Source organism: Schistocerca piceifrons, chromosome X, assembly GCF_021461385.2.
Source record: "Schistocerca piceifrons isolate TAMUIC-IGC-003096 chromosome X, iqSchPice1.1, whole genome shotgun sequence".
NCBI classification, from domain to species: domain Eukaryota; kingdom Metazoa; phylum Arthropoda; class Insecta; order Orthoptera; family Acrididae; genus Schistocerca; species Schistocerca piceifrons.
In genome coordinates this window covers 332,124,020-332,342,912 of record NC_060149.1, presented here as the reverse complement: position 1 = coordinate 332,342,912, position 218,893 = coordinate 332,124,020, and the positions used below count along the sequence as shown (strand labels likewise).

Genomic DNA, 218,893 nt, shown 5'->3' with positions numbered 1-218,893 from the left:
TTGGAGCAACATATTTCTGCCATGCTAAAATTGTGAAGTGTGATTTGGTTAGTAATAAAAATGCTCATGCTTTATCTCCTTGATTTAGAGGAAAGAGAATTTTCAGAAAATGACATCACAGAAGATGTGAACTATGATGAAAAAGAAAGTTTGTAGAGTTCAGACAAAAAAATTTTGAAAATAGAATATCCTGTACAGTTTTCTTACAGATTTCAACTGGAACAGCTGTACATTTGTAACTTTGAAGTAATTTTAATTGCAGTTACGTTTTTTTTTAATAAAAGGGAATGAAACTGTGTTTTTTCCACTGTCTTTTTGACTCTTGTAATTCATTTGGTCACAGAACTCTATTTACTACTTTTTTCAAATAGTCATGCTTCTGGAAAGCCTGCTTCAGATGTTTTAATTTGGCATGTAGATGTTCCAGTGAACAAATTCTTTTAACTCTGTTGACAAGACATTTAGTGACATTCCTATTTTTCTGTGGATTATGTTTGGAATTGTTATGTAAATGTCTGCAGAATCTGTGACTTTGTCAACCAGTTCAGCGAAATTAGAAAAGGTAACTGCAAAAACTGCTTTATGGGAATGATGGGAGAATCTATACTGTGATTCTTTCATGCAATTTTTTTAAAAAAAAAAAAAAAAAAAAAAAAAAAACAAAAAAAAAAAAACAAAACCCCCTCACAAACCTTTAGAGATGAACAGATTTTGAGCCACTAAAGAGCCAAAGAAACTGGTACACCTGCCTAATATCATGTAGGACCCTGCAAGCATGCAGAAGTGCCACAACATGACGTGGCATTTGACACCATGTATCCTGCAGGGCTGTCCATAAATCCATAAGAGTGCGAGGGGGTGGAGGTCTCTTCTGAACACCATGTTACAAGGCATCCCAGATATGCTCAGTAATGTTCATGTCTGTGGAGTTTGGTGGCCAGTGGAAGCGCTCAAACTCAGTAGAGTGTTCCTGGAGCCACTCTGTAGCAATTCTGGATGTGTGTGGCGTTGCACTGTCCCGCTGGAATTGCCCAAGTCTATCGGAATGCACAGTGGACATGAATGGGTGCAGGTGAACAGACAGGATGCTTACATATGTGTCACCTGTCAGAGTTGTATCATCAAGATGTAGCAGAGGTCCCATATCACTCCAACTGCACACGCCCCAAACCATTACAGAGCCTCCACCAGCTTGAACAGCTGACATGCAGGGTCCATGGATTCATGAGGTTGTCTCCATACCCGTACATGTCCATCACTCGATGCAATTTGAAACGAAACTCGTTTCACCAGGCAACATGTTTCCAGTCATCAACAGTCCAATCAATGTCAGTGTTGACAGGCCCAGGCGAGGTGTACAGCTTTGTATTTTGCAGTCATCAAGGGTACACGAGTGGGCATTTGGCTCCGAAAGTCCATATCAATGATATTTCATTGAATGGTTTGCACACTGACACTTGTTGATGGCCCAGCATTGAAATCTGCAGCAATATGCAGAAGGGTTGCACTTCTGTCATGTGGAACGATTCTCTTCAGTCTTCATTGGTCCCATTCTTGCAGGATCTTTTTCTGTCCACAGCAATGTTGAAGATTTGATGTTTTACCAAGTTCCTGATGTTCAAGGTACACTTATGAAATGGTCATAGAGGAAAATCCCAACTTCATTGCTACCTCGGAGATGCTGCGTCCCATTGTTCATGCGCCAATTATAACACCATGTTCAAACTCACTTAAATCTTGATAACCTGCCATCGTAGGAGCGGTAACCAATCTAACAACTGCACCAGACACTTGTTGTCTTACATAGGCATTGGCAACCGCAGCACCATATTCTGCCTGTTTACGTACCTCTGTATTTGAATACACATGCCTATACCAGTTTCTCTGGCACTTCATCAGAGTATAAGCGCACAGCTGAGATGACAACCTACACAGATAAGAGAGCAAGGGAGGACTCAAAAGCCATCTCATGCTTCAAATGGGAATAAAAAGAAGTTAGGGTTTCATTTTTGTCTGAACAGTAGCTGTCATATAGTTGTGAAGGCTGTTGATATTCCAGGTAATTATAATGATGCTGACGAAACTCCCATTAATGGTGCTGATGAAACTCCCGTTCACTCCATAATAAGGTAACACCTGTGAAGAACCTACAGAAAGCAAAGATCTCCTCTGGTGAAACAGCATTATATAAATATGATTAGAAACAGAAGCTTAAATTTTGCTGTTGTAAAAACTTTCCATAATAATACTGCCTTATTAATAGCAGCCTCATTCTTAGAGATTCTAACTTTAATTTTTTATGGTTTTCCTGGGGTAAAAAGCAGCTTATCTCAAAGTACAGGGTGTTTCAAAAATGACCGGTATATTTGAAACGGTAACAAAAACTAAACGAGCAGCGATAGAAATACACCGTTTGTTGCAATATGCTTGGGACAACAGTACATTTTCAGGCAGACAAACTTTCGAAATTACAGTAGTTACAATTGTCAACAACAGATGGCGCTGCGGTCTGGGAAACTCTATAGTACGATATTTTCCACATATCCACCATGCGTAGCAATAATATGGCGTAGTCTCTGAATGAAATTACCCGAAACCTTTGACAACGTGTCTGGCGGAATGGCTTCACATGCAGATGAGATGTACTGCTTCAGCTGTTCAATTGTTTCTGGATTCTGGCGGTACACCTGGTCTTTCAAGTGTCCCCACAGAAAGAAGTCACAGGGGTTCATGTCTGGCGAATAGGGAGGCCAATCCACGCAGCCTCCTGTATGTTTCGGATAGCCCAAAGCAATCACATGATCATCGAAATATTCATTCAGGAAATTAAAGACGTCGGCCGTGCGATGTGGCCGGACACCATCTTGCATAAACCACGAGGTGTTCACAGTGTCGTCTAAGGCAGTTTGTACCGCCACAAATTCACGAAGAATGTCCAGATAGCGTGATGCAGTAATCGTTTCGGATCTGAAAAATGGGCCAATGATTCCTTTGGAAGAAATGGCGGCCCAGACCAGTACTTTTTGAGGATGCAGAGACAATGGGACTGCAACATGGGGCTTTTCGGTTCCCCATATGCGCCAGTTCTGTTTATTGACGAAGCCGTCCAGGTAAAAATAAGCTTCGTCAGTAAACCAAATGCTGCCCACATGCATATCGCCGTCATCAATCCTGTGCACTATATCGTTAGCGAATGTCTCTCGTGCAGCAATGGTAGTGGCGCTGAGGGGTTGCTGTGTTTGAATTTTGTATGGATAGAGGTGTAAACTCTGGCGCATGAGACGATACGTGGACATTGGAGTCATTTGGACCGTAGCTGCAACACGGCGAACGGAAACCCGAGGCCGCTGTTGGATCACCTGCTGCACTAGCTGCGCGTTGCCCTCTGTGGTTGCTGTACGCGGTCGCCCTACCTTTCCAGCACGTTCATCCGTCACGTTCCCAGTCCGTTGAAATTTTTCAAACAGATCCTTTATTGTATCGCTTTTCGGTCCTTTGGTTACATTAAACCTCCGTTGAAAACTTCGTCTTGTTGTAACAACATTGTGTTCTAGGTGGTGGAATTCCAACACCAGAAAAATCCTCTGTTCTAAGGAATAAACCATGTTGTCCACAGCACACTTGCACGTTGTGAACAGCACACGCGTACAGCAGAAAGACGACGTACAGAATGGCGCACCCACAGACTGCGTTGTCTTCTATATCTTTCACATCACTTGCAGCGCCATCTGTTGTTGAAAATTGTAACTACTGTAATTTCGAAAGTTTGTCCGCCCGAAAATGTACTGTTGTCCCAAGCATATTGCAACAAACGGTGTATTTCTATCGCTGCTCGTTTAGTTTTTATCGCCGTTTCAAATATACCAGTCATTTTTGAAACACCCTGTATCAGCATACCTTAAGGAAAAACTATTTGGGTGAAGCACAGCTTGCATTATTCCCACAAGATATCTAGCAAACAGTAAATGCATCTAAACAGGTAGAATCCATTTTCCTATCTTTCTGAAAGGCATTTTATACAGCACCATACTATTCAACAGATAAATCCAATGTTCTTATATTTCTCATAGGCATTAGACACTGCACCACACTGTTAACTAATGGTCAAGATGTGGTCATAAAGAGTATCTTCACAGATATGAAATTGGTGGGAAAAATTTTTACTAACAGAACCTAGTATTTTATTTTGAACAGAGAATATTAAAGAGAAGTGTACGTTACATCTGGTGTGCCCCAAGAAAGCATAGTAAGATCACTAATGATCTCTATATACATAAAAGGTTTATCAGCTAGGATCAGGAGCAATATCAAATTGTTTTCCTTATGCTGCTGTCTACAGGAAACTATGTTGTTGGACACTGTCAGGAAATAGATAATGACTTGGACAAAATTTGATTTAGTATTATGGATGGCAGTTCTCTAAATGTGTGTATTTTCAAGATAATGTCCATAACAAAGAGAGAGAGAATATTATGGTATTTTATCACAAGATAAGTGGTAAATTTGTGGAACATTTCACATTGGTTAAATGTTAAGGTGTAATATTAAGAAGCAGTATGCAATGGGGAAAATATGTAAAATAAGTAGTAGGGAAGTTGAATGGAAGGGTCCTACTGGCGGTGCTGTATCTTTGCCTTCCTCTGACCTCTGAACTGACTTCACCAGCCAATTAAAGAGGTTCCAGAATTTTTTGTGACCTCTGAACTTCACAAACACAAATCATTTCCACAGTGATGGAGCCAATAAGAGACTGGAAAAAATCATAGAATCATCTGCGTACTTAAACCTGGATTTTCGGATTTGTTGTCTAACACTTAGTCATTGAGCTGCAGACAGACAGCCATTTGTCCCTCACACATGACACAAACAGAATAGTGCTGGAAATTGTTAGTATTCTCTGCCCTGTATTATATGCTGGCTTGTGGAACATATACTTGATGTAGACTGTCAAGTGTAGATCTTTCTACTATTTGGGGGCATTACAGAATCACAAGCATTTTGTATGGAACAGCCTCCATTAAACAGATAAAATAGTTTTCTGTCCCTCAAATACTCCTGTACCCACAGAGTCCAGGCAAATTTGTGTAGCTGTCAAATCTTCTAGGTTGTTAGGATGCATAATGTTCCTTTTCAGTTTTCTCGTATGCAATCAATGTTTTGCTTCCTCCACTTGGATCTTCTGATGTTCTGAGCTAGCTGAGCACTGTCAAAGACCAGTGTCATGTTCACTTATAAAAGGGAGTTATCACACAACTATTCTGAAGAACTGGTGTTACTGGGTATGTGGTCCATTGTCATTTGATAGATAGTGGAACAGCACTGCAACTGGAGAGGTGGCTTCCTGGTTACTGTTTGTCTTCCGTAGCTGTGTATTTACTTCCTTCATGGTGGGAAACCACAGAGCTGGATGCTTATACCTGTCTTCCCAATTGAAGTTACTTTTTGGACTTTCCTTCTGAAAATGTGCTTTCTTTGACTGGCACATGTACATTGTTGAAATCAATATCTTGGCCACAATTCTCTGATGTTCCACTAACCCAGATTTGACACTTTGTTTTAACTATGTGTGCCATTCATGCTCTTTAATACATTCTTTCACTACCCTTAGAGTTTCGCGTATAAAGACTTTGCCACAGCCACTCATCATTTCACAGACTCGCGCAGTGTGGAGGTAACCAGATGTGCCCTTTTTGTTTTGTTCTAACTGAAAAAAGTTGTCTGTATACCAATTTTCTGAAGAATTCTGCTGATGCAGTCAGTAACTGTAGAAACGAATAGTAACCTAACAGAGTGAAATAGCAGTTGTGGAATAAATCTAACCTATAATGTGTTCATTAATGCTAACTCTAAATATGTACACACATCCTGTAAAATGACTCATTCAAATCATATTGATCAAAGAATTGTTCAAATGATCCATGGGACATGTAACTGCCTGACTAACTCTTTTTTACTGTGTGTCCGTATAGTGAATGCATCATCTGCACAATGGAATCAATGAGAAGGCTATAGTGGTGCATTATTTAATCTCTATTGCTCAAAGTGTTACCCTACTTTTTCAGAATAAGTGCAGGAAAACTCCCTGAACATGATGCTGGTCTTTAACAGTGTTCAGTTTACCGGGGACATCAGATGATGCTGAAGATGATGCTAGTAGAAGGGTCAAAGCTTCAGTTGTGTAAGAAGAAACTGTGGCTTAACAACCTAAAAGATTTTAACTTAAATGACAAAAGCCTACAAACTAACACTTTGTCTTCCATCAGTGTGCCATAGTATTGAAGACTTCCCATACCTCCGTTAGTATCCATCTGCAAACTTACTTTAATGCGCCAAAGTCTTGTGGGCAGCAAATAATGACCAATATTGCATAAATGTAATTCCCACAAAAATGATCTTATTTTCTTCAGGCTATTTATTCATTTCAGATACTTGCTGCAAAAAGGAGCTAACACAGGGCAGGCCCATTGCATCATTACCAAAGAAATAATGAAATTTATAGTTCTAGAGCCTTGTCACTTTTTTATTTTTATTTAGAGATATTGGTTTAAACTGTTCAGTGTGTAGAGAAAGTATTAAAAATAAGATTATATTAAATATAAGAATTGAATTGTGGATTGTAACTATACATCCCTCTATATAGATATCACTAAAAGAAGTGGCATGAGGGTAAGGAGGAGCTGGATGCATATCCTCTTATGGCCAGCAAAATTTTCAGATTTTCATGCTTTCCTTAAATTGCTTATGGGGAAAGCTGTGATAGTTCATCTTGTGCTCTTTCTCCTGTGACGTAATCATCAACACATTAAATTTAACTCTTCCTTCCTTTTCTCATGGATAGTTTTTTTTTTTTTTTTTTTTTTTTTTTAAATCTTGTTGACTTGTTAATGCACTGTACTTCTTCCACAATGTTGTCACAGTATTCATTTGCAAATGGTTGTAATGTATATGTGTCATAAACAGCCAGACACTATATCTTTTCTTAGCACTATTCCATCATAGAGCCAAGAACTCCAGAGGAATCAAATCATTTAGCCCATCTCCATCAGTTATCCTTAAGTTTTTTTCACACTGGATTCCAGTGGACTGGAATGGAAGGGAATGTCACTGTCAAATGTAGGTTTGTTTACATTAGATGGAATGGCAATACATTGCTTCACTTGCCCCAGTACTGAGTGGTGAAAGTACATTTATGAGATACTATACTATACAAAAAAGTCGAAAAATAATATCAGTATTAAGAAACTAGTAATGATAGTAGAGTTTATTAATGGCCAAAGCACAAGCCATGGCAGATGTTCTTGAAGGTTGTATGGTCAGTTTTCTACACTGCTGTCACATGAAAGAATAGAAAAAAATGATGTTTACATATCTCAGCACATAAACGCATTATTTAGAAAGCAATATGTTGTGTCTCTTTCTGTATCTTCTTGATGTGTTCCCCCCCCCCCCCCCCCCCTATGTATCAAATAAGGTCAAAAAGAGTGTGGTCTTTTCCTTCAATAGAGCTGACTTTTCCACTGTTAAAAGAAGTTACTTTTCAGTGATAATTGTTATTGACATTTACCCAGTTGACCTTCAAATTGTTCTTTTGACTAATTAGCATAAATTCTGGTGGCTGAGGTCACAGATTTTAACATCTGGTTCTATACGACATGTGACATCAGTATTAGACCCTTTGTAATATCTAAACACATATACTTATTATTTTTATTCAACATTAATTAATTAGTTGCCAAAGACATACTTTTGATGGTCATCAGACAAGTAGACAGTTTTTGTGCAGCACTAATGGGAATTGCGTTCTTCACATTTTTTATTTTACACGACGTTCAGCTTGTTCTGTCGTCTTCTTTACTTCTTCTGGTATATGCTTCAGAGCATATTGCAAACAAATGCAATTATGCTGTATGGCTGATTTTTGTATAAGAGTTAGGTCAGGAGCACAGACACTGATGTAAAAGTATTGTATTGAGCACCATGTAAGAGGAGATATTAAAGCAAGTTAAAATTCACCATTTGTGTAATAACATTTGATAGAAGGTCTGTAACCAAATGCTCTCACTATTTATGGTAATTTCCTATGTTTAAGAAGGTTATTCTTCCAGATGATGTTTGTGGCAGTCTGCATATTCCTGTCTGAGATTAACATCTAAAAAGGTAATGTTGCCAAATATTTGTCTCCACACTGTCACATGTACGAAAAGAGAGAGAATTGTGCATCTTCAGTGCAAGTAGTAACTGCTGTTTCAGTGGCTGTTTAATTACAGGTTACTCACACTGGACTCGCATTCGGGAGGACGACGGTTCAATCCCGTCTCCAGCCATCCTGATTTAGGTTTTCCGTGATTTCCCTAAATCGTTGCAGGCAAATGCCGGGATGGTTCCTTTGAAAGGGCACGGCCAATTTCCTTCCCCATCCTTCCTTCACCCGAGCTTGCGCTCCGTCCCTAATGACCTCGTTGTCGACGAGACGTTAAACACTAACATCCTCCAATTACAGGTTACTGAAATCAAAGACTAATTAAAATTCTTTTACAGCAAAATATATGAAACCCAAAGAAACTAACAATATATCTTTTAATAATATTCCATTATTACAACCCTCAGTTATACAGGGAGTGTACAAAACTATGGAAATAACCAAAACATAACACATTACCATGCTTACTATGAGGTAGGGAATCCGTTGTAGTTCTAAACAGATTCCAGTAATCTCAGAATAGGTCCTCTATGGTTTTCAAGGGCATGTTATACTATTTGTCTTGCAAAATAATGGCAAGTTTGGGTAATGATGACCGAGGTGGATAGTGACCACACACACTTCTCTCCAAAGAAGATTACAAAGACCCAATAATACGGAGATATGGTGACTCAAGTGGCCAGGGGAGATATGAAAATTAATCCTCGTGTGTACAAAACCAGGACGACAATGTGATCTGTGTGAACAGGGGCCCTGTCATCTTGGAACACAGTATCACCATTTGAGAATGAACATTGTACTACAGGACGGACCTGATAGCTAAAATGTTCACATAATCTTTGACAGTAATGTGACCTTGCAGAGTAACCATGGTGCCCATGGAACACCACAATACAGCTGCTTAAATAATCGCCAAACCCATACCGTGTTTCACTCATGAGATGTAAACTCATCCAGTTGTTGGAAACAGCGTGAAACAAGTCTCATCTAAGCAAATGACTGTCTTGCTCCATATCCAAGGTCTTATGACTTCAGCACCACATTTTTCCGTTACAGGCATTTGCATCACTGATGAGTCATTTTGGAATTCTAGCTCTGCCTGCAATTCCCTCCTGGAGCTCCCTTCATGTTGTTTTAGTGGTGACAGGATTCGCAAATGCGACATTCAGCTCTGCAGTGACTTTTGCAGCTGTTGCCCTCTTGTTTTTGTCACAAACCTCTCCAGTAACCATTGGTCAGAGTTACTCATGACAGTGTTATACATATTGTGACTTGTTGGATGATGTTTTTCCCCTTCCCATGTATGCGGTATAAGTCGTATACATGGGTCTACTGAAACACCAAACGCATCAGCCACCTTGCTTTTGGAAGCATCCACCATACAAGTACTACAATTTGTCCATTTTCAAATTCACTTATTTCCAACATAATGCACACACCACTACTAAGAACACTGTTATGACTAGGACTGCTGATATTTTTAAAAATATGTGGAATCCAATATATTGATGTTTAAAGAAATATCTTTATCAGCTCTCGATATATCGAAAAAAGTATTGATATATCGGTGAAAAAATATCGCCACACCTGCCTATAAAAATATTGGCTGCAGATTGTAAATATACTGCTGGTTTTAGAGCTGTATATTTAAGTATTGATTTATTGTTAGATATTCTTTAAATCAACATGCTAGCAACCTGCCAATCCCCCTTAGAGCAAGAATTAAAAGGAAAATGATGCACATTCACGCTTGGTGATAACCACTTTGCTAACAGTGGTAACTACACATACGTGGCACAATAAAAGGTGTTTGATGGGTCCATCGTTCCAGTTTGTTACCTATCAGATTTGTCCGGACTACTTCGTCTACATAGTTACTCTGCAATTCACACTGAAGTGCCTGGCAGTGGGTTCATCGAACCATTTTCGTACTACTTCTCTACCATTCCACTCTCGAATGGCGCATGGGAAAAAGGAACACCTAAATCTTTCTGTTCGAGCTCTGATTTCTCTTGTTTTATTATGATTATCATTTCTCCCTATGTAAGTGGGTGTCAACAAAATATTTTCGCATTCGGAAGAGAAATTTGGTGATTTAAATTTTGTAAACAGATCTCGCCACAAAGAAAACCGCCTTTGTTTCAGTGATTTCATGTTGACTTCCCTGTTTTTTTGATTTCTGCAAATGCCAGCGACCTAGCAGTTGTAATGTTAAAATTACATGGTGCAGCTAAACTTTGCAGAGTCTGTTGGAAGTGCCGAGCACAGATTATATCAGCATTTTCCCTCATACGTCTCCGCCCACCACAACGACCAATTTTATCATTCAGATTTTTGTCAATCATTTTCAGCAGCTGGTTTTGAAGGATGTCAATGTGAACAAAATTGTGAAGAAATAGCACATTAGTTGCATTAAAAATTGTTTTTAGTGCAACTGGTGTGCTGTTTCTTCATGTCGGAAATCTTGTTATAACATTCACACTGCCAACCCCCAGTGCAGTCAGAGTTGTTCTGTGCCACATGTACTTGCTTCACACAAAGGGGAAGCTTGGACTTGATGAAAGCTCAAAAAGTGGTAAGATTCCTTCTACAGTGAAAGTAAAATTATGTTCTACTACAATTTCAAAAGAACAACTTCAAGTATTTTCCAAAGCTTGTGAAAAAAATATAAAATAAAATTATTGGCACTCAATATCCCCGTTTTGATATCAATATATCGGGGGAAAAAGTATCATCAATATATATTGATAGTTTTTGGAAAAAATATCAATATTTTCTCAAAGGCCTAGTTCTGACCATGACTGACAGTTGCAATGTATCGAAGACATTGCACAGGTGCCCTTGATGAGCAAATACAACAGTACAGCCTGCAGGTTTGGCTGACATCTTCATTTATGTTCAAGCATGCATTTTGCGTGGTGTTTCCATATTTCTGTTCAGCCCCTGTATGTTAGTGGACACCATATCTTCCTAAAATAGTTTGAGATGAAAATGGTTAAAACAGGTCAAATTAAAAAATGTATAAGATACAAAGGGCATTCAATAAGTAATGCACACATTTTTTCTGAAAGCTGGTTGGTTTTATTCAGCATTCAAATACACCATACTATTCCCCACTCTTTTGGTTACAAAACCCAATTTTTCAACATAATCTCCACAATGTGATGGCCCTACGCCATTTGGAAGGGTCTGTAAGCCCGGATGGTACCGCTCTACTGGTCAACCTCAGAGCCAACATCTTGCTGCATCAATAACCTTCGCATCATCCACATACTGCTTCCTATGGAATGCTTCTTCCTTTCTTGGGGCAAACTGATGGAAGTCGGAAGATGTAAGATCCAGGCTGTAGGGTGGATGAAGAACAACTGTCCAATAAGTATTTTGAGCTTCTCTCAGCTGCACAAACTTGTGTGAGGTCATGCTTTGTTATAGAGAAGGAGCAGTTCATTTGCATTTTTGTGGCAATAAATATACTGAAGGCATTTCTTCAGTTTCCTGGGGGTAGCACAATGCACTTCAAAGTTGTTCATTGTACCATGAGGGAGGACATCAAACAAAATAATCCCTTCAGAGTCCCAGAAGACCATCACTACGACTTCGTCAGCTGAGAGGTGGAGGAGAGATGGTATGGCGCAACTCCATGGATTCCCGTTTTATTTCTGGTTCAAAGTGATGAACCCATGTTTTATCGCCTGTGACTATGTTTAACAAAAAATTGTCACGATCAGCAAGCAATTCCGCATAGATGGTCCGTTTTTGTTCTTTATGGTCCTCTGTTAGACTGCAAGGAACCCAATGGGACATGCCTTTGAGTACTCCAACTGGTGGATGAGTGTGTGAAGCACCATCAACAGAGACATTCAGTTGTGCAGTGAGATGGTTGTCGAATGAGTGTGTCTGCACATTCCAACATTGCAAGTCACAGCTGTGTGTGGGCGGCATGTGGCAGATCAGACTGGTTTGCGTGACCTTGATGCGATGACAGATGCCTCGCCCAGTGACTCACTGTGCTTTTGTTCTCTGCTTGATGTCTGTAGACATTTTGCGAGCACCTACCAAAAGAAACTTGATGACAACTCTCTGCTTGGAACGTACCTCCATTACAGATGCCATTTCTAATGCTGTGTATAGTGCCGCCACCTATTGGAGTTTCATGAAACTATAGGAGCTGAAACAGGAATATTTCACGATGTTCAACAACAAATTCTGCATTTTATCAACCAAAACTGGCCGAGGAAAAAAATGTGTTACATTACTTATTGAACGCCTCTCATACAAACTCATATTGAATCACAATAATCTTCTATTCCCATTCATGTTCATCTACCCAGTCATACCAAATCAGGGCCAAATTTGAAATTGTCAGCATTACAATATGCTGATAAAATCCTAATTTATCTGCAGAATAAAAGTTAAATAACTTAGCAGGGCAGCCGGTAATGTGCTGCAGCACACTGTAAATAGCACACTAAAATTACGCCATTTCTCTTCGAATATGAGTCAGAAATTGAACTAAAATTATGCCATTTCTTTTAAAATGCTTGCTGGTAAGAAAATAAAATGAACGAAAGCATATTTTACAGCACTCTTTCTGCGATAACTAGAAACCAGTGTCAACTGCTGAAATAATGGTCAGCCATGCTACAATAAACTCAGAGAAGTGACGCAGCTGTCTGGTTTCTGTTGTGCATGCTCTGTTCTGACATTATCCATTCCGGCACTATGAGTGTTATATTGCTCTCAGCACCATGTCAGAACATTCTCTGAAATTGCATGTAGCATTGTGTGCAAGCGTAGAGTACTTTTTAAAGTATTGTCATCATTCTGGCACTGGGGCGAGAGGCATTAAGCGGAGACTGGTAATTTGCAGACCCAGATTTGATTACTGGTGACACCAACTATTCTTTTGTTCCTTAAAATATTAAACTATTAATTATAAGATGTATAAATAACAGTTCAATTTATATATGTAAAACTAATACAGGGTGTTTATAAATGAATATCAGGATTTTAACACTTTATAATATTTATTATATTAAACTTAAAGTTATAAATGATATGTCAAATGAAAGAGCAACTCAAACAGTTTTACCAAGAACCTTATAAATATTCAATGTGAGCACCATTTGTCACACGGCACACATCAAGTCTATTGCCGAGTTCTTCCCAAATGTTGATAAGTGTGTTGTCAGTGATTGTAGCAACAGCTGCTTCAACCCCGTTTCCTAATTCGGGGAAATCTGCTGGTAGCGGAGGCATGTACGCACAATCCTTGATGAAGCCCCAAAGGAAAAAATCTCATGGCGTTAGGTCGGGTGAACATGGAGGCCATGCAAAGCAAGCCCTGTCACTGGGTCCCTTGCAGCCTATCCAGCGCTTGGGAAGAGTGAAGTTCATCCAATCACTTACTTCGCTATGCCAGTGAGGTGGTGCACCATCCATGAAGTTCTCTGGCTCATTTTCTTCCAACTCAGGGGAAGAGCCATTGCTCTTGTGTATCAAGGTAAGAAGTGCCAGTTACAGTAAGTTCACCAAAAAAGAAAGGCCCATAAACTTTCTACCGGGATACGGCATAAAAAACAGTCACTTTAAGGGAATCTCGTTGCATTTGTACCACCTCGTGAGGACTTTCTGAGCCCCAGATGTACACATTGTGAGTGTTAACATGTCCACTAAGGTGAAAGGTCGATTCATCACTGAAGACATGATCCAGAAAATCTTCATCATCATGAAACGACATTTCGTTTGTGAAATTGGCACGTAATCCATGGTCTGCCAGCTTTAGAGCCTGTAATAACTGTAAACGGTAAGGACATAGTTGTATGCAGTTTCCTAAAACTTTCCAAACAGTTGACACGGGAACTTGTAATTCACAACTATCCTTCCGGACTCATTTCTTTGGGCTACAAGTGAACAACTCTCTCAGCACTCAGTAGTCTCTTCACTGACTCTTGGCCATCCGGTGCTCTTCCCTTTACAAAGGCAACCAGTATTTTCAAATTGATGATACCATCTACGAATGCTGTTATCACTTGGAGGATCACAATCGAACTTCAGCCAGAATGCATGTTGCACAGTAACTACAGATTCGGTCTTTGCAAACTGCAAAACACAAAACGCTTCCTGTTCACTAGTCGCCATCTTCACTACTACCACTGTGTAGCAGATTGCGGCAGAAATATTGCACACTGCGCATGCGCACTGGTGCTAAACACAACTTTTTGAGTTGCTCTTTCATTTGACATATCATATATATAACTGTAAGTTTGATGTAATAAATATTATAAAGTGTTAAAACCCCAATATTCATTTAGAAACACCCTGTATATTCAATTTAGATATAATTACCATCATTGTAAGTCAAAAGGCTGTAGAATACCACATTGGTATAATTTTGCATGAGCTGCCAGTGTTACTTAGGAAAGTGTTGCTGGCTGATCATTTACATAAAACCTAGGATAAAAAGCTACCTTCATAAACCCTTGAAAGCTTTCTCCCCAATAAGGTAGGGATCAATACAGACAGTTCACAAAATATTAAAAGGGATACCCGGGCTGTAACGTATTTGTTGTTGAGTGAAGAGGGTCTAATCTCACCTCAGTGGCTCAAAACAGATATGCCATAATAAGTAGTTGATATAATTAATCAGCTACAGATTATTTTCTGTCACTTCGAACATGCACATGACCCTGTACCTAAAATATGAAAATATAGCATGTGGGTGGGCGGCACATTGTGTTACTCGATTTTGAGTGTATACTTCTTTGGCTGCCACTTCTGGAATTAATATTCCTGGATTCCTTTGTGCCTTGATACTCATCAGAATGATGACACCTTCACCAGCCATTGTAGGTAGAAAAGGGAATCCTAGGTGTTATTAGCATATTTATATACAGGGTACTTGCATTGTGTAAATTTAAAGACCCTCAAGAGTCAGAGTGGACGAAGAATTTCTCAGCAGAAATATTTCGTATCTGCTTGAGTGCACTTAAGATTGCATGTGTGTATATGTCAATTTGTTTGGTAAACAGATTGTGAGGACATGTTTTGAGAAAATATAAAACAGGGTTTTTTTATCCACCTAAACAGCCAAATGCATTAGCATGCTGCTTGCAGGATTCAGGGAGGGGTACTTATCCTGGATTGAATCCATCCAACTGATTAATGATGAGGGCTGGTAAGCCAGCCAACCTGGATTTGGTTTTCAGGCATTTTTCCACACCTGACTAGGTGAATACAGTGTTGGTACCCACATCCTGACTCAAGTGACATGATTCAGAAACACACTAACAGCTTTACAAGGTTACATTATAATTTGAAATCTTCTATTGACTACAGTCATGTCTGTATTATTAAGTGCTCCAGTTTATTTTCTAAGGTATTTAAGTCAGCTATACCATGGCAGTCCGTTGTAAAAAAAATTGTCCCTGTGGTACGCAGACTGTTGTCTGCAGCCTTTATTATAACTTAATTCTGAGAAAGTTTTTCCTTAACCATGTGTTGTAGTTATGTGCATTACATTATGTTCTAGGTTTAGTTTCTCAAATGTGATTGTCTGCAGTATGTACATAGAGTAGATAGTATGTATTTTATATATTCTAAAACAATCTTTACAAGACTCTCTCTTGTTTATCTTAGCTACAACCCTTTTTTGTAATCTAAAAAGCCTGTCTGCATAGCCTGCTGGTGCTCCACCCCAGATCTCAATACTACAGGGTGAGTCACCTAACGTTACCGCTGGATATATTTCGTAAACCACATCAAATACTGACGAACCGATTCCACAGACCGAACGTGAGGAGAGGGGCTATTGTAATTGGTTAATACAAACCATAAAAAAATGCACGGAAGTATGTTTTTTAACACAAACCTACGTTTTTTTAAATGAAACCACGTTAGTTTTGTTAGCACATCTGAACATATAAACAAATACGTAATCAGTGCCGTTTGTTGCATTGTAAAATGTTAATTACATCCGGAGATATTGTAACCTAAAGTTGACGCTTGAGTACCACTCCTCCGCTGTTCGAGCGTGTGTATCGGAGAGCACCGAATTGCGTAGGGATCCAAAGGGAACGGTGATGGACCTTAGGTACAGAAGAGACTGGAATAGCACATTACGTCCACATGCTAACACCTTTTTATTGGTCTTTTTCACTGACGCACATGTACATTACCATGACGTGGAGGACGCATAAATTGGCCAGCCCGTTCTCCTGATCTTACACCTCTGGACTTCTTTCTGTGGGGTACGTTAAAGGAGAATGTGTACCGTGATGTGCCTACAACCCCAGAGGATATGAAACAACGTATTGTGGCAGCCTGCGGCGACATTACACCAGATGTACTGCGGCGTGTACGACATTCATTACGCCAGAGATTGCAATTGTGTGCAGCAAATGATTGCCACCACATTGAACATCTATTGGGCTGACATGTCGGAACACACTCTATTCCACTCCGTAATTGAAAACGGAAACCACGTGTGTACGTGTACCTCACCCCTCATGGTAATGTACATGTGCGTCAGTGAAAAAGACCAATAAAAAGGTGTTAGCATGTGGACGTAATGTGCTGTTCCAGTCTCTTCTGTACTTAAGGTCCATCACCGTTCCCTTTGGATCCCTACGTAATTCGGTGCTCTCCGATACACACGATCGAACAGCGGAGGAGTGGTACTCAAGCGTCAACTTTAGGTTACAATATCTCCGGATGTAATTAACATTTTACAATGCAACAAACGGCACCGATTACGTATTTGTTTATATGTTCTGATGTGCTAACAAAACTAACAGGGTTCCATTTAAAAAAACGTAGGTTTATGTTAAAAAAACATACTTCCGTGCATTTTTTCATGGTTTGTATTAACCAGTTACACTAGCCCCTCTCCTCACGTTCGCTCTGTGGAATCGATTCGTCAGTATTTGATGTGGTTTACGAAATATATCCAGCGGTAATGTTAGGTGACACCCTGTATACTGCAGATGGAGTTTTATCAATCCAAACTATTTTTGCTTTAAAGTATCATTATTTGAAAAGACCGAGACCTGTTAAGTGAATATAATAAGAGATTTATTGCAGCCAAACTGTCCATTTACTGTGTGAAATACAGGAATTATTTTCTATTCACTATTATTATTCTTAGTCACTACAGAATTTCACCAGCGATTCTGTTCTCATCCTATAGATTAACACTATCTCTCACACTGGGCACTGCACCTCGCACGTATACAGCTAGTGCTGGGCTTGTGAAAACTAGGGGTGTTGCACAGCTTGCGATGATATCCCTGCCCGGAGAGTTTTGTCACTACGTGGCGGAGTTCGTGTCCTCCCTGCATCCATTCATGGTTTGTCATGGCATCTGTAACGTAGAAATCCTACCATATCTTGCGTTTCTTCTCATGTAGTTCCGTCAGTAAGTCCTGGTAGGCTGTCATCACTGGTAGTAAGTGTTTCCGTTGCAGTTTTTCTATGAAGAAGGGCTCGCTGGCCAATTCATACATGAACCACGAGAGTGTGTATTTGGAGAGACATAGCACCGTTTTTAAGTAAGTAGCCTTCAGTTTCTCTATTTTTTCGATATCTGTCGTCTTCAGATGAATCCATATGTTTTCCAATCCGTAAATTGCAACAGGTTCAACTTTGAGTTCAAACAGTCGTAGGGCTGTTTCCAGGGAGATTTTGCCTTTCATCTTGATATTGTCACAGGTGAAGTCGAGTAGTACAGTGGTGTAGTGGTTATAATACTAAACTTTTGCATGGAGGGTCATGAGTTCAAAACTCACCTGGACTGTGCAATTTTAATTTCTGTATTCGGTTTGAGTACATTCTAGAAGTATCCACAAATGTGAAGAATCATTGTACTGGAATGTTCTGTAGCTGTATATATACTGTATGTGTTCTGGCTGGAGGCAGTTTGCTCCGCACTCTTGTATGTGCAAGTATTGAATAAACCTTCGTTAAGTGAAGTTAGTGTTTGTCATTCATCTAATTACACCTTCTTCTGCTTAACATTATTTTGGTGGAGATGCTGAGCACTGGAACTTGTGATAGCGCACATTATCGACGACACAGTGCCTTCCATCAGACCACAATGAGGCGAGAAACCCGAGTATGAACCATATTCAACAGATCGCAATCTACTGGAGACAGAAGAAGAGGAGGATGTTACGATGACAGCAACTGTGTGCCACCACATGAGACATCCTTCTGGGTACTCTGGCGACGATGGCCAAGATCCAAACAAGTGGCTCCAGGTATATGAGCCTATAGCCAAATTTAACAAATGGCATGACACCGTGTGTTTGGCTAACGTATGTTTCTACTTGGAGAGCACTGATTTCACAAGTGTTTTTCATCAGATAGTAAGAGACGAAGTTCAGAAAGCATTTGGATTGCACAGCGAGCAAAAAACCGCGACGCTTCAAGAGGTCATAAGGGAGGACGTGGAACAGACATTGGACCCAATCTCTCGTCCTTCATTTCCCTTTAAAACGGTGAAAAAGTCGAGGCCCAGGTGGAGTTACGTTCCTACAATGCCGCATGAGGAATCTATTTGGGCACCAAGGAAGACTGGTGTCTGGAGGACCCAGGATAACCAACCAATATGTTTCCTCTGCGGACGACATGTGGGGTGCTATTGTCGAGAAAGGCGGCGGATATTTGATGACGCCCGCGCCAGAAGACAGCAGACCCATCCTAGCCGATGCCAACTCCGGCACAACGAAGATGAACAAGATGATGTGGATGCAGGACGACATAGGTCACGAATACCGCAAGCTAGATGCTGGAGAGGACGCTCTCCAACACGCCAATCAAGCTCTCCATCGCCGTTTAGAAGCTCCAGCCGATCTCCTAGCAGCCACAACCTGGAAAGCTAAAGGGTGCGACCTTCCTTGGAGTTGAGGCCGCCAAAGAGGAAAATCCTCTGCCATCGATGACTACAAAAATGATAGGAAACTACATCAATAACCTCATGGATGGCCGACCAGCCCAAGCTCTTGTGGACTCTGGAGCATTGTATTCAGTTATTTGGGAGAGGTACCGTCGCCAGTTGCAGAAAACTGTATTCGTCGACAACAAAACATCTCTGCTGAAGGTGGCTAACGGGAAATATGTAAAACTACAGGAAGGTGTACCATTTGTGTGGGTATAAGTGGCCATACAAAGCCCTTAGAATGCATTGCCTTACAAGAGTGTAGTCATGATGTCATTCTCGGATGGGACTTTAAGCTTCTCAGGCAATTATAGATTGTGGTTGCTCGAAGATTATGCTGGACGAGATGAGATACTGTGGACAGGAAGATGCGCATCAGAGTGTGTGGAGAGTATATGTGCTGGACGAAATAATCATTCCTGAAGTCAGTGCTAGAAAGGTAACTGTCACGTGCCATGCCATGCAACAACCCATGGATCTTGTAGTGGAATGTAAGAGAAGCATACCAACTGAAGACTAACTTGGTCATCCCAGCTTCTGTCGTCTTGTTTAAGAACGGATTCGGTGAATTGTGGATAGTTAACTGTTGTCAAGAACCGCAGATCCTTCCAAGACACATGTGCGTAGCAAATGCTGTTAATTGAAGGAAGCCCACAAGAGAAACAGAGACATGACCTTATTTAAGTCGGTAAAGCAGAGACATATACAACAAGGTATTTACAACTTTGAAATAATTCACCAGAATGTACAGGGCTTGAGCAAGGAATATGAACAATTAGACGTGTTTGTAAATGAAACTATGCCTGATGTGCTTGGTATTAGTGAACACTGGCTATCTGATGCCAAATTAGAACTTTTTAAACCTCTAAACATGGTACTAGCTAATAAGTTTTGCAGATCTACTATCAGAGGTGGGGGTGTGTCAATGTATGTAAAAAGCACATTTCACTCTAATTCTGTAAATGTAAGTAAATATTCATTAGAAGAAACAATTGAATTATGTGCAGCACGTATAAAGGTACGAAATGATGAAATTTATGTTATATGTTTATACAGACCACCAGGTGGAAACTTCGAAGTTTTCTTAACAAAGTTTTGTGACATGATACAGAATGTTTTTTAAATCACACCTGAACAACTTAATAATTATAGGAGACTTCAACATAAATGTATTAGCAGATAAGACACACACTAGACAATTCAAGATTACTCTGCTTGAATATAATGTAAGATACCTGATAAACACTGCAACCAGGGAGACTGAAACATGCCAGTCTGCAATAGATAACAGAATCACTGGTATTCGTCTTTACAATCTTACATCTTCTGTTATTATAAGTGCTTTGTCAGACCACCATGCAGTAGAACTATGTGTGCACATAAAAAAGTTTCCTACACACAGTTGCTAGAGATATATTAGGATGAATACAGACAAAAATATGACTCATTTGAATAATATGCTAAGGACTGTGGATTGGAACAGTCGTTTAACGACACTTCATAGTTATGGAAAATTCTCAAGTGAACTATTCTACATTCTTAACCAAGCCTGCCCATTCATAAAAAATAGAATTCCGTCACATGCTGCAACCCGAAACTGGATATCAAGTTCAGTCACTGAGGCGAGAGAAAAACTAAGATGGTATGAGTATGCTATGTTAAATGACGTGAGAAATAAAAAATTAAAAGAAGAGTTCAAAAAGTATCAGAAATACTATGTAGACCACCTAATTTCGGAAAAACAGAAACATTTTGAAAGTGTCATTCAGAGCTAAAATAATATCTCCAAAAATCATAGTCACTAGTAAATAGAGAAATAGGTAAATCTGAGAAACATACAACTGAAAATGACTTGCTGATATATTTAACAATTGCTTTTCCTCTGTTGGCTCCAGCATAAACAATCAGCTTAAAAATCATAAATACAAATTCAGAGGAACACCAGTGTCAGAAATTATATTTTTGATGCCAAAAAGTAAAGAAGAAATAATTAAAATAGTGAGTAGCTTAAAGAATTCCCATGTAGCAGGATATGATGGTCTTACTCTGGACACTCTTAAGAAATGTATACATAAAATTGCATCACCTTTATCAACAGTTATCAACTCTCATACGGAAGATGGTCTATTTCCAGATGAGTTGAAAATTGCTCGAGTTGTGCCTATTTTTAAAAAAGGAAACAGGAATCTAGTAGAAAACTTTCGACCCATTTCTGTTCTTCCAATAATACCCAAAATCTTTGAGAAAGTAATATATATAAGGATCTGGAACTTCCTGGTATGTAAAAAAGTGATTTCTAAGGGGCAGTATGGGTTTGTCAAGGGGTCATCCACCATTACAGTAGCATACAACTTAATCGAAGGTGTCACTCAAGCAATAGATAATAAAGAACATGTATGTGGCATCTTTCTGGACTTACAAAAAGCATTTGACTATGTTTATACGACCATATTGCTGGACAAACTGTGGAACTATGGCATTCGAGGCACAGCCCATAATCTGATGAGGTCCTACTTGACAAATAGGAAGCAGTTTGTGTCTATTAGCACTACAGAGGGAGCATACAAATCAAACACCACTATCATAAAGTTTGGTATTCCACAGGGGTCAATATTAGGACCACTTCTTTTTATTATTTATGTTAATAATATTCAGTCCATAACAAACCATGCAACAGCTATCTTATAGGCAGATGATACCACGTTAATGTGCTGCAATCCAAGCTATTTGCAGCTTGAAGTGGAATCCAATACTGCAGCAGGCTTATTTCTGCAGCATTTTAATGAAAACAAACTAAAGTTAAACACAAATAAATGTGTCTATATTGAATTTGATCTTCGGAGGCAAAAAACTCATGAAAACCAAATCTTAATGGGTTACGAATACATTAAAAATTTCTTGGCCTGACACTCGATGCGGAGTTAAACCGGTCTGATCATGTGAATGATATTTGCAAAAAGCTAAGTACTACCATATATGTCCTAAGAAAACTGACACCTTTTTGTAACATCACCACTCTGAGGCAAATATATTTTGCACTACTTGAATCCCATCTGAGCTATGGGATAGAGGTATGGGGATCCAGCAGTAAAGGTAATATGGAAAGTGTACTTATCTTACAAAAGAAGGCACTTAGAATTATGGGAAAGAAATGTGCCAGGGAGTCCTGCAGAAATTTGTTTAAAGAATTTAAAATACTAACTGTGCATAATCTGTATGTTGTCAAGAGAATCATTATGGCAGTAAACAGTAACAAAACACTTAATAAAGAAATGCACGATCACAACACTAGAGGTGGAGAGAGACCCCACATCATCTCTCATAGGACAACACTTTATGAGAAAAGCTCTCACTATGCAGGCATAAAACTACTGAATTGCTTCCATCCTAATATCTCGAAATTGCCCATTACAAAACTAAAAACGAAATTAAAATTATGGCTCCTAAACAATCCTGTATATTCAACAGATGAGTTTCTAGATTTAGTAAACTCGTATGATGGAAGACCATCTATGTAAAAATATATGTAATCTCAGATCTTAGACTGCGTCACAAACTGTAAATATTTGAATGTCAGTTATGAATACTATGTCACAAACTGTAGGTTCCTTAATCTAAGTATGGCAATAACAATTTTTATGTATAGTCTATATATATAACTCTGTTCTCTCAACTAAATTTAGAAAAAGTTGTGTACATACAAGTGCCAGACAATAATATGTAACCCTAGTAAGTAAGGCTCTGACTTACCCAGAAGACTGGAACAAAAAAAAAACTTTTTTTTGTAATCAGTTGATGTTGGATCAAGATAAATAAATAAATAAAAAAGAATAACTGAGTGTCATAGAAACCTCCCATGCCAAGTCTGTGGGCGAAATTAGCGCTACCACTACAAGACAAGATCTTCTAGCTCGACTATCATCAGATCTCACTAAGGAACAACAGAAGAAGCTACTTGCCATTCTTCAAGAGTTCTGAATGCTTCTATACACAGGTGAAGAGCAAATTAGACAAATCGATGGTGAAGCACCGGATTAGCACTGGAGACCTTTGCAGAGCACATGGTTGTCACCAGTGGTCCTTGTCAGGAAGAAGGATCGCAGTTGGCACTTTTGTGTTGATTTCAGGAACCTCAGTAAGATAACCAAAAAGGACGTTTACCCTCTTCCACGAATTGACAATACACTAGATTGTCTGAAGGGGGCTAAGTTTTTCTCAACCATGGACATGTACTCAGGATACTGGCAAAGCGAGGTAGATGAGGCTGATCGTGAGAAAACTGCATTCATCACCTCTGAGGGCCTGTAAGAGTTTAAGCTAATGCTGTTTGGTTTGTGTAATGCACCAGCAACTTTTGAACAGATGATGGATAATCTTCTAAGTTACCTGAAGTGGGCGATGCGTCTTTGTTATTTAGATGACATTATAGTGTTCTCAGAGACATTTGACAAATATGTAAAAAGACTGAGGATCATTCTTAAGTGTCTCCAACAAGGCGGACTGAAACTTAATCCAAGAAAATGCCTCTTCGGAGCAAAAGAAATCAAAATACTTGGACACCTTGTGTCAAACAAAGGTGTGCAGCCAGACCCATAAAAGGTGAGATCTATAACGGAATTTCCTATTCCTAAAAGTATTAGAGATGTGAAAAGCTTCCTCGGATCATGTTCTTATTACCATCGTTTTATCAAAGACTTTTGTATCAAAGCCAGGCCACATTTGTTAAAAGCTGATGCTAAATTTATCTGGGGTGGCGCTCAACAAGATTCTTTCGATGTGGTGAGAAAATCTCTGACCACTGACTGTGTACTTGGTCTCTACAATGAGAGAGCACCTACAGAACTGCACACAGATGCCACTGGGTATGGGATTGGTGCTGCTCTGGCATAAACTTCGGATGGAAAAGAGAAGGTTATAGCCTATGCTTCTAGGACACTTACAAAAGCCGAGAGAAACTACTCAACTACAGAAAGAGAATGTCTTGCTGTGATCTGGGCCATGCGCAAATTTCGACAGTATCTCCATTGAAGGCCATACACAGTTGTTGCAGACCGTCATTCACTTCCTTGGTTGACAGGTCTTAAGGATCAAACAGGATGACTCGCCAGGTGGGCACTACATCTTCAAGAGTGTGACATTACCATAGTGTACAAAAGTAGAGGAAAACACCAAGATGCCGACTGTATCTCAAGAAACCCTGTGCAAGACCATCAAGACCTTGGTGAAGATAGTGACTGTCTCGCTGCACTCCAGGATCTCTCTGCTGAGCAGAAGGACACCAAGATACCTCAAGTTATGCTCGCCTTAAATCAGTCAGAAGATGTGAAAGGACAATTTAACGTAGTTAGTGGATTACTTTGCAAGAAAAACTTTGATCCGTTTGGAAAGAGGTGGCTACCAGTGATTCTTAAACACATGTGCTTAGATGTTCTACAGAAATTCCATGACACACCTGAGGTGAGACATTTAGGATTTATTAAGACACACGATAGAATCCGAAAGAGATTTTTCTGGCCCAGTTTATTTAGGAGTGTCTGTAACTGTGTGTCGCACTGTCGAGAGTGCCAGAGGAGAAAGTCAGTTTCGCAGAAATCACCTGGCCGACTCATACCAATTCCACCAGCCGAAACACCTTTCCAGCGTGTAGGGACTGATCTCCTTGGACGATTTCCAACGTATTCTGGATTATTGTTTGCACTGATTATCTGGTACGCTATCCTATTACAAAAGCCGTGAAAACAGCCAGAACATCCGAGGTAGCCAAATTCATCATGGAAGACATTGTATTAAAACACGGTTCCCCGAGGTCGTTAATTACAGATCGAGGGAAAGTTTTTCAATCGAATCTTGTCACAGAGATAAACTGTTGGTGCAACGTTACTCAACACATGACGACTGCCTACCATCTGCAAACTAACGGGCTTACTGAACACCTTAATAAGACCTTGGCCGACATGCTATCAATGTTCGTCAAAGTTGAGCAGAGCAACTGGGATGAGGTGCTACCTTTCGTGAAGGCGCGCTAAACGGAAGGGGCTGGTCACTAAATTCCGAAATCCGATCGTCACCAAGGATGTAGAGCATATATTATTACCACCAAGTTTCAAATCGCGCAATGATCACCATTCAAAGATAAGGGAAATTAGAGCTCGTACTAAGGCGTTCAGACAGTCGTTTTTCCCTCGCGCAATCCGCAAGTGGAACAGGGATGGAATATGACTTTGGTGCGAATTGTGCCCTCCGTCACACACCGCTTGGTGGATAGTGCAGTATATATATATATATATATATATATATATATATATATATATATATATATATATATATATGTTTGCCTACAACACGCCAAACAAGACACCACAGGATTTACGCCATTTTTCCTGGTGCATGGGCGTGAGGCGACTACGACGATGGACCCTGTGTTTCTGTAACATCTTGATGACGTGGACGACGACTACCAGGTGTACCGGTATGAAATGAGCGTTTTTTGTGAAAATGAAACACTAATTTTGAATTGAAAAGTAAAAACATTTTATTAAAAATACTGACCATTGCTTTCTATACATTTTGACCACCTTTGTGGCAATTTGTGGACACCACGTCAATAGAAGTGTTCGTCTTTTGAAGCAAACCAATCAGACACCCAATTTTCGACTTCTTCGTAGGAATTGAAGTGTTCCTCAGCCAATGCGTGTCCCATTGATGAAAACAAATGGTAGTCGGAAGGGGCCAAGTCTGGTGAATACGGCGGGTGGGGTAGCAGCTCCCAGCCAAGTGTTTGGATTGTATCCTGAACCAGTTTTGCATTGTGTGTAGGTGCATTGTCGTGTAAAAAAATTACTTTGCCACGTCTTCTGGCCCATTCTGGTCTTTTTTCGATCAATACATAGTTCAAATTGATCATTTGTTGTCTGTAGCGATTAGTATTCACAGTTTCACCGGGTTTTAGAAGCTCATGGTACACCATCCCTTTCTGATCCCACCAAACACAGAGCATTGTCTTCTTGCCGAATCGATCTGGTTTTGCAGTCGATGTTGATCGTTGTCCCGGATTAACCCATGATTTTTCCCGTTTAGGATTCTTAAAATAAATCCATGTTTCATCGCCAGTAACAATTCGATGCAAAATTGATTTTCTTTCATGTCTTTGAAGCAAAAGTTGACAAATGGTTTTTCGGTTTTCCATCTGTCTTTCATTCAATTCGTGTTGCACCCATTTTCCACACTTTCGGATCTTTCCCATAGCTTTGAAACGGTCAGAAATTGTTTGTTGTGCAACATTTAGCATTGTTGCCATTTGCTTCTGACTCAAAGTATCATCTTCATCCAATATTGCTTGTAATTCGGCGTCTTCTAACTTTTTTGGTGGTCTTCCACGTTCTTCATTTCTTACATCAAAATCATTATTTCCGAACCGTTTAAACCATCTTTTGCATGTTGCCTCTGATAGAGCATGATCACCATATGCCTCGACAAGCATTCGATGCGACTCTGCAGCACTGTTTTTCAAATGAAAACAAAAAATTAATGCTTTCCGCAAATCATCACTTTCTGGTACAAAATTCGACATAGTTAACACGATGAAAACATATGATGTTGTTTGTTCCATGACTTGATGTATACTAAATATCTTTGACAGATGTCATACTAAACAAACAAAAAAATTAAGGCTCGTTCACAACATATGTTTCCTATCAACACGTTTGTATCTTAACGCTCATTTCATACACCTGGTATATCGGCCAGGTGTTAACCAGAGCTGAGGAAGCTCGGCAGTTAGCTCGACTCCGCATGCTGCAGGCTCAAGAAAGCGATCGCTGAAGGTATGATGCTAGCCACCGCCTTGTTGTCTACCGGCCTGGTGACCTCGTCTGGATCTTCACCCCTGTTAGGAAGGTTTGTCTATCTGAGAAGCTCCTGAGGCTCTCGGAGAGACTTTGGACCTTATATGGTTGTAAGACAGTTGTCTGATGTTACTTATAAAGTTGAAGATTTCAACCCCGACACAAGACAACGAAAGATCAGAGATACGGTCCACGTCCTTCAAATGAAGCTCTATAAGGATCCTGCAACCCAGGGTAAATTTGAAGCTCCAGCGACAGGGAACAAGTGGAAAGGTGACATAGAGCGTAGTGGCAAAAGAAGTTCTAAGAAGATCACTGCCAGGGCGCGCATCAGTCATGGGGAATCAGAGTATGTAGGACCGATCACTCATTCCTGGGCTAGGACGACGTAACACCAAGACGCTGCTCTCTTAAGGAGGGAGCAATGTCACACAAGAAGCTGAGTAACACCGTGGTGTAGTGGTTATGATACTATACTATTGCATGGAGGGTCATGAGTTCAAAACTCACCTGCACTGTACAATTTTAATTTCTGTATTCAGTTCGAGTACATTCTAGAAGTATCCACAACTGTAAGGAATCATTGTAATGGAATGTTCTGTAGCTGTATATATACTGTGTGTGTTCTGGCCAGAGGCAGTTCGCTCCACGTTCTTGTATGTGCAAGTGCTGAATAAACCTTCGCTAAGTGAAGTTAGTGTTGGTCATTCATCTAAGTACACCTTCATCTACATCCATACTCCGCAAGCCACCTGACAGTGTGTGGCGGAGGGTACCTCTATCGGTTCTCCCTTCTATTCCAGTCTCGTATTGTTTGAGGAAAGAAAGATTGTCGGTATGCCTCTGTGTGGGCTCTAATTTCTCTGATTTTATCCTCATGTTCTCTTCGCAAGTGTTGTGACTTGGCAAGACAGCCAAGCCACTATGATTGGTAGCCGAAAGGCACGCGTTAAGCTCACGCAGGCTGGCGTGAGGTCTGGAACATTAAGGGAATTTATAGTAGCAAATAAAGTACGTAGCTGATGGAATACTTAACTTTAATTCATAATTGGTGAACATCGGTCTGACGGTACATGCATCACAAGATAAATAGCAAATGATAATGGCGCCTTGCTAGGTCGTAGCAAATGACGTAGCTGAAGGCTATGCTAACTATCGTCTCGGCAAATGAGACCGTAATTTGTCAGTGAACCATCTCTAGCAAAGTCGGCTGTACAACTGGGGCGAGTGCTAGGAAGTGTCTCTAGACCTGCCGTGTGGCGGCGCTCGGTCTGCAATCACTGACAGTGGCGACACGCGGGTCTGTCGTATACTAGCAGACCACAGCCGATTTAAAGGCTACCATCTAGCAAGTGTTGTGTCTGGCGGTGACACCACATTCCTCCCCCGCAAATCGGCGAACGGTTGTGTTATAAGGCTTCCGCCCGCCGTGGGGAGGACCCCATGTTGACGTATGCGACGAGGTGGGGAGCCTAACAACAGGTGAGGCTTTGCCACCCGCACCCTGCCATTCGGTCCGAGGGGAGCTAGGAAACGCCTGGAAACCTAGTCCAGGGTGCACGCCAACATGCGGTGTATGCGCCCGTAGAGAGTCAGGAGGGGCGGACGGGTCGACCTCCATCAGGCCGGAGTACCTGACGGGCGAAGACGACATATGGTCTGGAGCGGGCAAGAGTTAAGAGTTCCATGGCGGAGGACAACTGGTCACGGGAAGCGGGGGGGGGGGGATTAGTGTTTAACGTCCCGTCGACAACGAGGTCATTAGAGACGGAGCGCAAGCTCGGGTGAGCGAAGGATGGGGAAGGAAATCGGCCGTGCCCTGTCAAAGGAACCATCCCGGCATTTGCCTGAAGCGATTTAGGGAAATCACGGAAAACCTAAATCAGGATGGCCGGAGACGGGATTGAACCGTCGTCCTCCCGAATGCGAGTCCAGTGTGCTAACCAACACGGGAAGCGATCGGCGGCGCGTGACCCAGGGAAGTGCCCGGCGGTTGCAGCGACGCGTCCACCGCGTGCGTGGCCGACGGGAGAACAGGTGGCGGCAGCGGCGGCGGCGGCGACGGCGCGTCGCCATGGGGCAAAATGGAAGGCAGCATCGGTAACACCTGGGGCTGAGGCCAGCCAGTAGATGGGTCCCCAGGGCGCTGACCGGACGGCACTGTCGCTGAAAGCAGACGGGGAGCGGCAGATCCCGTGCGACGACAGAGGCGCAGCTGATTGAGATGCCGACACACCTCACCAGAGGCCCCCAAAACCAGATACATAGCACGGCCGAGGCAGCGAAGAATGCGCCCTGCGAGCCAATGCCGTGAACCTCGATAGGTGCGATAGTATACAACGTCGCCTGGGGCAAAAGCAGGTGTCTGCCGCTGCACAGGAACCTGATGCGGCGGATGTAGCAAAGACATCAAGGTTCGATGAGGGCGACCGTGAAGCAGCTCAGCCGGCGAGCGTCCATCTCGGGGCTGAGAGCGATACGAGGACAAAAAGAGCAATAACGCGTCCTCCCGAGAATGCGACTCTTTCAACTTCAACATCTGTGACTTGAAAGTCCGGACCAAACGTTCAGCGGCAACGTTTGACTGTGGCAAAAACGGCGCGGACGTCAGATGTTGAATACCATTGGCCTTGCAGAATGACTGAAATTCTGCGGACACGAATTGTGGGCCATTGTCAGAAACAATAGTCTGTGGAAGACCTTCAATGCAAAAGATAGCGGATAACGCTTGGATGGTGGCAGATGACGTTGTGGAAGACATCCGGACAACAAAAGGAAAATTACTGACTGAATCGACCAGAACCAACCATCGAGCATTCCAGAATGGACCAGCAAAATCGATGTGTAAGCGTTGCCACGGAGAAGTGGCTTTTGGCCATGCAAAGAATTTCCGCGGTGGTGCAAATTGGTGTTCAGCACACGCCATGCAAGAAGAGCACATATTCGTAATCGCAGCATCGCTTCCGAACCAAGTACAGTGCTGACGAGCAAGTTGTTTCGTTCTCACTATAGCCCAATGTCCTTGGTGGATAAGCCGTAAGACAGAGGACTGTAACGAACGTGGGACCACGACCCTGGACTGATCATTATCAAAACGCAACAGCAAAACACCACGTCGTACAAAAAGTCTCTCCTTGTGAGCAAAAAATCGGCGAACCAACGGATCCTCGATCCGTGACTTTGACAAGGGCCATTGTGTAGCAATGAAACGCACAACGGTAGCAAGGACAGGGTCGGCAGCTGTGGCTGTAGCTACACGACGAAAATCAATCGGAAACGATTCGACCACGTCATCGGTTTCTGAATCAATGAACATGCAAGCAATTTCGGAGGAATCGAATGCTCTGTCCTCAGCAACAGGCAAACGGGACAATGCATCGGCGTTTCCATGCTTAGCAGTGGACCGATACAAGATATTGTAGCGGTACTGCGAGAGGAAAATAGGCCAGCGAATGAATTTCTGCGATGTACGTGGAGGTTCAAAAATGGTTCAAACGGCTCTGAGCACTATGCGACTTAACTTCTGAGGTCATCAGTCGCCTAGAACTTAGAACTAATTAAACCTAACTAACCTAAGGACATCACACACATCCATGCCCGAGGCAGGATTCGAACCTGCGACCGTAGCGGCCACGCAGTTCCAGACTTAAGCGCCTAGAACCGCATGGCCACATCGGCCAGCTGTACGTGGAGGTACAGGCTTGTTCGGATGAAAAACCGATGTCAAAGGCTTGTGGTCTGTGATGATGGTGAAGTGACGACCATACAAGAAATCATGAAACTTTGTAACACCAAATACGAGAGCCAAAGCTTCTTTCTCGATCTGTGAATAATTTCTTTGCGCAGACGAGAGCAATTTGGACACAAAGGCAATAGGGCGATCGTGCGAACCATCTTTGTGCGCAAGCACAGCACCAATCCCGAAATCCGATGCATCCACCATCAACAAAAGGGGCTTCCGGGGATCGAATGGCGTAAGTCATGGATTGGAAAGCAACGCCGATTTCAACTGGTGAAAGGCGCGTTCGCATTCCGTCGTCCAGACGAACGGAACACCTTTACGGCGTAAGCGATGAAGCGGAGCTGAAATGGAAGAGGCATGGCGCACATAGCGATGATAGTAATTGATTTTTCCCAGCACACACTGTAGCTGCTTCAAATTCTGCGGCGAAGGCAAGTCTTATATGGCACGGAGGTGCTCTGGACTGATGTGTATGCCTTGGGCATTGAGTACATGTCCCAGATATGGCAAATCTCGAGCAAAAACACACATTTGTCCTTCCGCAAGCGAAGACCATTTTGTCACAAGACCTGAAATAATGTTCTAAGATTGGCTAAATGTTCTTCTTCCGTCTTTCCGGAGATCACAATATCGTCCAGAGAGTTTGCTGCAGTAGGGACCGACGCACAAACAGTTTGTAGATATTGCTGGAACAATGCAGGGGCGGATGCACACCCGAATGGCAGTCGTTTGAATCGGTACAAACCAAGATGCGTGTTAACCACCAAAACGCGCTGGGATTCTTCGTCCACCGGTATTTGCAAGTACGCATCTGCTAGGTCCAACTTCGAAAAATATTTACCCGGGCACAGTTTGTCAAAAAGATCTTCCGGGCGGGGTAAAGGAAAAGTTGCAGTCACTAATTGTGGATTCACTGTTGCCTTGAAGTCCACGCAAAGTCTCAATTTTCTGGAAGGTTTGTGCAAAATTACTAAGGGTGATGCCCACAGGGAAGCCTGCACATGTGCAATTACACCTTGTGATTCCAAATCATGTAACGTTTTTGCGACCTCATCACGCAATGTGTGGGGAACATTGCGCGCTCTGAAAAATTTCGGTTGCGCGTTGACTTTCAGTTCCAAATGTGCTTTATAGTTCTTAGCGCAACCAAGGCCCGGTGCAAAAATGTCTGCAAATTCTTCACATAGACGAGAAACACTGCCAGAAGGCACAGTCTGGTTCACTGATAGGACCTGATTTACTATAGACAAGTTAAACAACTGAAATAAATCAAAATCAAACAAGTTCACTGCAGCAGAAGAACGAAGTACGTAAAATGACACAAGTTTTGTTTGTCCCTTGTATGTTGCAAGAAGGCTGCACTGTCCTAACACAGGGATCACCTGTCCGGAATAACTAGTTAGCTTAACATTTGCAGCACGCAACGGAGGTGTGCCCAGCTGTTTGTACGTGTCGTGATTGAGTAGTGAAACTGCGCTCCGGTATCGAGCTGGAACGGTATCACGTTTCCGTCGATGTCCAAATCAACAAAAAGTTTATTGTCCTGCTGATGACAAGAGCGACTGTCTCGTGCAACGTGAACTGACAGTGGTACAGAATCACCTGCGACGTGACAGGCAACTCTGTCCTACGACGAAATTTTGTCTGCATTAGATGCATATTTCAAAGAATCAGTCAATGTAGTTGCAAAAAGGTATACTTTCTTTTGTACAAAACGTACGGCCAGTCAGACTAATCGGGAGTGGGTTGCAATCTTGTGCTTTTGAGTGTGAATGTGGACTCCCTTATTCAGATACTATGGTACGTGATGCAATTGCACAGAATGTTTCTGATGTTCGTATACGGGAACAGATTTTGAAACTAGTCAATCCCTCCCTTCACCAGGTGATGGACATATTGGATCGGCGGGACACACTTGACTTTGCTCAGGAATCTTTTGAAACTTCGCCACCTGCGTGTCACGTTAATCGGCCCGCCGGGCGAGCTGCACGGAACAGTAAACAGTCCTCGCGCCCGGCCACGCCAAAGCCGCCTGGCTCTCATCCACATGTCCCGTGTCGGCAAACAAATGCAGTGAAATCATGCCCGCGGTGTGCTACTAGACATTCGCGTGAGAATTGCCCATCACGCCAAGTTATTTGCTTTTTCAGTAATAAAAAAGGACATGTTGAAAGTGTTTGCCAGAAAAAGCTCAGATCGGACACTCACAACCATTCCAGGCCCTTTGATTCGCGCCGGAATCGAACCAAGAATACTCGGGCTCGTGACCCTTCGCCCATGGAAATTCATGTAGTAAATTCCACACCGCCCAGTGCTACTCTCTCTAACAGTGACTGTGTTCGTCCCACAAATAGTGTGCATCGACGTCGCCGGAAATCCCATCCTCGTCGCCAATTTGTTGTGACTTGGCAAGACAGCCAAGCCACTATGATTGGTAGCCGAAAGGCATGCGTTAGGCTCACGCAGGCTGGCGTGAGGTCTGGAACATTAAGGGAATTTATAGTAGCTAATAAAGTACGTAGCTGATGGAATACTTAACTTTAATTCATAATTGGTGAACATCGGTCTGACGGTACATGCATCACAAGATAAATAGCAAATGATAATGGCGCCTTGCTAGGTCGTAGCAAATGACGTAGCTGAAGGCTATGCTAACTATCGTCTCGGCAAATGAGACCGTAATTTGTCAGTGAACCATCTCTAGCAAAGTCGGCTGTACAACTGGGGCGAGTGCTAGGAAGTGTCTCTAGACCTGCCGTGTGGCGGCGCTCGGTCTGCAATCACTGACAGTGGCGACACGCGGGTCCGTCGTATACTAGCAGACCGCAGCCGATTTAAAGGCTACCACCTAGCAAGTGTGGTGTCTGGCGGTGACACCACAGCGAGATATATGTAGGAAGGAGCAATATACTGCTTGACTCCTCGGTGAAGGTATGTTCTCGAAACTTGAACAGAAGCCCGTACCGAGCTACTGAGCATCTCTCTTGCAGGGTATTCTACTGGAGTTTATCTGTCATCTCTGTAATGCTTTCGCAATTACTAAATGATCCTGTAATGAAGCATGCTGCTCTCCGTTGGATCTTCTCTATCTCTTCTATCTACCCTATCTGGTACGGATCCCACACCGGTGAGCAGTATTCAAGCAGTAGGCAAACAAGTGTACTGTAACCTACTTCCTTTGCTTCAGATTGCATTTCCTTAGGATTCTTCCAGTGAATTTATGGAATTAACTGCTTCCAGTTTCTGACCTGCTATATTGTAGCTAAATGATAAAGGATCTTTCTTTCTGTGTATTCACAGCACATTACACTTGTCTACATTGAGATTCAATTGCCATTCCCTGCACCATGCGTCAATTCGTTGCAGATCCTCCCGCATTTCAGTACAATTTTCCATAGTTACAACCTCTTGATATACTACAGCATCATCCACAAAAAGCCTCAGTGAACTACCGATGTTATCCACAAGGTCATTTATATATATTGTGAATAGCAACGGTCTTATGACACTCCCCTACGGCACACCTGAAATCATTCTTACTTCGGAAGACTTCTCTCCATTGAGAATGTCTTCTACGTGACAATATCATTTATGGCTCTCGTTGTGGAGCTGGCTCTCTAGTTTATGTGGCATGTGAATACTGTTGCCTGTGAGTGAAGGGTAACTCCTATGTACATAAAACTGGTAACTGATGTTAGAAGGTCATGGAGACCGTCTTCTCTTCATTCAAGGATAGGTCGTTTTTTTCGTACCCAGTACACTAACTGGTTGAAGGTTTACTGCAGATCATCCTCAGAAACTGAGGTTAATGCCATGTCGTCTGCATACATGAGTAGATTTACATTGTCGGATTTTATTTTTTCAATGATGTCTGCCATAGCTAAGATTAAGAGTAAGGGGCTCAGTGGGTCACCTTGCAACACTCCAACTCTTTGCTGTATCAGGCTGGACTTATCGATACCATCATGTATTTCCATCCAGTTGTTAGTGAGAAGACCTCTAATGACTTGCAACAGGTAATGTCTTGGACCTAAAGTGGTTTCCAGTTTTTTCGTTAGAATGTATGTATTGTGTCGAATGCCTTGGTGTAGTCTATGAAAATTGCATGAAGCTTTCCCCCTCGGTTCGCTAAATCCATTTCTATATTAGTTTGGAGGCAGTGTACAGCTTTCGTCGTTGATCTCCCATATCTGAAACCAAACTGTGTATTGGGGGGTTTCTCATCGATAGTATCTCTAAGACGCTTGCACAGTAGTGTTGTAAAGATCTTGAATAGGGCGTTCTCTAGTGCAATGCCCCTGTGCGCATTTGGGTCAGCTTTGTTACCTTTTCCCTTTTACAGCATTATCACCTTTGAATGTTTCCTCTGATCTGGTACAGTTCCCTGTTTCAGGCACTCATTGAGGTGCACTGTGAATGGAATCACTAGTACATGGAGCATAGTTTTCAGGTGCTCAGTTTAGATATTGTCTGGGCCACATGCTTTATTGCTCTTCATGCTAATAGTTGTATGGATTATTTCTTTTTCTGTGAAAAATTCCATCTCTTGCATAGGGGCTGGAGTCGCTGTGGGGCTTCTTGCCAGCGGGCGTGTGTCATTAACCTGAAGGACTGAGCTTAAATGTCTTTCCTACACTTCCATTGGGATGTTCCCTGGGAATTTTGGTTGCTTTAGCCGAAGAGCATTGTACGCTCTCTGTCTCGCTGATTCTATTAGACGTTTTTCCTCTCCCTCCCAGAATATCCTTTGCACTTCCTTAATCTTGGTTCTATACTCTCTCATCAGCTTACCATAGTGGTCCCAGTCATCTTGTGATTGAGTTCTTCTGGCTATATGTATGGCATTGATGGCTTTCTGTCTAACTTCATAACATTCCTTATTGAGCCACAGTTCAGCTTTCCATTTTGCGATGTCTACTGTGTGAATTGTCTTTAGGATGAGTCCATCTATCCATGATGCTGCTTCATTGAGATTCTCTCCTTGTAGCAATGTTGTTATTGTACTGGTGTCGACACTGCCCCGTGCTGATATGTCTGCCTACCTGCTTAGCTTGGTTAGATTTTTTGGCTTCTTTTTTACCGTGTTCTCTAGTTGTAGTGATGTTTCCACTGGTAGGTGTTTCCTTTCCATTTCCAGGATGATGTGTTGTTCTAGTGGTTTAAATTTGGAGTTCACAAATACGAGGTCAGTTGTGTATGCACCGTTATGACAGAAATAAGTGTGGGTTGCTTTGTTATGACAAGTGCAAAGCCTTCTTCTTCCAAGTAGTTCATGAAATCTGTCATTTTCCATGAAGGGGTGTCCACACGGCAATTCAGGTCTCCTGCCAATATGACTGGGTTGTTGAGTGGTAGTATCCAAGCACAAACTGATTTCCTCTATAATATTTACTGCTGTGAGCTCAAGCTGAAACTACACACACATAAGAACACAGATGGCGGTCCTTACTACTAGAGAGTGTCTTGATTTGTGGGAGAGTGAGAAGGGCAGGAACATTTTTGTGATGAGACATTGATTGCATAATGTGTGTTTACTTTGTTGCAGTCTTTACAAACATGATCTATTGTAGTAAACCGTCCATTACCACACCCTCATTGCTACTACTGTGGCACACATCATGCAGTTTGAGTAGTGCACTGTTTGGCTCCAGGCTCCAACTAGGGCTTACAGATCATGGTCCAGCATCTCAATGCAGCCGAGAGCCAGCGGAACCTGGTGAGCAAAATGCTCTTTATGTATCTGTGCACTGGCTCCAGCCAGCAATCTGTGCCTGACAGTGTGTACATGTCAGTCTGTACCTGTCAACCACTCTGTATGCATCAACATGTCTGTACTGGTCTGTATCTGTTCTGTACAATGTCGCTCTGTGACATGTAACTGAGTATTTCACGTAATTACAATTATCATTGCAAACCCACACAACAACACAATTTGGCAACGAGTCTGTTACTCTCATGTTTTCCATCTCATGATTGTTTTCGCTCTTGTTGTCCACTGCACAACACAAGTTGTTGACAGGTCTCTTTTTCACCTATGAGAGGTGTTGTGTCTAGCTTTCATATGCTTCTACATCAACGACTACTTCGTACACCTTTGACCACTTTGTACCATCACAGTGTACCATCATCTGATGACACTGCTGCAGACTGGCAAGCATCTGACACATGGCTGTGACTCAAAGTAATTGCTTTTCAAGTTTGGCAAGCTTCTGAATGATGACTCTGCCACAACTTCTCTGCATTTTGGGAATCAAGCACAGATACTGGTACGATTTTGTATGGCCTCCTTTTCCCGTTCTGGAAGGTTAGCTTCTTTTTCAGGAACATCTTCCCTGTTCTATCCGTTTGCATCCATTTCTGGACTGGCTTTCCTCTTCTGTTCATTGGCATCCTTTTCAGGACATGCCTTTTTTCCTTGTGTCTGTTAGCCCCCATTTCGACACTGACTTCAGTAGTTTGCTGTTTTTTTCTGCTCGCATGAGATATTTCCTAGCGCCTTCATCCTATTCCAGCTCCAAGTTCAGGGCTCTGTCTTGGGGCCAACAAAGTAGTTAATTGGTGAACACTTTGAATTGTTCGACATTTGATGCCCTCCATGTTTCTTTATGTTGTTTCTTGTCCCTCTAGTGCAGTAGACATGTCGCTCACGGCACTGTCATACATTGTTTCTGTCATAGGCCTCCCTTTTACAGTGGTCTTTTGTCTCATCTCTTTTTATGAATTTTGCTTCCACATTAGCATCTACTGGCACTGCAGTTTGCTGTGGCAGCACACAACTCAGATTGTGGCCACTGACAGACCACCCACACACAAACAACAGTTCAGCTGTCAACACTTTCTGTATCATCATAATAAGCACCTCTCACCTCTGCTAGGTGCCTCCACACCTCCGCAGGCACCAATGAAATTGCCTCCTGCACTGACACAGGCACCTCCAGCACCAACGCAGGCACCTTCTACCTAATGCAGGCACCTCGTGGACCTACACGGGTGCCTCTCATCCTGCCGCAGGTGCCTCCAGCAATGACATAGGCACCTTCCACATTCTGATGCAGGCACTTCCTGCTATCTCTTGCCCACTGGCAAGAGAGAGAGAGAGAATTATGTTTTTCCACCACAACAGAGAATTCAGCTGATCAGGTTGTTTAGCTGCAGTCATTTCTATTCTGTATCACTTATTTTAGTGACACAGTGGCACATTATAGTACTTTATGAATATAAAAAGATGACACTTTGTTGAATATACTCTCTCTATTCTCACAATAAAGACATTTTTGTACAAATAGGATAGTATTTACATTTTTACTGATAGATAATGATTCTTCTGGAGGACTTTCTTGTCAAGCTCTTTTAGTTGGCCGGATGTTAGTGGTCCATCTGACTCACTGGAGCTTTCTTGGTTTAGATAAGTGTGAGCTATTTTGGTCCTACATGTTGCTGGAGAAATAAATTTCTTCCCAAATACAACTCCTCATGTTTTGACAAGCTGTATACAACTGGGATGCCATGGGTATTCCAGAGGTTGTTCACTAAAAACTTTAGCATCAGCATCAATCCACCCCATCAGCATGTAGCACATCTTATGGATGGGTTCTTATTTTTATAGTTGTTTGCACATTATTCTTAAGATACACTGATATACTGATATACTGATTTAGTACAGTGTATGTTATCACATTTTCAGTTCCAAGCTACAAGACATTTAATGTTTGTTGAGTGTGTTCAATTCGCGGTGTTTATGAGTTTGTGTGATGAAATAGTGATGTACCAAGACATCAAGGATCCTGTGCAGTGACTCGCTGCAAGAGGCAGTGCCCCCCCACCCTCCCCCTCCCCCTCCACATCGATTTAAGTATTTATGAAATTAACATGTTGCATTTGTTACCTTTTGTAGTTTTACTTGAATATTATGAAAATATACAGTTTAATTGATGCAAAACATTAAAAATTTCTCCAAAATGTGTCTTTTGTTGCAAAGTCTGTTGTGATCAAGTCCTGGGAAATGTCATGTCAGTGGCTAAACATGCTGTGTGAACTCCTAAGGGACCAAACTGCTGAGATCATCAGTCCCACTAAATATGTTCAAGTATGTTACCGTACAGGTACTTTGCTTCATTAAAGTTAAGTATATACCTTTGCCTGGATGTACATTATTTTTATTCTTGATTGATGTTTATTTTGGGGTTTGGAGCACAAAGTTCCTTTACTTTCACCCTAAGCTCATGCTCCAAATTTTTGCCAAATAAATCGCACACTGAATACGTACTGTGCAGTTTTCAGACTCACGGCATTCTACACTTATTTGCAATAAAATAAAACTCACAAGGACTCAGGCACAATACACTCACAAAAAGAAAGTTGTGAGTAACACACTTTATCCTGCAAATGCTGTCAACAAGCAATAAATTTTTAGCAAGCAAAAGTAATGGAAGATGTTTCATGCACTTACTTCCTCTAATCATTTGTGAAGCTCTCAGTACGTGGTATCATGTTACTGTATTCTGGTGCACTCTAGCGAGACATTTACAATGACTTTCCCACAGCAGGTAGAATTGCCAACACCAAAAACAAAAAAACTATCTTCAGCACTACCAAAACATTAATATTAAAGTTGGTTAATGACTCAGCAAAGTGTAATAAAGATATACACAGAAAGGGATTCGATAGCCGAGGTTTGATCACTCTGTTTATTGCCTTTTGTTGTAAGCAATGAGACATGAAAATCATGTGGAGGCTGGGAGGACGCCCTTACATTGACTTAAGTGAATCTTCGGGACACCTAGAAGAGCTGTACTCCATAGTAGCCACACCTCCACACCCCTTATACATAGAGTTGCCAGCATTTCCAAGAGCTGCATTGGGGCTAACTACTAGCTATCGGAAAAACATCACTCGATATCAACAGCTCCAAAAGTCTTTAAATTCTGTAATCCATTATTGAGATATGTATTTTAATATACACTGAAGAGCCAAAGAAATTGGTACACTTGTCTAATATCGTGTAAGCCCCCGAGAGCACGCAGGGCTGCTGCAACATGATGTGGCATGGACTTGCCTAATGTCTGAAGTAGTGCTGGAGGAACTGGCACCATGAATCGTGCAGAGCTTCCATAAATCTGTAAGAGTACAACGGGGATGGAGACCTCTTTAGAACAGCATGTTACGAGGCTTCCCAGACATGTGCAGTTTGGTAACCAGCAGAAGTGTTTAAACTCAGAAGAGTGTTCCTGGAGCCACTCTGTAGCAATTCTGGAAATGTAGGGTGTTGCATTGTCCTGCTGGAATTGTCCAAGTCAGTCGGAATGCACAATGGACATAATGGATGCAGGTGATCCGATAAGATGATTATGTACATGTCACCTGTCAGAGTCGTATCTAGACGTATCAGGGGTCCCATATAACTCCAACTGCACGTGCCCCACACCATTACAGAGCATCCACCAGCTTGAACAGCCCCCTGCTGACATGCAGGATCCATGGATTCATGAGGTTGCCTCCATACCCATACACGTCAATGAAACGAGACTCGTCCGACCAGGCGACATGTTTCTAGCCATCAACAGCCCAATGTCAGTCTTGCAAGGTCCAGGCGAGGCATAGAGCTTTGTGTCGTGTACTCATCAAGGGTATACGAGAAAGCCTTTGGCTCCAAAAGCCCATATCGATGATGTTTCATTGAATGGTCCACATGCTGACACTTGATGTGCCAACAGTGAAATCTGCAGCAATTTGCAGAAGGGTTGCACTTCTGTCACGTTGAACTACACTCCTGGAAATGGAAAAAAGAACACATTGACACCGGTGTGTCAGACCCATCATACTTGCTCCGGACACTGCGAGAGGGCTGTACAAGCAATGATCACACGCACGGCACAGCGGACACACCAGGAACCGCGGTGTTGGCCGTCGAATGGCGCTAGCTGCGCAGCATTTGTGCACCGCCGCCGTCAGTGTCAGCCAGTTTGCCGTGGCATACGGAGCTCCATCGCAGTCTTTAAGGTTAGGTTAGGTTAGGTTAGCACTGGTAGCATGCCGTGACAGCGTGGACGTGAACCGTATGTGCAGTTGACGGACTTTGAGCGAGGGCGTATAGTGGGCATGCGGGAGGCCGGGTGGACGTACCGCCGAATTGCTCAACACGTGGGGCGTGAGGTCTCCACAGTACATCGATGTTGTCGCCAGTGGTCGGCGGAAGGTGCACGTGCCCGTCGACCTGGGACCAGACCGCAGCGACGCACGGATGCACGCCAAGACCGTAGGATCCTACGCAGTGCCGTAGGGGACCGCACCGCCACTTCCCAGCAAATTAGGGACACTGTTGCTCCTGGGGTATCGGCGAGGACCATTCGCAACCGTCTCCATGAAGCTGGGCTACGGTCCCGCACACCGTTAGGCCGTCTTCCGCTCACGCCCCAACATCGTGCAGCCCGCCTCCAGTGGTGTCGCGACAGGCATGAATGGAGGGACGAATGGAGACGTGTCGTCTTCAGCGATGAGAGTCGTTTCTGCCTTGGTGCCAATGATGGTCGTATGCGTGTTTGGCGCCGTGCAGGTGAGCGCCACAATCAGGACTGCATATGACCGAGGCACACAGGGCCAACACCCGGCATCATGGTGTGGGGAGCGATCTCCTACACTGGCCGTACACCACTGGTGATCGAGAAGGGGACACTGAATAGTGCACGGTACATCCAAACCGTCATCGAACCCATCGTTCTACCATTCCTAGACCGGCAAGGGAACTTGCTGTTCCAACAGGACAATGCACGTCCGCATGTATCCCGTGCCACCCAAGGTGCTCTAGAAGGTGTAAGTCAACTACCCTCGCCAGCAAGATCTCCGGATCTGTCCCCCATTGAGCATGTTTGGGACTGGATGAAGCGTCGTCTCACGCGGTCTGCACGTCCAGCACGAACGCTGGTCCAACTGAGGCGCCAGGTGGAAATGGCATGGCAAGCCGTTCCACAGGACTACATCCAGCATCTCTACGATCGTCTCCATGGGAGAACAGCAGCCTGCATTGCTGCGAAAGGTGGATATACACTGTACTAGTGCCGACATTGTGCATGCTCTGTTGCCTGTGGTTCTGTCAGTGTGATCATGTGATGTATCTGACCCCAGGAATGTGTCAATAAAGTTTCCCCTTCCTGGGCCAATGAATTCACGGTGTTCTTATTTCAATTTCCAGGAGTGTATTCTCTTCAGTCATCGTTGGTCCTGTTCTTGCAGGATCTTTCTTCAGCCGCAGCAATGTCGGAGATTTGATGTTTTACCAGATTCCCGATATTCACGGTACACTCGTGAAATGCTTGTACAGGAAATTCCCCACTTCATCCCTACCTCGCAGATGTGTCCCATTGTTCGTGTGCAGACTATAATACCATGTTCACACTCACTTAAATCTTGATAATCTACCATTTCAGCAGCAGTAGACAATCTAACAATTGCACCACACAGTTGTCTTGCTGACCGCAACACAATATTCTGCCTGTTTACATATCTTTGTATTTGAATACGCAAGCCTATAACAGACTCTTTGGTGCTTCAGTGCATATTCCGGTGCAGCTCTATATCGGAGCCTTTAACTACGAGCTGTAGTTGCTCTTAGGATTCACGTTGGATGAGCTTGCTGACCAGTCCATGTGGTGGATACTTTCACATGTGAGAAATTCATTATCCGGAGCATCTCAATGTGTAGGGGCAGTATTGCCTGTGAAGAATAAGGCTGGACCAATAGCACCTCTAAGAATCACATCTGGTTGCTGAACCTCTTCTTTTTACCTCTGAGGGTTAACAATATTCCTCAAACTGCCAACAAAAATGTGAAACAGCCTACACCACACCCAGCATGATGTCATTCCATACCAGTATGTCACCACCCCCAAACCAGTCTCCTTTCACAATGGTACTAGCAACCACTTTCCCTATATGTTGATTATCATTTTGCAAATGGACATAACACTGATCTATAATTAGTCCAGCCCTCATTAGCTTAATCTCGATTTTGGTAGCCCTACAATAAAACAGGACTGTTGCGAATGAAACAAACACTGCCAGATGTCTGAAGTACAAACCATCTACCGCAAATCTTCAATAAACAGTTTGCAGGGAAACTACAGCACCAAAGGTGGCTGTAAGCTCTCCAGTTATCTTGTGGACATTGTTGGATTCCAGCATTCTGCAAGTGCCAGGTATCGACCTTAATGTGGAATGGTTTCTTGTGACCATCTTTGACCTGGCCTACTTAGACCTTTGTCTCCATACCATCAACAAAGTCTTGAAATGATACTTTATGGCAGATTCAGTGCTGCTGAGACTGTGGTTCATGTCCAGTTTGTACCAAGACATCTGATGATTCTACCCCGAAAAACAGGTTCCATGTGGTGTTCTTGTGGCACTATTTTGTAAACTTCATCAGGAAATTACACACTGTTCACAATGAAAGTGGAAACATTAAGAACACATTATGGGTAAAAGGTATGACTTATTTTGTCTTCGAATGACATACCTATCTGAAGTGTTGTGTACTCATTTCCTATACATGTAGTAGAATTCCAATAATTGGAAAATATTGTCAACCAATACTTGGTCCATTTTTATCATGCATTGTGGCAGAGGGGTCATGGGAGCCTTCCCTACATTTGCTGGTTTCCAAAACAATCATCTGTTGACTTTCACAGAAGTCTGGCACTCATGCACATCATCATTTGACAGCACATTACAGTTGGACACAAGAATGGCAAAACATTGTGATCTCTGGTGAATCTCGCTTTATCATTGATCCATGGCGGTCACAGCATGATCTGATGACATAGTGAACAATGCAAGAACATAGCAGTTACCATCCATTATAGCTTGTGCATTTTGGAGCCCCACTTTGTGCCATTTGTGATGATACACACCAAGAAGCTGTATCAAGTATTCATATTCATATGCTTGCGTTTTACACTTTCCATAAGTTTTTTTATGTTCAGTTTGTTATGTTTTCTGAATCTGTGATAACTGGTGTAGTTTATTGTACTTAATTTCAGTGTTATAATGGTTGAATGTTAGCCGTAGCTCATGAATACTTCATGGCAGACTAAAACTGTGTACTGGACCAGCACTCTAAACATTGCCTTTTGCAGGCAATGCTCTAGCATAGCTGTCCAGTGTGACTCGCAACCCAGCCTAACAGCTTTACTTCCACCAGTACATTTCTTCTGTCTTCCAAATTTCACAGGAGTACTCCTGCATACATTGTGGGACTACCACTCCTAGAACAAAGGGGATATATGTTCCACTCTGCAGTGGAGTGTACATTGTATTGAAACATCCTTGATGATTAAAAATGTGTGCTGCACTAGGAGGTACGGGAGAGAGACGGTGGAAGTAAACCTGTCAGAGCTAGCCTTAAGTGATGCCCACATAGCTCTGTCAGGAAGACCATTGTCTGCAAAAGGCATGGTTTCAGGTTTGAGTTCCGGTCTGGCATACAGTTTTAGTTTGCCTGGAAGTTTGAAAACAGAATGGAGGATTCACTGTAGTTCATGAATGGCCTTTTTGCACAGTTTTTTCAGAAATCTAATAACTCACACTAGACAGCAGTAGTAATTCAGTTAAAATCTATTTGAACATTACTGATTACACTTGGTCCAAAGAATCGTTCTAACTGATTTTTGCCATTTTAATGCTGATGTTTGTGTCTTAATATTGTTCCTTCATTTCTACATTATAGTTAGGTTTACTGTAACACACTCTTTGATATGGATTATACTAATAGAGGAAATAAACTGTTTCATGACTGCTCTTGGAAAAACTTAAATGCAAATTATTTTGTGTGTTTTAATGTGGGAAAGGGGGGTTAGATAATTTGTAATTAAACTCAGCTTGCTTACAAAAGTGTGTAAAACAACTACATTATACTTACTGTAGATGTGTGCTTCATTTTACAGTGCCAACTTTAATCACACAGGTGTCTATTTGTAATTCTATTTTTAAAGAGTCACATATCATCCACACAAAACATTTATTCTTTACTTCACTGGACATACAGGCTTGTGAAAATTAATGACAGAAAAATATTTTTACATAAATTTTCATAATTACATTAACACTAAAATATATGCTCCACAGTGCTTTACATTAAAGCTTTATTGTAACAGCCGTGAAAATGGTTTGTCCATGGAAAGGAGAAAGATGGCAGTAGGCAATAGTCTTCCAACAAGTATTTTGTGCGGGAATACAAGTCAAAACAACATATATGTAACTATCTACTTATAATTTGACAAAAAGAGACTTTCTGGGATTGAAATTTCAAAATTGCCATTCTGCACAACTTACTGTCTTTGAAAACACAAAAGGCTGTGTCAGAAAGTACTTGCCACTTAATACTACTGATTTGCTTATGTTGGGATAAATATCTCCTCAAAGTTTTGAAGCACAAATTTCCAGCATACCTATCACATAGTTCAAGACTGTACTTTTATCACTTTCAGAGCAACACAGCTCATGTTATGTTTATGTTTTGTCTAAGTAATGAGAGATTCGGAACAGTTATTCCATGTACATTCACAATCACTGACACCATTACAAAACTGGAACGATGTAAACGTAACAAAATTAAAGCAATACATATTTGTACAATGACTTTGGCAGCAATATCGCTGCATAAAACAAAACACTTAAAACTAAATTAGGAGACAATAGAAAGTGTATTGGAGAGAGAGAGAGAGAGAGAGAGAGAGAGAGAGAGAGGAAGGGGGGGGGGAGTGAGGGATTGAGAGGGGGGGGTGGGGGGATGATGCAGGTACATGAACTGGCATGGCAATGGAAGTGGGAGTGCATCTCATTAGAACTATGTAAATACTTTGCGATTAAAGGAGACCACTCACCAAAAAGTAGAAGCAGTGGAGTGGGTTCTGTAGAGGGAGAGGGAGAGGGAGGTGGGACACTCTCTCCTTCTACCCACCCCACCTGACACTACTGCCCACCACAACCAGTCCACCTGCCGCAAAATAGCACTGACACTGTCACTCTAACCGGCACCATTCAAGAGTGCCTTTAGGCTGTCAAAGGATAACACCAGAAGCTAAAAGTTTTCTTCCTTTTGTGTGTGTCTATTGACAGCTTTTTGTTGAATGGTCTCCTTTCATCCCATAGTATTTGCACGTTGTGAAATTGTTTCTCACAGTCTTCAGAATACTGGATAGAGCACTTTCAATATCAAAGACTTCTACAAAAGAATAAAACCTTTCAAAAATCTGAATTGAATTCAAGTATTTCCGTCATAGGGTAGGATTTTTTTTCTTTTTTTACTGGCTGTTTTCGGCCCCATGTCATCTCAGTGATAATTTCATTACTTATGTTGTAGACCAATTGCCACAGGTACAATAGTGTCTAGCAAATACAAAATTTATTGTATTTTGAGACACTCTTATGAAAGAGATTAAATTGCACACATTGTAAAAATTTGGTAGGAAAGTTTTTGTAGAATTTGAATACTTTAGGATTAAAGGAGACTACTCACCAAAAAGCACAAGCAGTGGGGTGGGTTCCGTAGAGGGAGAGGGAGGCGGGACACACTCTCCTTCTACCCACCCCACCTGACACTACTGCCCAACACAACCAGTCCACCTGCCACAAAAGAGCATTGGCACTGTCACTCTAACTGGCACCATTTAGGACTGTAGGCTTGTGTGCGTATTTTCCTTTAGGCTGTCAAAGGATAACTCCAAAAGCTGGAAGTTTTCTTCCTTTTGTGTGTGTCTATTGACAGCTCAACACTTCATGGTCTCCTTTCATCCCATAGTATTTGTACATTGTGAAACTGTTTCTCACAGTCTCCAGAATATTGGATAGAGCACTTTCAATATCAAACACTTTTACAAAAGAATAAAACCTTTCAAAAATCTGAATTGAATTCAACTATTTCCGTCATAGGGTAGGATTTTTTTCTTTTTTTACTGGCTGTTTTCGGCCCTATGTCATCTCAGTGATAATTTCATTACTTACGTTCTAGACCAATTGCCACAGGTACAACAGCGTCTAGCAAATACAAAATTTATTGTATTTTGAGACATTCTTATGAAAGAGAGATTAAATTGCACACATTGTAAAAATTTGGTAGGAAAGTTCTTGTAGAAATTAAATACTTTAGGATTAAAGGAGACCACTCACCAAAAAGCAGATGCAGTGGGGTGGGTTCCGTAGAGGGAGAGGGAGGCGGGACACACTCTCCTTCTACCCACCCCACCTGACACTACCGCCCACCACAACCAATCCACCTGCCGCAAAATAGCATTGGCACTGTCACTCTAACCGGCACCATTTAGGAGTGTAGGCGTGTGTAGGAGTGTGTGCATATTTTCCTTTAGGCTGTCAAAGGATAACTCCAAAAGCTAGAAGATTTCTTCCTTTTGTTTGTGTCTATTGACAGCTCAACGCTTCTGCTTTTTGTTGAATGGTCTCCTTTCATCCCATAGTATTTGTATGTTGTGAAATTGTTTCTCACAGTCTTCAGAATACTGGATAGAGCACTTTCAATATCAAACACTTTTACAAAAGAATAAAACCTTTCAAAAATCTGAATTGAATTCAACTATTTCCGTCATAGGGTAGGATTTTTTTTCTTTTTTTACTGGCTGTTTTCGGCCCCATGTCATCTCAGTGATAATTTCATTACTTATGTTGTAGACCAATTGCCACAGGTACAACAGTGTCTAGCAAATACAAAATTTATTGTATTTTGAGACACTCTTATGAGAGAGAGATTAAATTGCACACACTGTAAAAATTTGGTAGGGAAGTTTTTGTAGAATTTGAATACTTTGGGATTAAAGGAGATCACTCACTAAGATGCAGAAGTGGGTGGGGTGGGGTGCATAGAGGGAGAGGGTTGCTCTTTCCCTCTAGCCACCCCACCTGACAATAACCCCACACAGACCAGTCCACCTCCCACAAAACAGCATTGGGACTGTCAGTCTAGCTGGTACCATTTAGGGTAATAGGGAGGTGTGTGTGTGTGTGTGTGTGTGTGTGTGTGTGTGTGTGTGTGTGTGTGTGTGTGTCCTGTTGCCATCTCCTGTTGCCAAATGGTAACTCCAAAAGCAAAGCTACAAGTTCTCTTCCTTTTGCGTGTGCCTACTGACAACTCAGCACTTCTGCTTATTGGTGCATGATCTCCATTAATCCTAAAGTATTTTTGTGTTGTAAAAAACTTTCTCATAGTCTTCAGAATACTCGATAGAACACTTTCAATATCAAACACCCCTACAAAAAAATAAAAGCTTTCGAAAGTCTTAATCCAGTTCATCTGTTTCCGCCATAGGATAAGATTTTCCTTTCAGTTGCCATGTGCCCATATGGTCCCACATGCAGACTGAAAGATCATGTTCCAAGATGAAAGGATATGTCTAAAATCCATTGTTTCTTCTTCTTTCTTTCCTTGATACAGTTTCACAGAGGATGGAATGCTAGCAGCTTATTAAAATATACAAAAAAGAATGGTAAAGTACATGAAACTAAAATAACTCTGAAACATTTAAATAATTTATACCATGTGAATTACAAAACACGTCTTGTTTGTATTAACTTCATACTCTGTTGAAAAATTAAAATTTGTGAAACAACTCATGAGATAGCTAATGGCCTTATATCTAAATACATTACAAATGGATGCTTGTTATATTATATAACAATGATTTTTTTCACAAGGTTGCTATGAACTGCAGTTAGAAAGTATGTGATACATGGAACATATTTCATCACTATTACAAAAAGTATAAAAAATATTTAAAAAAAAAATGTTAAAAAAACTCCCAAGGCATAGACACAAATGAAACCCAAACAATTTTTCCACTATTGAGTGAGGTGAAGAATGTGTCTGGAATGGCATGCATCCTCTTTTGGATCCTCCAGTTCAGTCATGAGTAGAACACGTTTTCCTTGAAGTAATGGGAACACAGGTCAGTTCATAATGACAGAATTCAATTTCCTTTATAATCTAAGAACTAACAAGCAATTTTTTTTAATACAGGATAACAAGCAGTGGTTACTTACTATTACAGCACAATGATTAGGGACCTGAAATATTTGCACTTGTGATAACTGCAAATACAGATGTGAACTTTGTCACAACATGCAAAATTACATTTACAGCCATACTCAGAAAAGTACTCTGAAGTGCGTGGCAGAGGGTAATAAATGCTACTTAATAGCAAATTGTATCCAGATGAACTATTTTATATGAGATAATTTGAAATAGCTTCAGTTTCTGCATATTAGAATCATAAATGTAACCAGTTTTTGATTACTGATATTACACATCATTTGACAAAGCCCAATCTGGAAAGATAATGTGCATAAGAATGTGTTTCTAAAATAAAATGTACAAAAACACTACAACATATCAGTGCACTCAATGCTTTGATACCACACCAATGGTCTGGTATAAGATCCACACTGTGTGATTGTAATGTAGGACTCAGCCATTGAACCTAACATCTTACAACAAAGAAACACATACACATTTGTCTGATAGCTAAAGTTCAAATTGGTATAATGTGGACACTTTAATGTGGCAGCTTCAGCTGGCAGCTGTTTTGAGCTGTGGTTGCTTAAAGTACCAGTTAAGGTTGGGCCTGAACTTCCTCATTTACTTCTCGTTTTTGGGGTTCACAATCATACAGAACTTTTAAAATGGTTGATATTTCATGAAAAGACGCACTGCAACTAAAAGAATGCCACCCCAACTCGTGTATCATATTCATGACACACTCTACCCTATTTCATGCTAAAACAAAATGAGCTGCCCTTCCTTGAACTTTTTTGATGGTCTTTGTCAGTCCTAAGTGGAAAAGGTACCCATACCGTACTTCAGTATAGGACAGACAAGCATAGCATAGGGAGTCTCTTTATTAGACCTGTTGCAAATTTTAAGTATTCTGCCAATAAAACACAGTCTTTGGTTTGCCTTGCTTTCCTCACAACATTCCCTATGTGATCATTCCAATTTAAGTTGTTCATAATCATAAATTCATAGGTATGCAAGCTCTTACTATGGTAGTGGAAACTGGATCCTAAGAAAAGGAGATGAATGAAAGATTGAAGCAGCTGAGATGAGGTTATGATGTCACTTCTTGGACTGGTAAACGACAGCATAATTTGCAAGAAATCTAAGAGGACTGCTCATATTGTCTAAGTCATTTATATGGATCAGAAAAAGCATTAGAAACAGCAGAGGGCATATAACAATCCCTTGAGGAACATCAGGTATCACTTCACTATGATTATGTGTCAGTTCTGCTTTCGCAAAAACATAGAACATGGGTGGAGGTGGTGGTGGTGGTGGTTGTCGGGATGTTTAAGGGGGACTAAACAGCGAAGGTCATCAGTCCCCCATTCCAAAAACAGGCGAGCCGAAAATCGGAAAAGCAGGTAAAAACCAAAGGGGGGAGGAGACTCCCCACAGGCACTAAAAGAACACAATTGCAGCAACAAACACTACAGAGAAGAAGAGTACAGAGGAACACCAGACAGAAAGGAACAGAAGAAAATAAGATGGCCGGAGACTGGTTGACTGACCACAAGAACAAAGAAAAGGGAAAGAGTCAACCATCCGACGACACACCAAAACAGCAACAAAGAGTGAGAGACTCGAGGACAAAAGACACAGAAAGGGAAAGGTGCAGGACCTCCCTAAATAGAACCATAGAAAAGGCTGCCACGGATAAAATGTAAAACATTGTCAGCCATGGAGGCATCGTCACATAAAACCAGAGGCAAAGTGCCCGGAAGATTAAAAGACTGCCGGAGGGTGCGCAGTCGGGGACACTCCAGCAAAATGTGGGCAACCGTCAGCCGGAACCCACACCGACACAGGGGGGATCCTCCTGACGCAAAAGATGACCGTGCGTCACGAAGGTATGGCCTATGCGCAGCCGACACAGGATGACAGAGTCCCTGCGAGAAGCCCGCAGGGAGGAGCGCCACACATCGGTCGTCTCCTTCACAGCCCGCAGTTTATTCGGGGATGTCATGCCACGCCACTCAGCAGTCCACATCCCAAGCACCTTACGGCGCAACACCAGCTGCTGATCACGAGCCGATTTCCAAAGCTGCCCATCGATCGTCCCTTTGGCCAGCCTGTCGACACGTTCGTTTCCCGGGATGCCAACGTGACCTGGCGTCCAAACAAAGACCACCGAATGACCAGAGCGGGTAATGGCGAAAACAGGCTCCTGAATAGAGGACACCAGAGGAGAAGAGGTATAGCAGCGGTCGATGGCCTGGAGGCTGCTTAGGAGTCACTGCAGATGACGATGGACGTACCTGAGCAGGAACGCATATGCTCAAGAGCGCGCAATATGGCCACCAGCTCTGCAGTAAAAATACTGCAGCCAGCTGGCAAGGAGCGCTGTTCAACATGGGCAGCGTGAGCAAAAGCGTAGGCAGTGCGACCATCAACCAGGGAACCAACAGTGTAGACAGTCTCACAGCCCGGAAAGGAGGCGAGGAGCGCAAGAAAACGGCGACGGAGGGCCACAGGCGGAACCGAGTCCTTGGGTCCCAGTGCCAAGTCCAGACGGACGGACAGCCGGGGCAAACACCAGGGAGGCGTAGGTGCATGGACCCGGTAGGGAGGCAGAAGAGGGAATGACCCCAGTTCCGACAGCAGGGACTGGACGCGGACAGCTATGGAAAGCCCAGACCTAGGTCGCCGTTCGGGCAGATGGAGGACCATGGCAGGGAAAAGCAGGTGATGATTGGGATGGCCCGGCGAGCAATGCACGTGGACAGCATAGTCGGCGAGCAGTCGATGGCGGCGAATCCGCAGCGGGGGAACCCCAGCCTCCACCAGTAGACTATCCATGGGGTTCGTACGAAAAGCGCCAGTTGCGAGCCGAACCCCACAGTGGTGTATGGGGTCTAACAACTTCAACACTGAGGGTGATGCAGACCCATAGGCCACGCTCCCATAATCAAGCCTGGACTACACAAGGGCTCTGTATAATCGCAACAGCGTGCAGCGATCTGCACCCCAAGAGGTGTGGCTCAGGCAGCGGAGGGCGTTGAGGTGCCACCAGCACTTTTGCTTCAGCTGAGTAATATGAGGAACCCATGTGAGCCGGGCATCAAAGACGAGTCCTAAGAAGTGGCAAGTGTCCACCACGTCAAGCAGGTGGCCGTCGAGGTAAAGTTCAGGATGAGGGTGGACCGTCCGACGCCTGCAGAAATGCATAACTCGAGTCTTGGGTGCAGAGAACTGAAAACCATGAGTCAGAGCCCATGATGCTGCCTTGCGAATGGCTACTTGCAGCCTGCGTTCGGCGACTCCCGTAGTCGTGGAGCTAAATGAGATGCAGAAGTCGTCGGCATACAAAGAAGGAGACACCGACGACCCCATGGCTGCAGCCAGACCATTAATGGCCACTAGAAATAAGGAGACGCTCAACACCGAGCCCTGCGGAACCCCATTTTCCTGTATATAAGATGAACTAGAGGCAGCACCCACTTGCACCCGGAAAGAGCGGCGCAATAAAAACGTTTGAAGAAAAGCTGGGAGCTGACCACGAAGACCCCACTCATGCAACGTAGCAAGGATGTGATGCCTCCATGTGGTGTCTTACGCCTTCCGCAGATCAAAAAATACAGCAACGAGATGCTGACATCGGGCAAAGGCCATACGGATAGCAGATTCCAGCTGCACCAAATTGTCCACAGCAGACCGGCCCCAACGGAAGCCACCCTGGGATGGAGCGAGGAGACCGCGCGACTCAAGGACCCAACACAAACGCCGCCCCACCATACGTTTGAGCAATTTGCACAAAACGTTGGTGAGGGTAATGGGACGATAGCTGTCCACCACCAGTGGGTCCGCACCGGGCTTCAAGATGGGGACAATAAGACCCTCTCGCCATTGCGACGGGAACACGCCCTCGCTCCAAATGCGGTTAAAGATGGTGAGGATGTGTCTCTGGCAGTCCTGGGAGAGATGCTTCAGCATCTGTGCGTGGATGCAGTCTTGTATTTTTCAGAACGACGCGTGTGGAATGATAATGGCGTCTGCTCGGCTCGCTCCTTTAGAGAGCGAAAGGCGGGGGGATAAGTGGCAGTCGCAGAGCTCTGAGCAAAGTGCGCAGCAAGGTGTTCAGCAATGGCGGCAGCGTCCGTGCAGACAGCGCCGTCCAAGGAGATCCCAGGGACACCCATAGGGGTCTGGTATCCATAAACCCGCCGGATCCGGGACCACACGAGCGAGGGGGAGACACGGGAGCCCAAAGATGAGACATACCTCTCCCAGCACTCCTGCTTACGCCGTGCAATAAGGCGACGGGCCAAGGCACAGAGCCTCTTAAAGGCGATGAGGGCCTCTAGAGACGGGTGCCGCCTATGACGCTGGAGAGCCCGCCTACGGTCGCGAATAGCCTCAGCAATCTCCGGCGACCACCAGGGGACAGCCATCCTCCGAGGGAGTCCAGAAGAGCGGGGGATGGCAGCCTCGGCCGCCGAAATGATTGACGTGGTTAAGACATGGACCACCTCGTCAATGTCACCCTGTGGGGGAGACTCAATGGTTGCAGCGGAAGTAAAAGCCGGCCAGTCAGCCCTGTGGAGAGCCCAGCAGGGCAGGCGCCCAGAAGAATGACACTGGGGCAGTGACAAATAGATGGGAAAATGGTCACTACCACACAGGTCAGGATGCACTCTCCAGTGGAGGGATGGGACAAGTCCGGGGCTGCAAAGAGAGAGATCGATGGCCGAGAACGAGCCATGGGCCACACTGAAATGCGTGGGAGCACCGGTGTTCAAGAGGCTAAGGTCGAGCTGAGCCAACACTTGCTCCACGGCATGACCGCGGTCATCGGAGACAGTCCCACCCCATAGAGGGTTGTGGGCATTGAAATCGCCCAGAAGCAGCAATGGTGGCGGGAGCTGAGCCAGCAGCGCAGCCAAGACATGTCGGGGGAGCTCTCCATCCGGAGGAATGTAAACAGAGCAAACAGTAATAGCTGGTGAGAGCTCAACCCTGACAGCGACTGCCTCTAAAGGCGTCAGAAGGTGTACTGGCGAGCTACAGACGGAGTGGTGAACAAAGAGGCAAACTCCACCTGATGCTCGTTGACAGGCAGCACGGTTCTTATAGTATCCCTGATAACCACGAAGGGCGGGGGTCCGCATTGCTGGAAACCAAGTTTCCTGCAGAGCAATGCGGAGAACAGGGGAAGCACTCAGAAGCATCCGGAGCTCAGGCAGGTGGCGGAAATAACCGCCGCAATTCCACTGGAGAATGGAAGCAGTAAGGGACTGGGAGGGCGTGAAGGCGACTAAGAGGCACACGGCACCTCAGAGCCAACTGCTGCCACCGGGGGAGAGTCAGCTGAGGTCATAGGAAAGGCCCCCGAGGGTTCCGTGACGGCGAGATCCGTGGCAGAGGCGAGGATCTCCACCTCATCCCCGGAGCCAGGACTATGTACAGCAGGCGGCACTGAAACCGCCGGAATGTCCTTCTCGGACACATTCCGTTCCTTCTTCTCGCATCTGCCCTTAGGGTGAGAGGGCTGGGAGAGCTTCTCTGAAGGAGCGTCGGAGGCTGACGACGATGCAGAAGGTGGCGGAACCTTCAGCCACTGGCTGACATCCGGCTGGGTAGGAGAAGAAACGGAGGAAGGGAGAGCCCCGAGGGACCCCTTCCGCGAGAGAGGAACCGGCAGAGGCAACTCCGGTGGAGAAGGAGGGGGAGGGATCGAGCCCCCCGGTTTTTGAGCAGATGTCACTCCCGAAGTAAGCGTGGGGGGAGCGACAGAAGAGGGTTTGCCCCCAACGGCTAAGGGGGCAACAGAGGAAGGCGTGCCCCCAGACAAGAGGGGGGCAGACAGAGAGGCACGGCCCCGAGGGCCCACTGAAGGCGGCACAGAGGTGGTGACAACCGTCGCTCGCGAGGGCGACGATGACATGGCTGCAGCATAAGATGTTCGAAGGGAAGCAGGATACAACCTTTCAAATTTCAGTTTTGCATCTCGATAAGTAAGCCGGTCCAGGGTCTTAAATTCCATTATCTTCCGCTCCTTATGATGAACGGGGCAATCCGGCGAGCATGGAGAGTGGTGCTCCCCACAGTTGACACATACAGGCGGAGGCGCACATGGAGAATTGGGATGAGAGGGGCGTCCGCAATCTCGACATGTGGCGCTGGATGGGCAACGGGAGGACATGTGCCCAAACTTCCAGCACTGGAAGCACCACATTGGGGGGAGGGATGTAGGGCTTGACGTCACAACGGTAAACCATTACCTTGACCTTCTCGGGCAAGACATCACCCTCAAAGGCCAAGATAAAGGCACCGGTGGCCACCCTGTTAGTCTTGGGTCCTCGATGTACACGACGGACAAAATGCACTCCACGTCGTTCTAAGTCGGCTCTCAGCTCGTCATCGGATTGTAACAAGAGGTCACGATGGTAAATAATCTCCTGGACCATATTTAAGCTACTGTGGGGAGTGACGGTAACAGGGATGTCACCCAGCTTATCACACAAGAGCAATGCTCGTGACTGGGCTGGGGAAGACGTCTTGAGGAGGATGGACCCATTCCTCATTTTAGACAACCCCGCCACTTCCCCAAACTTATCCTCCAGGTGTTCCACAAAAAACAGAGGCTTCGTCATAAGAAAGGAGTCACCATCAGTCCTGCTGCAGACAAGGTATTGTGGTACATAAGGCTCCTGCTTGGCACTACATCTACGTCCCTCCCATGGCGCAGCCAACGAGGGGAACGACTGAGGGTCATATTGCGCAGCATCAAAGTCTACTCTGCCTCGCTTAGAGATGCTGGTGGCCGTGCGACCACCAGCTTGGTGTGATTTATTGCGCTTCATTGCGCCACATCCGCCCAGATGCCACCTACTCTGAATGAGGGCTCTCCCCAAGGGCGCCACCCAGCCAAAGCAACGGGTATCTGGCCGATATCCCGTTGCCCGGAGTCCCTGTGCCCCAGACAAGATGGGCACATACTCCTTGGCATGCATGGGGAGGAAACAGCTCTGGCATCTGCAGTGCGATCCCTGCGTGGTCAGGGGGCTACCACCAAGAGGGTACATGACAACCCCACCACAACGGACTGGCTACCGTGCTGGATTTTAGGTGTTGAAAGGGTCCACAGTTGTCGTGGGCGCTAAGAAGGGGATTGCGCACAAGACGAGAAGGAGGCAACCCAAAAGACGTTGGGTGTAAATCCCGCCACACGACAATAAGGAACATGCAAGAAAACACCACGTAAGGCATCCTTCCCCAAATAGCACGCACTAACAACGGAAATTTGGAAAAAAAAAGGAGGTCAAACCCAAGAGGGGACCATCACAGAAGGCCAAAACGTTTGAGACTCCTTTTAGTCGCCTCTTATGACAGGCAGGAATACTGCGGGCCTATTCTTACCCCCGAACCCGCAGGGGGACATGGGTGGAGGCTAGCTGTCCTGTGAGAGGGAGGATGGGCTTCTTTCCCCACACAGCTCCTCACCCCTCTGATTGTCTAAATTATAGTTTGTTCATACTTGTGGCTGACTACCAGTTTATATTGTCTGCACCCTGCACTATAGCGGCAGGAAAACAAAACCTGTCAACATATTTCAAACATGCTGAAATTCTTCCCCAGAGATGCGAGTAGTCACTTTCAGTTCTACTTTTACACTTAGTACCTTGTTAGTTCAATCTGTAGCATTGTAATGTAGGAGTTGCACGGCTATGAATGCCCACAAAATGTTGAAATAAATATTCTGTAGATTATATAATAATAGAGTTGGGTGGGGAAAAGGAAAATGTCAAATAACACCTGTTTCTGTTGAGAAGCAGGAGCATTTTATTGACTGGAATAATCATTTGTTAAATGCTTAAATAGAGCCAGAACAACATAAGCAAAGATGATTTTGAAAAATAAACGTTGAAGGTTTTTCAAAAGCAAAAATTCCAGTCAAAAACTACCCTACCACCACTATTTTTAATGGTCTCTTTCAAAGCACTAAGTCTTCGTCTTCATGCATGTTGCTTGACAACCTTTTAAATTTGTACCTCTAATCATTTACAAGCAAACAAAAATCAAATGCAAATTTCACCAAACACAGATATGAATTTTGCAGAAAATAGTTGCTGCTTTTCCAGGTCTCCAATAATGATATAAAACAAAGGAGATCATACTGGATTATACAGAGGGAAATGTGATTACCCCTTACTTCAAGAACATACAGCTATTTAATCCTTAAGGAAAATGATACACATTATGTGCCACAAACACTTCAGATATACAGTGTTATTTGAGCATCTGCAGTATATTTCATGGAAAAAAGTGTAATAAGCATTAATGTCACATCAAATTAAAAAGGTGATAGCATGTTTCTATTTCCAAATCAGAAAGAAGAAATTTATTCCATAGCAACAGTGCGTGCCAGTCACATTCTACAAGAACAGATACAATGAAAATTACATACTGAAATGTAAAATGGGAAACTAAACTTAGAAGAGTACCAACAGATATAACTCCGTCTGGAATTACCTGTGGCAGAGATCAGTAATACGAGGATGTGCTGAAAAGTTATGCAGCCTGTAAATTTTTTATTTAAAAACTCTTGTAACTTTTTAAACGTTGATTTATCAAGTGGGGACATATTGTTCTCAGGTCATGTATTTTATTAATTATTATTCATTTCTCTGGAAGAAACTTTTAATCAGTTGGTGTATATGTGATTTAAGGTGGTGTTATTACATACATATGATAAAACTTATATTTACATATACAGGGGATAGGCAAAATAATGTGAACGCCTGTACTTACTTGGGAATGGTTAATTAATAAAGTGTTGGACACCCATTTGCCCATAATACAGCTGTGATTCTTCTTGGATTACTGGCATGTAATGATTGTATAGTCTCCAGTGGAATGTTATGCCACTCTTTGATCAGAACCTCTTCAAACTCCCGTGGTGACGAGGGAGGCAGTAATCTGCTTGAGTCTGCACTCCAATACTGCCCAAAAGGGTTCGATAATGTTAAAGTCTGGGGACTGTGCTGGCCAGGGAAGATACTGAAGTTCAGTTGCATGCTCCTCATACCAGATTGTACTGTCCTGGCTATGTGAAAGGTTGCATTATTGTCCTGAAATATGGCATCATTGTTGGGGAATAACATTAGAATCATGGGATGCACCTGATCACCTAAAATGTTCTCATAATCATTGGCTGTAACATGGCCTTTGAGAGGAATGATGGGACCAGCAGAATACCATGACATGGCTGCCCACACCATCACACTTCCACCTCCAGGCTTAACCACTGGAATCAAGCAGTCAGGATTGCGGGCTTCTTTTGGCGCTCTGTAGGAAATAACAAAAATGTTGACTCATCAAACCATACAATGTGTTTCCACCGATCAACTGTCCAGGATTTATGCTCCTTAACACCATGTTTTATGCTTCTTTGCATTGGTGGTTGTCATCACTAATGGTTTCGGTATAGCAGCTCATCCATGAATATTCACTTTATGGATTTCTTGGCAGACAGTGTCGATAGATACGAGGTCTCGAAGATGGCTATTGATCTCTGCAGTCACTTTAACCACCGTAGTTTTGTGTTGTTTTTACACAATTCATATTAACTTATGACGATCGCTGTCATTTGCGCCCACTGTTACATTTACATGATTATGTCTTTCCATGTTTTGCGTAGGTTGTCATGACCATTGAAACAGTTGCTCTTGAAACATTCAATAAGTTGGCTGTCTTGGTTACTGATGCTCCAGCTAATCGGGCGCCCACAATCTGCCCTCTTTGGAACTCTGTTAGATCTTTCATTTCATGTCGACTTCAGCCTCTGAACGCATATACGAAGTGTGCACTACTTGAAAACAAACTGCACTGATGCCTAATCCATACTGAACACGCACAGTCTAGCGTGAAACATGCCTTATCTATCTCACTGTTCACATTATTTTGCCTATCTCCAGGATATATGCAGTAAAAATGTACAGGAGACCAATCTGTACCCACTTGGTGTTTGTTGAAGTTAATTTTTATTTAAAGTTTTGCTTGTTCTAGTTACACTGTTCGTAAACCTGATCATTTAAAAATAACTGTTACATTCAATTGATTGTTGACAAGCAACACAATAACAGCTCCACACAAATAATTTTAAATGGTTTCCTTTTGAAAGAAATTTTTCTGCACTCTAATTCTGAAGGAGCTCCTAAAGTCTCAAATTCATGGAATGATATTGCTTCAAAAGAATTGCTAGCATTTATTGGACTGCGTATTCTTGCAGGTGTTCTGAGAAAGAAGGAAGAATCGGTAGTAAAGTTATGGATCAAAAACCCTATATTTTCAAGGACAGATTTTACTGCAACAATGGGAAGAGACAAATTTGTTCAAATTTTGTGTGCCCTTTGTCTTGATGATAAAACCATAAGACATGGATGTAGAACATCAGACAAATTATGCCAAATTAGAAAAAATTTTGATGGTGTAATCAGCAGATTTCACATGGCTTATGCATCCAATCATTATGTTGCTGTAGACAAACAGTTGGTTGCATTTTGGGGAAGATGCCAATTTCTTGTGTTGATGAAAACAAAATCAGGAAAATATGGAACGAAAGTCTGGGTTGCACCAGACACCCAAACTTTATATGCACACCATATGCAGGTATATACTGGAAGAAATAATGGGGAAAGAGAAAAGGAACAGTGTTTCCATGTAGTCACAGCTCTGGTCAGTAATTTGTATGGCACAAGCAAGGGATCACTACTGATAATTCTTTTACTAGCTGTGAGCTAGCACAGTTCCTTCTCACAGAGAATATGACACTGGTCGGCACAATGCGACATAATAAGCCAGAGATTCCAGAATTATTTTTGAGTAACACACAAAGGGTGATACACTCTTCCATCTTCAGTTTTACCAATGAACTAATGTTGGTGTCTTATGTGCTAGCAAAGAATAGAGCAGTAATACTTCTCTCATCCCAACATCGTGATGAAATCATGCACTAACAAAGTAAGTGACTTCAAGCCAGAAATCATCATACATTACAATGCTGCCAAAAGAGGTGGTGATGTGCTGGGCAAGTTAGTCACAGAATATACATGCTCAAGATAAACAACACAACACCCTATAAAACACTTCTTAAATTTGATTGATGATGTCTGTGTGAATGGTTTCATGCTTTGGATGACAAAAAACCTAATGTGGCAGAAAAAGAAGATATATCTCTAGTGTCTCTTACTGCTTGCTTTGGGAGAAGAAATGGTGAAAACTCATGAACAAAGAGCATAAAATGGAAAGAAATTGAGCACGCATCCTCAGAGCGATGAATTTGAAGGAGGTATGTACAAAAACTCAACAAGTCCGAACAGCAGAAAAAATCGAATGAAGACGATGCTGAAAATGCTTTCTATGTAAATCAAGAAAAGACAGGAAGACAGACTGGAAATGTGACAAATGTAATGAATGGATTTCCCATGATCACGCTGATAAGGTAACTCATGTTGTTGGCAAAAGCTGTTCTAACTGATTGTTGCCATTTTCAATTAAATTTTCTCTTGGGCAGCAAAAACAAATAGACTAACATCACACTGTACGAGGTGCATTCAAGTTCTAAGGCCTCCGATTTTTTTTCTAATTAACTACTCACCCGAAATCGATGAAACTGGCGTTACTTCTTGACGTAATCGCCCTGCAGACGTACACATTTTTCACAACACTGATGCCATGATTCCATGGCAGCAGCGAAGGCTTCTTTAGGAGTCTGTTTTGACCACCGGAAAATCGCTGAGGCAATAGCAGCACGGCTGGTGAATGTGCGGCCACGGAGAGTGTCTTTCATTGTTGGAAAAAGCCAAAAGTCACTAGGAGCCAGGTCAGGTGAGTAGGGAGCATGAAGAATCACTTCAAAGTTGTTATCACGAAGAAACTGTTGCATAACGTTAGCTCGATGTGCGGGTGTGTTGTCTTGGTGAAACAGCACATGCGCAGCCCTTCCCGGACGTTTTTGTTGCAGGAAGGAATTTGTTCTTCAAAACATTTTCGTAGGATGCACCTGTTACCGTAGTGCCCTTTGGAACACAATGGGTAAGGATTATGCCCTCGCTGTCCCAGAACATGGACACCATCATTTTTTCAGCACTGGCGGTTACCCGAAATTTTTTTGGTGGCGGTGAATCTGTGTGCTTCCATTGAGCTGACTGGCGCTTTGTTTCTGGATTGAAAAATGGCATCCACGTCTCATCCATTGTCACAACCGACGAAAAGAAAGTCCCATTCATGCTGTCATTGCGCGTCAACATTGCTTGGCAACATGCCGCACGGGCAGCCATGTGGTCGTCCGTCAGCATTCGTGGCACCCACCTGGATGACACTTTTTGCATTTTCAGGTCGTCATGCAGGATTGTGTGCACAGAACCCACAGAAATGCCAACTCTGGAGGCAATCTGTTCAACAGTCACTCGGCGATCCCCCAAAACAATTCTCTCCACTTTCTCGATCATGTCGTCACACCGGCTTGTGCGAGCCCGAGGTTGCTTCGGTTTGTTGTCACACGATGTTCTGCCTTCATTAAACTGTCGCACCCACGAACGCACTTTCGACGCATCCATAACTCCATCACCACGTCTCCTTCAACTGTCGATGAATTTCAATTGGTTTCACACCACGCAAATTCAGAAAACGAATGATTGCACGCTGTTCAGGTAAGGAAAACGTCGCCATTTTAAGTATTTAAAACAGTTCTCATTCTCGCCGCTGGCGGTAAAATTCCATCTGCCGTACGGTGCTGCCATCTCCGGGACATATTGACAATGAACGCGGCCTCATTTTAAAACAATGCGCATGTTTCTATCTCTTTCCAGTCCGGAGAAAAAAAATCAGAAGCCTTAGAACTTGAATGCACCTCGTAACATTCAAATCAAATTCTGATTTTAAAATACTTTACTTGGAACAAATCCGAATAAAAATGTAACTTAATGTATTTTTACTTGGTAACTAACTGCATCAAACCAGTCTCAGGACTGAAGACCACAACAACGCAACACAACTAACATCCAAAACTATGACAGAATGTATCTTGTGCTCATAATAAAGTTTAGAATATAATTTACAACATAAAATACGTCTGAAACTCTAAAAAAAGACACAGCGGGTGCAAAATGTACCCACTCAGAGAAAGTTGAAAATATTTTAGCTTAGTAATAAAACTTTAAATAAAACAAATGCTAATAACAGCCTACATCTTTATTCTTCATGTCTACACATTTGTTTCTCAACATAGTCCTCCAGGCGATGAACACATTTCTCCCTATGGGAGACCAGTTTGTCAATGACGTTACTGTAGACTGTACAATTTTTTTGACAAATCCACATCACCACCTCTGCATGCATCAATTTACTAGTATCAAAGTTAAGTCCTTGATGGTGTTCTTGAAGTTCTGGAAACATCTGAAAATCAGGTGGAGCCAAGTCAGGACTGTATGGAGAATGACGATGGCAGCGAACCCACGGCGTCAGATTGTTGCAAATGTCGCAGCGCTTGTGTGTGGTCTGGCATTGTCATGCTAAAGGAGAGGGTGCGCCATACGTGGAAAAACTCTTCAAATTCAAAACTCCATTATGGTACACTGTTACTCATGCACAGACATAGTACTATGTTACAAACGTGCACGTTACAAGCTACAATTCAGAACCCTCTAGCGCCATAGGGCTGCAAATATATAGGCATGGAGAATAAAGATTTAGAATGTTAATAATGTTGGTTTTATTTAAAAAGCTTTAAGAGGTTTCACATTAACAATTCGGAAGAATTACTTTTCAGCCCATCCTCGTAGGTTCTTAGTATGACAGTAATCGGAGTATGGCAGTATTTATACATATATTTTTATGCATTCAAATGAATCATGAGAAGTATACCACATTAAGACACACAGCATTTTAAGAGAAATACAACAATGAGTACAAAGAGGTGTTTGAATGCCCTGAAGGTACATTCTAAAGTACTTACAGATCATATATCGACAATAAGAAGACATATGTTTCTCTCCACAGACCTTCAATATTAAAAATTCTAAGGAATCTGGGACTTCATTCAAAACTAATAGAACTTACTCTAACCAACACCAAATCAAAAGTCTAGTTCAGATGAGAAATTTATGAACCATTCCTCATAAAAATAGACTTGAATCAGGGTGACAGCTTATCACCATCACTATTCAACTGGGTATTGGAATATATGATGAGAGAATGGTGCAAGGATAACCCAAAGAACGTACTAACTGGAAGCTACAAAAATGATATAAATTTAAACTGTTTGGGATTTGCTGCTGATCTTGCTCTCCTAGCCAATAATGTTCAACAATTCAGTTAAATCCCTACAAGAAATAGCACAAAAACTTGGCCTTAGAATATCATTTGAAGAAACAAATATTATGGTAACTCATCCATCACTAGCAAACAAAATTGGAACAGAAATACAGGAAATCAGACTTGTTGATAAATTTAAATATCTTACTGAAATTGTAAGATACAACCTAACTGAAAGCCGACATGGCAAAATAGAACAAAAGTCACAAACAGCAAAAAAGCCAATTGACAGCTGTAACATTAAAACTTTATAAAACAATTATACAATCACATATAGCACATGCAATTGTAACCGACTTCAAAACAACTAATACAGCTGAAACTGACAGAATACTTAAAACAGAAAGAAGAATAATTATGATATACACAAATAAAAAAATATCAAGTAAATGGGCTTGAAGTATAGTTTCAAATGAAATACTATAAAAAGAAATAGAACCAGTAATGAGCATGATCAGGAAGAAATGCATATCATTCTTTGGACATCTTGTCAGAACATCATAAAACAGGATTAGTAAGAGAATAATGGGATAATTGTGGAATAGTATGAGTAATGTTAAATGGATTACAGAAATAGGAAGATATAAGGGAACAACTCCAAATTACAGTAGATGACCTAAAAAACAAGACAGACAGGGGTAATCTCGAACAACAGAAGGAAAAAAAAAAATCCAAAATAATGAAGAAGAGCAAAAATTCATTATATAATAATAAATAATCCTTTGTATAACCATTGCATTATTGAATTATTATTGAACAGAACTGTATTGTTGAATAACAACAACTACTCTCATAATGCTTTGTACGACTGACCAGAGTGGTCCAATGAAGGCCATAACATAAAATACATAATAAAACTGGCAATAAAAGCTAAACAGAAAGGTGAAATAACACAGAGATAAATTATACTACATAAATATAATATATTCTGATATCCTTACAGTCTGTACTTACATTTTCTTAGTAATACCTTCATCAGCATCGAGATTGCAGAGGAAATTGTCATTTTCGTAGGTTGGGAAATAATACCTACAAAATAGGAATACCATGAAAATGTTAACCACAGTTAACAGTTACAATATGCTCTTAAACACACACACATGTACTCAATCTCTCTCTCTCTCTCTCTCTCTCTCTCTCTCTCTCTCTCTCTCCCCTCCCCCCACTGTCTTCTATTTACATTTGTATTGGGAGAGTACACACTATATTTTGGTATAGGAAAGTTCTTGTAGAATGTAAATACTTTAGCATTGAAGGAGATCACTCACCAAAAAGCAGAAGCATTGAATTGTCAATACGCACACATAGAAGAAAGAAACTTGCTACTTTCAGAGTTATCCTTTGACGAGCAGAGTAAATTAATTACACACACACACACACACACACCTAACCCCCTACATGGTGCCAACTATACTAACAGTGCCAATGCTATTTTGCAGCTGGTGGACAGCTGTCGTAGGTGTAGTTTCGGGTAGGTACAGCTAGAGGTAGAGGGAGTTGGGAGGCAGGGAGAGGGACTGGGGGTGACTGTCCATGGGTTGCTAAGCTGTATGGGAGGAATTTTTGGGGTGGGAGGGATGGCAGCTGTTGAAATGCAGGTATTGTTGATGTTTAGTGGATTTAGTGTGGACAGAGTTGTGGATGGTGCCATCAGAAAGATGGAAATCAACATCCAGAAAGTTGGCGTGTTGGGTAGGAGGAGGACCAGATGAAGCAGATGGAAGAAAAGGTGTTGAGGGTGTGAAGGAATGTGGATGGGGTGTTTTGGCCCAGAGTCCAGATCATGGAGATATCATCAATGAATTTGAACCAGACTGGGGGTTGGGAGTTTTGGGAGGCTAGGAAGGTTTCCTATAGATGGCCCATAAACAGGTTGGCATAGAATGGTCCCATGTGTGTGTCCATGGCTGTGATGCAGATTTGTTTGTAAACCTTCCCTTCAAAGGAAAAGTAGTTCTGGGTCAGAATATACACTGACAAAAAGAAAAAAATCCCACCGCCAACAAGAAGATGCACGAAACAAACGAAGGTTGGTAGGCATGTTTCTACATCTGAAAGAAAGATCACGTCTATTCAGATTTCGTACCAGTAACATAAGAGTAGTGCCACTATGAGGATGCAAATCAAGCTTGCTTTAAATACACACTGTAATGGTCATGAGCTTTAGTTACCTTGGGGACAGGACATAGTGAGTCGAAGTTGGTTGCACGTCTTTAAGGCAATGAAGGTGTCATTATCAGCAGCTCACAAAGACTGAATGAGGTCATGTAATAAGGCTAGGAGAAGCTGGATGTCCCTTTAGTGATATTGCAGAAAGACTTGACAGGAATGTAGCCTCTGTACACGACTGCTGGCAGTGGTCATCACGGAAAGGTATGTTCACAAGAACGCTGGGCTCCAGATGGCCACGAGGCACTATCAAGAGGGAAGATTGTCATGTTGAACGTATGGCTGTAGCAGATTATATTGTGTCTGCAGCAGCAATTCGAGCAGCAGTTAGCACCACAGTGACACAACAAAGTATTAAAAATTGGTTACTGCAAGGACAGCTCTGAACCCGATGTCCTGTAGCATGCATTCCACTGACCCAGACCACCAACGTTTGTGACTTCAGTGGCACTGAGCAAGAGCTCATTGTTCTATTTTATGATGACAGCCAGTTCTACCTTGGTGTCAGTGATGTCCATCTGTTGGTTAGGAGGCGGCCATGTGAGCACCTGCAACCAACCTGTCTGCAGTACGAGTTATGGTCTGGAGTGAATTTTGTACGACAGCACAAGCACTCTTGCAGTTATCTGATGCACCCTGATTGCAAATTTGTATGCCTGTCTGGTGATTCAACTTCTTGTGCTGCCATTTATGAAACAGCATTCCAGAGGAAGGAGTAGGAGGTGACGGGTGGGTGGATTGGGCAGGACTTGCAGTCAGTAGTTGGGAGAGCGGGTAGCATAGGAATGGACTAGGATGTTGTGTAGGCTGGGTGACCTCTTCAATATACCACATCATACAAAAGTCACTCCCAACACCTCACAAAACCCACAACCCAAGCTAACCAAAAATAAGGTTGCTATCATCTCCACCAAAAACCTCAGTCTCAGAGAAGTTTCAGTTCTATCCAAAGGCCTAACCTTCAGCCTCACCCCAAAATTCAATCATGCTTGACTTGTCAAAGACCTACTTTCCTTCTCCCAAGCCCTACAGTGGAAACACTTCTCTTCCACCAACTCCTCTGACCAAAGTCAACATAATCCCAACACTGAACCTTGCATCTCCCAGTTCATACCACTATTTAACTGTAAACCTCCCACCCATCCAGCAAACCACCCCTAGTCAGTTTCGAGGAATTCCTTACCTTTAACTTGGTCTCACCATTCTTCCATGGGTTTCTTCCTACAAACACTAACCTTTTGGCAGAATGAAAGACAGCCATACACAACCTGAAAACAGATCCAGACCTAATCATCCTCCCTGTAGACAAAGGGTCTACACTGTTGTGATGAGACATAGCGACTACCTGACAGAAGGCCTCTGCCAACTATATGAATCTTCCATGTACAAGCTTGGCCAGAATGATCGCATCCCAGAAGTCCAACATAACTTCCGATCCATACTAAAACCCATAGGTCCTTCTCAGAACCTCTCACCTCTGTCCACACCTCTCCTCATCCCAGCAACACCCTGCAAATCCACCTTCTACATGATCCCCAAAATCTACAAACCCAACAATCCCCTATTGTGCTCTCACTGAAAGAATTTCCTATTAAATCCCTTATTGACCATCACCTCCAACCAGTATCCTGAAACCTAGCCTCCCACCTCAAAGATACGAATCACTTCCTTCACCAATTTTCCACCATCCCCACCCCTTTACCGCATGGATCCCTACTTGTTGCTGTTAATGCAACCTCTCTAAACAGCAACATCCCTCATGCCTATGGCCTTGTCAGTATTGAAAACTATCTCTCCCAATGTCCTTCAGACTCCAAATCTGCCTCCTCATTCATTGTACACCTTACCAACTAAACTGATGAAAACAAATCGCAATATAAAGAAATAATTAATGTAGAATAATGAAATTTTTGAAATACATCTGTCTAGGTAACATATTTAAGCAATTATCATTGTAAGTTCACAGTTTAATGTAGGCACGAGAAAAGCCATTGCAAATGTGAAGTTCTGGTACATTAATAACCGGTGTAACTGCCAGAACATTGAATGCAAGCTTGCAAACATGCATGTACTGTCATACAGGTGCTGGATGTAAGTTTGGGGATGGTGTTCCATGGCTTTTGCACATGGTTCACCACTACAGGGATGATTAATACTGGTTGTGGATGACACTGATGATGCCATCTGAAGGTGTCTCATACGTGCTCAATTGGAGACAGTTCTGGCAATGGTGCAGGCCAAGGCAACATGTCGGCACACTGTACAGCATGTTGGGTTACAGCAGCAGTATGTGGACAAGCGTTATCTTGTTGAGAGAAATATGCTGCAAAGGCCGCGCCACCTGTGAAAGCAGCTGTCATGTACTAACTCTGCTACAAACACTGCACAGCATTTTATGTTGGTATGACTACCAAAGACCTGTCCATCAGGAAGAATGGCCACTGCCAAACTGTTGGCAAGAACACAGTTGAGCACTCTGTGGCACAACATGCTTAATTTTAATAGCTGCTTCACAATATGAGCCATTTTGATCCTTCTCTTCACCACCAGTTTCTCTGAATTATGCAGACTGGAATTGTCCTTACAATCTATCCTCCACTCCTGTAATCATCCTGGCTTCAAACTCGGGGAACCTACTGTCTCCACACCCTCCACCCAACAGTTCCCCTTCCTCCATCCTGTCACCCCCTCCCAATTCATGTCCCCACGTCACCTTTAATGCGTGCCGCTTCCCATTGACTGCTACAATCATGCCAGCCCATATATGTGCCACCATTCCCAACCACATTCCTAGCCAGCAAACCAGCCACCTCCTTCCAAGCTGTTAACCACCCACCCCCAATCCTCCTCCCTGCTTCCTGCCTCTTCCTCCCTCTGTCCAACCCACCAGATATAACCCCCACCACAACCAGTCCACTTACTACCAAATAATATTGGCACTGTTAGTCAACTCTGAAAGCTAGCAATTTTCCTTTCTTTTGTGTGTGCCTAACAACAACTCAACACTTCCGATTTTCGGTGAGTGGTCTCATTTATTCCTAAAGTATTTACACACTATATATTTTCTCATTCATCAATTTGCATGTGAAAAGTGGGGTGTAAAAATAAGACCAGACACATTTATTGTGATGTCTTGCCTGATAATGTGACCCACCTTTCATGATTATATTACAACATGTGTCAATTGGCGAGTTCTTGAACTGACCCGAGTTGGCCATTATGATTGGTTGTACTTACGTGTACATTTGGAAATCACTCGACAGTAATGGAAACAAAATAAATGATAATTTTACTTCATAATAACAGCCAGTGTGGTAAAATGTTATCATTCACACTTATACTTACTTTATCTGTCCCTGGGGTTATATTGTGTTCAGACAGGTAAATTATCTTCTCAGATATTTATACAGCTTCTGAATAAACAATTAGGTTATCTACCTCATTTTGTGATTCACCTATCTATTGTGATGAAATAACCAATTGCCAGTATTCAGTGGTTTCTTGTACACTTTTTATACTGCTTAAATGTAGATAATTAATTATCAGGACACTGGAGATCATTAATCATTAGGCTCCAATTTTATGTGATGGTAAGCCCCTAATGCATCTCTGCAAGAAGCAGCAAGCTGGGAACACCAACTCCACCGGAGTATAGCTGCCAAAGGGAACTACTTTGAAGAAGACAATGTTGTTGTTTGAAAATAATAAATAAATACTGGTAACTAAAAACTTCAGTACATAAAAAAATGATCTCATTACTTTTCTCACACACCTGGCAGATCTTAAGGTATTCATTTTAAAGCTCATGTTTACTGGACTTTTTTTTACTTTGAATGATCACTCCTTTCATACCCCATTCCTCCTGGGCCACCCTGTATACTAAATTGTTTTCACATCTATGAATAAATAAAATTTCTTTTAAAAATTAATCAACTTCCATTTCAAAAAAATTATTATCTAAACAGCACACTTTGATATAACAAACAAATTAAAGTGGTCATCGACCTGAAAATCGCACTGAAACTCCACAATGCATAACTAGGCACCATCCTACTGGAAATGGTGGGTGTTTTTTCAGGTGACACGTGAAAGAAAAAAAAAAAATGGAAAATACGATTATTAGATGACAAGATAAGGCACCTATTTAGGAACTGTGGGGTGGATAAACTCTTCCACAGAGTTAATTATGAGGTAAAAACAATGTTCTTAGAGGTGTGTGACAAAATATTGTCAAATTCTCACAGTCCACCATAATGTGGCTAACACTTTAATTTCAGAACAATTCAGAGTATAGTTTTATATTTTTCACATACAAGAACCACTGCCAGATCTGAATAAGTGTGAGAGAAAAAGAAAAAGGAAAAACAATAATCCCATATGACAAGGTTTTGAGAAAAGAGTGAACCTTTGGATTTGTGGGCTGACAGCTACCCAAGAACAACTCAAGTCCAGCTAACACACACACACACACACACACACACACACACACACACACACCCCTGGGGTGATGTAGCTGCAAAAGTTTGTGTGTGTACTCTACAATTCTGAAGAGGGATTAATCCGAAAGTCTTGTTTATATACCTTATGACGACTCAATGCCTCAACTATTAGGAGATATTAGAGTGAAATAAACACCCTTAGCTGCTTACAGGTGTTGACATACGTAACGGGGACAGATGAAAATATGTGTCCCGACTGGGACTCGAACCCGGGATTTCCTGCTTACATGGCAGATGCTCTATCCATCTGAGTCACTGAGGACACAGAGGATACCGCGACTGCAGGGATTTACCTCTGGCATGCCTCCTGCGAAACCCACATTCTCAACGTATTGTCCCGCACTTCATTCGTAGTGCCCCCGCCCATTATACTAATTACTCGCGGCGCGTTGCTTATCCCCGTAAGAGTTCGGGCACTGTTTGTGCATTCACACAGAAGAAGAAGATGGTCAAGTGGCCGGTGAGCCTATATATACCACAAAAGTACCCCACTTGTGACAGGATACTTTCCGGGACGGGACCAGACTCTGAATGTGGCTCTCCAGCAGGGATACGACTTCCTCAAATCCTGCCCTGAAATGCGATCCATCCTTCATGAAATCCTCCCCACTCCACCAAGAGTGTCTTTCCGCCGTCCACCTAACCTTCGTAACCTGTTAGTTCATCCCTATGAAATCCGCAAACCACCTTCCCTACCCTCTGGCTCCTATCCTTGTAACCACCCCCGGTGTAAAACTTATCCCATGCACCCTCCTACCACCACCTACTCCAGTCCTGTAACCCGGAAGGTGTACACGATCAAAGGCAGAGCCACATGTGAAAGCACCCACGTGATTTACCAACTGACCTGCCTACACTGTGATGCATTCTATGTGGGAATGACCAGCAACAAACTGTCCATTCGCATGAATGGACACAGGCAGACAGTGTTTGTTGGTAATGAGGATCACCCTGTGGCTAAACATGCCTTGGTGCACGGCCAGCACATCTTGGCACAGTGTTACACCGTCCGGGTTATCTGGATACTTCCCACCAACACCAACCTATCCGAACTCCGGAGATGGGAACTTGCTCTTCAATATATCCTCTCTTCCCGTTACCCACCAGGCCTCAATCTCTGCTAATTTCAAGTCGCCGCCACTCATACCTCACCTGTCATTCAACATCATCTTTGCCTCTGCACTTCCGCCTCGACTGACATCTCTGCCCAAACTCTTTGTCTTTAAATATGTCTGCTTGTGTCTGTATATGTGTGGATGGATATGTGTGTGTGTGTGTGTGTGTGTGTGTGTGTGTGTGTGCGAGTGTATACCCGTCCTTTTTTCCCCCTAAGGTAAGTCTTTCCACTCCCGGGATTGGAATGACTCCTTACCCTCTCCCTTAAAACCCACTTCCTTTCGTCTTTCCCTCTCCTTCCCTCTTTCCTGATGAGGCAACAGTTTGTTGCGAAAGCTTGAATTTTGTGTGTATGTATGCGTCTGTTTGTGTTTCTATCGACCTGCCAGCACTTTCGTATGGTAAGTCACATCATCTTTGTTTTTAAATATATTTTTCCCGCGTGGAATGTTTCCCTCTATTATATTGATATCATACACACACACACACACACACACACACACACACACACACACACACACAAAGATGGTATCTGTTCTTTCGGACCTGTCCGAAAGAACAGATACTATCTTAGTATATATTAGGAGATACATTGAAGTTAATTAAAGAAAGGAGAAGATATACATATTTAGCAAGTGAAGCAAGCAACAAGAACTACACACATTTAAATAATGAGACTGATAGAAAGTGCACAATGATGAAGCAAGAACAGCTTCGGGAGAAGTGCAGTTATACTATGGAATCATCTGCAATTATGGGAAAGATACAAGCCACATGTAGAAAAATTAAAGAAATCTTTGGGAAAAAGAGAAGCAATTGTATGAATATCAAGAACTCAGAAAGAAATATATTAAAGCATTAAATCAATGAAAAAACTTAGCAGATAATATTATGGAAAGGGAAGAAGGCGATGATGATAAGATGGCAGATTTGATGATGTGAGAAGAATTTGACAGAGCAATGAAAGATTTAAGTTGAACCAAGACACCAAGGGGGATGACGCTCCCTCAGAGTTATTGAGATGCTTGAGAGAACCAACCAGGACAGAACTATTCCATTTGCTCAACAAGATACATGAAACACATGATATACACTCACTCAGAGTTCAAAAAGGTGTGAAGGTTGGTAGATGATGACTTGGCGGAAGATCAATTTTGGTTCCCGAAAAATGTAGCACATATGAGGGAATTCATGTCCCTATGACTTATCTTAGAAGATAGAGTGAATCAAGAGAAACATATATTTACAGCATTCGCATGTTTAGAGAAAGCTTTTGACGATGACTGAAATACACTCTCTGAAATTTTGAGCACAACAGGGCTATAATACAGGAAGTAAAAGGTTATTTACAACTTGTACAGAAACCAAACTGCAGTACTAGGAGTTCAAGGACATGAATAGGCATTTTGTTCAATCTGTGCATTAAAAAAGTAGTAAACAAAACCAAGCAGAAATATGCAAAGAGAATTTAAGTTCTGAAAGAAGAAATATAAACACTGAACTTTGCCATGACATTGCAGTTGTGTCAGAGACAGCAAATGACTCTGAACATCAATTAATGGAGTGGATTTTGTCTTTAAAATAGGATGGAAAATCAACACCAATACAAATAAAACAAGGGTAATGAAATGCAGTTGAATTAAATCAGGTGACACTCAGAATGTTATACTAAAAGCAAATTGATGAGTGTTACTATTTCGAGAGGAAAGTAAGCGATGATGGCAGTAATAAAGAAGATATTAACTTCTTGTACCATAGGTCCATAGCCTGTATAAATTGATGAAAGGACATAATTTGAATTACAACCTGCACAAGAAACAGAACAATGAAGTAATTATGCTACTTATTTCAGTGGTCATAGTTTGTTAAAAGATGATGTTGGGTTACAAGTCTTGTATCCGAGGGAATACAAACTACTCCAACATGTCTAGATACGCTGACCCATTTACTGTGTTTTCTGCAAAGAAGAACAGTCCAACAATCCTGTTGTGCATTAGCCCACACCAGACATTCAGCTGAGGGCTATCATTGAACATCTTCATGATAGCATGTGGATGTTGGGAGGCCCAAATCTGAAAATCCTGCCGATTAACCATTCCTGATATACGAAAGGTCATCTCATCCGAGAATAAACATATTCCCAAAAAGCAACCACCTCTCAAAAGCCTGACTAGCCACCTTTTGTAGTGTGGACTGCTGCGAGACATGCAGGAAAACTGTCAGTGAGGTTCTGGAAGGTACCAACAGCAATGTAGAGCCATGCCAACTCCAATGCTGTGAGCAGCTGTTCTAGATTTCTCAGTCGAGGATTTATGGCACGAACAGCCTGATCAATGTGGTCCCACAGATTCTTGATTGAGCTTAAATCTGGGTAGTTTGAAGGCCAGGGGAGTACAATAAACAAACACATCCTGGTGCTCCTCGAATCATTCATGTACATTAAGAGATGTGTGATATGTCACATTGTCTTAGTGATAGACTGGTTGGATGGATGGTTGGTTGGTTGGGGTGGGGGAGAACCAGACAGCAAGGTCATCGACCCCATGATCGAAGGTGGCAAAAATTAAGGGAGAAACAACACAAACAGCACTGTCCAGTCATCAGAAAAGCAAAATGGCCATACAAAAAGGCAAAAGAAACATCGGGGTGACAAAAAGCGTAAAGAATGGGGGGGGGGGGGGGGGTAGCAACAGTCGGGGCGCTGCAAAAGCACTACACGCCTGAAGCACTGCCGACCTATACCGATCCCCACACCATGATCCCAACATAATGGGGACAACACCAGGGGAAGAACACACAAGAAAAGGGGAGATAAAATGACACTAAAGACCAGATATTAATGTAGGGAAAGGAAGGAAGCAAACCTGGCCAGTGTGGAACAAAGACTGAAGGCATCCCAAACCGACACCAACGCTAACAAAGGGACTCCAATTTCGAAAGAAAATTCAAGTACTTAAATCTGGAAGGAAAAACCTACGATGGACATAACAACGCAAGGGTCATCACCTGACACCCGGGACAAGAAAGGTGGGAGGGCATATATAGTGCAAAGAGCCACAAGATGGGGGCAACCCAGCACAAAATACTGTGAGGAGGGCCACGCAATTACAAATAAGGGGGGGGGGGGTCCCTCATTATGGAGTAAAAAAATCGTGGGACAACCTGGTATGGCAGATGGCAGAGGACGGTAGATTCGCCCCAGCAGAGGAGGAGAGGCAGAGTGAAGAATGCCACGTGGTGGGGATCCCTTGACTGCACTGATGTGAGCAGCTGGAAGAAGAGATAATACAGGGACTATTTCTCTCTCTCTCTCTCTCTCTCTCTCTCTCTCTCTCTCTCTCTCACACACACACACACACACACACACACACACACACACACACACACACACGAAATGGTTGCAGAATTGCTGTGTGAGTAGTAGTTGGGAAAACAGAAAATCATTACATCTCCTGCACCAACTTCATCTGTTGGCAGATTCGGAAGTGTGCAAGGAATTCTTAGGCTCCATATGTATGTCATGCATGCCAGAAATGCTTTGGAGTTAACTGCGAATGATAAATGAATGGGAGTTGAAATAACTTGCAAAACTGTGGACAAAATTTCAGATGTTGCAATTCTACGGATGCTTATCATGCGTGATTTGTCATAAGCAGACTACAGAAAACTTAACCTCACGACCAAATGAACTCACACACCACACTGCAGCTCTTACAGCACTTAAAGGCTGAGTAGCCTACCCACAGCCGACAGGAAAACGAACACACCACTCCTTGTAGATGTAGCAGTGCACAATCTTTGCCCATGATAAACTAGGCCAAATGTTTCTACCATATCTGCTTCAGAGGCAGGCCATGCCAATGCAGATCACTAAGTTCCTGTATGAGAAACACGAGTGGCAGCCAGTTTTGGGTGAAGGGGGAGCCTGCCAACAACGGAAACTCTACCAACAACTGTAATGTCTAGTAGTGCCAGATAAAGCCACCAAGCTGAAATTTGTAGTTGACACTGGGTCAGACTTATGAGTACTCCTACAATATCTCTCATAGCAATGAACATCATGCAAAAACTTTGATCTCATTGCAACAAATGGTTCCCCCTTAGCAAACGACAGCTGGGTGACGTTAAGCGTTACCTCAGTTTGCTGGGAGCTTTCGAGTCACACTTTACCATTACTGAAAACATTTGCCCAATCACAGGCCAGGATTATTTGTCCTTTTACTATATCATACTTTATGTGTGGCATAGTCGTGTACTGACCCAAACAACTTCAGTAATATCGGTTGGCCAGCTAGTTCAGAGCAGTGATCCGAGTGCACTTCCACATTTTTGCTTCTAAATGGAATATCTGCCTATGACATGCCCAGTGAGTTTACCAGACTCCACATGGCATTCCTCAACTATGCACCAACCCCGAACTACAACTGGCCTTCCTATCTTGTCTAGACCATGGCATATTGGTCCCAACAACCTGCAGAATACCAAGGCGGGATTTGACACAGTGGTTCAGGCAGGCACATTACTGCCATCTGAAAGTACATGGACGTCTCCACTGCATTTGGTTGCAAAGAAGGCAGTTGGTTGGCACCTGTTTAGTGATTATACAATACTGAATACTCAGACGATTCCAGACCATTACCCATTGCACCACATTGGAGATTTCACGTCACCTTTCCAGCCATACAGTATTTCCCACAGTGGAGCTCGTCAAGGCTACAACCAGATCTCAATGGCCCCAGAGGATACACATGAAATGGCTACCAAAGCATGGTTTAGACTTATGTTATTCTATTCCTCTCACGTAGAAAAATGAGACATTCAAAACATGCCTGATGAACCAGGCAACATATGGGCAGGGATATAGTGGGGGAGATGGCAGGGAGGCAAAGTAGAGGGGGGGGGAGGGATTAGTGGGGAGGCGAAGAGGGGGGGACGTGGGACATAGTGAGATTGAAGTGGGAGAACATGGTTAGGTGAAGTGAGGGGAATGTAGGACATAGGGAATCGAAGCAGGGAGGGGGGTTGAGGAGCCAATGCGGGGGGGGACGCGGGGAGGCAATGTGGGGAGGGTGCATGGGGAGGCAATGCGGGGGGGGATGTGGGGAGGCATTGCGCGGGGGGGGGGGGGGGGAAGTGGGGAGGCATAGCGGGGGGGGACGTGGGGAGGCAATGCGGGGGAGGGGAGGCGAGAGGAGGCAAAGTGGGGGGGGGTGAGAGGTGGTAAAGTGGGGGGAGGTGAGAGGAGGCAAAGTGGGGGGGGGGCGAGAGGAGGCAAAGTGGGGGGGGGGGCGAGAGGAAGAAAAGTGGGGGGGGGGGCGAGAGGAGGAAAAGTGGGGGGGGGGGACGAGAGGAGGAAAAGTGGGGGGGTGGGCGAGAGGAGGAAAAGTGGGGGGGGTGGGCGAGAGGAGGAAAAGTGGGGGGAGGGCGAGAGGAGGCAAAGTGGGGGGGAGTGGGGGGATGTATGGAAACAGAGGGGCAAGTGGGGAGAATGCAGGGGAAGCAGGACAGTTGAAACTTAATGACTATCCTTGAACATGGGTGGTTTGCAGGTTTTCCAGACTTGGCATTTCAGGGATTGAATCTATTATTCTCTGAAAAAATGTTGGCTTTAGGTTAGCAATTCAAACCCTGTATACTGCCAAGCTGGTTAGCAGCTAAGGTGCAGAAGTTGCCCAACAGTGTTCCTGAGGTTCACTCCTTAACTACTGCAGTGACAGTATCTTTAACAAATCTGAGAATAGTACCTATGTAAACACTGTGCAAATGACATGTCCTAAACATACCCTATATGTTGGCAGCTGATTTCTTAGATCTACATAATTCTCCATCTGTTGCTGGCGGTTTTTCATTTCTACTGGTTTTCTAGCAATTCTGCACTGAGATGTACGGTAGTGATGTCCGAGATGCTGTACTCAGATATACTGTGGTGATGTCCAAGATGGAAACAGTTAATGAAAGTAGTAATTACATCATGGAAAAGATAAAAACTGGTGCTTGTATACTGAAGATAAATACAAGCTACCAGTATAGTAAGACATTTGCAAATTTATGGACTTTATTTTTAAATGTTTACAATATTGTTACAGAATATCAGCTCCTAGCTTCTTGTCTTGAAGCACATGAGAACAGATATTTTCTTCACTCTTCATTTTTATAATTTCTTTTTCAGGAAATTGTACATGAATTTATTTTAAGATACATTCAATTTAACTGCAAATGTTCCATTTAATTCCTCACTCCAGTATACTCAATGCTTATTCAGTCCAAAGAGACTTTTTACCTTGGGAAAATCAAACTATTTCTGCTTCTTATCACTGCTGTAATTCATGTGGGTGCCAATAGACTTTTTTGTAAGGAAACCCTCTCTCACTACCACCATGGTACCCTAACACTACTTGAAGCTGTGCAGTGTCCCAGTTCTGAAACAGAAACAGTGCATGTGATCCTGTGAACACTGCTTACTCCGGAACTATGCAGTGCCTGGAAGTGACTGGCAGTGGGCTATTTGGAGGGAAAAAGAGAGGGAAATGTTTGGCTAAAATAGCTTTGAATGTCAATCTAAGTAAATTTATCTGTGCCCTTGTATGTTTCTCTCATGAGTAAATTGTCTGACCAACATCTCAAGATTACTTCTAGAATGTGCAATTAATAAAATGTCACATGAATATTTGTCCCTGTCTCCTATTCTACACACCAATCTCCAGTTTACATTTGTTAATTTGAGAACTCTCCTATTACTATTGAACAATCGAGGAATTTTCTGGAGTCCTCAGAAATGCTCCACCACTTTGAATATTAATGTGGGTAGCTGATAGATACTTCCTGTTGCTGTGATGCTTATCACCATGGAAATTACTTCTACTCTTGATTCTACATTTACAAGAAATTACCAGGTTTGTCATGGCAATCACCACTGCTATCCATATTATCTTCTTCATAATGTTCTATTTGGAATTTAATTTTTTCTGCTACTTGTTTCTGGTTTCAGCCAGTTTGTCCAAAGTAATCTATGTGCATTAATATAATTTTTTGTGAATGTAACTCTACGACCTTACACTAAATGTTTTCCTTTTTCTGACCTGAAAGGTCATGTATTCCTCTCCATAAGAGATACAGGTGATCAACTCTTGACTCTGTAGCGTACTTCACCTAACTTTATATCTCCCTACAGATATGGATTTCTCTAATCTAAAATAGCTTAAGCTGCACACAAATGTATTTTGCCACCTGAATAATTTATTTCTGTGTGTATAGCTTTGTATCTATTCTAGAAGACCTTGGAGTTCAAAACCTGATCATGCAATGATTAAAAAAGTATGAACCGGAAATAACAACAGAATCTATGGAGCCTGGGGTTTAAGTCTAACAACTGGCACCAAACCCAATATGCAGGTAACACTAGGGCTGATGCTAAAATTATGACCCGTGCTTCAACACTGCGAGTGATGGTAGCCATCTTCAACACTTCAACCAGCCACTGAAAGGAATCGAGAATGACCTTCAAACCCACAGTACAGAAGTCATTGGTACTGATGTGATCCATAACCTGCAGCTAATGGCACCATGTAAGTTCCACAGCTGTTGACAGAGCCTCCTCCACTTACCAGTACAAAGACTCTCTGCAAATCTAGTGATTATACACAATATGTCCTCCTTAAACTGACTGCTATTTACCCTTGGGCACATCTAACAGAGAATCTCCCAATAATGAGCAGTCTCATCCTCTGTTTGACCCCCAACCTTGCAAGATCAGTTCAAATTCCAAGTAACAACTCATGCTTGACCAAAAAGTCAACATCTCATACTTGTTAACCATTAAGCGTGCATGCCGATTTTCATAATACAAGCAAGTGCATGCTGTACTTAGTGCACATGTAAGCAATGGCTTTCTTTATGTTACCAAGGTAAACATATATGAGCATAATCACAGTTTAATCTTAGTTTAATTGATAAATTAAGTTTAATTTATAAATGATGCAATAAACTTTCATTATCTTGCTCTGTTGCCACGTACAAGTGTTACCTCACAACAATGACATGCTTGGAGCATTAACAACGCAGTTGTATTGGATCCCAGCCAAACACTTATTCAACTTTCAATTATCTTGTAGACAACTGCCTCATTATGAGATTGGCTGCTTGCTCAGAATCTGTGGAATTTTCTTGCATGGTTCATAAAATTTTCTCATCTAGCTCACTCTTTGTTTTATATTACTGCTGTCTAGTTGGGTGTATGACAACACAATTTATCACTGTGTTACCTGAAGCAATAATGAAGGAATATGTACAGGCTTGCAATTGTAAAACAAAAATGAAATGGTACAAGACAATGTTATATGAGGTTGGCGCACTTTATGCATAGGTGTGCCCGGTCAAAGTGTTAAGGAGCACAGGGACAGCCCTCTGGCCACTACTACAGTTGCATTCTACTCATCAGAGTGTTATGACCTCGTCACTGTCTACCACTTATCCTCTGGTGAGACTGAAATAGCCACTCCACACGGCCAAGTTTGATGAAAAGCACTGCAGTGTCAGGGATCACCGGCTATACCAGACGCTCCAAATGGGACATTGCAACAAGCATCCCATCACCACTGCAGTAATCTGATGTTTGTTAACTTTGGTCAATTCAGCTTTCAGGTGTTTGTGGGCTGAGACCAATTCCCTCTGCATTTGCCATAAAACTATTACAGTTCCAAAATGTCTTGCACTATCAGAAAGAACTAACAATGTAAAATAATCAAAAGGACTGACAACAAGCAATAAAGCAAATTAACCTAAACACTAAGCACAAACTTAGTACTTCAGTAGCTATAAGTGGTGCTGCTGTTATGTTTACCACAAAAAGATTGCACATTACCACCTTACAGAATGTGGAAGAACTATATGTAGCACCTCAATATGACAATTCTGTATCACTTTAATAATTCTTATTAGAGGTGTTTAGATTGTTACATTTGCCAACACAGGAAAGTCTCAAAATGCAATAAAATCAAAAGGTTATATGGTGGCAGCAGTTTTAGGACAGAAAGAGAAGCAATCTGATATAAAACCATTGAGATCAAGAAATAAAGATAGAAATGAAATTACAGAAATAAACAAAATCTTCCAAAGGCATTTCTTTGTCAACAGTACACAAACTGAGTCAGACTTTCTTTTGGAGACAAAATTAACCTACACTTGCATTTCCCTACAACAGCAATAGTAAGTGAAATAAATGATTAACAAATAAAATTAGGCTGCAACTGAAAATCCTTATGCAGCAACAAGGTTGTAAGACATCAACAGTGCCATGATGCAATATGGGTATAGCCTGAAGATGGCCCGAAAGCTGATATAGGCCTATTGCTACTGTATTACCTACAACAATAAAACAACATCAACTATAGCAGCATTCTGGTTCAGTACTATTATTACAATGCCATTATAAAAAAAATTAACTAAATAAGTGAAATGTAATGACTCTCATGTCTATGACCAGATATTGAAAGTTTGTGGACACAACACTGGCAGCCTATTTCACTGACTATGCAACATAAACTTTCAGGAAAGCTTTTGTGTGTCATACAGTACTCTATCAGTATCAGTAACTTACCATACATACAATATACGGTCTGGATCATATTCGGTCAAAAAGTACACCAGATTGGAAGTGAGTTGCAACAGAGGCACGCAAGAGTGTTATGCACTGCGATGCAAAACACGGCCAACAGGTGTTGCAAAGCAGAGCCAGCTGGGAGCAGAATAGCAACATTCGGCACTACAATAAGCCTATGACAGCACTGAAGCCTTTCCTCACTTTCTACCATGGAAGTGTTTACAGTATGTGCGTTAAGCCTTAAATGAACATAGTCTGGAGTGTATAAGTACTCAGTCATTTACATACTAAAATATTCTCGTCTCAGTATCACAGCCTACACCACATCCTGGAATGCAGCACAGGATTCACTGTTCAACTACAAGACAGGACAGCCTGGCCTGAGTCACAAGAACAGTCACTGCCAGAGCAGAAAGCAACTTGCCCGCTGGAGGGATGTCACAGTCACCCCCACGGTATTATCATCTGCACTGCCATGCTGTCATCAAGGTCACAGCCGGAGATGTCACTGACGTGGCATTCTTTTTGCACCATTCAAGTGACTCCACACTCGGCCCCACTCTTTGCACTGTCAGCAATGCCAAACGTCTATTGTTTCACATGAGAGACAACTGGGTGCCTCCACCAAGCTCTTCCTGATGTACTACAGCCAATGGCCACTGTAAAGAAGTTAATTAAACAAATTCACTGTCGTCCTGATGTCTCATTCCATTCTCGATGGATGACAATCAAAGGGTTATCTAACAGTGATGTCATATCACTGATGTCACCTTAGAGAAACATCTGAACCTACAGCCTACGGTATGGTGAGTTCAAAAATTATGATTGTATTCAGGTCATGGACAAAAGGTCTGAATATCATGTATTTTGTAAAGCACATTGTATTGTGAGTAGGGAGCCCAGGAATTTACCTAGTTTTAGAGGTAATGGAAGTCATGATTGGTTAGTGCCTGTTAGATGAACACAGTGTAACTCTGAGGGCCACTCAGTGCCATGTATGGAATCAGTTCCAGTAAAATGTTATACATATAATTGTTGGGGGCATATGGCTAGGTAATGCTGGGTGTCGAGATGGCTTTTAGTGTATTTAGTTTTCTTGTCTTGTGAGTGTTAGTTTTCTAAATAAGTGTTGTCAAGGACAAAGCTTCAACATAACCAGACACACAAGGTGTGTCAGAGCCAGAAGCAGTAAGCACATTGTTAGAAATGTAACACAATTAACTGTGGATAATACAGAATTGTGCAGGTTGATAGAATCATGGTTTTTACAACAGGGTGTAGATTTGTAAGTTGCAAATATAATTGCTCCTTCTTCTGGTACAGCGACTGCGGAGATGCAGGCCTTTGTGGGAGACCTTGGTGCTCAGATGGAAGGTTGGTCTGATAAGGAGTTACTGAGTGTTGCAAAATTGATATTAGCAGGGGAAGCTGAAACTTATGTAGGGTACACAGAAGTTCTTAAGGGAGCCACAACATTCAAGGAATTTGAAGAAGGGTTAATTCAGAGATATATGAAACAAAATAGTACCAGACACTATATGGAACAATTAGGGGTAATAACTAAGAGAAATACAGAAACTGTGGAAAAATTTGTGGATACGATGAGGAAAATTATTGGATGTATCTACGAATCAGGACAACGAAATTATTTTGCAAGAAGGTGAGCAGAGGGACACTATGCTTTTTTTAAGAGTGTTGCATGTGGAAAAATCAAGACGTGTACGAAGAATGGGTCTGGTGAATTTGCACATAGCAGTGTAGTTAGCCATAGACCATGAGGAAATCGATTTGTTGACTGGAATCCAGGGAAACAGACTGTGTTTGCAGCTGGTATGAAATGTTTCAGGCGTGGACAAATGGGGTATGTGAGGAAGCAGTGTCACCAGCCTCACTGTGATGTGAATAAAGTAAGGGGAAGCGGTAGGTTTAGAAGTGGAGGGCTGGGAAAAATTAGGTGTAAAAAGCCAATGGAAACCCCAGGTCCACTGGTCATTCCCAGTAAGATTGGATGCTAAGGAATCATCTGCAGAAGTGGATTGTGCAATAAGAGGAAGAGCAAGAAAAGAGGGTTGCAGGACATTATTGGACACAGGGGCACATGTGTCAGCCACCAGTAATAATCTGGTGAAACATAAGCAATGGGACCCACCACAGTACAGATCACATGGAGTGGGGGATAAAGATGTCATACCATTAGGATTGATGGACGTAGACTTTTGCCTGGATATGGTTCAATTTAAACAATGTACAGAGATTGTGCCACATGAGTTAAGGACATGACATGATTCTAGGATTAGATTTCTCATATCAGCATTGTCCCATAATTGACCTTTGGCAACATAGGGTGGAACTTGACAGAAAAATCTTTCAGTTAGGTGAAGCCATTGCCAGTGTAGCAATGTCATGAGGGGAGTCTTGTCACAAAAGCCGACCAGCTTAATATGCGAACGATCACACTAAGACTTGATTTGCACGATTGTGTACCTAAGGGTACTGGAAACTCATTTTGGGTCAATGTTGAGTCTAACTTGCTGGTAGGAATTTTGTGTGTGGTGTAACTGTTAGAAGAGAATGAAGTATTAAATCAGATGGGTTGGTTCATTAAAAGCAGTATTGTACATGTACAAGAAATAAAGGGTGAAAGGGAGGTACCTGTTTCTATAGATAATTTTAGCACAGAAGACATAGGACTAACACAGGGGTTGTTAATCACTAATATGGATATCATGGAGGAAAAAGAATAGGGCACGAGGAGTGTCAGCCATGGACAATGGCTGGATGCTATTGAAACTGCATTATGAGGAAAGTAAAAGGGAAGCAATAGGGAACAGATGGAAAAACTACTTTTGGAATTTAAGGATTTACTTTTTACAAAAGGGCCATTACCAGCTACACTTATTAAACAGCACCACATACCAATGGGAAATGATTCACCAGTCTACTGCATATCATACAGAACACCTCGATACTTGCAGCCAATTCTGGAGGAATTCATAGATCAACAGCTGGAAGATGGAATAACTGAAGAAAGTAATAGTGCATGAGGGGATGGGAATAGTCATCGTGCCAAGAAAATCAATGGATATAACACAAAAATATAGTTTTTATTGTGATTAGAGACATCTACATTCAAAAACCGTAATGGACGTGTACTCTTTGCCAAACATCACAAAAACCTTAGATCATTTAGGGCAATGTAAATATTTTTCAGATACAGCCTGCACTACAGGATGGACTGAAAACAGCATTTTCGGCACCCTGGGGACAATACCAATTCAGCAGGATGCCATTTGGATTAAAAAATGAATCTGCAACATTTCTGAGATTGTTACATGGAGTACTCAGGGATTTAAAACCATGGCAATGGTTAGCATATTTCGATGACATAAACGTCTATGGGAGTTATATGGAATAACATATGCAGCGGTTAAGGGAAGTATCCCTAATGTTAAAAGCAGCGAAGTTAACACTGAGTACAGGAAATTGTAAATCTGTAATTGGAGAGGTAGCATACCTAGCTCACTTCATAAGTAAAGATGGAGGTAAGACAGACCCAAATTAATTTGAGCCGTAAGTGAATTTCCTGTGTCAGAATCTGTAAAGAAGATGCAATCTTTCTTAGGAGTTGTGAACTACTACTGCTGGTTCATAAAAGGACCTGCAGATATTGCCAAACCATTGACAATTGTTAAAAAAGGGTACTAAATTTGTGTGGTCAGAAGAATGCAGCATGCTTTTGAGGAGATAAAAGAAGCTTTAACATCAAGTCTGATATCGGTATTTCTGGATTTTAACAGAGAATTTGTTTTGTTATAAGAGGTAGAAGGCACAGAACAGCCGGTAGCTTACACATCAAGACAACTAAATACTGCAGAAAGAAAGTATTCCAAGATGGAGAAAGAGATGTTAAGCCTTATTTATGGAATCACATATTTCAAATGTTATCTGTACTGTGAAATGTTTAGAGTAATAACAGATCATGCGGCATATGGTTGTCGGGGTTAAAGGATCATTCTAGTAGGTTGACGTGATGGGCAGTAAGACTAAGTGAATTTGATTTCAAAGTCACACATAAACCTGGAAAGAAGCACAGAAATGTGGATGGCTTAAATAACAAAGTAGCAGTATGACATATTGGGGTAATGAGCATAAGGAATGGAAAACTGTACAGTGTGGAGATTGCAAATGTAAGCAGTATTTTAAGCAAACACAGGTTTGTATGCAGGATGGGTTGCTATGCAGAGAAACCAAGTTTGGGGCCACAGGTAGTGGTACAAGGGAAGCTAAGGAACAGAGTGCTACAAGAAGCTCAAGGTCACATATCAGTGGGTCACAGAGGTTGCAGCTCTACCAATAGAAGAGCAGCAGAAAGGTATTGGTGGAGGAATAAACAGACTGACATAAACCACTGTGTGTGGAATCGCACACAGAGAGTGGATTTGTGTCAAACCAGAGTGCCGCTGCAGAGGTTACCTGAAGCATCAGCACAATTGGAATTTCTGGAGGTTGCTGTTTTAGGTCCATTCAATAAAACACCTGCAAGTAATAAGTACATACTCACAATCATAGATCATTTTTGAAGATATATAGCAATGGTCCCAATGCGAAACTAGCAGGCAGCACCAGTGGGAAAAGCACTTGTGAATAATTGGATACTGAAGTTTAGATTGCCTGAAACAATAGCAACAGATGAGGGAACAAACTTCATGTCAGATATGTTCAAGGAATTGTGTAAGTTAATGAATGTGAAGAAGTTACAGATGAATCTTCTCCATTTACAAGCCAATGGATAAACTGAAAGAGTGCATATGACAATTGGGAAGATGCTTCGTACTACATTGATTCACGTCACAGCAACTGGGATGTCCATTTTGAAGCATGTCATCTCTGCCTATAATTCAAAACAGCATATGAATACAGGATTATTGCCCTATGAAGTAGTATATGGTCATAAAAGCCATCACCATTTGACATATTGAAAATGAAGAAAGGGACGATTGGAGAGTCTGTTAAGGAATTTGCCACAGTGATTAGCGAAATTTGAAATAAGGGTATGGAGGGCAAATACATGAGCACGGGAGAAAAACTGTGCATGTAGGATGGCTGAAATATTTTTCAAGGGAGTCCAGAAGTTATTCCAGGGTTAAGATATGTGGACCAGAAAGGGAGAGTGAGGAGAAAAATATCGGAAGATAAACAAAGGTTTGTGAATGAAACAGTGCATGTGGGAGATTCGTAATGAGGTGAGAAGATTGGAAGAAGCATCTGACAAATTCCGTCAGGGAATGGAAAGGCACAGGATACACAAAGGAAGTGCCAGAGTGTGTGAGTGAGTACATGGAGTGTATGAGAAATTAAGGAAGGAAATGACCCAGGTACTGGCAGTTATCCCACATACACACAGGAAGGGGGTTGTGTTATGTGTTGCAAAGCAGAGCCAGCTGGATGCAGTACAGCAATAGCCGGCGCTGCAATAAGCTAGTGGAAGGACGGAAGACTTTCCTTACTTGCCACCACAGAAGTGTTTAGAGTATGTGCCTTAAGCCCTAAACAAACATAGTCTGGAGTGTACCCAGCCATTTGTGTACTAAAATATTCTCATCTCTGTATCACAGCCTACACCACAAGCCTGTGACACCCCCAATGACATCCTGGAATGCAGTATGGTGTCAACTGTTCAAGCACAGGATATGGCAGCCTGCCCTGAGTAACAAGACCAGCCACTGCCACAGCAGATAGCTGCCCACTCGCTAGAGGGAAGTCATGGCTGCCCCTGCGATAGTGTCAGCTGCATTGCCACACTGTCATCAAGGTTGCAGCCAGAGACATTGCTGACCACGGTATTTGAGTGACACCATGCTTGGCCCCACTCTTTGCGCTTCCAGCAATGCCAAACGTCTACTGTTTCGCATGAGAGGCAACTGAGTGCTTTCACCAAGCTGTTACTGATGTACTACGGCTGACAGTCAGAATAAAGAAGTTAATAGCGCCTTTCTTAGCAATCATATACAACCGCCTACTTGACAAAAGGTCTGGTCCTAAAGACTGGAAAGTAGTACAGGTCACACCGATATTCAAGAAAGGAAATAGGAGTAACCCATTGAATTACAGACCCATATCACTGACCTCAATTTGCAGTAGGATTTTGGAGCATATACTGTACTCGAACATTATGAATCACCTTGAAGAAAATGACTTATTGATACATAACCAACACGGATTCAGAAAATATCATTCTTGTGCAACACAGCTAGCTCTTTATTCCCATGAAGTAATGAGTGCTGTCAACAAGGGATCTCAGATCGATTCCATATTCCTAGATTTCCAGAAGGCTTTTGATACTGTTCCTCACAAGTGACTATTAATCAAATTGTGTGCATGTGGAGTATCATCTCAGTTGTGTGACTAGATTCGTGATTTCCTCTCAGAGAGGTCACAGTTCATAGTGATGGACGGTAAATCACCGAGTAGAACAGAAGTGATATCTGGCATTCTGCAAGGTAGTGTCATAGACCCTCTGCTGTTCCTGATTTATATAAACGATGATAATCTGAGCAGCCCCCTTAGATTGTTTGCAGATGACGCTGTAATTTACCCTCTAGTAAAATCATCAGATGATCAATTCCAAATACAAAATGATATAGAGAGAATTTCCGTATGGTGCAAAAAGTGGCAATCAGCATTAAACAAAGAAAAGTGTGAGGTCATCCACATGGGTACTAAAAGAAATCCGATAAATTTTGGGTATACAATAAATTGCGCAAATCTAAGGGCTGTCAATTCAACTAAATACCTAGGAATTATAATTACAAACAACTTACATTGGAAAGACCACATAGATAATACTACATCTACATTTATACTCCGCAAGCCACCCAACGGTGTGTGGCGGAGGGCACTTTATGTGCCACTGTCACTACCTCCGTTTCCTGTTCCAGTTGCGTATGCTTCGCGGGAAGAACGACTGCTGGAAAGCCTCCGTGCGCGCTCGAATCTCTCTAATTTTACATTCGTGATCTCCTCGGGAGGTATAAGTAGGGGGAAGCAATATATTCGATACCTCATCCAGAAACACACCGTCTCGAAACCTGGACAGCAAGCAACACCACGACGCAGAGCGCCTCTCTTGCAGAATCTGCCACTTGGGTTTGCTAAACATCTCCGTAACACTATCACGCTTACCAAATAACCCTGTGACGAAACGTGCCGCTCTTCTTTGGATCTTCTCTATCTCCTATGTCAACCCGACCTGGTACGGATCCCACACTGATGAGCAATACTCAAGTATAGGTCAAGCGAGTGTTTTGTAAGCCACCTCCTTTGTTGATGGACTACATTTTCTAAGGACTCTCCCAATGAATCTCAACCTGGCACCCGCCTTACCAACAATTAATTTTATATGATCATTCCACTTCAAATCGTTGCGCACGCATACTCCCAGATATTTTACAGAAGTAACTGCTACCAGTGTTTGTTCTGCTATCATATAATCATACAATAAAGGATCCTTCTTTCTATGTATTCGCAATACATTACATTTGTCTATGTTAAGGGTTAGTTGCCACTCCCTGCACCAAGTGCCTATCCGCTGCTGATCTTCCCCACTACTAGTCATTTCTGATCCTGTTCCACTCACAAATATAGCAAGGGAAAAATGACTGTCTCTATGCCTCCATAAAAGCCCTAATTTCTCATATCTTATCCTCATGGTCCTTACGTGCAATGTATGTTAGTGGCAGCAGAATCATTCAGCAGTCACCTACAAATGGAGGTTCTCTAAATTTTCTCAATAGTGTTTCTCAAAAAGAATGTCACTTCACTCCAGGGATTCCTATTTGAGTTCCTGAAGCATCTCCATACCACTTACACGTTGTTGTTCGAATCTACCAGTAACAAATCTAGCAGCCTGCCTCTGAATTGCCTCTATGTCCTCCATCAACCTACCTTGTATGGATCCCAAACACTCGAGCAGTATTCAAAAATAGGTCACATGAACATCCTATATGTGGCCTCCTTCAAAGATGAACCACATTTTCCTAAAATTGTCCCAATAAGCCGAAGCATTTGATACACATTACCAATTTTCAGTTATATGTGGGAATGTTAACAACACAAATTTATCAAGTAGCAATGAAAATTCACTACTTTCTCCTTATAATTGCCTGGAAGCCATTGAGCAATGGTTATTTATCCCCAGAAACATGATCTATTTTGACTGCAAAATCTTGAGAGCCAGCCCTGACTAGTTTTGAAACTGGTGAGCCTAGTTCTTTGGCTAAAGCCAATGCTTCAAGATGGCACATTTCACTGGTCACTGCGCACCAATATTGTTGCTTCTTATCTACATAGTTGCAGAACCTTTTTTTGAAGTCCAGATGCTTTACTTCTTGGCTGCGAAATGCCTGGTGACTACCATTCGCTTCTTGAAGTTGCGTGTCCCCCCCCCCCCCCCCCCCCCAGTCGTGAATACAATCCTCGATCACATCATACTTTCTTCTTCTGAGTGGTGTCCAATGTTCTCTACTTCTTCAATAATTTTAAGTTTTTCTTTAGCTGTGAATATGTGATAACGAGAACTTGTAGCCATAGTTAACAAGTTAACACATGATTAATATTTCATTTCAAAAATGCTACTGACGCATCACAGACTGAGGCCCCAACAACGCTATTGTATAACAGGATCTACTGTTGGAGGCAGATTGGTACCAACCTCATTACAATTAATCCATAAAACCAAATTCTTCATCCTTAAATTCAGACAAAAAAATAAAAATAAAAATAAATAAAGAACAGACTATTCGCATATACACAGTATTAACAGGATCAAACTTCACCTTCAGGAATCACTAATCACTTGACAAGACAACTTATTTCTTCTTGCTTGAAACAGTAGAAGTTTATGACAAGAAAACTGTTGTCGGCAGGTATATTTTGTGACTTAGAGGGTTTTAATGGTTAGACACGGTATCCTTGCAACATTATGGAACTTGGTAAGTGTAACAAAAACTTGATTTCATTGAGAAGTAGAAAGCAGCTTTATACTGTTCCATAATGGAAAATGAACTTGGATCTGACTGTGCCACTGTAAACTGGGACCGTAAAAAAGGTCCCACACTTGGGTCTCATCTTTCATGAGAGAGAGAAAGAGAGAGAGAGAGAGAGAGAGAGAGAGAGAGAGAGAGAGCTATGAGCATGTATACACTAGAAGAGATATTTCACAGTAGCCAAGATGAACATGTGCTCATAGCTCTTAAAGTATGCATTTCAGAGCCCACGTTTACCAGGCTTTTTGCTTTGAATGATCACTCCTGTTATAGCCCTGAATATTGACCATTTCTCCTGGGAGAACCTGTACACTGAGGTGACAAAAGGCATGGGATATCTCCCAACAACATGTCTGACATCCTTTTGCCTGGCATACTGTAGCAACTCAACATCGCATGGACTCCACAAATCACTGGAAGCCCCTGCAGAAATACTGGGCCAGGCTGCCTCTCAAGTCATCCATAATTGGGAGAGTGTTACCATACGGGCTTTTGTGCATGAACTGACCTCTCAATTATGTCCCATAAATGTCCGATGGGATTCATATGGGGCGATCTGGGTGACCAAATCATTTGCTTGAATTTTACAGAATGTTCTTCAAACCAATCGCGAACAACTGTGGTCTGGTTACATGAAATTGTTCTTTGGGAACATGAAGTCCATGAATGGCTGCAAATGGTCTGCAAGTAGCCAAACATACCCATTTCCATTCAATGATCAGTTCAGTTGGATAAGAGAACCCAGTTCATTCCATGTAAGCATGGCCCACACCAATATGGAGCCATCGCCAGCTTGCACAGTGCCTTGCTGACAACTTGGGTCCACAGCTTCATGGGGCCTGTGCCACACTCAAACCCTACCATCAGCTCTTACCAGTGGAAATCAGGACCAGGCCACAGTTTTCCAGTCATTTTTAGTCCAACCAATATGGTCACAAGCCCAAGAGATGTATAGCAGCCAATCTCATGCTGTTAGTAAAGGCACTCATGTCCGTAGTTTGCTGCCACAGCCCATCAGTACCAAATTTTGCTGCACTCTTTGGATGGACACATTCATTGTACATCTCAAATTGATTTCTGCAATTATTTTACATAGTGTTACTTATCTATTAGCATTGACAAGGCTACACAAACACCGCTTTTCTCGGTCAGTAAGTGAAGGCTGACAGCCACTGCATTGTCCATGGTGAGAGGTAATGCCTGAAATTTAGTACTCTCAGCACACTCTTGACTATCTCAGAATATTCAATTCCCTAATGATTTCTGAATGGTATGTCTCGTGCATCTAGCTCTAGCTACCATTCAGTTTTCAGAGTAAACGAGACACCCATAATCCATTTTTCAATCGGACAAGGAGGATTTTCTGATCTGCCCCATGAAGTACTGTCTAAAACAAGTATGATATTTAGAGATTGGGTACAGCATGCCGCCAGATAGAATATATGTGAGGACCAACAGAGTTTCCTATTGAGCGTGAGTCCCAAGAATTTCAGGGTTTCAATAAATGGAAAATCTGCAGGACTGAGATGTGAGGATGATGGAAGAAACTCCCTACACTGCCAGAAGTTCACACTGACAGTTTTTTCAAAGGAAAAGTGGAAGCTGTTGTCAATGTTCCATGTGTATGACATCTACATCTACATCTACATGACTACTCTGCAATTCACATTTAAGTGCTTGGCAGAGGCTTCATCGAACCACAATCATACTATCTCTCTACCATTCCACTCCCGAACAGCGCGCAGGAAAAACGAACACCTAAACCTTTCTGTTCGAGCTCTGATTTCTCGTATTTTAGTTTGATGATCATTCCTACCTATGTAGGTTGGGCTCAACAAAAATTTTTCGCATTCAGAAGAGAAAGTTGGTGACTGAAATTTCGTAAATAGATCTCGCCGCGACAAAAAACGTCTGTGCTTTAATGACTTCCATCCCAACTCGCATATCATATCTACCACACTCTCTCCCCTATTACATGATAATACAAAACGAGCTGCCCTTTTTTGCACCCTTTCAATGTTCTCCGTCAATCCCACCTGGTAAGGATCGCATACCGCACACCAATATTCTAACAGAGGACGAACGAGTGTAGTGTAAGCTGTCTCTTTAGTGGACTTGTTGCATCTTCTAAGTGTCCTGCCAATGAAACGCAACCTTTGGCTCGGCTTCCCCACAATATTACCTATGTGGTCTTTCCAACTGAAGTTGTTCGTAATTTTAACACCCAGGTACTTAGTTGAATTGACAGCCTTGAGTATTGTACTATTTATCGAGTAATCGAATTCCAACGGATTTCTTTTAGAACTCATGTGGATCACCTCACACTTTTCGTTATTTAGCGTCAACTTCCACCTGCCACACCATACAGCAATCTTTTCTAAATCGCTTTGCAACCGATACTGGTCTTCGGATGACCTTATTAGACAGTAAATTACAGCATCATCTGCAAACAAACTAAGAGAACTGCTCAGATTGTCACCCACGTCATTTATATAGATCAGGAACAGCAGAGGTCCCAGGACGCTTCCCTGGGGAACCCCTGATATCACTTCAGTTTTACTCGATGATTTGCCGTCTATTACTACGAACTGCGACCTTCCTGACAGGAAATCACTAATCCAGTCGCACAACTGAAACGATACCCCATAGGCCCGCAGCTTGATTAGAAGTCGCTTGTGAGGAACGGTGTCAAAAGCTTTCCGGAAATCCAGAAATACGGAATCAACCTGAGATCCCCTGTCAATAGCGGCCATTACTTCGTGCGAATAAAGAGCTAACTGCGTTGCACAAGAACGATGTTTCCTGAAACCATGCTGATTACGTATCAATAGATCATTCCCTTCGAGGTGATTCATAATGTTTGAATACAGTATATGCTCCAAAACCCTACTGCAAACCGACGTCAATGATATAGGTCTGTAGTTCGATGGATTACTCCTACTACCCTTCTTAAACACTGGTGCGACTTGCGCAATTTTCCAGTCTGTAGGTACAGATCTATCGGTGAGCGAGCGGTTGTATATGATTGCTAAGTAGGGAGCTATTGTATCAGCGTAATCTGAAAGGAACCTAATCGGTATTCAGTCTGGACCTGAAGACTTGCCCGTATCAAGCGATTTGAGTTGCTTCGCAACCCCTAAGGTATCTACTTCTAAGAAACTCATGCTAGCAGCTGTTCGTGTTTCAAATTCTGGAATATTCCATTCGTCTTCCCTGGTGAAGGAATTTCGGAAAACTGCGTTCAATAACTCCGCTTTAGCGGCACAGTCATCGGTAACAGTACCATCAGCACTGCGCAGCGAAGGTATTGACTGCGTCTTGCCACTTGTGTACTTTACATACGACCAGAATTTCTTTGGATTTTCTACCAATGTTTCGTTGTGGAACCTATTAAAGGCATCTCGCATTGAAGTTCGTGCCAAATTTTGCGCGTCTGTAAATTTTAGCCAATCTTCAGGATTTCGCATTCTTCTGAACTTCGCATGCTTTTTCCGTTGCCTCTGCAACAGCGTTCGGACCTGTTTTGCGTACCATGGGGGATCAGTTCCATCTCTTACCGATTTATGAGGTATGAATCTCTCAATTGCTGTTGCTACTATAGTCAGTTCAGAAGGAATGGAGATTGTCTCTGAGGAAGGCTTCTAGTGACACTTTATCCGCTTTTTTAAATAAAATTATTTTGCGTTTGTTTCTGGTGGATTTGGAAGAAACGGCATTGAGCCAAGCTACAACAACCTTGTGATCACTAATCCCTGTATCAGTCATGATGCTCTCTATTAGCTCTGAATTGTTGAGATATCACTGATGTCATCATTCATTCATGCAAACAGGTCCATTGGAGAGCCGCAGTAGATCGCAAAGTCGTCAACAAAAAGAGAACCTGAGGTGCCTGGTGGGAGAGAGTCCACGATAGGGTTGATTGCTATGACAAAAAGAGCTACGCTCAGCAAAGAGACCTGAGGCACTCTGGTCTGAATGAAAGTGTTCGCAAAAGCTGAACCCACATGTGCCTTGAAAACAGGTCTTTTTAAAACTGCTGAATACAATGGGGCAGGCACCCTTAGAAGCACCATGTGTGCATTGTACAGAGAATACTCAACTTCCAGCAGGTATCTTAGGCCTTCTCCAAATCAAAAAACACAGCTACAGTCTGGCATTTCTGCATAAAATTGTTTATAATATGGGTTGAAAGGGTGGCGAGATGATCAACAGCAGAGTGATGCTTACAAAATCCATACTGGGCATTTGTTAGCAAATTCCAAGACTCCAGCCACCATACCAGCCCACCATTGATCACGTGTTCCATCACCTTGCAGACTCTGCTGGTGAGGGAAATTGGGTGGTAGCTGGACAGAAGATGTTTGTTCTTACCAGGCTTGGGTGTGGGGATTACAGTGGCTTCACGCCAAAGTCTGGGAAATGTGCCGTCTGTCCAGACACGATTATATGTATGAAGGAGAAAGTGCTTGGTGCCAAGAGATAGGTACTGCAACATATGAATGTGAATATCGTCCATCCTGGAGTGGAGGATCATGATGAGGTGAGAGCATGTTTCAGCTCTCTAATAGTAAAAACGGTATTGCAGCATTCACGATTCTGAGAGGGGGGGGAAAGATATCTCCAAGCCTCCTCCGCTTGTTTCCGAGGTACGAAGAGCTCAAGATCTACGCAGAGTATCGACTCGAGGTGTTAGAAATATTGATAGAATCCACAATGGCACTGTTCACTACAGTCAGACCAGAAACTGGGAGATGTGACTTGTATACAGAAATTTGGTGTATGTTGCCCCAAACAACAAAAGAGGGAATAAAATGGTTAAAAGAATTAGTAAGAGAGATCCAACTAGCTTTTTTGCTAACTCTGATAATGCAATGACATTTTGTGCACAGCTGTTTATAACGAATACAGTTCTCCTTTGCGGGATGGCCCTCAAAGACATGGAGAGCATGTCTCCATGAGCAAACTGCATCACAGCATTCCTTAGTCCACCAGGGGACTGGGACACATTGCAGTAGGAAAGAGGTACTTTACCTGATCATCACTGGTGTGGAAACACTGTTCATCAAAGGTTGCCAGTGAGGGCACAGCCTCCAGTCAGCTTTAGAAAGCTGTCAGTTGGTCTTGCACACAGATGGGACATGAGTTAGCAGATGAATTATGCCTGGGAAATGGTTGCTCAAGTATTTATCTGAAGGTGCGAGAAAGTGAGTGTGTGAGTGTGTGTGTGTGTGTGTGTGTGTGTGTGTGTGTGTGTGGAATAGAGACAGACAGAGAGAGAGAGAGAGAGCACTTGTGGCTGGGTGTTCAATGAAATGGTTTGGCTATGGATGACATCCCAAATGAACATCATGACTCCCTCACGAGCTGGAGTTCCTTCCTCAGAAGGAACGTCGAAAGGTACTGGAGTGAAGTGTATGAGGTCAAAGTGGTCTTGAGGATGTAATTTCGTTTCTTGGAGGCACAAAACAACTGGGCATTGTGATCACAATAAGTCTGCCTTATATGATCTGATGCCATGAATGTTCCATTGGAGAACAGCCATATTAGATGATAAGATGATTCCTCTTGTAAGGGGCAATTACTTTGGTGGATGCCCAGTGCCAGATTTCGGCTGCATACTACTACAGGGTTCTGAGGCTGGAGCATCCTGTTCCATTATTTCTTCAGAGGTACCAGTAACCTCCAACATCACTCAGCTGACTCCAGGGTGGAGAATCAGGTGGTGATTCACACTGGTGAAATGGAGGTCGACAGGACATAGGTGTTGTGTGGAGTAACTGCAGTAGAGGACCTCCGATGTAGAGAAGGGGAAGAACATTTCTCTTTGTTTGACTTCTTACAACCTTTGCATTTGTCAGATCTGGACCCAGATGTTTGCTGACTTGAGGTGGGCAATAAGTCATCTCAGGAGTATTCCCTTTTAAATTTTCATTCTTCTGGTTGTGCACAAGTAAGTTCACCAGTGTGAGTGAAGGTTTTTTGGTGTGTTGAGCAACTATAGTGGGCAGAGGTCAGGACGTCACCTTTATCACTAGAAGATTTCACAACCATAGCACTGAACAGGAGGTTGCAGGTCTGTGTGGCAGTATCTTTCATGGGTCATGATGCTGCAGTAATGGTATTGTAACTGCTGGATACTGGTATGCAAGGCTTTTAGAAAGCTAAAATTTTGTGAGCAAATACCTTTTCCTTCATTCAAATCTCCTGAACAGCTCACTCATTGAGGTATGCAGGGCATTCACAGGATGAAGCAGCAGAGTTTCCAGTGCAGTTGATGCAGTGGGGAAGAGGAGGAGTTGGGCAATCTTCCTCATGAACATCCTTACCACAGGTTACACATTTGTCTGCATTTTACCAGAACATGCAAGTATTGTTATAACACTACATTGGGTTTGGTATGTGCAGTCTGGCAATGATAACTTCATAGACTGCCTTAATCTTTTATAGGAGCTTTACTCAATCAGACATTAAGCAAAGGATGCAGGTGAGCACAAATTCTGCATCAGCCCTCTTCATAACAAAATGGATAGTGGTTATGCCTTGATCAGAGACATAATATTGTCTATCTCCCTCTGTCATTTCATCAAGCAGCTGAGTGACACCACTTGAAGAATTCAGTGTTCGATGAGCCTATACATGAACAGGATACCCATGGAGAGTGTAGCTTTAAGCAGTTTTGGGCTTGAAAGGCACTATTTGTCTCTAGAAGCAAAGTTCCATTACACAAGCAAGTGCAGGATTTTAGTGGGCCTGCAATTGTATCCACACCTTTCCAAATGATGCATGGGTTCACCGTAGGAAAGTTCTGACCACCTTCCGTTTGTGACACCATGAGGTAGCGAGTTGCAACTGGAAGATTCTTTGTTTCTTTGGCCTAACTCCATTTCTGTTTATTAGATGAAGTTCACATAGAGGGAGCCGATGTAATCATTGCAGGTGAATCCCCCACAATTGCCAACATCTCCAATCATGCACTTCTTCCTTCTGGGGGCCCCCACAGAGGGGAGAACACCTGCCTTAGGTGACTGTTCACACCTCTTGAATTCCAGACAGGCCAACCAATTGGTTATTGGGTAGGTAACAGCTCAGGCAATCATCACACCCTGGGCCTAGCCTTTACCAGAGAGTAAGCACAAGCCCTAATTGTCAACCTGGGTGCTGGGAGTCATGCATTACCACACCCTTTAAGCATCATGCCTTCAGGCATGCACCGGGAGGAAGAAAGACAAAGAAGGAGATCTCAAATGCTGAATTGGAAGGAGGACAGAAGTCAGAATAAGAAAGGAGAGAAAGACAAAAATAAAATCCACCTAAGTCTTCCAATACTTTCACAAGTTTTCATTTCCTGACCGTATGCAAGACATGGTCCCCAAGGGAGGGGAGAAAGAATAGTAGGAGGATAAATATGCAGCATGGAAAAGGATTACAAAAGAGTTGTGAGACCCAGGGGGAGGGGTGGGAAGAGGGGGGGGGGGGGGGGCATAACTGCTGAGGCTAGCACTCCTGGAATAAATAACACTGCAGATCAATGAATTAGCTACAGCCTAGGGAATTGTTTCCAGAATGAATCCTTCACTCTGTAAAGCTATGTTGGGTTTAACAGAAGAATCAGCACGTTATGGCACTATGGTGTTATGAGCTAGTTAAAGTTTGGTGCAAAGTTTACCAAACTGCAGATTTTATTGACAAGCTGTGTTCAGAATGCATACTCACTCTGGTTGGTTCCACACTTCTTTCCTTGGAAGCATAAAATGTCTTTCTTTGGTCATATGGTTTAACAGATCTCCACGATCTTGAAAGAGTTTATGGCACTTCATACATATTAGGGCATACATCTGATGTCTGATGTAGTTGACAAGTTTTACCTAAAATAAGAGAGATTTTCAGTTAGCAATTCTAGATCAGCTTCGTGAAACAAACAACAGTATTCTACAAATATTGCAATCATTAAGGTATTTTGACAAATTGCACAATGGAACTGAAAATATAAGAAACTGAGGTGTTGGTAGCAATATTAACAAGACTACATAATAGTTTTTTTGAGCGACACAGTGTTATTTTGTGTAGGGACTGCAATATTAAATTTTTAATTATTCTCCATGGCAAATAATGTTATTGGGTCTACTAGAGCACTATAAAGTGATACAGACAGTGTTTCAACAAACTGTAAGACGGAAATAGTATCACTGTCACAGATAAATTTGTGGAAAATTGGGAACAAAATACAATTATATACATAAAAACAGACCACTTTTTTTGGTCATCAGCCTTTTGGACTGGTTTTATGTGACTCACCATGAATTCCTCACCCGTGCCAACCTCACCTCGGAGTGACATTTGCACCCAATATCCTCAATTATTTGTTGGATATATCCCAATCTCTGCCTTCCCCTTCAGTTTTTAGGCCCTACAGCTCCCTCAAATACCAGTGAAGTTATTCCTTGATGTCTTAACACTTTCACTATCAACCTGTTCTTTCTTCTTGGTAATGTTTTCCACATGTTCCTCTCCTCACCAGTCCTACAGAGAACCACCTCATTTCTTACTTTATCAGTTCACCTAATTTTCTACATCCTTCTATAGCACCACATCTCAAATACTTCCATTCTCTTTTTTTTTCAGTTTTACCACTATCAATGATTCATTTCCATACACTTTCAGATCAGTAATAAAATGTGAGGCACAAAGTAAAGTACAATAAATCATGTTTTCAGCAAGCAGAAGCTGCATATGACTTTCGTTGGATTTGGTGGCATTGGTTTTCACTATCCTCACATGTTACAGAGGGGACAATATTTGAAGTATGTCGACTGTGGTCAGGACTAACCCTGCACAGCATTTTATACTGATCTGCCTCCTACGTCATTAGCAAGTGATATCTACTAAACGTGCCCCCGCTGCATCAGAAGCAAAGCTTTGCAGCCCATTCAGAAAGAGGCAGTGAATTACAGGCTCTAGAGCACATACAATCAACACAGAAGAGACCACCTATTCATCACAACCACAAAGGCAAAAATCTAGATCCATATGGGTGAACATGTACACTTGACAGCACAGCACAAGAAATGACTGGAGATGAAATTTGAAGCACCTGTCATGTTATGCAGGGTGTACAATACTGCTAATAAAAGAACATCTGTGACTGTGAGTGTAATCGAAGGGTTAACACTTTCTTGACCCAAACCTTAGGAACACATCCTCTAAAAATGCAAAAAAACTGTGCCACAGCATTTGTAGGATTGCAGGCATATGAAATGTAAGTTCATGTTGTGAGGGAGAGGCAAGAGCAGAACAGCAGTAAGAAATCTCTGTAGGCAGGAAAGTAATCCTGTGACAACTGGACTCAATTTGAATTCCACCTATGGCATTTTTTTGTGTTATTGAGATAATTTGTTTAAGCTGTACAAAACATGAAACTAGTAGAACGAATAGTTCAAAGTATTATGAAGATATTTCACTATTATCAAGATATTTTGGCTTTCAGAGGTGCACAGCATGCAATTCCCTTTCCACAGAATTTCTTGTCCAAGGGCTCCATTGATAATCTGCATTCAAAGATCTTATTTTCTACCGTTTCCTCTTATGTGGTTAGTTTGACTTGCCAAGGGTCACGACAGACCACATTTCTTGCATGGTTTATTTTGTCTCTGACCATACACAGTGCTTGACAACTGCCGAGGAACAATTGGCACTTGCTAAAGAACACCTGCCAATTCCTACAAAACAACTGACCAATGATAGCAAAAGGTAATGTAGATGGCGGGACATGTAAACTGCAGTGAAGCCAGTACATGAACGCTCTGTACCCATTCAACAGATCATGCAGTGTGTTGTTGTTGTTGTTGTTGTTGTTGTGGAACTGATTAGCGTGACATTCTGTGTGGTACAGCAAGATAGCTGCAAGAAATCACTCAACTTCTTACAATCGTGGTCGAGCAACTGGACAACTTGAAGCTGTTCAAAGTGTCACTATTGTGGCCACAGTAATGGGTGTGTCCAAAAGTGTCATCTCGTGATTAAAAAATGTCGCTGAATGTGGAAATGCTACGCAAAAGTATGCCCACTGGTTGTAGTGGACCACCACACCGCAAGAGGATTAATACGTAGCCCTAGTGGTGAAAAGGAACAGACATCTCAATCCTGCACAGATTGCTGCAGGTCTTGCAACCATTATTGGTACAAGCCTGTCTGCCAAGACCATGCCACTGTCAAGAAAGAGTTCCATGGTGTAGAGAGCAAGTTCGTTGGGGTCAGCAACAGTGGTCCAGAATGATATTCCGTGACAAATCCTGTTTTACTGTGGCAAGTGGTTCTGGCTGCCAGTTGTTGTGGGGGGAGAGGGGGGGAGGGGGGGGGGAGAGAGAGAGAGAGAGAGAGAGAGAGAGAGAGAGAGAGAGAGAGAGAGAGAGAGAGGGGGGGGGGGGGGAAGAGAGAGAGAGAGAGAGAGAGAGAGAGAGAGAGAGAGAGAGAGAGAGAGAGAGTGGAGGGGGGGGGGCAACAATATTACATGAACATCACTGGTATGGTCTAGGTGTTATGGTGTGGGCAGGCATTATGCATTATGCACAATGACAGAACACCATTGCATAAGGTCCCATTACAGTATAATGGTACTGCAGGGGGATTATTTTGGATCATTTCTGTCCATTAAGGGATGCAGCTGGCCCAGACTTTCTATTTATGGATGAAGGCGAGGTGTCAGACAGACTGAAAAATGAAGATACTGAATCTGTGGAATGGCCTGCATACTCCCCAGACCTAAACCCTATGCAGCGTGCCTGACCTGAGATACTCTTAACAGACGTGTTTCTTAATGAACGCTCTCTCCCTGAACTGTGAAAGAACTGAAAACTACCTTGAGAGACAAGTGGGACAATATATGTCAAGGACTCCTCGACTGTTTGGTAGCCAACATGAATAATAATGGCAAAATGTGCATTAGTGCCCCCAGGAGAGCATATTCCTTACTCAGAGTCAGATATTATCAACCTTTATTTTGGGAGTATGACCTGCATTGAATATGAACATTATTTATGTCTGTTGTTATACTTTCCCATGTGGTGAAACCTGCACAATTTTTTTTTTGTTATAAATATACCACTTTAGCTCTATTATGTGTACTGTGTTTCATGTCATCCATCACTGATCGTGATTATTCCTGTCCAACAATGTCTTTGTGCCTTAGCAGTTGTCAAGCAGTGGATTTTCAATGAGTCAGAGCTCTGATGCAAAAAGGAAGCCACTTAGGAAGAGAAATTTCATTCTGTTCTGTAAATTGCTCCTGTACCATTATTTGTGTGCATACTGGATACTTACCCTCCAGGAAACAGATTAATTCCTCAGGATATAGTAGTTGTACAGATGAGATCATGATATAATATGGTATACTAGACAGCATCAAGTTGATCATATACACTGTGGAATATTCAAAGTCTATGGGGCCACGTCCAACACAAAACAGCCCAAGAAACACAGACATTGTGAAATAAATTCTGGATAAACAGGGTGACTCATATACAAAGCAAACACCCTTTCCAGCATTTTGAGGGAAGCAATACCTCCGGAGACGGATTTAAATCACCAAATGATGCTCCAGCCTGTTGCCTGAACAGTGTGGTAGGTGGCATATCATTTTTAACTAAGGATAAATGAGTTCTGAGTGGCCTTAGAAAGAAGCATTTCAGACTAGTTTGTTACTAAGCATCTGTTCATACAGTTGTGGACAAACTCAAACTGAAACCTTACAAAGTAACAGTAGTGCATCAATTAACTGTTCAACCATTTCAGATCCTTTGCTTGATGTCAGTGCAGCAACTGGCTATAGCATTCTGCACATGATGGAGAGATTAAATCTAAAAATGCTCATTTTTCCTGATGAAGTGTTGGTGCATTTATCATGGTACATGAAGTTGCAGAACAGTCAATTTTGGAATTCCATAATGCCTCATCAGTTACATCAAGAGTACAGTTGTAAAACTACTGCAGACTATCGTAAGTAAGTGTAAGACTACAGTGGTTTTCCTAGTAGCTTTGGTCAGGAGAGAGTGGAGGAGCGATGTGCATTACTATCAAACGTAGCAAACCCTCTGGGCTTTTCCCCCAGTTAGGTCATCCTTGTGGAGGAGAGTATAGTCCTATAGCACAGGGGCTTCAGAGGCTTTAAAATGTGTTTCTTGTAAACACAAGCACAGGGCACTTAAGTGAAGAAAAGCTGTCTCGATATGCTCTGGGAGTTTCATGCTATTGAAGGTAAGGATCACGGAGTTTTATTTCACCAGATCCCCATCCACCCTTTTCACAACACTTTGCAGATCAACAATACCTTCTGGAGCCCACTCATCTTTCAATTCTCCTTTGGGAATATCTATAACATCTCTGCATGACACAACACTTTCGCTGTAGTTAAATGTGTTGTGTAGCTCTGATTTGGTGGCATATTCCCCAAGGCATCTGGCTTACTGAAGGGTCGTAGCTTGTTGAGAACTATAAGTTTCAACCAGCAGTGTCCCATTACACAACCGTTTGACAGATTTTAAAATTCCAGCAATGCCCTCTAAAATTTCTTGAATGTAGAACAGTGAAACTTTCTCAAAGTTACCCTTTTAACATTTAACTATTAAAAACAAATTCTGACTAGCAGCATTTGTTCTGTCACTTTATACACTAGAACTCTGAAAAATTTCGGAGTCTGGAGGACTGGCTACATAAGTCCTCTTGTTACACTGGGTGTTGATACCAACCAGTGGCCCACCCATTCTGCTGGGAGGCAGCCGAGAAAATTTTGGAGGGTCCATCTTGGTCCCATGAGCAGCTAAGGAAAAAAGAGCCTACCCAGACAAAGCTCCGTGTGCCTAGGTAAGCCTTATACAACTGAGGTGTGGCTGTCCCTCAGAGGTTGCCTGCTAATGACTGTTCCACCTAAACAGCCATGCACCTCTTAAGTGCACAGCACACCTTGAGACTGAGGGTTTTTTTTATAGAGATTTTTACTGTTATTGTGATCCAGGTAGTCAAGCCAAGATCCCCATTCCCTGTGACACACTACATTCCATCATTGCACCGTAGAGTGGTCACTGAAGCATGCCCACAGCTTAAGGTGACAGAGCAATGGCAGCACTTACCAGTCCCCAGTTCAGGATCCCCAGGTTTAGTCTGACTCTGATCAACACAAGTCACTTTGGTACTTATGAAATAGTTTCGATAATGCTCATCAGTATTGCCTTGACCCACAAGGCAAGGATAAACAAGTCATCAGTTACATACCACCATTGTCTCTGTAGCAGTCCAACTTAGCAATTGGACTTCATAAAATTTGTCTTTGTTTTTCATCAGCTGTATGTCAAACTCAACCTTTTGCACATCCCTTCCAGATATTCATTGTGGTATACTTAGTGTACAGACATTGAATTTTGGAACATTTACTGTGACATGTTCAGGTCATGAGATATTATTATTGTTCTTTCAATATTCAGTAAGTGACTTGTTTTCAATTACTATGTTTCCAACTACCTCCCATCAGATGAGACACTCTATCTGTGTTACAAAAAACTTCATATTCATTTTATATCTGGGTATTGTTCCGGTGCTGCCTTCGGTGGACACTGCATGCATTCAATGATTATTAGAGAATAGACCAAATGGTGTACGTTTGAATTTGTACAAAATATCAGGTGTTACGATGATAAGCCTGGTTTGTCTAGGTCTCCCATTTGTTAGCATGAAATTACATCGTGGAAACATACTTCACAGCAGTTGACAACTCTAAGTTCTCCTTGATCACTTGTAGTGGTAATTACTGTCATTGGCATGTAGCGCTCATTCTGTGGCTTGAATACCTTCCTTACAATTTCCTTGAGCCTTACTGTTTAACTGAGCATTTGTACTAATGAGTGGAAATAACTTTATCAACATTTGATGTTTCTGATGGTGAACAAAATCTCGGTTACATAAAAATGTTGCAGTTATTTCCTTAGTCTGGAGCACCACTCAGCTGTGATGCCTATAAAGTACATCAGCCAAGGATAGCACTGGGGCTGCATTCTGACAGAAAGGAAAATTTGAATGGCAGTGTTTGGTCATTGGTAATCATCATCAAGATGCCGGATCTAGCTGGCTGGACATAGCTTAGCCACCTTCATATGGCAAATACAGAATCTGGTTTGTGAAAAATAGAGTCCCCAAGTCTTCTAGGGCTTTGACAGAATGGCGTTCGATGATAATGTCAACATGACACATCACCATTTAGGCAACTCTCATGAAGCATTAACATATATGGCAGTTTCACCTCTGTACATAATTGCCTTGTTTAGTTTTCAAGATTTTTTTGGAGTTAACAGCTGAAATATTTGTACATGATACAAAATGGCTGTGCTGTACAGCAACAGCGCATCATCACGCAGATTGCCAGTATTCAACTGGTATGGGTGGAATTGCCATAATTGATAACATCTTGTGGTAAAATACATGTCTAATTCTATTCTCTTCTCAACACTAGGGTTTGCAGGTTGTCCACAGTGAAAACATACCTGCATGTCTTCCTCCATTCTCCAAGTATCAGATGTTCTTTGCGGTGTCTGAATTGATAGTGTTTGCTGAGAAGCTTGTTAACATTTGCAAGATAAATTAGAGGTAACAAAATGAATTCTTTAAGGACGACTTGGTCTGTAGTCAAAATTTGTGCTAAAAATGAATGCAACACTGCTTGGATAATCACTGCAATCCCATGCAGCCTGGGATCAACACCCACAGCCAACAGAAACTCATACTTCCCATCTTACCTCAGCCTAATTATGGATGAAAAGTCATCTGTTGTAATGACATCTTTTACGAAGAGTGCTTGACACACTGACACATTCTTTCTGCCTACATCTTTTCTTAGTTATGAAAATGTAATGAGTTCTATCATATTCAGATTTACCACTGTCAAAACACACTGTGTAGTTTGCCCTTGGCGTTGGGCTTTTATGCTTTCAATTATTTTGTCACAAAACAGACACTCTGCTGGATGTCACCAGAATTTTAATTTTCATATGAAATTTCTCCTAACTACTGAGCTTGTCCTCACTGATTTCAAAAATTGCTTGGCTGTACTATCCAAGTAAATCTAGATGTTAGCAAAAACATCATATTATCCCATCTGTTCTAATTGACAATTTCTGTGGAATCCCTTAAACCATTCAGTCAGGAGGAAGGGGGAAAAAACCACCAGAATGGTGTAGTGAATTCCTTGTTTGCCAATGAAAGGTGTAATTTAATACTGAGCACTGATAGCAAGTTTATTAAGAAAGAACAATGCGAAGAGTAGATAGAGCTGATCTTGGCCGATACAGTGGTGGGATCCTGTTTTCTTCTAATATCGAGGTTTCTCGAAGTATCCAAATACTTAGCAAACAAGACGTCTCTACAGTCTTTCAGAGCAATTTAGAAATCAAATTTCCAGACAAAGGAAATGTAAATTTAACCTAGGAGGTGTATGCTGACACGTAGGTAACTGCTGCTCCATCCTTGCTGCTGGACAGGCTATGGAAATATTTACATACGCCAAATACATTTAAATTTCAGTCACTAAGCCTTCACATCAATTTCCTTGAGCCGAATGGAGTCTATGTACCTAAGTCATCGTCAGTTTTTATCACCTCATGTAAACACATTAGCATCTTTTTAACCCCCGATGCAATAAGAGAAGTCTTATAAGTTTAAAGTGTGTATGTATATTAAAAAAAAAAACAAAATAAAAAATAAAAGAAAAAAAGAAAAAAAAAGAAAATTGGAAACTGGTGTTGTAAGGATGGTTCTTAGCTATGTTCCATGAAAGTCTGTTCAGCCTTTTAAATTTCGTCAATTAAATTCAATGAAAAGTTTCCTGTCAGTGCGATCTCTTGATTTATGCTATGTAATATGTAAGAGCTACATCAAGTTACATACAGGGTGGCACAAGAAATGTGTTACCAATTGTTTCTTTCACAATTTACGATGCACATTAGATATCCTGCTGGGATCTCTACAGCAGTACCAGCAGAGCTTGGAAAAACAAATTAGTTACGAAATGACGTGTATTTCACGATACTGCTGCTAGGAGACTAGTAAGCAGCAATGGCTGACAATGGAAGACTGACAACACAGCAACGATCGGCAATTGTGTTACTTTTTCATGAAACGGAAAGCCTTGTTGTGACTCAGAGGCGTTTTCGACAACAGTTTAACACACGATAGGTCCCTTGCAAGAAGACAATCCACAGGTTGTACAATAAATTTGTACAGGAAGGAACAGTATTGGAAGTGAAGCGACCTCGGCCTAAGCCTGTTTGTTCACCGGAGAACATTGAAGTGGTATGAGTTGCCGTACAGAGAAGTCCCGGGAAATCATATAGAAAGGCAGCAGTGCAACTGGGAATACCCAGATGCTCCGTTCAACGCATTCTTAAAAGTGGCCTCCATATGTACCCATACAAGATAACCTGTGCACAGAAGCTCACTGAAGAACACAAGCAGTAGAGACTACTGTTTGCTCAGTGGGTGGAGGATAGGGAAGAAACTCTCAACAATGTTTGGTTTTCAGACGAGGCGCATTTTCATTTAGATGTTAGTGGTTAACAAACAAAATGTACTCTTTTAGGCTACTGAAAACCCACAAGTGCTTCATGAATGACAACATTATGCTCCAAGGATTACAGCATGGGCAGCAATTTCCAGTCACGGACTTACTGGACCATTTTTCTTTGAAGAAACTGTGAACAGCGAGCATTATTTGAGCATGCTTTGCAATAGCTTCATTCCACAGCTTCTTGCTACTGCCTTGTCCTTCAACATGCAGTGGTTCATGTAAGATGGAGCAAGGCCACATACTGCAAACACTGTGTTGGAGTGTTTACATGAGCATTTCAACATGCGGATCATTTCACTCAGGTTTCCAGGTCGCTTCAATGACGGACAAAATTGGCCCCCCCAATAGTCCAGACCTCAATCCATGTGACTTTTTTCTTTGGGGGTACCTAAAGGAAAAAAATTTACCGAAACGTGCACGTGATTTAATGGAGCTCAGAAGACTTATTCTTCAAGCTTGCAGCAAAATTACAGAAGACATGTGCCGTAGGGTAATCACTAACTTCAGTGTTCATTTGAAGGAAGTTAGGAAATGAATTGGTGGTCATGTTGTGCATGTGCTGAGTTAGAACAAATAACCGTGGATGGCTCTTCATTGTAGTATATGTTCCTTTCAGATTGTATTGACAATAAAGTTTATAGTCAAAAACAAAATGGTAACACATTTCATGCGCCACCCTGTAGTAGAGCTCAAAAAGACCTAAATAAATGTCCACAAAAACATATGTTTATCTTTTACAGTCAACCAACAATGATGAGTTTTGTCTTTTGAAGTCACTCATTTCAGCAGCTACATAGCAGGAGGGGGGCGAATGTGAGTCAGCTGTAAAAGATAAATATAACCTCTCACAGAATTTTCTGTAGTTCTTTTTGAGGTCTACGACTCAGTACTAAATCAAATGATTTTGCTGTAATGGTTTAGACAGCCTCCAGCAAGGGAGCACAACATCAGCCTACTTTCTTCTGGCTTTATTTAGAATTATCACCATTGCTTACTGCTTATGTTGCCTAAATTAGCTAAATATATACTGAAACAGTGTCAATGAATATATGTGTGAACTAAAAAAAGAAGCACATAAATCAAGTAAGTGGCAATGGTAAAAAATGACTATAGTGTTTAATGCATTTCAGTTACAAGTGAGACCTGCAAAGTATTTTAATGTAAAAATATTTTTAAGTAATAAAGTACGACACTTAGTACAAAATTAAAGTACGGAAGTACTGCTTATCAGTCTTTCCAGTTCTGCTGAAGTCGATCTGCCATGAGTATTATTCAACAGCTTTCTGTGATTATGTTCACAAATAGCAACACCTTGGAAGATTTTTACATGACTTAAGGCTACATAAGCTTGGTCTGTTGCAAAAGTACTTTTGCCTAAATAAATGACACCTTTTTCTACAGAGGTCCCATGCAACTTAGGGACAGTAACAGCCCAAATTAAAATTATGGAAACATTATTCTTTCAGTGCTGCCAAACTCTCCAAGACCCTGAAACATCAGACTTTGTGGCTGTATTGGTATCCATTCACTTTCATCTTTAGAACTCCCTAAAATTGATTTGTCATCAAATTCTACAAATGCCTTTTTCAGGTGTTGGCCTTCTTCCAATTGATCTCTGTGGGGTCCACTCATTCCAATCTTTTAATAACAACAATGTTACCATTGGACCAACCCTTCCGAAACCTTAAAATTTATTTGCAACATGAAAAGCACCAATTGTAATTTTTATTGAATTTAGTCCCCCCCACCACACAGTTTGCATCTTGCGGAACACAAGTTCAATCACAGTTTTGACCCTAAGTGATAGGTTCTTTGGATACGTTGAGGAATGAAAGTATGCAGTTCTAGAAAGGATAGCTGCTGTTAGCTGCTTTTTTTAAATTTGCTTAATGGCCTCCCAACACAACGATGCTTGAATAAAAATATTACTACTTATATTAAACTTAAAGCAACAATACGTATTGTTTTTTAATTTTGAGTTTTGCATTTTTTATTTTTTTATTTAAGTATTATTTAATTTTAGAGGTTTTTCTGTTAACATTTCTTTTAAATTTTCAATTTAAATTTTATACTGGCATTTCTTTCCACCCTAACCTCCATTGCTACAGAGTATATAAGGGCAATAATTCTTTCTTCCATGACAAATTTCTCTAAAAACTTGTATATATTTATTGCTACAATATTTAAGACAGCTCCAAATAGTGGGTGGTTATGGTTATCTCACATTAATGTCGGAAAATACATTTAATACAATTAAGAATTCTAAGATCTAAAGGCAAATATTAAGCTTGCACATTTGTCCAGCAAGGTATGCAGGAGAGCTTATGCGAAGTTTGGAAAGTAGGGAAGATCACGTAAAAGTGAAGCTTCAAAGGGAAGTCGTCAGTCATGCCAGGATGTTCAGTTGAGTTTCAAGACCAAGTCCTGGTTTGGCACAATGTTTAATCAACAAGGATGTTTCAAAATAGCACATGCCTCACAGAAAAGTGAAATATTCATTTTGGATGAAAGAAACATTTCATCCATAAAAGCACCTAAAGATGAGTGGCTCAACTAAAATAATGGAATTAGACACAACATCCCAGTGAGATCCAGTTTGCATTTATGTAATTTACATATCAGCTAGTTTGGTACATTACAATTGTTCTTCACAAAAATTTAAACTCTGCATTCAGCCACAAATAACAGATACAGTAGTCAAATCATGTATATATTCATACCTCTACCACATGCCCACAAGTTCATAATGGCCAAAACATCAACATATCATCACCATTATATTCTACATTTGTCAGCAAGTTTACAAATCTCAGGAACACCAAAAATTTCATCACATACAATCAAACAATAAATCACAGGAATTCAACTTTACACACGGTAAGCGCATGCACACACACACATGTACGCACGCACGAGCACGTGCACATGCACACACATACACCTACAACAGTACAACAACAACAAAGAAATAAATGCAAACCTGTTCATAAAATGATAAGTGGTTGTCTTCAACAATCTGACTGTAATCAAATTCATGAGCTGAATCCATATGTTCTAAGGCATCTTCAAATGATGCACTTATTTCATTGCAAAACAGGCATGTAACAGTACCAGTTGCATCAAATGGCATTCCAGAAGCCATCTTTTCAGTTTCTATTTTTTCTTCTTCACTGTCACTCTCACTGTAACTACTGGAGGAATCTTTTTCTGCCTGTAAATGTGAAAAGATAACATATTAACAAAACTTTTGATTTCACAAATCAGTAAAGCCAGTAAATGTTACATAGTAATGTCAATAACAAAAACAAATTCAATATTCACCTGTATGTCGCGCCAATTCCTGCCAAGTTCCAAGTAATTTACAACGTAAAATTTGTCATAACACTTATTGTCTGGGTTTATGCTTTTGTGTTGCTTTTTGCGCATATGCTCCTTTAATGATTCACGTTTTTTAAAATACTTTTCACAGTACAAGCACTGCAGCCTGTAAGGAGAGAAATTTATCATAACCGTCCATCAAAGAGAAAGCATTAGTATGTAACATGCAGCACCCCATTCTTATGTTCCTGAAGTAGTAAGAAGTTTGATATTCAGATTAGAAGAAATTGTAAAGGGAGACATAATTTTATTTCCTTATTTTCTACTGCATTTCTGAATTTTTCTTTGACAGATAGCTTACAGAAACACTGAGAGTTGACTCACCGTAAAGGTAATGCAATGATTCTCACTATGCGGAACTAATCCTAACTCAATAATTATGTTTAGTGCCAAGTAAGCTTTTCAAAACAGTGTGACATTTTGATGAGAGTCACTATTATCAAGTTATGACGAAGTAGCTGAGTTATCTCTGTATTGGCAGCGCTGGAGAGAGGGCATACTAGATAGAAAGAGGGAGTGGGAAGAAAGAGACCACACCTAAGTCCTTGCAAAGTTAGTTGTCATAGCCAGTAATAGTCCAAAGCAGATCTCAGGTAATAACCTCTGTGGTTGTTTTCTAGGCCATCACTGATTAGACACGGTGCATGTTGAAAAACTCTCACCATCTGGGGCTCAGAATGATCTCTCTGTAATGCAAATCTTTCAGAAGCAAGTGGCTGAATGATGACATCACATCAAAGCTCACCAACAGATTGTCATTGCCCAGCAATCTTATGAACATGTATGACTTCTTAATATGATGGGCATATTGTCTTACTAAAGTTTTAAGTGATTTCATCAAATACTTGCCTAGTCCCTAGGTTGGTGAGCTAACAGTGTTTACTTTTGGACATGAGGCAATTCCTTCCTTGTGTAGCTGTTTAATACTATTGTTAGGCAAGTCTGAGTTCTGCAGAGAACCAATTTTCTTCTACATAGCAGGTGAGACCACATACTGGGCAAGTTCCTTGTATGGTGGATCTTCCAGCAAAGTTTTAATTTCCCATAGTATATGAAAGCACACAACATGACCACTGCATTGCCTCTGCTGGCAGTATGATAGTATTTACATTGTTACTTTGCATGTGGAGTGCCTTCCATTGTGCTACCATACTGTTTGCTTTTCAAGTGCTGATGCTTTAACTGGATACTGAATGAAAGTAATCTCTGGTTTTCATACATCCTTAATAACCTTAACAACATGAAGAATGAGTAAGTATTTCAAATATCACATTGATATATGACACTTTAAGCTCATAAGTATGGTAAGTACCTATTTTTTATCAATTCATTTTGACATCTGGACAGTCTAGCTATTTCATGTATGACAGACTTATTCATATCTCTTAATTGACATAGCCATTAAACAACTCAGTTAATTGCCAATGTATTCAAAACTGTCCAGTTGGTGACTTAACTGCTTATCTGAACATAGTGTGTCGATAATCCCCTATGTGACTGAAGAGGTTATGCATCTCCCTCTGTTCAGTTCTGTTGTTGAAAGTGGCACATTGCATCTTACAATTTCACAGATTTGTGAATCAAATATTTACAACTGCAAGACATAAAAGACTAGCATTATTGATTTGAACAATTAATTGATCAATCTTTAGAAATCAATAACCGAAGTTAGACAGTAAGCAACAAAATGCTTGATTTTATCCACTATTCAGGCAGATGCTCATCAGAAAAAAAAAAAAAAAAATGACGTTTAGAGTTTAATGTCCCATCAATGTCAATGTCATAGCGATGGAGCACATGCTCAGACTGGGAGAGGATGGGAAAAGAAATCATCTGTGACTTTTTCAAAGGAACACATTGGAACTTGCCATAAACACTTTTGAGTAACCACAGAAAACCTAATCTGGATGGTCAAACAAGGATTTGAACCACAGTCCTTCCAAATGCAAATATAGTGTCTTACCACTTCACTATGAGTAATTGGCAGTTCAGCTGGTTGAGCAGGGTGGTGGTTACAGAAGTGCTCATTTAGCGTGATGTATAGCAGCAACTCTTGGTATGAGAATACTGAGAAACTTCAGAACAGTAGTGGCAATGACACCGAGTGACTGCTCGAAATAGAAACGAAAAGATAAGAGTGGGACACATTTTCTTATAACATACTGTATGTCTGTAAAGATGGTAGCACTGAACAGAAATATCAGCCAAAAAAAAAAAAAAAAAAAAAAAAAAAAAAAAAAAAAAAAAAAAAAAAAAAAAACACACACACACAGTCAAATGAAATTAACTTGAATATGCTTAATGACAAGCATGCACACACTGTCCCCCTCCCTCCTTGGCCTATTGGTAACAGAAGGAAGTGTTCAGTAAAAGTAGTTATGGTTAAAATTTTCTTTCCTGCCGTTCAGACATTTTATCCCATTCCTCACATAGTCAAAAAATCTTGTGGCTACACAGGACTTCACTACTATTTTCAAACTGGGTGGGGGTTACTAATGATGAATTTCACTGGCATGTGTGCACACAGAGATACGCCATATTAATAATTATGCATTTTGATATAAGCTGATTTTAGATGGTAGTTTATTTTATCAGACTAGTTTTGGGCCTCTGCCTATCGTCATCGATATCTGTATTTCAGGAAACAACTATTTGTTACACCATGTTATTGATAGTATATAGTGTTTTAAGAGTATGTAGGGAAGGAATAAAATGTGTAAAACTAAGTGTGTAACCACATTGAAGGAGAAAATGAAAGTGGCAAACCAAAACCGAAAATATTAACTATAAGGAAAAACGCAGTAGAAGGTGTTAAACCAATATAGCAGACTGCCTGGGCTTGCTGCTCGTAAGAATAAAAAAGGACGAGCCAGACACTCTGCAACAAACTAAAATCCCCAGCCTAAAATCACAAGTCAAGAGAAACACAGATGGTGAAAAGATGAACACGAAGTAGAATAGAAAGGACCAGAGGGGGCAAGGAAGAGTTAGAAGGCAGCTAGGGTGAAGGCCTGGAAGAGAAGGCCAGACACCCACCCTTAGATTGAGTGATAAAACCCCCCTCTTGAATAAACCTTAAAACAAGATCAGGCATTGAGGCGTTGTCACTTAACACAGCAGGTAGTGCATCAGGACGGTTAAAAGTCTGCATTAGGGGGTCTAAATTCAGACAGTCCAACAAGATTTGGAACACTGTCAAGTGTGAACCACAGTGACACTGAGGTGGGTCCTTGCAACATAGGAAGTGACCATAAGTCAACCGCATATGGCCGATGCTGAGCCAGCAAGTGACAATGGAGTCCTTGCTAGAGGTTTGCATGTAGGACCTCCAAACATTTGTTATCTCCTTCACCATACATAACTCATTCGGCAAAGTCAGGAAGTGCCATTCTGTATTCCAGAGCCCAAAAACTTTGCGGCGTAATACCGATCGAAGATCAGATTCCAGTGTGCTGATCTCAAGACTTGGTTTATGAGTAGCCTCTTTAGCTAGCCTTTCAGCAAGTTCATTTCATTTCATCGGATTCTGACATGTCCCAAGGTCCATACAAAGACCGACTGTCCAAGTTGTTTGAGGATGTAAACGGACTCTTGGACGGCCATTACAAAAGTGTGGCAAGGAAAAAACTGCTCAAGAGCTTGTAAGATGCTCAAGGAGTCTCTACAAATGAGGAAAGACTCCCCAGCACAGGAACAGATATGCTCAAGAGTATGAGAGGTACCTACCAGCTCTGCTGTGAAAGCACTGCAGCCATCTGACAAGGAGCACTGTTCAGTATTTTCTCCATGCGCGTATGTGAACCCAACATGACCATCAATCATCAAGCCATCCATGTAAACTACCTCTGAATCCTGGACATATCAGGAATAGAGAGAAACAGGCAGTGGAGGGCTGCAGAGCGACCCAAGCCCTTTGGCATGCGCGATAGGTCCAGATAAAGCTGTGGTCGAGGTAGACACCATGGAAGTGTACAAGGATGGACCTGGAGGAGAGATGGTAGAGGGAAAGACTCGAGTTCAGTGAGAAGGGACCAGACACAGAATGCAGCTGTAATCCCTAATCTGGGCCTCTGTTGTGGGAGATGGATAGTCACATTAGGCAAAAGGAGATAGTAACTTGGATGTTTAGATGAGCTGCGAATATGTGCAGTATAATAGGCAAGTAGTCGTCGTCACATGATCCGCAAGGGAGGAACATCAGCTTAGAGAAGTAGGCTTTTTACAGGGGATGTTCAGAAACCTTCAAACACGAACTCCACAGTGGTGTATACGATCCAGCGTTCGCAGTGCTGAGGGCAATGCTGAACCATACGCCAGGCTCCCATAATCAAGATGGGACCGTACAAGGGCTTTGTACAGCTGTAACAGGTAGGGCGATCTGAACCCCTGTCAGTGTGACTCAGGCATAGAAGAATGTTAAGGATGCTGCCAGCACTTTTGCTTAAGCTGATAAAGATAGGGAAGCCAGGTTAAGCAGGTGTCGAAAACCAGTCCTACAAGGCGATAAGAGTCCACTACATTAAGAAGATGGTCATCAACATAAAGTCGTAGGTGCGAGTGAATGGTATGATGCCAATTGAAGTGCATGACGCAAGTCTTGGTGGCCGAAAACTGAAAGTCGTTAGCGAGGGCCCACGACTGTGCCTTTCATATAGCTTCTTGCAGGTTATGTTCAGCTACATCAATAGTAGATGAGCAAAAAGGAAATACAAAAGTCATCAGCATATAAGAAGGGTGATACTGAGGACCCCACAGCTGCTGTGAGACCATTAATGGCCACTAAAAAGAATGGGACGCTCAGTACAGAACCCTGCAGGACCCCATTCTCTTGGATATAGGGGGAACAGTGTGAAGCGTTGACTGGAACTCTGAAGGTGCAGAGCGACAAATAGTTCTGTATAAAAATCGGGATTGGGCCCCGTAGACCCCACTCGTGCAATGTAGCAAGGATGTGGTGTCACCAAGTGGTGTCATAGGCTTTCGTCAGGTCAAAAATGATGGCAAAAAGGTGGTGACGGCAGGAAAAGGCCATCCAGTGGTAGAGCAACCTTGGTGAAAACTGCCAGCTCACCATACATTCGAACAGCTTGCACAGAATGTTGGTGAGGCTAATTGAGTGAGTTCTTACTGGGTTTTGACACTGGAATGATGATATTTTCTTGCCACTGTGACAGGAATTGACCTTCGCTCCAGATGTGGTTGAAGACGGAGAGGAGAGAGGTGGTGCTGGTAATCCGATGACAGATGTTTGATGATTTGGGGATGGATGCAGTCTGGCCCAGGGGTTGTGTCAAGACAATCTGGAAGTGCATTATACGGCTCAATGTGGTGTGTAGTAAAAGATAGGTGTTGTTATTCCACCCGCTGTTTTAGGGGATGAAAGGTACGGTTGTAATTCTCAGATGCAGAGGTTCAAGCATAATGCTCAGCAAAACACACTGCGATTGCATCTGGGTCAGTATATACAGCTCCATGTGTGGAAATCCCAAGTATACCTGCAGGGGTCTGACATCTGTAAAGGCGTCTGAGCTTAGTCCAAACCTGTGAAAGATAGGTTTGTGTTCCAATACTCCTGCTTCCATCTTTTGGTTAGCTGACAGACCCTGTCACAGAACCATCTGAAGGCAATGAGGTATTCCACTGATGGGTGCCACTTATGACATTTTAGGGCCCATGTACACTCCATTATGGCTGCAGCTATTTCCACCAGGGGTGACCTGAGGAACAAGGGACTGCCAACTCAGCTGCATAAACAATGGTTGTAGTAACACCGTGGATCAGGATCACCACATCAATGTTATCTAGCAATGGAGATCCAACAGTGGTAGCAGACGTGAAAGCATCTCAGTCACCCTTGATACAAGTCCACCTGGGCAAATGTCCAGCTGAGTGACACCGGGAGAGGGACAGGAAGAATGGAAAATGGTCACTACAACACTAGTCATTATGAGCTCTCCAGTGGATAGACAGTAGAAGGTCTGGACTGCAAATTGAGAGATCAATGGCTGAGTATGTGCCATGTGCCACACTGAAATGAGTGGGGGCACCTGTATTTAGGAGGCAGAAAGTCGAGCTGAGTTAGTAGATTCTCGACCTCTTTACCATGGCCAGTAATCTTGATCCACACCACAAAAGGTTATGGACATTAAAATCACCCAGAAGTAGAAAAGGTGGGGTGAGCTGAGAAATTAGTGCAGCCAATGCATGCTGTGGTACTTCACCTGGAGGACGGTAGATATGGCAGATGGTAATTTCCTACATTGCCTTCACCCTGACAGCCACAGTTGCTAAAGGATTTGAAAGGGCACACATTCACTATAGGTAAGGACATATATATACATATTCTACCTGACATCCTGTTACAGTCATTATGATTTTTGTAATACTCCTGGCAGCCACAAAGGGCGAGGGTCTGCATTGCTGGAAAACAGGTTTCCTGAAGGGCAATGCAAAAAGCAGGTGTAATGCTTAAGAGTTATCATAACACAGCCAGGAGGGAGGGGGGTTGGGGGAGGAGATCACTGCAACTCTACTGGAGGACGATGCTTCCTGTAGTCTGAGAGGGCATGAATGGGCCAAGGAAGCTGGTTACACCTCAGGGGTACCTGCTGCCACTAGTTGAGTGCTTGTATTCATTTTCATTGCAGCTGAGGTGTCTGCGAGGTCTAGGTCCCCAGGGGATGCTAGAATCTCCATCTCATCCTCAGATGTGAAACTTATAGGGAGTGGTGGTGTGGAGGCCACTGGAGTTTCTTGCTTCTCAACCATTTTTTTTCTTCATCGGTTTGCCCTCTCAGTGCTCTTTTGGGGCTAGCTGGGAGGGCTACCCTGAAGTGGCTTCAGGTGCAGATGAAGAGAGTGAAGTCATTTGACCAGGAGCTCATGGTTCCTTCAGCCACTGGCTGGTGTCCACTTCTGCATAGGTGGAGACCTTAGAAGGGGAGAGTCCCAAAGGACCCCTTCCATGCGAGAGGAGCCGGAGGAGGCTGTTCCTTTTCCGGCTGGGAGGTGGGGACCAGTGCCCCTGCTGTTTGGTGGGGCACTGCTCCCAAAGTAGGTGCTTTGGAAGCTACAGAAGAAGAGGAGCCCCCAGCCACCAAATGGAGGGTGGGGGTGTGTGGGGGGAGATATAGTTGGGAGGCCCTGAGGGTCCACTGTAGGAGGGATAGAAGAAGGGACTACCATTGACAGCAGGGGCGACGTCGTCTTTGCCTGCGGCATAGGTGGAAACCAGTCAAACAGAGTGCAGCCTGTCATAGTTCTTTTTAGCCTCTTGGTAATTGTATTCCATAATTTTCCTCTCCTTCTGAAGAACAGTGCAGTCCAACGAGCAGGGGGAGTGGTGGTCTCCATAGTTGACACAGTTGGGAGGAGGAGAACATGGAGTATTCAGACGCAATGGATGTCTACAGTGCTGGAATTGCACCGGAAAGACATGTGCCTAAATTTCCAGCACTAAAGCACGACATAAGGGGAGGGCTGTATGGGTTTACATCACACTGGTATACCACCATTTTGACCTTTTCAGGAAACGAATCACCCTCAAAAGCCAAGATGAAGGCACCGGTAGCAACCCTATTATCTTTCAGTGCCCTACAGGTGCGCCGGACGAAGTGAACACCCAGTCGTTCTAAATTGGCACGTAGCTCATCGTCGGACTGCAACAGGAGGTCTTGATGGAAAATAATCCCCTGGACAATGTTTAGGCTTTTATGGGGAGTGACTGAAACAGGAATATCATGCAGCTTGTCACAGGCAAACAACACCTGTGACTGGGCTGGAGGTGTTGTCTGGATCAGGGCTGGCCCATTTCTCATTTTGGAGACACAGCCACTTCCCCAAACTTATCCTGCAGGTTTTCAACAAAAAACAGAGGCTTTGTAGACAGAAATGAGTCCCCACCTGTTTTGCTGTAGACTAAATACTAAGGCAAATGTGGTGTTCTTTTATCTGCAGACCCACATTCCTCTCATGGTGTAGGTAGTGAGGGGAACAATTTGGGATCACACTTCTGAGCACTGAACTCTAGCCTTTCCTTCTTAGAGACTACTGGGACCATTCAGCCACCAGCAAAAGATGACTTAGCCTGCCTAACTGTCAGTCATCCGTCCTTATGCCACCCACTCCGATCAGATGCTCTCCCCATGGGCACCTCCCAGCCACAGCGTAGGCCACCTGTTGCGATGGCCATTGCAAAGAGTTCTGATGTCCCAAAAAGATGGCCATCTATTCCTTGGCATACGTGGGAAATTTGCAACTTGGGCATCAGCACTGCAATCCTTGTGTTGTCAGGGGGCTACAAACAATAAGAGTACCTGACAAACCCCACCAGCACGATGGACTGGCTATCATGCCTTGCCCAAATGGCTTGATTATGGGTGGAGTTGCAGAACAACAATAGGTGCAGAAGGTCTTAGTGCACGACAGATATATGACGCACCACATAAGGCGTCCTTCCCAAATGGCCTGCACTTCTGAAAAATTTTTGGAAATGTGGAAGTCAAAGCCTAAAAGGACACCATAATACAGAAGCCCAAAAAGTAGGAGACTCATTTTAGTGACCTCTTACGACAGATAGGAATACCTCGGGCCTATTCTAAGCCTCGAACCCATGGGGGAGTGACAGGATGGAGAAAGAGGAAACAGTTAGACGGAGGGTGCGAGGACAATGGGTTATCTGAGATTGACACCAGGATGATTATGGTACTCTGTGTAGTTCAGAGAAATTGGTGGTAGAGGGAAGGATCCAGAAGGCTCAGGTTGTGAAGCCCATTGAAACTGTGCATTTTGTGCTCAGCTGCATGTTGTGCCATCAGGTGGTCAACTTTGTTCTTGGTAGGAGCTTGGCAGTGGCCATTCATCCTGGTGGACAGCTAGTTGATGGTCATATTGACATAAAAAACTATGCAGTGTTTACAGCAGAGTTGGTAAATGACATGGCTGCTTTCACAGGTGGTACAGCCTCTGACGGGGTAGGATAAACTTTCGACACGACTGGAGTAGGATGTGCTGGACTGGGCAGGTCTTGCACTTTGGTCTGTCACAGGGATATGAACCCTGTGGGAAGGATTTGGGAGTGAGAGTGGCATATGGATGGACTGGGATGTTGTGTAGGTTGGGTGGGTGATCGAACACAACTTTAAGAGAGGTGGGAAGATCTTGGGTAGGTTGTCCCTCATTTCAGGGCAGGATGTGAGATCATCAATGACCTAGTGAAGGATATGGTTCAGTTGTTCCAGTCCAGGGTGACAATGGGTGACAAAGGGGGCACTCCTTTGTAGCAGACTCTTGGGGGTGATGGAGGGTTAAGATGTGTGAGGATATGGTATACGTAATCTGTTTATGGACTAGATTTGATGGTATTGTCTGTCTATGAATATCATCTTCAGACCTTCAGCACACTGGGAAAGGGTGTTCTTGTCACTGCAGATATGTTGTCCATGACTGGCAAGGCTGTACGGCAGGCATTTTTTTGTGTGGAAAGGACGGCAGCTGTCGAAACGCAGGTACTGTTGATAGTTCGGTTGGTTTAATGTGGGCAAGGGTGGATGGAGTCATCAAAGAGCTGGAGGTCAATGTCCAGGAATGTTGCATGTTGGGTAGAGGAGCAGGTTAAGTGGTTGGAATGAATGGTGTTGAGGTTGTGAAGGAATGTGGATAGGGTGTATTGGGCCTGAGTCCAGATCACGGAGATATCATCAATGAATTTGAACCGGACTAGGGGATGGGAGTTTTGGGAGGCTAGGAAGGCTTCTTGTAAATGGCCCATCAACAGGTTGGCAAAGAAAGGTGCCATGTGGGTGCCCATGGCTGTGCAGCAGATTTGTTTGCAAACTCTCCCTTCCTAGGAAAAGTAGTTGTCAGACAAGATATAGCCGGTAATGTATAAAAGGAATGAAGTGGTCGGTTTTGAATCTGAAGGGCAATGGGACAGGTAGTGTCAGAGTGGCAAGGCCACTGGCATAATGGATGTTAGTGTTTAGGGAGGTGACATCACAAGTGATGAGTATGAATCTGGGATATAAAGGGGTGAGGATGGTTGAAAGTAGGCGAAGAAGTGGTTAGTGTCTGATGGGGGAGGCTAGGTTTTGGCCAATTGGTTGTAGATGTTAGTCAAAAACAGTGGAAATTCTTTCAGTGGGAGCACAATGGGCAATTACAATTTGGCATCCATGATTATAGGGTTTGTGGACTTCGGGGAGCACACAGCAGGTGTGTGTGCGGGATGTTGATGTGGTGAAGACGAGATGGACTTGGTGAAAAGGTTCTGGGAAGTGCCTATGGACTTCATTAGGGACTGGAGTTTATGTTGGACTTCTGGGACAGGATCATTCTGGCAGAGCTTGTAGGTGGAGTAGCCAGACAGTTGATGGAGGCCTTCTGTCAGGCTGTGACTGCAAACCATTGTGACAGTGATGGAACTTTTGTCTGAGAGCAGGATAATTAGGTCTGGATCTGTTTTCAGATGGTATATAGCTGTCCTTTCTTCTGTTGAAATGTTAGTGTTTTTGGGAAGGGACCTGGGGAAGGATGGTGGGACCAAGTTGGAGGTAAGAAATTCCTGGGAGGTGATCAGAAGGTGGTTAGCTGGGAGAGAAGGAGGGTCATGGTTTGAAGGTCATTTCAATGTTGGGATTAAGTTGGCTTTGGTTGGAAGAATTTATAGAAACAAAGTGGGATTTGGAGCAAGAGAGTAGGTCTATGACAAGTCAAACATGGTTAAACATGGGTGTAGGGTTAAAGGTGAGGCCTTTGACTAGGACTGAAACTTCTGTGGGATTGAGATTTTTGGTGGAAAGATTAACAACAATGTTTTCTGTTTGCTTTGGTGTTGGGAGCAAGTTTTGGGGGATGTGATAAATTCATGAGGTAAGCTAGGTAGGGTATGGGTGCTGACGGGAGAGTTCACTGAGAGTAAGATGAATATTGATGGATAGTGGTGCCCCAAGGTGACAGTAGGATGTCAATAAATTGGACAATTTATGAAGATGGTGTCTGGAATGTTCTTCCAGGAATTGGAGTGCAATGGTTTCTGTTTCGAAGATGATGTGTATTTAGTAAGGACTGCACAGTAATAATACCTTGTGGAGGGAGTAAAGGTGATTCTGGGATGCCAGTGCCCTGGTGAGGCGTTCTTGCAGTACTAGGTTTATGAAGGATAGGGACTGGCAGAATCTGAAAAGGTGAAGGTCATGCAAAAGGGGAGGTGGGATCCAGAGGAAGAGACTTTTACTGCTAGGGCACTGGGGAGAGGGAGGGGGGTGGGGGGAAGCGGTGGCGGATTACACGGTTTAGACTGCATTTAAGGAACAGGATGTGGAACTGGGTTTCAACCAGGGAAAGGGATATTTTTCTGAATTGGTGCACCCTCCACCTTATAGTTTCCCCTTCCTCCAGCCTGTCACCCCCTCCCAATTCACATCTGCATGTGGTCTTCAGTGCGTGCCACTCCTCACTGGCAGAATCATACATTACATGCCTAGACCATATACCTGCCACTCTTCCCTCCCACATTCCTAGCCGGCAAACCAGCTGCCTCCCTCCATGCCAATTGTCACCCACCACTTCGTCCATCTCCTGAGAAACAAAGCATTGACACTGTTCGCTCACCATATAGGGCAGAAATAAGTGAGTGTGTGTGTGTGTGTGTGTGTGTGTGTGTGTGTGTGTGTGTGTAGGTGCTCGCGCACCAGTGTAAAAAATTTTTACTAGAATGTTTACCTGTACTTGTCAGTGGAAACTGTTGTACATGCATAGATCATTATTTGTTACATACCACAGGCTGAAACAAATTAGTACAGCCACGTTGGCACTTCAAATTAATTGAAAATGTTGGGGAGAGAGAAATCAGTAAGTTGACAAATTTTGCATATTTTCATTCAATGTCATGTGTGTTCTGGGATAACTCATCTTTAAGAAAAAATGTCTCCATCCTCAAAAACGTGCTGTACGAATAATATGTGGTGCTCACTTACAATCATCTTGGTGATATCTGTTAAAGGGGTTAGGCATTTTGACTACTGCCTCACAGTATATTTAGACCCCCTTGAAGTTTGTTGCAAATAATCCACTGCAGTTCAAAAGAAACAATGAAGTACACAATTACAAAACCAGCAGAAAAAAATGACATTCATTACTCCACATTAAGGTTGTCTTTGGCACAGAAAGGGCTGCACAATGCTCCTACCAAAATTTTTTATCACTTACCCACTGATATAAAATGACAGACAGCAAAGTTAAATTTGAAAATAAACTGGAAATGTTTCTCCTCGACAATTCCTATTCTGTATGATCTACACTCCTGGAAATGGAAAAAAGAACACATTGACACCGGTGTGTCAGACCCACCATACTTGCTCCGGACACTGCGAGAGGGCTGTACAAGCAATGATCACACGCACGGCACAGCGGACACACCAGGAACCGCGGTGTTGGCCGTCGAATGGCGCTAGCTGCGCAGCATTTGTGCACCGCCGCCGTCAGTGTCAGCCAGTTTGCCGTGGCATACGGAGCTCCATGGCAGTCTTTAACACTGGTAGCATGCCGCGACAGCGTGGACGTGAACCGTATGTGCAGTTGACGGACTTTGAGCGAGGGCGTATAGTGGGCATGCGGGAGGCCGGGTGGACGTACCGCCGAATTGCTCAACACGTGGGGCGTGAGGTCTCCACAGTACATCGATGTTGTCGCCAGTGGTCGGCGGAAGGTGCACGTTCCCGTCGACCTGGGACCGGACCGCAGCGACGCACGGATGCACGCCAAGACCGTAGGATCCTACGCAGTGCCGTAGGGGACCGCACCGCCACTTCCCAGCAAATTAGGGACACTGTTGCTCCTGGGGTATCGGCGAGGACCATTCGCAACCGTCTCCATGAAGCTGGGCTACGGTCCCGCACACCGTTAGGCCGTCTTCCGCTCACGCCCCAACATCGTGCAGCCCGCCTCCAGTGGTGTCGCGACAGGCGTGAATGGAGGGACGAATGGAGACGTGTCGTCTTCAGCGATGAGAGTCGCTTCTGCCTTGGTGCCAGTGATGGTCGTATGCGTGTTTGGCACCGTGCAGGTGAGCGCCACAATCAGGACTGCATATGACCGAGGCACACAGGGCCAACACCCAGCATCATGGTGTGGGGAGCGATCTCCTACACTGGCCGTACACCACTGGTGATCGTCGAGGGGACACTGAATAGTGCACGGTACATCCAAACCGTCATCGAACCCATCGTTCTACCATTCCTAGACCGACAAGGGAACTTGCTGTTTCAACAGGACAATGCACGTCCCCACGTATCCCGTGCCACCCAACGTGCTCTAGAAGGTGTAAGTCAACTACCCTGGCCAGCAAGATCTCCGGATCTGTCCCCCATTGAGCATGTTTGGGACTGGATGAAGCGTCGTCTCACGTGGTCTGCACGTCCAGCACGAACACTGGTCCAACTGAGGCGCCAGGTGGAAATGGCATGGCAAGCCGTTCCACAGGACTACATCCAGCATCTCTATGATCGTCTCCATGGGAGAATAGCAGCCTGCATTGCTGCGAAAGGTGGATATACACTGTACTAGTGCCGACATTGTGCATGCTCTGTTGCCTGTGTCCATGTGCCTGTGGTTCTGTCAGTGTGATCATGTGGTGTATCTGACCCCAGGAATGTGTCAATAAAGTTTCCCCTTCCTGGGACAATGAATTCACGGTGTTCTTATTTCAATTTCCAGGACTGTATATTTTTGTAATTTGTAAAACGTGATGGGTGGGAACTATAAACTCAGAATTGTATTAAAAAATTGTAAACAGTCAGCATGTATCCATATTTATATATGAATGTATAATGTGAATGTAAAATGATTCATTCCACATCATTATAATTAACTGTACATACAATTCAAGGAACATGAAACTAATTGACATTATAATTTTACTTATAGTTTGTATTCTCCCTGTTAACAGAACAAAGAAATGTGTTGTATGTTGATGAAAACTAGATAAATTTTTGACTTTTTTTTTATTTTATTTTCTAAGATAGGCCTGTTTGTTTAAAGTAACAGCAGATTGTTAGCATATACAACAGTTCTGTGTTCTGTTAATGGAGATACAACAAATCATAAGTGACATTATATACAGTATATGGTACAGTATATAACAAATAATGATCTTGTATGCATTGCAATTATCACTGACAACCACATACTCTCGTAAAAATTTCTTATGCTGGTTGCATATATATACACACAAATATGCCTATACCAATCATATAATTATATGATTATTTCAAAACACGGTCTTTAGTCTATGCTAAAAAGCGTACAAAGATGGCAAGTCACTTTATAATAACACATAAGACCACATATTAATGAAACACTGTATATTAAAAACAACATATTATAAGAAATATTTGTCTTCTGTAATACAGATATCACCAACGGTGGGTGAATTCTCGAAACTAGTCAGATAAAATAAACTATCATTTACAAGCAGCTTACATTTAAATACATAATTATTAATATGACACATTTACAGTTTCCTCATGCTGCAGAGCACCAAATTTACAAGACATACAGATATCTGCAATTTAGCCATTGCAATATTAAGATGGAGTCAATCCAAACAAATATTGCTCATGGTGTATTTCATGTGACAGTCTAGGAAAATGGACCATATTTTTCAAAGGGAATTTCAAGTGCTCACTCAATATAATGGTCCCAAATTAGTCTAGTTCGATATTCAGTTTAACTGTGTGTGTTAATAGGGACAGGGACAGCAAAACATGATGCACAACCAGTGTTCCAGCAGTGGCTGAGTAGCATTGCTGCACATCAGTAACAGATGTACACGGCAGCACATAAGGTGGGACAAGCCAAGAATAGAAGATGTGATGAGGAAATGTTCACCTTTATGACAAGATTTAAAAAAAAAAAATGCAAAGCATGATAAAAAACAAGATTTATTATCATACTAGTATTATTAGGAACATGGAAAATGACCACCACACTGTTCTGCAAAAATATCTTTAAAGTACTAATGCCCAAGTTATGTGACATGGTCTTCATCAGTGGCAGTTACGGTTGTTAAATTTCAATAAACATTTGTTAAAGTTTTCCATGCCTAACATATTTATTTATTTAATTAACCATATCAGATTAGGACCTTCACATCCCCTCTTACAATGGACCAGAATTTCAACCACACCAATACCTCTTTTTACATCACAGTTACCTCACATATAACAATAATTTGATATGGCAGACAGTAATAAAATGATTTGAGTGTCCCTAGAGACAATGTGAATAAATAGTACTGACTAAGAGCTAATAAAGTTAATACTTGCAGTACTTCTACTACTGCTGCCTCCAATAATAATAATAATAATAATAGGGGCAGATGTAAAAAGAATTTACAGACATACAAAATAGTGATAATGCCAGACAAAAAAAGAATTTTTAGGTGTCCAAAATAGACTTTTCTGATACAGCAAGTTCTGGAGGAGGGAAATTTAAGAGACTGCAGCAGCTAAGAAAACTGGGAAATAAGATGATCTGGTTGGAACCTAGGGTTTAATAGGGTAAAGAGTGCATACAGGGACAATGACAGTCATTAATGTTGCTTCAGTAGATATGTCACTAACTGTCTTTTGAAACTGGAGATGTTAATCAGTTCTCTAACACAGTGAGGAAGGTTAGTCAAGAATTGGGTTCCTGCTGCTGAAAAGGTCTTCGAGAAAGTGGTTGAGAGATGAAGTGGCCAGAAACAATTTTGTCTGATGAGAACAGGTGTTGCTGCCAAACTGTTCAGACAAGACCATTAAGGTCAAGGAGAGAGATGGGGGGACAGTGTGCAAGGGACGTTTGAAAATAAAAACTACTTACGTGTTTGGGGTATACCTTTTTTATTTTTTGACATAGTCTCCTTTTAGACTTATACACTTCATCAATGCTGTTCTAATTTGTTGATCCCTTCTGAGTAATAGGAATTGTCCAAGTCTGCAAAACAGCTATTAGTTGCTGCCATCACCTCCTTGTTTGAATAAAATTTTTGTCCTGCCAACCATTTCTTCAAATTGAGGAACAAATAGTAGTCCGAGGGAGCCAAGTCTGGAGAATAGGGGGGATGTGAAACCAGTTGGAATCCTATTTCCATTAATTTTGCGACCACAACTGCTGAGGTGTGTGCTGGTGCATTGTCGTGATGGAAAAGGACTTTTTTGCGGTCCATTTGCCGGCATTTTTCTTGCAGCTGTTTTCAAACAGTCCAATAACGATGAATAATATGCACCTGTAATAGTTTTACCCTTTTCCAGATAGTCGATGAGGATTATCCCTTGCGAATCCCAAAAGACAGTCACCATAACCTTTCCAGCCGAAGGAATGCTCTTCACTATTTTTTGTGCAGATTCTCCCTTGGTAACCCATTGTTTAGATTGTTCTTTGGCCTCAGGAGTATAGTAATGTATCCATGTTTCAACCACAGTGATGAAACGATGCTTAAAATCCTGCAGATTCTTCCTGAACAGCTGCAAACCATCCTTGCAACACCACACGATTCCGTTTTTAGTCAAGTGTGAGCAATCGTGGAACCCATCTTGTGGATAGCTTTCTCATGTCAAAATGTTTATGCAAAATATTATGTACCCATTCATTCGAGATGCCCACAGCACTAGTAATCTTATGCATCTTAATTCTTCTGTCATCTATCACCATATCATGGATTTTATCAATGATTTCTGGAGTTGTAACCTCCACAGGGTGTCCACAACGTTCAGCATCACTTGTGTCCATATGGCCACTCCTAAAATTTCGAAACCACTTATAAACTGTTCTAATCGAAGGTGCAGTCACCGTAATGTTTACCAAGCTTCTCTTTAGTCTCCTGATGCGTTTTGCCTTTCATAAAGTAATGTTTACTCACCGCACGAAATTCTTTTTCATCCATTTTTTGGCAATCATTCGACTTCCTTGATTCACACGAATGCCAAAGACAAAGAAATAGACCAATATGGCTGAAACTTGGTGTGCTACTAACTAAACATGACCTTGACACATGCTGGTGGTGCCCTCTCTCGGACTTTGCACGGACTTTTCAAATGCCCCTCGTACATTGACAAGACAAACGTAAGAGACAGCGTTTACAGAAATCTCTGTGGTTGTCTACATGCAGCCAGGACATCTGTGCATATGATGGTGAAATATGATCAAAGTGTCGAATGTCACAAATATATTGAACACAGGCATTCATAACCAATCCCAGGCCCTGCGAGCTTTCCTGAGCGAGTCCTTGCAGGATAATATGCTGTAATCAGTAACTGGAAGTATAAGTGTGCACACAAGTTTGTTTTCACGTCAAGAGGGAACAGCTTTTTATATTTTTGCAGAACATGGAAAGGTGCTGACATCTTATCGCACATTGTAATCATGGGCTCAGTCCAATTTAGATTTTAATCTATTATTACTCCTAGATACTTTGCTGAAGGAGAGAAGTTAATATCTGTCCCACTTAGGATTAAAGATGATAGGAATTCCTAACATTTTGGGCTAATGAGCCAAGAATGACCAACTAATACCCCCTAATACCCCTTGGGTTTAGGGTGGGTTGAGCTTTGACCCTATATCCTCTGGCCATTTTGATAATGCACGCAGGTCAGTATTAAAATTCAATGTAGACTGGCAATGGCAAGGAAAGCATTTCTGAAGAAGAGAAATTTGTTAACATTGAGTATAGATTTAAGTGTCAGGAAGTCGTTTCTGAAAGTATTTGTATGGAGCATAGCCATGTATGGAAGTGAAATGTGGACAATAAATAGTTTAGACAAGAAGAGAATAGAAGCTTTTGAAATGTGGTGCTACAGAAGAATGCTGAAGATTAGATGGGTAGATCACATAACTAACGAGGAGGTACTGCATAGAACTGGAGAGAAGAGAAATTTGAGGCACAACTTGACTAGAAGAAGGGATAAGTTGGTAGGGCATATTGTGAGGCATCAAGGGATCACCAAGTACTGGAGGGCAGTGTGGAGGGTAAAAATCATAGCAGGAGACCAAGAGATGAATACACTAAACAGATTCAGAAGGATGCAGGTTGAAGTAGGTACTGGGAGGTGATGAAGCTTGCACAGGATAGAGTAGCATGGAGAGCTGCATCAAACCAGTCTCTGGACTGAAGACCATAACAACAACATAGCTGTCTTCAGTTTTATTGGTTTTGGACTTAGATACAACTGAAGGAGGTCATCAGCATACATGTGATGTTTGCTATAGGTATCTGTAGATATCTGCTTGTTACAGCGGTCACTTCAACTATCATCTGTCGAGTCAGCAGATGATGACTGAAGTAATCACTGTATCAAGCAGATATCTATTTGAATGCTGGCCCCTATTTTGACTGGAACCAAGGTTGGAATCTTCCTACACATCGATCAGGGAGCCTGAAGACAGCACAGTAAATTGCCGAAACCGATAGCCAAAATAAGTTTGGAAAGGTGTTTGATTTGACATCCTGAAGTGAACAGTCAAGTCCTACAACCATATCTGAAAAGGTGGACATGCAGACTTGCTGGAAAGACGTCAGGTATGAGTGAAACCACTGCACTGCACTCTGTGAGAAATTTAGGATGCTGAGTTTTGGCAAGTAAAATGTCGAAGTAGACATCGTCAAATGTTTTTCTAACATCTAAGAAGCACAGGATAGTTGTCTCATGCCCATCTGCGAGAAGCCTGAGGTCATCTGTTACCTTTATTATGGCAGATGTTGTGGTACAATATTTATGAAAACCTGACTGTTATGTGTCTATTAGGTTGTTTTTAGTTAGGTAGTTTGTTAGCTGGTCTTGGACTATATATCCTAAAGCCTTGGACAGTGCAGGAAGAATTCAAATAGGTCAGTCATCAGGGGATGCTGTGGCAACATCCTGTTTAGGTGGTGGCTTAAGCAGTCCTTGTTTCCAGACCTCAGGGCAAAAATCTTGTTAAGGAGTGGCTGAAGGTATTTGTTATAGTGGGCAGTAGAGTCAATAATATGATTCAGCACTTGGACTGTGATGGCACTGTGTCCAGTAGATGCTGATCTGATACACATGATTGCTTTTTTGACAGTATTGTAAGTAACACGCTTTAAGTAGAATTTTTCATGGCTACTGTCATTTACCTCCATGAAGTAATCAATGAGTCCCTGTTTCATTTGCAGTTCAATTGTGGTTGTAGGTAATGTGAAGTGCCACTTCAGTTCTTCAGCTAGAACACTGGAGTCAGCTGCATGTCTTACTTTGACTATAACAAGTCCACACAGGTTTTTCCCATAGAACAGTTGATCTGTTTGTTGTTAGTTAAAGTATGGGTATGCTTGAGTTTAGCATTTCTCATAGCTTGACTGACTCTGTTTTGCTTCTGATTGCAAGTAATATGATTTTCAAGTGTAGAGTGTAGTTTGTATGTCTGATGTGCAGTACATACAAGCTTTATGAGCTGTTTTAGTCCATCAGTTAGCCATGGTGCAGGTTTCCTTCTTACTTTACTTGTCCAGTTTCACTGTCTGTCACCTACCACCATGCAGCTGTGCTAGTTAGTTCTTGTCAGAGTGCTGGTTAGTCATTTTTTCTAACTCAGAAAACACACTGTTATCAATATATTTTGAATAAATGGCAGCATCAGATATAAATATTGAAATACTTTATTTTACTGACTATCTTCAGTGTTAAAAATACATAAGAACCATCAGACATGAGACTCTTAACACAAATGTGGCCCTGTTTATAACAAACATCAAACAGTGGTTATAAATAGGGTCACATTTGTGTTAAGATCCTCATGTCTGATGATTCTTATGTATTTTTAGCAATGAAGATGGCCACACAGTGGCCAAAATCGATCTGTAAAGTAAATGATTTCATTAGTTATAACCAATGCTGCCATTTATCCAAAATATATTGACTACAATATGGTCATGTTCCACATTGTTCCCAATGGAATTAGACATAAACATGTTGTTATGCCAGATTTCACACAAGACCAATTTGGGACTGCTTTATCACAGAATACCACTTAAAACCATTTTGCCTGTAATGAGGAACATTCATATGACCAATTTTATTTATACTCTTTTTAAGGACTTGCAGTCAGAGGAGTAAGACAACATATTAAGGTTTAGTTACCCCTATCATAATAGATACACCAATGAAGGGCACTTAACAGTGGCTAAAACATTGGTACATCATACTGAAACATGATGCCATCTACAACTCACAAGTGGTGACTTATTTTGCCAGTGAAAGCCTATGAACGTAGCTCAAAAATGTACTTGATACTATATGAGATGTGGAAGCAGCAACAATATCAACACGGATGAAAACAGTATCTGACACTTGAATTATGCTAAGTTCTGTTGCTGAGCAATAGTAAAACTTCTGTCTCTCAGGAAACACAGGGGGCAACCAGATTTAAGACATTAGTACAAATGACAATCACCTTTTTCAACTTTTCTTCCCCGTATAATTCTGAAATACCTGCAAGAAAAATAATTGTAAAAGGACACTATGGAGCTCCAAAGTCTTAATTGTATACGAAGTCTAACTCAATAGACCACAACTACAGCACAACTACAGTCAAACTTGTATGCATGAACAACTGCCCAAATGATACAATAGGAGATGCAGGTCTCTATCACTACACTCATTTAATTCAAACCACCCAAAATTTGGTTCATTGAAGCTTCTAAAGGAGCAGAAGAGACACATGGCATGTAGTTCTAGGAGTTACAGCTCGTTGATGAAAAAATACATCATTTGAAACAATAAAAGTCCAGTAGCCATGTAGATGTAGAAACCGAACACTGTTTGACTATAATGAACTATTGGTTGCACAAAGAATCCAGAGAAGAAATACACAATGGAATACACACAAGGCTTGATGTGAAAGTAACAGAGTATAGCAAAGGGGAATGTTAACCTGCATGGGTTGGCAAAACTGCACCCATGAGATTATTATGGATTTTGCTGTCATAAACAATTAACTAAGTAAGATATCACAAGCCACTTTTAAGTGTTTCTTGCTTACATAAATATAATTTAAATGTAGCTATGTTAACATTGTGTTAAATATAATAAAACTGTTGTGACTCGCCGATCATTCAAAGTGCCGCCGCGCAATTACGCGCGTCCTCTACGTGCGGCGCTGTCTGCCAGCCATGCAGCAGCTGCGCCACCTAAGCGGCCAGCCGAGCAGCGGCCGCTAGACTGGGACTCAGTGCTCATTCGAATGCTAACGTGTACACATGTCTTACTTGTCAACTTACTCTGTGACTTATATGTGTTGTTGTGTCGTTCCGAAATATATGTGTTAAACTTGAAGTTCTAACAATTGGCGATGAGGTAGTGGATTTTTCCTTTTTACTGTTGACTCACAGGGTTCCATGGCTACTGTCGAGCAACTATTGCAAAATCTCCTTGAACAGCAAATGCTTCTAACAGCGGCGATTCGCGATTTCATTGCGGCATCAAATGCGGGGCGATTCTCGTCGTTAGCTATACCTCCTTTTCCTCCTTACGACGAGACGGCGGAAGACTGGTCTGATTATGAAAAATGTCTTCGACAGCACTTCTTGGCATTTCATGTCACGGACGAACAACCATGTAAGTCTCTGTTCCTTTCCTGGATTTCACCTCAAATGTATCGGTTGTTATTGCAATTGGCCCCTTTGAAGGATCCTGCGTCTTTGTCCTTTGCTGAAATGTGCTCACTTCTGTCTGTCTATTTTCAAAAGCAAACGCATGTGGTAGCCTCTCGTGTTGCCTTTTATCGTTGCCAAAAACAACCAAATCAATCCTATCGCGCTTAGGCTGCTGAACTTCACGGCCTCAGTCGAAAGTGTCAATTTGTTACTGACGTTCACAAAGAAACCTATGCCGATTCCATGGTACGGGATGCTATTATCCGGTCGGCACCCGACAAAGAAGTTCGGCAACGGACCCTTCAGTTGGCGAATCTGACTCTAGATGAAGTTCTCTCCACTGCGCAGTCTTTTGAAATTTCTCACGCCGCTGGGGCGCAAATAGAGGCATGGGGTGATGTCGGGGAAATACAACCTCTGTGCGCTGTTGACAACGCGTGCGGCGCGTCCCCGCCGCCCGACGTGGCCACAGTACGCTCCCACGCGCAGCCTCGGCCTAGCCGTAAACAACCCGCTAAGAAACTGCAGCAAAACCCCCGGCAACTTCCTTCATGTCCGCGGTGTTTTACGAAACATTCACGCGAGGATTGTCCCCAACGTTGGGCTGTGTGTCACAACTGCAAAAAGAAAGGTCATGTGTCTTCTGTTTGCAAATCCGACCGCATACATGATGTTCATGAACATGACGCTGATTCTGATTCTGTGTTGTCTGTCAATTGTACTTCTTCCCTTTCAGGGAAGTTAATCTTCACTGTCCAAATCCTTGGTCGAGATGTTCGCATGCAAGTGGATATCGGTTCTGCTGCCACTATAATTAATTCTCAGACGTATCTTCAGCTGGGTTCTCCACTCCTGTCCCCTGTCACTCGGCAATTATGGATGTACAATAAACAGAAGATTTCTCTCTTGGGACAGTTTAATGCTGAGGTATCTTACAAATCCGTCGTTCACACTGTTCCCATATGTGTGGTCGACCAGAGCAACGCAGAAAATCTTTTTGGTTTCGATGCCTTTCACGTTTTTGGGTTCTCCATAGATGACTCTGTCAATATTGTCTCTGATGCTATTCCTTATGCTCAACTGGATTCCTTGTCGACGACATTTTCGTCCCTTTTTTCTCCTGGGTTAGGCCGTGCAAACGACTTTGAAGCTCATATCACGCTCAAACCCACTGCTCGGCTTAAGTTTTTTCGGGCTTGGCCCATTCCTGTGGCCCTTCGTGATCGGGCAAAACGGGAGTTGGATCGTCTCACTGCTTCAGGGGTCTTGCTTCCTGTCGCTTCCAGTGAGTGGTCCTCTCCTGTCGTTGTAGTTGCTAAGCCAAATGGTGATATTCATCTCTGTGACGATTTCAAAGCCACTGTAAATGCTCAATGCCTCATCAACACTTACCCTATGCCCCATCTTGAAGAACTGTTCACTAAACTTGCTGGAGGCCAGTATTTTTCTAAAATTGACCTGTCAGAAGCTTATCATCAACTTCCTCTCGACGCTGCTTCCCGGCAGTTTCTGGTCCTTAACACGCCTTTCGGTCTCTATCAGTACCAACACTTGCCATTCGGGGTTGCTAGTGCCCCTGCTCTCTTTCAGTGATTCTTGGAACAATTATTGTTCCCTGTCCCTGGGTGTATCAATTACATGGACGACATTGTTGTCACTGGCTCCACCACTGAAGAACAAATCTCCGCACACTTTTTCATGTCTTACAGACTGCCGGTCTTAAGTGTAATCTTCAGAAATCACAATTTTTTCAGGCATCTATCACGTACTTGGGGTTTCAACTCTCTCGGAATGGTATTCGTCCGCTTCAACAAACTGTCGCTGCGATCGATGCCCTTCCTCGCCCTACATCTGTTAAGGAACTGTAGGCCTTCTTGGGGAAAATAGCATACTATCACAAGTTTTTACCATCTGCGGCTTCGGTGGCTCAGCTGTTGCATCGCCTGTTGCATAAAAACGTGCCTTTTCACTGGTCCGCGTCATGTGAAGTGGCTTTCCAGAAGTTGAAGACTATGCTGAAACAGGCCCCGTGCCTGGCTACTTATCGACTTGGCCAACATCTTGTTCTTGCCACAGACGCCTCTCAATACGGGGTTGGTGCAGTCCTTGCGCACTGTTTTTCTGACGGTTCGGAACAACCCATTGCTTATGCCTCCAAAACGCTCACGGATGCCCAACAAAAGTATTCTCAAATTGAGAAAGAAGCTTTGGCCATCATTTATGCTCTTCATAAGTTTGGTGTTTTTCTCTATGGCTCAAAATTTCATCTTGTTACGGATCACAAACCACTTGTTTCCTTGTTTCATCCATCAACGTCACTTCCCGACAAGGCTGCACACCGCCTCCAGCGTTGGGCTCTTTACTTGTCCCATTTCAATTATGAGATTCATTTCCGGCCCACGGCTCAACATGCGAATGCTGATGCTCTGTCTCGCCTTCCCATGGGTCCTGATCAGGCATTCGATAGGGACGAACTTTTGTGTTTCCACCAGGATGTTGCCGAGCAGCGGGTTGTGGACAGGTTCCCCATCACTGGGGACAGGCTGGCGGCTGCTACGGGTTCTGACCCTACCCTCTCCCGGGTTTTACGCTGCATTCAGAAGGGTTGGCCAGATCGCCCATCCGCTAAGACTTCTGATCCGTTGTGGAACTACTACACTTTGCGCTACCGCCTCACGGCTAGGGATGGTGTTATCCTCCGCTCCACTGACAATGCTTCGCCTCATATTGTGGTACCTGCGTCTTTGCGTGCTTCGGTCTTGCACCTCCTTCACCAAGGGCACTGGGGTGTGTCTCGCACAAAATCTCTGGCGCGCCATCACGTGTACTGGCCTGGCATCGACTCTGAAATAGCACACATGGTCGCTGCCTGCGGCCCTTGTGCGTCACAGGCCGCTGCCCCGAAGTCATCTTTGTCACCGTGGCCTTCGCCTGAGAAGCCCTGGGAGCGCATTCATGCTGACTTTGCAGGACCCTTTTTAGGTACTTATTGGCTCCTCATAATTGACGCCTACTCTAACTTTCCTTTCATTGTCCATTGCACGTCACCTACCACCGCGGCAACCACCAGTGCTCTCGTCCGCATTTTTTCTTTGGAAGGCCTCCCCTCTACTCTTGTTACTGATAATGGTCCGCAATTTGCCTCTTCTGAATTTGCAGATTTTTGTGCTTGTCACGGTGTTACGCATGTCACGGTCCCGCCGTTCCATCCACAATCTAATGGTGAGGCTGAACGACTGGTCCGCACATTTAAGGCTCAGATGCGGAAACTTCTGACTTCTTCTGCTGCTGATGATGCGCTTCTCCAGTTTCTGGCATCTTACCGTTTCACCCCCATGGGCGACCACAGCCCGGCTGAGCTCTTACATGGCCGACAGCCTCGTACACTACTTCATCTTCTGCGGCCTCCCACCTCACAGCCGCGGGTGCCTTCACTTGGCCGGTTCACCGCCGATGACCTCGTCTGGGTACGGGAATATGGCAGGCGGCCAAAATGGAGTCTGGGCCGCATCTTAAGACACCGTGGCAGATGCCTGTATGAAATCCAGACGGACACGGGTGCTGCAGTGCGTCATTTGGACCAGCTTCGGCCTCGGGTGTCAGCAACGCCTGTTCCGAATGCCGCCACACCACCTTTGGCTCGACCTGACACTCGGGATCTCGGCATCTCTCAATACTCACAACACAGCCCTCTCACCGTCATCGCGATGCCAGCACCAGAACGGACGCTAGCAGGAGACGTGCCCATGCAGGAACCGGAGGACCATCCTCTGTCAGAGTAAATCTACTCGCCTCCTCCTCCAATGGATGCCGACACATCGCCCATGTCTCCTGTCATATCAACTGGACTTGCCGCAACGGGCAGATTGGTGCATGGGGCCCCAGCAGATTCGACCCCTACGTCTCCTGTCATCTCGACCCGTTATCATTGGGGACACTTCCGTCCGTACGGGAAGCCTTCTCCTCGAGACTTTACGGCGAGTCAAACAATACCTATAGACGTTAGCCATCTCCAGGACACCTCCATCAAGACCAGTGCAACAATTTCAAAGGGGGGAAAAGTGTTGTGACTCGCCGATCATTCAAATTGCCGCCGCGCAATTACGCGCATCCTCTACGTGCGGCGCTGTCTGCCAGCCATGCAGTAGCTGCGCCACCTAAGCGGCCAGCCGAGCAGCGGCCGCTAGACTGGGACTCTGCTCATTCGAATGCTAACGTGTACACATGTCTTACTTGTGAACTTACTCTGTGACTTATGTGTGTTGTTGTGTCGTTCCGAAATATATGTGTTAAACTTGAAGTTCTAACAAAAACATTGTTAAAAATGAATTTTCTTTCTTGCACTAGTGGATATTTTCCAGGCTTAACTTTTTTACCTATGGGAATTTTGTATTTTTTTATCCGTGCTGTTTTTATTTTATTGAATCTACAGTTAATGTTTTATAAAACTGAACAGCCACAAGTGAGAAGTGTGGATTATGATTCAGGTTCATTAAACTAGGAGTTTTTCACAAAAATTGTAGCTTGTGATTTAATTGGGAAACTGCAGTGTGAAGAGAAAGAGGTGCTCGATGAGGCTTGTCCATGGAATTTTTGACTTGTATGACCATTTCTCTCTGTCTCCAAGTGAAGCCAATTCCAATTTCCTCCTCTGAGTTTTTAAGTCAAACACAATTTTTTTCTTCTCTCTTCATAATTTGCATTCCACCACTTCCATTCTACCTATCTCTTTTTCCCACTTCTTCTCCCATGTCGATCACTTACACGGTTCAAAGTCTAAATGTATCTCCCAACGTATTCTTTTATACTAATCTTAATCAATAAATGCCAACTGTTTTATTTTGGCTATAGCTCTTACTGTCTTTACTACTCCTGTCACAACTATTTCTAAATATAAGACGTCCTGTAAAATGTCTATCATAATGGAAGTAAAGAGAAAATATGAAACCTGTCTAATTAAATATAAGTGAGTCTTGTGGTTCTAATATTCCCACGATAGGTGCATCAATGATTAAAAATTAAAGTGTTCCAATGTTTACTGAGAAGTTACTCAGAATTTTAATAATTCAATTTGATCCTGATTAGTGAAACTAAATGCAGTCAAGCTTTACATTTACATTCAAAATGGCTCTTACCTCTCTAGCGTTTTTTGCAATTTGTCAATTAATTCATCCGTGAATACTAAATTGTCAGGATGTCCAATTTTTAAATTATGAATGGTGGCCAGGTGATCAAAGTAATTTGCTCTTGTGCCAGTCAGGTGCGTTTTACATAGTAAACATTCTCTTGAAAATGTTTTATCTTGCCTTTCTCTGTCTTGGCACGCCAAAACTGCTTCCTGAAAAAAAGTTTAAACAGATCTGCAGATTCTATGAAACATGAATTTGCTATACTATTTCTAATACCAAATAGCAAAGAGATGAAACATATTTAAAGAACAGTTTGAAATTATCCTGTCGTTTCATGTGATTCCAAACAGTGGTTAAGCTTCTCATGCAGGACATCAGTAAATACAACAATACTATGACTTCCAAGTAGCACATGAATGACAATACATTAAATAATTATAAATCTAATTATTATTCAGCTTGGCACTCTCATGCTTACTATAAGAACACGTAATGAAACACACAGTTTTCTCTGTTCATCATACCTAGTAAGGGTACTAGAATGATGAACAAAGCTAAAAAATCAGTTTAACTAATGTTTTGTAAACTACTACTTTCGTGAATAAGTTCTTTTTTCCTTAGGATTCTTTAATAAATCTCTGACTGGCATCTTTTTTCCCCACAGATAGTTTTATGTGGTCATGCCACTTCAGGTTACTTTTGTTGTTGTGACCCACAATTTGATACGACTGCTAATCTTTACACCAACATCGATCCTCTGAAGTCCTTCCTGCATTTTGCTACAATTTTCTGGTGTTTTCACTTCCTTTATGTAACAGTGTCATCTGCGAAATGGCTCAGAGAGCTTCCAACATTTTCCAGCATATAATTTTTATACATCATGAACAGTAATAGTGCACTTCCAAAGTTACTTTCACATCCAAACAATTTCAACTGATTATGAAAAACTTCTAACAGCTACTGAATCCAATTAAAAAACTGGTTCAACATACATCAAGCTTGTATTTTGTTCACTAGGCGAGATTGTGGAACTGAATCGAATGCCTTTTGGAAGTCCAAGCAAGCACCAAACAAAGTTTTGATATACTGCTCTCTGTACCTCACAAACTAACAGATTGAGCTGCGTTTTACAATATCACTGTTTGAGGAATTAATACAGAATCCTATAAAAATTTTCCTTCCCCAAAAATGGTGTAATACACAAGTACAGAATGAGTTCCATAATTCTACAACAGGCTGAAATCAGCAATATAGAACTATAATTCCTGAAAACAGGGATTAACTGTGCCTTTATCCTATCATTTGGAACACTGCTTCTCCAATGACTGGGTATGAGCTTATGCTAGGAGGGGTACAAGTTTTTTCACGTAATCTCTTTATAGAATCCAATTATTTCAATTGCTTTTCTATGATTGAAGAGTGAACCTGTATTATATTATCCACAATGAAAATTTCTGAGACCAAATTCAGCATTTCAGCTTTCTGCCTGTTATCTTCCATTCTGGCATTAGTACAATCACTAAGAGAATGTATAGATGATGTCTACATTAACTTTATGTAAGATTAAAACTTAATAGGATTTTCACTTGACTGATTAGAAAAACATTTCTTTAGACTTTACTGAATACTTCTGGCATTACTCTCCTCATGTTAATTGTGGTTTCAATAGGCTTTTGTTTGCCAATAATGCATGTTAAACCTGCAACAAACCTCTCTCTTCCTTCATAGCAACTATGTAACACAGCTACTGAACCACGACAGATCTTTCCCATGCATCACAACCTTGATCATCACATACATACCTAAAACACACTGAACAATATCTTCGTATCAAGATATGAATGTCTGATGCTGACTACTTGGGTTATCTACGATCAGTTTCCTGTCACACTTACAAAGCAAAAATATCTTCCAACTTCTTTTTGGCATATATTTTAACTCGATGCAACAACAGTTTAACAATTATCGAATACTTCCTCTAAAGTAACTGAACTAAAAAGTTCAGTGACATTAGATACTCTGAAAGTTGCCATTACAAATAAATTCTGTGACTCTTCAAGGTACATACAGAACAATTTCAATGAATCACTGCCCCTCAGACGAGTTTTAATCACATGACACTCTTATTCTATGGCTGACCAGTTGTAGTCTTCTGGCTGTCACCATATCTGCAATGTTCTTCAAATTTACTCTGAAGCATTCTGCCATTACAGCTCTTGAGGCAGGAGATCTACCAGAGCATCTAAGTAGCATGTTTCACTTACTTTTCTACATTTACATCTGCATCTACATAGATACTCCGTAAGCCACTGTACGGTGTGTGGCGGATGGTACCCTGTACCACTAATAGTTATTTTTTTACTGTTTCACTCACAAATAGGGTGTGGGAAAAATTACTGTCTGTATGCCTCCAATGAGCCCTAAATTCTCGTATCTTATCTTTATGGTCCTTACGTGCAACAGATGTTGGCAGCAATAGAATCGATTGGCAGTCAGCTTCAAATGCTGGTTCTCTAAATTGTCTCAATAGTGTTTCTCGAAAAGAACCTTTGATGCTTGTATTAATCATAATATTTTGCATCTAAAATTTATAATATCCTGACTAGATATTACTGAATTCTTTATAGCAGTAAATAAGCTATCACCAATGGCATCTAGATTACCTTTGCAATATATACTAAAATTGGAATTTACATCACTGACTTTCATTTCTAGTTTCAGTTAGCTTTCAGCTCCTCATACAGTATGGGCCTTATTACTGTTAATAACTGAGAGTAATGCTGTGATGCTTTTGCAGTTTGTAGCACTTATCCAATACACCGATTATGTAATATCTGTAACCACTAAATTCATTGAAAAAGATAAAATATGAATATTTTTCTCTATTTTGAAGTCTTTTTAAAATGCCATTTTAAAATAATGTCCTTTTATTTACATATGCACCAACTGTTAATTAATGTAGCTTGCTCATGTATAAGGACTATAGTAATGCAAGTAGTAGGAAAAGACACGGGGAAGCCCCTCCATGCCTGAAATATTACCATGTGAAAGGAAAAGGTGCAGAGGTGTGAAGTAAGCAGACCAAGTGATTTTGGCAGCACCTGTCTGTAGTTATACTTTGCAGTGCGAACATCAAGTTTTCAGTGAGGCTAAAGTTATTATGAAAGTGAGTTAAAATGCCTTGGATGGTACTGGCTATTCGCAGCAGCAATATTGCATTTATTGGTCTGCTCTAGATTTATAATTATGACACCAAGAATGGAAGTATAGAGCATGTTACATCATGAGCCACGACAGCACCATACTGCATTACAGCACCACCAAGATCATCTCCACATACACCCTCAGGCAAAGTAATGTTTTAGTTTTGTATTTTCACTCATGAACTAGTGTTGGCTGAAGTTTCTGCAACATAATTGTTAAAGTGCAGCAGTGTATTATATACTTTACTCTGCCCTGTTAATCTCCTATTTTGATTCCATGAATAGTCCAAGCACTGATTCAAAGTGAAAGTGTTGAGATAAGTAATGGAAAAAAAATTATCTATAAGAAAATGTTGAAATAACTGCAGTCATTTTACTGATTTGCAAACAGGTCTTAATTCAAAGTGCTCCAGGTGTTAGAGATTTCAGTTCACTTAATACTAGAAGCATAGTTACTTAAAGTGCAACAAAAAGATATGATATCAAAGTTATTTAACATAATATAAAAATTACAAGCCAAATCAGTGATTACAAGGGAGGTTATTGGTCATAACTGTTTAAGGGCCTACACCAATTATACCTGTGCAACAAGTTTGTAATCAGCACAGTTAGTTTATTTATGTTGATGTGTATATTCTGCTAGCGTTTATTCTTGAATGAGTTGATGGGGGAAAGTTACAATACAGAACAGTTTAATGTGTGTCATGAGGATCCCAAACACTCAAGCAGCACTAAGAAATTGGTTGTGCAAGCTTTCTGTCCATGGTCTCCTCTATAGTCTCACTACACAGTCCCAGGACTCTCCCAATCAACCGTAGTTAACCATTCACCTTCCCTACAAGTGACCTTACACACTCATTCCATTTCATGTCATTTCACAACATTATGCATCCGTATTTAATCAACATTGCCGAGTTACACACCGTACCATGAATAATGTATTTGTATAGGAGAACAGTCTTGTAATTTTCAATCACTATAAACAATTATCCAGATTTCATCACACCAAAAAGAAATTCTGATCATATCACCCTTAATCCAATTACAGTCACTCAATGATGACACTTTCAGATATACCATCTCATCAGCAAACAGTCTCAGATACCCATCCACCACATGTGACAGACTGTTTATCCACATAGAGAACAGCACTAGTTCTATCATACAGCCATGGGACACTGTTGACTACATGCACCTCATAACTGTTCTAAGATACTAGGCAACAGTCGAGCAGCCAGTACCCACGTCCACCTTCCACCCAGCAACCGTTGTTCCCCCTCAGGTAAGGAGAAACCACATGGGTCAAGCATATCACAAGGTGAAGTGATATATGAGGGTTAATCATGAAGTTTTAATTATCACACCAGAAAAATAAAATTACAGTGTTAATTTTTTGATGGTGTGCACATACATCTGAAATCACAAAAAACTGTGATGGCTGAAATTTGAATTGCCCGCCATGTTACACGGGTGCTGATGACATTATGTAGTGTACAAAACTACTCATAAAAGTGAAGGACCCTTGTAACTTGGTGTAACTGAGGGAGCTACACCTCACTGACACACACTATAAATCAACAAGAATATCTACCCGGTGTCATTCCTACAACTTAAGATGTAGGAAAGGCAAATGAAATCATGAGGTGTAATCAGAGATGGAACTACAATAAGAAATACCTGAATACAGCAGAACTTAGTGTCCAGTGACTGTAGTTTGGTGGCACAGTTAATAGACTGATGAGCACCTGCAAGACTGCAGGATTTCGACTGAATCCTACTTTTGACAATTATTTTTCGTTTGACTGCATTAATTTTTCTATAGAAAACACTAAATTACCTGAACAAATAGGTCAGGCTCTTAATCATATTTTTTGGCTCTCAAAAGGACATAGCCTGTGGTTCCTTTACCCTAAATGTTCCATCCAAAGCCCTTTCACGGCAATGACTATTTGCACCCTTTGAGAGACTTAATCTATTAGGTGAGTAGTAAATTTCACCTTTTCTACCACCTCCCCCAGGCAGATAGATTATAGAGGTTGCACGGTGCAGCTTTAGGCCAGTTTTTGTGCAAGGTCTGTTTCACCTCTGCCCAAAGTTTTTGAATGGGGCTGAGGTCTGATGCAGAAGGGTGCAAGTGGAGAAGAGAAATCTAATTCTGTTCTGCAAACCACTCCTGTTCCATAGTGGACATGTGCACTGGAGATAATCCTGCTGGAAACAGGTGAATCATGATACAATTACTGCACAGAGGAGATCCAAACAAGACCCTGTGAGCTTTGCACCTGAAAACATTAAGCTGCATACTGCAAGTGTGAATGTCCAGTCTCTGCTAGCTCATCTTGACAAGTTATGTCTTATATTTCAAGGCATAGACATCCATGTAATACTTCTGTCGGAGACCTGGCTCAGTAAATCTAGATGGCTACACTACCCTAGACAAGTTTGGAACACCATGCTACATATTACAATGGAGCAAGATGGGAGTGATGTATGTGAGTTATCAATTAGAATACAGAATAGTATGATCAAATTAATAATTAATAATGACACAGTTTTGTAAGGATAATTACTGTACATACACATATGTATTGGTACTGCTCAGTTTTATATAAACTTACTGTACCTGTCCAAGTAGCTCTATTAAACATGCCATGTGGTGCCAGCCTACAGCACGACCATGCATAGAAGCGTTGTTTACAGTTCTGTTCCATTGTAGTTCTGTTTGTATGAACGGTGGACATGCCGCACAAGAAGGTAGTACATGTAGTGATAGTAATTGAAAATGGCACCCAAAGTTCCAGATTCCTTTTGATTCACTGGTAAAGATAATCACTTTGCACCAGGAAAGCAATAGTGTCCAACAAATATGAAAGAAATTGAAGATTTCCATCAGTGGAGTTGTCAAGACCATACACCGACATAGGATAATCGCCCTCACTCAGTAGCACCCAGTGGGTAATTCCAACTGTGATGCACAGAGAGGATTCTGTAATAGTATGGGGATCTCTCAGAGGGAATACAGTCAGATATGGTGAAAGCAGGTGGAAAAATGAACCAGAAGGATTATCATGCCATTCTCCATCAACATACTCAGCCATCTGATTTGCATCTGACTAGGAAGGGGTATGTCTTGCAGCAAGATAACATAAAATGTGCATCCTGTCTGCCTCAGAACTATATCAAATCTCTAGAGGTTCAGAAATTTTTTAGAAAGATGAAATAGCCTCTGCAGCTGCTGATTGAAACCCAATGGAGCTACTATGGGGTGAGTTGGATAGGACGACCTGAAAATGAGGAATCATTGGTGGGACACACTTGTGGGACGTCATGCAGCAAGAGAGGAGAGTAATTCCAACTGAAACCTTGGCAAAACTGATGCATTGGATGCTGAGCGTATGCTAGGCAGTGATTAAAGCAAATGGTGGCTGTCTTGAGGAATCTGAACTTTAATACTTCTATTTAGCTATTTAGCTATTTATTCTTGAGCTTAATAAACATTTAGAAGACAATGAAATGCAATTTTATAATGTATTTTCTTCCTTTCCATTGTCCATAATCACTTGGTGTTTCTAAACTTATAGAGGGTAGTGTACTTATTTCTATGACAAGCCATATGTAACTGAGGAGGGTAGGAGTAGGGGCATACAAAATGCTTCGACTTATCACCTACCATTCCACACACATCCAACAATAATGAAGGTACACAAGTGGAATACATGTTCATAGAGATCAAATAACTTAACACAAAGTTCCTGATGGATATCCTCAACAAGTCCCCAAAAGTAGGTGGGTTTGCCTGCTTCGAAACTGCTCTTTCAAGTCTAGAATCAACATACAAGCATATAATTATAGCTGTGACATTAATATAAATTTTCCATACAATAGTCCTTCCAGTGTGAAATTTATTCAAATATGTCACTATTTCGCCTTGCTCCTACCCATCATACAAACAGTTGTCATACTCTCATTGCTGTATTTGTAGCAAAATCTCCAGAGTAATTCGTACTTCTCAAATATCTGCACCTGGCACATCCATCTATGACATAATTTTCATAATGTACTCACCAGAATATCCCAGAAAGAAACAGCAGCTGACTACATAACGAAAATTCAAACACATTAATTTATCTGAACTTGCAACTGAGGACCGAACTTGCAATTGAGGACCAGAAATAGTTTGGGGGAAGTGTTCTATTCCCTTCTCAGACATAAATGAAAAGCTTCATGGATTTACTAACAAACTTACTTAATTATATGACTAATGTGTTCTCCTAAAGCCTGCACAGGTAAGAAGGAAACCTGCACCTTGGCTGACTGAAGAACTAAAATAGTTCATGAATATTATAGATACTGCACATAGGCACACAAACTAAACCTCACACCTGAAAATCATGTTGCTTACAAGCAGAACAGAGACAGTCAGATTGTGAGAAGTGATAAACTCAAACATGCTCATACATTAACCAACAAAAGAAATAGACCAGCTATCCTATCAAAAAACCTGCTTGGTTTTGGTACAAGCAAGGTAAAAACTGCAGTTGATCCCATTGTCCCAGTCAAAAATGAACCAGAACCTCAGATTACCTACAACCACACTTAAATCACAAACAAAACAGAGAATCATTGATTACTTCATGGGGTTAAATGACCGTAGCCATGAAAAATTCTATCTACAGCACATAAACTTACGATACCGCCAAAAAAGCCATCCTGTGTATCACATCAGCATCTACTGGACACAATGCCATCACAGTCCAAGTGATGAAGCCTAGTACTGACTCTACTGGGCACTAGAAAAAATATCTTCAGCCAATCCTTAAATAGTGCTTTCCCTGGGGGCTGGAAATGACTGCTTAAGCCACCACCTAAACAGAATGTTGCCACAGCATCCTCTGATGACTGACCTATTTGCATTCTTCCTGCACCATCCAAGGCTTCAGGCTATATAGTCCATGACCAGCTAATGAACTACCTCACTACAAACAACCTGCTAAACAAATACTAATCACTGTCAGAAAATGAAACCGTCCTTATGATCTTATTTATTGTGTAGCTACCAGTTTCAGCACTTCAATGCACCATCTTCAGGCCTTAATTGATGCTGAAGGAGTTTTCATGATACATATATATGCTGCATCAGTGGCCAACATGACTGGTTTATGCAGACTAGCTACAGAATGACATAAAAATAATGAATACCAGAAGGTAACCTGGTCTGAAGTAAGCTCCCACAATGGAATGCCGCACCACCTCGTCTGGCTGGTCCCACATTTCTTGGCAATATGTGTCATGTCACCATGCAGACTGATAAGCACCATAGCCATAACAGCTTCTTCATGTGCTCTGCCAGTTACAGTCTTTGCCCTCATCCTCTAACACTGATGCTGCCTTTTCACACTAGTGACCTAATAATTTGTGCAATTGCCTTGGGTGACGGACAGCTACACTCAGGACAGACATACCATCATACTGTTTTGACAGCATTTCACATCACCGTATAAAAGTAGCATGCTTAACTTTTCCTCATTGGTGTACATGTCTGTATGTGAGGAATGTTGAAGCAGAAATGACCTGCCGATATACCACACAGTTCTTGCTATTTTTGCAATACAGGCAAGTAAACAGTGGAATGGCTTGATACAATAACATAGCCCAGCACGAGCACATTTATGCAACATAACAGCTGATTCTGGCTGACTTGCCTTTCAGTTTCAGAACACTTCTCTGATTCTTTTGCGAATAGTTTCAACCTCAAAATTAACAGCCAGGTGAGCATACACACAGCTGGGCAAATAGCTTAAGTGTGGGTCAGGCCATAGTGTATGCAGCTGTACTCCGTGGGCAAGTACATGTGGCAGGGGTGGTCAAGCAGCTCGTGCATGCACAGAATGCATGCAATAGGGGCATACGACAGGTAGTCTACACTACCTCTACCTAACAGTGAGCACATTGAGGTATGGGCAAGGGAACCCTAGCCCCATGTAGTAGTGTAGGAGCAGCCTACCTTAGGCAGTAAGAACACACAATCTGACAGGAAGTTTGTAATTCATAGGCTGTTGTGAGGTGTGTACGGCAGATAGGATATATTGGGGCAGTTAACTCACATAATAATGCTCTTACCACATTGCAGCAAGTGGCTAACATTGCATGTAGTGTCACTGAATGGCTCCTCAGTCCTGAAAGCTTCTCTGTAACTGTGAATCGACTCTAAAATGCAACGTTCAACTCACATACCACCTAGAGCTGACTGTCAATGATTCAGTCACATATAATGCCTTCCAAATGTGTTCACTGCGCCATCCTGCTTCCCTAACAAGCCAATACAGAGGGCTAAATGAGTGCAGTACACTCAAACACTATATGCAAGACCTCTGCCCACACGAACAGTTGCAGGCACACTACGTGGTTTCATACCGTTGTGCTACACCTGAGGATAAGACAAAAGTTTTCTGTTCAAGGTGAAGAGAACAATAATACAATGAACTTTTGTTTTGTTAGATTGGTAAACAATGTGTAATAACTTAAGTGTCAAGTTGATCAGCAGAATAGTTTTGCTTGAACAACTTGTTAAATAAATACTGTTTTGTATGTTTTGTTCAAGTGCATAAAGTGAAATTCAGTACTGTAATATCACCAATAGAAATTCATCCAAAGATGGTCAAGGTTTATAATGTGTCAGCTTTGCTTTAAATAGTTATCAAACTGGTCAGGGAAATGAGACATGACTATACCATTCTTGATAATGGTCCTGTGAGGGACATCATAAAACTGAAACCAAAGATGGAAACATCGAGCATATGCACAACATAGCATGGGGCAATTGGCGAGTAAAGACTGTGATATGTAAGACTGATAAGCCATTTGTTACATGACACTCGGAACCAAATTCATTGGCAAATACAATTTTTCATTTGAGAACCAATAGAGTTAGACAAAGATGGTGGCGAATATAGATGTAAAAGAAGTTGTATCCTCAGTTTTTGAGAATTCCTGTAAGTTATCAAGCATCGAGGGTAAAAATAAATACACCAGCAGTGCTCCGCAATGTTCCAAGTCCAGTGCTAAGCAAAAAAACTACAGTGAAAAACAGTCCAATAAGAAATGTAAGTGTATAACGTGTGATGTGCACCCTGACAAAACCAAACTTGTTGAAACTATTAATTCACTACAAGAAATTGTGTGCAGATCAATGGAGGAAAACAGAGTGCTAGCTGATAGACTTAGAAATGCTGAAAGTGAACATAATAAACTAAAGACCGCCAAGCAGACAAAAAGCGGATGTAACAAAATAGAAGTGTACACAACGGCTGAACATAACCTTAATAATACTGGTACTCCAATGCATGCTGCTCGCTACACTAACCATAGTGAACATTCTGCATCATCTACAGCAAAAAATTATCATTTGCTGCATCAAAGTTCTCTATCAGAAAGCCATCAAATCATACACCAAGAGGAAAAGGACACAAAAATTATGTAACCTATGCATCCATGCCAGCCAAAACCGACACATGAAGATAAAAGTAATGTGTTTCCAGCACTCAAGAAGACAGCAAATGTACCAATCACAACAAATGCCGTCAAAAGAAGTGTCTTTTTACTGGGTGATAGCCATCTTAGAGGTGTTGCTCATGAAATAATAAACGCCAACAAAGAGGTAAGTGCCCTAGATTACATCAAACCAGGTGCTCGCACTGACCAAGTACTTTCAACACTAACCAATATCCTTCAAAAGATAACGAACAAAGACTACATCGTGATCTGTGGTTCAAATGACATTGCACATAACAAAAGTTTGCAAACTGGTAATGTCTTAAAATCAACTCTGAATCACCTGAAGCATTCCAACATAATTGTAGTTGATATTCCACACAGGCATGACTCATTACAATCCTCGTGTGTAAACAAGGCGGTAATTGCAACAAATAGATGTTATGCAGGTATCTGCAGCAATTTTACAAAGACTCATTTGATCGAAACTCAAAAATTTGGCAGAGAACTTTACACCACTCATGTCTTCACCTTAACTGGCATGGAACAAATCATTTAGCAACTATAATTTGTGACATAGTTGCAAAGGCAAGGAACAATGTGAACACAAAAGAATCAGATTTGATTGAAGAGTGTACCAGTACACAAAATAATTCCAGGAATCGATATAGGCAGACTACATTGGACAACTTGATGGTGAAAAAACAAGAAAAAAGTGCATCTTCCCAATCTGCAAGTGTGTGGAAACAGACTAATTTGGAGAGATGGGTAGTAAAAAATACATTGCCCAGACCTTCAATCGAAACTTCATTTTTAGAGAAAAGAGCTTCTGCGAAACACAAAAACTTGCAATTTATCACCAGAACATTAGAGGTCTAAGTAGTAAGATCAATGAGCTTATAATCAACATACATGAGCTACAACGTATGGATTATGCCCATGTTTTATGTTTTAGTGAGCACCCTATTAATTCTGGTATAGACAAACTTACAATAAACAATTATTCTTAGCAACGTCATTTTGTAGAAAATGTAAAGAAAAAGGCGTTGCCATTTATGTTAAAAACAATATCACATGTAGAGTAATTAACATGTAGAATTATTGTTTAGAACAACATTTGGAAGTGTGTGTCATAGAATTGTCCTTGAATAATTCCCATATATCAATAGTCACAGTATACAGAGCACCTTCAGGGAACTTTAGTCTCTTTTTGAATAAGCTAGATGCTCTACTAATATACATATTCAAACACAAAAGAGATGTGATAGTGCATGGGGACTTAAATGTTAACTTTCTAACAAATTCTAGAGACAGATCAGACCTAGAAACTCTGATGTCCACATATAATCTGGTTTCTGTGGTTAATTTCCCTACAAGAATAACTTCGTGTACAAGCACACTGATCGATAATATATTTATAGACCAGATCAAAATAGGTGATGTGACTACCAGGCAAGTCATGAATGGTCTATCTGACCATGATGTACAAAGACTCACTTTAAACAGCACAAGTATTTAGGTGAATGATAGTGGCCCCTGTTGGAAAACAGTTAGGACAGTTAATGAAGAAACTATCCAGATTTTTAACTCATATCTCCAAGCCACAGACTGGGCACCTATGTATCATTTAGAAAATGCCAATTCCAAGTACAATTTTTTCAGTAATGAAGTGGTACTGAGATTTGAAAGCACTTTCCCAAAAAGGATGTAAAAGATCCAAACCACAAAACATACCAAAAAACCCTCGATAACCACTGATATTAAGATTTCATGCAAAAGGAAATGAGAACTGTACATTGCCACAAAAAATTCAGTCAACCACACCCAGCTAAATTACCATAAAAAATACTGTAAAGTACTAAGCAAAATTATTCAGAAGTCAAAAATTTTGGATCTGTGTTCCAAAATTAATAAATCTAGTGACAAAATCAAAACCATATGGGAAGTGATAAAGAGTGAGACTGGTGCAAATTCCCCCAATAGGTCCCAAAACATTGTTCTCAATAATGAAAATAGACAGGTACAAAACTACTGCAATGAGTTCACTGAAACTCTAGCTCATATATTCAATGCCTCTCTGAAAGGATGAAATATGCTATTGTAAAGCCCCTCTACAAAAGAAGCAATGCCTCAGATGTTACAAACTATTGGCCTATCTGATTTTGACTACATTTTCTAAGGTTCTCGGAAATCTAATATATGCCAGAATAGTCAGTCGCCTAGAAAAACATGCAATAATTAGTAGAGACCAGTTTAGATTCAGAGAAGGTATCTCCACAACCGAAGCAATATTTTCATTTGCAAATAACGTTTTGGAATGCCTCAACAAAAAGACATTGCCTGTGGGCATATTTTGCGATCTGTCTAAAGCCTTTGACTGTGTTAGTCATAGAATACTTATAGAGAAAGCATGCCACTATGAACTCCAAGAACAAATGGGCAACTGGCTCAAATCCTACCTACAGGGCAGACAACAGAAAACGTGCTAGATGGTAACAATAGTGACATAGGAGGGACAGATTCCGACTGGGGAACAGTAAAATATGGAGTTCCACAAGGTTCTGTCGTTGGTCTAGTGCTATTCCTAATATATATATATATCAATGATGTTTGCAGATGACTCAAGTATTATGATAGACAGTAAGATACCCTCTGATCTAGAATTAAATGCCAACCATTTACTTGAGGATATTCTGAACTGGTTCACAGTAAATTCTCTATCAATAAACCTCAGCAAAACTAATTATATTCATTTCCATTCTCATCACAAAAGTCCACAGGAAATAAACATTATACATGAGAGCCAGCAGGTAGAGAGAGCAGATTGTTTGAAATTCTTGGGCATATATATAGATAGCAGGCTTAACTGGGAACAGCACATCAACCAAACCCTGAAAAGGCTCAGCTCAGCAACATTTGCCATTCGGATAATCGCCAAAATCTGAGCCATCAATGTCTCAAAATCTGCTTACTTTGGCTACTTTCATTCACTTATGTGTTATGGAATAGTCTCCTGGGGCAATTCACCACTATTGAAAAAGGTTTTTACAAGTCAGAAAAAGGCTGTCCGAATTTTGTGTGGAGCACCTACAAGAATCTCATGTCACAATCTTTTTAAACAAACAGGGATCCCAACCACTACCTCACAATATATCTTTTCAATCATGACATTCATGGTTCACAATCCTTCTCAATATGAAACAAATGAAATGTACCATCACCACAGCACAAGGTGGAAATGTGACACACATACTGTGACCTGAAAAATCTGTCCCTGGTGCAAAAAGGTGTGAAATAATACAAGCACAAAAATCTTCACTGCACTTCCAAGTACCGTATTTACCTGAATCTGAGCTGCACCTGAAAAATGAGACTCGAAATCGAGGAAAAAAAATTTTCCCGAATCCAAGCCACTCCTGATATTTGAGACTCGAAATTCAAGGTGAGAGAAAAGTTTTAGACCGCCCCTCCAAATCAAAACAAAGTTGGTCCAATGTAACATGAAACACAATTGAGGTTGAATGGATGAAGATACAGCTACAGTAGTTTGGTTTGAGGCGTAAGCTTAGCAGTTAAGCTTTACCAGGTAGCCATTGCTATGTGTCAGGCGCTCCTTCTGTATTTATACAGGTACCCTTCCTTTTCCATGTTCTTCGTCTGGTTTGAATTGAGTGCTTATTTTGCTTTGATCTGATAAGTGCCATTCTCTTTGTTATGGGGGTTTACGTCACTCTAAGCTGAAAATGCATTATTGTACTGTGTCATGCATTATTTGTTGCATTCTGATAATGAGTGTTTATGACATGTCGCCGCTCGTGGCATGGCTTGCTTTTGTGCGCACTACTGCGGCTTACAATAAAAAAAAGAAAGGAATTGTCTCGTAAGCGAAACAATGGCAAGAGACTGCTATTTGTTGTTACTTACACTGATGCTTTCTTTGATAATGATCAACAAGAACCAAATAATAGACTGTGTATGACAGAAGATGTTCTGGGAGTTTAGCAAAAAATTTTCTCCGTTTGAAAATCTTTGCAGACACCTCTTTAGTACATTATATTCTGCACAGAAACTAGAGCCATCTTAGATTTAAAAATCTAGTCAGTTGCTGTGTTTCATTTCTGACTGTATCACTATTCAGCATAAGAATAATACGAATATAAACATGACATGATATGTATATTCTTCCATGTTTGCTGTTGTCTCACTCTAGTTTCATAGTTTATTAGGCAGACAGGATTTAAATGAGATAGCAGCAAACACGAAAGAATACATGGCATAATGTTTACATTCTTCTACCTTTTCTTTTAATTTATTTACTGACACAGAGGTTTTGGCGCCAGTATTTATCTTTGTGCCTGCAAAGCATACCTGTGTAGTGCTACATGCATTTGATGGCAGAAGTTAGTTGTGGCGACACCTACCAACATTCCACTTACTTTGCACTCGATTCTAAGCTGCAGGTGGTTTTTTGGATTACAAAAACCGGAAAAAAAGTGTGACTTAGATTCGAGTAAATACGGTAATATAAAGTGTCTACAAGATAAAAAAGCACTGTTTAAAAATAAGCCAAAGAAGTTCTTGCTTGAAAAATGTTTCTATTCTCTAGAAGAATTCTATAGCAGAGATAGCTAATTTTATTTCCCAAATACTGTTGTATATTCCTGCCTCAATATCTCTTGCTGTGTTAATCAGATTAATTGGTGATCTGTAAAAAATTGTTTGCACAAAATCAGAATGTTGTATCTGGAACTCTGCTTGTGAGTGTAATTTTGTCCTAATGATTGTGTTTCCAGCTTGTATTATTTATCCTTGTTTATTATCTTTATGTAAACTAATGTAATAATGAACTAAATGTTTTTGACTCATTCCACAGCCATGTGTTAACATGCAGAACTGGATCTACAGAATACGTATTGCAATAAATAAAAAATTAATAAATAAATATGTCTGGCTTAGATCCATTTTGAGAAGCTGTAGTGTCATCCTGGTTACTAGTAACACCATGAGAAAGTGAAGACTCAGGTGCAAATGTTCGCTTCTAACATGGGAAATAACATCACAACTGTCTTTAGGAGGAACATGTCTAACTTAGTTGTCTCCCATTGGTCAGCTAAGTAAAGTGAAAGAGGGAGCCCTGGTATCCAAGAAGATCCTGTTTGCAGCCATTCATGTCTATTATTTTATTTTTTATTACATTTCAATTGTACCTACAATGCTATTGCTACCATGAGAAGCAAGTCGGCATGTTTTCATTACCTGTATTCACTGATGGTTTTACACTAGCTGTCCATTGTGGCCATATTCAATTAAAAAGTCCAGAGTTGTTGGTTCATATTCACTGCTAAGGGCCATTAAGCTAGGTCTTATAGTTTTAGTTCTTTGATCTTGAATGCATCAAAGATAAGTCATAAACAAAGTTGCAACTACTCACTACATAATGTCTGAAGGAAGATCTTTAGAGTATAGAAAGTGAGTTTAGGACTTTAGAGAGATGTGCCTGACATGTGCACATCCACCTATGACTCCTCACATGAACCATCAAGTTTTAACCCCCAACTGCACTCTCACATCCTTAGTACTAATGTTGAACAGGATTATTTCACTCTAATTTCTGCAAACAGTCAATTATGTGATTAGTAGACTTCTGGGACATATACTTGGGTTTTAATGAGATCAAGTAGTTGTATCCTCTTACTTAACTTCAAACACTACATTAGCACTGAAGGCTGGATAATTACTTCTTCTTACTGAACAGCAATGGTTTTCTCCTCAACACTGTGAAACGTCATGGATATTCCAGTGTAATGAAGTCAGTGCTGCTGGCTTTACTGAAGTATGTTAGAGCTCTGATGTTAAGGCAGCATACATCAAATTCTGCATCCTTGTGGTACATGATATGGGTCTTGGTGATTTATTAGGAGCCCAGTATACTGTATTGCGACAAAAGTAGCAGGGTAAGTAGCAATCAGTTCTTGAGCTCTGCCAGGTGGCAATAGTAGCCATTACCATAGCATCACCATGGATGAAGTTTTAGCATGAGCTTTTGTGGGGACACTGAGAGGAAGAAGTGAATGAGCTGTTTTACAGGTGGTTGTGTTCCACTTGTGTGTGGAGTGCAACATCTACATTCATAGGCTCCTGGTGGAATGGAGTCAGAGATGGTCAGCAATGCCAAGACAGGATTCATTATCAGATTTTTCTTATTTTTCCTATCCAGCTTTATTTCCTGTAGTTTTTTTCAGGAACAGAAGCTGAACATGCTGCTCTACACCCAACAAACTGGGTGGTGTCACAATGTTAGTCTGCTTTGTACTGAGAGGAGGGCACCATGAAAAGTGTTTTCCTCCATATACACATCAGATGAGGCCGAAGCTTCTCCATCAGCACTCAGAGCTCACAAACGTCTACACCACAATAAGGTCACACACTTGCAGAATGTTTCTTTGTTTTATTTTTTAATTTTTCCACATCCTTTTATCATTTTGTAACTTTGTTATATATTTTTTATAATTTTATTTGTTTACTTTCATAATTTTTTATTTTATAGTTACATACATTTTATTCATATATGCATGTGACTGTATACACAAATGTATGAAAAATAATCAGAAATACTTAACACAGCGCGCAAAATAACTGCAAACTTAAATATGATACTGAATGAAATATTAAATACTGTGTAATGCTTATTATAAGAAATTATGTAAATAGATTATATTGCATAGATAAACTTACAATATGACCATATTACATAGATAAACTTACTTAATAGCTTACTATATTGCAAGTTGAATGATTCACGCAACAAATAATAAAGTATTAAAGAGCATACAGCTCGTTATTATCTCTTGTCTTAAAATTCTTGCCATCATTTATGTGAAGTATGCAGTAATAAAAACTGAAAATTAAGAACCGCTGCTAGAAAAACTCACGCGAATAATTTTGGTGTGAAACGTTGCAACAACCAATCCGAATTATGTATGAGTATTATTGGCTAAAAAGTGCAGAAAGGCACCTAACAAAATACTATCAACTTTTCAATCCTGTATGCAAACTAATAAACTTAGGCCTTTTTTTGTCTGAAAATAAATTTTCTACAAGATAGCATAGTGGGTTTTGAAGAAAATACAATAAAACAGTTTCTGTTGCTTATAAATAAGGTGATCTTTTTTCTGACAATTACTTTTACAGCAATTTTCAGGTTAGTTTAATTTTCTGTGTGGTCATCAATAAAGCTTTAAATGCTCAATCAAACAGTAACTCATTTTATACAGGGCTGGGCATTATTTTGGTTTGATACATGCATTGTTTTGCACATCCAACAATGTTTCTATGATTTTACACCACTAGTGAATCAAATCTTCAATGTACACACAAAGAAATGATGATAAACTGTAATAACCAAATGCTTAATATGCAATGCATTTCTACGAAGCAGAGTTTCATGAGCAAATGCATGAGTTTCCACATATAAAACCCAAAGTTAAAAATGGTTCAAATGGCTCTGAGCACTATGGGACTTAACATCTGTGGTCATCAGTCCCCTAGAACTTAGAACTACTTAAACCTAACTAACCTATGGACATCACACACATCCACTCCCGAGGCAGGATTCGAACCTGCGACTGTAGTAGTCGCGCGGTTCCGGACTGAGCGCCCGAAACCGCTAGACCACCGCGGCCGGCCCCAAAGTTAAAGACTATTGCAAGCACTTCTTATAATTGCTGTACAATTATAATTTTTATCATCATCTGTATCACTTTAAGCCATGCGAGCATGTGCGATTTGCATAAAACCAGATTTATCATGCATTTTATGTGCAACTTTAGACCGCATATCATGGTAATGGATACAGCTTTCACAAAACAACAGGCCGACCATTAATTGCATGTATTTGTCTACCTTCTCACAAAATTTGAACTGATTCACACAAGTCTGAAACACAGACACAAAGAAATGACAAAAAATGTGTTTCTCGCACATAAAATCCAAATGGAGATAGATTTTTGAAAGAGTTTTCAATTTTATGGTAAGAATAAATTGTTTAGTTATTTGATTCAGTTGAAACAATTTTCACACATTCAATTAACGTTAAGAAAAAAATTTTTTGCTACACTGAACTCAACTTTAGACCATCTTATCTTGGACAAAAAAAATCATTTCAACTTTACCTATTTATCTAATCTTTGTGCAAAGTTTGAACTGATTCATACAAGTTTAAAGTATAGAACTGCTGCACTTCAGGTAACTCCCAGAAAACATGTTTTCTTGCATTTAAAATCCAAATGAAGTAATATTTATTTTTCAAACAGTTAAAGTTATCTTAGACCAAGGTACCATACACTGGTGGACCAAATTTGAACTGTCAGTCTTGCTCCAGTCTTGAATCGTGTAAGGGTGACTGGTTTTGCATGCAAAAGCAAAATGGTAAACATATAAATGGTGTCATTGACTGAGCATTAATTTCAGCCCTATTAAAATCTTTTACAAAAGGAATTAACAGACTCACACAATTTACCTGGGTAGTTTATCATTCAAACCTAGCTTAATATACTGTAATATAACTACAGTAAGACAGATGTTCGAATGGTTAAACATATGACCACTGGTCCGAGATATAAATATGACCACTGGTCCTGGCTAAACTGGAAACAATTTACTCCATGTTCCTAGTTCAAATAGGAACAAAGCACCAAGACCACCAAACCGCGATTCTGTGTGTGGCCTTCTCATATACTCGTAACAAACTTGAGTATATCTTATCTGAAGGCGAGCCTGAGGCAGTTCACAGACTGATTTGATAAATTTAAAGATTCTGTTCACTGTGTTCTTCAATTTAGTTTATGTGATATACCTACAGTTCTTTCCACGAGGTGACAGTGTCAACAGAGGGTGCTACCTGGAATTTCTACCCAATTTCCAAGAAGAAACCCAAAGAATGTGCACATATTTGTAGTCACACAATTCATAGAATCTGTTTCACAATACTGTACCTACTCATGCTATATTTTCTGTTCATGAACATTTGGGCAAAAATAACATTGTTATGATGCCTCAATATCCATATCCATTGGACATGCCACTTGTGATTTCGTTGTGTTTCTGGAACTCAAAACGATACAATATGTTAAGCAGCTATTTAAGTTAATCACATTATGTCACACAGTATGCAATGCAACTTGATAGTCTAGATGGTTTTTCATGAGAATTTGACAATGGCCATTCATACATGCAGATAATTAATTTGGGTCAATTTGAAATTAGTATTCTGTGCAACAGTTGTGGCAAAATTAATATACACAGTGTCTGTTCTTACAGGTGTGCAAGATTGCTACTCAAACTAGTAAGGCAAGAGAATCAGAAGAGATGTGTGCATGTACAGTCTCAACCTAGTAAGGCAACAGCATCAGAAGAGATGTGTGCATGTACAGTCAATCTATGTTCTTTGAAATAATAGCTTTAATTTTGAACATTTTTGCCACTTGCAAGATAAAAATAGAATCTGAGCTAACTGCCTTTCATGATTAGGTGTAGATAACAATCATCACATTCATTGTGATGTACTCCACCAATAGCCTCCAATAGCCTGGCACTTTTCATTTCTCTTCCTCTTTTCATCCATTTTTGTTTCTCACTCTGTACCATCTATCATCCTTCAACCAAAGCTAGCACAGTGATTACTAATGTACTATCTTTGACTGCCTACTCTCTCTGGGACCTTCTCTTTTATATTAAAATGTTTGCACCCCTGACCATTGAACCATTCTCAAACAATCCCTCTTTTCCTCCCCAAAACAGAAACGTAAGTTCTGAAAGCCAGTAAAATTATTTTCTATTTTAAGTGTTCCTATAGGCAGTACTAGGAATTTCACCTCCTGAAGGTAAGCCATTGTCTCTTTGTAACTTTAAGAATATATTAACTTCAGAGGATCTTCAAGGAAAGTTGGTACAAAAACTAGTGAAGACTGTTCCCTTGAGTATTAACTTACAGTCTGCACAAGCTGTGGGACTTCTGGAACTTACACTTCTAAAAAGGTAATACTGTTTATTATTCACGATAAAAATATATCATCCTTATTTTAAGGAGAAAAATGAAGATCAGAATAGTTAAAATATATTTTACACCAATGAATATTGTATTCTGTACTGTACACAAACCCGATGTCTGAATTTTAAAAACACATTTTTAAAAGCTCTGTCTCCTTTTGAAAATTCTATGATCTGTTTTCTTGTCGTTTCAATATTTGTAGGGGTTCTTCACGATTATCAAAAGTCTTTACTATCTGGTAATAAGGAAGAATTTATCTCTCAACAAAGAAGTACTCGGATCTGCATTTAAAAAAGGGTGATACTGAAAGAAAGATACAATTTCATATCAACTCATATAGGTTTTTTATTAGAAAGCAACTGGTCTCTTGAAAGCAACTATCCAGTAGTGTAAAATTAAAATCAGAAGCCACTCACAATGTAAAGTTGGCTGTGTAAGACAGCTCTATTATGAATTTTGTTAGCATTAGAGAAACTGCACTACTGTGAAACTACTTCTACAGTGTGAATTTTTGAGTTCTTATATTACACTCAAAATATGGTCACAATCAATTTTTCCATATTTTGTCATTTTAATGAATTTGAGAATATCAACAATAAGCTTTGATACTGTAGAAGTCAAAATTACAGAATCTATTACGATTGCTAGTGAGGTACAAATGAACTGTGGCAAGAACTTTGTTAGTTTACAAAATTTGATTGGAAATTACATTTCAAGTACAAACACACCAAATAGTTTACGTTATCAAAAGGACAACATAATTATTCAAACAATTATGTATGGGTTTGTCTTGACTAAGTTGTAAATATTCTAAATATACAAACATAAATACATGATGACCCTTCACAATAATAAGTTGCAACAGGGCCCATAGTCTGTGAAATGATAGGACTGTAACCCAAAACATATGTAGTTACACATTTTTCTCAAAATCACTTCACAACAAAAATTTTGTAGTGCACTAAATAAAAACAAAATGGAAATGAAAAATGCCCAATGCAGGAACCTTACTACTTTCAAGAACTACACATAATTGCTTTCCTGGGTACACTGTTGCTCAAAAAATTTTACGGGTTATGGCTAGTAACACTTTCTTTAATATCCTGCCACATGGTGCACATAAGAGGCACAAAACACTGCAAACCTACTAATAGGAATCAGTTACGCATCTTGCAGTGCTCCTTGTGCTCAGCATTAAACTAAAAAGGCAATCTGATTACACACTTGTTAGTTACAAGCATACTGGATGAATGGGAGACATCATGCTTCTAGTGTATGACATCACTTCTGATCTTGATAATGGTCTCAATTTAGTGAGGAAGAGAGTACGCAAGATTCTTCAGGTATACCATATCCAGCCATGGTCACTCACGGATGATTATATTCTGTAGTGCTATCAAGCTGCAGGGTTATTAGCTATATCTACCGCTACATCTACATCTACATGATTACTCTGCAGTTCACATTTAAGTGCTTGGCAGAGGTTTCATCGAACCACAATCATACTATCTCTCTACCATTCCACTCCTGAACAGCGCGCGGGAAAAACGAACACCTAAACCTTTCTGTTCGAGCTCTGATTTCTCTTATTTTATTTTGATGATCATTCCTACCTACGTAGGATGGGCTCAACAAAATATTTTTGCATTCGGAAGAGAAGTTGGTGACTGAAATATCGTAAATAAATCTTGCCGCAACGAAAAACGTTTTTATGACTTCCATCCCAACTCGCGTATCATATCTGCCACACTCTCTCCCCTATTACGTGATAATGCAAAACGAGCTGCCCTTTTAGCACCCTTTCAATGTCCTCCATCAATCCCACCTGGTAAGGATCCCACACCGCGCAGCAATAATCTAACAGAGGACGAACGAGTGTAGTGTAAGCTGTCTCTTTAGTAGACTTGTTGCATCTTCTAAGTGTCCTGCCAATGAAACGCAACCTTTGGCTCGCCTTCCCCACAAAATTATCTATGTGGTCTTTCCAACTGAAGTTGTTCGTAATTTTAACACCCAGGTACTTAGTTGAATTGACAGCCTTGAGAATTGTACTATTTATCGAGTAATCAAATTCCAACGGATTTCTTTTGGAACTCATGTGGATCACCTCACATACTATTTCAAACAGTCCCATGTAAAAAAAATGCCCGTTGGCATCTTGGAAGATGCGAATGTCCATAGCATACTCAATATTACGCTGTTGATGAAAAGGCAATGCTCGGTCACCGATATGGTTGAAACAAACATCCTGGTTCATGTTCGTGGTGACCTGAAAACCAAATTAATGAACAGGGGTCGACAAGAGGTTCACAGACTTGCACCACTTATTGCCTGAACTTCCTGTTTCTGAGGCAAAACCATCCTTTGAGAACAGGAAGAGTTAGCCAAAATATAATTCACTAATCATACACCCATTCTGCAAAATTAAAATATTGGGTTTTGTTGAATTGTGTGTTAGAAACTGTAAAAACTGAGTCTTACTGTGATTTAGCATTAGTTTATTTTCTACAACCCATGAACTTATGTCTTGAACTACAGTATTTGAAACAGTACCAACACTGCACACAACATACTTTACTACCACGCTAGTGTCATCAACAAACAGAAATATTTTAGTATCACCTTTTATACTAGAGGGCATATCATTTATATACATAAGGAACAGGATTGGGTCCAGCACTGATCCCTGGGACATCCCCTATTTGAATGTGCCCCACTCAGAATCCATATCATAGCCACTCTCAACACTGTGGATAATGACTTTTTGCTGTCTGTTGTTAAAGTAATAGGTGAACAAATTGTGAGCTACTCCCCATATTCCATAATGGTCCAACTTCTGTGGGAATATTTTGTGATCGACTCAATGAAACGCCTTAGTTAGGTCAAAAAATATGGCTAGTGTTCGGTAACTTTTGTTTAATCCAGTCAGTACCTCACAGAGAAAAGAGAATATAGCATTTTCAGTTGTTAAACCACTTCTAAAACTGAACTGTACATATGGTAGCACACTGTGTGAAATAAAATGATCAATTATCCTTACATGCACAGCCTTTTCAATAACTTTAGCAAACACTGATGCCATAGGAACAGGTCTAAAACTGTCTACATTATTCTTTCTCCCTTTTTATAAAGTGGCTTTAGTACCAAGTACTTTAATCGTTCAGGAAACTGACCATTCTTAAAGGAAAAAAAAGCACTCCTTCAGGCCACAAGTGGCCTACCAGGACCATCCGACCGCAGTGTCATCCTCAGATGAGGATGTGGACAGGAGGGGCGTGGGGTCAGCACACCGCTCTCCCGGCCATTACGATGGTATTCTTGACCGAAGCCACTACTAATTGGTCAAGTAGCTCCTCAATTGGCATCATGAGGCTGAGTGCACCCCTAAAAATGGCAACAGTGCATGGTGGCCTGGATGGTCACCCATCCAATTGCCGGCCAAGCCCGACAGCGCTTAACTTCGGTGATCTGACGGGAACCAGTGTATCCATTGCGGCAAGGCTGGTGCCCATTCTTAAAGGAAAAATTACAAATATGGATAAGTACAGGGCTAACATATGCAGCACAGTACTTAAATATTCTGCTAGGCACTTCTTCATATCCATGAGAGTCCTTAGTCTTTAGTGATTTAATTATTAACTCAATCTCATCGTTGTCAATATCACAGATATCACAGAGGAGCATTTCAGACATCAATCTCAGAAAGACATTTTCCAAAAGCATTATATGATTATTTGTAGAAACTAAGTTTTTATTTAATTCACCAGCAATGCTTAGAAAGGGATTGTTAAATACTGTACATATATCTGACTTATCAGTAACAGAAATATTTTTACTATGAACTGACTTTATATCATCGACCTTGTGCTGCTGACCAGACACTTCCTTCATGACTGACCAAATAGTTTTAATTTTATCCTGTGAATTAGCTATTCTATTTGCAAACTCCAAATATCCATTTCATGCTGTTCCCTTTGAATGGACCTTCATTCACGGACAGCAGCAATTCCTATAGGATTAGAAAGCAATTGTCACTGAGAAGATGTGACACATCTGGCCCCTGTTGGTTAGGATTCTTTATGACCACTGTTCTTACACCATCTTATATGGCTGCCAGTGGTACACCATTCGTTGTAAAAACACTCATTGATACAGCAACCAATCAACAACCTCTTTCACAGTGTGGTGATGGGCATGTTCAAACATGATAGTTCATTTCTGCAATTCTGCCATGTCTCCATGTCAATCCATATTGCTGCCTTGATTCTATACAACTGATTGGTACTTGCACAGCACTTTACTGCTACGACTTATACTACTCATGGAGGGTCACGTGACTGCCTGCTACCAGTGCAACATTATCTGTAGTGCTCTAAAGTGACTAGCATGCCCTTTTATAGGAGTCACTAATATTTTGTCCTGAAAGATTATTTTTGAACAGCTAATTATCAAGTATAAAACAGCTGCAGAAGTACACAACAGTTCTCCTTACCCTGGATTTAAACTACTGCTATTAATGACTAACAGTAATGACAATACTGCAGGTGATGCACCCTTGTCTTCCTGTGAACTGACTGACTCATAACAAAGCTAATGATTGGTTGCTACAATTGAACAAGAAATCCAAACTATGGTGCAACCTGGCATTTTTCAAGTGCATAATGCACTGCCAGAAATGGAAGTAGCGAAATGTGGACAAACAGGGGATCAAATACCAATACTTTGATCTGTGATCCTACACATAGAAGCAACCATACTACAATAAAGAAACTGAATTTGGCAGGTAAGGCTTTTCACTATTTATCATAATAAAAAGTCCTGTGATGAGTTTTATTACAAATTGTTAAAATTTGAGTTATAATGACATCAAAATCATAGCACACAGAACTTAACAGAAGCAAGAATTCATTATGTTGCAGCATTAACATTTTATTTCTATTTCAATGAAAACAGTATATTTCCTTGGTTTCATAAGTGGGATTAATAAAATTTTCCTGGTCCTACAGCTGTGTCAATTGGCTATATTTCCATTAGCTTTTGGTAAGTACTCTCTGACCATTGTCAAGTTTTAACTGATCTGTTAAGCTGTTTTTTTTCTGTATGGAGAGTGGGAGGCAGAGGGGGGAGGGGGCAATTTAGGGCACTCAACAGTGAGGTAATTAACATCCTTCATAAAACAGTATGAGATAACTGTGGCTATAAGAGTTAAAACTAAAAATTAAAATAATTTCACTTCAAATTACAATCACTCTCTCCCATTCCCAGTCACATTCGCCTACAAAATCATACCCAACAATGATGAATGCAATGTTAAAATGTGCTATTAAAATGGTGACTGAACTATAGGGGAAAAAGGTCAGGAAAATGTGGCTGGCCAATTACTTTCAAAAAACCAGGATGAGTTAGCCACCCTGGCAGCACATTAAAACCTTCTCCCTCAGAGTAGGCAGACCAGCTGGTAAACTAACCTGTGTCCCCTGCCCCAATATAAAATACAGTCTGTTGAAATGTGTTGTACTGTAGTATGTATGTCAAAAGCACTACGCATTGGAGAGTCCTCCCACTGCAGCAAGAAGCCGTATGTCATCAAACTGTGCCCTATCTGAAGGTAAGTGAGAAGGAATTCATGTTGTCTCAGTGGCTGGAGGGAGATACCTCACTACCTAGAAGTTGATTTTACTACCGACAATTTCATATCTGTCGCTTTCAGCCACCCTTCTTCTCATCACCTGTACCTCAACAGCCAGTTTATAGCATGTAGGGGGACAGTGCACTGAGCCACATAATTCAGAAAACACATTTCCCTGGTTGCCACATCAATGGATTCATTTCCCTGAATTCTCTTGTGACCTGGTATCCAGCAAAATGGCACCTCCTTCCTCATCCTTCACAGGTGGAAAAGGGAGTCCTGGATGTTGCCGACATATATGTCTGCTGGGTAGATTTGTTGAATAGATTTAAGGGCACGTAAGTAGTCAGAGAAAATGAGGAATTTCTCAGCATGGATATGTCCCATCTGCTCCAGAGCCCTCAAGACTGCATTCAACTCTGCATTATATATGGTAAATTCTTGAGGACATACACTAGGAAAACAACTGAGCCACCTGCTTAGACCAATTAGTAAATTCATCTACATAGTTGTGGTGCTCATTTAAAATTTCATTAAAAACCACATGAGTGCAGTCTCTCCTGCACCTTACTACATTTGAATGATCCTGGTCTCTTCAGCTGCCAAGAAGGCGGTTCGCTTCAGCACCATGTCAGTGACAGTATTTGACTCAACTGGTGTCAAAATGCTTTGCATAGATCCAAAAAGGCCCTGTTGCTTGCAGACTGTTTGCAAAAATTGTTCTTGTACGAGTTGCCACAACATCTGTATTTGATATGGTTGTGACTGGATGAAGCATCACAAGCCCCAGACAGTGCTGAATCCAGCTCCCACATGGTAATTCGACTTACTATTACTGGACCTGATATCCAACTCACCCCTTTCTACAGAGTGTTCCATTTATCTGATGACCACCTGTGCAGCATAGCAGATGTCGGGCAGCGAGCGTTCTGTTGCCCAGAGATCAGATGCCATGTCACCCATCTACTGCTGTGGTATGACATGACTACATTTAGAATATAAACAAATAAATCTTGTACTTACCCTGATCATAAAAGGAGATGCTGGAACTACCTGCCATTATTTCTGACATCTATTCAAGAAATTGTTAATCACACAATGTAATTCTGTCTGAGATATTGAATTAATTGATTCATGAATATTATCCTTGATTTCCTCTATCGTGTGAGGATTTGTTGTGTACACTTTGTCCTTCAGTGCACCCCAAAAATAAAAATTTCACGGACTTAAATCAGGACATCTAGCAGGTCATATATTGTTACTAATCACACTTTCATCGATCACATAGCGAATTTCATGCAAAGAAACACTGGCTGTATGAGCCCTTGCTGAATCCTGTTGAAAACACGCAAAGCTTCAGTCTCTTTCACTCAGTTCATTAAAAAATGGTCACAAAACGTTTTGCACATATTTCTCACTTGTAACTGTGTCATTAAAAAAAAAATTGGGCCCATTATTCTGTCACCACTAACTGCGCACGACACCCCTATTCTCTGATCATGAAGGGGTTCCTCATGAAGCACAACATCTGTGCGTCAGTGTTGACAGTTTTGCGAATGAAAATACCGGTGTAAATGGAACCAAGCCTCAACTGAAAACAAAATGAGGTAAGGATCCATTTCACCATCATGCACTTGTTTTAAAATCCATTTCGCAAAACTTAACCCTGTGTGAAGGATCAACAGGTCAAAGTTCTTACACTACTGATACATTATAGGGCCTTAGCTCAAGCAGCACAGCACCTTTTTGTACAGAGGTGCATGATATTTGTGTTTGCTGCAAAAGACGTCCAAGAGACTTTTTAGAGGAATTTTCCAGGCGGTATGCAATGTCATCGAGACCAGCTTCTATGAGCACTGTATGTCGTCATTTATGCTTCTTGTCTTGAACACTTCCTGTTTCATAAAATTTATATCTGCATCACAACTCGGAACTCAGGCACCTGGAAACTTCCCCATTCAAAAATCTTCGAACAGCACGACAGGACTCTGTATACACATACAAATAGTAAATAAACACTCACTGTGGTACTGAATAATTCGCTCTTGCCATTGTTGCATTCGCAAACTTCACTGCTACATTCATGATGCCTGTTTCACTGCTTGAATGACATTGTCCAACAGGGTGCTTATGTCTCTATGGTCTTCAGGCAAAAAAAAGGGGGGGGGGGGGGGGAGAAAAGACAGTGCGGTCCTGCAGGACCCATTCAACTGGCAGACATGGCTTCTGTGGCCGGCCTGCAGTACTCTGGGCAGGCGTCACCAGATAAATGGAACACCCTGTGTATTCAGATGGTGACAGCAAGATGCTGGATCTAGTGTGTCAGTACAAGCAGTTTTGAGAAATTGCTGTGGGTGATGTCTCTGGGTACTGTTTGAAGACCCCCCTTCAGTACAACTGCTACAGGTGGCCTATTTTGTCCCCCAAAAATCCTGTTGGCTTCTCACAGTTGTGCCGAGCTGATGTAATGATTTAATGATTTCAAGAGCTCTTGCCATGATTTCTCCTTAATAGTACAATGGCATCTGGCCCTTGCCATCCAAAAATTTGTGAGGTTCTCTGCAGCTGGTCACCATCTGAAACTGCACACAGTGCCACCTGCCCACCCAACCCTGACTGCAGATTGGCACTCCTTCTGGGCTCATGTGGTCTCTGTAGATGGCCTAGAGACTGTGGAGTTGCTGCATCAATGACTTGGTGGATCATGTTCATAATGTGATCCACCAATTCTTGGCTGCATCTCCATGTTCACAAATAACCAGCTGACTGTACAGTTATTCTTTCAGAGCAGCCACTTTGGAAGCTTACTTTTGGTCACTCTTCACTATGCCGGATATATCCTGATGGGGATATGGTCACTTAAGAACAAATTGTTGACCATGTCCCACTGAGGCATGTCTGCTAGGGCAGCAGAGCATACCATGAGATGTATGGGGGCAGACAACAAACCCATAGCAGTGCTGAAATGTGCACTCTGTCCCTGTTCAGAAGACATAATGCTTATGAAGATAATAAGATTCTCAACAGATTGATCCTGGAGACAAGTGGCTGTACATCCCCACAGCATACTACACACATTTAAGTCCCCACAAAGGAAGAATGGATGGAGGAGATGTGCGACTACAAAAAAAGGTAAAAAAAAAAACAATTAGACAAGCACAAAGACAGTTTCAGAAGAGAGAAGACTGACAGATCACCTGTTGCAGAACATGCTTTGCAGCCAGGATACCGCCACATTCATTGTGATCGGACTCAAGTACTGGCAGTTACAATCAGATACAAAGAAAGGTTTACAGAGAGGCCCTAGAGATTGTAAAACACCCCAGGAATTTCAATAGGAAGGAAGAGAGCATGAAATTTAATGACATCTGGATTCCGGTACTGAAGAAGATGTGTACAAGCGTTCCACCATTGGGAGATGACAGCAGTCAACAACAACCAATTGCATTTGCAAATTCAAAACCTGTGACATCACACCTCTGCACGGAAGCAGAATTTTGCTGTAGTCAGTAGCAAGCCAGGGTGTGATTTGGACATTCAAAGAAGCTATGATCCCCTTGGGAATGCTGTCCACAGAAGAGGATGAAACATCGGGTTTTAAGGTGAAATTTATTTGACTACAGCGTAATAGCCCAGAACATTTTATTAACTGTGATTATTTCCAGCCATGAGAGTTTACATTTTACACTATGTTAATAGTAGATGGAGGTATTTTTGATAGTGAGAAACTGAATGAACTGTGTGTGTGGTTTTTTGTCCCGAAGTTTAAAGCTAGCCCATTGGTTCGAAACTAATTAATAACTTTAAGTAAAATGTCTTTCACTGTTGATGCTTCTTTCCTCAGCATAACAATAATAATTATCTCATCTGCAAAAATGACCAATTGTACCACATGAACAATAATGATCCCATTGTGATTTAACCCCATGCAGATGATGTAGTGACACTCTTTGTATTGCTCTAAAATTTTAGTATAGCTTTCCACATTCTGTTTCTTAAATAGGGGCCAAACCGGGCGTGTCCTGAACGAAGCACCATAAAAATTAAATTACTGTGATATGACTGAAACAGTCAAATGCCTTCAGTAAATCAAGGAAGGTCCCAGCTTGTGATATTTAATTATTTAAAAATTGTATTGTCATAAGTGAAGTTATTTCAGTATAGCAGCCCTTTTGGAATCTGAACTGCAATTGTCTTAGAATCCCATTAATACACAGATGGGTGATAAAAAGCTACAGCACATTATGTACTTTAAAAAAATAAACAATAAGTAAAATTGGAGAATGATGCAGGAAGCAAGACTACTGGGTGGTTATTGATACCTTTCTTATAGAAAAGCTTAACTACAGCATATTTTAATCTAATTTAACAGAGAATGGGCGAGAGGTTTTGATCTGTTCATTGATTTTAATGTAAGACCAGGTAGAAGCTTTTCTAAAATATACGGTTATTGCCTGACATAATATTAATTAATCATACTATGAATCGCTACAGACCATGTAAAGTCGATTGCCATCAGAATTAAACATGTTAGGTGCTGGAGGTTTAGATTCTGAAAGGAGCTGCCTAGTTTCTTGTCATTTGATCTGCAGTCTCCCTAGGCATATTGCAGACTTCAAAGGTAAATCTCTTTTTAAATGATGAGATAGCATTAGTTCTGTCATTGAAACTGATAGTTCACTTTCAGCCTCAGATAAGGACTGGATAGACATGCACACAGTGGCGGAACAAATGCCATTACAGAAGGTATCTGCAGAACAACATAGAGGGAAACTTTGCCAGTTTCTGCAACAGAGAAATTGCATAATAATGTAAATCAACAATATGAGTGATATCAGTACAGTTGTATTCTCAGCCCATAAGAAGAAACTTAAAATCACACCATTGTGAAGTATTATCCAGCCTTGTATCAGCACTTATCATGAGGGTCACACATAGTGAACTTTGCCCTATGCACTATGCACATTCTGCAGTGATCCTGTCATTATGCTTCTGCCAACTGACAATGGCAACAATGTTATTATTTTGGAAACAGCTGACTTTGGTGTGACAATTTGGATGATGCTAGAGATGAGACATACCCAGGATTGAAGCAAGACCCAAATTCAGGAATGGTTATAAATTTATCTTAGCATCTGAAAGAATACCATTGGATGATTCTGTTATAAGGAATCTCTTGTTCAGATTCCTAGACCACACATACAGTTCTCTTTATAACATGTGGAGAAGTTAATGGGAAATAAGTTCTATGGCCTGTCCACTTGTACTTATAGGAGGAGATGCCCTTTTGGCTCGTTGCGAACACCATTGCGACAAAAACTTGTAAACTGACAAATATTTTAAGATGATGTTATTCTTAGATCTGATAAGATTTCATTATTTACCTACATTTCCATCAAAGTCCTAGAGAGCTCTTCCCAATACTTTGATAGCACAACTATTGAACTATTGAAGCACATGCAATGTCATTGTAGTTTTCATATTTTGGACAATATTTCGGTCATATGCCCTATTAATTCAGGAAGTTTCAAGGCTGAATTAATAAAAAATTTAAAAAAGTTAAGATTGTGGTTTTAATGCTTCAGCTAAAAGCTGTTCTACATAGTCCTCCCCCTCCCCCCCATGATTACAGTGCACAGAACATTCATAAAACCATATGAAACTGTCAGAAAAGTCCCTCTTTGGGATGGTGTTCGAGTTGTGCATCATGCCAGAAACAAAATCAGTCCCCCCCCCCCCCCCCCCACACACACAACTACACATAATTCTATAAAGTCCTGCTTTTTCCAGCAATTGGTGAACATCCTTGGCTGATTTTAGGTAATTTAGTATCTTCCGGGTTCCACTTTTTCAAGATTTTTCCTATGCAGTCAGTAATATCCTTAATGAAAGGCAGGAAAACTTTTGATTTCACCAGCACTTGAACAGTGCTAGGATTTGTATGTGGTGGCCTTAAGGCTCTTTTCACCTCGGCAAATGAATAACTATTCTTGAGCATTGTGATGATGAGATGTTTTAATTCTGTGTCAAGCAGATTAGGTTTGCAGATTTCTCTTGCTGTATCTGCCAACATTTTTATGATCCCCCACGTTTGTAGTGGGTGGTGGTTTGAAACCTGGTGTAGGTAACAGCCTGTGTGTGTGGGTTTTCAGTAAACCGTGTGGTCTAAGGTACCATCTTCTTTCTTGAAAACTAGCACATCAAGAAAATTCAATCTTCCTCCTGCCTCCTCCTCCTCCATGGTAAACTGAATCCTTCAACCGATCCAGTTGAGATTGTTTTGAAAACAATCCAGTTTCTCCCTGCCTTGGTGCCACAAGACAAACCTATCATTGGGACCAAATATTTGGCTTCTTGTTCACAGTTTCCAATGTCTGCTCCTCGAATTTTTCCATAAAATAGTTTTCTATATCTGGGCTTAAGGGGATTTCTATAGTAACACCATCTATCTGCTCATAGAGCTCATTGTTTCATTTGAAATACATGGTTGTGAGGCAATATTTGAACAGTTCTGCAAAGTCGGGAGGAAAATTGTACCACAATGGCACTTAGCTTACTGATAAAATGTGCCAAATTCTTGATATATGAATCCGATTGCCTCACATATGGTCGTAATATGGTTGTCAAGAATGTGGCAATCAAACAGGTGCCAAGTTCTTGACAACATTAATATGACCATATGTGTGTCGATCGGACTTGGATATCGAGAACTGGGCATATTTTGTCAGTAAATTAGACAGCACAGTGGTACAGCTGGAGAACATGTTAGTTTTGATGTGGTATTGTAATTCACTATGGTTCTGCTCAATGAAGTATTGCAACAGAAGATTGAATTTTCTTGATGTGCTAGTTTCCAAGAAAGAAGATGGTACCTTGGGCAACATGGTTTACCAAAAACCCACACACACAGACTGTTACCTACACCGAGATCTGAACCACCACCCAAAACAAAAGCAAGGCATCGTAAAAACTTTGGCAGGCAAGAGCATGGGAAATCTGTCAACCAGAACTGCTTGTCACGGAATTGAAACATCTCATCAGTGCATTGCTCTAAAATGGTTATTCATTCGCTGAGGTGAAAAGAATGTTAAGACGACCACGTAGAAATTATGGCGATGCTCAAGTGCCAGTGAAACTGAAAGTTTTCCTGCCTTTCATTAAGGATGTTACTGACCATATAGGAAAAATCTTGGAAAAGTGGAAAATCACAGTAATCTACAAACCCATCCGAAAGATATAAGATCACCTAAAATCGCCCAAGGGTGCTCACAAACTGCTGGAAACAGCAGGAATTTATAGCATTCTGTGTAGTTATGGGGAGGTGTCACTGGTAGTACAAAAAGAAGTCAAAAATGACTAAAAGAGCTCAAGGGCAATTGCAGATACCTGACAGATCAGTTGTTTCAGAACATGCTTTGCAGCCAGGAGACCACTACATTTATTCTGATTGGACAAAATCACAATCAGATACGATGATGATGATGATTGGTTTTGTAGGGCACTCAACTGCGCAGTCATTAGAACCTGCACAAAGTCCCAATTGTTACACAGTTCAATTTTTTTTCACAGTCCAATCAAGTCACTGTCACAAATGATGATGTTGATGCTGATGACAACACAAACACCCAGTCACCAAGCAGAGAAATTTCCCAATCCGACCGGGAATCGAACCCGGGACCCCGTGATCCAGAGACAGCAAGGATACAATGAAAGGTTATACAGAGAGGCCATAAAAATTGTAAAACACTCAAGGAATTTCAATAGGAAGGAGGATGGCATAACATTGAATGACATCTGGACTCCGATGCTGAAAAAGATGTGCACCAGTCTTACACCATGGGGTGAGAGCAACAGCCGACGATGTGATGCTGATGATGTTTGGTTTGTGGGGCGCTCAACTGCGTGGTTATCAGCGCCCGTACAATTTCCCAACCTTTGCTCAGTTCAATCTCGCTACTTTCATGAATGATTATGAAATGATGAGGACAACACATACACCCAGTCATCTTGAGGCAGGTGAAAATCCTTGACACCGCCGGGAATCGAACCCGAGACCCTGTGCTCTGGAAGCGTGAACGCGACAGCCAGACCATGAGCTGTGGACTACAGCCGACGATTACAGTCGACTATGGCCAATAGAACTCGTGCATTCAAAACGTGATATCATGCCACTGGGTGGAAGCAGAATTTTGCTGTAGTCAGTAGCGAGCCATGGTGTGATTTGGATATTCAAAGAAGCTACGACCCCTATTGAAAATGTCTGCCATAGATGGGGACATAACATTGGATTTTAAAGTGAAATCCAGTCGACTATGGCATAATGGCCCAGAACATTTTAATAATTGTGTATTAACATAGTGGGTCAACAAAAAATAATGAACAGAATAGTGAGTTCTACATTTTTGGGTTGAACACTGGCAAACATAACCTCAAGAAGCCATATGATAGATGACCTAAAATGCTGAGGTTCAGCAGAAAGTAATTAAAATGTTTGGACTTCACATGTACACATTTTGCAGCCATCTGTTTAATCAATTGGGGATATTAACCACGTCCTGACAGTAAATTTATGAATAATAAAATTAAGTTTTCCACGGCAGTTTGAAAGTAATAGAAGTATACATAAATACAACACTAAAAGAAAACATTATCTGCATTTTACTCTAGTAATTCTAACATTGGTACAGAATGGAGTGAAATGCAAAACTATAAAATCTACCCACGAATATAAAATGTCTGTTAGAAGTATTTTCAAATGCCAAGTTGTTTCTCTTTTTCAAATTCTCCACTACTATAAAGGAATTCTTGAATAGAAGTACGTACTCTTTTAGAAACAACTAAAAGCCAAGCAAGTAACCATATAAATACAGTTTCTTCATTTGTCTGTATAATTTATTGTTCTACATAATAATATTTAATGAAAAAATGTAACTGAATAGCTGAAGTACATAATACAGTATTACACACATATTTAAATCCATAACTTACCAACCGCTTACGCTGTAGTTTCTCTCTCAAGGCTTTGTCCTCCTCTACAAATGCTCCCAATACATAAGAACTGTGAGACGAAAACTGTTGTTCTATCACATGACACACATCAGTTACAGGCAGAGATGCAAATCGGTCTTTCCAGTATCTGAAGTAACTGGAGATATTAGCAGATATTTAGGGTATGTATGTTAAGAATATCAGCTCATAAAAAAAGCATAATTAGGATATAATGTGAATAAACTTACCTTTTCAAATCCACAATGTGGTGTAGATCAGATATGAGTAATCTGTGACAATCATATAAGTGTTCTATAAATTCTTTGTTTTTACTTGGTAGAACAAATTTATCTTCACACAGGATACATGGCAATAACTCATCCACATCTAAAGTATGAATGTAGTGTTCCAAGTCCACTTCTGTGAAAGATAATGGTCCAAAAAATTTCCCCTGCTCACCTGAAATATATTATCTCAATAAATATACTAAAGGAAGAAGCATTATACATACTTAAAAGAAAACAAATCCTATTTTTAACAATATTACTAACATTTCTTCAAAAATTATGAAAAAAGGGTTTTAGAATGAATGAATGATAATTTACAAAGTGATCTCCTAATAGAAAGAATTGTACATGGAATTTTAAAGGTATGTCTGAGGCCACTGCAGAATTTGAGACAATTTCATGTTTACAGCTGCAGCAACAAAAAAGTTATTCAAGAGTATCTATTCCAGTTTTGATATCTGAAGGCAACAGTTTGACTGCAACTGAGCTGACAAAGCTTTTGGGCACTAAGGCATAGCATCTGATCTGGGGGAAAAAATATGAAACTGAATAAATCAATATGGTAATGGGGCATTCTAGTGTGGGGTGTGACCATTTCTACCATGCAGATAAAACATACAAACATAAAAAAGAAACAGTTATTGCCAATGAGCTTTCAAACTTGCTTTCTTCATCAGGCCACACACATGTATGTTGCTTATATGCATTTATCAGTGTATGTGCAATGGGTGCTAATACCAATTAGGCACATCACTTCACAGTTGGACGTGATCATGTACTGCAGTCAAGAGCTTCATATTTTGTGTAGTAGTTGATACATTAATGTTGGCGAACGTTGCAGTGGAACAAAGACAAATGGTGGCCAATTTTGCAGTATAACCTTTATAGATGGTTGACAATGTTACAATGAATTTATGTCAATGCTTGGATAAGACTGTTCACATCACTTACACACTTAGAGTATTCAGGATATTTTACACTAAACTCAGAATTTCATATGCCTCTGCAGACAATATTGCTGCTGGCTGAAAACTGTTGGAAGCAGATCAGCGCGTCATACCGCCAGATACCCTATACGTAACTGAATTCACATTAAAGTGCTGAAGATTGTTTCTTTGTGTATGTAACTGTGACAAGATTCTCAAAGGGTAAAACCTGTCTTGTGGTGCAATTAAATACTCAAAAACTGTGCAATTTGGGTAGCGCACTATTAAAATAGTACTTTCTACGATGAAGAACTTGGCTTTGTTACTATACCACAATCAAGATGAACAAAAGAAACTGGTGTTTGAACATGAGAATGCACATAGTGCAATCTCAAATTCCAGTGTCTTTTTTGGAGAAGAGAGTGTGTTTTCTTCCTCATAAAGTGAATGTTGAGCTAGAGAGTGGTCTACTAACTTTCAGTGGTATCATCATGTGGAGTAACACATGTCAAACCGCTAGAGCAATCAAAACCATTCTTCCTAGATTAATATCAAGCAAATAGTTCCTTAATCATTTGCATATTTCAGAATATCACACACAAATCTGTACTGGTTGTATGACTGCAGTAGATTCCAAAGTATTTACATGCCACCCATAGAGCATAGTTCTTATGCCACATCCAACAGAAAACTGAATTTGAAAAATTAAGGGCTCCTTCACCTTCCAAAAATCCAATCATGAACAGTTTCGATAGGTGGAGAGAGGCATTGAACAAGTGGCACAATTGAGGGTACATCACAGATATTATATCAGTTCCAGCAATCTCTCCTCCTTTTTCTTCACGTATAGCTACTCCTCCTCCCATGAACCAAGTGCTTCAATAGCTAAATGGCTATGCAGAGTGAATGTAAATTGTATCCCTTGCTTCACCTCCAATCACACTGCCCTAAAATTTCAGTGGTCTCATTATCAGCATGACGACATATTATTGATTTCTTTGTATGCAAATAATTGAGTCCTACATAATCATGGACTATCTTCTCTGATGGTACATGTACTGTATGAATTAGGAAGTCAGATGAGATGAATTCTGTGGCATGACTACATCTCATCACCCCATCATTGTTCATAACTGTCAAAGAAATATCAAATTAATTTAGTAAGAGAATTTTCAACACACATTCAGCAAATAATACAGAGCCGCTCTGAGAATTCTCACAGTTAGGCCCATCAGTATACACTGCTACATAGGTCAGTTAAAATACTGTGTGAAAATGACTGACATATGCAATGTGAAAGCCATACACCTGATTATTGTGGATCAACATTCATTATTACACCAGGTGCAAAAAAACAGCCAATGCCGAAAAATTAGTTCTTGCAAGAAAATTAATACCATACATACTCAAGACTCTGGAAAAAAGAGAAAAGTTCATGGTACACTCAAAGATCTTCCCTGTTTTCCACTGTTGCATAGACATAAGAACAGAATAAGGTGAAATTTGAGCTCAGAGGGTTACCAACACTCACTCTCTCACATTATTTGCAAACTGAACAGGGAAAAGAAGAAATGATGGTGGCACCCAAAGTAGCATCAACCTCACATTATAAGGTGCTTGTAGAGTATAGATCTAGATGTAAGAAGGGACAATTAAATAAACCAATGGGAAAAATCTATTCATAATTAGAAGTGAAATTTTGGGAGTTAGGTCTCTGAAACCTAGTGTTACAAATTCCTGGAGAGAGAGAGAGAGAGAGAGAGAGAGAGAGAGAGAGAGAGAGAGAGTGTGTGTGTGTGTGTGTGTGTGTGTGTGTGTGTGTGTGTGTGTTTTACTTATTCCTACCCACCACCTTTCACAAATTACAGTAATAGAAATTCTTCTATGGTATCACAAACAATCAAATCTGTTCAAAAACGAGTGCACACATATCCTCTCCTCAGAGAAAAGTCTCCAAGCAGTCAACACTGAGGATTTGTTGCAAAGATACACTGAGGTGACAAAATTCATGGGATAGTGATATGCACATATACAATGTTGGGAGTACCACGTGCAAGAGATATAATTCAATATTCAAAGATCCACAGTGTCAAGAGTGTGCAGAGAATACAAAATATGATTAATTGCCTCTCACCACAGACAATACAGTGGCCAACGGCCTTCACTTAACGACCGTGAGCAGCGACATTTGCATAGAGTCATCAGTGCTAACAAACAAGTAATAATGTGTGAAATAATTCGTTAGAATAGTGTGGCAAAATTTGGTGTTAATGGTCTATGGCAGGAGATGACCAATGTGAGTGCCTTTGCTAACACCATGACATCACATGCAGTGCATCTCCTGGGCTCGTGACCATATCAGTCAGACCCTAGATGACTGGGAAATTGGGACCTGGTTACATTACTCCTGATTTCAGTTGGTAAGAGCTGATGGTAGTCTTCAAGTGTGGTGCAGGCTCAACGAAGCCATGGATCCAAGTTGTTAACAAGGCTCTGTGCAAGCTGGCGGTGGCTCCATATTAGTGTGGGGTGCATTTAAATGGAATGGAATGGAATGGACTGGACTGGGTCCTCTGGTCCATCTGAACTGATCACTGACTGGAAATGGTTATGTTCAGCTACTTTGAGATTATTTGCAGTCATTCATGGGCTTCATGTTCCCAAACAACAATGGAATTTTTATGAGTGACAATGCAGCATGTCCCCGGGTCACAGTTTTTCATGACTGGTTCAAAGAACATTCTGAACAATTCAAGCGAATGATTTCGCCACCCATTAAACATTTATATGACATAATCAAGAGGACAGTTTGTACACAAAATTCTCCACTGGCAACATTTTCGCAACTATGGACAGCTATAGAGGCAGCGTAGCTCATATTTCTGCAGGGGGCTTCCAACAACATGCCAAGTTGAGCTGCTGCACTACGCTGGGCAAAAGGACGTTCAACATGATATTAGAAGGTATCTCATGACTTTTGTCACCTCAGCGTATGACATGCATTCTTATCTATATTGTGTGACACTATATGGCAATTCAGCATGTATGTACATATATAAAGTCCAACAAAATTACACAAGAAAGCTGTTGGGTGCATTATAAAGGCATCATTTGCAGAAAATTTAAAACACTGACATTTTCTTTAAATGTAAATTTTTCAACTATGCTGCAGAAATGTGTACACAGCTACAATATTAGGTATAAAGGTAATAATATTTACACACATCAACTAAGTTGACCACCCATACTTGAGATCCTACTAAAGATGGATTCAAAATGGATAAGCAGCTTGCACACTTTATTAATATAACAAACAGCTGCCTATTTTCAAGGGCAAGATTAGATGTTTAACAGTTCAGGTGTATTTACTGAAAGCAGAAGAATCGACAGGGTTAACTTCAAGAAACAGGAGAGGGAGAGGGCAACACGCTGGCCACTTACATGATTTAATAAGTTCTGTTTACATCAAGTAACATAAGGAGAACAGAAAGCAGCTGTATGATTATTAAAACCTACAATGGCACGCCAGTGCTATGCAAAGACGAGAAGGCTGAAAGGAGGAGGGATTATGTACAAAGCCATACAAGGGAAATTAATTTTAACACAATATTGTAGAAAGGGAAGAATAAGAAGATGAACTTCAGCTGGGAGATATGATACTGCCAGAATCTGACACAGTACAGAAAGGCCCAATCTGAAACAAGCGCCTGTAAGCAGATGACCATTCTTCAGAATTGTTAAGATCTTTGGGGGAAACACATCATGGTAAAACTATTCCACCTGGCATGCAGTATGCAAGAGACAGGTGAAATACCTTCAGATTTCAGGAAGACAGTTTCAACTCCAAAGGAGGCAGGTGCTAATTGATGTGAATAAGTCATGGTTACAAAATACTGACATGAACTATTTACAGAAGAATGGAACAAGTGATAGATTGTGGCCTTGGGAAAGATTAAGAAATGTATAACATGCGAGGAAACGCCCTGTAAATTAACTTTGAAGATGAACTACAGAACGGCAAATCTATGTTTACAGCATTTGAAGATCACTTTTGAAAATTGAAACCTGAATGTATTCTTCAAAAATCCTGAGTTTAACAAATATAAAATACTGGGAGCAAAAAATTATCCAAAACTTTTCAGAAAACTAACTGCAGTTGAAAGAGTCAAAAGACTGACAAGGTAGCAATAGTCGAGAAGGGAGTGAAACAATGTTTTAGCCTATCCCAGTAGTATTCAATCTGCATACTGAACACGCTATGAAGGAAAGCAAGGAGCAATTTGCATAGGGAATTAAAGTTCGGGGAGAAGATACGCAAAACTTTGGGCTTTGCTAACGATATTGTAATTCTTTCAGAAATGGCAAAGGATGGAACAGCAGTTGGAAAGAATGTGTACCATCTTGAAAAGAGGTTATAAGATGAACATATACAGAAGTACAACAAGAATAAAGGAATGAAGCTGAATTAATTCAGGCAATTTAGAGGAAATTATATCATGGAATGTTTGTAAAGCAAAGCAACTGATAATGGCTGAAGTAGAGAGGATGTAAAATGAAAAGTGGCGATAGCAAGGAGGGGGGAAAAAAAAGCATTTCTGAAAAAAAGAGAAATTTGTTAACAACAGTTTAATGAGGAGGAAGTCTTTTCTGCAGGCATTTGTCTGGGCTGTGGCCTAGTACAGAAGTGAAATGTAGACAACAAACAATTCAGACAAGAAAAGCAGCTTTTGAGATGCAGTGTGATAGGAAAAGGCTGAAGATTAGGAGGGTAAATAGCATAACTAACAAGGAGGTACTGAATCAAATTGAGGAAAAAAAGATGTGGTACAATGTCACACGGTAGTTGAGAGGGGGGGGGGGGAGGCAAGGGGGGGATGTGACAGAAACAGAGAGACAAGGACTGACTACAGTAAGAAGGTTCAAATGAGTAAGTTGCAAGAGTTATGTAGAGATGAAGAGGTTTGCACATGACAGACTAGTGACTAGAGTTGCATCGAACCAATCACCGAACTGAGTACACTAACAACATTCCTTTTACATATGATAAAATTTGCATATTTTTAGCATCAATTGCTGTAAACTTCCAACTGTCTTTACACTGGTGCCAAGTGTTTGTTATATTTTGTTTTCCTCTTTGCAAACCCACTTTCTGACAGTCAGTACCACCAACGGGTGAAAAAGAAAGAATAAAGAGTACACATCCCACTCCTATATGAGCTTGATTTACTTCTTAGTCCATCTTTTAGAGAAAAGTACTTCTAATTATTTACAAGTTTTACTCCAGTTATAGTTGTTCTTAACACATCTTCCAAATCACCAGCAGATTATATTAACACAATACCTACTTGCATTAATTTCAGCAAGTGCTAAATATTAGTCGATTTTAATATTATGCTTAGTTAATCTTCCATTTTCGAGTGCAGTCATAATTTTACACAGGTACACTGAAAATAGAAAAATGCATGTCAGTGTAAGAACTTGCACTTTTTCTGAAGTTCTTAACCATAGTCACAATCTGATCTGATGTACTGTGCTATGTGAAGGTTGTATTAACAGTCTTCACACAACTGCTAAGCGCCATAAATTTCTTATTTCTCTGTGCTCTTTCCTTCAATGTTATTAATCAACATTGAAAGTTTACCTTCATTTCACATGCATACAGGAACCACAGACAAAGGTACACACTTAAATACTACATTTACCATTCCACAGTATGGTAAACTTTTGCCCAGTTATACAGAAAACATGGCTTATTCTTTTTGTTTCAAGTTGATAATCTAGCACTACGTCAGTGCATAACAACCGATATGTCAGACCCCTCTTGAAAGTGGCCCTCTTTTGATATTATTTCTTTATTCAAAATGGTCATGATTTACAAATTACTAAGTTTTATTGGCAAAATCTTAACCTCAATGAATTCTAAATAATTCTCACAGATAATCTGGTCATTTATAGATCAAAGGAATTTCCCAGGACAATACAAAAGACTTACTTCCCTGACTGGGCATTAGACATACTAAACTAGCCCGCCAAACCTATCATTTAAAAAAATTCATTTATTGGCTGTAAAAAAGGCCATGTAAAACAGACACAGAGAGAGTCAACATAAAATTCCAATCTTCAATCTACATCACAGATGCTTCATCTTCATTTTTAAATTTGCCTACAGATTGTACTAGGATTGGGTCACTCTTCTTATAGGACATTGTTTATCTTTCAACTACTGGGATAGCTGAACACACTCAACTTGGTAAAACTATTGCAAATGACATACAAAATCATACCCCAAAGATTAAACTCTCAATGAGCATCCTTCATTTGTCTGATGCTTGCTAGTATTCTTATACCACTCGCCTAAATATGAGCATTTTGTAAATTACCACCCTAAAGTGTTACAGGTAGGAAATGAGGAAAAACAGAGGTAATTTCAGTTTCACAACAATGAAGATATATTTAACATTTTTATCAACCATTGTATTTATAGAGTTTTTAACAGGATGTTACACATGTATTAATCTATGTAAGGTTCATAAAAACAGTACAGTACTGGGTAACAGTCATAACAGAAATGAACAGTTAATCACATATCGGATTTTAGCAACGACCGATGAGCAAATGACTGAACATGTGGATGTATTTTAATTATTTTGTTTAGCTTACTTAAACATTTTTCAAGGTACGGGTTATGACTAGTGGAAACAATTACAGAATGAGAATTTATAATGTCACATCTTCTAATGGAGGCATTTACTTAACAACTTCATATTTTGTATAAAGTAATTCAAAATGATGTTAATAAACCATTCTGCTTTCCCACTTGTATTTTAACAACCATTGAACACCGAAGTCCCGGAAGAATGTGTCAAATAGGTATCAACACCTTGCTAGTGGCATGAGTGGGTTTTCACACAAATGAATAAGCCTATGATAAACATATATCCAGTACCCTACATCTCTGTGTAAACCTGACAAAAATGTTCTACTGTTTACCTGTCTTCTCCGAGATGCGATATGTCAATATTTGCATTAAATCTGGCATATGACCTCAAATTCATTTATACTGTATTTACATGTATGGCAAAGAAAAGATTTTAAAATCAAAATTGGGTTTATGCAAATTATTGCACATCCATGTACCTTGTACCGAAAGAATATTTCTTCAAGCTTTCATGTACTGTTTTAAACTATCAAGCGCGTAATATATTCGAGCTCTATATATATATATATATATATATATATATATACGTCACTAATTATGCATCAGTGCTTCATTTGGAAAAAAAAAGAACGAAAGGGGTTCAGGTACTGCGGCCCCCAGGAGGGGACGGGTGGGGGTGGGGAGGGGTGACGGGTCTGAAACATCTAAAAAAATCTGCGGTTCTGATATTTTTCGTCGGAGTTACCGTTACGTGGTACCAATGCGCGCAGTCAAAAATCAAGCAGTGTGTATGCTAAAGGGTACTTGGGAGGGGTGTGGTTAGTGCCATTACGTGAGAATATTTTTCGTTAAGAAATGTAAACTTGTGCCACATTCTCAGATTTTTATGAATAAATAATGCACGGAGGAATCGTTGAATTTTACGACTAAATTTTTGATGTGTGAGGAAACGATGCTGGAAAGTAGAAAATATACTAGATACTGGGTAATGACACTAACAAAATGCATGCATGGAAACTACAAAATAGCGTTGCCTACATTTTTAAGAAAGAGAGAAGAAAATCTTACTGTTAATACAATGTTATTTAGTCCTCTCATTGTGCGCACTTTTGACGTAATGCATTATACGGCTTCATTTTACATACATTTCTGCCGGAAAACATTGTAAAAAATTCAAGTGGTTCAGAGAATTGTTTAGCAGCTGAGACAATTGGGCTTCAACTGCAAATTTCAGTACCTTCCTCCGTAAACTCCATACGTATTAAATTATTTATTCCTAAACCTCAAAACTACTCCACCCCTTCCCTTTCCACCAACACCTTTTCCTCTGCTAATTGACAACCACCCCCAGAGATGTAACGCAATACAATAAATCCAAAGATATGTGCTTTCTCGTACACTTCAGCAATAAGATCAGAATCTGTTTAGAGCAGATGAAAAACGGCGGATAAAAAATCCATCATAAGAAATAATAAATTGTTTATAATTCTTAAAGTCTTTCGGAACATTTTTCGTTACTGGAATGGTCACTGAAACTACCAAGGCCGGAGATTTACATGAGTTGGATCGTGCTATGCGTCAGTAGACTAAGCCCTTTTCTTTTAGGATTGGTTGTAAACTCTCCAGTTATTAGCCGGTTAAGTTCTGTTTCCGGAATAGCGCGAGAAACGCGTCGTGCGTACTCGGAATAACACCTAATCGGGGAATAAACTCGTTAACCGGCGATTTTTAGCCGGCTGGCGAGCTTAACTGGTGAACAAGTTTTGAAAATGGCAGGAATAGTGACAGACGCAGTTGCAGACAGCAATGACGAGATTTTGTCTGAACTGTTCATGAGAATGAGGAATGAGAAGAAAGTGAGACGTCGCCGATTCCTAATTTATATTCAGATTTTGCTTCTCGAAGCGTACTTCGTCTTTTCAATCCTGTACATGAGGAACTGGAGCATATGACGGACAGGTGAGACTATTTCTGTTTTCTAAAACAATACTGTTTATTTGTAGTAGAATGCATTTGATTTCAGTACTTCGCGAATTTCATTGTGTTTTTATGTAAATCAAACACATTAAAATGACGATTCCTGGCAAAATAGTCTTATTTGTCTGGTGTTTGTTACAGTTCCTGCAGTAGTGTAAAGGACTGTTTCGTTTTATTTAACAGCATCTTAATAGACCTAACGAAATCGAAGAACCACATCAGTTATGGGTACTATTTGGATTAACAGCTGTTTCAGTTCTAGACGAAAACATTGATTTTTCATGCAGAAAAACGTTTTGATAAAACGTTAGTGTTTCAGTTTCATTCAGCAACATTACTTCAGTAGCAGAAAATGTTTTTCCACTCTTATTTTCTATTAGGAATGACCGTTTCTGTAAACATCACAACAATGTCAGAACAACTTTCGACGTTTAGTGAAAATATTGGGACTGCAGGCCCATTAATGCTTCAGAGTAACAACACTGTCTCCCACCTACCATTATTCATTGAAGCCTGTGGACTATCTGGGCTTACTCAGGATAAGTTTAACACAGTAAGATTTTCAGGAAAAATGGTGATGCCTCCTCAGCTACAGAACATAGCTGTTGTGTCACTCAATTATCAGTATTATCCACATAAGCCCATCCATATTTATCATAAAGTAATAGCTATGTATGTATGTTATAGGAGCAGAACAGGAGTCTAATTAATAAATCAATGTTGTTGTAGCATGTGGAAGGAGTGCCTGGAATGCTATGTTTGTTTTTCTTTCTTTGAATATCAAGTTATTTTTCAGTGCCCTCCTTTATTTCAGATTGTAGCTAGCTGAATGTAACTGAAACTGAAATATCTTATATTGCACTGCTGTGAAGTACCATTTTTCTGAAATTTATGGCTTATGACTGTTTATTGTAACAAAAAGTTTGATAGTATGCTAATGTCCAGAGTTCTCTCAGCAGCATTTATAGCAGAAAATATTGTTCCCTCTTATCTCCCACCAGAAAACCACTTTCCATGTTTTTGAGAGTGCTTCAGAGTAAAAAAAACTGAACGCCACCTAGAATTATTCCTATAAACGTGTAAATTATTTGTGCTTACTCAAGCTAGGTTTAATGTAGTAAAATGAGTAGGAAAGTCTGTCTTTCGAGGAAGCTGTAGGATTTCACTGTTGTGTTTTTCTGTTATTAGTATTATCCACACAACCACATCAATATTTACCATAAAGTAATTGTTGTCTGTGTGTCATAGGGATATAGGTATTGTCGTCCAGCGAAAAGGGAGTCTTCAGTTATTGAATCTACATAATCATAACAGTGAAAGGAGTGACTAGCAAGTTACGTTTTAAAATTTCTCTTGAATTGTCAAACAAATTGTGACACGTCTTTCTTTTTCTTTCTTTCAGAAATGATTGTGTTCCACCAATGATGCAGTTGCTATTGACGCGCAAATATTTTGCCTTTGATGATTTTTTTCTGTCCATTGGATACTTCATTCATATTGCAAGGGGATAGCCAGGAGGATTATTGAAAGGATGTGTGAGGCACTGGACAACATATGTAAGAGACAGTTTTGTTAGATATTTCAGTTCTCTGCTGTAATTAAATGAAAATAAAATAAACATTCTGTTATTCTGATATCATTTGTTTAATTCGTGTTTTCTGATCCTAATTTCGAACTTTATGCTCTTGCTTTTAACCAATACAGATCTTTCTCCCTTTTCTGGTTCTTGTCATGCTAGTTTTGAAGCAGCACCATCTGCAGCTCTGCTAATTCTTCCACATTTGAGAATAGGTATTTTTACTCTGAAAACAGAACTGACAGTCTTAAGCTGAGATGACTGCAGAAAAGGAAGAACACAGTGAAAGTGTCATGCATCCAGCACTTCCCCTACCCTCCCAGATTACATCTATCTGCTAAAGAAGATCGTAAAAAGCCAAAATTATGTATGATATAGTTCGTGTTGCTCAAACATTTAGGGTGAGGTATGACAACAGCTCCCAGTTTGGATATGTGCCATAGGTACATTTCTACCCCAGGATTATAAAAATGATTGTGGTTATTTATTGTAAATGTTGGCGCCTTACTCTTCATACATATGCTCAATATAATTGTTCATAATCACATCATGTAAACAAGATTTATGCATGTTCAATAACTGCAAAAATGGATGCACAGTGTTCTGTACTTCAACGGCGGTACTTTCTGTAGAAACCCCTCGTTGCTGTTTCTTTTATATTATGTCCCCTCTTGGACTATGGCGTCCATCCCTTGACAACTACGTCAAATCTTAAATTTCATTCTACAAAACTTGCAACTTACATTGCATGTACGGGACGCCACCAATCTGTAGCCTCTGCTTTCTTTTCTGGGAATAATATTTATATGTTTCTCTCTTGGGGGGGAAAATCGTATGTCTGTTGTAGCTGCTCTGTCGATCTGTGTAAAGTTTTTTATAAATGGAAACTGTTGTATATTTTTTCCCATACTTTATTCTGAAATCTAGAAAGATATCGTAGTGATCAAACGACAAATACCTCATCCATTACCTAATTTTACGATAGATCGTTATACTGTTGTACATGCAAGTACTCTATAGACTTAGTTAAATGTTTTGCACCAAGGTTTTCATTGAATGAGGCCACAGAAGTTTTATGTTTTATACTATACTCTTGAACACGTCTACAGTATCTACCAGATTCAAAATATCCTCGAATGAACAACTTTGCGATCTGGAAACCTTATCGCTCACGTTATGCACGCTATTTCTACAGATGGCTAAAGTACATATGAAATGATGTACATGAAAATACCCAGTGTACTCTTAAGCTGAAACTTCCTGTCAGATTAAAACTGTGTGCCGGACTGAGACTCGAACTCGGGACCTTTGCCTTTCATGGGCAAGTGCTCTACCAACTGAGCTACCCAAGTAAGACTCACGCCCCGTCCTCACAGCTTTAATTCCGCCAGTACCTCGTCTCCTACCTTTCAAACCTCACAGAAGCTCTCCTGCGAACCTGCAGAACTAGTACTCCTGGAAGAAAGGATATTGCAGACACATGGCTTAGCCACAGCCTGGGGGATGTTTCTAGAATGTGTCTGCAACATCCTTTCTTCCAGGAGTGCTAGTTCTGCAGGTTTGCAGGAAAGCTTCTGTGAGGTTTGGAAGGTAGGAGACGAGGTACTGGCGGAATTAAAGCTATGAGGACGGGGCGTGAGTCCTGCTTGGGTAGCTCAGTTGGTAGAGCACTTGCCTATGAAAGGCAAAGGTCCCAAGTTCGAGTCTTGGTCTGGCACACAGTTTTAATATGCCAGGAAGTTTCATATCAGCACACACTCCGCTGTAGAGTGGACATTTTCATTCTAGATACTCTTAAGTTGTTGCCAACTTAACTGGATGGGAACGCCACTCTGGGAATAACTAAATGAGGAATAACATGGTGTCATACAATGCACAGTCCTAGTTAACCCATGGCCAGCCTATTCCTCAGTAAGCTATCCACGGATTTAACCTGAGATTGTACAACTGACCCTTAAACTTACTGATGTGAGAGCAATCTGTTGGGCAACAACATAACTTACTTGGAAAAATAACTGTCGTCATTTAGCAACAGTTGCCATGAAATATTGGAAAAGACTAAGTGCCGCCTCGCCTATGTTTCATTTTCAATTTTGCATCACATATCCACAAGCCACAAACCAAAGAGTAGTTTTGAACACTGGACCAAGCACCACATACCAGTCTCTGGACTAGTGATGGTAAACGGAAGATGTGGGAAAGCTGGTTCACAACATCAACTTCGTGCTTACCAGGTGTGATAACGGATGCTTTCAAAGCAAAAACACAATCTGTTATTGAAATTGCAACAAAAATGTCGAATGGATTTGGGACTTTCAAGGTACGAACGTAAGTTTCTTTTGGAGGTTACCCTCCAAACTACTGCAAAGATGCCTAAGCAAAATGTCAACATTCTTACACAGTCCAATCGCCTTCCATTCTTTAGGAAGAATATACATATTCAAGCACTGACATTCCAATGAAAGATTATACTTTGAATCTAAATAACTGTAACAATGATTTAAACTTTAGCAAGAGCGCCCTTATGTAATTCTTAGGAAGGCGTGGGACTGGCGGGGTACGAAGTATTTTTAATATTCTAGAAGATATGAGGCTACCTGTAAGTAGCCATAATAAAGTTCCAGTTTAAACCCTGTTAAAAATCTGCATAACACCGACTTTTAAATCAGTTTTTGAAAGAAAAACCGTTGATTACATTACATTTTTTGCTTTCCCTAAGAGTTATGGTAAACCATGACCGCCCTGCCCCCCTTTGTCCCATGGTATGGGCACCCTTGACCTCAAGTGAAGTAGTGGGTAAGGAAAATCGATGATGGGGCTGTAAGATGAGAAGAAGAGAACTGCCAATACGGCAATAACCACATTGACAACAATTAAAGGCTAATAACCGTAAATTAAGAGATGCTACACCAAAATGTGTATATTAATGACATACAAAATGTCATTGCTGAACCAGATAGGAATCAGTTACTGGAAGGGAGGCCAAAAAGGGTAAGAAAACGTAAGTATGGAAACCAAGACAGAGAGGCTAGGAAAAAAATGATGCATTAAAACCAAGGGATATTTTACTCAGAGAAATGTCTTCCATGTAGCCAAAGAGTTTTGACATTGGCTCTGTCTCCACAAGTGTTTGCAAAAATTAGGAGACAGTAACGCTAGGAAAGAAGATAACAAACATTATAGTGCAGATTCTCATCATGCCCAGTGCACATCTATTTGCTCAGTGGTTTTTGAGTTTGATACAAAATGGAAAAGCATGAAAATGTCAGTCAAAAGAAAGTTTAGTATGTAATACGAACTACGTGTGGTGTTGTATGTAAAATTTTGTTTCTACAAATGTTGAGGATACTAAGTTGTTAAGTTAATAACATTTTCAAAATAACAAAAGTCCTGAAGGAGTTCGTTATTGTCATGGAGTACGTGATGGAATAAACAAACTTGATGATACCTGTGAAAACGAGGTAATGGAACACAATAAGAAATTCCACAAAATCTAAATCACAGGCAAATACAGAAACGTAGATTCTTATAGTAGGTACAACTGTAGAAAAAATATGTCAACTGTACTGCGAAGAAGGAACTAAACCTATAAGCTTGTCATTGTATAAAAAATTGTTCAATCTATATAGGAAAAATTTTCAGTAAAACACATTTAATACGTGTAACAGATTAGAAGTTTAATTAAAGCATTGTGATGACAATGTGAAACTGCAAACGTTAAAAGGAAGTGGAAAGTTGTCATTTGGAAAAAGCAGAAAAGGCACAAAATACTGAGAAGGAAGAGATACTTGCAGCCAAGAATAATCCTGACATCAAAACCTAGTGTTTTGATTTACAAGAAACGATGCCTCTGCCTACGATTCCTACCAACATTGGCAGTTGTTTGTGTATAATTTAGGAATTCACAATGCAAGGATGGCAAAGCCCTGTGCTTTATTTGGGTTGAGGATGAATCTGGCCATGGCAGCTGCCTAAAAGAACATATAGAAGAATATTTTGTTGCAATGGAATATACCCTTTAGGCAGACTTGTGTGGAGGCTATAATCGTAACATAAAAATACTCCTGTTATTTAGAAAGCTATTGGAAAGTTATCCAACACTAGAAAGGATCACTTTGAGCTGTGTTCTTTCAGGGCCCACCTTTTTGCCAAATGACAATGATTTTGGAAACATAGAGGGTGCACTGAAGCTACAGATGCATAGGTGTGCGGAAAATGTTTTGTTCTTCATTGTGAACTAACTATGAAGTTTTGTAGAAGGTTTTGAGGCTATATTCGATACATTTTTCAACCATTTTACAAATAATATTTTTAAATATCCATGTGACACATTTTGTAGGTTACGAAAATATTTGGCGAAATGTCCTGCACTGGATGTGCCTCGACATCTCCAGTGATCTTATTACTGGAGCCAGGTTTCACAGGCATGGATTTCATACATATGCATCCCTGCCACCACTCGCATCACCCAACTTACATGTAGAATCACTCTACTTGCACACTGTCATGCCAGATTATGCATGATGTCAGTTCCCCCACAATAATCTATGAGGTAGTAGGATATATATGTGTATTCTAGACTACTTTGTCTCAAAATGGACAAAATCACAAAGCTAAGCATAAATTTCCCGAAACATGTCTAACAATCATTGAAAGCATAAGAAACACAATTTTATCAAAAAGTCAGGTATTATTAAAAAATAAAGTGAAAAAGATGAATACGAAGAAAAATAGAAATCTTTCATCATTTTTCGATTATTTTCACTGTTTTAGAGTCAATACCATCACTTTTCAAGCCCTTTCAACTATTTTTCGATAATTTCCCTACTAATTTCAAACTTCCATGTCACTTTTCAATTTTTTATGTGTCAAAGATTCAGAATAAATGCTACAGATTTTCATCAAATATCGTTAAATTTGAAGCATAAAATCTAATTATAAAGTTTCAAATCAGTTCTTAATTTTCACCTCTTTTTTTAATATGTAGCTGAGAAATGGAAAAAAATCAGTAAAACAAGCAATAATTTTTTCATTTATCTCACTCATTTATTTCCTTAAAATCTTTAGCAGATAATAAGCCAGGAAAAATGTTAAAATTTAAATAAAAATCCAGAAGACTCAAACTAAAAGCTTGATATCATGAAATTCATTATACTACTCTCGTTTCTTCATTCCTTTATATCTTAGTTAAATATTCCCATTTTCAAAATAATGAAAACCATAACCACTAATTAAACTATAATCTCTGTTTGGAAAAATAATTTTAAACCTGTTATTGAGCTTCACAATTTTTTCTCCATATTTAGTGTTCAAGAATTCACATCCAGTAATGCTACACAAAAAGTTTACATGTAACTCACTAATTTTTGTAACAGATTAGAACTGTTTACATCATTGGGCTACTTCAGTAGGGACCCCACTCATACAAAAAATTAATATTTTGTAAAATAGATTCATTCATTATGGTATTGTAATAGAACTGAACATATATGGTGAAAATGTTTTTCTATTAAAATTTATGTATTATAATGGACAACTCAACAAACAACAACAAACAACCTTTAAGGGTTATACTCCTGAAGAGCTAGCAAAAATATATGTCTTAATTATGAATTATATTTTTCATTGTTTAAGGACAAATAAGGAGAAACAGAAGAAGAAGAGTATCAAAATAAATCTTCTGTCATCATGGGGACTCAATGCTTTCATATTTATCTCAACTGAACAAATTTTAAGTTTATGGCTTTGTATCAAACTTATAGTTATATATTGTTCAACACTATCAAACAAACAATCATTATAATCTTGTAAACTTATCTTATTTTTTACAACATTTCTCTTAACGCCTTTAGGTGTTTGCTCTTCTTTATCAGCAAATGTATAGGAACAATTTTTGCTCTCAGACTACAAAATCCTTAGATTATTTTCCATTATACTCATCTTTCATTCAACCTAATACCTTTTTATTTATTTGAGAAATATTGTAAATGATATCTGCCAAATAATCACTAGTATTAAATTTATCAAATATTTCTTTCGTATCTTCATGAAAATTTTCTGTTTCAATTTTATAAATATAAGTACTAGTATTTTGATAAGAAATTTCAATTTTTTCTCCATATTTTGGTTTCATAACCCTATAGCGAAAAATACACCAATTCTTTAGACAACAACTCAAGTCTACTTATGCCACTGGAAACTGGTTAATTAAACACAATTTTGTGTCTTATTCATATGAACTGTAGCAAGGTTTTCATTCAATACTGTTCTCGCCTTGAAGTTTGGCTTTCCCATAAGTGTTTCACCCTTTTATACATTTGAAACTAATTTTATATCCACTTCATTCCTTTTTTTCCATCTTTGACAAATTATAATCGTTCTTCATCATCATCAACAGTTTCTGTATTTATATATTTTTTCAGCCAATCAGATAGTTAAAATTTTAAAACTATGTGTATTTTTGTTATCTTTGTTTCTAGAGACAAATATTGTTTAAGACGTAAATATAATGAAGTACATACTAGTTTGTCATTTACTATAGTCAATAACTTGCTTTCCTTAGATCTTAGCAATTTTATTTTCAGGAACACATGGTAAATGTTAAGTCAAATCATACAGTGCTTAAGATATTGTAGATCAACCTCAATGATATATCCAACTGTAGACATATCCTAAAACTCACTTCTTTTATTTAGAATCGAAAGAATCTGGATCATCCCATTGATATCCTGAACATTGTATGTATTGAGTCACAGTATAACCTTATTAATTATTTGCATCTAAATATGCTAAATAGTTGGGTACCTTAGTTTCATCAAAATTTGGTATTAAATATCTTCTACAACATTGCAGTACTTCTCTTGTGATTCCTTTTTCAATCTTAAGAATCATTTCGTAATTATATAGTAATTCTGGGGCTTTCCACCCATTCTTAGCATTTCATTCCAAGATAAACCAGGTGCTGACAAATACCAATTTGGATCTAAACCATAAGTTTTTATATAAGTTTCCTAACTTTTTTTATAAAATATCAGCCAATAACAAAACATGAGTTTCAAGATGTAATCTGCTATTCTCCAAATTTTTTTATGTTAAATTTTTCCCAAACTAATGTAGCATGCTCATAAACTTCATGACTTATACCACATTCATTTAATTTATTATATAATTTTTGTTTCGATGGAAGATCCTTTTCTTCGAATTTCTACAACTCTCCATGTAATTGTGAGGATAAATTCCTTTTCTAATTACTAAATGTACCAGATCTGTTGGATATGATTGTCTAATATTTGTCATTTGATTGTTTCTTACATCAGATGAAAGTTTGTCACAACTTGAAGAAATAAATTTAAATGTGTAAATAAATCTCAATTTTAATTTTCTGTTTTTCACCAGAACTAATATTTCTGTCTTCATTATTTGGTATTAAATCTATCCAAACGAGTTCTTTAACAGACAAATGAGAATCATATCCTGCTAAATTATGTAAATAATTAATACAAAACTTGGATGTTTCAGCCATAAATTACAATTACTACATGCTGGATATACATATTTTCCAGTTAAATAATCATGGTGAAGAAGTTTTGTTATGTTTTGACTGTTCTTCAGAAGTTAGTGGTGTTATTTCTTGAATTTCAGAATAAATTCTTCCAATTTCTTTAACTCCTTATTTATGAATTTGATAATTTTTTAATGATAATTTGCCCCTCTATAAATTGCATCATTTTCATAATGTCCATTATTATATTTAATGTAATAAAAACATAACATGGTTTATGTTTTTAATATCTTGTAGTATAATATTCGTCATTTACGTTTAATGCAGTTACATTTATCTCTTCAATGCTACGTTTATATATATCTATTAACATTTCCTTGTACAAATCTTTAAGAATATAATCCCATATTAATACTGAATATTTATGAGTTAGTTCAAATATTTTTATCATTTTTGGAGTTGTTTGAGAATCAAACATTTTTAAAGCAAGTTTACAAGACCTGCCTAAATAATAAATGGTTGTTTCTGCATATGATGATAATTTTTAGAACTTTCAAAGGAGCCTTTCTCTGGTAGTTCTACTTTTAATGGTTTGTTAACTAAACAATTTTGTGTGTGAGTGCTTAAGTTCCCTTATTATTAAAATACAGCAAATACATATCACAAATAAATTTCGACTGTTTATCTTTTGTAAACTAAGTTGAAGTATGGTGAGATAAATATTTTATCCAATAATAATATGAATTTTCACCTTCTTTAAAATATAATTAACTTATATGACTTTCTTTCTTACATTTCGTAACTTTTAGTGGTACATTGATATTTCTCATCAGATGAATAAACAATAATAGCTACATTAATTTTAGTATAATTTTGGAATACTAACAATCACTACAGGAAATTAAAAATTTTCAAGTTTTTGATCAATAAAAAACCAATATTTCTATATTTTTTAACTCTATCGACATGATGATACCTAGAGTACATCTACGTCTACATCCATACTCTGCAAGCCACCTGACGGTTTGTGGTGGAGGGTACCTTGAGTATCTCTATCGGTTCTCCCTTCTATTCCAGCCTCGTATTGTTCGTGGAAAGAGGGATTGTCGGTATGCTTCTGTGTGGGCTCCAATCTCTCTGATTTTATCCTCTTGGTCTCTTCGCGAGATATACGTAGGAGGGAGCGATATACTGCTTGACTCTTCGGTGAAGGTACGTTTTCGAAACTTTAACAAAAGCCCGTACCGAGCTACTGAGCGTCTCTCCTGAATAGTCTTCCACTGGAGTTTATCTATCATCTCCGTAATGCTTTTGCGATTACTAAATGATCCTGTAACGAAGCACGCTGCTCTCCGTTGGATCTTCTCTATCTCTTCTATCAACCCTATCTGGTACGGATCCCACACTGCTGTGCAGTATTCAAGCAGTGGGCGAACAAGCATACTGTAACCTACTTTTCGGATCACATTTCCTTAGGATTCTTCCAATGAATCTCAGTGTGGCATCTGCTTTACCGTCGATCAACTTTATATGATCATTCCATTTTAAATCACCCCTAATGCGTACTCCCAGATAATTTATGGAATTAACTGCTTCCAGTTACTGACCTGCTATATTGTAGCTAAATGATATGGGATCTATCTTTCTATGTATTTGCAGCACATTACACTTGTTCAATTGCCATTACTTGCACCATGTGTCAATTCACTGCAGATCCTCCTGCATTTCAGTACAATTTTCCATTGTTACAACCTCTCGATACACCACAGCATCATCTGCAAAAAGCCTCAGTGAACTTCCAATGTCAACCACAAGGTCATTTATGTATATTGTGAATAGCAACGGTCCTATGACACTCCTCTGCGGCACACGTGAAAACACTCTTACCTCGGAAGACTTCTCTCCATTGCGAATGACATGCTGCGTTCTGTTATCCAGGAACTCTTCAATCCAATCTTGGTCTGATAGTCCATATGCTCTTACTTTGTTCATTATACGACTTTGGGGAACTGTATCGAACGCCTTGCGGAAGTCAAGAAACACGGCATCTACCTGTGAACCCGTGTCTATGGCCCTCTGAGTCTCGTGGACGAATAGCGCGAGCTGGGTTTCACACGACCGTCTTTTTCGAAACCCATGCTGATTCCTACAGAGTAGATTTCTAGTCTCCAGAAAATTCATTATACTCGAACATAATATGTATTCCAAAATTCTACAACTGATCGACGTTAGAGATATAGGTCTATAGTTCTGCACATCTGTTCGACGTCCCCTCTTGAAAACGGGGATGATCTGTGCCCTTTTCCAATCCTTTGGAACGCTACTCTCTTCTAGAGACCTACGGTACACCGCTGCAAGAAGGGGGCCAAGTTCCTTCACGTACTCTGTGTAAAATCGAACTGGTATCCCATCAGGTCCCGAGGCCTTTCCTCTTTTAAGCGATTTTAATTGTTTCCCTATCCCTCTGTCGTCTATTTCGATATTTACCATTTTGTGATCTGTGTGACAATCTAGAGAAGGAACTACAGTGCAATCTTCGTCTCTGAAACAGCCTTGGAAAAAGACATTTAGTATTTCGGCCTTTAGTGTGTGATCCTCTGTTTCAGTACCATTTTGGTCACAGAGTGTCTGGACATTTTGTTTTGCTCCACCTACCGCTTTGACATAAGACCAAAATTTCTTAGGATTTTCTGCCAAGTCAGTACACAGAACTTTACTTTCGAATTCATTGAACGCCTCTCGCATAGCCCTCCCCACACTACATTTCGCTTCCTGTAATTTTTGTTAGTCTGCAAGGCTTTGGTTATGTTTATGTTTGCTGTGAAGTTTCCTTTGCTTCCGCAGCAGTTTTCTAACTTGGTTGTTGTACCACAGTGGCTCTTTTCCATCTCTTACGATCTTGCTTGGCACATACTCATCTAACGCATAATGTACAATGGTTTTGAACTTTGTCCACTGATCCTCAACAGTATCTGTACTTGAGACAGCCATCTGGTTTTATGGTCTACAAGAAACATATAAGCTCTCTTATTTTTATATGATCTGGAATACAACGTAAGATCAGTCACTTAATAGAACATATCTATTAATTCCTAATTACAAGCCAATAATTCTGTGTAGAGTACAGCCAGAGCCATGGACTTGAAATTCAGTCATTCATGATATAATTTCTCTTCTTCCTCTTCCAATTTTTTTCAATTATCTTTCATTCATGGCTCTTTACTTTTGTGTCTGAATCCAATATTGCCTATTCCTTCGATCTGTTTGCATTTGGTACTCACAAAACACTATAAAACCAAATTTCAGTCCATGATGTATTTTTAGATAATTTCTTACTATATTCATAACTTTTGGTGACGATACGTTAAAGAAAATGTTGTTGTTGTTGTGGTCTTCAGTCCTGAGACTGGTTTGATGCAGCTCTCCATGCTACTCTATCCTGTGCAGGCTTTTTCATTTCCCAGTACCTACTGCAACCTCCATCCTTCTGAATCTGCTTAGTGTATTCATCTCTTGGTCTCCCTCTACGATTTTTACCCTCCACGCTGCCCTCTAATACTAAATTGGTGATCCCTTGATGCCTCAGAACATGTCCTACCAACCGATTCCTTCTTCTGGTCAAGTTGTGCACACAAACTTCTCTTCTCCCCAATCCTATTCAATACTTCCTCATTAGTTATGTGATCTACCCATCTAATCTTCAGCATTCTTCTGTAGCACCACATTTCGAAAGCTTCTATTCTCTTCTTGTCCAAACTATTTATCGTCCATGTTTCACTTCCATACATGGCTACACTCCGTACGAATACTTTCAGAAATGACTTCCTGACACTTAAATCAATACTGGATGTTAACAAATTTCTCTTCTTCAGAAACGCCTTCCTTGCCATTGCCAGCCTACATTTTATATCCTCTCTACTTCGACCATCATCAGTTATTTTGCTCCCCAAATAAAAAAACTCATCTACTACTTTAAGTGCCTCATATCCATATCTAATACCCTCAGCATCACCCGACTTAATTAGACTACATTCCATTATCCTTGTTTTGCTTTTGTTGATGTTCATCTTATATCCTCCTTTCAAGACACTGTCCATTCCATTCAACTGATCTTCCGAGTCCTTTGCTGTCTCTGACAGAATTACAATGTCATCGGCGAACCTCAAAGTTTTTATTTCTTCTCCATGAATTTTAATACCTACTCCGAATTTTTCTTTTGTTTCCTTTACTGCTTGCTCAATATACAGATTGAACAACATCGGGGAGAGGCTACAGCCCTGTCTCACTCCCTTCCCAACCAGTGCTTCCCTTTCATGTCTCTTGACTCTTATAACTGCCATCTGGTTTCTGTACAAATTGCAAATAGCCTTTCGCTCCCTGTATTTTACCCCTGCCACCTTTAGAATTTGAAAGAGAGTATTCCTGTCAACATTGTCAAAAGCTTTCTCTAAGTCTACAAATGCTAGAAACGTAGGTTTGCCTTTCCTTAATCTTTCTTCTAATATAAGTCGTAAGGTCAGTATTGCCTCACGTGTTCCAGTGTTTCTACGGAATCCAAACTGATCTTCCCCGAGGTTGGCTTCTACTAGTTTTTCCATTCGTCTGTACAGAATTCGTGTTAGTATTTTGCAGCTGTGACTTATTAAACTGATAGTTCGGTAATTTTCACATCTGTCAACACCTGCTTTCTTTGGGATTGGAATTATTGTATTCTTCTTGAAGTCTGAGGGTATTTCGCCTGTTTCATACATCTTGCTCACCAGATGGTAGAGTTTTGTCAGGACTGGCTCTCCCAAGGCCGTCAGTAGTTCCAATGGAATGTTGTCTACTCCGGGGGCCTTGTTTCAACTCAGGTCTTTCAGTGCTCTGTCAAACTCTTCACTCAGTATCATATCTCCCATTTCATCTTCATCTACATCCTCTTCCATTTCTATAATATTGTCCTCAAGTGCATCGCACTTGTATAGACCCCCTATATACTCCTTCCACCTTTCTGCTTTCCCTTCTTTGCTTAGAACTGGGTTTCCATCTGAGCTCTTGATAGTCATACAAGTCGTTCTCTTATCTCCAAAGGTCTCTTTAATTTTCCTGTAGGCAGTGTCTATCTTACCCCTAGTGAGAGAGACCTCTACATCCGTACATTTGTCCTCTAGCCATCCCTGCTTAGCCATTTTGCACTTCCTGTCGATCTCATTTTTGAGACGTTTGTATTCCTTTTTGCCTGCTTCATTTACTGCATTTTTATATTTTCTCCTTTCATCAATTAAATTCAATATTTCTTCTGTTACCCAAGGATTTCTACTAGCCCTCGTCTTTTTACCTACTTGATCCTCTGCTGCCTTCGCTACTTCATCCCTCAAAGCTACCCATTCTTCTTCTACTGTATTTCTTTCCCCCATTCCTGTCAATTGTTCCCTTATGCTCTCCGTGAAACTCTGTACAACCTCTGGTTCTTTCAGTTTATCCAGGTCCCATCTCCTTGAATTCCTACCCTTTTGCAGTTTCTTCAGTTCTAATCTACGGTTTATAACCAATAGATTGTGGTCAGAGTCCACATCCGCCCCTGGAAATGTCTTACAATTTAAAACCTGGTTCCTAAATCTCTGTCTTACCATTATATAATCTATCTGATACCTTTTAGTATCTCCAGGGTTCTTCCACATATACAACCTTCTTTCATGATTCTTAAACCAAGTGTTAGTTATGATCATGTTGTGCTCTGTGCAAAATTCTACCAGGCGGCTTTCTCTTTCATTTCTTAACCCCAATCCATATTCACCTACTATGTTTCCTTCTCTCCCTTTTCCTACACTCGAATTCCAGTCACCCACGACTATTAAATTTTCGTCTCCCTTCACAATCTGAATAATTTCTTTTATTTCATCATACATTTCTTCAATTTCTTCGTCATCTGCAGAGCCAGTTGGCATATAAACTTGTACTACTGTAGTAGGTATGGGCTTAGTATCTATCTTGGCCACAATAATGCGTTCACTATGCTGTTTGTAGTAGCTTACCCGCATTCCTATTTTCCTATTCATTATTAAACCTACTCCTGCATTACCCCTATTTGATTTTGTGTTTATATCCCTGTAGTCACCTGACCAGAAGTCTTGTTCCTCCTGCCACCGAACTTCACTAATTCCCACTATATCTAACTTCAACCTATCCATTTCACTTATTAAATTTTCTAACCTACCTACCCGATTAAGGTATCTGACATTCCACACTCTGATTCGTAGAACGCCAGTTTTCTTTCTCCCGATAACGGCATCCTCTTGAGTAGTCCCCGCCTGGAGATCCGAATGGGGGACTATTTTACCTCCGGAATATTTTACCCAAGAGGACGACATCATGATTTAATCATACAGTAAAGCTGCATGCCCTCGGGAAAAATTACGGCTGTAGTTTCCCCTTGCTTTCAGCCGTTCGCAGTACCAGCACAGCAAGGCCGTTTTGGTTATTGTTACAAGGCCAGATCAGTCAATCATCCAGACTGTTGCCCTTGCAACTACTGAAAAGGCTACTGCCCCTCTTCAGGAACCACACGTTTGTCTGGCCTCTCAACAGATACCCCTCCGTTGTGGTTGCACCTACGGTACGGCTATCTGTATCGCTGAGGCACGCAAGCCTCCCCACCAACGGGAAGGTCCATGGTTCATGGGGGGGGGGGAGAAAATATTAGGCTCAGTTAAATTTAGATTATTTTCCAAATTTATAGTCTGTGGTTTGTCAGCAAATGCATTATTAACTAGATAATGTTTAACTGTTTATCTAGTTTTGTTTCCCAACAATATTAGTAGAAAAAGGAAATATTTCTTTCGATAGTATAGTTTAATCAATTTGAAAATTTCCATCTTCATTTTCAATTTTAGAATCAGCTAATTGTTTCAAAATATTTATTATAATATTATGATTTTTTATTATACATCAGTTAAGTGATCTTCCCTTAATTCATAATATCCCCTTAAGTTATTTCCTTTACAATAATCAAGAGTTGAGCGATCATGAGCTGTGTCGATATTGTAGAAATTTATACAAAATTTTTTTATTAGGATTAATAAACATAAATTAATTGGCGATAAGTTGATTTGTAACACGAGTTTTCTTATTGTTCACGTATTCTAGAACACATTTCTCATAACTAGTGATAAGTTTGAAAACAATTCTTTTTTAAACAAGACCTTCGATTCAAGGACTGATACATCTCTTATAAAGGAATTTATAATATCAGGGTAGAAAAACATAAAGTGAACCAAAAACTATAATTTTTGATGTTTAATGACACAAATATCAAATAAAATACTCTCTTTTTGGAAAAAAGATTGATCTGAATTCGACCCAAGGATTCAAAAAGTTTTAATTGAGAGACTTCGTTATTTCTCAAAGTTATTTTTATTTTAATCAAATTATTTTACATTTCTGTATTTAATCATTTTCCTCTATGATTATTTGAAAAATGAAAAAATTAAATTGATAAATAACACTATAAAAATATCTAGTTTGTTATGGCAGCTTACTGCAAAATTGTTGGAAAAGATGTAATATAGATGGATCATTCACTGAAGAATCAACAAATAATGAAATATTTCTACAGAAGAGAAAATATCCTGGATATATTTCGCTGTATTCAGAATAATAGTTGTAATATTAATTTAGATTCTTCATTAAAATATATTTCTATTCCTTTGTTGGAAGAAAAAGGATATCGATTACTAACAATATTTTATATCTCATTCTTTATGGAATTACAAAGTTCTCTAAGATGAAGTAATTAAATAATGACAACCTCAGATACACAGAAATTTAAATATAATAATCCTTTAGCCTTATAATATGAATATATTCAAAACGAAATAAAAAGTTTAAAACTGAATGGAGCTGCTCTAAAATCGTGGAAATGTCAAGAAACTTGTAAGGAGATTAAGAACTAAAATTACTGATGAAATCAGATATTATTGCCTTAGTCACAGCTGCAAATTACTAACGCAAATTCTTTACAGACGAATGGAAAAACTGGTAGAAGCGGACCTCGGGGAAGATCAGTTTGGATTCCGTAGAAATGTTGGAACACGTGAGGCAATACTAACCTTACGACTTATCTTAGAAGAAAGATTAAGAAAAGGCAAACCTACGTTTCTAGCATTTGTAGACTTAGAGAAAGCTTTTGACAACGTTAACTGCAATACTCTCTTTCAAATTCTGAAGGTGGCAGGGGTAAAATACAGGGAGCGAAAGGCTATTTACAATTTGTACAGAAACCAGATGGCAGTTATAAGAGTCGAGGGGCATGAAAGGGAAGCAGTGGTTGGGAAAGGAGTGAGACAGGGTTGTAGCCTGTCCCCGATGTTATTCAATCTGTATATTGAGCAAGCAGTGAAGGAAACAAAAGAAAAATTCGGAGTAGGTATTAAAATTCATGGAGAGGAAGTAAAAACTTTGAGGTTCGCCGATGACATCGTAATTCGGTCAAAGACAGCAAAGGACTTGGAAGAGCAGTTGAATGGAATGGACCGTGTCTTGAAAGGAGGATACAAGATGAACATCAACAAAAGCAAAACAAGGATAATGGAATGTAGTCAAATTAAATCGGGTGATGCTGAGGGGATTAGATTAGGAAATGAGACACTTAAAGTAGTAAAGGAGTTTTGCTATTTAGGGAGTAAAATAACTGATGATGGTCAAAGCAGAGAGGATATAAAATGTAGACTGGCAATGGCAAGGAAATCGTTTCTGAAGAAGAGAAATTTGTTAACATCGAGTATAGATTTAAGTGACAGGAAGTCGTTTCTGAAAGTATTTGTTGGGAGTGTAGCCATGTATGGAAGTGAAACATGGACGATAACCAGTTTGGACAAGAAGAGAATAGAAGCTTTCGAAATGTGGTGGTACAGAAGAATGCTGAAGATAAGGTGGGTAGATCACGTAACTAATGAGGAGGTATTGAATAGGATTGGGGAGAAGAGAAGTTTGTGGCACAACTTGACTAGAAGAAGGGATCGGTTGGTAGGACATGTTTTGAGGCATCAATGCATCACAAATTTAGCATTGGAGGGCAGCGTGGAGGGTAAAAATCGTAGAGGGAGACCAAGAGATGAATACACTAAACAGATTCAGAAGGATGTAGGTTGCAGTAGGTACTGGGAGATGAAGAAGCTTGCACAGGATAGAGTAGCATGGAGAGCTGCATCAAACCAGTCTCAGGACTGAAGACCACAACAAGAACAACAACTATTGGCAAAAATCTATTTGATTATCTTAAATATACAAAAGGTCAACAATAGAATGAATTAATAAATGATTACAGAATAAATTATCTCTACATAAATAAACAGTAAGAAAACAATTACAAATTTTTGGTAACATTGTTGGGAAACAGCAGTTTTGTAAGCTATATAAAATTAGTGAATGAACATACTAGATCGCGACTGTTATTTTATTTAAAATGACCGATTTCAGCCTAGTCTTAGGCCATCTTCAGAGCTGCACCATCAACTGAAATTTACGATGTCCAGAACAGTCAGTAGACATCAGTCGCTGAAACAGATCCACTCTGTTTCAGCGACTGCTAGTTGATGGTCCAGTTCTGAATATGGCCTAAAACTGGGCCGTTATTGTTCATTTTCAATAAAATAACGGTAATGACCAAGACTGTTATTTCATTAATTTTGCAGAACTATTAACCATTAACAAAGAACATAAAAATTAAGTCAAAAACAAAATTCAAAGTTTTTTCCAGTCGAATACACAATAAAATTTAACAAAAGAAATAAAATTAATCAGTATTAACTTGATTTTTAGCACAAAATTTTTTATTTTTTATATATTCTAGAACAAATTTCTTATGTTTATTTATAAGTTTGTCTTTACAAGAGATTCAAATACAAACAATCTAAATCTTTAATTTATTGATAATTAATGCTCTTTTTTGTGGTGTTTTCACCCTAGGTTTGTTGTACTTTAGTTTTCATCGACAATAACAGAATGTTTTTCACTTAGACCTCGTTTTAAGTTCCTTTGTAACAAGATTTAGAAATTTATTTTCGATATACACACAGACTTCATTTACCATATATCTTATTTTATGATATTCATTTAAACATTATCTACATATTGTCCTAAACCACCTTTTGTGTATTTCTATGAAATTAAATCATCAATTGACGTCTCCACATCACAAGTTTTACCCTTTTTGGATTTCACACAGTCTGAAGATTGCTCTGCCACTTGTCTAATCATTTCTGATTATTTAGAAAAGGAATCTAAGAAGAAAAAGTAATATATGAAGTAGTAAGAATTTCTAACTTTTGAAGGGGACTTCAATTTTAGGCACACTCAGTTTCACAGCCACATCCAATATTTATAAATAATGCAGGTTTGTCCTATAAAATTCTGATAAATTTTTTTATTGTTAATGCAGTTGTTTGTCAATGACAACAAACTTTTATATAATGATAGGCAAGTGTTAATGAGTTCTGATGCAGAAATATTACTTAGTTTAAAAATAAAGATGTTGCAGAGATTTTGGAATTTACAAATAAAAGAAAAATAATGTTACATGATGTAAAAGAAAAACAGGGAAAATGTTATAAAGACATCAAGAGTAACAATTTGTTGCCCTTACATCCACACACAAATTTTGTATGTTAACCAGGTTTACATTCACTAATTATAAATTAAAAGAATGACAAAAGCTGAAAAATTTGAAGATTGGGTTTATGGAGAAATTTTACCATCAATTCGTTAATATACAAGAATAGAAAAGACTGTACATGTTGTACCTCAAACTACTGATAAAAATTTATGGACTACCCTTTTATTTTAAGACTGTTTGATGATAACTAAGAATATAACTGTTATGTCATTAGAGGACAATGAAATAACTAGCAAAGGCTGTTATACAGAAATGAAGATAGAAACCCAAATTGTGAAAAAATCTTAAGACTTGGTTATAAAACTAATCCAATAAATTTATACCAAAGAATGAAAGAAAATGTGAAAATTGTTTTTTATCTTAACTACTTCAATATTTTAAACAAGAACAATGGATCAATGATATAATAATTCTTCATCAGAATGAATTTGTATAAGGACACATTCTGGAGAATGCTATGGCTATTCCAAATAATTTTTTCTTTATTTAGCAAACTGTAATGTAGATCATTAAATACTAATAATTCAAAATTAACTTTATCACCTTTTTTCTCAAAAGTTTTTCGACTAAATGTACATACCCAGCAATTTTGTATTTTGTAGTTCTTGCTCGTAAATTTTTTATATGTTTTAATTTTTATATAATTGGATCTAAAAATATAACACCTTCAGTTTCAAAAATTTCTTTTGACCAGTTTGTAGGTACCGTTTTTCAGAAATTCTTTCCAAATTGCTGATTCTAACTTTATCACCCAAATTATATTTGGGCTTGGCCGCTTCAGAATTTAGCGTAGAAACTGTTTGCAGGAGGTCCTTCTCACTTTCTTTGGTTATATCCTTTGGCTTCATTTTTATTGTTGAAAGTTTCGTATTATTATATTCATGAAGTAGTTTTGAAAGGAGCTCAATCCATTTGTAATTTCCTTAATTAGCCGACCCCTTCCACATTTTTTGAGTATTCTGTTAATTCTTTCTTTAATTTTATAAAAGTTGAATAATGGTTGATGTTATATTTGTCCATAAGTTGTTGAAAAACTTATTGTAAAGTTCTTTAATCTTCTTTGTTCATAGATTTCTTGGAGTTAGTATTTTCAATATTTTTTCCAATAATTTATAAAACATAATTTCCTGTTTTATCTTTAATTTGAACAGCCCAAGCAAATTTCGAAAAAATGTGTGTTACGACTAATAAATATTTATATCCTTTATTTATTTTTTAAATTTGTTTAAAGGTTTCAGACTCAATCTCTTCTACATATGCTTGCCATAAATCACCTATACCATGAGTTACAACATTTCTGCTTTTAATAAGTTTTCTCATCAGTTTATGTAACTCCCTAATAATTTCTTCAGGAATATTTACAATTTTTAACAAATTTACTTCTTTTAGTGTTACATACTGTGCAGACTGCTTCAGTCCTCTGTCTCCCATTTTTTTATTATTACTCTTGGAGGATGATGAGTTTTGTTAACTTTTTCAAGTACCAGACATGGTTATTCATTTATATATATTAAAGTTTACCAGACAAAATTATTTTAAATCTACTGGTATGATTTTAACTGTACCTTTTAATTTTATGGTCACAAATTTTGATTTATACAGAATTATTGTTGATGGGTAGCAGGAGTTATCTGGTAAATATTATCAGAGACACTTAACAAAATATTGAAATCTTTTAATGATTGATCTTTACCTATATTTTTGGAAACAAGAAAGACATTGGAAGGAAGAAAAAATACTCAAAATGATAAATTTTTTCTTCACCCCAGTCATAAATGTAAATTCAACTAATTGTTCATTATAAACCTTCCCCTCTAGTTTGTCGGATTGATACATGGAGCTAAATCTGCCTTTGTGTGATAGTATGAGAACACTTTCTCTGTTTCCTTTTTTGTATAATAATTACTTCATTCTTTTTGGTAACTTAATTCTTGAATTGTGTTAGAGTGTATGAGGGCACCTTTGCATATTCAGCTTTTGTAACAAAATTATTTAATTCATTTCCTAAATACCTTTTATTAACTATATCTTTTCTTCAGTTGGATAATTTATATGTACTACTCTTTTATCTTTAAAATGAATATAACTCATCATTGTTTTAAAAATATTGCCTATTTCTTTATGAAACTGTTTAACTAACTTTAGAGTTTCTGGATCTATTAATCATTTTAAACTTTTAGTTGTTTTAAGAACTTGACCTAACTCATTGTTAAGATGCTTCAATAAATTCTTGATTCTTGAATTGAATTCTTTTTTTTTTATCTGACTCCATTGTTTCTAATTCTTCTTTGATTTTTCATGATTCAGATTTTATATTTCGAGCATTTTACTCATTTATCTTACTGCTAAAAATATATATTTATTATATTTAAAATGTTATAAAATTCACAACCACTCATGTTCAGAACTGATGTTATTTGTGGCCTCCACTGCCATTATACATACAGGGTGTTACGAAAAGGTACAGCCAAACTTTCAGGAAACATTCCTCACACACAAATAAAGAAAAAATGTTATGTGGACATGTGTCCGGAAACGCTTAATTTCCATGTTAGGCTCATTTTAGTTTCGTCAGTATGTTCTTCCACCTACGCTCAATGGAGCACGTTATCATGATTTCATGCGGGATACTCCACCTGTGCTGCTAGAACATGTGCCTTTACAAGTACGACACAACATGTGGTTCATGCACGATGGAGCCACTGCACATTTCAGTTGAAGTGTTCATACGCTTCTCAACAACAGATTAGATGACCGTTGGATTGGTAGATACGGACCAATTCCATGGCCTCCATACTCTCCTGATCTCAACCATCTTGACTTTCATTTATAAGGGCATTTGAAAGCTCTTGTCTACGCAACCCCGGTACCAAATGTAGAGACTCTTTGTGCTCGTATTGTGGATGGCTGTGATACAATATGCCATTCTCCAGGGCTGCATCAGCGCATCAGGGATTCCATGCGACGAAGGGTGGATGCATGTATCCTCGCTTATGGAGGACATTTTGAAAATTTCCTGTAGCAAAGTGTTTGAAGTCACGCTGGTACGTTCTGTTGCTGTGTGTTTCCATTCCATGATTAATGTGATTTGAAGAGAAGTAATAAAATGAACTCTAACATGGAAAGTTAGCATTTCCAGACACATGTCCACATAACATATTTTCTTTCTTTGTGTGTGAGGAATGTTTCCTGAAAGTTTGGCTGTACCTTTTTGTAACACCCTATATACTTAATCCAATAGGGGATAAATTTTGCATAAGTAAAAACAACAAAGAAGTGTGGTAACAGTTTTTTCTTCTATTGAATTTACACACATTAAATTCATTCTTGAGATGTAATATAGTTGTTCAGATTACAATTCAGTTCTTGAGATTACAATTCAGTTCTTGAAATTGTAATATAGTTTTTGAGGCTCAGTTAAGTTCTTGAGGAACAATATAGTTATTGAGGTACAATCTGAGTCCTGATATTTTAGTGCAGAGACACTTTTAACTTGCACTCTGTTACTAATAACTAGGGAAAAAAAGAATCTTCAAACAGTAGCACTGCTTGAGAATATTTTTTATATATTTTTTCTCTGGTAGTACTGGATGAAATTTCCTTTTTTAAACAATTTTCTTATAATGTATGCTTAGAAAATTAATGTGGAGTTACCTTTTTAGTACAACTAAATTGCACAGCCCCCAACAGAATATCTTTTACAATAATTCTAATGGAATGTGAGCTATATACACACTTAGGAGCTAATTTGCATAGGCCCAGTACCAAAAATTTTACAATCATTCTGATAGACTGTGAGCTGTATAGACAGGGTGAAGGAAAATTCGAGCCCTCGGAATTGGCAGCGCGATTTGTCACGTGCTTATGATCCAAAAATGTCTGTCACAAAATTTCGTCCTGCACATATTTCAGGCAGTAAATGGAAGTTAAAGGTTGGCAATCTGGCAACCATGTAATCACATGTGCAGTAACTACCTCTGTCAGCAGAGACAGCACTGCTGAGCAGCACACACAGGGGATATCATTTTGGGTTAGCATCCAAGAGGTCGAGGATTCGCTTCTGGGTCGAGGTTTTTTTTTGTTGCTAAAAGTAGTTTACATCGTATGATATCTGACGTCTTAATCGTCATACATCGATTGCAGTGGGTCTTCTACAAAATATTTGCAGGTGTACACTATGAACACAGAAATTGAATTACAATCGTTTTCATTGGTCAGCTTTTAATAAAGCCTTTTGCACGCTCCACTGCCTATACTAGATTCCAAACCTGTTCTCTGTGTACCCTCTCCGAATAGGCCCATCGAAATTATTTCAAAAGCACATTGCGAGCCCTACTGGTGACATAATTTCCTAACGAAATGTAATGGACCTGAACGTGGGAAGAATAATAATTCGTATTAATTGATGGGTCCATTGGGAAAGGGTGTACACAAAACAAGTTTGGAATCTCGTAGATGCACTGGTGCGAAACAATTCGCATCCAGGATGTGCAAAAGGTTTCTTTAAAAGGTGACCAATGAAAACGATTGAATTTCCATTTCTGTGGTCGTAGTACATAGCTGCAAATGCTTTCTAGAAGACCCACTGTAATCGCTATATAACCATTAAGACACCACATCTCTTACCATGTAGACTACTTTAAGCAAATAATAACAAATAAACCTTGGCACAGAATCGAAAAGTTGACATCCTTTGTCCTAGCCCAAAACGCCATCCATTGCACCAACTGCACAGCACCACTGTTATATTTGACAGAGATACTTGCAGTACACATGATTATAGTGTTGCCAGACTGAAAATCTTCTACGTTCATTTACTGCCTGAAATATGTGCAGGACGAAATATTGTGACAGACATATTCGCATTGCTAGTATGAGAGGAATCGCACTGTGCAGTCTGCATGCGTGAATTTTTCGGCACCCTGTATACACTTAAAAACTAATGTGACTTGGATGGCTAGCAGCAGGTGAAAAACTTAAAAACTATTCTATTTACAAGACACACATGGTGTATAGACGTATTTACATACATACACTCTGTGTATGAATGAATATTCATTTTTTTCTGTATATGATTTTTTAATAATTTTTTTGTACTTTTATGTCCATGTAAATGTAAATATACATATTTCTTTTCTTGTTTTATGATTTTTCATACATGGTGTGCATACCAACATGTGTACACAACACACATAAATATTTACATGACACACACACACACACACACACACACACACACACAAAATTACTTACACTATGATGAAAGGGTCATACCACTACCCTGCACACACACACACACACACACACACACACACACACACACACACACATATTCTCTCCTCACTCAATCAGTGTCCCCCACCCCTTCTCTCGTTACAATTTTGTAGTGTGAGTATGGGTGAGTTTCAGTCCTATCATCACAAATGACCGCATTCGGGAGGACGTCGTTTCAAATCGGCATCTGGTTATCTTGATTTAGGTTTTCCATGATTTCCTTGACTCGCTTCAGGCAAAGCTAGGATGGTTCCTATGAAAGGGCATGGCCGACTTCCTTCCCTATTCCAATGGGACCGATGACCTCGCTGTTTGATCACCTCCCCCAAATCAACCAACCATCACCAATGACCCTTTTATCTCATGAGACTTTAGACTGCAGTACAGTGGACACCTCGTGTCCCGTCAATCGAATACTAGTTTGCCGTACCATATGCAGCGGCTGTGGTTTAGCAGTGAGAACACTGCTGTAGTATTTGATAGAGAAGGCTCTCGATGTCATACGACGCACACCCTTAGCCTGCCTCTGGATGCCATCATCCAGTGTGCGATATGCATACATTTTTTATCGCAGATCTATAAACTCCACAATCGGCAATCCATTTACCTCGTCTTTCATAAGGCCGGTAATCTTCTTGTTCTGTGGAACAGTACCATAAGGATTATCAGTCCATTGGTCTTGTAGGAGGACGTGTCGGATTCATAACTGTGGTACCTTATTACTTCTTATGGATTGCAGTTCTTTACCCAGTAGATGAAACTGTCTGCATCCATATAAAGTAATTTAGGATCTGCGAAGTGACTTTTCCTAAAACATAAGCAAACTGTCTGCATCCATATAAAGTAATTTAGGATCTGCGAAATGACTTTTCCTAAAACATAAGGAAAGCGGTATATGTGGAGTTTGGATAGGTCTAGTATGCACATCCCCTTGTAATTAGGCTTCGTAAACTCTACTGCAGTCTTCACCATCTCCACAGCAACAAAGTTCTTATTCAATATGGTAACCTACTTAAAATTTGATCTGGCAGTGCATTTTCTTACACCATAAAGCTGATCTCATTCAGTGCTAATCAAAATTTCATGTCGTTCCGTAAAATTTTCCATTGTTTTGACGAAAATTGAAATATTCATTCATTTATAAAAATCGTTCTCAAAGTCACACATCGCAGAAGCTCTCTTCTTGTATTCAGATCAGTATACTCCTTCAGCCAGGAGGGCTGATTGGAGGAGATAGCCTGGGTGATTCTAGCCAGCTCCATCCCGAAGCGGAGGCACTGTTGAAGGTTATGGTAATGAATAATATATCTCCACTTATTTCCCAGCATTATCATCAGTTTTGGGGTGGATCCTCCTTGTGGAACTAGTTGCTCTGGACACAGTGGCAAATTGGCTTTCGCACCATGCAAACTAATAAGGCATGTGAGGTCTACATCCACCACGTACACCGTAAGAGAATCAGCCGCTATACCCCCCCCCCCCCCCTTATGATTTTTCCACCTAATTCATTGTATTCGTCTTTGGGCACCCATTGAAACTCACTAATCGGCAGCGATTGTTACATGGCATGCCTGTGTACGTTATTGACATCCAAGTACATGATGTAACTCTCTAATAGGGGATGCCCTGAAACTGTCACCCGTCCGTGAGTTATTTTCGTTGACATGCCTATGAAGACACTGGAAAAGTCCCCCACGAATCCCTTGCGCAAAGAAAATAAGTATGTAAGCATCAGTCAATAATTCAATGCTGCACTTCGTTATCTTGAACACTGTGTGCCAAGACAGCCCAGGTGCCGTGTAATAAAAGGCGGGATCCAGAGCATATGTGGTCTTGCGTGGACGTTCTTGAAAACACCCGGAAGCAAGCACATGTCTGTGTCCATGTAAAGCCGTGTGTACTATCCTAAAGTGGAGGTGCTGAATTCCTACCAGATATTCACGGCATGCTCATACTCTGTGTCTGTTATCGTATCCCCTGTAAGGTTGCTGGAGAATGCAGTTATGTCAGGTAGCCATATTATCCACATATTCGTATGGGAAAACCTCCTTCCGTTCCCTGTCACAACCTGAAATTTTTTCTCATGGGGAAATGTAGGTCGAGTGATATGCACATCCTCCGGAGGTAGAGTTTTAACGAGTTTCTGGAGTAGCCCCTGCATAAAACGTAGCGTGTCAAGCAAGCGGAGCGTAATTCTCGGCGTCATTCGTTTGTAGAAAGTAATGTATTTCTCAACATTCTCAGTTATGACAGTGATCTGATCCTTCTCTATGCAGAAATTAGCCAAGTGCTCATCAAGAGTGTGAGAGTCATATGCGCTAAAATTATGGAAGAAAATGGGTATGTGCCTTGGTAACCGGGACTTCAAATTGCCCGTATTGCGAGCTGCGCCACAGAACGTCCCTGTAAGACAACAGTCGTCCCTACGAGGAGTTTCGTTTTTCCAATCTAACAGCAGTCCGTAAATATGGCAGTCAACTGCGTTATTGTACAAATCTCCATCCTCCTTCGATGGAAACGTTGTCACTGTAAGGTTTATAAACCTCCCATGAAAGTTTTTCAACCTCAGAGAGCAGTCAAAGCGCAGGATTATCCCCAACATAAGATTTGTAGTGGTTAAAACTTGAATCATAGGACTATGCAATTTGGTACACTGCTGCATATGGTACGTGTTTTTATGGATAGGTAGTATGTGAGCCCATAGGGTCAGCTTCACAGCGGATCACTTGAGTGAGGAGTAATTTGAGTTGGAATACACTACAAATGGGCGAACATTTTTAAACTTTATGAATTTCTCTTCCTCAATAGGAATAATAACAAGTACCGAGTCCTTGGGAGTGTAGTCTACTAGATGCATCGCTAATAACTTCTCTGAGAAAAAATAATTGAGGCACCTGAAGCAAATATGCTTATTACACTTGCAGATACTCAATTGAGAGAACAGAAGTCAGGACATGTCTGTGATTCAAACACAATGATAACTGCCTCTCTCCTTATTTTTCTCATCAGAGAATAAGAACATGTTTACCTGCTGTTTACGCTCACAGGCAAATTTTGAGAACTGGAGGTGGCCGACGAATATATGTTTGTCCTTCTCATTTTGCTCATCTGATTTGCGTTACTCCAGGCCATAAACATGAACCGATGTTCAGGTATTTTGCGCCTCAAATTTAGGTATGCACTGGATGTGGACAGGGAATTTGATAGCATCAAAATTGTACCCTCCTGGGGTAGTATTTTTTAGGTACGTGGTATGTACTGGGACATACAGTGTGATCCCTGCGATCTAATTTCTCTCGCAAGTTAGGGCTGACCATGCAAAACGTGCCTAATCCTTTCTATTTTCGACATTAATGGATGCTCTCTTATCAGCTACATCTTTAGGAAGCTCTGTATAACTAGACCACCATTTACTGGATCATAGACATGTCTCTGGATGTCCAGATGCAGTATTCAGCTGAGTGCTTTAGCTGACGCTTCAACTTTCATCTCCGAAAACTGGGCCAGTATAGCTCTAAAGGTGGATTCACGAAACCGCTAGGTGATTGACATACCTCACGTTATCATGCCATCCCCCTACCCCTCCTCCCCCCCCCAAAGATAAAAAGTACTTCTCTTCAGTACAAGAGGCAACTTTGGGGGGTGTGACAGTTCGATGCACAGCACTGCACTGCAACATTCTCCAGTCTCGTGAATAAGATTCGCTCCTCAAAGGCGTCTGCAACCACCGATTATTCTAAATGCAGTATGGCATCGCTGACCTGATGTCCTTCACTAAAAGGGCGGGAGAGAGAACTGCCGCTAGCCACAGGATTGTTGATATTACCAATATTAAACTACAACTAGATATAAAAACCGTTTGTGGTGATGTGTTGGAGATATGTGCCATACCTTGCGAGATTGACGAGGACAAGAAGGTGGAGGAGGAGGAGACGCTGTGGAATTGGGCCAGTGTGAGCAGACTGGTTGCTGCAACCCTGAGCCGCTTCCCAGAGGGAAGGTGGCCCATGGACGTCATAGCATTGCTTCAGCGGCAGAAGGGGCAGCAGCGGTGGCGGCGGCAGCGGTGGTGCGGGCGGCAGCGGTGGCTCCTGGCGCAGCGTCTAGCAGTGCCCCTGCTGGCAAATCGTGCCGCACAGGACCCCGCCTCGGTGTTATAGGCTTCACCGCCCCCATACCCATACCACGTCATATTGCGTGAATTGTCCCACAACGCGGCCGCTGTAGAAGATAGGAAGAACAACTAACACAGTTAAGTACAATTTTCCAGATATCGTCAGCTGCTGTCGTAAGGAAAGAAAGAGCACTGACTATTTGTTAGCATAGTGAGTATGTATTACATGTTTCGCTCCGGCTCCTTGGCATCTCCCTCATCCCCACTCCGACAAAGGTCACTCTCCATCTCTTTGACCCATGGTGGCATTTCATCCTCGCCTGAATTGGGGGAGTCCGATCGATTCAAGTCACTGATATCACACAATAATCTATCAATAAAAACATATCCACACAAAAACTACGAGAAACAAACATTTTTTTCTAATGGCCGTCCGAAGTGGCCGTGCGTTTAAAGGTGCTGCAGCCTGGAACTGCGAGACCGCTACGGTCGCAGGTTCGAATCGTGCCTCGGGCATGGATGTTTGTGATGTCATTAGGTTAGTTAGGTTTAACTAGTTCTAAGTTCTAGGGGACTAATGACCTCAGCAGTTGAGTCCCATAGTGCTCAGAACCATTTGAACCATTTTTTTCTAATGTACACTTATATGAGATCTGCGATGACTCTAGCATATCTCCAGGACATACCCCTCCCTGTCCCCCTTCTTTGTCTGCCAGGAAATCGTCTTCAACAAAGGATATGTACCATATTTACATATGATGAAATTTAATTATGTATGCACAGTACTATGATATATATATATATATATATATACAGGGTGATTCAAAAAGAATACCACAACTTTAAAAATGTGTATTTAATGAAAGAAACATAATATAACCTTCTGTTATACATCATTACAAAGAGTATTTAAAAAGGTTTTTTTTTCACTCAAAAACAAGTTCAGAGATGTTCAATATGGCCCCCTCCAGACACTCGAGCAATATCAACCCGATACTCCAACTCGTTCCACACTCTCTGTAGCATATCAGGCGTAACAGTTTGGATAGCTGCTGTTATTTCTCGTTTCAAATCATCAATGGTGGCTGGGAGAGGTGGCCGAAACACCATATCCTTAACATACCCCCATAAGAAAAAATCGCAGGGGGTAAGATCAGGGCTTCTTGGAGGCCAGTGATGAAGTGCTCTGTCACGGGCTGCCTGGCGGCCGATCCATCGCCTCGGGATAAGGTTTCATAACTAACCTTTTTCGTAGGACTCTCCATACAGTTGATTGTGGAATTTGCAGCTCTCTGCTAGCTCTGTGAGTCGATTTTCCTGGGCTGCGAACAAATGCTTGCTGGATGCGTGCTACATTTTCATCACTCGTTCTCGGCCGTCCAGAACTTTTCCCTTTGCACAAACACCCATTCTCTGTAAACTGTTTATACCAACGTTTAATACACCACCTATCAGGAGGTTTAACACCATACTTCGTTCGAAATGCACGCTGAACAACTGTCGTCGATTCACATCTGCCGTACTCAATACCACAAAAAGCTCTCTGTTGAGCGGTCGCCATCTTAGCATCAACCGACGCTGACACCTAGTCAACAGCGCCTCAAGCGAACAAATGTACAACTAAATGAAACTTTATAGCTCCCTTAATTCGCCAACAGATAGTGCTTAGCTCTGCCTTTTGTCGTTGCAGAGTTTTAAATTCCTAAAGTTGTGGTATTCTTTTTGAATCACCCTGTATATATATATATATATATATATATATATATATATATATATATATATATATATATATATATATATACTATTTACGATTGTGCTACTTCTGTTGCAGTTCCTGCTGGTGCAGCTGCAGCCACAGCTTCTATTACCAGCTGGATATATGCTGAAAAAAATGAGACGTGTTCATACGAAATTCTTAGTGAAAAAAATTTACCGTTATCGGTTTTGATCAGTGGAAAGCATCTACAGGCTCGCTGGTCACACTACTACTACAAAGATGGAATATATACTTAAGGCGCATGTCCATTAGCAAGTAACTTCTGCAAGTAGTTGCTGAGGTGTTTACATTAGTATGAAAACTTGTGCAAGTTGATTTTTCCAAGTCGCTTCTGCAAGTTAATTTCACGAACTTGCTGCAAGTATCCACTACAGTTCATGTTGTGAGACAGGCAAGTTGTAGATTACAATGTTGTGTGCACAAACCAGAGCAGCTGCCAGTGTTGTTGTAAGTAGTAGAGCTAGGCCAGCGCCACCCCATTCTCCATTGTTGCCAGATGTATCCAAGATGCTGGCGGCAACAGCACATGACGTCATCCAAGATGATGGATATGACGTCATTCAAAATGGCGGATTTAGGCTGGAAGATAGGACAATTGGGCAAACTCCACTAACCTAACCCCTTCCTCTCCCACAGAAAAATCGTGGGAAGTTCAAATTCCAACAGGATAATGAATCACACCACGCTTAACTCTAGTAACCTAAGAAAATCGCGGAAAAATAGGTCATTTGGACTATCCCAACTAATCTTAGTCAACCAACCGCCACCTCTTCCGAGGAACTGGCGCCAAGTTTGAATTTTGGCGGTAAAGCAAGGCCAATTCGCGTATCTCTATTAACCTAAGAAAACTGCAGGAAACAAAGCTCACCTCCACTAACCTAAGCCACCTGACCTCTACCTCCTTCTAAGGACTCATGACAAAAGGATTCAACCAGTGCAGGACGAAAGTCTTTATTTTGCATGCACCAGTATTTATTTAAGCTATTTCATGCAGCACAGCCATCCAGTGTGTACACCACAAGGTCCGGACTCCAACTTGCCTAGTACACAGCACTGATACTGGAGGGTGCTCTCATCTGCGATGTAATCCAAGATGGTGGGGGGAAATGGCGGAAATCAGTGTGTTCGCCATGAGGTCTGGACTCAAGCTGACCTAGTACACAGTATCAACACCAGAAGACGCTGTCATTAGTCCCGTTACATAATCCAAGATGGCTGCGATGATGTCAGGTGATGATACAAGTACCATTATCCAAGATGGCAGCAAAAAGTGTGTTCACCACGAGGCAAAAGTGGTCTAGTAAACAGTACCACCACCAGAGAGTGCTATCGTCCATTCTGTGACAAAATCCAAGATGACATTCTGGGGTGGGGGAAATGGCGGGAACCAATAGGAACCCTTGATCAAGTCACGTGCTCGACTTCAGCCAGTAGGATGGTAGTATCTGGTGACGTCATTTTAGGAGATATAGGTGAGGCTCAGCAGCTCTGGGACTTCAGTTTTGTCCAGTCAGTCAGCAGCAGGAAGCAGCAGCAAAAGAAGAAGAACCGTGGAATACCAACAGCAGTCACATTCCAGCACAGTCATGCAGAAAAGGATTAATCGGAAAAGTAAGAATCCCTTATCACATCTTTCTCTCTGGTTAGCGTTAGTGCTATTATTACTATTATTATTTAAAATTTTCTCGTCTGGGTCCACGTGTAATGCTTCCTTGCCTTTGTTCAACAGGGTCGAGTGCCAACATGTCAAGCTCTGCTGCCACGTCCAGACCTGTAGCAACTTTGGCTGCCATCTTGTCGAGACCTGCAGCAACAGCCTCCAGTGCGTCTGAACCAGTAGCGGCCACGTGGGATTCGGTAGCGCTCATAGCTCACTTGATGGAGCAGGACAAGGGGTTGCTGTTATCCATTCCACTCATCAATTTGTGTGATGAAGACATGCGATCTGCTCCTGACACATCGAATGCTGTTGCTGGCGGTGTTAAACAACAAGATGAAGGTCAGTACTGGTCACCAACATATGATCCATCCCAGCAGAACACTCTTGTGATAGTGCATCAACAGAGTGCAGATACTGTGGATAAAAAGGCATCGAGTGCACCTACGCTTTTCACCTCCACATACAATTTAACTCCCAGTGGATCGAAGTGTTTGAACATTGCTATAGAAATGCATCATGTCTGGGGGTTGCATGCGAGAATCGAGATTGAAAATGTATCCAAGTGTGTTAAAGTGACAATTTCCGAGTTCAACTGGGATGAAATATGCTGTGCAGAGCGCTACATCAATCAGCAGATGACTACAGAGTATTATCCAACTCGTTCTCCCCCAGACATTCGCCTTACTGGTATGACACTTTCTATTACAACAGTGCGTGATGACTGTGTATTATGTATGAAATTGGGTGACAGCTGCATTTATCTAAGACTTGCCTCAGTTATGAAGTTATACGATCTGGACACTCCCATATGTCTTGCATTGGTCAGACTGAACCAATGGCTGCTTAGCATAGACTCTGCATACAATGATATAAACTCCCTACGTGTGCATACTGTACATGTTAATGATCTTAAGCTTCACCTTTGTTCGCACATGAACGCTGAACCTAAAGAGAAACATATTAAATGTGTGTGTGAAAAACCCGAGTACTGTGAGGCACGTGTTGGCTTGAGGGAGATACGCGCTGAATTTATTGCATGTCAAAAAGCTTTATGTGGTAAATACTGTACAGGTGTGAAGAAGAAGAAGATACATACAGATTGTAATGAATTCATGAAATACTACACCCCATGTATGATATTGAAAGAAATAATTTATGTATATACAATCTCAAGCCGTGTTTGTGTTTTATTTCATACCTCTCTCATTATAATCAAAGTAATACAATTATTAATTTTTTTCAATGCTATACAAGTTACTGAGATGACCATTGATCAAGTTACTCTTCATGGGTAAAATATATGTAGCTGTTTTCTCTGTGTAGTCAGTATAGCTCAGTCAGTTAAATAATCGAACTATAGTGGCTACACACACTATTATTATCCTCTCAAGTGTATTTTTCTATATATGTCAACTGCTTGTCTGTACCTGGCCTAGTTAATATTATTGCAGGCTGGGTGAAGCACCCTCACCACAAGGACTTTGTTGCCGGTGACTGGTCCTGTGAAGATGCTAATGAAGACCTGAAGAAGATTGGGATTCTCCTTCCTGATAATATATGAGCAATTATTGTAGGTCCATCCAATTGTGGGAAGACTAATGTCCTCATGACTCTGATAACACATGTAGATGAGGTTCGATTTGAACATGTTTGTGTATTCTTGAAAACACTGTTTCAACCCAATAGATAACGTTCAATGAAAGCGGTGATATCACTCCACCTGAAAAAGCAAAGCCAAACACAGCCTTCATATTTGACGATCTTGCTGTGGAAAACCAAGACCAAATTGGAAAATACTTCTGTTTCGGTCGTCATATGAGTGCTGATGTATTTTATCAAAGTCAAATGTATTCCTGAATCCCCAAACAGTTGGTTAGCGATAACGCGAACCTCATTATAGCCTTCAAATAAGACAACCTGAATTTAACACATATTTATCAGGCACATGTCGGAACGGACATGTCGTTCAATGATTTTGTAAAGATATGTGCAGATTGCTGGAATCATTCACAGTATGGGTTTCTCGTTATTGATAAAACAAGAAAACTTAGTGATGGTAGGTACAGGCGAAACTTTCAAGAGTTTTTGCATATATAGCATGGTAAGAGAGGTTAGTACAGCAGTCTACGCTAAACCATGGAAAAATTCGCGCGTGTCTACTTCTCAACCCGAGAGTATCGGTGTACACAGACAGAACATTCGCCTATACATGGATGCGAAAATTCAGGCTATTGTGCATAAAGTTGCAGGTATGCGCAGGGAACTAGAGACGTATTACCAGACTCTTCTAAAGATGGTGAATGTGTTAAATGAGCTAGTTAATCAAGTTAGTAAGAAAGTAACCGACTTAACTGGAAAGCTCTATGACATTCCAGGGAAAATAGATGTAAGGTTCGTTGTTGTTGAGAAGGGGTTCAAATGGTTCAGATGGCTCTGAGCACTATGGGATTCAACTGCTGAGGTCATTAGTCCCCTAGAACTTAGAACTAGTTAAACCTAACTAACCTAAGGACATCACAAACATCCATGCCCGAGGCAGGATTCGAACCTGCGACCGTAGCGGTCTTGCGGTTCCAGACTGCAGCGCCTTTAACCGCACGGCCACTTCAGCCGGCTGAGAAGGGGGAGCAGGCACATAGTAAGAGGAAGATGAAGAGTAGATATAGAAAGCCTCACCCCACGGAGATGTCCGATTAGTATACACCGAGATGTCGACGAAGCAGAAAGTGATTCAGTAGCGTAAAGCAGTTAGTGAGAAATTACGGCTGCTGAAGTTAGGGCATATGGATCGGCAGCAAACACTAAGAGAGACCTTTACGCCGGTTACTGAATCTCTCCAACAGCTCTCAGCGAAAGCAAAAGCACACGATAATGTGGATGTTGCCATTGATGAATTCATTATTCGTCGCACCCCTTGTGAGATAGAGAGAACATTCGGCATTAGCAGGGGAAGACCATACATGTTGGGTACGCATCCTATAACTGTAACTGTTGACACAATACAGATTGGTGATAGACAGTTTGAGAGAACACCCAGCTTAATGAATCTTATTTTTCTAAGACCTGCCAAAAAACCTATAAATTATTCAGTTAATGTTAGGGAAATGTACCGTGAAATACTGCACATGACTGGTGTACACAAGATCACGAAAAACCTGATAAACAAGAAATATAAAACCATTATAGAACCAATACTTAATGGCGAAAACAACAACAACAGCACCAGCAGCAGCGGTGATGGTATTGACATTGAGAATAAAGCATTTAATAATCGAATCTCGCAGTATATATATTATGACTACCCCAACGAACTAATATATCGACTACAGCTGCTCATGGCATCAGCTGCTGCAGGTAACACAGCTCATTCGAATGAGGTTGTTTCAATAATCTCAGAGCTTAGAGAGAGAGAGGTATCATCGAATAAGTATGGAGACAGTAGTTCGAGAACTGTACAAACCAGCACGCAAAACATACCCTCGCAGGTGTGTTATGATTAAAGGGTTGGATGACTTGTGGCAAGCTGATCTTGTAGATGTGAGGGAATATTCACATGAGAATAATGGGTTCAAATATATTTTATTGGTTGTTGATACATACTCCAAATTTGCCAGGTAAAAACAAAAACGGGTAGAATTGTCGCAGATGTTTTTGAGCGTTTGCTACAGACAGGAACGAATCGATGCCCAGACAATCTCCAAACCGATCACGGTGGGGAGTTCTACAATAGGTATTTCAAGACCGTGATGCAGCAGTATGGAATACATCACTACTCGACATTCACTCACCTGAAGGCAAGTATCATGGAGCGCCTGAACAGATCAATGAAAGGTCGAATGTGGATGAGTTTTAACCATCGCCACTCATAAAAATGGACAGATATCCTCCCAGAAATAACTGCTCAATATAATCGAGCCGAACATAGCACAATAAAAGTGAGATCAATCGATGTTCGTGGTAATGGACTGATGGATACGGTGTACTATCGCATTAGGATGAAACTTCCTGGCAGATTAAAACTGTGTGCCAGACCGAGACTCGAACTCGGGACCTTTGCCTTTCACGGGCAAGTGCTCTACCAACTGAGCTACCAAAGCACGACTCATGCCCCGTCCTCACAGCTTTACTTCTGCCAGTATCTCGTCTCCTACCTTCCAAACTTTACAGAAGCTCTCCTGCGAACCTTGCAGAACTAGCACTCCTGGAAGAAAGGATCCAAGTAAATTTTACAAGTCAGATCAGACTGTGGACATACTCCCCGTCAGCACAATCGGTGTCCAGTGTAACATTGCAGCAAACTCCTATCTCAACAATAGTCTGATTCACACTATTTACGGATTTTTCCCCTCAGTTGCAATGGGGTATAAGATTGTTGATACCCCTGCCAATGCAATAACCCTTCCAGTGACAGCTCAGACATTAGACTATTTGGAGATGCGTATTGTGGACCAGAATAATCAACTAGACGACTTTCGTGGTGAGGAAATCATTGTACGATTACATTAAGGCAGGATGGGCATACGGTATAAAGCAAGTGCACACAATCTGCAGCATGCCACTTCGCTACCAAACAGCAAAGTGATAACATGTGCGAACTACGAGTTTCTTAAATGAGTTGGCCTGAAGCCGTGCAGTGACGTCCTCTCTCAATATAATCAGTCCAGTAGAGTATGATGAGAGAATTATATGTCAGGAATACTTGTCTCATAAACCTTACACTTCAACCACGTTTAACAAGAAAGATGAAATCAGGATTGTCATCCAGCACCAAGACGCACTCACACTTCCATGTAAGAGTTTCATATATCTAGAGGGGTCATTCAAGAAAACCGATGGCAGCGATACAGTGGGACCC

At 40.7% G+C, this 218,893-nt stretch overlaps 1 protein-coding gene across 2 annotated transcripts; it reads right to left on the bottom strand.

Moving 5' to 3' along the window:
- Positions 1-46,191: 46,191 nt before the first annotated feature.
- On the bottom strand, positions 46,192-180,847 carry LOC124721807 (zinc finger protein 277). 2 transcript variants are annotated; one of them, XM_047246928.1, is made up of 9 exons: positions 180,743-180,847; positions 171,883-172,093; positions 171,635-171,791; positions 136,282-136,484; positions 109,441-109,603; positions 109,100-109,330; positions 97,230-97,381; positions 64,045-64,119; positions 46,192-48,646 (listed from the first exon to the last, which is right to left on the bottom strand). In XM_047246928.1, exons 1-9 carry the CDS (start codon positions 180,759-180,761, stop codon positions 48,622-48,624), a joined length of 1,236 nt encoding a protein of 411 aa, XP_047102884.1. In that variant the 5' UTR covers positions 180,762-180,847; the 3' UTR covers positions 46,192-48,621. The 2 variants fall into 2 exon arrangements, with proteins under 2 accessions (XP_047102884.1, XP_047102883.1); XM_047246927.1 differs by lacking the exon at positions 180,743-180,847 and adding an exon at positions 179,649-179,988.
- Positions 180,848-218,893: the final 38,046 nt, after the last annotated feature.

What these genes read in the sequence shown, in the direction of transcription:
- LOC124721807 (XM_047246927.1), bottom strand. Translation starts at nt 179,682, where the DNA reads ATGGTTGTTAAAATACAAGTGGGAAAGCAGAATG. An exon ending in GGAATTGGCGCGACATACAG is followed by an intron (nt 109,331 to 109,440) that starts GTGAATATTGAA and finishes TCACATTTACAG; the next exon opens with GCAGAAAAAGATTCCTCCAG. An exon ending in GAAGGTATTACTAAGAAAAT is followed by an intron (nt 48,647 to 64,044) that starts GTAAGTACAGAC and finishes CATTACTTCAAG; the next exon opens with GAAAACGTGTTCTACTCATG.